This window comes from Vipera ursinii, assembly GCF_947247035.1.
Source record: "Vipera ursinii genome assembly, chromosome: 1".
Classification (NCBI taxonomy): domain Eukaryota; kingdom Metazoa; phylum Chordata; class Lepidosauria; order Squamata; family Viperidae; genus Vipera; species Vipera ursinii.
In genome coordinates this window covers 103,131,979-103,336,604 of record NC_139512.1, presented here as the reverse complement: position 1 = coordinate 103,336,604, position 204,626 = coordinate 103,131,979, and the positions used below count along the sequence as shown (strand labels likewise).

Sequence of the window (204,626 nt, the reverse complement as noted above, 5' to 3'; positions counted from 1 at the left end):
CTGCGTTGAGGGATATGTACTGCCAAAGAGCAAAATGCACTTCCTTTCATAGAGGAATTTGTAAAGTAGGAAGTAGTGCAACTTAAAGGTAAAGTTTGCCCCGCACATGCGTGCTAGTCATTTCCGACTCTAGGGGCCAGTGCTCATCTCCGTTTCAAAGCCGAAGAGCCAGCGCTTGTCTGAAGACGTCTCCGTGGTCATGTGGCCGGCATGACTAGATGCCAAAGGCGCACGGAATGCTGTTACCTTCCCACCATAGTGGTCCCTATTTTTCTACTTGCATTTTTATGTGCTTTTGAACTGCTAGGTGGGCAGAAGCTGGGACGAGTAACAGGCGCTCACTCTGCTACGCGGCACTCGGGATTCGACCTGCCAAACTGCCGACCTTCTGATCGACAAGCTCAGCATCCTAACCCACTGAGCCACCGCGTCCCTTCTCTAGTGCAACTTAGAGGAGTGTTAAAAGTACAATACACTTGCACTAAACCTTCCTAAACTCACTGGGACTTAGATCTGAGGGGAAAAAATATGCTTAGAATTGCCCTTTATTCATTATGTTTGTTTATCTTTAATGTACTGAGTGAATCTCCAGCAATCTGGTCTTGTTGGAAAGGACAAATTCAAAGCCAGTTGTGCAAGAGAAAAGGCCTTTTGTCCCTTTTCTCACCTGATTACCTCTTCAGTTACTCATGCGCCTCTCCTGTAAGCTGAAAAAGTTGAGCACTGTACTCTGGGTACAAAGTGAGGGATCGAAATAACCCCGAAAGCCTGCTCCCTTTTGGCAGAATATATTTATGGATGAAAAAACAGTTGGAATAAAGTTTTCCATAGGCAGCTTGGCCGTTTATAAACAACAATATGTTTTAAACCACAAAACACTATAGTAATAAGATGAAGGATGCCACAAAGTGGCTTCTTTTGAAAGTGAAATAAAGCTTACGCAACACAAATAACCTTGAGAGGGTTAGGAAGATTGTACAGATATCTGATTATCTTCCTTCTTTATTATAGCTGGCAGGTGATTAATCTTATCTTCCACTGAACAGAAGATTAATTGGGGCAAGGGGAGGAGCAGGGAAAGACAGCGCATTTAGTGCCAAACTACATCTCCACTTTAGCCTTGTCAGAACCTCAAGTTAATTGTATCAAGGGAGAAGCTTCACCAGCTTCAATGTAGCTTTAGAGAGAAAGTCCCAAAGAGCCTTATTTATAATTGGAATTAATGGATTAGGACAGTGGTGGGATTCAAATATGCGAACAACCAGTTCTCTGTGTGTATGCCACTTCTGGAAGTCCATTCTGGACCTGGCAACAAAACATTAGCTACCAGTTCTGCCAAACTGGTGTGAACTGGCTGAATCCCACCACTGGATTAGGATAACCTATCAAAGCAAGAACATTGGATGTTAACATCAGAGTTTCATCTGTCGGAACCATGACATAATCAGAGTCCAGCCTCAAAATACATTGCACGCGGGCTGGCCAAACGTGATCACCTTTAGTCTTTAATCCTGGGCTCACTTACCTTGAAGTAATTTAACTAGATTCAGAATCAACTGGATTGTTATAATCCAGTATTTACAGTAAGTTCTTAAATTCATAACAAAGAGAATAAAAATGAAGTTACTAAAGCTTGATAAACAGTATAAAGGCAAAACAGATCATTATTAGCTCAGTTGGCAACATAATAAAAATATTTATTGCAGAACAATTACTCAAAATAAATGCAGTTATGAAAGATAAACATATATGAAATGGTTAAATGAAATACAGAGCCCAAATTCCTGGGAGCTAAATGGTCTGTGGCAGTTCATGCCACATAAACAGACAAGGAATTTAATGCTTATTTTTGTTTCTTAAAGTTTCTTGCAAGGTTCCACAGTACCACTCACTGTTTTAAAACCCAGTTTTCTAAAGCAATCTCTGGTCTTAGCCCAATGACAGTTATAGTTATCATCAACTCTGAATTCCTAATGAGACAAAAGAAGAATTGTGTGGAATATTTGACTGGAGAGTGTTATCTGACGGAAATTGAATTTAAATGAAATGAAATGTATTCTTTCTTCAACTATCCATGAATGTGATACACCCAGAATGCTAAATGAGACTTTTAAGTTAGGAAAAGTTATGTCCTTTGGAAAAAGCTACAAAACCTAAAAAACATAAGAGTTCTCTTGTTCCTGTATGCCAGCACACACTTCATTGATTGCAACAATGTCTAATTCATTGCTTTTATAAGCTGCTTCAATACTCTGCAGTCTGACACTGTAACTGATTAGAGGGATGTTACAGAGAGCATTTCTGGGCCAGGCTATCTGCTGTGCTAAATGTGTTGTTTACACTTGCAACTCTATAAATGAATGTATGAAAGGGATTACTTGGAAGAGGTCCCATCTGTCTAAGGACCAGAGCAAAACAGGAGTTATTGAAGTTCTGAAGCATAGCTACACAAATCTTTATTTATCCTAACCTGCTGTTCAGCACTGATGTGACATCGAAGGCACTGCCAACATGTAGCTCTACTCTGTGATTGATATGATATGAAAAATGAGAAATGATATGAAAAATGGAAATTGGAATGAGGACTTGGTTGCTGTACAATGTTCCTAAACCATATACATTTTTAAGAAGTTTCAGAGAAGTTTCAGAAGAAATCATGATTTCAGTGGGTTAGAACACATGCTTTTTACACTGGAGGTCTCAGAGTCATTCTCTGTTGCTGAATGGATCAAAGATTATATTATATGGGAAACTGCTATCTGAGACTGACTAGCAATACTGGGCTAAATGGACCAAGGCAGTTTCCTAAATCCTAATTGCAGTTTATTTTCCAACGTACTAAAAAATTGCTATTGGGTTACTGATACCAAGTGCAGAAGTCTTTGAATGTACAAATGGCTAAAGTGCTCTGTTGTATAAATGAGCTTTGCTAATAAACTCTAGGCTACCAAGGTCTTTCTGTGGATCAGCAATAATATTCCTTCTGCAGCTAAATCATGACATTTCGGATAAGGAGGTAAGAAAGGAGGCTTTTTACATGAGAGTATCAAGGATAATGTGATTAAAAACAAAGCTACTAATGTTCCTCAGGAAGGTGTTAGTTGTGGGTTCTGACCAAATCCTCTGTTTCCCAACTGGCACATGTGTAAAAGAAATGGCTTTATAAAAATGCAGGGAATGAAATAAATTTACATAGAGAATAGAAATGACTAGCCGAGTGACAGTTCTATTTGGGGAGATCAATGAGGTAGAGAAGTACATCACCTAAGAGACACTAAATAGTGTGTCCTTCCTTTCTTTTCTGATAGATAGTAAGATGATAATTTCCCACTAGGGTTGGTTGTTTTTTTTTTGGTGAATTTCATATTTTTTTGTCCTGCTTTCTATTGATTGTTGCTTCTAGATGCCTCCAGGAAAGATGGGCAGTACATAAATTTAATAAACAAATGGTGTCATCAGATTTTATTTTAAATTATCTTTGCTTTAATCAGGTATAATTTGAATGAATATTGTTACGGTTTTAAATATATACGTTCTAACAAAACCTTGCATTACCTCTCACCACTCTCAAAACTCAATTTCAAAAGCAATGTTCAGTGTTCATGGGATGGTCTCTACTAGTTGACAGCCAGATTGTGTTTCAAGATACCTTAAGTCAGGGGTGTCAAACTCGCAACATCATGTGACGTGTCGCGATGTATTGCGACTTTTTTTCCATTGCCGGCAATGGGGTGGGTGTGATTTTGGCATGATGCATCTGGCCCATGGGCTGGCATTTCGACACCTCTGCCTTAAGGATTCCATTTGATAGCTTTTAAATAAATCTCCCTGAACTCAATGGGATGCTTTTTAATCAAATGTGGGTGGATTGTGCTAAAGAATGTTTCTGTGCTAGAAAACAGGCAACAAGCTCCCTATTCTGGCTGAAGATATATATCATATGTGCTAATGGCTTTTTTTTGCCCAAACAATATTAGATTAATTACACAAACTGTAACAAAGCTTGTTTTATCTTCAGATAGCAACAATGTGTGAACTAGCTATTGCAATTTGTAAGCCATGGTTTATGGTTTAATATTATGTGTGAATCAGACCTCTTTGTCTTGCTAAACACACAATAGTGAAACCAAACTATGGCTTAGCAATGTGTGAATCTCAATCAAAAGTACCATTTAAGAAATACCTTAGGTCCCAATTTTTAGTAACACATGATTTATTCATAAATCAATCTATGAATTAAGTATGCCAGATAGCTTTAATTTAAGAGTTATGAAAGATGGAGCTGGCAAGGCAAAAAAACAAGGATTGTTTTGTAGAGATAGGTTATAGAAGGAGGTGTTAAAACTAGTTTGTAAACACACCTTGGCGCATCAATAGTGCAGTGTAACAAGCAGACAGCAAGCAGAAGGAGCAGGAGAACAAAACTCTGGATCTGAACCCTGGGACATACCAGAACTAGATTCCAGACCCTCTAGAATAGGGTGTCAAACTTGCAATGGGGTGGACGTGGTTTCACCATAACGCTTCCAGCCCATGGGCCAGCAGTTTGACATCCCTGCTCTAGAAGCTGATTTGCATTGACATGAGAATTGCTTGGCATCTGAAATAAAGTTACTTATATATGTATCCTTTGTCCTTCAATCATGTGTTAAGCCTTATGAGTGTGGGTCTGTATTACTGGAGAGAGATTTACTGCCATGCCTGGGGTGCACTCCCTAAAAGACACTTTCTGGGTTTTTCTTTAAACACTTTTGCTTATTATGAAGACATGTTTTAAAACAACGATCATAATACCTGTTTCATATAATATGTGCCAAGCTAGTTCAATCTGAAGGGTTGGCATGTTCTGGATTCCTTCAGTCAAGCAATGTCATCTACCGGGAACCTAGAAGCACACCTTTTCATAGCAGCACTTATCCTCTGGGGTGAGGTTCCTGTCCCTGATGACCCCCACATGAACGGTGTTTCAAAGGTCTTGAAGACCTGGCTTTTTACATGAGGGGAGTGAAACCTGGCATGGATTTTTTTCCTTACTGTTTGTTTGTCATCTTTGCCACCTGTTCTTCCATTTCTTTTATTGCATTTCCCCTTGTTTTTAATGTTTTTACTTGTGAACTGCCCAAGAGTCATCTTGAATCAAATGCTATATAAATCTTAACAGCAATGTATACACCTTACGTGTTCATGGTTCTGTGCAATGTACATTTTTAGCATTATACTAAAGGCCTGAAATTCTCTTCCCTTAAGAATCTTCTCCCATGCATGGCTAATATTTATTAGTGATCCAACATGCTTACATGGACTACCTTTTAGCTGTATTAACTTGATTCAAGGAAGAAGAAGACATATCTGAACTCATTTTCTTTACCAGTCTTTCTCAACCTAGTACCACTGAGGTGTCTTGGATTTCAATTCTAAGATATTATGGCCTCTGGCTGGGGAATATGGGAAATGAAATCTTAAACATCTGGGAAACAACAGGCTGCAGAAGTCTACTGTGAGTGGCAGAAAATTCTTTGTAGCAGGATATGCCCTTAGGATTACAGTTGTTTGCTGTAATAGGTAACTAGTTTGCTCTTCATTTTCATATCAGTGAGCAAACATTGTATCTGATTGAGCCTTATTTTCTCACTGTTGACATGACTGTATTTAAAGGAAAGGGAAGCAAAATTAATATTTAAAGAAAAAGGAAGCAAATTACACAAAGGCAGAATAGAGCTGGGATCCAGAGTAATGACTTTTATACACACAAAACATTTACTGATAGAATAAATTACTTTCCACAGATTCATTACCTTATATTATTAGCACTGTGATCTCATAATACATAAATTGAAATTTACTCAGAACACTGATTAGGTTGATAGCAATCAGTGACGACTGAAAACCAATTTCAGAACCCAGAAAAAAGAACAGCTCCTTGTAACACTAACGAGTTGGTGTCTTTCTTTCTGTTTGCCCAGGAATCGCTGTGATGCATTAATCTACTACAGATACCTCTGATTCTCTCTTTTCATCCCCCCCCTTGTTTCTAATCTGAAAAGCTTTTAGATTATTAAAATGTATGATCTGAAAGTTGCATGTCTTCTTACAGATTTTCAAATTACCTGATGAACATGATTACGACATGTTCATCAAAACCTGTTCCTAGGCCAGGCTTGTAGATGATCTATTTACTAGTTGCATGTAGTCCTTGACTTATAACTACAATTTTGGACTGGAATCTTGGCCATTGAGCAAAGTGGTCATTAAGCGAGATGCCCACATGACTGCTCTGTTCTACTATCACAATCCTGGCACTTCCAGTTGTGGTTGCTAAATGATCCCTCAGGCCATAAAGCAGATGGAGAGGTAGAGCTGTCTGCCAGGTTTGTCTCCCCTCCATGTGTGGAAACAACTGCTCCAGCAGGCTGCGGAAATGGAGCTGTGATCTTTGGGACTTTAACTTTGTTTCTCCTCCTTGCTGCTTGTTAGGCAGCTCTTTCAGCCATTCCCCAGAGAAGACAGGGTGTCCTTTTGGCAGGCAGAGACACTGACTTTCTGGGGAAGCCAGCAGAGAATATTGCAAATAGCAATCATATGGTAGTTGGAAATCAGTCATAAGTGTGAACAGCTTGCCAAGCACCCAGATTGCGATCTAATGACTGTGGGCTGCAGGGAAAGACAGATATTTTACAATGGCTGAAGTGCTTTATGGGCTGTAAAGCACCCTTTCCAAGGCTGTTGTAACTTGGAATGGTCATTAAATGACCAATCGTAAGTTGAGGACTACCTGCAATAACAAAATAGCTCAGGTTGTCCTGAGAAAGGGGTTTCTATCCATGCAAACCACTCAAATGTTAACGTGATGCTTTATTCTAGACCACATATGCTGATTTCATTTCTCCCAGAAGTGATTATTCAATGAAGTGCTTGGCTTGATATATGCAAGCAATAGTTTTGTTATGCTGTTCCAAGTCAATATTGGCCTTGGGCAGAACCTATACGGACAGAAATGGCCGAGGCTCCAATTTTTGGATGTATTCTGAGTTGGGCAAGACAATGCCAATGGAATGCCCCCTTATTTGCCTTATTCCTATCTACTGAATTTCTCTATGTATTTGATTCTAATCAAAGCGCCTAAACAAAAACGAAAATGACACACTAACTGCTGGTTTGAAAAGCTTGATGGAAAGCTCAAATAATCTGACAGTGGCATGAAAAAGGATGAGAAACGGTGCCCAAAATTTCTGGGAAAATATAGGAAGTCCTCGACTTATGACCACAACTTGAGCACGAAATTGCTAAGCATGGCAGTTGTTAAGTGAATTGTGCCCTGTTGTACGACCTTTCTTGCCACAAATGTTCAGTGAATCACTGCCGTTGTTCAGTTAGTTATATGGTTGTTAAATGAAAATGGCTTCCCCACTGACTTTGCTTGTCAGAAGGTCGCACTGCAACCATCATAAATATGAACCAGTTGCCAAGCCTCTGAATTTTGATCATGTGACCATGAGGATGCTGCAACGGTCATAAGTGTGAAAAATGGTCAAAAGTCACTCTTTTTGGTGCCGTTGTAAGTTCAGTCACTAGATAAATGGCTGTAAGTCGAGGACTATCTCTTCTGTATGCATCCCCTGAAGGAGTAAAGCAGGGGTCTTCAAACCTGGACCTTTTATGACTTGTGCACTTTGACTCCCAGAATTCCTCAGCCAGTGCCTGGCTGAGGAATTCTGGGAGTCGAGGTCCACAAGTCATAAAAGGGCCAAGTCTGAAGAGCCCTGGAGTAAAGCTTTCAATGGGTAACCAAGGATGCCTGGATTCCAAACAGGAAGAACACAATTTCATGTTAGGCACATTGCAGCTCTAACTTGGGAGGGGGACACTTGGCAGGTAATTTCTGGCTCTAGTTTCTCCTTTCAATATCTTAAAATAACAATTGGTAATAATGGCGGGAAATTGATTTTCATGCTATCTTGCTATCTTGCTTTCTAAAGGAAAGGAGAACTGCAGAAGAGAAATAATAATAATAATAATAATAATAATAATAATAATAATAATAATAATAATAATAATAATAATAATAATAATTATTATTATTATTATTATTATTATTATTATTATTATTATTATTATTATTATTATTTTATTTATATACCGCCCTTCTCCCGAAGGACTCAGGGCGGTGAGATGGAGAAAAAACTTAAAACTGCTGATTCGGGTTTTTGTTTTCTTCCTGACCCATTTCTCCTTTGAAGAGTCCCTGATTTGTTCACATGACAATGCTGAGGTAAGCAGGGGACATATTTATGCTTTCCTGAGAGGAATTGGGGACACTATGAAACAGGGCTTTGACGCTGAGTGAACATGGGGGCACAGAGATGTAATAGAAGCTCTTCTCTGCAGCTTCTAATTCTGCTTTGTCACTTGAGGAGGTGAAATGGTGAGATGACTGAAAATATGATGGTGACCCAACCAAATCACCAGGAGTCAATGTGCTGAAATCAGTGATATATACATTTCAGAAAGCGGGCAGGCAGGCAGTCTGGCTGGTTGGCTGGCTTATGATTAAACAAGAACAACAATGTGCAAGTGTATTGATCCTACAACAAAAAATGATATGTGATCTTCCTTCCTTCCTTCCTTCCTTCCTTCCTTCCTTCCTTCCTTCCTTCCTTCCTTCCTTCCTTCCTTCCTTTCCTTCTTTCCTTCTTTCTTCCATTTGTAGAGAAAAAAGTGTGGAGAAGAGAATACAAAGGGATTTCATAAATTTCTCAATTTCTTCATGGCCAGGGAACAATGCACACGCATTCCATAATCTACTTCAGGTGATCTCAGTGCACGCAGGCACTTCCGCATCTCTGCATCCTGTCTGTCAAGGAGCTCAGATGCGGCTCAAGGATCAACTGAGTTCCATTTCAGTGAGTGCATTTTCTAATGCAAGATGTGGAGAACGTCCTGTTCTCCAAGCAGCTGAACTGAAATAATATTTTTGGCTTTCAGGTTTTGACTCATTTGTATGATCACCTTTGCATTATAACAGTTCAGGCGATGGAACCGAGGGAAAGAAGATGGAATCGATTATAATTACTATGGGATGGAGACATAAGAAAAGTTTCTTTGTCGTGTCTGGTGTTCAGTGGGTTGTTTAGAGAAGTCATCATTTTTCAGTTACTTGGCTGAGTGGTTCCATAGATTTAAACCCAAATCCATTAAAATATGCTCCTGTGAATAATAGCAAATGCTATTTACTAATTTTTCTGCAATGTTTTATTAGTTGTTAGATTTATAGTCTGCCTTTCTTCCAGGTACTCAGGGTAGTATACTGAGCTCTCTGTCTTCCAATATCTATGTTCACCGCACAACTGCATGGAGTAGATAGCTATGGCATAAAGTAGATGCACTAAAAACCAGTTTGGTGTAGTGAGTAAGGCATCAGATGTAGGGATTAAGGCAGCATCCCACCTAGAAACAGGGAGATCAGGAGTTCTAGTCCCACCTTAGGCACAAAGCCAGCTGGACCACCTGGGGCCAGTCACTATCTCAGCCCTCTGGAGGAGGCAAGACCAGATCAGTTCTGAAAAACTTTGCCAAGAAAACTGCAGGGACCAATGCAAGCAGTCTCTGAGAACCGGACACAATTGAACTGATTTTTCTTTTTTTAAAAAGATCCCACTAAATCATCCTTTAAACCTCCATGAGGGAAATGAATGTGAAACTGAATCCCTCTCTTAATCCAAGAGCCACTGCATCCCACTGACTCTCAGTTGTGTCTTAAGGGGGGCAAAAGAAGCCTAATGGAATGGGATTGGCTCAGCCAGTAGATGGCAAGAAAGCAATGCTTCCCCCCCCCCCACTGCATTACTGTCTCTTTGTGCATTTATTTATTTGGTAAATTTATACCCAACATTTCATTTGGGAGCGCAAGATGGCATACAAAATCTTCCTTTCCCCCATTTTCCATCTAACAACAGCCTTATGGGGTAGATTGAGTTGACAGAGAGGAACCACTGAGAATTTTTGTGCTGACTATAGTCTGGAACGTGGGCCTCCTTGCTTCTACCTAGTCCAACATTTAACCCCCATACCAAGCTTGTTCATAATTCATGACAGAACAAGTGTGTGTGTGTGTTTCCCCCTGGTCAAGGCAGCGTTCCCCTGCAGACCAATCTTCAGAATTGCTCCTGCAAGTAAGAAGTCACACCAAGGGAATGTCTGCCCGACACCTACTTGCTCAGCGTTTGAGCCCCAGTAAGGCAGAAAGGAACCAAGATGGCAACTCAAGAAGTTCAGAAAGTTGCGGAAGGGAGTTCATCCCACGGTCTTGGATAGGAACGAGAGAGATGGAGGGCAACCACCGCGGCCTTGGTCCTGGGGCAGGCAGGCCTCCGGGCGGACATCTTCGGGCAAGGTAAGGTGTTAAGCGCCAGGACGGCAGCTCTTCTCTTGCGAATGCCTCCTTTCCATTCACGCGAAGATGGAGGGGGGGGGGCGTCGCTCTCGCCTCGCCCCCGCCCTGCGCCGGTTCGCTTGGCCAGAGCTTGGCGCCTTGCCCCGGGGCCCCCTCCGCCTTTCCCCTGCCCATAAATAGCCCAGCAGCAGCAGCGAGCGAAGCAGCAGAAGCGGCCAGCGGTTCCTCTTGCCGTCCAGTGAGGCTTGCTCTCCTTCGCCATGTACTCCAACAGAATCGAGCTGCCCCGGAGAGGTCACTCCTCCGACTCCGTGAGCTCCAGCCTGGATGAGAATCAGCTCAGCAATCTTTTATCTCCCCCGGTTCTGAATGGGGTAGGTCCTTCTTCTCCATTTGGAAAGAGGCTTTCCACTTCGTTTCCTTCTTTCTGGGTCTTTGGTCTTCTTCTTGGACTTCCTTGGCGTACTTGTCTTACTTTTTTTTTTAAAAAAAAATAATCCATTTATATCCCGCCCTTCTCCGAAGACTCAGGGCGGCTTACAAGCTTAGCAGTAGCCTTCATTCTATGTATATGCCTGCTTATTAGGGCTTTCACACACACCCCAAGCGGCATTATTACAAAGTCAGCTTATTGCCCCCAACAATCTGGGTCCTCATTTTACCTACCTCGGAAGGATGGAAGGCTGAGTCAACCTTGAGCCTGGTGGGATGCGAACCTGCACTAATTGCAGGCAGCTGGTGTTACTTAAGGAGGCATCAGCCCACTGCTCCACCAAGGCTCTACTTGGTTCTGTTTCTCTGTCTTCTTCCCCCCTTCTCCAAATAAGGGGTGGCTAGAACAAAAAAACAAAACAAAACAAAAAAAAAACAAAACGCCGAACCTTAGAGGTGCTTTGGAATGCCACAATTTAAAGAATTCCATACTCCCCCCTTCCTTTGTAAGGGAACATTTCCTATTTCCCACTGTTCCCCTGAATGTTTTGCACACCTGATGATGCTGTTGCCTGCTGCATTTTCTGCGTCTGTGCTTCAGATGAGAAGTGCATTTGGATTAGGTGAGCTTTTTTTGGGGGGGGGGGGGAAGGGGGCTTAAGTTCTGTGTCTGTCTATATTTATTATGGAAGAACAGGGTGCCTCCGCACCAGAGTGGGTTCTTTGCAAAAAATCCTGCTGAAGTTGATTGTCTGCTCTAACCAAAGAGATTTGTGGGGAGAAGAGGAAGAGGAGAGAGCCTCCCTTGTGAATTGGCAGCTCTTATGATGTTTTTTTTTAAAAATGTGGTGAGGATTGTTCAAAGTTACTCAGATAAAGATCTGACATGGGTACGGAATCTGCTCTTTCTGCTTTATAGCTTTGCTGTTCAAAAAATGCACAATGCAATTAAACGTGAATGAAATAACTGGAGCATTGGCAGGCTTTTATTTAATCAAGGTTGTCTCCAATTGCTTTGTTTCCTAGATTGGCTCTTTTAGCCCGCCTTGGGAAAAGTTGCGTGTGCTTTTTTTGGTCTTGCATCCTTCAGTGGGAGAGAAACGGTGAGACAGACCCAGTTCTGTCAATTCTGCATGAATTCTAGATACCAGAATAAGTTGAGATTTCCTACCCAAATGCCCTTTGGGATGGGATCGATTGACCATAAACTATAGGAACAAGTACATTGGATACTGCCAACAGGCTATTTAACCAGTGCTTTTTTTGTTTGAAGTGGCCACCCAGAAGCCAACAGCCAAACAGAAAAGTAGGCTTATGCACTTAGTGTTCTTTGCTCTATGTTGCGGTAGCCATTCTATGCATTAAGATCAAAAAGTGCATTTGTGTTTGTTCTCTTGTATCATTTGTTTATAGCAGTCCAGGACGCGGTGGCTCAGTGGGTTAGGACGCTGACCTTGTTGATCAGAAGATCGGCAGTTTGGCGGGTCGAATCCCGAGTGCCGCGTAGCAGAGTGAGCGCCTGTTACTCGTCCCAGCTTCTGCCAACCTAGCAGTTCGAAAGCACGTAAAAATGCCAGTAGAAAAATAGGGACCACTACGGTGGGAAGGTAACAGCGTTCCGTGCGCCTTTGGCGTCTAGTCATGCCGGCCACATGACCACGGAGATGTCCTCGGACAAGCGCTGGCTCTTTGGCTTTGAAACAGAGATGAGCACCGGCCCCTAGAGTCGGAAACGACTAGCACGCATGTGCGGGGGAACCTTTACCTTTTACCTAAATCAGAAAAGGTTCTTTGCATAGTGATTCATGAACATGCTCATGTTGTAGTAGACTGTTTAAAAAAAGACTGCTGAGTGTAGTCTTTAATTTAGATTTCATATATTCCTTGGCTACATATTTGGTACCTTTCTCTTTTTCTGGCAGTACACATTTCTGCTACTCTTCTTCATATTTTATTGATCCTAAATGCTAAATAGCGTACACTATTTAACTAACCCAAGACCTTCTAAATTGGTTCACCTACCTCTTTTCTGTCTGTCAAATATGAGCATCAATGTATATTAACTGTCAACTAGTGGTAATAAGGTCCAGCTTGGAAAATGAAGGCTGCATTTTTGGTAGTCAAGATTTCGATTCCTAGAGCATTCTACAATGGTGCCTTTTTCTACAATGGTATATGTATCAAGGTTCGCTACTACAGCATTTTCCTGGTGAGCTAACTTCAGCCCATGGAACTTCAATTCCTGATTTATCATAGGTCTTATGTTTTTCTACTTTTGTGATTTAAAGATGTACACTCTAAAAAAAACCCCACAGAATTTTTTTTAGCTACAATTAAAACTTATTCTAAGCATCCTTTGAAACTCACACATAGAACATATAATGCCAGTATTGATCTTAATTAAAGTAAAAAGTAAATGGAATAACGCGTGGCTGGCTGGGGAATTCTGGAAGCTGAAGTCCATCCATTGTAAAGTTGTAAATGTTAAGAAACACTGCTCTATGGCCTGGATTTCTAAGTAACAAAGTTGAAGAATTACACTGGTAGAGCTTTGAGAGATTATAGTTTTCTCACAATAAGTGTATATGGCTGGTAATACTTGATAGGCACCTCTATTTGAAAAATGCCGTGAATTCAGTGAGAAACTGAAAAGCTCAGCATAACACAGAGATTTATATAAATGAATGGCTAGCCACATAATATATTTTTTTCCCAATGGTGTAGAAAAATTAAAAAATTTAGTCAGTCAGTAAAAAATTTGTCAGTTTTCCATGCCTAAAAATTCAGCACCTAAAATCTAGTTACTACGTTTTCCTTCCCCTCCCCCAATTTCTCTTTCTGTTGAGATGAATTATTTAGGTGATAAGTTTGAGAGAATGCACTCTCTTATGGGGGCTTTGTGGTTGACAAGTGAGATAACAATTCTTCAAATAGATTCATATATTGCATTCGTTATCTTTTTTTTCTGCACTCATGATCAAGTAACAAAATGCTTCTAGCAACTTTGGAACTGTACCTTTCCTTGGGATTATGAAAGAATTAGGAAACAGATGATATGACAGAGGCCTGGATGAAGAAAGCAAGGAAAGGAGGGACACAGATAGAAGTGCCTTAGTGCTAAAGGGCCGATGACAGAGAATAAAGAGAGTGAAGATACCATACGGCAGACATGTCAAACACAAGGCCCGGGGGCCAGATCCGGCCCGCAAAGTGGTTTCATGTGGCCCGCGAAGCCATCCTGGAAACAGTGAGGGAACAGCCCCCACTGCCTTGGCCCTGGCCCAGAGACCCTCCTTCTGCCAGAGACCCTCAGATCTGTCCCACTCCTGCCCAGGCCCCCATAGGCACCCTTGATGAGAACGATGTAGAGCTGGCCACGCCCACCCAGTAGGCCATATGCACTCTAGCCACGCCCACCCAGTAGGCCACACCCACCCTGGCCATACCCACCCGGCCCCCTGAGGGCAACTGCAATGCTGATGCGGCCCTCAGTGAAATTGAGTTTGACACCCCTGCCATACGGGAAGCTTTGACTTGTGCATAAGGAAATCTCTTCTGGGCTTCCCCCTGGCCTTGAATGTGTCACTCAGCCTCCTCAGCTCTTGTGCTATTCAAATGAACCTCACATAACTTGGATCTTCCCTCAGGTGTCATGGTTATTGGTCATAGTCAGGGCTTTTTTTCTCATAGAACGCTCAGAACGGAGTTCCAGCACCTTTTTTGGATGGAACCTTGTAGGATAGGCAAGGTGGGTTGTATGACATGTGTGAGTTCCGGCACCTTTTTCTTTTACAAAAAAAGCACTGGTCATAGTGACTGAAAAATAATGGGATTTCTACTGGAGGCACGACTCTCAAGTTGGTTGAACTATGAGAAAGAATTCCAACTCTTTCTTTTTAGCAAATATGTTGCTGGGAATTGATGGTGATGATGTTTGAAGATTTTCTTGTGAGAACCTAATCCGCTTTCTTTGGTACTAGATTTTATAAGCTGTATTGCATTAAACTGGTTGCTTTTACAGAACAGCAATTAAAAGAGTTGTGTATAAAATAGGTGAATAGAAAATCAATACTGATATTGGAGGCAAAATGTTAAAGAGCTTAATTTGCAAAGTCAAAGGTTTTGTTGATTTTTAAAGTGGCTTAGATTGCTAGGGTGTTTTTTTTCTGCTTCCTGCTTCCATATATAGTATTTAGAAGAGTGTAAGGCAGAAAAACCTTAAAAACATGGCATTCATGAAGTAAAAAAAGTTATAAATCAGGATACATAACAAAACAACCAAAATCATCCCTAATAGTCTCAGCAATCAGAAAATGAAATAAATTCTTTGAAGGTATAGTTTGAAGTCATTTTGATAAACAAAGTCTTAATAGCTAATGAGAGTACAGGAGATTCCCTGGAGAAATTTCTTTTTCTTAGGAATGGTCTACACTTTCTTCAGGCATTTTATTTCAAGCTGTAGAGGTTTCTTTAACAAACATTGTAGAGAATTATCATTATTCAAGTTATTGTGTGGTTTAGGGTATTTTGGCAACAGATTGTGCATTTTTACTGATTTGGAATTAAAAGTTATATATGGACAGCTGGTTTTAAACAAACAGAAATATTTGGCTTGAATTAGGGAAAAGATTAGACAACTGTTACCATTATCTTATCCTATAAGTTAATAATATTTACATTTAGCTTTCCATCACAATTGCCTTGTAATTTTTTTCTTTTTGTTTTTTAGAAAAGCGATCTAAATATGTGTAAAATAATTCAAATAATTGAATTAGAGTGAGAAGGAACACCTCTACCAAAGGGACCTTTCACTGCACCAGGAAGCAAAACTAAACTCAAAGAAAGATTAAAAGATTTACGCTGATGGAGTGGACTTTTTCATCTATTTATTTTATTGATCAAATTTCTACACTGCCCATCACACTTGTGTACTTCTGGGTGGTGTCTCTCTTCTCACAACTACAGCCTTTAATAGTTGCTGGAGGCTTCAATGGGTCTTGTTTGCTGGGTTATCTTTCAAAATTATTGACGTAAAAAGTAAAATTTCTTTAAGTGAGCTAGGTTCCTGGTGTCCACATAGACACATCTATGGAATTTCCTCAGCAACCCTATGAAAGTGGTTTGCTGTTGCCATCTTCTCTGATTTATTCTTTTAACTTCCCAGTTTAGCCTATAGCTTTAGATTTCCTGGGGGGGGGTCTCCCCTCCAAATGAATTAACCAGATCCAATCCAGCTTAGATTTTCTGAGATCAGCTAAAGTCACCTTAGGAAGTTTTAATCCTGCAGAACCATATGTGAATTTATGCTTACTGAAATCTAGATTAAGTGCATCTAACTGTGTTATGTTTTGCATTTCAATTTTTTAAAAATTCCAAAAACATAATTATGTATATAATTGGTTTTAAATATTAAACAAAGAGTGCAAAACTTTTAAAATTGTTTAAAAGTTTTAAAATTGTACCATATGCAGCTATGATGTTCCTTGAAGCAAGTATGAAATGCACCTGTGCATCTCTTATTGCTTTGGTGTATATGTGGGATTAGTTCAAAATATTGTCAGTTCAAAAGCAGTGACAAAGCCATGATCATAACTGTTCTTAATTGAACGAGGCATGCTCCAAGGAAATTCAGAGAGACAATTTATAAATTGTGAGGCTCTTTGAGATCTGTCTAAACCAAAAGTAATTCTTTTCTGAGAAAAATTCTCAGCCCTAAACCTTAGCAAGGTTTATTGAAAAAAAAGAAACATGGCTACAAGAATTATGGCCATTGGACTACTTTCCATCTTTAAAAAAATTGACAGATATCATTGGATTCAACCAATGGGAAATACTTTTCCTTGAAATAATAGAGCATTGTCCAAATTTGATGTCATTCTAAGTAATAAAAAAATAGACCTGACTTACTTAACACTGATGGCTACAAAATTTTATTTTAGATCTTCAAACCAAACTATATTACAAATGAAGACAATAAAGAGAACGAGGCCAATTCATCTGAACAGAGTAGAGCTGCTATTATTTTCTCCTTAAAGAATGAAGTTGGAGGACTTGTCAAAGCTCTAAAACTCTTTCAGGTAAGCTGTTTCTCTTTTCTACAGTTGAATGAATAAATATATTGTGTGGGTATTTCCAGTAGATCGGAACAACCTTGAGAATGCCATAATGCACTCTCCATTTTGCTTTGTTCCTTAAATATTCCAGCTGGTTTAGTACCATTCCATACCGTGGAAAGCCTGCCTAATGATGAATGAGATACCAGAGTCTTATCTAAAGCACTAGTCCACAAGAATTTCTTAAAAATTTGAACAATGGAGAGCAGAATAAAAACTGTGTTTATTTCAATCTTATTGGAAAAATGGTACAGCAGAACAACTCTACCAAAAGATTCCATAGTCTCTTTATGTAATGTTTCACACCACCAGCTGATCACACAAAACATTCTGAAATCCTCTGATGTAGAACACACAAAAAGATATTATACGAGGAATCCAAACCTGACTCAAGGATGGAAAACAGGGAATTAACTTTTACGGGAATGATCCTACGGTGGGGTTTTTTTTGGTCACAGTTCAGTTTCCTGCATTTGCTACTATAATTTTCAATGGGAGCAGAATCTGCCAGTGTAAAATGGAAAACTGATCCACTGTAAACATGGATGTCCATAGACTTATGTTATTGTTAAAATAATGAACGCAGCATAGTGCCATAAAGTGATGTCATTAAATAGGTACACAGAGGCACAACTTGTATCAGGATAGTGCGATACTTCTTTCTTTGGACAGACTGGTTTGACACCCCCGCCCCCAATCTCATCACTGCCTGTGGCTATAAAACTAAAATTTTGTATTTTGTACAAATCAGTTGTAAAACTATTTTCTTTTAGGTGAGTTACTACCTCTTTCACTATTTCACTTTTACATGGAATAGACTGGATGTTTATTCTTCTAATTAAAAATAAATCACAGCTCCTTCTTGCGTAGTCCAAACATAAAGCAATGACTTTTTAAAGATATTTAATTAGTAAATTCAAACAGATTGAATCTAGCTTGGATCACAGCTTTTCCAAAAAATTAGAAGTGGTATTTCTCTTTCTGGGTTTGATTGTGCTGAAGAGGAGGAGAAAGGAGATAGATAGGGTGCAAGGATTCATTTGTTATGACTTAGTCATTTAGTGGGAATTATTTTTTTTAAAACAATAACATATGAAGTATGAAGAATAGAAGGCTGAAGATGAGTATATTTAATATAAATAGTATTTACTATAAATTGAAATATATTATGAATTAATTCAAATAATAAATCTGTTGGTGTAAAGTCTGACCAAATGAATGTTAAAGAAAGACTGTATACCGTAGATGCTATTCATGATCCAACTACAATGGTCTTATTGTTCAGGAAAAACATGTGAATTTGGTGCACATTGAATCTCGAAAATCCAGAAGGCGAAATTCAGAATTTGAGATCTTTATTGACTGTGATAGCAACAGGGAACAGCTAGATGAAGTCTTCCATCTCCTGAAATCCCATGTGAATTTTGTGACGGTGAACCCAATCAACAACCTACAGGAAGATGGTAAGGAGGAGGAAAAGAAGAAAGTGATTTATTAAAATTGCACATGTACTATGAAGACGTCATGCTATTCCATGGCTTACTGAATGAAATTTAAAAATGCAGTTGATTTTGTGTCTCTGTTTTAAGCTTTCACTGATAAATAATAAATAAATCCAATAAAAGTAAGCTTTTCTGCAAGGTGAACTCATTATTCAGAGTTCTGCCTTCTGGGACAATGAAGAACAATTCTTGACTAGCAATTTACATATAATTTCTGGCCTCCATTTCATTTCAAAAAAATTTCAAGAGCATTTTAATATTGGTGTCTTTTTGCATATGCCCATGTTTAACTTTGGTGAGAACTGCAGTTTTGATGCTAATTCAATGCAAGCATCTCCCTTTATTTTAATATAGCTATCCTGTTTCATTGTAAGTACCACAGCAGGAAGCGCTTAGTGCTGTGCATATATATGATAAGAAGTAGTTGTCTTCACTTTTCCCATTTACTTCTTAACAGCTAGGTTTCACTTTGAACTGTCATGAGGCTACTTTCCTTTTCCCAACCACCCTAATTTTTATTAATAACTGTGTACTTTCTCCATTCCCTAGACATGGAAAATATACCCTGGTTCCCTAAGAAGATCTCAGATTTGGATAAATGTGCAAACCGTGTTCTGATGTATGGATCAGATCTCGATGCGGACCATCCAGTGAGTAACGGCCTTTGCCTATGTGTATTTTGGTTCTTTTCTGAAGAAAAGGTGCTTGAATCATTGGAAATCTAACTCCCAAGTTTGAATGATTTTCCCCCCCTGATTTCCATTCCATTTTCGAATTTTGTTTTACATATTAAACATGCTAAAATATGTAGAATTTAGATAAAGCTGGGAACTCTGAAGCTGTGTGAGCTTCAGGGAAAATGGGGTGGGGTGGGGTGGGGTGAGAAAAGTCATACATTTTTATCTTTTTGATGCCATGCAAAAGGTTTTGTGTACTTCCGTTTTCTCAAATGTGTGCTTGCAAGTTCTAAAATATGCTTGCTTGGTGATGGTTGAAATGCCTCAAAAGAAGAAGAAAGATGTTGAATTGAGAGATAAATGCCAGAAATTTGTACCACTCATGGCTGAGGTTGGTGGCTCTGGTGGAGTTTGTGGCATGGTCCACATTATTGGCCCAGTTGTTTTCTCTTGGCAATTACTATTTATTTATTTCAAGTGATGTGTGTGCAGTATGTTGGGATATGAGATCTATATAATATTGTATTGGACAGCTTGTCCTGCTATTAATTGCAGGAATGTATGTAAATCAGTCTTCCCCACTCTGGTGCTCTCTAGATTTACAGGACTACAACTCCCATCATATCCAGGCAGCGTGATGAAAGGCTGAGTAGATATGGGTGTGTGTGGAATTGTAGTGTCGTATATCTAGAAGGTACCAGATTGAAGACTGAGGTAAATGAGTATATAAAAAAGAGAGAGATAATAGATTTCTGGTTGGCTTATATTTACCTCATAAAATGTTCCCAAATGTTCTTTCTCTGGCTCCTGTCCAGCTGATTAATAGAACAAAGCCATTTTAATCTTAATAATGAGGATATTATTATTTGCTTTTGCACTAGGGTTTCAAAGACAATGTTTATCGCAAGAGACGGAAGTATTTTGCTGATTTGGCTATGAATTACAAACAGTATGTATCAGTGTGTACTAAATGCTATTGCTTCTACTGCTATTAAAACAACTGACAGACAAAAAGCACCGAAGACATTTAGAAATATGTACTGAAAGGACATTCCACAAAACAGAAAGTATAGTCAGCTTTCCTTGATGCTCCAAAATCCACACTAGATTTGAACAAAGTAAAATTAAGGGGTCCTCTAAAGTTAATTAGTTGGGCTTCTAGATCTCACCAAAGTGATTTTATTTTCTTGGGGAAAATAAAAGTTAAACTTGAAAAAGGGGTGGAAATTGATAAAAGTTCACATGGGGAAAAATGTAATTGTTTGTTTATAATATTGTGTTACAAATCACAACCCAAGGAAAAACTTTACAAAAACACGCTAGTAAAAATATCTAAAATCAAATTGTGTATTTAAAACTCTTCTCAGCGTTCACTGAATCTTTTAAGGCTTCTGGATAAGTCTTGATGCATTTTCTGGATTTGCTAATTGATAAAGCAGGATTGCATTCTATGAGATTGAAGAAGGTGCTACAGAGCACATGGGAACATTTATATCAGCTTTTTAAGGACACATTTGGCTGAAAGCAACCGGAACAAGGTGCTTGTACAATCTCTGGTCCCCCTTTCCTCTTTGAATGTAACTCAATGTCCAGCTGCAGTAATATATACCAGATCTGTAAAAGCTCAGCTTCCATTTTCCAATTGGCTCAAACTAATTTGCAACCAATGGCCAGTTTGCAGAATAATAGAAAAGATGCCATTATGCAAAATACCCACTGTTTTTCATATTCAACAAATGTTAATGAACTGTACATTATTCTTTAAAATTCTTTCTGTAGTGGTGACCCAATTCCCAAAGTCAAATTCACAGAGGAGGAAATCAAGACTTGGGGTACTGTATTTCGGGAACTCAATAAACTGTATCCAACCCACGCGTGCAGAGACTATCTGAAAAATCTGCCTTTGCTTTCAAAGTACTGTGGGTATCGAGAAGACAACATACCACAGTTAGAAGATGTGTCCCTTTTTCTTAAAGGTAAGGGTCAGATGCCTGTTCAGTGTTGAGCTCTTGCTGAAGCAGAGGTTCAGTTACAGAAAGGGTGCAGTAAGCTCTTTCTCCACTAAAGACCACATTTATTTGGAAAGTAATCTGTTGGTCTGTTTTGGAACAGTTCTTCATGCTATGTCTAGATTACAGTAGGTTTCTGTTTGATGGCTTGCGTTTACCTTGACTGAAGAGGCAATGAGGCTCTTTGGTGAGGTAAAGAGGTTGAGGTAAAGTTGAAGCCTGTTACCCTGATAAGGTGCTTCATATCTCTTAGGAGCCTCCTTCAGTGCCTGTAAAAAAACCCAACCCAACCCAAGCAAAACCAGGAAATGCTAGATAGGTGGTGTTTTGAAGAGCACAGGAGTGGGAGAATCACCCACTGCTTTGGAAACTGAATCAAAGGGATGTTTCTCTTGAGCTAAGCACCTTTGCAATCCTGCATACAGTAATGGCGTTAAAAGTCCTGCAGAGGGTACTACTATTACTACTACTACTAAAGTTGGAAGGGACCTTGGAGGTCATCTAGTCCAACCCCCTGTTCTGGCAGGAAACTCTATACCATTTCAGACAAATGGCTGTCCAGTCTCTTCTTAAAACTTCCATTCTTGGAGCATTCACAGCTTCTGGAGGCAGGTTGTTCCATGTGCCATGTGCATTGGGTAAGATGAATGCTGAAAAGCATCTGGAGTTCATTAACCAAAAGGCAACGATTAGGACAGTAATTGCTATGCAATCTCACTCCAGTATCCAGTGTCAACTTGTCTGTCAAGTTGCTTTTAAGAGTAAATTGTTAATAGTCTAAATATATTAAGGCTGTCCTGTCTTATTATGAACCTGTCTGTTGATAAATAACTGCAGCAGAAGTCCATTTGAGCATTCTATCCCGTAGACCAGGGGTCCTCAACCTTGGGAACTTTAAGACTTGTGGACTTCAACAAGTCTTTGCTGGCTGAGGAATTCTGGGAGTTGAAGTCCACAAGTCTTAAAATTCCCAAGGTTAAGGACCCGTGCCATAGAGAGCACTATTTGATGTGTACAGTGTTATGTGTACAGGCTATTTTCTGTATCAGTTCTAACCTGGGAAATCCACTTTCTGCTGCAGTATATTGTGTGATTGACCCCTTCTGTTTTGGAAAGGGTGTTTTTACCTTTTTATCAAAATATGAGGTTTTGGATATTTATTTATAGTAACATTTCTGTATAGCCTAATGTCAAAATAACTCAAGGTGGCATATCCATGCTTTGATGTTTTATCATATTATTAACAGTGCTAATGTTCTGGGCACACCTCAACTTCTCCAGCTTCTTGCTGAGACATACATTCCTATAATCCCAACTGGGCCCGTTTACTAAATCTGTTACAGATGACTGCTATCACCAATTCCCCCCTGTTGTGATATTTTGATGCCAAGTTCATTTTCAAGATTGTATTGAGAAAAATATAAAAGCCACTTATGAACTATTCCTTGGTTTTGCAGAGCGCACTGGATTTACCATCCGCCCTGTTGCCGGATACCTGTCACCCAGGGATTTCTTGGCAGGCTTAGCGTTCAGAGTATTTCACTGCACTCAGTATGTTCGGCACAGTTCAGATCCTCTTTATACACCAGAACCGTAAGTGGGGATTGTAATACACTGATTTTGATTATATGTCAGCCCTTAATGGTAGACCAGGTCAGCAAATAGGCACTGCAAAAAATACTACCATCTTGAAAGTCTGACAGAATTTCTCTCCCCTCCCCCAAGTAATACCAAAGAGAGTCAAGGTGGTGCAATCTTGAGTTTCTTTCCCACGCTAAAAAAGATTATTGTGGATTAATCTCTTTACTAACCTCTTTATTAACCTCTCTACATTATAACAAGCTTCTTCAGATCTATTCAGTTTGGAACCTGAGTGTCACAGATTATTATTTTTTTAATATTATTATATTGCAAATTGTACTAGATTATGTCAAGCTGAGTCATCTGCTGCTGGGACAGATTTCTTCCTTTAGAATGGACTTGGGAGAGGGAAGACAGCAAAATTGAAAGTTAATTTTTTGGACAAACTATTATTATGCTGAATAGAATAGAATAGAATAGAATAGAATAGAATAGAATAGAATAGAATAGAATAGAATAGAATAGGAGCTAGAAGGGACTCTGGGGGTCTTCTAGTCCAGCCCCCTGCTCAAGCAGGAGAACTTATACCATTTCAGACAAGTGACTGTCTCTAGCCTCTTTTTAAAATTCTCCAGTGATGGAGTGCCCATGATTTCCAAGGGCAAGCTGCTCCACTAGTTAATTGTCCTCACTGTTAGGAAGTTTCTCCTTAATTCCAGGTTGCTTCTCTCTTTGGTCAGTTTCCAAACGTTGTTTCTTGTCCTGCCGTCTGGTGCTTTGGAGAATAATTTGACCCCCTCTTCTTTGTGGCATCCCCTCAAATATTGGAATACTGCTATCATGTTGCCCCTGTTTTTCCTTTTCTTTAGACTAGCCAAACCTATGTGTTGCAGCCCTTCTTCATATGTTTCTTTGATCATTTCAGTTGCTCTTCTCTGAACTTTTTCCAAAGTCCCAACATCTTTTTTGTAGTATGGTGACCAAAATTGGTTGCAGTATTGCAGGTGTAGTCTTACTAGGGTTTTATAAAGTGGTAATAATACTTTGCGTGATTTTGATCCTATGCCTCTGTTTATACAACCCAGGATTGTATTAGCTTTTTTTGGCTGCTGCTGCACACTGCTGGCTCATAGTGGAGTGATTGTCCACTAGGAGTCCAAGGTCCCTCTAACAATTACTGTTTTTGAGCCAGCTATGTTAATGTGAGATGGCTTACACCCAGCAATTGCAAAATATTGCAATTGCAAGTTGTAGTATCACCTTGTTTTCTCTGTTTTTCAGGGATACTTGTCATGAACTTTTGGGCCACGTCCCTCTTCTGGCTGAGCCCAGTTTTGCTCAGTTCTCACAGGAAATTGGACTGGTATCACTTGGAGCCTCAGATGAAGCTGTTCAAAAGCTGGCCACTGTAAGTAGAGAATCCTGCCCAGTGCAATGTGTTCTAGTTGTATGGCAGGGTTTCTATCCATGTATCCCTCTTAGCTATCTCAGACGTTTTAAAAGGGGTATCCTTTTAGCAGAACAAAGTTGGAATATGGCCAATCCTGGTTATCTGGCTACAGTTGGTCATTTGCCTCCAGCTCACTGGGGTGTTTATTCCAGGATCATGGCAGATTGGCTTATGTAAACAGCCTGAGTGTGAATGAGTCAAATTAATCTTCTAAAAGTACCACTGATTTCAGCAGGCTTTTCTGGACTGCAAGCTTTAGCTCAGGAGTAACTGTGATGGGGTGGAGAGGAGAAAAAAGGCTAAGATGGCAGACAATCCTGTGATTGAAGCCCTGACCCATTGTATATATGCACTGAAGCGGTGATACTCCACCATCTTGGCCTTTTGCCCCCAATCCCCTATGCCTGGATACCATTGCTTGTTTTCTGTAAAGAGACCGAAAATGAAGCTGGATTAGGAAATCCTTTTCTGGATTTCATTCCCTTTCTCCTCTTTGGCCACAAGAACGTCCTGATGTTCTGCCTTGGTCCCTAATTGTTGGATTCCCCTGTTTCTTTATAGAATGAATGAATGAATGAAGAAAGGAAGGAAGGAAGAAGGGAAGGAAGGAAGGAAAGAGAGAGAGAGAGAAAGGAAGAGAAAGAAAGAAAAAGAAAGAAAGAAAGAAGAAAGAAAGACTGCAGTTTTGTATGTTCCTATCTCTTGGGCTATAGGGCAGGGGTAGGCAACCTTGGCTCTTTTATGACTCATGGACTTCAACTCCCAGAATTCCATTCCATAGACTCTCAGGAATTCTGGGAGTTGAAGTCCATGAGTCATAAAAGAGCCGAGGTTGCCTACCCCTGCTATAGGGAAAAAGTGGCAAAACCTTTCTACCTCTTTGTTTCAAAGGAAGGTCTACATTTTCATGGATTCATCAGTAAATTTGAGGTTGAGGGGAAACCTAGCTTTTCAGCGCTCCACTGTGAATGTAAGGGGGAAAAACACTGTGGAAGGGAGAGTGACAAGTGATCATTAAACAGAGGAGAGGTGGCATTCCTATTACCACGAACAATAGGCTATTTGACTGGAGGTGTTTGCCTGTAATAAAGTGAAGTTCAGCAGGCAACTTGAACAAAATCACTTCAAGTGGCACAAGTCAATGCACAATACTTTTGTTACATAACAGAAAAAGATGGGAGGTGCCTTCCCAGTGCAGGTGGAGCACAATATAATGCATTCCTGCCATTGAGCAATGATCAGTTTACTGTATTGGTACTGGAGTTAGCGGTTCTTGTGGATTAAGCCACCCAGTGGCTTAAAGGACTAATACCTTAATAAACTGCCCAAATATTTTTCTTTGCATGAAAACCACAAAATGGCTCCTTCCAAAGAGGGAGATTTGTTCATTCTACAGCACTTTAATAATATCAAATTTTGTTTTCCATCTTACAAAAAGAAAAAAATATATCAAATTTGCAGTTCAGCTATTTTTGTTTCTGACCATTTCCTTTAAATTTGCCACAACAGAAGATTGCTGGAATCTGTGTCGTGAGCTAGAGAATATAAATAAATCTGCCTTTTAAATTAACTATTTAATTTAAATAGTACTGAAATGATACTCTGGCGTTCCTTCAGGAGCTCAACACAGCATACATAAAGGTCTTTCATACCATTCCACTCCCCCAAATGAAACTGTGAAATAAATGGAGCTGTAAGCAAGTGACTGATACCAAGTCATTTGGTAACTTTGAGTGGCAGAGGATAATCCTGAACCTGGGTCATCTTCAACCTCATTCAACATATTACCATAGTACCATATCTTTAATAAGAGTACATGAACTGGGAAACACGGGAGCAGTATTTGCCTTGTGGGATGATAGAAATTCCACTATTTTTTTCCTCCAAACTGGATACTGCATTTTCAAAAAGGTTGATGGCAATGTAGAAACTTTATACACTTTAGAAAAAAAAATGTTGAGTTGCTTTCCTTTTGTGTGTGGCTAAGGAAGATAAGCCATCTGCCATAGGAAAAATTATGAAGGGATCTTCTATTTTTCATTCATGGAAGGGAACCTAACCCTACAGTGGTACACTGCTACTATTTCTCAGAGTGGTTCTCACATTTTTGTAACTCTTGAGATCATCTAACCATCTTAGCCATGTTGACTGAAGTATTATTGTCACTGAAGGCTGAGGCCACAGCACATTCTAGGCTACTCTGTCCACCCCAATTTCCCATCGTCCTGTGCGCTCCCACAGGGAGGGTCTCCTCAGGGTACCGCCGGTCAAGGATTGCCGACGGGCGATCCACAGGGGGAGGGCGTTCTCTGTGGGTGTGCCTGCCCTATGGAATCAACTGCCAATGGAACTCCGGACTGCCCCCGACCTTCGTTCATTTCGCCGGGACCTAAAAACTGGCTCTTTGAGCTATCTGGTCTGGACTGAGGGGTTTAATGTTTTTAAATTGTGATTTAGTTTTTGCGGCTAGACTTAATTTAATTTAATTTTAATTTTATATTGGATTGTTTTTAAATTTTGCCTTGTAAACCGCCCTGAGTCCTTTGGGAATAGGGCGGTATATAAACCGAATAAATAAATAAATAAATAAATAAATAAATAAATAAATAAATAAATAAATAAAATGTTCTTGACTAGAATTCAGCTTAGTTACCGGTAGTGATGTAAATCCAGACAATTTGGGTTTACTGCTGTTCAGTTAGCCATGAGATGGTGTGTTGCATGGATACAGCTGATATATCTGGAAACATTGGAGAAATGGCTTTTACTTTCCACCAAGACATATGAACACTCAGTGTTTATGCTTTATTCACTGCGTGCATCTCTGTTAGAGAGCTGCTACTTCTTCTCATTTAGCTTTCTTCCTTCTCAGTGCTACTTTTTCACAGTGGAGTTTGGCTTATGCAAACAAGAAGGGCAACTGAGAGTCTATGGAGCTGGCTTGCTCTCTTCTATTAGTGAATTGAAGGTAAGCCCCCAAATCACCTTCAAAATACTGCCGGTAATTTAGTGTAAAAACTGTACACTCAAGTGGAACTTTTATTTATTTCATTTGGCTTCATTGGTTCTTCTGCTTTAGACTTTCACTTGAATGGCTGTTAATGCCCCAAACAGCTTCAAGGAAATCTGTCATTGGTTATCTTCTCAGTGCGGGATATGATATGGTGTTTGATTATGTGCTATCAAGTTACTGTCAACTCTTTGTGACCACAACTCTCATGAAATAGAGCCAAGGATCATGCTGGAGATGACCAGGCTGAGCCTGAGGGAGGAGGTCAAGCGTGTCATCAGTTTGGGGTCCCTTCGTGCCCAAAACAGCTCTAAGTCCAGCCCTCCTTGAATTCCATTGATTCTTATCTACCACCAGTTTGCCTTGATCATTAGTAGTTCTGATTCTTGTAATGAGCTAGCATGGAATAAGTTGTAGTCATCTGAACAGACCTTGGGGTCCTGATTTCTTGCACCTGACAGATCACTGAATACAACATTCATGGGTTTCAATATTATATGTACTAGCATGATATTTTATTTACCCCATAAAATATTGTTTATTTAAAGCAAGTTTGGCAAAAGGAAGCTTGGGTTAACAAGAATCTAATGTATCCAGCAATGTCATTCAGCCAGTCCAGAAATATACAACCTAAAGTCCCTGACCAACACAAAGCCCTCAAAAGATTTCAGTGTGGCCCACAAAAATTCCCAAAATGTGCTACCAAAGAATCATCTTGAATGTGACAGATAAGGAGGAATTATGACTATCAGTAGAATTAACTCTACTTAATTGTAATTACATATAACTGAAGTGAATTTTAGTTTTGATCTTAGTACCACTTACTAGTTGGGTGACTCAGAGGTCAAGGGTGACTCTTAGTTTGAAGGTTGTGCACTTTGTAGAGCAAGACAGATTCTTAAGGATTACAGTAAGTAAATAAAATAAGAACAAACAAAAATCATTAAAAGTTAGGGTCCAAGTACAATGTCATGTTATAATTTTAGGTTACTAGCTATCTCAATAGATTCTTCAGTACTGATGTCTCTAAAATATGCACATTTCTATCTTTTCTATTTTGGTATTTCTGATAACCAGCATGCGCTCTCTGGAAATGCCAAAGTCAAGCCTTTTGAACCTAGTGCCACCTGCAAGCAAGAATGCATGATTACTACCTTCCAGGAAGTTTACTTTATTTCTGAAAGCTTTGAAGATGCAAAAGAAAAGATGAGGTAATTTACTGTTTGCCACTGGGAAACTGAAAGGTGGCAGAGTGAAAGGCGAATATATTCTTAGTCCCACTCCCTGACCTTGGGGAAAAAAATAACACCTTATCCCAGGGGTGTCAAACTCAATTTGATTGAGGGCTGTATCAGCATTGCGGTTGCCCTCAGGGGGCCGGGTGGGTATGGCCAGGGTGGGCATGGCCTACTAGGTGGGCGTGGCTAGAGTGTGTATGGCCTACTGGGTGGGCGTGTGCAGCTCTACATCGCTCGCATCAAGGGTGCCTATGGGGGCCTGGGCAGGAGTGGGACAGATCTGGGGGTCTCTGGCAGAAGGAGGGTCTCTGGGCCAGGGCCAAGGCAGTGGGGGCTGTTCCCTCACTGTTTCCAGGATGGCTTCGCGGGCCACATGAAACCACTTCATGGGCCGGATCCGGCCCCCGGGCCTTGTGTTTGACATGTCTGCCTTATCCCATTCAGGTTGGTGTTAGGTCACCAAAAGGCCTGATGCTCAAATGCTACTTGTAATACAATGCAGTGCTGCCTTGAGGTTTGCCTTTTCTGTTATATTTCGTATTATCAAGGACAAACACAGCCACACTGAAAAAAATGTCAAATATTTTAGATACTGTTATTTTCCTTTTTTCCAGCAAGTTGGTCATAGACAAGGGAAATTTGCAGTTTTTCTGTGGTTTATGGAATAAACTATGATAGCTGGCTTCACCAAAAGGGAAAACTACAAGTCAAGCAAGCAAACAAAATTACGACTTATTTTGCTGTGTGATCTCAGCTTCTGCATCCATTTAACTTTCTCATTCATATCGTTTTTCCAGGATATTTAATTTGGGGGCGTCTCTGTGCTTGGAGTATCTTTCTTTTTTAATTATTTCTCTGGGTTTATATTTTTCCAAGTTAGGACAAATTTATGGACTATTTCTCTCCTTTCTCGTCTCTTTCCTGGGACATTATTTCTGCACAGGTCACAATAGAGTAGGAAAATGTTGACTAAAACTCCCATAACTCCTTGCCACTGGATCTATTAGTTGGGGTTGAAAACATTTAGAGGCCATTAGTTTGTTTATTTCTGGTCCACCCTATGACAACTGCCATGCTTTTTACTCTTTGATGGCAATCATTCAATAGATTAGAAACAGTGGTAGGACAATTATGAAGCTATTTAAATGTTTAAACTGAAAGTGCCACTATGTAGACAATTAATTCTCCTTTCCCCCCCCATCTGAACAGAGAGTTTGCAAAGACAATCAAACGCCCATTTGGAGTGAATTACAATCCATATACCCAAAGCGTTCAGATCCTGAAAGATCCACGAAGTATTGCACATGTGGTGAATGAGCTACGGCATGAACTGGACATTGTCAGTGAGGCCCTCAGCAAGATGGACAAGTAACTGAGAATCTAACCTGTCGAATAACCTTTCTGCATTCAGTAGCTGTGGATTCCACACATACACATTCTAGCAAGATAATCCTGCTTTTGTGCTTCGTGCAGAATGCTTCTTTCCAAAATGATCAATGAAAGGAAAATGTTTTTGTTTAAATATAGTTTCTTGGAAGATTCATATCAATGTTTACATACCACTCTTCCCTCCTCTTTTCAGGTCCTTTCTCAATAATTTGAAAAGAAAGTAGAATAATTTTATCTAGAAAAATTTATAGACTATATTATGAAATGCTACATTTAAAAGCTAGTGGTCCATATAGCCCACTATTCTGTGCAACCAAGGATGGCTAGTATTAGCTGCTATGGAAGGAGCAATAAAACCTTAAAACTATCTCAAGAAGCCTGTGTTCTGATTTATCTCCCAACATGTTTTTTTTGTTGCAAAAACCACAGCTATAACCATGTACATACATACTAGTAAGAATCAGTTGAATACAATGGTATTATTGTATTCAATAATGTAATATTTCTTATTTCTGAGTATAAATAAGTTCATTTGTTTCTGAGTAAGGACAGCATGTTCCATTTTGTCTATTACATTTCTATGTGAATAATATCAAACAGAATACAGCGTTTATAATTTGGGAAGTTGTGACTGAATTTGAACATCATGCTAAGCCATAGTTTACTTAAACATCCACAATTGGCTGAATTTATATATCATGCTCTCCCATCAGCAGGTACCTAGGTGCAAAATGGGTACCTAAGAATCTATTTTGTATGCCAGGATCTTGGTCTTACCTTTTTATTTTATGATTGCATAAGCCATTATGTCAGCTATGTTGTGATTGGACAGACCCTGCTTCCTGATTGCCCTCAATATGCTTCCTCTACTGCCCACAAGTCAAAATGTTGGAATTACTGCATGGCTTACAAACCACACATTAACTTGGTTCACACAGTACCTGAAACAAAAACCAAAGGAATCGTACAATGATTTAGTTAAAACTGTAAAATCAGTAGGGATATGTGTTGACGTATCCCATTATATCTTTATTTGGTTATCAAATTTAGTTGCAGATATAAAAGGATGAAGATAGAAAGCTGATATTACCTGTGTATACACTCTGATACCATTTGGTTATCCTAGTATTACACACTAGACCAAACAGCCTAGTTGTTCAGTGCAAGTTGCAATTTTTAATCAGACCATTTTGTCTTGAGGAGAATTTTAGTAAGTTTATTGTAATTATATTCCAGTTTCATAAACCTTGTATCCCACCTTTTATTATTTTTTATAAATAACTCAAGGCAATAAGCATATTCAACATACATTCCTCCTCCTATTTTCCCCATTACAACCCTGTGAGGTGGATTGGGTTAAGAGAAAGTGACTGGCCCAAACTCTCCAATACTAATTCAGAAGACATGACTAATTCTGATCAACAGAAAGCCTGTGCATACAATATGGCACCTTTTTTTTGACATAGTTTTGAGAGTACATATCGTATTGGGTCATGGAAATAATTCACACACTTGTTGGCTGCTACAAGATTTTGCAGTGTTAAGTATATATTGCTGTGAGTGAACCTTTAGGAGCATTTAGAATAGAGGTCTTCAAACTTGGCCCTTTTATGACTTGTGGACTTCAACTCCCAGAATTCCTCAGCCAGCATGCCTGGCACGCTGGGTGAGGAATTCTGGGAGCTGAAGTCCACAAGTCATAAAAGGGCCAAGTTTGAAGATCCCTGATTTGGAACCATCATAGTATAAGTGGCTAAGGTCCTAGAAAAGAAATGGGCAGGCCCAAGTTTTAGTACTTTTTTAGATATGTAAACGTTTGTTAACCTTGGGCCAGCCAGTCTATATTTTCCTTAATCAACATCAGGTTCTGTGACAGCCCATTTGCCAAACAAAGCAATAGGGCCTTGTGAAATACTATTTGTAAAATGCACTTATGATGACAGCCAGAATTTTTTTTTTGCTTTTTTTCAACAAATGTTACCAAACTCTAAAACTCAGTATTTCACTTCATCAGCTTAGTTATTTATATCAAAATTCATGAAAGTGTATGCCTTTTAATAAAAATTGTTAGTCAGAAAAGATTCTGCAGACATTTTCTGATTTTCTATTACCATAACAGACTAACATACAGGTGAAACTCGAAAAATTAGAATATTGTGCAAAAGTTCATTTATTTCAGTAATGCAACTTAAAAGGGGAAACTAATATATGAGATAGACTCATTACATGCAAAGCAAAATAATTCAAGCTATGATTTGTCATAATTGTGATGATTATGGCTTACAGCTCATGAAAACCCCAAATCCACAATCTCAGAAAATTAGAATATTGTGAAAAGGTGCAATATTCTAGGCTCAGAGTGTCCCACTCTAATCAGCTAATTAAGCCATAACACCTGCAAAGGCTTCCAGAGCCTTTAAATGGTCTCTCAGTCTGGTTCAGTAGGAATCACAATCATGGGGAAGACTGCTGACCTGACAGTTGTGCAGAAAACCATCATTGACACCCTCCATAAGGAGGGAAAGCCTTAAAAGGTAATTGCAAAAGAAGTTGGATGTTCCCAAAGTGCTGTATCAAAGCACATTAATAAAAAGTTATGTGGAAGGGAAAAGTGTGGAAGAAAAAGGTGCACAAGCAGCAGGGATGACCGCAGCCTGGAGAGGATTGTCAGGAAAAGGCCATTAAAAAGTGTTGGGGACTTTCACAAGGAGTGGACTGAGGCTGGAGTCAGTTCATCAAGAGCCACCACACACAGATGGATCCTGGACATGGGCTTCAAATGTCGTATTCCTCTTGTCAAGCCGCTCCTGAACAACGTCAGAAGCGTCTTACCTGGACTAAAGAAAAACAGATCTGGTTTGTTGCTCAGTGGTCCAAAGTCCTCTTTTCTGATGAGAGCAACTTTTGCATCTCATTTGGAAACCAAGGACCCAGAGTCTGGAGGAAGAATGGAGAGGCACACACTGCAAGATGCTTGAAGTCCAGTGTGAAGTTTCCACAGTCTGTGTTGATTTGGGGAGCCATGTCATCTGCTGGTGTTGGTCCACTGTGCTTCATTAAGTCCAGGGTCAACACAGCTGTCTACCAGGAGATTTTGGAGCACTTCATGCTTCCTTCCGCAGACGAGCTTTATGGGGATGCTGACTTCATTTTCCAGCAGGACTTGGCACCTGCCCACACTGCCAAAAGCACCAAAACCTGGTTCAATGACCGTGGGATTACTGTGCTTGATTGGCCAGCAAACTCGCCTGACCTGAACCCCATAGAGAATCTATGGGGCATTGCCAAGAGAAAGATGAGAGACATGAGACCAAACAATGCAGAAGAGCTGAAGGCCGCTATTGAAGCATCCTGGTCTTCCATAACACCTCAGCAGTGCCACAGGCTGATAGCTTCCATGCCACGCCGCATTGAGGCAGTAATTACTGCAAAAGGGGCCCAAACCAAGTACTGAGTACATATGCATGCTTATACTTTTCAGAGGTCCAATATTGTTCTATGTACACTCCGTGTTTTATTGATTGCATGTAATATTCTAATTTTCTGAGATTGTGGATTTGGGGTTTTCATGAGCTGTACGCCATAATCATCACAATTATGACAAATCACTGCTTGAACTATCTTGCTTTGCATGTAATGAGTCTATCTCATATATTAGTTTCCCCCTTTAAGTTGCATTACTGAAATAAATGAACTTTTGCACGATATTCTAATTTTTCGAGTTTCACCTGTAGCTCTCTGCACTATCATATTTCATGAATTGTAGCTTCTGAAATGATTGAGCACACAATGTCAGTGACGGACCTTCAGGAAAATTGAAAAATGTTTTATTGTCAGAAAGTTGGATTTCAGAAGTGAGACTTTTTTTTAGCTAGCCTTGCTCATCATGAATATGTCAGGCAACAGATTTATCATGGATGCCATAAAGTTGAACTACTGATGGATGTTGAATCAAGTGGAAGTTAGGACAAGTGAAAATTATGTCAACACGTGTATTTGTTTTAGTTTCTTTCCTCTTTATAGCGCAGAGGCAAATCAAGACCATGTTGCTACAACAGCCTTGCAGCGAGATGGGTGGCACACCAATATTAAAAAATAAGTAAAAATAAATAACTATTATAGTATTTGGTCATTCCCTCTGACCAAAGCAGACTAGACTTATTTAGAACTATATTGACTTGTGATATCTTCAACCAAACCAGAGATTCCCAATACTGTAACAAATAAGCCAAATAAATATACCTTTTCTACGATGATGACTTGCATGCTGCAATTGTAAAGCCATCTGTAATTCAAATGCGTCAGGTCACTTTTATTCAGAGTTGCTTTAAGAGCACCAGTGGGCACATTAGAAAATAGATAAGTCCTTGGTTAATTACTGCCCCATTTAGCAACTGTTCAAACTTATGACAGCTTTAGGACTGGTCCTTGATTTTATCACAGTGCTACTGTATTTTCCGGCGTATAAGACTGGGCGTATAAGACGACCCCCTACATTTCCTGTTAAATTATAGGGTTTGGGCTATACTCGCCGTACAAGACTACCCCTCTTCCAACGCACACCAAATAAAAATTAAAAAACATCAATTTGATTTTAATATGGTAATTTTAATTCAAATGCTTATGACATGCAGGTGCTTAGTAGGAAAAGTGTCACTTATAAACATAAGGCTGTTTGTCATCAAACATGTAAACATAAAACAGTGCAAGTGGATTAAACTATAATAATAATAATAATAATAATAATAATAATAATAATAATAATAATAATAATAATTAGTAGTTGGAGGGGACCTTGGAGGTCATCTAGTCCAACCCCCTAAGGCAGGAAACCCTATACCATTTCAGAAAAATGGCTGTCCAGTCTCTTCTTAAAAACTTCCAGTGTTGGAGCATTCACCACTTCTGGAGGCAGGTTGTTCCACTGGTTAATTGTTCTAACTGTCAGGAAGTTTCTCCTTAGTTCTAGGTTGCTTCTCTCCTTGACTAGTTTCCATCCATTGCTTCTTGCCCTGCTTTCAGGTGCTTTGGAGAATAGCTTGGCTCCCTCTGCTTTGTGGCAGCCCCTGAGATATTGGATCACTGCTATCATGTCACCCCTCACCCTTCTCTTCGTTAAACTACACATACCCAATTCCAGCAACCGTTCCCTATTTTCCTAATTCACTTTTTCACTTTTCCTAATTCACTCTAAAGCTTTCCCTGCGCAGAGCCTTAAGTAACACCAGCTGCCTGCAATTAGTGCAGGTTCGCATCCCACCAGGCTCAAGGTTGACTCAGCTTTCCATCCTTCCAAGGTAGGTAAAATGAGGACCCAGATTGTTGGGGGCAATAAGCTGACTTTGTAATAATGCTGCTTGGGGTGTGTGTGAAAGCCCTAATAAGCAGGCATATACACAGAATGAAGGCTATTGCTAAGCACATTGATTTGTGCTTTAAATTGTAAGCCACCCTGAGTCTTTGGAGAAGGGCAGGATATAAATGGGATTTTAAAAAAAAAGACCAAATGGGAGATCCGCTCCAGGTTTTCCAGCCCGCCCGCCCAGTTCCTGAGTCAAATGTGTCCTTAGAGCTAAGCCATTGCTCTGGCTGCTGCCTTCCCCACCTGCCTTTCAAGTTGGGATATACTACAGCTGCTCTTCAACTTTAGAAGGAAAGACGCCCAGACCCCAGCCTGTAAAAAATCACAGACTGCAGCTTCTTCTCCAATTGGTCCCGCTTTCCCTGCACAGACTAAATGGGAGATCCGCTCCAGGTTTTCCAGCCAGCCCTGTCCCTAAATTTTCAGCACCGGGCGTATAAGACAACCCCTGACTTTTGAGAAGATTTTCATGGGTTAAAAAGTAGTCTTATACGCCGGAAAATACGGTATTTGCAAGCTTCATAGCTGGCTTCTGATAAGCAAAATCAAGGGAAGAAGCCAGCAGTAAGTCATGGTTGTATGATGGTCTGAACTTAACCACTGAAGAGTAACTGAGATCAAACGTGCAGTAGTTATATTACCTTTGACTTACTTTTTTTTATTTTAATCCCATTTATATCCCGCCCTTCTCCGAAGACTCAGGGCGGCTTACAATCTAAGAAGCACAAATCAATTTGCTTAGCAATAGCCTTCATTCTATGTATATGCCTGCTTATTAGGGCTTTTGCCCCCCCCCCAGCGGCATTTTTACAAAGTCAGCTTATTGCCCCCAACAATCTGGCTCCTCATTTTACCTACCTCGGAAGGATGGAAGGCTGAGTCAACCTTGAGCCTGGTGGGACTCGAACCTGCACTAATTGCAGGCAGCTGGTGTTACTTAAGGAGGCATTAGCCCACTGCTCCACCAAGGCTCTTGGTAATGACCATATTGTTTGTTATTTAATGAAGATGAATTGTTGTTTAATGAAGCTGTTTCACCAATTGTGGTCATTAAGTGAGGCCAACCAGTATATTCCAGTGTGAAGATTTTTTCATACCTACATCATTTCATTTATGTGTAATATGGGAAACGACACCAAATCCCAGGGCTGGGAAGCAAAAAAGCTACAGTAAACTACTTCCATACTGTTGCCAAGAGACATGAATGTGTCCACTAGGAATCATGCGGGTGGTATAGTGTAGTGGTTAGAATGCAGTACTGCAGGCTACCTCACTGCTCACTCCGGGAGTTCGATCCTGAGCGGCTCAAGGTTGACTTCCATCCTTCCGAGGTCAGTAAAATGAGAACCCAGATTGTTGGGAGCAATATGCTGACTCTGTAAACTGCTTAGAGAGGGCTGTAAAGCACAGTGAAGCGGTATATAAGAATCAGAATAACAGAGTTGGAAGGGACCTTGTAGGTCATCCAGTCCAACATCCCACCCCCAAAGCAAGGAGACCTACACCATTTCTGACAGATGGCAGTCCAGTCTCTTCTTGAAAGCTTCCAGCGATGAAACTTGCATAACATCTGAAGGCAAACTGTTCCATTAGTTGATTGTTCTGTCAGAAAATTTCTCCTTATTTCTAGGTTAATCTCTCAATCAGTTTCCATCTGTTATTCCTTGTCTGGCCTTCAGGTGCTTTGGAAAATAGGTTGACCCTCCTCTCTGTGACAGCCCCTCATATATTGGAACACTGCTATCATGTCTCCCCTGGTCCTTCCCTTCACTAGACTAGCCATGACAGTTCTGTAGCCGTTCCTTCATGTTTTAGCCTCCAGTCCCTTAATAAATAAAAAAATAAATAAATCTTTATTGTCAAAGTACAACATGTGTACATTGAGATTAGCTGAGCCTCCCCCCCTGCTCTCTCCCCCTAACACACAGTGACAACAAACCCTCCATCCTACCACACCATGTGAACCAACTACACCACACACTGGCCTCCCAAGTCAATTCTGCATAAGTTCACAGAGATTATATCCCATTTAAAAGCCTAACAGCCCACGGATAAAAGCTATTTTTCAGCCTGTTGGTACGGCTGGCTATATTCCTATATCTCCTACCGGATGGTAGGAGAGTAAAGAGATACCGTCCAGGGTGTGAGTCATCCCTGAGAATCTTCCTCGCTCTTCCAAGGCAACGAGCCCTGGCGATGTCATCCAGTGGTGTCAGGGGACAGCCCACAATGTCTTGTGCTGTGCTCACTACCCTCTGTAATACTTTCCTATCCGCGGCTGTCAGACCAGCATACCAAACCACAATACCATACGAGAGGACGCTCTCTATAGTAGACCGGCAAAAGAGGGTCATTAGCCGTTGTTCTACCCTGTTCTTCCGCAAGACCCTAAGAAAGTGAAGCCTCTGTTGGGCCTTTCTAGCCACCTGGGTTGTGTTAACTTTCCAGGTCAGATCTTCACAGAGGTAGACTCCCAGAAATTTAAAGGAGGAAACTCTCTCCACGCAGTCCTCCCCGATGTAAAGCGGGGCAGGTTCCTCTCTTTTTTCTCCGGAAGTCTAACACCATCTCTTTCGTCTCACCGATGTTTAGGTGCAAGTTGTTGTTACTACACCATATGGACAGTTTTTGCACCTCCGCCCTATATGCTGTCTCATCCCCACCTGTAACAAGACCCACCACAGTTGTATCTTCTACACAAGCTCCAAGCCACAGCTGCAAAAGCCGAATGGGAAACGAACACTGCATTGGCCGTAGTCCTCTCGCTCTACCTGCCCGGCTGGCTAGTAGGTCGACAAACCTCCAGCCTCCGGTTTGGAATATATCGTAAAACTGCTCGCTCGCAAGCAATCGCAGCGAGAAAGCCGGGAAAGGCGGACCTTATAGGCCTCCGCCAGCGCTTCCGCAAACGGGTTCCGCCTTCTTCGGCGACTACTATGGCCGTCGCCCGCCAGGACGCCGCACGAGCGCTGCTCGCTTGGGTAGGTTCCCCGTTAGCGGTGCTAAGAGGGCGGAAGGAAGTGGCCTTCCTTACGAAGGCCCGGGGAGGAAGAAAAAAAGGCCTATCGTGGGTCAGGCTACGGCCGAGGAGGAAAGGGGCGGACTTCCGTCTTTGCAAGTGGAAATTTTCCCGCGTTTTGCAGAGCGTTGTTGTGTTTTGTAAATCAAGCGTTTGCATTTGTCGTCACGCAGCAAGACGGCGGTGGGGATTAGTATTTTTACACACACACACACACACACACACCCGCCCCCAATCCCCTTTCACCCAACAGTGAAACTAGCAGGCTCTTTTTTTAAAAATGGTATCTGCGGAAGAATTAGCTGTCGATTAGCTCCGGCTGGGTTGAAACTAGACGGGAGACGCGTGCGGCTGTTAATAATTTACCCGACAGGCAAGCAAGCAAGCAAGCAAAGAAGCGCCTTTTGTCACACGTAATGCCTTTACGGCTCCAGACACCCATCAATCATATCGCAATCCGAATTAACGAGCCCTTTAACGTCTCCGCTATCGGGCGCTTTCGATAAGGCGCTGAGCTCCGTTCACAACGCGTTCGGCAGCGCTGCTCGGAAGATTGAATTGTTCGTATAGGTCAGGGGTAGGCAACCTCGGCTCTTTTATGACTCCTGGACTTCAACTCCCAGAATTCCTCAGTCAGCTATGCTGACTGAGGAATTCTGGGAGTTGAAGTCCAGGAGTCATAAAAGAGCCGAGGTTGCCTACCCCTGGTATAGGTGCAATGGCAGCGGTTTAAGAGCGTCGCCGAAGAGTTATCTTACCTTCAAATTCTTTCAAGACTTCGTTACACTTAAAAGGGAAGTTAAAAGTCTCTTTTAAGGCTTTCCCCTCATTTGGGGAGCAAGTCTGGATATTCCAGTCTTGCCGTCAGTGGAGCTTTGGCATTTGCTGCTCCCTGCTGGCCAGTGGTTCTTACTTGGATTAGCCGGTGAGTCGTGGCTGCTTTGTGAGGAGCGTACAGAAAACGGCATTCAATCTCAGTGGCCCCTGTAAATTAATGAGCACCCAGTAGGATAAAAACCTGTAAGTCAAGAGCCACAATTAAACTTGATAAACTCAATTCTGGATCAGTGCTGTCTTATTAGTTTCATGCTGGAACTCCTCTGTTGGAATTTGCTGCATCCAAGATTAGCCACCTAATTAATAGCTGAATATTCTAGCAGTGTAAAAATACAGGTAGTCTTCAACTTACAACAGTTCACTTAGTGACCGTTCAAAGTTATAAAAGCACTGAAAAAAGTGACTTTTGACTGTTTTTCACACTTAATGACCATTGCAGTATGATCATGTGATCAAAATTCAGACAGTTGGCAACTGACTCATATTTATAGCAGTTGCAGTGTCCCTGGGTCATGTGATCACAATTTGTGACCTTCTGACAAGCAAAGTCAATGGGGCAGCTAGATTCACTTAACAACTATGTTACTAACTTAACAACTGCAGTGATTCACTTAACTATGGCAAGAAAGGTTGTATAATGGGGCACACTCAGTTAACAAATTCCTCACTTAACAACAGAAATTTTGGGTTCAACCATGGTCGCAAGTCGAAGACTACCTGTATTGAATCGGAATCAACTGGAAGGGACCTTGGAGGTCTTCTAGTCCAACCCCCTGCTCAAGCAGGAGACCCTATACCAGGGGTAGGCAACCTTGGCTCTTTTATGACTCGTGGACTTCAACTCCCAGAATTCCTGAGCTAGCATGGCTCAGCTTGGAAACCTCTCCTTTTCCCTCAGCATAGCTTGGCTTAGGAATTCTGGGAGTTGAAATCCACGAGTCATAAAGGAGCCAAAGTTGCCTACCCCTGCCCTATACCATTTCAGACAGGTGGCTGTCCAATCTCTTCTTAAAAGCCTCCAGTGATGAAACATCCACAACTTCCGAAGGCAAGCTGTTCCATTGGTTAATTGTCCAGTATTAACTGTTAGGAAGTTTCTTCTTAATTCCAGGTCGCTTCTCTCCTTGATTAGTTTTCATCCATTGTTTCTTGTCTTGCCTTCAGGTGCTTTGGAAAGAAAAGTTGATCCCTCTTCTTTATGGCAGCTCTCAAATACTGGAATACTGCTGTTGGGAAAATTGTGTCCATATATTCTTTTGAGCAATGACAGTCTTGTTCCTTCTATGATGCATGAATAAAGGCATTTCTGGATGATAGCTTATATTACGGTTTGGGACTAGGATATTATGTACACCTGTGGGAGCTTTCCAGCTTCACCTAAAGAGGCATAATTTTCATGTACCATAGGAATGTGATTTCTCAGCCCACAGAGCTTGTTCTTTGGAAAAGCAACCCCCCTGTTCCCCTCCCCACCACAACATTAGGCTGACTGCCAGTCTGTCAATTGTTTGGACCAACCAGGTTGTTTCAACTGGTTTCATAACGACCTTGTTTCACAGTAAATGAGAGGAGGTAGTTTAGTGTTGTACCTACCTTTGTGGAGGATGTGGGTTCTCCATCAACTCGAGATACTTGAGAAGAGTTTGCACAGCCCTCTATTTGATTGGTTTCCCTGAACATTGCAGGGGCCTAGATGTAGATAATCCTTGTATTGGCTTCCAACATTATGGCTCCATGTTATAACTTAGTTGTTCAAAAAGACAAATAAAATGCTTCCAGCTGTGGTATGTGTTTTTATCTATAACTGGAGAGGGATTTGTAAGTTGCTCAAAATCTTTGTGGATTGGAGTGGCAGGTAAGCGTAAATAAATAAACTAATAACATGGGAAGAGGAGCGTGTGAAAATCTTTGATACTATGATTGATATTATAAGATGGAGTTCCTGAGGAGATATTTATGATATATAAAATATTATTATAGGATTTTTTTAATTTAAAATTGCTCTGAAAGTAGAAAAGTACTAATATGAAAGAATTATAATGTAAATGATGCAATTAACAAATATTGGAAAGGAGAAAGATAAAAAGCAATATTACTTTTCTTAAATTTACATTATTATAATAACCAACTTGGAGAAGGGCATATTTCAGCTCTTAATATCTCCAGGTATGGCTGACAGGTATGTAATTGGGTGCTATCTAACAAAATGAAATTCAGTGGTGAAAAAAGTAAGATTCTACATTTAGGCAAGAAAAACCAAATGCACGGGTACAGTATAGGATGGTTCCTTGCTCAACAGTAATAACTGTGAGAGGGATCTTGGAGTCCTAGTGGACAATCACTTAAATATGAGCCAGCAGTGTGCTGCAGCTGCCAAAAAAGCCAACAGAGTGCTAGGCTGCATTAACAGAGGGATAGAATCAAGATCATGTGAAGTATTAATACCACTTTACAATGCCTTGGTAAGGCCACACTTGGAATACTGAATCCAGTTTTGGTCACCACGATGTAAAAAAGATGTTGAGACTCTAGAAAGGGTACAGAGAAGAGCAACAAAGATGATCGGGACTGGAGGCTAAAACATATAAGGAATGGTTGCTGGAATTGGATATGTCTACTCTAGTTTAATGAAGAGAAAGACAAGGGGGTGACATGATAGCAGTGTTCCAATTTCTCAGGGGCTGCCACGAAGAAGAGGGAATCAAGCTATTCTCCAAGGCACCTGAAGTCAGGACAGGAAGCAATGGATGGAAACTAACCAAAGAGAGAAGCAACCTAGAACTAAGGAGAAACTCCTGACAGTTAGAACAATTAATCAGTGGAACAACCTGCCTCCAGAAGCTGTGAATGCTCCAACACTGGCAGTTTTAAAGAAGAGACTGGACAGCCATTTGTCTGAAATGGTATAGGGTTTCCTACCTTAGCAGGGGGTTGGAGTAGATGACATCCAAGGTCCCTTCCAATTATTATTATTATTATTATTATTATTATTATTAAACTTTTATTCATTAAACATGAAACTTAGTCAACTGAACACTCAAATTGACTGGCACTAATGGTTGACATGGGTTGCTGCCAGCATCCTAGGTATCAACCAGGTATCTACTTAAAATGTAAGATGTTCCGAGTAGCGCAGTTTTTTGTAGCTTTGCTGGAGTTATTACAGGAAGCTGCAATTATTATTATTATTATTATTATTATTATTATTATTATTATTATTATTGTTGTTGTTGTTGTTGTTGTTGTTATTATATTTCAGACTTCTTCTATAAGAGTCCTGATAAACATATAGTTAGCGTTTTCTGAATTCCCTTGGTGCCATCTGCTGTTTTGTAATCTAAGTATAATGGTCCTCTCTGCTGCCAGGCATTGTTGATAAAATTGGACTCAGTGTAAGCTTTGCTAATTTCTAGTACATATGCTTTAAAAGATTATCTTTTCAATAATAAACTAGTAAATGTAAAACTTCAATAAAGAGTTGTGTGTGTGACGGGTAGAATGTTGTGTTCAATATCTGTAGGCTTTCGTTTGAACTCTCAACTGGCAAAGATGATCTCTGAATGACCATGAATTGACAGATTGTCCAGAAAGAGCTATTTCAAACACCAACATTAAGTAATTCCTAAAAATATCATAACTATAGTTCAATGTATGATGTATTTATAAGATACAAATAGATAGTATCTTGGGTATCTCTGAATTAATCAAAGTTTAAATAAATAAATCTATTTCCTCCCCTCCCTTACTTTTTTTCAGGGAGCAAACAGTTATGGACAACTTGGCCTTGGTCATAAAAATGATCTGCTGCTGCCGAAGGCTGTGAAGTCATTTATCTTTAATCAGAATTGTATCAAAAGCATTACTGGTGGTGGAGGTCATTCTGCTATTCTTACCGGTAAAAATCCAAGCATAATATTTCCTTGTGTACTGTGAAGTTTAGCTCTGGGCAGATTGTAGATCCTTCCTTCATGATCAGTCAGAACCCCTAGCTACAATTCTGTTTTTGTATGATGTTTATGGATCTAAGATTTTCCCCATATATACATAATATAACAAACTGAAATATACATGCTGTTGTATGGAGAAAAGGAAGTTAAAGCTATGATGCTGCTCCATATTACTATCTTCAGCATTTTTTATCAAGCCCTTCAAAGAAAATCAAACTCAGGAAACAAGAACCACTTGGGTTGGAAAGATCTTTATTTCAAATAGTAATGTTGCCAAATCTTGAAAGTTTGTCAAAACAATTCTCCAGTTAAACTTATACCTAGCATAATTAAGATGGACTCCAATGGAGTCTGTAACCTTCTGAAACAGCCCTTCATCCTCCATGTTCATAGGGTAGCTCTCCCCTATGTCTCTATTGGTAATTGGGGTTTATTGAAGGCTTGAGTGATATCTAAACATGAAGCCGATCTCCATAGAATTAGATCTTAAATACTTTCGATAAGTTTTTGAACTGAGGAAAAATACAGCTTAGGGAATTTAGAAGAAAAGCATGCATCAGGAATTAGATTGGGGTAGATATTATTGTTTCAGTGTTGTTAAATGGGATGTTTTATGCCAATGTTAGATGGGGCTGAAGAATATTTTAAAAATGACCCAACAACATACAATTACTTAAGAAATGATGATATGACGAATCCATTTAGTAAGTACCTTAATGCTCCTACAATTTTTCTATAAGAATTGATATAACAATCTAAAGAAGATGGTAACCTCAGAAAACTATGATGAAGAATGTGTATATTTAATGTTACATGTATTAACAGCAGCGAGAATTACATTTGCACAGCATTGAAAAAATGAAGAAATACCAGCCGAAGAAGAGATAATTAAGAAAATTTTGGACTGTGTGGAAATGGACAGGCTTACATTGAAAATGAAAGGGAAAGAAGATACAAAATACTTTCAAACATGGGATGTATTTTATCAATAGCTAGAAAAAAGGATTAGAGAGTAGGAATTTAAGATGTATTATTACTAAGCACTAAAGATTTGTACTGTAATTATAAAAAATTAATAAAATATTAAAAAAAAAAATCTAAAGAAGATGGTGATGCATATGACCACTGATTCAGTGATTTAAATCATAAACTATTCCAGTGAGTTCAGTAATAAACACATTTGGGTCAAATCTGTACAGAAGTTAATTGAAGGTTAGTTGCATAGGTATCTGTTTGAAGCCGGAATGATGTAAAATGGTGTTTTGTTCCTCATGACACCATTTCCATCATAATGAATTGGATGTCACATGTCCTACCATTTGCCATTTTTCTGCAAAACCCATAATCAGATGTGTTCGTTTAATCACTTATGGTTTATCTGTATAGGTGCGACAAGACCTATGAAGGTCACATGCATTTTCACCACAGAGCCTGCATGCTTTAATCTGCATGATAAACCATCCAAGTTGGGAATTCAGACAGCTATCTTAGGACTCAAGTAGATTTTGTGTTTATATATTTGTATATATGTATACATACTCTTGAGTAGTTTCTGGTTAGGTATTCTGATTGAGACTGGGAATCCAACAATACCTGAAAGCCACAAATGCAATATTTTGTTACAGGGGAAAACAGCACTGAGAATTGTTACTATGTAAGTAGTTCCTAAATAACAATTGCTGGTATAATATGGTCAAATCTATTGAGTTATATGGTCCCATTGCTATAAATAAGTCTGATGCTATTTGTTTATTTCACAGACACTGGAGAGATCTTTTTCTGTGGCCAGAATAAAGATGGACAGTTGGGACTTGGTCATACTGAGGATGTGACACATTTTACCTTATGTTCTTCTCTTTGCGGCTGTGCTATCATGCAAGTTGCCTGTGGCTGGGATTTTACAATTTTACTTGCTGGTAAATCTCTCGTAATTTATTGGACTTGTATGCCACCCTACTCTCAATGATTCTGGGTGGCTCACAACAATCAAACAAAGAATTTCAATAAAATGGTTAAATATAAACTATAAAGTTGGTAAGCATGATGAAGTGATGGGTCTCACTGTCCCTTGGCAAAGGCTTGGATGAATATTAAAGCAAATCATTGCGTATAGTGACAGCCTTGGATCCTATGTGTGCCTCCAAGAGGTTCCAAGATCTTCAGAATTGTGTATTGTGTATCCAAATTTAAAAATTACCTATTATTGAATGTTTGGAAATGAGACCATTTTCAACTGAGTTAAGCACAATAATTAAGAAAACGAGTTATGTAGAAAGACTTTTGTACTCACTGTGTGGCCAGGCTTATAAAGCTGCACAACTTAACAATAAAGTTCTAAAATAAAGCTAAATTAGTATTAAAAGCTCCATTTGGTTACTGTCAATGAGCCATAGATGTAATTAATATTTATTGAATTATATTGGCTTTTTAAAATAACAAGGATTAGGTTAGACAAAATATGGTGAGTTGTTCTTAGAACAGTTACGGACAAAGTTAAAGAACAGTTCTGTCTTTACCATCATTCATTCATTCATTCATTCATTCATTCATTCATTCATTCATTCATTCATTCACTTGCCAATGACTGGGTGATTTACCGAAGTTAAAACGTATTAAACTACCTTTTCCTTATAAACATAAATCTCTGAATCTACTTAGCAGCTAGGAGGCTTCCTTTCAGTTCTAGTTTTCAGCTGTTTTGCTGGCTCTGTTTTTTATATGGTTCCTTTAACTCCAGTTTTGATTTCACTCTTGTTCATTCTTTTGTCTCCTGCAATTTATTCCCTTTAATGTTCTAAAGTTCTTACAGTGCATTTAAATCACGCTAGAAATAAGTAATGAATATACAGGTAGCCCTTGCTTAACAACTTGTTTTACAACCATTTGAAGTTACGATGGCCATGGAATGGGTGTTTTACAAGCACCTCCAGATGTTATAAATTTTTATTTTTATTTATTTTTATTCCATTTATATCCCGCCCTTCTCCGAAGACTCAGGGCGGCTTTACAAACTTAGCAGTAGCCTTCATTCTATGTATATGCCTGCTTATTAGGGCTTTCGCCCCCCCCCCAAGCGGCATTATTACAAAGTCAGCTTATTACCCCCAACAATCTGGGTCCTTAGATTATGGTTAGGCCAACACCTGTGGTCCTATGACATATCAGCCTGGTCAGCTTTACAACCCGTTGCAGCCTTCCCTGGTCACGTGACTGTGATTCTGCCAGTTTCTGGCAAAAACACCACCACCAACACCCATTCAAATGAATGGCTTTGTTTGGTGACCACAGTATTTGCTTAATGACTGCTGTGTTCTCTTAATGATCATTGCAAAAAGGGCAGGAAATTTAACTCAGGTCTTGTGGGTGCCTCAACTTATTTCTGTAATAGTTTATGACCTAATTCCAAGCTCAATTATAGTTGTAAGTCAAGGACTACCGGTAAAGGTCATGAGGTTCAAGGAATGTCTATGATTACATGAATTGGAATCTATCATAGAGCTAGGCAAATAATAAGTATTGCATGGCATATTGCACTGAAAATTCACAATACTTTTGACTTGAGGTAGACAATGAAGGTGTTCAAAAGTGCTGCTCTGTCTTTCAGGAAGTGGCCAAGTATTCTCCTGTGGATCTAATTCCTTTGGACAATTGGGAACTCCTGATATTTCAGGCAGATGCACTATTCCTGCAGTGATTAAGGTAAGAGGTCTTTGGTGCTTTCCCACCAAAGCTTGTTAATCACCCCATCAGAGAGAAGAAAAAAAGCAGTTTTGTAAAAATGAGATCATTTGTTTTAGACGTTGCTGCAAATTTTTGCTGTAGGTTTTGAGGATACTGTATAATATCTTCATTCTCCCTGTTTGTAAAGGCCATTTGAAAAATCAAGTATTTAATTCAATAGAATTACTATTTTTTATGATATACATTTCCTTAAAAGTCTCTCCCAATCCTCTCACTTCTCTCATAGTCTTTACAGGATAAAGTAATAAATATTGCTGCTGGACTCAGGCATGCTGTTGCTGTGATTGGTGAGTTACACCTTTATGGTGAAATTAACAATAATAAAGATATAATACTGTGCCCGATCAGAAGAGTTTAATTTTGCAGATGAAATTGCTCTGTGAATTTGCTAGAAAAAACATGAAGTATTTAAGAAATAATTCATTGATTTAATATTCAATGACAGGCTAATATAAATCAGGTATTTTATGGAATATATTCTATGATGATTATTTAACCTTCATGGATCACTTAATCAAAGTGGTTTGGAAGACTTTTAAAAGGAATGTATAATTAGGATAATTTTGGTCTTTTACCTTCAGCCATTTGACTCATAAAAATTGCTTAATAATTTTCATTCAATAAAGCCCTGGGAATCAATATTACATTGTTTCTTCTGGCATTAATTGGGATGGTATGGAACTCATTCTAAAAATAGGTGCACAAAGTGCCTCTCACTGGTTGACGGTGTAGCATATTAGGGATCTTGAAAATATTACAGGTAGTCCCTGGGTTACAATCCTAACTGGGATCTGAATGTATGTTACTCAGTGAAGTAGTTATTGAGTGAAACATCACACACTTAGCAACAGTGGTTCAGGCAGTTCTGATTGTGGTTGTTAGGTGACCTGCCACCTTTCCCAGTGACTGTGCTTACGCGAAACCAGCAGAGAAAGTTTCAGTTCAGGTCCCCTGTTCCCGGACAGCTTCCACCCTGATCAAAGCCATTCACGTCTTGGTTCTTCCCAGCCCTGAGCCTTGATTTTTGACAGGCAAGGGATGCTTTCAAGGGATCACCGAGCCAGAAGAGGCTAACTTGATTTTATTGGTTTGAATGAATTGTATCTGCTTCAGCATCCCCACTGCCTATTTCCCACAACTCATCTGACCATGGTGGCACAGTGGTTAGAATGCAGTACTGCAGGCTAATTCTGCTGACTGCCAGCTGCCAGCAGTTCGTGAGTTCTGTTCTCACTGGCTCAAGGTTGACTCAGTTTTCCATCTTCCGTGATTGGTAAAATGAGGATCCAGATTGTTGGGGGAAATATTCTGACTGTGTAAAATGCTTAGAGAGGGCTGTAAAGCACTGTGAAGCGGTATATAAGTCTAAGTGCTATTGCTATTTGTCGTTTTGACTACCCTGTATAGCATGGCTGAGAGGAAGACATTGCTTTATTCTGCTGTTGCTTTTCCTCTGCCACCGTGACCCTCACTGGACTTTCCTCTCTGTTTCCTCCTCCGTACCATTATTGTCTTCTTTTTCCTCCTTGGCACTGTCTTACCTCCCCTGCACTGGGCTTGCTGACACTGGCAAGCTCCAAGGCCTATGGTGTCTTTGCTGGGATCAGAGATGGCAGCGAGGGGTGGAGCAGTGGCAAGGGGGAGGGGAAGGCCCACCACTGTCGTGGGGCCTGAGGCTGACTGATGTTGATGAGCCCAGCACAGAGGAGGCGAGGTGATGCTGAAGAAAAGGAGGAATAGAATAGAATAGTGCTGGAAGGGACCTTGGAGGTCTTCTAGTCTTCTAGTTCTTCAAGGAAGAATTGAGGAGGACAAGGAAGAAGGTCCACTGGGGACGGTGGTGGCATTAGGAAGGTGGTGGTGGAATATAGCAGTGCTGAACAAATGATCGTAACCCAGGGGCTGCGTGTACCACTAAATTATGTTTTACATTTTATGTGCTAAATGTGAACTGTTAAGCTGCTATCAGTAAGACACACTGATGTATTTCATCAAGCTGTTATCAGGGGAACAGTTTTTAATCTTGACAATTTATTTTCCTTTTGTGTGAGCAGAAAATGGTTCTGTATTTCAATGGGGAATTGGTATGGCATCTCAAGCAAAGCGAATGTGCCAAGAAAAAAATACTCCTTCTTTCTTGAGGGCAAAGGAACCTTGCAAAGTACCAGGTTTGTTTGTTTTTTTAAAGCTATATATGATATTGATGTATGTTTGGGGCTTTTGTGCACATATACCGCCCAGAGTCATTTTGCAGAGTGAGATGGGCAGGATATAAATTTTTCAAAGCATATTAATATTTTCAAAGATAGTAATTGCCTTTTTAACAGTTGCATCGTGATAGTGGCTCACATTTAACTTATAGCTGACAAAGATACCTAGCATTCATTTTTCTCTATTAAGGAGAACAACACTTTAGACAGGGATTCATATTTTGTCTCATATTGTGTTCTACACGATCTAAGGCTTTGTTTTTCCCACAGGAAACCCGGGAATCTAGGCATTATGGTTCAAAGGAAGACATTCTCAAACCTCATTATTGCTATTCATTTTATTTTCAGTGGTTTTCATAATAGCAACATTTCTTTAGTTCAAACTCCTGTAGCAACTCAGGCTATCTAAGCCAAGTCGTGGTTCTTGAAAATTAATTTCATTTGCAAATGTATATGCTTGCATTTTTAAAGAATATTCAGCCATTTTTAAAGAATATTCCGTTCAAGTAGTGACCATTGATCTATTAAAATTTATTTGCAGTGTAGTAACCCAACATGAAGGGACGCGGTGGCTCAGTGGGTTAGGACGCTGAGCATGTCGATCAGAAGGTCGGCAGTTTGGCGGGTCGAATCCCGAGTGCCGTGTAACAGAGTGAGCGCCTGTTATTCATCCTAGCTTCTGCCAACCTAGCAGTTCGAAAGCACGTAAAAATGCAAGTAGAAAAATAGGGACCACTACGGTGGGAAGGTAACAGCGTTCCGTGCGCCTTTGGCGTCTAGTCATGCCGGCCACATGACCACGGAGACGTCCTCGGGCAAGCGCTGGCTCTTCGGCTTTGAAACGGAGATGAGCACCGGCCCCTAGAGTCGGAAACGAGTAGCACGCATGTGCGGGGGAACCTTTACCTTTACCTTTAACCCAACATGACCTGTACAGCAATGATTTCTATATATCTCACACATTTTACTTTTTAGCTTTAGTTTTGTTTGTGACGTTCTGCAACACAGAAAACCTCTGTGAAAGAAATTCTCTCTTTTACTCATGACATAAATGGATTACTCTCCTAGGTTTCGAAAATGTCAAAGTGAGGAGTGTAGCTTCTGGCTCACATCATGTTGTGTCACTCACAGGTATGTTTCCTTTGGCTTGGCTTAACCATTCAAAGCATTCTTTTTCTGATATTAGTTCACATTTCCTTAGGAGTGTCTGAGTGTATGATTTATGTGTTTCAGTCTTCAAAGCACCTATTTCCTTCTCCCATTTTGAAACACTCGCTCAAATGTCCTTCATATGGTTTATGTGACTTTGACTTGTGGATTTTTGTCTGTAATTTTGTTAGCTGTTTTCATGTTTCATCCTAATAAGCAGAACTGAACCACTTAGGTAAGCTTGGAAGAAAATCCAAGAACTGCGAATAAGTGAAATGTATTGGGAAAAAAGTCAGGAAATTAAAGCCAAAAGAATTTTGGCAACTGCTAGCCCTGCTGAGAATAGCCAGTTTGTTGTGGTGGTTAAAAGCACTATGTTGGAAACTGGGAGACCTTAAGTTTCTAGTTCTGCTTAGTGATGAAACCAGCTGAGTGATTTTGCCACAGTCGCTTTCTCGCAGACTTGGGAAGAAGGCTGTGGCAAAGTACTTTTTAAAAAACCCTTGCCAAGATTCGGTCAATAAAGACAAAGTGTAAACCTTGTATTTAATTTTCCCCCCACTATATCTAATAGGTCGTCTCAGCTCCATCTTTTGAGTGGCCTACTTTGTTTTTGTCTGTCCTTTGTTAAGATTTGTTAAGATAAAGGGTTTTTTCCCCCTGATAATACAAAAACTTTTAGTATGTTTTTTTTCCTTATGAAGAGCTGACAAAGGAATATTTATTATGCTTGCATTGTGTGTGCGTGTTGTGCATTGATGTTGTCAAGGTTATGTGTTTGTATGTCCTGGATGCACTTGTTTGCATGGGGATGATTTGGTTTATATATTACAAATTTTGGAGAAATTTAATTTGCAACTTTGTCAACTATGGCTAATTGCATGCAATGCGATTTATGCATCGTTTCTTGTGCTTTGGCATTTCTGAATTGTAGCTTCTTTTTAAAGTTAAGATATTTACTACAGTATTTCTGCATAGAGCAATGACATTTAATCGCTATATCTGTGTCCTTAAGAAATAATACAGAAAATGTCTTCCTTGCTATTTTATTCTTTCTCTCTTTTTAAGATGATGGAGATTTATATGTTTGGGGAAACAATAAGCACAAGCAACTATTAAGCAAAGACTCTATTGTTTTGGAACCTCAGAAGATTGAAGCTTACTATTTTGAGGGTGAAAAAATTAGAAGAATTTGGAGTGGTTGGACACACTTGGTGGTGCAATCAGGTATAATCTAAAAAGCGGTATCTAAAATATAACAACATCTATTTAATTGAAAAAAATATTTGTATGGATCTTAAAAGGGATTTTAGACTAAGATGTGTGGAAGACATGGCAAAATACTGTGTCAGACAAATGTTTGATTTTATTGTACTGATTGGTCTTCATGCTAAGCTGTAAATTAGTCTTTTGTGTTTTCTTTCTCCTCTTTCTTTCTCTGAGGTATTATAATATTATTCATCTTTGCAAAGATAATTGTCTAAATACTGTATATAAAATATGTTCCCTACAACATATTTTAATTAATTAAATATATTTAACTAATTAAAATATATTCTCAGTCCTACTGTTAGAAGTTTGTAACTCAGAATGCAACAGATACCAATATCTGTTTTAGAAGGATTTTCCCCCCCAATATCATATCTTAGACTACAATTTCAGACAATGGTTTGATAGAATAGCCATGTATATACTACTAACACTCTTCTGTCTGTCTGTAACCCTAACATTTAATTAATCCAAATGGTGCATTATAAGAATTATGAAGATTTTATACTATAATAGTAGGTCTAGAATTCTGTTCCTAATATGCCATCAATATTGGACAGAAATGCTATTCATTATAGCTTTCCACAGTAGCTGTTTAGTTTCTGGCTTAGATACAATATATTGTTTCTCTTTAAATAAGATACTATGGCTCCATTTCTTCATTAGTGAGATCATGAGTTCTGTAATGGAAATAATAGTTTGATTGCATTGGGGCTTCAGTTTTGCCAGACAAAGGTGAAATTGGCAAATGTTTTGTCAGATTGTCCCATCTGCAAACATCATCTACCCCATAAGTCAGGCCTCAGGTTACTGGATTTTTTTCTTTCTTGCTTGCATGCCTTGTTGCTTCTAAGGATTTGGGAGTGAAAGCAATAGTGTGTAAATCCATTCTTGCAGTTTTATTAAATGGAATTGCAGAATGTAAATCCAAAACTGAAAGTCACTCTTTTTATAATTGATATTTTTGTGAGAATGGGTCTAGATTCTATAATGTTGCAGATGTAAATTAGGTTATGTAAGAATCTCATTGAGATGGTTTGACTAAAGGAAGTTCTAAATATAGTAAAAATGTGTTGAAAAAGAAAAGAGATAACAAAGTCTTAAGCCTTTAAAAGTTGAGTCATCCTGGGTTCAGAATAACTGCCGTCCTCCTTATGCTGGTAGCCAATAACAAAGGGAGCCTTAATTAAGGGAGTTTATTTATCTCCGTGTTGTTCTGAATAAATCCACAGATCTGTTTGTTATGCATTTTTAAAATGGGAAAATAATTCTCAGTACATTAAAGATTTACACATCCTTTCTTGTGAAAATGGATGAAAGGAAATGGGAAAAATGCTTACACCGTCATTTTCCCCTCCCTGTCCAATTGCAGTTATACCAAAGACCTAGAGAAAAGATATACCATAAAATTATAAGCTGAGCTGGCTAGCTCCAGATAAGTTCTGTGGCAAAAAGGAAAAATGTTGTCCCACCCAGGAGGCTTTTGTTGTGGATGGGGGTCTTGCACTAAAAGCTTCTGATAAACAGTTCTGTTCATGTGTAGTATTATAAAGGCACACTGCAATGTCTTAGAGAAGTACTAAATAGTATTTATTTTGCTTGATGAATGTATCCTAGAAGACATTTGTTGTTCTTGAGCAGTTTGGTTCTGTTTGAGCTGCTAGGTGAAATATGAAGAATCAGTGATCCAAGGTCTGTGGAAAGAAATGATAGATAAGTTAGTGCTGGCAAAATAACATGTGAAATCTTGGAAGACCTCATCATTTATTTAATATCTTCTCTCCCATAACAGGCAATAGGATGTCAGAAAATACCAGGAAGATGATTAATGAGCAAAATGATAACTGGAGGGATGTGAGAGTTTTGAAAGGGTCAATCTTACACTTAGTGCTCTTTGGTTTTTTTAGTTGAAAAACCTTTAAAAGCAGTGTTGTCTTATGGTTAAAGTTTCAAATTAGGGAGACTCGGAGTCAAATTCTATCTAATCTAGAATTTTTATAAGGCCTAAAATATAGATAAGCTCTGGTGTGATAAAAAAGTAATAAATATTTTCAAGTACGTTTAAATAACTAGTCCATACATGAGATTGAAACCTATCAATTTACTGGGATCCTATTACTCAATGCATCTTTGCCTTATTTATTTATTTGCTTGCTTGCTTACAGTATAGGATTTATATTGCTGTGTTTTTCATGCAACAACTTCAGTAGTTTACAACAAACCACAAAACATAGTTAAAAAGAAAGGTACCCTTTCCCTCCAGGTACCAAACCAAGTAACCTTATACTCAATCCCCATCCTAGTCTAATGCTTGATAAAAGAGCCAGATCTTCATAGCCTTTTGGAAGGTTAAAAAGAATAGAGAGCCACCTGCTGCCGGCGTCGACTCCCCTCCGCCCCGTGCGTTCCCACAGAGAGGGCCTCCTCTCAGAGAATGTCGGCTGGTGGCCCCCAGGGGGAGGGCCTTCTCTGTGGGCGCTCCGGCTTTGTGGAATCAGCTGCCGGTTGAGCTCCGGATGGCACCGGATCTCCGCTCCTTCCGGCGCGGGTTAAAGACCCATTTATTTGTACAAGCTGGTCTGGCCTGATGGGGAATTACTTAGGGTTTTAATATTTATATATATATTTTTTCATTGTTTTTATTGTGGGCAATAATTTAATTTAATTTAATTTAATTTAATTTAATTTAATTTAATTTAATTTAATTAATTCCTTTTTAACTTTTTAACTTTTGTACTTTTGTAGTTTTAAGATATGCCCTGTTCACCGCCCTGAGTCCTTCGGGAGAAGGGCGGTATAAAAATTTAATTAAATAAATAAATAAATAAATAAATAAATAAATGGGAGGCTGTTTCAAAGAGCCGGGGCCTGAGGAGGCATGGCTTTGTGGTTCCATCAGGTGGCAGTATTTAAGGAAGGGGATTTCGTGCATACCCATCCTATCTAAAATAGTAGGATAAATAAATACCTTCAGGCAAAGGTAGTTCTGCACGTAACCTGACCCTGGAATTTCTTGCTGTGATAGAAGATGACGCTGGGGTTAAGCATCCTTCACTTGCTCGCTGTGGTTTGTGCAATCCATTGTATAGGATGTTGTGAAAGGATCAAAGGATCTGCTGGCTGGCCTTCTGATTCTCAGCCACTCGCCCTGTGTGAACATCAAGTGAAAGCTGTACTGAAGGCTGTGAATCCCAGCAAAACTGCAGGCCCAGATGGGGTGCTGGGGATAGTGGTTAAGAACTGTGCCAACCAATTAGCAGGGATCCTGACGTCTCCTTGCAAACGGCCTGTGTGCCATCATGCTTGAAAGCAGCTACCATTGTCCCAGTCCCAAAGAAAACAGCAGTTGAGTGCCTGAATGACTACAGACCTGTTGTATTAATGTCTGCAGTGATGAAATGCTTCGAAAGACTGGTTCTCCAACATCTTAGGACATGCCTCCCACCGGACTTTGACAAACATCAATTTGCCTACAGGGGGAACAGGTCGATAGACGATGCCATAGTTACTGCTCTACACTCTGTAGCAAGCCATCTAGAGAAACCTGGAAGCTATGTCAGGATGGTTTTCATTGATTACAGCTTGGCTTTGAACACCATTTTGCTGAGCATTCTTATTGAAAAGCTGACTGACTTGAATTTTCCCCCTCCATCTGCGATTGGATTAAAGACTTTCTTAGGGACTGGCTACAAACAGTGAGGGTTGGATCTGTTTTATCCACCCACCTGAAGCTTTGCACCGGCTTGCCACAGGGCTGCATGCTTAGCCCCTACCTGCACTCATTGTACACATACGATTGTGTATCGTCCGACCCATCTACTATGATAATTAAGTTCGCAGATGATACCACCGTACTGGGTCTTATTACAGGTGGAAATGAAACAGCATACAATATGGAGGTACAAAAACTATCCATATGGTGTTCAGAGAACAACTTGAACCTGAACATTGGCAAGACAAAAGAAATGGTGCTAGACTTCCGGAGGAAAAGAGAGGAACCTGCCCCACTTTACATTGGGTGGGGGCAGGGGGCTATGTGGAGAGAGTTTCCTCCTTAAATTCCTGGGAGTCTACCTCTGTGAAGATCTTACCTGGAAGGTTAATACAACCCAGGTGGCCAGAAAGGCCCAACAGAGACTCCACTTCCTCAGGGTCTTGCGGAAGAACAGGGTAGAACAACAGCTAATGACCTTCTTTTACCGGTCTACTATAGAGAGCAACCTCTCGCACTGTATTGTAGTTTGGTATGCTGGCCTGACAGCCATACATAGGAAAGTATTACAGAGGGTGGTGAGCACAGCACAAAACATTGTGGACTGTCCCCTGACACCACTGGATGACATCGCCAGGGCTCGCTGCCTTGGAAGAGTGAGAAAAATTCTCAGGGATGACTCACACCCTGGACAGTATCTCTTTACTCTCCTACCATCGGGTAGAAGATACAGGAGTATAGCCAGCTGTACCAACAGGCTGAAGAACAGCTTTTATCCATAGGCTGTCAGGCTCTTGAATGGGAAATAATTGTATAATTTTATGTATGATTGACTTGTGAGTCCGGTGTGTTGTGCAGTTAGCTCACATGGTGTAACAAGATGGTGGGTTTGTTGTCACTGTGAGTTGTGGTAGTGGGGGCACGAAAGGAGGCTCAGCCAATCTCAATGTATACATGGTTATACTTTGACAATAAAGGTTCATTCATTCATTCAAATCAAAGGTTTGCAGTGTGGGATATGGGGACAATGTGTAAGAGAATGGGATGTAGAGTTAAATGTGTTATCAGCTTAGATTCCTTATGTTGCCACAAACAGTCCATGTCCAGCCCCGCTTTAATTCTGTTCTCCCTTATCTAACACCATTATAGTACTGACTGTTAGTTGACTAAATTCTTGGGTATAGGCTTGAATAAATATTCTGTGCTGCAACTTATAGACCCAATCCTTGGTGCAAGACACGATGGTATTCATTCCTTGGTACTTCCAAATTCTTTGCCTTGTTTATTTTTTTATGTTTTTGAGTCACTCAGTTATTAAAAAAAAAAGAAAAGTAGTATGCCACAAAGCAATACATCAGCCTGAGGCATTATCTCTATTCCCAAAAATGCCTCTGAGGCCCATTTCTCATATGGACCAGAAACATTTTTAGAAAATAACTGGAAAAAGAGAGGAGAGAAAGATTGATTTACAAACCCATGTGGACTTGAATATTTAGGTTTGCTGATGGTTTACATGCTGTTATAGCATGTAGTGCCTTATGATAGAAATGCTGTCTTATTTAGGAAGTTTATTATATTTTGAGTAACAATTCAAGTAAACTGTTATTAGGGCTATTCTGTGACTTTAGTCTGAATCTCAGAAGTGCTGCAAACATCTTAGGCCACATAAAATAGAGGGTATGGGGCTGTCAAGGCTTTCCTGAGTTCCTTTCAAATGCATTCATTAAACATGTTCAAACTCTCTATGTACCGACTTTCTAGCTGTAATTGCTAACAGCATATAACTTGTAATTCAGGTCAGTTTTGTGGAATAGCTTGTAACTAATTTATTCTTTTGGTAAGACCTTTAGAAAGAGCATGGTATTTCTATTTTAAATGTAGGCCACAAAAGGTGTAAGTGTAAATAGTTCCTTTTTTACAGCTCTTGCCAAATACATGTGAATGTGCATTTTAGGTCAGTGGCAGAAAGAAGGTGAGACTTCCCACAGTAGTTTAATATTTTAAAAAACCTTTCCTTCCTTCCTTCCTTCCTTCCTTCCTTCCTTCCTTCCTTCCTTCCTTCCTTCTGATTTGCATGTGACTCTGGGCAGCATACACAATTAACAACATTTGATTCTTAAAACCAATTAAAGCAGTTTTGTACAATAAAGAAAAGACAAGAGAAAGTGCAAATTATTTTATGATCTAATTATTCCACAGTTCAGCGATTGTCTCTTTCTGTGCTACTACTGTTCCTGCTAAAATAATAATGTCGTTATCCAAAAATGTAACTGCTACTAAATTCCCCAAATACTTAATTGAATGCTTCACTTAACTGGCAAACTCTTACAGTGAGCAAAACTTGATTCTTTTTTTTTTCTTCCTGGTGTCTGTTGTTCTCCCTCTGGATATATGTGGAGGGTAGATAGATCTCACACTGTGTTGTCCTCCTTGCATAGTGATCCTATGGTGTCTTTCATCATGAATGATTCTGGGACATGTGTCCCTTCAGCCACTTGTAATAGTGTAATACGATCTTTCATTCCTAGCCATTATCTTTTTTTTCCTTAAGTCTTCCTTTCTAGATTCTTAAGTCATTTCAGCCCTTCTTCTCCCGCAACTGTCTATGAAGCCCTTTATCTGTTCTTTTTTCAGATTCAAGTTATCAACCACAATGACAGTTTGTATGACTGAGCAGTAACCCAACAGGATGGCAGTCAATATTTACCTTCTCCATTCTGTCAGAGATCTTTGGATTTAAACTGCCATCTGTCTCCATACAACATGGCTAATAAAAGGCAGCTGTAATGGTTGGAATCCAAAAGAGAGTTTCAGGTTGTCCAAATTAATCTAAGAGAATAATACTTAATTAGTATTGCATAGTAAAAGGACTCAATAATTAAATAATTTAGTATTATATATTACTTAGAATAATACTAAACATAGAATAATAATAAAAGTATCATCTTTGTATAATATTTTCTCAAATATTGAACCAGCACAGATAGTGAAGACTTAACCCCTAGTGGCATGTGTATAGAATTTAGTATGTCTCACTCTACTACAAAGTACATATAATGAGTGACTGAGCACAGGCAGTAATTACAGTTAGATGTTCGTATGTATGTGCTTTATAACAATAAATATGTTGTCCAAAGAATTACTTAGTGTATTGAATTTTTCTGTTTATGAACATTGCTGCTTTCTCAAATAGCTTTGTCAAATGTTAAGCTGAATAAATTAATCTTAATTGTTTTTGATACCTTCAAGGTAAAATTTGCGAATTACATCACAAATGTTATGTTTTATGTCATCATATAAATCTTAAAGTATTCAGGGATGATAAGCTGAAGTTGTAGTGGTGGGAAAACTTATCAGACACTGAAAACATAGAGGCAAAAGGGTACCTGGTCTAATTTAGACTTTTCATGCAGTGAGTAATAAGATAAAGTGTACTGATTAGGTGATACAGAAAATCAGCTAAGGCCAAAGTTGAAGTTGAAGTCCAACAACCTCTGAAAGAATATCAGCTCTTTTCCCATGTTCAGGTATAAGAACGTTCTCTGATATTTTTGGATCTTGAATATGCAGTGAAATATGAATTGAAAAATAATTGTGTAAAAATTTTGAATTAGGATAGTATTCTGGTTGCGTTAGAGTTTAGTTAAATTTGGAACAAAGATTCTGATATTTAATAGTGATAGCTATCCTCTTGCAGGCACCATTAATACCTACTTTTAAATATTTCTACATGTCCATGGAATCTCCAGAAATTGCTATCCCTTTTACTCTGAGTTGTAGCAGGAACTTTATATAAAAGTTGAAATATATGAGAGGGTAAATCAAATCTGTAAGTGATTAAAAAGAGCCTTGATTGTGCAGCAACCTCCTGTGAATACATGCAGAATCCAGCTTCAAGCAATGCCAGTTAAGATGGGAGGTTTGGGGATTGAAAGGACACAGCCAACTTGCATAATTCTCTTCTTCTTGAAGAAATCACCTGTTCAGAATGAAAGCTTGAAACAGGATCTAATATATTCAGTATGCAATTAAATTGGCAGAATCCCCGATGTTGTGGATAAGATGTATAGACTCTTTTAGATAATATGGAGGCAGAATTTGTGGCTGCAGCTAGTCACAATCCTCTTCTTAGCTATATGCATATTAAAAAAGGAGTATTCCCTTGAGATGCTTAATTATAAAAGGGACCAAAGCCCATGAGATAAAATAAACTATTCAATTCCTAATGTGAAATGTAATAAAAGAATGATAATGGTACACTGTGAAACAAGATGAAGTAGCAATGGAGGTAGAAATAAAAACAATTGTAATATGCAAGTGCAAGTTATTAATCAGTGTAAATTAAGAATGGGTACTTGCATTTTAAACATAAGAGGGATTTTCGTTTATTGCTAAGGGAGCAGCTGCCTTGCTCATGGAATGGATTAATGCCAATATAAGCTAAATAATAATAGCAAGGAACAATCATGTGTAACTAAGAAACCGTTCACAATATAAAATAAGAATACAGGTAGAACCAACTTGCTTTGTAAATAGAACAACTTGCTTTCTTCATATAAAATCTCAATAGTCATTTTTTTGCCAGTGGTAGATCAAAGAATGTAAAATTAGCTTAGTAATGGAAACAAAGCTGGGGTATCCAAGAGGTGATTTCACTAGTTCATATATCTTTAGTCAGATGTAAAGCATGTCTCAGGTCTTGTTCTTTTTAAGCTCTATTAAACTGGAAATCAAGATTTGACTTGTATTTGGAGAGCTGCAATTAATTTTGTTATGGAATTGTGTCAGATATGTTTATAATAAAATCACTAAAATTAGATTGCAGTCAGCATTTAGTTATTACTATTACAAGTTTCAAGGGAAAAGTTGTATCATGAATTTTAAATAGGACAAAGCTATGGCTAATGTGTCCGATTTGTGACTTCCAGGTAGAATTGGAAAAATGTTAATTGAGTATTTCATCCATATGTAGGAAGATTTCTTGACTCATTTCCTCTCACAGGAGATTAGGAGAAAACTGGTGAGAAGTAGGTTAAAATAGTCACAGACCTGAGATCTGCTCCTGATGATTCTGGAGGGCTGAAATGACAGATAGATTGTCAAGAGGTCAAAAAAACTGGGAAGCAAGTCTCTATATTAGTGTCATGAATTTTGGGTAGTAGCTTTGGGTATGGACATCTTTTCATCTTAAAAGTGATATGTACATGTTACTTGAACATACACATGTTTTTATATTTCAGTTTAGGGTTGATTACTAAACTTGCTAAACTTGTTGGATTAAATTCTAATAAGCTAAGTTCACACTTTGTACTAAGGCAGAAATGTTCCGGTAGGAGGGTACTCCCTCCCTCCCTCCCTCCCTCCCTCCCTCCCTCCCTCCCTCTTTCTCTCTCTCTCTCATTTTTGCCTAGAAGAAATGTAGAATATCAATATAACAAACAAAAGAAATCATGCTCAACAAATCACCATGGGTGAATTCATGGAAACTCTACTAAGCCAAAACCATGCAATCCCATTAATGTTTAGTGCAGGGGTCAGCAACCTGAAACAGTGAAAGAGCCACTTGGAACCGGTTCCCGGTACATGTACATGTGGGCATGCGCAGAACAGGGTTTGACTGAAGAGTGGAGCAAGGCGAGATATGCACCTACCCTGCATATTTGAATTGATTGGTTGAACTTTTTTAGTCCCACTTTTTTTTTTGGACTGCACATGGCAGAGGACTGGGAGCCGCAGGAGACGGCTGAAAGAGCCGCATGCGGCTCCAGAGCCGCGGGTTGCAGACCTGTGATTTAGTGCTATTTATGAATCCATTGTGTGCAAAATATATAAACTGAAGAGAAAGAAATATTTAATGAAAAGGAAAACTTAATGTGACACATTCCAATCTTGTCCAGCTTAATAATTTTTATTATCGTTTTATCTAATTGCCAATTCAAGAACTAACACTGCAATTATGTCACTGATATCTAGAGACAGAGAAAGTCTTCACCTGGGGTAGAGGAGATTATGGTCAACTTGGAAGAAGTGAGATGCCATGCGAAAGACAGAGCCAGGACAGAAAGAGGTCAACAGAGCATCATTTGAAAGAGTCGTTTTATGCTCCTGCTGCGGTGCCCAAACTCTCTGGTGCATCTGAGGTAAGGAAAAACTATGCATGTTGTCAGCTTAGACCTTCTTTTCTTAATCTGAATGGTGCCTCTGGCACAAGGGATGCTGTACTGTCTCAATCCATTGAATCAATATTGCATGCATTTACTTATTATATCTAATAGTCTGCCAGTTATTTAATTTGTGAAAACCGAAAGGCAATCCAAATGTGGTTCTTTATACTACTCTTTCTAATAAATAGTTTAATTGCAGCTTTCCTTATACTTGCTTCCTTGCAACACAAAAGTCTCTACTACACACTTTTGTAGATAATTCTTTGTAGAATAAAAATAAGTTATTTTGCACAAAATATTTGAATTGTGAAAGGCTGGCTTTAATAATCTCCATTCATTATTACCATGCTGGATTTCATACTAAAGTTAATTGTAGAAGTACTCTCTCTGAAAAACAGCCAGAGAACGGAAAGCCTCTTTTCCAATTAACAGAAATACAAATGTTCAGCAAAACATTTGCATGTGTTTGTGTTCTGAAAAGTGCTGAATATTGTTTGAAGTCACTTGTTTGTTATTTTAGTACATTGATGACAACTATTCAGATAGTCCTTGAGTTAAGGACCATTTGAAGTTACGACTCCAAAAGGGTACCTCTGACTCAATTTCAGAATTAAGTCTCTGTCGTGCCCTTGTTTGTTCATCCTTATGATTGACTGCAGTCTCAGCATATTAGATAAGCATTAGTTTAGAAGACAACTGAATTTAACATGGACTTGATCAGAGTCAGTTTAACTGGTGGCAGGTGTGTGCTGACGACTATTTACCATCAGTTTGAATGTGATTCTGTTAATTCTGAACACCGTCACATCCCTACATAAAAGGGGGTATGAACACTTATGCAGCCACATCATTCTAGATTTTAATTGTTGTTTTTCCCTTATAAAAGATGTTTTTCAATTTAATTGTACAGTTTATATGTTATATTAAAGATGGGAAACATTCTGAAGTGATTTATCTCAGTCTGATTTTTTTTTACATCTCAAAAAAACTAGTATTTTAACAAGTGTGTGCAGACTTTCTACATCCGTTATGGACTTATGAAGTTCTTGTTTTCACTATCAATGAAGAGAGAAACCTGAATTCCTTCTTAACAGACTCTTCATCACAACATAGCTTTAAAAATCCTTTCTGTTTGCTGAGAGCACAAACATGAAAAGGCACGTGAAACAGATTTATGAAAGTGGCTTTAACTCATACAGACATAGCAGATCCTGTACTTTTCCACTGACATTTTTTTTGACAAGTCAGAACTGTGAATGTGCTACAGTGAACTGCACTGCAGGCTGCAGCCCCCGATTGGCATGCTAGAATCATCTTTAGCATACTGCTAAGTAGAGATTGGTAAGGAAACTGGGTCAAAACATGCTTACTGTACCTGCAAGAGACTGCGGAGTGTAACAGCATGGAAACAGGACCGTCCACAGCATGGCACTGTCTTACTAAGTATAATGGGCAAAACTGCTAAGACTTTGCCATAATGTGTTTTTTGGTGATTGCCAAGTGAATGTAGCAATGACAGTTTTGAATATATTTAGCTCAATGCCCTATAAAACACTAATCTATCATGCTTTGAAGAATAGTCTCCCATTATTCTGTATGTAGCCAATAATACTTCCTATATAAACATGTAGGCAGGAAGTATGTTTGTATCGAGCATCACTGTATATGTAGCACAAAGATGAACTGGGTTAAGTCTCGAATTGTTGCAATAATGTATGAGGTGGATTTTAATCTAGACCAGACAACCCGTGACCCATTGTGCCATCGTTTCAGAGATTTTTTCCATATGCGACGGAGAGACAGATTACAGGGAAGCAAAAATATCAGTGGAAGCAGGAGGAATGTCTGACTGCCTTTTTTGCTTTCCCATTGAGTTTCCTTACTCACTGCAGGCAGTGAGCATGGAAAATCTTCCTCCCTTTAAGTGTGTGATAAGCATTTTTTTTGTTCAACCGTACCATATGGCTTCTAAGCAATATGGCTAGTCCTCATTTAGCAACTGCTTTGTTAAGTGACTGTTTATTTTTTAACAATAATTTTAATAAGATTTACAAATACATAGATAAAGCACTAATACAAACTAAGGAGAATAAAAAAGGAAAGGAAAAAAAGGAAAGTATGACGTAAAAGAGGACTCTCCCTGACAAGTATAAACATTTTCAATAACTTAACACCTTATGTAGTAGTATTTCAATACAAAATCTCTTCTTCCCATATCTCATCCTTTATTGACAATCAAATGATAAAAACTCAATCAGTCCTAATCAGTAAAAGTCTATTAAGAGCTAGCCAAAATGTTAACAAATACTTTTTAACTTTAATAAAAAATATCCATTTTGTAATCTAAACTTATCACTTTCTCAAAGAAAGCAAGCAAAAGAAATCTCTTCCCATTTATAAACAGATTTTTAAAGCTTGTCATTCACCTGGCCAAAAAGAAATCCCATTAATAGCTACCAGGAACCACAACATATATATTTTAACCCTGATCAAATAGATTCACTTTGCAGTCCTTTTGTTTACTTTTAAAAAGCTCAATTTTTAAGCCTGTCCAGCGATATCTCACAAGCTGATTTCTTATCATTTTCTGTCTATCTCCTGTTAGGAACAATTTGAGTAATTTCTTTTTATCTCCTCTCAGAAACAGTTTCCTTTATTTCACACGTTACTTTTGTAAATCTAAGATTTCCAAGTCACTCTTCTAATTTATTATTTCTATGTCTCCTTTAATTATAAAGACACCAGTTGATTCCATTTGTAAATCTGTCCTGGCATCTTTTTCCATGTCATTTTTGTAATCCAGCATATTTTAAAAACTCTAAATCCACATTCAAGTTAGTCTCAGTTTTAATCCAATAAAATCAATTTGTTCTGTTATCTCCTGCTACATACATCTTCAGAATTCTGAGGAGCTAAAACGGCAAAAAGCAGAGCCATGTTCAGTCTGCCATTGTTGTCCCTGGAAGTCTTGCAACCATTCAAAATTATGACCGTGATGAAAAAAGTATTTTTATGAACAATCCTTGCATTCACAACCTTCGCACGTTTGCAAAGTGAAGGAAAGCTGATGTAAGATCATAAACATAGTTGTGATTTCACTTAAAAGCCGCTTCACTTAACGACCAGGCTACTGGTCCCAGTTGTGGTTGCTAAACAGTTGGATTGAGATGTCGGCTACAGAAATTAAATAAATACAAAAATGAAATAATAAATAAGATAATCAAGGACTACCTGTATTGTCTTGTAGCCTTTCTGTATGAGGCTGCTAACATCACAAGTTCCTGCTCTGAATTCACTCATGGTATGAGGAGGGGTTGAGATACATTGAATGGATAGGGAAGGAAGATGGAAAGAAAGCTGGAACTCTTAGGAGAAGAAATTGTTCCTGGGGAAACTAAAATGGAAATCCAGGCTTCCTCTCCTCCGAATTAAGACAGGATAGTTTTCGTTTGTGAGGACATCTAAATGACAGGGAAGATACTGTAGAATGTTTTATTGCTTCTTTACAAGCCTCCAGGAAGCTAAAACGTTTTGTTGGCTACTAACCTTTATTGATTTATTTTTTAAAGCTGTTAAGAATACAAACCGTGCCATAGGCCATTGCAGTGGTTAATCTGTTTGAAACAAAGCTTTAAAGCTTTAAGCTTTTTGCTTTGGGTTTAGCTTAGTGAGGTTTGATAATTGTCTTGGTCTATCAAAACATAGGCCATTCATAGGCTGTGAATGCAGTTTCATTTTTTTCCTTTGATCTTTCAAATAATTCTTTTTGAAAAGATATGCATCCGTGCTTAGTTAACATTAAGTATGGTATTACATTATTTATTAACTGAATAAACCAAGACAATATTGACAAATACAAATGTTGTTCTGTAGGTATCATATAATGACCCACAAACATATAATTTATTTATGCTATTTAGCAACAGAATTTTTAGCCCATATGGACAGATTCCAGTTGATGTACAAAAACAACTTACACATGAAATATAACCAATTATAGTTGTGAGTCTTTCATATAGATAGTAGTAGTATTGAAGCATACTTTCATTAATTTATTTGTACAACGGAGAGTAGAACTGCCTGATTTAGTATGGTCACTGACATGGGCATTAAGGCATTATTTTTTAAAGAGTATTTCCAATGAAATTTAGATGTTATTATCCTAGCTCAGTGGTTCTTAAACTGTTTGATCCAATTATCCTTTTCCTGAACACAAATAATGCCATTACCCCCACAAAAAACAAAACAAAAAACCCAACAAACCAGACTTTGTTGCGTCACCCAAATATCTTGATGGCAGCAGTCACAAACTGGGTCCTTTATTCAGAAATAAGCAATTACAAATTCCTCCATTATTCCTTGGACGTGCCCAAACTACTGGATTCTGAATTAAACAGATGGGTTGCTTGAGGAAGAAAATCTTTGCATCTGTATGTATGTATGCGGCAGATAGTGCTACACAATCCTTATCTAGCCATTCCTCATAGGCTAGTAACTAACAATTTAATATAATCGTTTGCTTATGTGCCGTCAAGTAGTTTTTGCCTCCTAGCAACCACATACCTGGATTTTCTCCATGATGATGTCTATGCAGATTCTTAGTCGTCCACGTCAAGGTCATCCCAAAGGTGCTTTTTCAAGAGGCAATTTTGTTTTTCCCTGAAGATGTTTCACTTCTCATCCAAGAAGCTTCTTCAGTTCTGACTGAATGGTGGAGAATAGGAATATAAATCCTTCGTTCAGTCAGAACTGAAGAAGCTTCTTGGATGAGAAGTGGAACATCTTCAAGGAAAAATAAAGAAAGTCTGGTTTCCTTTTGAATATCTAATTTATCCCTAGGGATGCGGTGGCTCAGTGGGTTAGGACGCTGGCTTGTCGATCAGATGGTCGGCAGTTTGGCGGGTCGAATCCCAGGTGCCATGTAACAGAGTGAGCGCCTGTTATTCGTCCCAGCTTCTGCCAACCTAGCAGTTCAAAAGCACGTAAAAATGCAAGTAGAAAAACAGGGACCACTACGGTGGGAAGGTAACAGCGTTCCGTGCGCCTTTGGCGTCTAGTCATGCCGGCCACATGACCACGGAGTCGTCCTCGGACAAGCGCTGGCTCTTTGGCTTTGAAACGGAGATGAGCACCGGCCCCTAGAGTCGGAAACGACTAGCACGCATGTGCGGGGGAACCTTTACCTTTACCTAATTTATCCCTAATCTGTTTTTTCAAGTCTCCTCCAATTCCTTGCTACCGTAATTGAGTCCATCAACTTTGCTGCTTTTCTTTTCTTTCCTTCTACCTTTCCCAGGATCAGAACCTTTCCCAGAGAGCTGGGTTTTTGCATAATGTCTACAAAGCAGGATAATTTGAGCCTGGTTATTGCTTTACTCTTAGAATGTTATTTTTCCTGGTGTTTACTGAGAAGTAATCCCATGCTTGGGCTCTCTGCAATTTTTAAAGCTCATGATCAGATTATCTGGATGCAGTTCATCTTACCAACTTTTGCACAATTTTATACCAGTTACCTTCCAGGTAGAAGCTGGCTGTGACTTTGCATATCTTTGGAATAAACTATATAATTTTTGGCACTCTTACAATTTTGAAAGAATGAAGCTGCTGGTGAAAGGCCTATATGCATAAATGATTATCAGCTTTTTTGATCTCCTAGTTGCTTCATCTTTTGGGGGAAGGAGGCCTGAAAAACGAAGTGTTCCCTTGTCTTTTTGCAGGAGAAGATTTTAACAGCCTATAGGAAAGTGCTTGGAAGGAGTTCCGTGCGGGAGTGTTTCAAACAGACACTAGGTGTCAGCTGATTCATACAATGCTAGACAATAATGGGTAAGAGGGTGAAGAGCTGTCCTGATGCATTTTGCTGTGACTCGGTTGCTATGGAAACTGCTGCTTTTGTACGTGTATTGTGTGTGCAACCCCTCCACCATATGGGTTCTGCTTCACAGACACTGCAGATTATGGAAACATGTTGCCACAATATAGCTCTTAATGGTGTTGCTTGGATCATGAAGAAACTATTCTTTTGGGTAGTTAAAAACGAAACCAAACAACCCTTCTCCATTCCTGTTCTCCCTCCAATTTTCTGTAGGCTCAGGGCGTCTGTTGGCAAGCCGGGTCTTATAGGCACCAGAAGGCAGACCCCTGAAGTTGCACAGAAAAGAATGAATATTGCCAATTTTTTTTGTGGAGGGGGGGAAGATAAAAGTTGGTAACAGTGTTTCTGCTGTGAAAACAGTTAAAAGGATTTGAAGAAGCTTTGTGATGTCAGCCTGTCCTAGCCCAGAGCCCATTAAACCTCTTGGACTACACACCAAATCATCCTCAGTCCCAGGGATGATGGGATTGTTATGAAACAGATTTGGAAAGCAAATCACTAGACAGGCTGCTCAAAAATATAAATCTGCAGTGGGCTTTGAAGTATGACAAGTCTGCTAATATCTCACCACAACACATATTTATCTTTAAGCCTTATGTTAGCAATTACCGGTAATCAGACTGGCATGTATTCATGAGAGGAAAGATATTATTTGACTTGTTGTTGTTTTTTAAAAAAAGCCTGCTCATCTTTTAACCTTTTGCAATCAGGGGAATATCTCAGTAGAATTCACTTATGTGCTTGAATATGCTATAACTCAGTAATCCTATTTTATCTGAAAGTAGCTATGATTTCTTCTAAGGTTTTTAGCTAGGAAGACATTATTTTTTTTTGTCTAAATACTGCAAAACTCTTGGCTGTTGCCCAGCTTTGTGCCAGTCTGGCTATCCAACATCCATACTTCCTATTTTTTTTTTAATTGAAAAGTTTTATCATACATTTTATCTTTAACAAACCCCCCTACCCCTCCCCTATCCCTCCCTCCTTACCCCTCCCCCCTCTCCCCCCCCCGACTTCCCAGAGCTAAGTACAAGGTATAAAAAACAAAAAAAATAATCATAAACAACCATATGCTAACAACCGTAAACTCTAAAATCTATCACTCTCTAGCTCATATAGGATAACTACAAGCACTATTAATATAGAATATATAAATATATATATATAAAAAAAGGAAAAAAGAAAGGAAGACTTACATCCATACTTCCTATTGAATAGGCTTGGTTTGAACAGCTGTTTTAAGGCATGCAGCTTTCTACACATAATCTTTTTTGTAATTCTAGTAAATCAAGTCATGGCCAGAATAATTATACCCATCAGACAATCTTGCTTGTCCTAAAGAGAGAGAGAGGAAAATGTAAGAAAGAAGTCAATAGGATGCTGTCAAAAGCAAAACCAAAACTTTTAAAGGTGTCATTGTATATACTATATTTAAAATAAGATTCGAAGCCAATATAATTGCTGTAATAATTTAACAGTTGCTTTAATATAAACTGTCTTTTGTGAACATACTGTATGCAGACTTTCCATAGGCTGACCAAAACGTATAAGTTACGGGTCTCAAAAAATTGAATGACATGTAATAATATTTTAATTGTTTTATTCTATTCAAACAAGCTAACAATAACTAAGTCGCTTGGATAGTGAAATGGGTGACATATAAATTTAATAATAAAAATAAATAAACTATGACGTTTTAATAATATGAGCTAACGTTACTATGATGTAACGTTAAATTGAAAAATGAAAAGAAAATGAAACATGATGTTATAAGCCAGACACTTTAAAAAATTGACCTAATTATTCATTGCGTCCTTCCATGCTTTTTTATATGGACTGGGCTGGGGAATCCAGTGCTGTCAAAGACGTGTAGATTTATCTTTCTATTATTACAAGAACTAAGACCAGAGGTTTAGTCTTCTTTGCTTTCAGATACCTTGGACAGTTCTTTTAGAAGAATTGAAGAGACACACTGTTGTAGAAAAGTAGATTATTTTACTCATAGAAAAAACATTAGAGTTTCACAATCTTGCAGCTGTAGGGCAGCTCACATCTAAATGTGTTATCTCCATCAGAATGGTTCTTGGCAGCTGAAAAAATATTAATGCTTCACATTGTTTCTTTCTGTGATGAAAATAAAATTTACTCCAGTTCTTGAATTGGTCATCTCTCTCTTGAATCCCTCTAAAATGCCTATCCCTGTGCAAGGTGAAAAAAGAAATGAAAATATTTTGGTGGTTATCCATAGACAGAGTAATAGAAAATTAGATAGCAAAGGTGGATTGAGAAAAAAAATGACAGCAAGGAAATGGAAAAAATAAACTACAGTGTCAAAGAAGGCTAAAGTTTATAATCTTTTACTTGTAGCTCTTAAGGAAAAAAGTATGTAGAACAAGCAAATGTCTTACTGTGCTAGACATAAAGAGCTCAGCAGGCTCAGATGGAATAAGCATTGCAATAAAACTAAAAACAGGTTTTATCCCCTCAAGATGTTTTAAGTTTTTTTCCCCTTTGTTTATGGAGATTTTATCCAGGTCATAGTTCTCTCAAAGATACTTTTTCAAAAAGCAACTGGATTTTCTTTGTTTTTGTTTGAAAATGTTTCGCTTCTCATCCAAGAAGCTTTTTCAGTTCTGATTGAATGGCGGAGGATAGAAGAATTTATATTTCTTGCAGTCATCTGATCATTAACACTTTTTCTGAGAGTTGTTGAGGTCAGGTGTGTGCCCTCAGGATCACCAGAATAGTGAATATTTTTCCTTCTGTCGGACAGTGAAAATTCCTCTGGATGCCATCAGGTGCTTTAATAAGAAAAATTGCAGGAAATCTAATAAAATCTTGATTATTCTCACAGCTCATCCTTCTCAATGTGGATAACATTCTATGTTCTTTCACTTTCTTAATGTCTGAAATGGATAGAATATGGGGCATTTTCTTTTCATTCCTATCCATCAAGTATTTTAGTGGTTTACATCCTTTTTGCAATGGATCATTTTTCAGCGCAAATCTGAAGAACTTTGTAAGTGACTGAGATTTATTAACTCCTTTACAAGGAAAGCGCACAAAATATTATTTATTTATCTATTTATTTACTGACTTAGTTACTTACTTACTCACTCATAGGTAGTCCTTGACTTAGGACCAAAGTTGAGCCCAAAATTTGTGCTGCTAAGCAAGACAGCTGTTAAGTGAGTTTTGCCAAATTTTACAAGCTGTCTTGCCACAGTTGTTAGGTGAATCACTGCACTTTTTAAGTTAGTAACACTAAATCAGTAACACCAACTTAGCAGCAGTTGTTAAGTTGTTAATCTGGTTTTCCCATTGACTTTGCTTGTCAGAAGGTTGCAAAAGGTGATCATATGATCCCAGGACACATGCCAGCTGCCAAACGTCCAAATTTTGAACATGTGACCATGGGGATGCTGCAACAGTTGTAAGTGTGAAAAATGGTCATAAGTCACATTTTTCAGTGCTGCTGTAACTTCAAAGGGTCATTAAATGAATGGTTGTAAGTCAAGGACTACCTGCACTTACTGTGTAAGATTTGTGTAAAATTTTTAAAAAAACCATTCTGGATGGTTCACAACAAGAATAAAAACTGAACTATAAAAACCCTAAACATATGTTTGAATATGTTGCAGAACTAATGGTATCTCCACAACATTCAAAGTACTGTTTTTTAGGCCCCAAATGGCTTCACTCGCAGATACCATTAGGATCAACTCATGAGAGGGTCAACATCATGAAAGAAGTTAGTGGGAGCCCCTCATTGTCAAAGATGAGGGAAGTAGATGAAGTTGGTAAAGGCAGAATTGTTTTAGACAAGTTTATGGAAATGGCAGAGTAGATGCCTTAATGTGGTTGGTTAGTCAGTTTTTACAATTTATCCATTTTATCATATTTAAAATAGTTTTGTATTGCGGTTAGTTAATGTTAATTATCAAGAATCTAATATATAATTATTGTGGTATACAAAATTGATAAACAAGTTTAAGAAATGTATATATAAAGGCATATATTTAAAATATATGAAGATATATCTGTCTAAGAGGGACGCGGTGGCTCAGTGGGTTAGGACGCTGAGCTTGTCGATCAGAAGGTCGGCAGTTTGGCGGGTTGAATCCCGAGTGCCGCGTAACAGAGTGAGCGCCTGTTACTCGTCCCAGCTTCTGCCAACCTAGCAGTTCGAAAGCACGTAAAAATGCAAGTAGAAAAATAGGGACCACTACAGTGGGAAGGTAGCAGCGTTCCGTGTGCCTTTGGCGTCTAAGTCATGCCGGCCACGTGACCACGGAGACGTCCTCGGACAAGCGCTGGCTCTTCGGCTTGAAACAGAGATAAGCACCGGCCCCTAGAGTTGGAAACGACTAGCACTCATGTGCGGGGGAACCTTTACCTTTATATCTGTCTATTTATTTGTCTCATTATGAAGCAAACTTCCTTGGTGGCAACTTTATAGAGAGATAAAAGAAAATATTCCTTTATACATTGTGTGGTATTGCCTCTGAGATTGGACTTCTTTGCAAAAAGGATTAGATTATCTGTGCTATAATTGCTATATATCATTACCAAGATGAGAGGCTATATGACTTTCAATTCCAAGTTTATTTTTTATCATCAGTGTATAATATAAAATGTATAATATTCTAAAATTGTGCATTCGGGATGCATTTTCTTGTTTAGTTTTAGTTTACTATTCTATTATCATTTGTTTTGCAGATTGCATGTGGTTCAGAGCACAATCTAGCAATAGTTGGTAAGTAGTATGATTTTTTTGTTAAATGTTCTGAAGTCTTTCTCTTTTAGCTGTATGCCAATTGTAGGCCAAAGTATTTAGAAAGTATTTTTTATTCTGGAACTAATGCAAACTAAAAAAGTATAAAAGAATCAAAAAGGGATAGAAAGTGCAGAAAAGAAAACATAAAGAGAAATAGAAAAGAAGAAAAAATAATGTAGTAAATAATATATACATTGTTGTATTCTCAGAGAAGGTGATAAGTTATTGAAATTGTTTCAGTAACTTGTCACCTTCTCTGAGAATACAACAATCATTTCTTTGTGCATCTCATCTCTTTTCTATAAACAAATTCTTAAAACTTGACATTCCTAGTCAGCAACAGTTAATTAAGGGTTGCAAAAAAGCAAGATATATATTTTAATCTTAAATAAAATATATATTCTCCCCTTTATATATATTCCTCCCCTTTACTTTAACATAGTAATTTATCGCTTATTCTAAAAATACAAAAAAAATATGTTTTCCAGATCTTTAGAACTTTGTCATTCAGTCCTAGTCAGCAGAAAGCCATTAAAGGTTGGGCTACCAGAAATATTTTAACCTGGATCAAATAAACCAATTTTGTATTTTTTCATTTGGTATTAACAGTCTTGATCTTTAAAGACTTTAAAGAATGTCTCAGAGCGTGATTTCTTTTCATTTTGTCTCTTCTCTGAAAATCCTTTGAAACTTTAAAAAATCTGTTTTGTAAATCCAAAATAAGAACATTTCCCCAGCGATTCTTCTAGTTTGTTATTTGTATATCCCTTTTAATTATTAAGACATCAGCCTTTTCATTTGTATATCCACTGTAACATCTTTTTCCATATCATTCTTATAACTCATCATTATTAAATTTGAAGGAGATGGGTGATTAAGAAATATGAAATAGGATGAATAGAATAGAATAGAATACTGTAGAATAGAATAGAATACTGTAAAATAAAACAGAATAGAATAGAATACTGCAGAATAGAATAGAACAGAACAGAACAGAACAGAACAGAACAGAATAGATCCACATTAGTCTCAGTCTTGGTGTTATCCAGTAAAATTTGTTCCTCTTTTATAACTTCATTTAAATCCAGTTTTACCATAAAAAACAATTTTAAGATTAATTTCTGAATCCATTGTTTCCAAATATCCTTGAATCCATCCAGAGTTAAAATAGTTTGCTCCATTCTGCATTAGTGAGTTGAATTTAAGTGTTCTTCTTTATTTATAATCTATAGTTCCTCCTAGTTCCTTCTAGTGTCAAACTTTCAAAATCTGATCTTATTTTCCCATGGAAAATTTTCTTATAATTAATTTTAAAATCATTTCAAATCTCTCTGGACCTTTAATCTGTTAATTAAATTAAATCTTTCTGAAATCAAGATTTTAATCATCCTTTTATTGTTTATCCCCTCCTTCTTTTAAAGCCCTTAATCTTGTCCTTACTGCTTCTTTATCCAAGGATTGAAGGAAACTCAATGTTATAAAGGTTCTTAATAGTCCCATCAATGAACAGCAGTGCTGATTTAATCAGATTTTTGGGTGCCATGGGCTTGGCAGAACAAGGAAACAACAGCCAATTTACCAGCCATTAACACACCAATCAACCACTAGGAAGGCACCACATAAATACGACTCACAGACTAGCCCAGGGGTAGGCAACCTTGGATCTTTTATGACCCATAGACCCCTGGACTAGCCCAAAGCACATATCCCAGTAGAGAGAAGTTCCTGAAGATGGGCTCCAGCACAAGTCTGAAGGCTCGGAAGAGTAAACTTCTGGTTCGGTGACTGACATAGATTCGATGTTGCAACATTATTGTGGGGCATGTATATTTGCCTTTGTTCTTGAGGTTCTTAATAGTTGAAAAGCAATTAAAATATAATTCTAAAAGTGATTTAAAATATTTATTTATTTATTTAATTAGTTTTCTATACTGCCCTATTCCCGAAGGACTCAGGGCGGTTTACAGGGCAATATTTAAAAGACAATATAAAATTAAGATAAAAAATAGAATTAAAAAGAATTAAATTAATTAATAGCCCAACAATAAAACAGTGTTAAAAACATGAAACTAAAAAACCCCTCAGTCCAGGCTAGATAGATCGAAAAGCCAGGTTTTCAGGTCCCGGCGAAACGAGTGCAGGTCAGGGGCAGTCCGGAGTTCCACAGGTAAATCATTCCACAGGGCAGGCGCACCCACAGAGAATGCCCTCCCTCTGGGGATCACCCGCCGGCATTCCCTGACCGGCCCGCCGGCATTCCCTGACCGGCCCGCCGGCATTCCCTGACCGGCGGCACCCTAAGGAGGCCCTCCCTATGGGAGCGCACAGGACGATGGGAAGTTGATGCTGGCAGCAGGTGCTCCCTAAGATAATCCGGGCCCATGCCATATGAGGCTTGACTGAGCTTTTTGTCCATATGCACTCTGCTAGTGGCTATGAGCTTGATGGAACTTCCTCGACTTTCAGCAGCTTCAATCATAAGTTTACCACAAAAACGTTGGTTCCTGCAATCCGTTCACAAGGACAGCTATCCTGAGTGCATCTGTGCAATCTCACGATCTCTCCTTTTTCTGGAGAGATTGAAAGTGGCCCGAATTTTCTTTCTGGTTGTTGATTTCTCCAGCAACAATACCTCTGCTCCTTCAAGGATGTTCAGCTCATCATGTCCCCACTAGAAGCAATTGGAATTGCTGGTGAAATTCTATCTCTAACAAAGCTTGGGCTACAAATCTCAAATAATACAATTAATAATTTCTCACATACAAAAACCTGTTGTTTCCAGTGCCTGCAATTGCAGTGATTTCCCACTTAATGCTCTAATAGTGGTGAGATCTTTTCGCCCAGCACAGAGCATTTGTGTACAGCAAGGAAGCACAGCGTGTCCTTGTATTACTTTTATCAATTATACATGATAAATTCTGCCTTGACTAAGACTACTTTGTATGAGCTTCCTGAAAGATCAGCATGGTAGCATGTTAACAACTCCTTCTTTCTCCTAGCTGTCCTAATATCCATAGTTTGCTTAAAGGGTACTTAGCAGGAATTCTTCCTAACAACCAAATATTGTTCATTATGTCTAGCATTTATATCGCTGTGCCATCAGGTTGTATATGTCTGAGTAAGAGATAGACATAACCATTTGATTTGTTTCTTGTCAAAGTCCTTGTTCAGTTGTATTGTAATAATACACTCTAATCTAGGCAGCAGCCAAACTTATTCTACAAGTGAACACTGAGCAAAACACAGGAATAATAAAATAAGTGAGAAATATCAGTACAAAATAACATAGCTAGCAGGGAATTATGTCAGGAAGGATTGATATAGATACAGGGGATCTTAGCTGATAAGCAGATTTACACAAATATAAATATGCGTCATTAATATTTACGTTTGCTAACTACGATGATTAAAAGAAAAGAAATTCTCTAGAGAAAAAAAATGTACATTTGCATATTGTCATTGCTTTGTGGTAAATATATAATCAACAAAATCTTTGGAATTTTTGCCAAGCACAGTTTACAATGAAAAAGCACATTTTAAAATTAATGTATTTTATGTAGATCTTACAATAAACTATTTTTAAACTTATTCTGTTCTATTCTTTCATACTCTCACAGAGGGAGGCTTTACTAGTCACAATATAATTTTGCTTTTCAGAATGTAAGAATTTATGGCTGATTAGGGTATCATGAAAAAAGAGGTTGAGAGATTTTGAAATATAAATTAAACAGATGGAAAAAAAATAGTTTATCTAGGCACTGATAAGCATAGTATTCTATATTAATGAAATGCAGTTTTACTTGGAGCAGCTTACATCTTGCAACGATAACCTCACAAAGCCTTGTAATTTAGATATCAACCAAGTCGTTTAACATGCTGGCCTCCCATAAACAGGGTAGAAGGCATTAACGGGTTTCTTGTTTTGGAAGATCCTAACTATCAGAACTTGCATATGTACACAGTATAGCCGTTTCTGAAAGTAAAAATTAAAATAAACCAAATGCATATGCAGACATTGATCAGATATTTCAAAATGCCCAGCAAGCTCTGACTTTTAATCAACTTCCTTCCGTCCAGTGCGCTCCCACAGAGAGGGCCTCCTCAGGGTGCCTCCGATCCAGGAATGTCGATTGGTGGCCCCCAGGGGGTGGGCGTTCTCTGTGGGCGCGCCAGACCTTTGGAACTGCTTGCCGGTTGAGCTCCGAACGGCCCCCGACCTTCGCTCCTTTCGGCGCGATCTCAAAACTTTTCTTTTTGAACAAGCTGGCCTGGTCTGATGGGTTGGGGCTGGGTTTTATAATCGGTTTTAACTTTTAATATGTATTAATTTATTACGGGCATTGTAGTTTAATTACTTTTTAATTTTTGTATCCTGGTTTTTATTATGTATTGCCCTGTTCACCGCCCTGAGTCCTTCAGGAGAAGGGCGGTATACAAATTAAATTATTAAATTAAATTAAATTAAGTTATCTCCAATATGTCAGTGGCTGAACGACAGTGTATCACTGTCAGGTAGTTATAAGAAATAGCCAATTAAAGCTATTCCCTCCATAGCAAACATTTTGTACTGTCCTTAATTTATGAATGGGGTGATTTTACTGTCCGGAATGGTATAGGGCAGGGGTCTTCAAACTTGGCTGAGGAATTCTGGGAGTTGAAGTCCACAAGTCGTAAAAGGGCCAAGTTTGAAGACCCCTAGTATAGGGTCTCTTGCTTGAGCAAGGAGTTGGATTAGAAGGCCTCCAGGGTCCCTTCCAACTATGTTATTCTTTTACCTGACTCCACATTTTCTGATGTTGATGGAAATTGCGGAGAAGGTTAATCATGATAGATTAAATTGTGTGCTATGCCCTGCTATATACAGTGCTTCACTACGTTTACCTATCCTGAAATTCTGAGATCCTTATAAATAAGCGTATTTAAATATATATATAACATAAAAATTGGAATGGAGAAAAGCTGGTCTGTGTTCTAATAACACTGCTTCTCAGGGCATCTGAGAAAGCTGATTTGCTAGAAGAGTTGAGGTCACAAAGCTGTCATCAGATGAATTTTAGATTTGTCTGAACCCAGTGGATAAATTCAGATGACTTTACTTACATTTATTTGATGGTGCCTTCGCACCTTGCATGAATCTAGCTATTCTAGGCAATGTAGGTGAGAAAACAGTCGCTTGGCATGGTGAAAATAGAGATCAGTGGTTAAGTGCGTGATCACATGTAGTCATACAATCAATAAGAAAACAACACGAGTCCAAATTGTAGGCTGCTGCCCTAAACTAACTATAGTTTATTCATGAAGTCATTTGCAAATCACACTAAGCAAAAGATAAGCAAACTACATTATGACTTAATGTGAGATGAAAAGTGTAGGACATAGTTACTCTTCTGATTATTTTTTGTGTTAATATAAACAGATGGTAGCCACCACGAACAGATAGAAGGGTGCTTCTCTTCCCATTTGGTTTACCAAATTTTCCACACAGGATTTTGAAAGACAGCTGACTCTCTATGGTCTCCAGTTGTGGTCTATCTTTTTCAGCCTTTGGGGAGAGATTTTGCAGAAAGTGGCTGGAAGGAAAGTTTAAGCTGCTTACATATTTCATAGTATAAAGCAGAACTGGGCACTACCTGGTCTTTTAATTGTATAGCAAACACCATGTTGTTCAGCCCTCTTAGTGACCAGTAGAATACCAGTGGCATTTTTTTCTGAGACAGAAGCATAAACAAATTTTGTCACAAATCCTGCTTTGTGGGTGTTTTGCTTCTGACAGATCCCTGGTGGGACAGTTGCTACTAGGCATAAAGAACAGCTAGTGTTTATCATAATTCTGATTTACTTTTCAAAATGAATGATGGAGTTATAGCAGTTCAAGCTCTTCCTCTATAAAAATGCCATGCAAGCTGCGACAAGCACTGGCTCTTCTCCAGAGGCTTTCTGTCCTATAAATAATCATATCAGAAAGCTTTTCAGGAAAAGCAGCTCCCGGGTTAAGAATTGCAGTGTGTGTGTAGATGAAATAGGTGTATGGTAAGCATGATCCCTAACCACTCTAGTCCAATTAGTCTCATCCTGGTCTACACATAAGACTTTTAGCCATTCTTTTTCTGGATGGTCCTTTCAGAACAGAGCAGAATAGAACAGAAAGGGACCTTAGAGGTCTTCTAGTCCAGCCTCCCGCTCAAGCAGGGGAACCTATACCATTTCAGACAAGTGACTCTCTAGTCTTTTCTTAAAAACCTCCAGTGATGGAGCGCCCATGATTTCTAAAGGCAAGCTGTTCCACTGGTTAATTGTCATCACTGTTATGAAGTCTGTTAGATCGTGGGCTCTGGACCGCATGGCCAAGATGGACGATGCAGGACAACAGGGTTCAGCATAACAACTCTTTATCGATGTAGCACAGACTTTGCAAACAAAGGGGCAACTGCCCTTCTTATATACCTAGCCAGGTATACTTGGAACCAATCCCATTGTCCGGATTTCCTGCCAAAGACTGCCCTGACAATCCTGACAGGGCACCCTGCCACCTGGTGGTGTCAGTGGCTGTCTCTGTGAACAACTCCTATATACATATATACATAACAAAGTCTGTCCTTAATTCCAGGTTGCTTCTCCTCTTTGATCAGTTTCCAACCATTGTTTCTTGTCCTGGTCCTGGTGCGTTGGAGAATAATTTGATCCCCTCTTCTTTGTGGCAACCCCTCAAATACTGAAACACTGCTATCATGTCACCCCTGTTCCTTCTTTTCTTTAGATTAGCCAAACCCATGTCCTGCAGTCGTTCTTCATATATTTTAGTCTGCGGGCCTGTGATCATTTTAGTTGCTCTTCTCTGAACTTTTTCCAAAGTCTCAACATCTTTTTTGTAGTATGATGACCAAAATTGGTTGCAGTATTCCAGGTGTGGTCTTATTAGGGTTTTATACTTTAATACTTTGCATGATATTGATTCTATGCCTCTGTTTATGCAGCCCAGGATTGTATTAGTTTTTTGGCTGCTGCTGCTGCCCGCTGCTAGCTCATATTCAAGTGATCATCTACTAGGATACCAAGGTCCCTCTCACAGTTACTGTTTTAGAACCAGGTCTCTCCTAATCTGTACTTATACCTTTGATTTTGTTTCCTGCCTAAATGTAAAACTTTGCTTTTCTCACCATTAAAATTCATTTAGTTGGATAGGACCCATTGTTCAAGTTTGTCAAGATTTTTTTGGATCCTGAGCTTGTTTTTTGGGGGTTTGGCTATTCCTGCCAGTTTGGTGTCATCTGCAAATTTGATGAGTTCCCCTTCTATTCCTTCATCTAAGTTATTAATAAAGATATTGAAGCACACTGGGTCTAAGATGGAGCCTTGTGGTACCCCACTGCTTACTTCTCTCCGTGTGGATGTAGTACCATTGAGGACTAATCATTGAGTGCTGTTTGTCAGCCAGCTACAAATCCATCTGGTGGTGATGTTGTCTATTCCACATTTTTCTAGCTTACCAAGAAGTAGGTTGTGGTCTACTTTGTCAAATGCCTTACTGAAAAGTAAATATACTAAGTCCACAGCATTTTGCTGGTCTACTAATTTAGTCATTTTATCAAAGAATGAAATAAGATTGGTTTGGCATGATTGGTCCTGTTTTGGTTTTTTTTACTTCTCTACTAATCATGTGGGATAGAAAAGTTCAAATAGATATAATCTGTTTCTGTACTGTACCAGGTTTCTTTTAGAAATTAATTCTTTGAAAATGGAAATAAATGGATTTTTGTAAAGTTCAAATATAGTTGGGATACTGTAGGGCTGACAACATTAAAAAGAACTAGTGGCCTGTAGACAAAGGAAACATTTGAACTTACAGCATGCTCCAATTCACCGTAACAAATGCTGAATTGATCTTGAACAAAAATAAGTTAAAATCAAAAGGAATGAATGAGAAAATGGTTGTAAGCCTGGATAAGTTTCCTTAAATCTGGCGGCACGGCAGTAGCTCGCAGCGGCCACTGCAGATCCAAAGTGATGCTCTCTTTTTTATGTGGTAGCTGTCTTACACAACATATGGATGTCGGAGCAACTGGTGTTTACATGTACCATCGACAGACATTATGGAAACTCAGAAACAACTCCAACAACTTCAATAACATTATTACCGAAGATTTGCAGAGAAAGCTGCGTAACCTCGGCTTGCTCCAAAGCCCAGGCCTTCAGACCCCGGCGTCACCAGAAGCCGATGGATGGAGGAGGGGGCATCGGAAGTGGTGTGAGAGGAAGCGGAAGCGCGGAAAACAAGCAGGGGTAAATGCTAGGTTAAAGGCTAACTTTAGTCGGCCTGCTTTACCATCTATCTTGCTAGCAAATGTCTGTTCCCTGGACAATAAATTAGATTATATCAGACTCCAGCAAGCTACACGGCGTGAGTACAGACATTGCTGTGTCTTTGTTTTTATGGAGACATGGCTGAGTGATAGAGTTCCAGATGCTACTATTCAGTTGGATGGGTTAGCCGCGTTTTTTGCCGATAGGAACAAAGCTCTGTGTGGGAAGACCCATGGCGGTGGACTGTGTGTTTACATCAACGCAGAATGGTGTATAAACTCTGTCCTCGTTTCCACCTACTGCTTACCGCTTGTGGAGTTTATGGTTGTGAGATGTAGACCTTTTTATTTACCCAGGGAATTTACCACTGCTTTTATACTCGGAGTGTATATTCTACCTAGCGCTAATGCTAAGGAAGCGCTCTGTGTACTTTACCGGACTATCAACGAACTGCAGAACACACACCCTGATGGATTATTTATTGTTACCGGAGATTTCAATCATGCAAATCTCAGAACTGTGCTCCCTAAATTTCATCAAAATGTGGACTTTGCAACCAGAGGGGAAAACATGCTGGATGTTGTTTATACAAACATCCCGGGTGCATATTGGGCGGAGCCCCGCTCTCACCTCGGTTATTCAGACCACATTTCTGTTATGCTAATTCCAACATACAGCCCACTCATCAGGCATTCAAGGCTAATACGGAAGCAGGTGAGGACCTGGCCAGCGAGAGCCATCTCTGCTCTTCAGGACTGCTTTGAATGCACTGATTGGGATGTGTTTAGGGAGGCTGCAGCGAACGGCGACTCCATTGACTTGGAGGAGTATACATCATCAGTGATCAGCTATATCAGCAAGTGCATTGATGATGTTACAGTCTCCAGGAAAATTATTTTACACCCCAATCAGAAGCCGTGGATAACTGGAGAGGTGCGTGCTCTATTGAAAACTCAAGACTCTGCATTCAGGGCAGGCAATAAAGCAGCCCTAAGAATAGCGAGAGCCAAATTGTCCCGGGCCATCAGAGGAGCAAAGCGTGCACATGCTCAGAGCATCCACCAATACTTCATGAACAGTGGCGACACACGGCATATGTGGCAGGGCATCCAAGCCATCACTAATTACAGAATATTACCATCTGCCTGTGAGAACGATGGCTCACTTCCAGATGCGTTGAACAGTTTCTACGCCCATTTTGAAGCACAGAACAATGTGACAGCAAGGAAGACCACACCTCCTTCCAACGACCAGATAGTTTGCCTCTCCACTGCTGACGTGAGGAAAGCCCTAAGTAGAGTCGACCCACGGAAAGCTGCGGGACCAGATAATATTTCTGCCAGAGTGCTCAGAGGATGTGCAGACCAACTGGCAGATGTTTTCACCAACATCTTTAACATTTCTCTGAGCACCACTGTTGTCCCAAAGTGCTTCAAGACAATGATCATCGTTCCCGTGCTGAAGAAACCATCTGTGTCTACCATCCCATTGCACTTACTCCCATCATCATGAAGTGCTTCGAGAGGCTCGTCATGAGGCACATAAAGACCCTGCTGCCCGTAACATTGGATCCATTACAGTTTGCATACCGCTCAAATCGTTCCACCGATGACACCATCTCTACTACACTCCATCTAGCTCTCACTCATCTAGAAAACAAGGACTCATACGTACGTATGTTGTTCATAGACTTTAGTTCAGCATTCAACACTATTATTCCCCAACTCCTGATAGGGAAGCTGGCCCTGTTGGGCCTGAACACCTCCCTCTGTAACTGGATCCTGGACTTTTTGACTGGAAGACCTCAGTCAGTCTGGATCGCGAATAACATTTCTAGCACCATCATACTGAACACTGGGGCCCCTCAGGGCTGTGTGCTTAGTCCCCTGTTGTTCACCTTGCTGACACACAACTATGTAGCAATGCACAGTTCAAACCACATCATTAAGTTCGCTGATGACACGATCGTGGTGGGTCTCATCAGCAAGAACGATGAGTCAGCATATAGAGAGGAGGTGGAGAAGCCAACAACCTGTCCCTGAATGTAGACAAAACAAAAGAGATGGTTGTTTGATTTCAGGAGGACAAAATATGGCCGCTCTCCGCTGAACATCGATGGCTCCTTCATAGAGATCATAAGGAGCACCAAATTTCTTGGTGTTCACTTGGCGGAGAATCTCACTTGGTCCCTCAACACCTGTTCCATAACAAGGAAGGCCCACCAGCGTCTTTACTTTTTGAGGAAACTGAGGAAGTCACAGCTTCCACCACACATCCTCACAATCTTCTACAGAGGAACTATTGAGAGCACCCTGAGCAGTTGCATTACTGCCTGGTTTGGAAACTGCATCGTTTCAGATCGCAAAACCCTACAGCGAATAGTCAGGATGGCAGAGAAGATCATCGGGGTTGCTCTTCCCTCTGTCATGGATATTTACATCACACGTTGCATCCGTAAAGCCAGAAACATTGTGGCTGATTGCACACACCCCACACACTTTTTACTCTTGCCATCTGGAAAGAGGTACAGGAGCATTCGGGCTCAGACATCCAGATTGTGTAACAGTTTCTTCCTACAAGCCATTAGAATTCTCAATACGAAGAAACTGGAACTATAAATACTTGTATTTGTAGTTTTTTAAAAAGTTTTTAGTTTAGAGTATGAGTCCTTTTTATGTGTAGTTGTGTTCTGTTCTTTTTTGATTCGTGTCGTCTGATGTAGCACCTTGGTCCTGGGGAAACATTGTTTCGTTTCACTGTGTACTGTACTGTATATTGTTGAAATGACAATAAAGTCTACTACTACTACTACTACTACTACTACTACTACTATAATGACATAGGCAGCTAGAACAAGCGTTCTTCCAGACTATGTTCAGCCATCTTGTTGGTAGATCCAAGTCTCTCTTGGTTGGTCAAGACTGTGTGGGAGGTAACCATGCAGTGATACTTTTTTGAGGGTGGTGGTTGTCCCTTCAGCTTTGGAGGTTGCTGTACTGTGCTCCCTCATCAAGAGACCATTGTTGGACACATTGAATCTAGGTAATTTCCATTCACTTCCTACCTTCCCTTTTGAGAGACGTTTGTTGAGAAGATGGTTGGCTTCCGCTCCAGAGGATCGTGAAGGACACAGATTATCTGGACCCATTTCAGTCAGATTTCAAGCTGGGTCATTATAGGGAGATATCATTAGCCACACTTGTGAATGAACTGAGGTGGAAATGCACTGGGGATTGTGCATTCATCCTTATGTTCCTTGATCTCTCAGTGGCTTTCAGTACTGTCAATCACAGTACCCTTCTGGACTAGCTGTAAGGATAGGGAGTGGGAGGAACCGTTTTATGGTGATTCCCCTTTCCTGGTTTCAGTTGATTTTGAGATACAATTCAAGGTGCTGGTTACCATCTGTAAAGCTCTTCATGACATAGGCCCTGCTTGTTTGAAGAACTACCAGTCTTCTGTTGTTTTTGCCTGTATGGTAAAATTGGGCAGAGTCCCATCAATCAAGTAGTATTACCTTAGGGCAGGGGTAGGCAACCTCGGTTCTTTTATGACTCATGGACTTCAACTCCCAGAATTCCTGAGTCAGCTATGCTGACTCAAGAATTCTGGGAGTTGAAGTCCATGAGTCATAAAAGAGCCGAGGTTGCCTACTCCTGCCTTAGGGGATCTGGAAAACATTCCTTCTCTGTGGCAGCACCTGCCCTTTGGCATATCTACACCTCTCCTTGAGTATTTTGATAACATTCAGGAAGCTATTAAAGCTTGGGTGAACTCCTAGGCTTTGTGGCTGAGTGAAGGGAGCCTGTATTATAAGATATATCTGATTATATCTTATTTTTGAGGTTGCTTGTAATTTATTTTTTGCTTTTGCAGTTTTTTTTATTTTTAAGCTTCTCAGAGTCATTGGGAGTTTAGTGGCCAGTAAACTGTAGTAAAAATGAGGACAGTAAGAACAGCAATAATAAATTATTCAATGTATTTGTACTATTTGAATTATTGTTGAATTAAATTATTCAAACAAATGCAGTCAAGGGCAGATCTGAAAAATAATCATCAAATGATTCAAAGTGCAGATTGTGCAAAGAAAATCGCACAACCTGACAGTGACCCAAAAGATTTCAACAGTCTATCTGTAGGAATTATCATGTGCCAGTAATGAAAAATTGGTGGGAACATAGAGTTGAAAAGGTAGTCAAAAATGAGTAGGTTACAATATTTTGGATTTCTGAATACAATCTGATAAAATCTTGGCTCATAGCATGCCAGATTTAAATGTGGTTGAAAAGAAGAAAGTTTGGATAATTGATAATACCAGGGAATAGTAGAATAGAAAACAAAGAATTGGAAAAAACAAAGACTCAAGATTTGAAAATCAAAAATGAAAGGCTATGGCATAAACCAGCCAGGGTGGTCTTGGTAGTTATTGGCATACTGGGTGCTATACCAAAAAAATCTTGGACTGCACTTAGAAAATTGGCACATTCAGAAAATTAAGGGACTGGAGGCTAAAACGTAAAAGGAATGGTTGCTGGAATTGGGTATGTGTAGTTTAAAGAAGAGAAGGGTGAGGGGTGACATGATAGCAGTGTTCCAGTATCTCAGGGGTTGCCACAAAGAAGAGGGGGTCCAGCTATTCTCCAAAGCGCCTGAAGGCAGGACAAGAAGCAATGGATGGAAACTAATCAAAGAGAGAAGCAACCTAGAACAGGGCTTTTCAGCCTTTTCACCCATTGTACCACTTTTAGGATATGGCAACATCCGAGTACCACCAGTCGCCTAGCAAGGTGTCAAAAACTTGATGACCAAAAAAAAAAAAAGGGGAAAAGTGATGAAGTACGGGTAGTCCTCGACTTACAACAGTTCACTTAGGCTTGTTTTCTGGACTAGGGCAGTTTTCAGTAATGTTGTAAATGCATTACACAGTGGAATTATCACTGGCATCCAGGGAAATGTAAATATCATGTTGCTGATCTATAGATCAGCAGTAGAGCTCTATGTAAATTCCTGTGGCATCCATTTTGTTATGAAATCACAACCCAGGCTAGGCTTAGAACTGCAACGTATCTGAGAAGCCACACCCAAGAGTTGAGTGTTTCTCAAATTGGTACATTTCAAATATGTTTGGACTGTAAATATTTATTTGAATCCCACGTTTATTATTTCTACAAATAACTCACGTCATCAAAACATACCTTCCTCATCCTATTTTCCCCACAACAACAACCCTATGATACCCCTAATTTCCAGCCAAGGTGGACCAGAAGGAGAGCCAGTACCAAGGCAGTGGTAAGAGGAGCTTGAGCCTGGCCAAAAAAATAACTAGAGAATACAACTCAGACAAGTTCACATGAAGACAAAGTGAAGGATGGGGAAGCGCATTCAGATTTGCAGGATTCTGTTACTACAGCTGTCATCATAAAAATGTTTATGACCTATATTTCTTAGCCTAGCCTACTTTGTTGGGCTGGCAATTTGAGAGATGCCATGTGGGGAAGGTTGTGTTAGAATGTATATTTGTATAAATATTGTTAGGCTGCCTCAGAGCCACATTGTTGTGTTAGATAATTTCATTTAAGCAGTGGAGCTTCCCTGGTTTCTGGATCGTAGGTCTTTGTGAATTACTCAAAATTGCCAAGAAGGGGTTCCTGACATTCCTAAATATATTGGAAGGAAGGGAGGATTCAATCCTCTGGTGGAAGCTATCCTTAAAGTGTACTTGTTTGTAATTATTTCCTGATTGAGCTTCCTCACAGTTAAAGTTCTGTCTTCATAAACTAAAAAATAAAATAAAAAATCTTCAGGTATAAATTATGAAAAGCACAGCTGGCACATGGGAACCTCAGCTGCGTTCAGCATGACGTGTCCTGAATTTTACTGGCCCCAAACTCAAGAAGAGCAGATTGTTTGTTTTTCCTTAGGGCAACCACGATTTGGGCACAATAAACAAAATTGTTGAAATCTACATGACCTAATTTAGAGTAAGCAGTATTTCATAACTTACCCCTTAATGTATCACCCATAATTTGTCATGCAACCTATAAAATACATGGCACAATCAAAATATTAATCATTAGCCAAATTAGACATCATCATAAACTGAAATATCCGTATCTATTTTATTAGGCAGTATAAAACTGCTGGTTCTTATATGTGAAAACATATCTATTCTCCAGATAAACTGGCAAAATCATATTATCTCTACCTAGTATGATAATTGGGGTTATAACCTAATATGTTTGCAGGATGCTAAGTTGGGAATGCTAAATTATCGAATTTCTGAGTTTGCAGAAAAGTAGATATTTCCGAAGTCCCTTGCAACACTTACATTCTATGATTCTGTGCAAGATTTGGTTACGAATCTGTGAATCTAAATTTAGATTCCAAATAAATGTGTGAGTGAAATATTCTAGCAGGGTTTTGTTGAAACTATGCTTCCTTTGAATGCCTGCTTTTTGCCAAAGAACAGTCACATCTGTTTAGCAGAGAATGAGTTAAGCTCTATGTGTAGGCAGCTCACTAAGATGGGCAATGAAGCAGCAGAATTCAATTTGCAGTAGTGATCTAAGAAGGGCTATATTTAGTAAAAAAAAAATAGGTCAGAGGATATACAGTCTTACAACCCCCGAAATAAAAAGCCTCCCCCTGCTGTCCCCCCCTCCAGGTTTGTTTATTTGTGTAACAAGACAGCTCCAAGGTGGAAAAACCAGATTAAGTGTTATTCTATGATCAGTCCTTGAATCTTCCATTGTGAAATCATTGTTTTAAAAATCAGCAGGATATTCTTGTTCTCAAATGTAGAGCGAAACTTGGGAAGTGGTTGTTTTGGAACTAAATTCCAAATAACCAGGCTGCAATTAAATTGTTGAAAAATACCAGTTTACATGTACTGAATTGTATGTACTAAGTTGGCAGAGCTCAGTTTTCATTGCTGAGATTTTTTCTTCTTGTTATTGTAGTTCCTTTTATTTTTCTGGATCATGAAGGCCAGTTTTCCATTTATAGTATGTGAAAAATAAAATAAAATACAATCAAATAAAATAAAGGTTTGTTTCTCATGTGACGTCAGATTTTAATTTCATTTATACTTAAGCATATTCTTTTTAAAAAAATAATAAACTCACCCAACGTAAAATTCACACAAGCTCAAAATTTAAGAGAGAACTTTTATAAAATGTTTTACAGATGGCATTTAGATCCTAAAAAGCTTGCAAGTATGTATCCGAACTATCAGCCTAAATGCTGGAGGTGTGGTGAAGAAGATGCAACATATTTTCATGTATGGTGGACTTGTAAAAAGGTTAAGGCTTTTTGGATAAAAATTTGGTGGAATATGCAGAAGATTTTTAAGCAAAGGATAAAGTTTTGTCCGCAACTTTTTTTGTTGGGAATAATTACAGATGCTACGGTTGTGGACACTAAGCTGATGTTGAATTTAATTACGGCAGCAAGACTCTTAGTAGGTCAATATTGGAAGAAGGAGGAACTGCCGACTATAGAAGAATGGACTTTAAAGGTTTCTGACCTGGCAGAGATGGCAAAGATCTCGGCTTTTTTGAAAGATCACTCGCAAGAACGTTATGTTATGGAGTGGAGAAAATGGATTGAGTATATCCAGAACAAATATGGGACTAAGAAGTTTCATTAGCATTTAGCCTTTCTTTTCTCCTTTTTCCCCCCTCTTTTTAAATATATTTTATATTAATAGTGTTTGTAGTTATCCTATATGAGCTAGAGAGAGATAGATTTTAGAGTTTATGGTTGTTAGCATATGGATGTTTATGATTGTTTTTTTTGTTTTTTATACCTTGTACTTAGTTCTGGGAAGTCGGGGGGGGAGGGGAGGGGGGGAGGGGTAGGGAGGGAGGGATAGGGAGGGAGGGATAGGGGGGATTGTTAAAGATAAAATGTATGATAAAACTTTTCAATTTAAAAAAATAAATAAACTGCATTCACTTATCCTACATATTTTGGCCAATATTATACCTTTTGGTATAAAAAGCATATAAAGATAGATCAGCATTATGAAATATATAGGACTTGTTAGATTCTCTAAATTTTCACATTTTTATTGAAAACCAGTATATTGTCATCAACCAGCCTCTCCCATATTTATTTATTTATTTAAAAAACAAAGTACAAATACTGCCTACAATATTTTAGGAATATAATGCTACAACGTACAAGGTAATGCTGCTTCGAAGAATAAAGTAAGAAAAGAAAAGAAGATGGAAAATTATTCCTGGAAAATATGTAATTGAAAAGAAAACGTATCAAACTAATTCATATAACATTCCTGAGCTTTTATTCAAGGTGAAAAAGAAGCCAGTACTATTTTAGAGAAACTATAGCTAGCAATATTTTCAGTAAACTGCTTCTTGTAGGACAGACATGTCAAATACAAGGCCTGGGGGCCAGATCCAGCCCGCAAAGTGGTTTCATGCGGCCCGCGATGCCATCCTGGAAACAGTGAGGGAACAGCCCCCACTGCCTTGGCACTTGCCCCGGTCCCATCTCCTTCTGCCAGAGACCCTCAGATCTGTCCCACTCCTGCCCAGGCCCCCATAGGCACCCTTGATGCCAAGGATGTAGAGCTGGCCACGCCCACCCAATAGGCCATACACACTCTAGCCACGCCCACCCAGTAGGCCACACCTACCCAGGCCATACCCACCCGGCCCCCTGAGGGCAACTGCAATGCTGATGTGGCCCTCAATGAAATTGAGTTTGACACCCCTGTTGTAGGACATCTGTGAAATATCACAGCAGTAACACAGTTAGTGTAAAAATTCTGTTACCCATGCTTGCTCTCAACTTCAGGAAACTGGATGCTTCATTACTCCAGTGATAGTTAAAAATTAGATTACCTTCACTTAACCATCACTAAAATAACTATTTGTGAGGGGTTGAGGGAAGAATGAGGAAGAATACAGAGAGGGTGTAGGCATGAACATCAGTGATGGTAGATAAATCACTTGACAGCTAATTCCTTAAATGGTTCACATACAAAGAAACCCAGGAGAGAAGGTTTTTCAGATAATTCAGAGAGACTCCACCTTAATTAATTTGCTGTAAATAAGGGTGGGAAAATGATTCCTAAGTTTCCAGGGTTCTGTATTTACCTCCAAATAGGAAGAATGTTACCTTACTGATGTCTTTGCAGTTCTTGTTTCCTTGCTCTTATCCAGCCAGCATGGGGTTTGATGCTATTACAGGTGGACCATTTGTTTAAAGTTTGTTTAAAGATGGTTCAAAGTTATGATAACCTGAGAAAAAGTGCTTTATGACTTGTATTTGCATTTATGTACCGTTCCCCCTCCCCCCAGTCATGTGACTGCAACTGAGGCACTCGGCAACTGGCTTGTATTTATGACTGGTTGCAATGTCTTGCAGTCACCTGATCGTCATTTGCAATCTTCCCAGCTGATTACTGACAACAAAAATGACAAAAAATTCAATTGAGGAAACTGGATTTGGTTAACAACCAAATGCTCTGCTTTACAATTGTGATAAAAATGCAGGATCCAATCTGGGTTGGTCACCGGGACCAGCGGTTTAATCTTCCGAGCTTTCGGAACCCATCCTCAGGGCACTAATCTCCAGCAGAGTGTGTGACAGGTAGACCTTTTGTTTAAAGTTCCCTGAGGATGGGCTTCTAACCCTAACCCTGCAGGATTATCCCGTGTGGTAAAAATAATTGTAAAATTGGATCCATCATGTGATGGCTTGACTCGTGATTACAATGATTTATGATGGAAATTCCAGTGTTGATTGTGGTCATAAGTCGAGGACTTTCTGTACCATTTGGAAATCTATTTTAGGCACTAGAACTCACACTCTCCTAGTTTTCAGCCTGGTGTCTTAACCCTACACCAGGCATGTCAAACTGCCGGCCCACCCCATTGCCGGCAATGGGGAAAAAGTTGAGATATGTCACATGATGTCACGTGACGTCGCAAGTTTGACATGCCTGCCCTACACAAACTGGCTGTTTTGGCAACAGTTACCAGTATGAAAACAACTATCTATAGAAAACAATCACTTCCTATAGAGGTGGCAAGTTTTGACAGAGGGCTAAACCCATGCAGTGCAAAAAAAAAGATTTGGAACACTTCCTGCCTCTCTATTGCATTAGTATTATGGTGTCAATAGAACAGTTATAGCTAGCATATTTAGTGGTTAAGGGTAATGGGACTTGTAATACAACAACATATGAAGGGCTATAGGTTTTTTACACTTTCAGTATTGGTCCTTAAGGCAATATTCGATTGTCCTTCCAAAGTTAGCAGTGATTTCTGAATATTCTTAGGACTTGCACTATTTTCTAAAAAAGCATTATTAATATGGTGCTGAGGTGTTGGGCTCTGTGATACCAGTGGTTTTGTAAGTTTGGTATGTGTAAGCTTGGTGGTGTCTTGCCTAGAGCAGCCTAATTCCAATCTGGGGTGAAGTAGGGATTGATGGGAAGGTAGGCAGCCTGGAGATGGAAGCTTCATATGTGTTCAGCTGTGTTCATAGATGGTTGTCAGCAACAATCAGCAACATAATGTAGTTGCAGCTGAATCGGACAATTCTGATGATGAGGAGGAGGAGGAGAAGGAGGAGGGGTTTGGAGAGCCTTTGGTTGCAGATGCATCGCAGAGCTCTCAGCCAGGCCCCTCCCGTCTTGTTCCTCCTCAGACCCAGCTGTGTGAGCCTGAAAGATTAGACCAAGACGATCCACAGCTGGCTTTGTTCAAGGACGCTTGAAGCAGGAGGCAGACAAGCAGAAGTGAACAAAGAAAAGCAATGAGGCACCTTGGGAGGAAGCAAAGAGAAGCCATGCCCTGAGACTGTTGTTTAAAAGGAGAATGTGTGGGAGGTGCTCGTTGCTGAAGGCAACCGTTTGCAGAGCTTTTGATATAGTCTCGGGCCGGTTGTAGGCTGGAACAGAACAGCTTGCTTGCTTACTTACTTACTGAAATTTAGGTAACTGCCCATCTCACCAGAAGTGACTCTAGGCAGCACACAGCAATTAATAAAGGCAGTTTTGGCCTTACAGTATTCATTTCTTGGTTGGTTTATATAGTGCAGCTTGACATCACCACTTAGGTGAGAGATGGGAGAGGAGGAGGATCCTAGCCTGGCATGTTGAATGTGAGATGCTTTTCCCCCCAGAGGACCTGGGTGAGAGTAGGTTAGCTAGAGTCCACCTACTTGAAAAGCGAAGGTTTCCTGAGATGGTTGCAAATGTGAGGATTGGTGGCAAAGTTACTTTTTCATTACAGTCATAACTGAACAATCATTGTCTGAGGCAGTTGCTAAATGAGCCTTAAAAAAAATTATAATTGTCAAATCACAGTTACTGGGTATTACTGCTGTCTCATCAATATATGTGAAGAAGTAAGCCATAATTGGAGCCCTCCATTCCATATTTGTCCTAATTAACTTTTGAGCTGTATGATTACTTTCTAGGTACCACCTCTGTCATTAGCTGCTCTATCACCTTTTTCATCTTAGAAAATAAGATTGGAAAATATTGGGCAACTAATTAGCATCCAGCTACTAGTTGCTTGAGTATAGCTTCTTTTGGACTGTACCCCATGGTGCCAACTTAACTGCTATATTTCTCTGTCTTTTTATTATAACACTAATTTATTTTATCTTTTTAAGTTTAAAACTTATTGATTATTGAACAATAAAGATCTCGGAGGTCCCTTCCAACTCTATTATTCTATGTTCTATGTTTTCTTTCTGGACATTCTTGGTCAGAGGCTGATAAAAAAACACTGCTTACAATAGATAAGGTTAATCAACTGTAGTTTGTGAATAAGGGAATTGTATCCCTCTCCTCCAATGACTGATCATCTGAAGCCGACAGTGTCAGGTTAGCACCTAATGGTCTGAATTTCTGTAGGTTTTAACAGGTCTGTGAAAGGTTTATGACACCATGCATTCCATCTAATGTGTTTATGCCTCTGCTCCCCATTTGCAGTGGGCAGACTTATTTTTTGATTGTTTTGTGATGTTCTCAGTGCTGTATTTGTTTGGCTACAGGATGAACTGGCCTTTTCTATCAAGAAAAACCTTGATGATCAGGGTGAAACTGTATTCAGGGAAGGGATGAGAGCATTCCTGTCACAAACAATAACTTTATAATATTCACTGGCTTGGGTGACAGAGCATGTAAAATTCACGTTGCCTTTGGTTCATCCTGTAGGTTGTGATGCATCTTTGAATAGATCTATACCAACAAATTAGTGTCTGTCTTGTTCACTGTCACTGCTAGTTCATTGCCTTGAGGTGTTTCTCTGAATTGAAAGATGCTTCCCAAGTGCCCCACATGATCTGGGGATATAAGTAGTCAAAACCAACATAGGCAGAGATTCTTAATTTCCCTATTGCTTATTTTCTATATTATCTCCTACGTGGAATATAAGAGTCAGCTTTATTTGGCCGTAGTGCTTAGCAAATCCTTTTGATTTAATTTCTCCTTTGTTTGCTTTAGTATTTTATGTGTTGGCTTCATGGTGCCCCCTGAGAAATTTGATAAGCAGCTCAGTGGGAGAGCCCTTTTATGGCATGGAAAAGGTCCCAGAATCTATATTCTAATATCTGATTAAGCTGGAAATATCCCTGCATGAAACTCTGAAGAATTACTGCTACTCAGGGTCATAATACTGGGCTTTGCAGAGCATTAGACCCATTCGGTGTAAGGCAGCATTCTGGATTTCTCTGTTTCTTTCCTTCTCTGTTTACAAAAGGAGGAGTGTAGAGGGAAGAAACATCACCAAATATTATAATGTAATACTAGGTTTACTGAAGGGAGGAAGGCAAAGGATCCAGCCTAGCAATTAACTCTACTTCCTGTAAATGCTGTTGGTGAAGGGATGCTGCAGGTCACTTTGCCTTCACTAAAGTGCTGTGACCGAATCTAGCATTTAAAATGAAAGGAGAGCAGTGGTGCCTTTGATGGAGCTAAAAAAAAAGTTACTGCCCCTGTTTCAGAAAAAAAAATTCTTCAAAACTTTCGTATTTTCTTGTGCTTTCATAATTTTGCTTAGGCCTTATGGAAACAGTCTCTGGCATGATTTTGAATGTTCATGTACTGGTAGTCCTTGTTTAGCAATTGCCTTGTTTAGTGACCATTTGCAGTTATGTCAGATATGAAAATGAAACTTTGTTCACCAGTCCTCACATCAACAACTTTCGTAGGTCTGTAAAGGAAAAGAAAGCAGAAGGAGGATCATAAGCACAGTTGTGGTTTCACTTAGTGACTGCTTTGCTTAACACCAGAGTTGCCAGTCCCAGGTGTGGTTGCTACATGACAGTTACCTGCAGTGCTTTTTTTGTAAAAGAAAAAGGTGCCGGAACTCACACATGTCATACAACCCACCTTGCCTATTTTATTTATTTATTTTATTTTATTAATGGGACTGATATCCCGCCCTATCTCCCGAAGGACTCAGGGCGGCTAACAACAACAAAAATTTAAAGGTCTCTGTACAGTAAATTAAAATTAAAAATTGAAATAAATTAAAGATTAGAGTTAAAATTGTAAACGTAATTAAAATCCCTGTCAGTCCAGGTCAGCCAGGTGGAAAAGGAGTGTTTTGAGGCCGCGGCGAAAGGACTGGAGATCTTGGGCCATCCGAAGCTCAGGGGGGAGCTGGTTCCACAGGGCTGGCGCTCCCACAGAGAAGGCCCTCCCCCTGGGAGTCGCCTATCCTACAAGGTTCCATCCAGAAAAGGTGCCAGAACTCCGTTCTGAGCATTCTATGAGAAAAAAAGCCCTGGTTACCTGTGCATCTCCTGTTGATGTTGCCTTTCTTGCTTTTCTTTTTTCTTTGTTTGGTTCCCCACTCTCACTGTTTGGAACATAAGCAATCTAGTACACAGGTATGCTTTATATATATATAATTATATATATAATTATATAATTATATAATTATATATATAATTATATATATAATTATATATATAACTATATTATATATATAATTATATATATAATTCCATGAAGCATTATGAAATACCAATGCCATCATATAAACTAATATTTATTTATTTATTTATTTATTTTCTACTAAGGTTTTTAGATAGCCTGAAAGGACATTGTCCTTCCAAGATGCCTTACAAAAGAGAATATAGTAAAATTGCAATTCCAGAATATAACACAAATTTAAAATGCAAAGCGTAGACATCAAACATTCCAAAAGCAATTGAACAATAACTACAGTTTACAAACATTTAGCACTGTTCAGTCTAGCAAATGCGAACAGTGCACAGTAATGCAAAACTAAGAATAGAAATCATTAATGTTGCATCTGATAGCAGTAGTAGCAGCCATAATAGAATCATCTCAGTTAAGTCACTTGAAACAAAATTTCTTCCCTTGAAAGAACTTGTACACTTTAGGGGCTATGACTGAAAATATATTGTCTGTGATGCCCACAGTTTTGTTATCTCAGTCCATTTTTTCTCAGCAGTTGACTAGCCAGCAAGGCCCCTCACGCTAATTCTAAGAGTAGTGCAGGTTCATATGGCTGTAGTAACTTTAAAGAGTTTAGGATTTTAGTTTATCAACACTTTGAACTGGATCAGAATCTGATGCAAATAGTATAGTATAGTATTGATACTATACGCTCCAAGTATTTAGTTCCAAAAATAACTGAACAGCTTGTGAACTGTCTTCCAGTGCAGTCCTGTAGAGTGAAAAGTGCAGAAGCCTAATCTAGATATAATTGATGCATGCACGATTTAAGTCAAGATCCACATTTTCTGATCTGTGGTACAAAACTGTTCATATGTGCATCCATCTGCTGTAATCACTTATGCTTCCCCAGACTTAAGCCCTGCAACCTGGCATATTGCTCACTTGGTCCTTCAAGAGGAGGCATGCCCTCCATCCAGAATCTGTATGTTTCTGTCCAGGTGATCCTATTCACAGCATTTCTGCCTTGTCTTCATTAGGCTTCAGCTGATTCACCTTCATCAAGCTCAAAACCTCCTCCAGCCACTGGTTTGAGGTGGTAGAATTGGAGTCCTTTTAGACTGATCAGCGGGATAGTCGATGCTTTAAATTAAAAACAAAAAATAGTACTTTACCAAAACATGCATAAGTTTTAGGATGTTTCCCCCCCCTCTCCCATGTAAGCTCTTAGTTAAGGTAGAAATGTTCAGGTTATCTCCAGCACAATTCTCGATGGCTGATAGGAATGTGGAATCCCATTCATTTTTATCCACCATATACTAGGATAGGGGAAGAGGGTCACTACCTTAGACATGTGCTATGTGCCAAGTCCCAGCCACTCAACTTTGCCCAAGATTGCATCTCTTAATTAAAGCATGGGGAAAGGGTTGGGATTCTAGCAAGCTCTGTGCTTACTTAAAAGTTTACTCTGTGACGTCAGAATGAAGCACTGAGGTGTAAGTTGGCCCCTTGGCATTGACTTTGGATGGGCACCTGGGCTTCTTCCCTGTCTGCCCCGTGACGTCATGGCATTTCCTGATTATAGTTCTTACTCTTCTAAAAGTCTACTGCGGAGGTCAGTAAGGACTGTATTATTTATGACATGAAATGTAAAAACGTTTGAATTTTACATAGAAATATTGCTGGTGGAAGGGAGGGGGAATGGCATGCTTCATTTAATATGTGGTACTTCTTTTATGTTGATATTGATTTATATATGTCTGATTTCCAGTTTCAGACAATCTATGTATCTCTGGGATACAGTAAGCCTAAGTATTCAACAGTAGTGCTATATAGTGTTTTGGATTTGATCCCAAAAAAGGTGCTTCTAAATATAAGAATACAAATGTAGCATCTAGTTTATCTATAACTCATTAAACCAGACATGATTTTTTTCCTGGTATTGCATAGATCAATGATGGTGAACCTTTTAGACACCGAGTGCCCCCTCTCCTCTGGGGAGGCTGCTGGTGAGGACGGGGCCACGGGGGGAGGCGGGACTTGGGTGACGGCACATGTGCCCACAGAGAGGGCTCTAAATGCTGCCTCTGGCATGCATGCCATAGGTTTGCCACCACTGGCATAGATGTTTTTCACAGTTGTCACATATCAGGACATGATGTTGAGATTTTAAAGAGCTGTAGACTGCCTTGGTGCCTCCCTAGGTACCTAAGCATCTCATTGGCATTGAGTCCACATCATTTAACAGTCCTATTAAACTGTAGGATGAAGACATGCCAGATTGATTTTGTGTAAATGAGATTTTTTTTTTAAAAAAATTCAGTAATCTTAACAAATACATAATAATCATTTTGCTTCAGTGACTTATTAATGTGAAGACCAAGCATGGGATCACCAACTCTCTATACAGAGTTATTCTATGTCAGAATGACATTATGGGTCTACTAAAATGTGGAGAACAAAATCTGAGTTTTGGAAAAAGCTTGTGCTGGTAATGTTCATACTGCTAATGGGCCTTTTTGAATATGTAAAAATGTCTGGCTCACTGAAAATCTTACACTGATTTTGTCTAAGGAAAAGTAGGACTGTATTTGAAAATTGATGACATTGTCCAGGTAAAAGCTTTAGAACCTACTGTGTGGCAGAACAGTGTTTTGATTAATGGATGAATTTGGGAATCATGGTTGTTCATAACTGTGCACAAGTGTATAGATCTCTGCAGGAACTCTCATCTCTAGCTGTCTTTGAAGTGAAAATCTGGAGCGGGAGTTTTAATGTAACCTTTTGTTATTAATTTGCACTGGAGGTTGCCAGTTTTTTGATCTGAGAAATGGTGGGCTGCCTAGACAAGACCACATGATACTCTTGGCTTACATGCTGGAGTTGTCAGTATGTTTCTAGACATGATTCAAGATGCTGGCTCCCATTTATAAAGCTCTCTGTGGCATGGAAATTAGTTATCTGAAAGGCTACCTATCTTCCATGGTATCTATGCAGCAGGTAAGAGCCAACAATTGGCATGCTCTGGATGCCGCAGACTAAACAGTGTAATATTTTGGGACCCAGAAAATGAGCCTTCTCTATCATACCTGACCTCTGGAATGAGATACCTCCTGAGATCCAGCTGATTTCCATCCCGATGATCTTTTGGAAGGCCTTTAAAGACCTGGCTGTTCTTCCAGGTCTTGGAACAGGGTGGATGGAAGCCTTGTTAGATATTATCATATCTTCATATGTTTTGATATTAATGATCTAGATTTGCCACCTTGCTTATTTCCTTTGTATTTTTATTTATCTTATTGTATTTGTTTTTATATTGTGTGCTGCCCAAAGTGAGTCTGAAGTTGGGCAGAAAGTAAAATAAAAGTAAAAGTAAAAATAATCCAGCTAGGTGGCAGCATCTAATCACCCTTATTTAGCTTATATTGAAAAGCTAATCAGTATTGGACATACTTATATATGAATAAGTGATTCCAGGAAATCCCTAGACTAGGAATTTTTATTTTAGAATCAGTTTAATCACAAAATTATTTGCTATTATCGTCAAATAAACCTTACTGATGTGTCCATAATGCCACCAAGACTTAATATTGATTCATACGTAGAGAGAAAATTGCCAGGAAAATGGGCTAAATGGAAAGGAGATGTACTAATGCGCCCTCTGATGTGAATAGTCCCTTTGGAAATTCAGATGGCAGGATTGGAATTATGGTGCTCCTGCAACATTTGCAGCCATTAATGTTCTGATTGGTCTGTGATTGTGGATGTGCACAATATATTGTACTTCTGAATAGAAACCAGTAGACTTTATTCTCAAGAAGAATACACCTCATCTGCATTCTGCAGGGAGCCAGCTTGGAATAGTAATTAAGCCATCAGGATAGAAACCAGGAGAGTGTGAGTTCCAGTTCCACTTTAGGCATGAAGCCAACTAGGTGACCTTGGGCCAGTCCCTCTCTCTCAGCTCTGAGATGGAGGCAATGGCAAGCGACTTCTGAAATCTTTCGAAGAAAACAAGAAGAACTAATCTAGACAGTTGCCAGCAGTCAAAACTGACTTAAACGGTATCTGTTTGTCTACAAAAGAACTAATTAATTTGCTTGCAACAAGCCAACAATTCTTTGACCGTTGGGAGCGATCTTTTCCAAAGCATGCATCTGTTCTGGAGCATGTTACTACAAGATTATGAGGTGTCAAAGCATCTCGTTTTAGGCTCAGAGATACATTTTCTTGTGACCGATCATTGCATAGCTTAAATACAGGGTGGCTGTTGGCACCCAAAACTGCTCTTTCCTTGTTACAAAGCTGCAGCTGGGAGAACTTCAGTTAGTTACTTGATCCCAGGTTTCAGTTGCCTATATTTTAAATAATTTCCATTCTTTTGATTTATAATCATAGAAATGTGGTTTTCCTAGTGCGTGGAGGTGATTTCTTTTACTGTCTTTTATTAAGAGAAAAATAAATATATATTATCAGATCAGCTTTCTTGAATTATGTAACATGTAGAAAAGCGTTTGTTTGCTAGTTGTCAGGGTACAGTATGGGTTTTGTTGTAGTCTTTTTCTGAAATGGATTACACTGGGTTGCCCTCCAGAAATAATGCTGATAAATAAATAAATATTCTGTTTCCCAAGCAAGCAAATATGATTAATCCCTACACTCAAGACACTGACATTTTATTTTCTCTGTGTTCTAACGTTCTCTCTCAAGCCTTGTAAGTTTTAAATTGCCTATCCTTGACCATACTTCATTTCTTTCCCAACATTTCTTCAAATAATTTCGTGCTTTCCACATTTGATAAGGCAATTCTTTGAACTTCCTAGATTTTTATTGATACGATGTTGTGATGTGGACTACATTTCTTTTTTGGCTAGGGCTGTATCACTGGGCTTCTTCTCTGTATCCTGCAAATGCTATTATTTGTATAGGTACAGAGGGAAGGAGGGAGGGAGGGAGGCAGAAAAAGCCCCCTTTATATACAAATGGCACAACACAAGAACAGTTTTGCTTCATACTGTAAATTTTTTAAAAAGGGCACTTAGTAAAGGAGATCCATATCATGTAAGAAATCCGTATTCCAGACAGACAAACTTACCTCTGAGCTGTGATTTCACTGGCTAAATTAAAAGGCTGTTACACAAATTTTGTCTCGTAGATGGTGATCTCATTTGGGAGCCTTTTTAAAAAAAATAATTTGATGTTCAGGGCTAGTTAGTGAACCCTCCAAAATAAGGGCCTGGTAGAGCTGGTGGTTTTAGATGCTTTTGGCAAACACAGTCCTGGTTTCCCTTAACCCAGATTAGTGTATGCATTTACAAGGTAAGACTTCAGGGATTTCTGCTAGCGTCTTACTTGACAGATTCTTTTTGTCATTTTTATTTCTTGTGTTCCATTTAATTCTATCGCAGGCAGTATTTCCCTTTGGGAATGAGTCTGACTCATCTTGGCAAGTCTAAATATAGAATAGTCGGAGTTGCAGGGCCATCATAGCATACATTTGTGTAATATAGTTTTGTTTGCTAGGTATTTCTTATAGGATCTCTTCTAAAAAGAAGAATTTCTTCTTCCCCACTGTCATGAAGGGAAAACAAAAATGGGAGTGTGAAATAAAATATCTTTGGGATGCACCTCAGGCTGTACATCTAGACTCCATTCTTGCACTAGGAATAATAGTAATACTATTACTATTACTAGCAACAGATGGGTATTATCAGATCCATCTTTTACCTCTCCTAGTCTTTGAAGCAGACTGCTTTGGAAATCAGGAACTCTTTACTAGAGACAGGCCTTAATGGAGACATGTGAGGAGGGGAGTCTGGCAGCATCCAAAGTCCTCCCCATCTTCCCCTGCAAGCTGTGCCCGGTTAAATATTTGATATTCTACATGCCTAGAGTCAATTTATTTCTTTCCACACAGTGGGAATAAATAGAAACAGCAACAGGAGAGAGGCAATTGGTGTTCTTTCCTATATTTTACTCAGACTGCCTGTGTCTAAGCAGGCCACACAAAATTTCAAAATGCTCCAAGGTAAAAGCACACTGTTGTTGGTTTGGGAGAGAGGTAGTTAGAATTGCTTTTTTAAGGACTGTTTAATGAGAAAAGCGTTCTCCAGAAAAGTGAAGCTCTGTCAGTGAAGTTATTGTTTGTTCTTCCTTTGATCCTCAATCCTGAAAAAGGTAATCTGCAAAAATAAGCTCTTGGCTTGCCATCCAGACAACCTGTAATGTTCCTTGTAATATTCTTTCATTCTTGATTTTTTTCTAACTAATACTGAAAAATCAAATCTTATTTTCCTGCTCTCTGTAACCAAAGGCCACCCCGATGCTTCTTTTATGATGTCACGCTCTTGTTATGTATTGTTGCTTTTGGTTGATCACATTGGCTCATGGCTGTGAAAGCTGAAGTCTATATAAGTGGAAAACATCCAGATGAAAAAGGAGGCTATGACTGAGAGGCTATGTGATGTAGTGGTTAAGGAATTGAAGTAGGAATGAGGAGACCCATGTTCTACTCCACCCTAAATATGGAAGCATGCTGGTCATTTTTTCTAAGCCCACAGGTCTGTGGTGAGGAAGGAGGAAGAAAGCACTTTGTCTCAAGCTCCTGAACAGAAGGCATCTATAAATACAATTCTTACGATACCAGATACTGTGATTCTCTACTGCCTGCTATGACCTAGTGTCATGCTATTATTACATATCTATCTGTCTGTCTGTCTGCCTGCCTGCCTGCCTGCCTACCTACCTACCTACCTACCTACCTACCTACCTACCGTGTTTCCCCCAAAATAAGACCTATCCCAAATATAAGTCCTAGTTTGATTTTTACACATGCACCTAATATAAGCCCTACCCCCAAATAAGCCCTAGTTTGGCAGGGGTGGGGGTGGAGCTGCCGCACGCATCTCATACCCACTTACCTTTGGACTGCTGCAGCCAGGCATCCCACACCCTGACATCTGTCATGCCACTGCTCAACTTCTTCTGCAACTGCTTGTGGCAGGAAGCTGTGCATGCCGGTGCCACCACTCATGGCAGGAGGCAGCATGGCATGTTGTGCTGTGGCTCATGTGAGTGGTGACACTGGTGCAATGCACCACGTGGCCTCCTGCCACAAATGGCACCAGCCCAATGCGATGCATGGCCTCCTGCCACAAGCGATGGCACTGGCATGACGGTGTGATGCGATTCATGGCCTGCTGGGTGGTAGCACGACATGATGTGCGGCCTCTTGCTGCAAGCGGTGGCACCAGCACAATGCGCCAGGTGGTGTCTGGCCACGAGCAACCACGAGTAGCCGCAGAAGTCAGGCAACGGCGTAACAGGTGTCAGGGCATGGGAAGCCTGGCTACTAAGCGCATAAGACATCCCCCCCAAATAAGACCCCTCTCTCTCTTCTCTCTCTCTCCTCTCTCTCTCTCTTCCCAGGAAAAGGTACTTAAAAGATGTCACCTGCGTTAGTTGGCTGCTTATAGACTTTCTCAAAGAACCTGAGGGTTCTGGTATTAGTGTAGGAAAGAGCTGTGTGACAGTGGCTTTCTAAAGTACTGTAGTGATGATAACAAGGACTGCCCTGGTCTTGCTTCCTTACGCATCCACAAAATCATTCTGAAGTGTAAATGATTTTGGGGCAGAGGGGAATGAATTGGGGCAACGTGGTTGAGAGATCTGTAAACAGCTACATTCTATACAATGGAGTCCAATAAACTACTCTGCAGTGAGGTCTTCTGAGATCTGTATGGCTCCTAACCTGATGACGTTCCCAAAACCCTTAAAAATCTGGCTATTTGCACAGGCCTTGCCGTCGGGTGGATGGGACTATCATGTTTGTGAGGTTTTATGCTTCTTTTGTTGTTGGATTGCCATCTTGTGATTATTTTGTAACCTGTTCTTTTTTTGTGGTTTTTAATATTATTTTATAGTTGGGAGCTACTCAGAGTTGGTTGGAGTCAGATGGCATCCAAATAAACAAACAAACAAACAACTGATATTCCTTGTTTTTTTGCTGAAGTCTGCTTCCGCTGCTAAAAGATGTATTTGCTGATAACAGTTGCATTTTTTCATCTTGGATAAGAATAAAAAATATACATCTTTTAAAAAGAAAAATGTTTAACTTCTCTTGGGCCACTATTTTCTATTTTAAAATGTTGTTATTAATATAATAACACAAGAGCTGAAGTTTATTTAACTTTTTTTTAGAAATGATTTCTTATTCTTGAAACAATTATGTTGCCATGGAGAAGATATACCTTTAAATTTATCCTGTAAATATGTAAGGGAATGTCTCTTAATTCATTTGCCACTCTCACTTGTAGCTATGTCAGCCCTGTTTTCTGTTATTTTTGTTTTTACATATTTACTTTTATTTATAGGCAAGTTCTTTCTGTGATTGTATGTTGTATATTATATTTTGCTTTCTCTGGTGACACCTATTTTTTATGGTAGGCTGGAATGTTCTTATCTGTTGCAAACTGTCTTTTAATCTCTGTAGCCTGCATGGAATAGCAGACTGCAAAGATGTATTAATGCATTAAACTGCTACTTTATTTCTTTTTTAGAAAATGAAGATTTAACCTAATAATACATATCATTAATGATTTTTTTTTAAAAAGGGCGATAATATGAAGCAATTAAGCTGCTGCTCTCCAGAGAGTTCTTGTTACAATTGCAGAAAGTTTTAACCATTGGCACTTTTCAATTGCAGAAAATGTTGAACATTCACATGGGTAGAATGGAAGACCTTAACAGGATCTTTGTATTCCTCCTCTCCTGGGAACAGTTTGCTTTTTCTGTGGAAAAAGATATGTAACAGTGTTATGACTTAGCTATCCTGTTACAAAGATCTCCACTGTACAGCTGTTCCCTTTCATTCTCGCTCAGTGGGGGCCTGTAACCATTAAAATGAATTATCGAAATTTGAGATGAAGTCCCCTATTTGTTAGCTGCCCCCTTCATATATCATGTTCCTATACTTTCAGGGATTAGATGCAGGCAAACTAAATTAAACAGATTTCAAAAGTGAGGGTGTTTAAAAAAGGGGGTGGACAATCCAGAGTCCTTAAAGGTTCTGCCTTGGTTGAGAGCTTAATGGCTTCTCTCATCTTCTTGTGAGTTCAGACTTGTGAGTTGTCCGCTCTCCCGTGGTCTCTTCATAAGGAGCAGACAGGCTCTTGTCCTCTCTTTGTCCGGAGGGGTTCGGTTGGACCAAGCTCATTGCCAACCCATTGGCCATCCTCTGGAGATGTCTTAGCTCACCACTGCCTCACCTAAAATTTCGGGCAATGTAGGACATGTTGATGTATTTGGGGAAGCAGCCTAAAATGCTATGTGTTTATATTAGTTCACCAATTTCCTATGGAACCAACCCTTTTACTTTGGTCTCTGACCTTTTTGCCCTGCAAGTGGTTCTTTTTGGCTACAAAGAAGACTGGAACTCCAGTTTCCAGAGCCACATTTTGTTAAAGAGCTGGTCATCTTTTCTGTCAAGGTGGCAGATATACCTAATATTCCCACCTCCTACTTTCTCCTCAGTAGCCATCCCATGAGGTGAGTTGGGCTGAGAGAGAGTGGCTGGCTGAAAGTCAACCAACTGGCTTTCATGATTAATTATATAACAATGCATGTGTGAGAATAAAAGGAATACTTTTTAAATGGTTCAGTATTGAGTAGTAAAGATGTGTGATGCCACTTTGGTTGCTTAATGAATTTTTGAACAAATATACGTGGAATTCTGAGAGTAACATTAGGGATGTCTTAGTTGATTATACAAATGTGCATGCACTTGTGCATGCAGATGTTGGCTGAAAATCCAAACGATCTTTAGTAAATATGGATCAGAGAATTAATGTTTTGGGAACCAAGATAGTTGTGCTTGACAAGATTGCAAGTTCTAAATAAAAAAATAGAGGAAATGGGTAGAATGTGGTAAAATGTGAATTAGATATGGGAAGATGAATGGGAAAAAATGAGATGCAGAAGGTACTACTCTTTGAGCCGGCCCATGCGGCTCCCAGGCCTCCTCCCTCTTGAAAAAAAAAATGGTACTAAAAAAACTTAATCAATTTAAACTTCTCACAAAAAAACTTGAAAAGTTTAAATTGATTGGTTGGTTTGTGGGACCGCCCACAAACCGTTTGTGGGCTACCCACAAACCTTTGTTTTTTTACTGGCAGAGTGGAGGAAGAGAGGAAGAAGTAAAACGTAAGTAGATCTGCTTCTTCCCTCCCCCCCGTTCCCTCTCGTCGCCGGGGCTGAGAGCCCCGCCGAGCGAAAGCCGCGCTTCGCCCGCCCGCCCCCGTTGCCTCCTCGTCGCCGGGGCTGAGAGCCCCGCCGAGCGAAAGCCGCGCTTTGCCCGCCCGCCCCCCGTTGCCTCCTCGTCGCCGGGGCTGAGAGCCCCGGCAAGCGAAAGCCGCGCTTCGCCCGCCCGCCCCCCGTTGCCTCCTCGTCGCCGGGGCTGAGAGCCCCGGCAAGCAAAAGCCGCGCTTCGCCCGCCCCCCCATTGGCTCCTCGTCGGCGGTGCTGAGAGCCCCGCTGAGCGAAAGCCGCGATTCGCCCGCCCGCCCCCCATTGGCTCCTCGTCGCCGGGGCTGAGAGCCCCGGCAAGCGAAAGGCGCCCGCCAGCCCCGCTGAGCGAAAGGCGCCCGCCCGCCCCCCGTTGCCTCCTCGTCGCCGGGGCTGAGAGCCCCGGCAAGCGAAAGCCGCGCTTCGCCCGCCCCCCGTTGCCTCCTCGTCGGCGGTGCTGAGAGCCCCACCGAGCGAAAGCCGCGCTTCGCCCGCCCGCCCCCCCGTTGGCTCCTCGTCGGCGGTGCTGGGAGCCCCGCCGAGCGAAAGCCGCGCTTCGCCCGCCCGCCCCCCGTTGGCTCCTCGTCGCCGGGGCTAAGAGCCCCGGCAAGCGAAAGGCGCCCGCCAGCCCCGCCGAGCGAAAGGCGCCCGCCCGCCCCCCGTTGCCTCCTCGTCGCTGGGGCTGAGAGCCCCGGCAAGCGAAAGCCGCGCTTCGCCCGCCCCCCCGTTGGCTCCTCGTCGGCGGTGCTGAGAGCCCCGCCGAGCGAAAGCCGCGCTTCGCCCGCCCGCCCCCTCCCCATTGGCTCCTCGTCGCCGGGGCTGTGCGCACTTCCCCCACTTCCCTCTCGTCGCCGGGGCTTGCAAAACGGCAGATCCAGCCTCTGCCGGCGGCTTGCAAAACGGCGGATCCAGCCTCTGCCGGCGGCTTGCAAAACGGCGGATCCAGCCTCTGCCGGCAGACACGCTTGCAGAACGGCGGATCGAGCCTCTGCCGCCAGCAGAGGCTTGATCCGCCATTCTCCAAGCGTGTCTGCTGGCAGAGGCTCGATCCGCCGTTTTGCAAGCCGCCGGCAGAGGCTGGATCCGCCGTTTTGCAAGCCCCGGCGACGAGAGGGAAGGGGGGGAAGCGCGCACAACCCCGGCGACGAGAGGGAAGGGGGGGAAGCGCACACAGCCCCGGCGACGAGAGGGAAGGGGGGGAGCGCGCACAGCCCCGGCGACAAGAGGGAAGGGGGGGAAGCGCGCACAGCCCTGCCCCCATCCACCTCCAGTATGGAGGGCTCTGCCAAAAGAAAAGCAGCCGAAGCAAGCCTCCCATTGAGAGAATGGGGCGGCGGAGGCTTGCAAAACGGCGGATCCAGCCTCTGCAGGCAGCGGAGGCTTGCAGAACGGCGGATCGAGCCTCTGCCGGCGGCGGAGGCTTGCAGAATGGCGGATCGAGCCTCTGCCGGCGGCGGAGGCTTGCAGAACGGCGGATCGAGCCTCTGCCAGCGGCAGAGGCTGGATCCGCGCTCTGCAAGCCTCCGCCGCCGGCAGAGGCTCGATCCGCCATTCTGCAAGCGTGTCTGCCGGCAGAGGCTCGATCCGCTGTTTTGCAAGCCGCCGGCAGAGGCTGGATCCGCCGTTTTGCAAGCCTCCGCCACCCCATTCTCTCAATGGGAGGCTTGCTTCGGCTGCTTTTCTTTTGGCAGAGCCATCCATACTGGAGGTGGATGGGGGCAGGGCTGGTGCACGTTTTGCCTTGTTTTGCGCATGCGCGTGCGTGCATGCACGCGCGCGCACATTTTGCGGCTCCCACTTTTTTGTGTTTGTGACGGAACCGGTTCTGAGTGGCTCTTTGCCTTTTTCCGGTTGCCGACCCCTGGTCTAGTGCAAGGACTGACTGTTTTGTCCAAAGAAGCAAAAATGTAAGAGCATGTGTCTGCCTGCTTTGTTGTATGGAAATGACAGTCAGGTATATAAAGATGAACTTAATAAATTGAATACAGTGGGAAGCGGTACTTTAAAAAGTGTGAAAAACCAAAATGAGACAGGGCCAAGAATGAATAGATGCTGAATACATGTGAACTGAATACAAAAGTGGACAACTAGTATGGAAAAGTATTTGAGGTTGTTCGATTATCTAAAGATAATAGATGAGGAACAAACTGAAAAACAAATATATGGAAAAGAATAAATGGATCAAAAGGAAGACCACTACAGTTGTGGTTGAATTAAGTTGATTATATTATGAAAAAGAAAAGAAGTGTAAGAACTTTAAAGACACAAAAGGTAGTGTGCAAAGTGTTTTATGAATGTGGGAGAAGGATGGTTTGCAAGGATAGTAAAGTATACAGAAGCATAGCAAATGATATAAATTAGTTTTGCCTGTGTTCCTTTCATTTATTTAACTTTTTGGCTAATTGTTTCTTACTCCCTCTTTGCACCAAGCACAACACTGATTACGATGAAAAGGAAGAGCTTGTAGGTATGTTTGCATGTAAGAACTGATATCTTACGTTGTGCGCCGGCGTCTCTTTAAGTAGCTAAACTGGATATTACTGCAGCTTGATGATTTTCATTCATACTTTAGATTATTGAAAGACATTGTTTTGGGTGGCCCATAAAAAAAGAGCATGACAGTGTCTAAACTGAAGGGCTAGTATTAAACAATTGTGCAAAATTTCTTTTACTTTCTGTTGCTGCTTACATTTTTATTTGCAGTCTTTAAATATATTGACAGGGTTGCTCTTCAGGGATGAGCAATCTAAAGACTTGCCGCCTTGTTTCTATAGCAACCCCGCATCTCTGTCCTTTCAAAATAGCAAGTATGCTGCAGGGGTATTGGATTGAGCAGAATTATGTTAACAATTGAGCATCTTTCCATTTCTAAGTCTTTGCACAAGAAAATGGGCTGTACTGGCACTTAAGAAAGAAAAGGGGAGAAATGTCTTTTCTCCTGGAAAACTAATTTTTTTTTTTAGACAAAGAGGCTGTTTATTTTTTAGGCTTAGGTTTCTTGGTAGAAGGAAGTAATTGGCTATTTCAGATATGATGTGCTCTTAAAAAGCACGAGAATAGCTGTGGGTTTCCAACAAGCTGACAGAATCAGTGCCTGCTGTCCCGTGTTATCTTCAGTGAATTGTTCTGTATTAAAAAAAACTATCATTAGCATTATATTCAGAACCTCAGCTAAAGATATACGGGCAGAGCAGATTTCTTGCACCTTGCATGCACTTACATTCACAACCACAATTATTTCAAGAGACAAAAAAACCTTCTGTAATTTTAGCCCTTTGATCTTCTGCTGTATTCAAAATTATTCTCATCTTTGGGTTAGCCAGAGTGCAGCACTGCAAGTAGTGCTGATCTTTCAGCTCATTTCTGCTTCTCCTTTTTCAATCTTGGTTATTGTTTCATTATCATATTATAGGACAGGGAACTCTGAATTGTGTGGATTAATCATTTTCCTTGATTTTTAGCTTGAAAAGTATTTTTTACAATTCTTAAATCAGGGCGCTGATGGTAATGTAAAACTGGTAGATATTTATGCTGTACTTAAATACGTTTTTTAAACCCTGGGAAAAATATAAACCAATTTAGGCAAGCAAGAAGAGGATGCAGCTATAACTAGTTGCATTAAAATTGAGAAACTTTTATGAACTCAATCTGTCTAACGGTAGAGTTATGAAATGAAATGAAAATAATCCTGAATAAAATTTGGATATTTGAGCTGGAGGTTGACAATTATGGTCCCAGTTTACAACTAGGGAGACCTTTGTCTGGTTGGTTTAATAATTATTTAAGCAGCCAAATTCTGAGTTCCTAATGCAGGCGTGGACCATAAACCACATGCAGCCCTGGAGAGCTTGTAATACAGCCTCACGGTATTTATATAAAAAATAAAAGTTTTGTTATTTATATACGTTAACTATACTTTATATGCAGCCCAGAATAATTTGTCTTCACTCATTGCAGCCCAGGCAAGCCGAAAGATTGGACATCCATGTCCTAATACATATATGTCATCCAAGATTGGACATCCATGTCCTAATACAAGGAGCCTTGGTGGAGCAGTGGGCTGATGCCTCCTTAAGTAACACCAGCTGCCTGCAATTAGTGCAGGTTCGCATCCCACCAGGCTCAAGGTTGACTCAGCCTTCCATCCTTCCGAGGTAGGTAAAATGAGGACCCAGATTGTTGGGGGCAATAAGCTGACTTTGTAATAATGCCACTTGGTTGGGGGGCGAAAGCCCTAATAAGCAGGCATATACGTAGAATGAAGGCTATTGCTAAGCTCATTGGTTTGTGCTTAAATTGTAAGCCGCCCGGAGAAGGGCGGGATATAAATGGGATTAAAATAAATAAAAAAAATAAAAATATCTTCTGCGTGAATAAACTTAGGAAAAGAGAACATGTTTTCTCACTGAATTTCTGACATGCAAAAGTATCCCTGATAGAACATAAGAATAGCTTTTATTGTTCTATGTCGATATTCTCACTTCTGGTTTCAGATATACAGCCAAAAGAAAATAAACTGCTGAATCACCTGATATGAGAAGGAGAGACACACACGAACATGAAAAAGAGAAAGTGTCTCATACCAAGTACAGAGCACACTAAGTTACATCACAAGTGGTCCCTTTTGCATCTGAAGGCAGTGTTCATGTGGTTATTCCTATTTGCCAAATAGCAGCTGAATAAGAAATGAGCTAAAAAAAAAGGGACGCGGTGGCTCAGTGGGTTAGGACGCTGAGCTTGTCGATCAGAAGGTCGGCAGTTTGGTGGGTCGAATCCCGAGTGCCGCGTAACAGAGTGAGCGCCTGTTACTCGTCCCAGCTTCTGCCAACCTAGCAGTTGGAAAGCACGTAAAAAATGCAAGTAGAAAAATAGGGACCACTACGGTGGGAAGGTAACAGCGTTCCGTGCGCCTTTGGCGTCTAGTCATGCCGGCCACATGACCACGTAGACTTCCTCGGACAAACGCTGGCTCTTCGGCTTTGAAACGGAGATAAGCACCGGCCCCTAGAGCCGGAAACGACTAGCACGCATGTGCGGGGGAACCTTTACCTTTACCTTTGCCTAACAAATGAGCTCAGGAAGACCCTTTGAAACTTAGCATCCCACAAAACATTAACATCTTAGTCTCTTCTAACATTTCATCATTTGTGATATTAAACAACACCATAGTTAGAAGAAATTTCTCCAATATTCATTTTCATGCATGGGTAATAGATTGTTTTTTGCTTCAAAGAATATCCATCAGTAACTTGATGGATGATATTTTTGTTTGTGATTCACAATATTTTTCCCCAAACCTTTTCATCTTGTTGCAGAGGCTGGGGAGCATATTTGGTACTTTGGGTGTGTTTTGCGAGCACTTTCACAAAATGGTTACAGGAGCTTCCAGATCAATCACAAAATGACCGTAATGTGGGACTAGCTCACTTCAAAGGGTTGCTCTGCCAGACAAGATACCTGCTGTCTTTGAAGAATGTTCTATTGTGGATTCTTGCGTATCTTTATCCTTCTGGATATTAGTCATTAATTTCTCGTATGAAAACTTATAAAAGAGTCATTGAATACGAGATAGGTGGCAAATAAATTTTATAAACAAATTATAAATAAGTAATAGAATCCCATTCTAACTTTCCTTCGGCTTAACTTTAAAAACTACAAATAGAGAAGGATTGTTTACCCATTTTAAATGCCCAGGCAAAGAAAAAAGATTTAGACTCCACACTAAAAATATTGGGAAATAATTGCAAACATAGAGTCTGCTAGAAGAGGAAAGCAGGGACACCACAAACTAAAGATCTATAAATGTTTCATTCTGGTTTTATAGCCAGTCCTTGACTTACAACTGGTGCTTTTTTTGTCATAGAACGCACCGGAACGGAATTCCGGCACCTTTTTTTGATGGATTTTTCTAAGTTTTAAAAGCAGCTTTTGAAAATTTGATGTTTGGTCCTCGTGGACTTTTAGCTGCCTAAGAACTAGTCAGGCAAACCAGGTTTACCAGACCATATTGGCTTTTACTAAAACCAGCAACTCAGCCATTTCAGCCATTTGAGCCACCAACCATTATCTCCATTTCCAACTTTCTTCTCTTTCCTAATTGGGTTTCATTCCACTTCTAATGTGAGCATGGCATCTTTTACTGGTATAGCCAACCATCTACGAGAGCTTTTCCATGAGAGACAAAACTAACTCTTACTGTAATCTCTGTATCAGAAAAGTGAAAACAAACTCTTTTGTTTGGGTAAGAATAGGTCAGGGGTCGGCAACCTTAAACACTCAAAGAGCCACTTGGACCCATTTCCCAGAGAAAAAAGAAACACTGGGAGCCGCAAAACCCGCACGTACACGTGCATGCACATGAGGAGGAAAGCTTGATTGAAGAGTTTAATTAAAAAGAAATAGAGGCTACTGTGCATGAGTTCTCTCTCTCTCTCTCTCTCTCTCTCTCTCTCTCTCTCTCTCTCTCTCTCTCTCTCCCTCCCTCCCTCCCTCCCTCCCTCCCTCCCTCTCCCTCTCTCTCCCCCCTTCTCTCTCCCTCTCTCCGATCTTCTGCTCACCTGGCAAACTGGCTTCACACTGTTCTCTGATAAGCTGACACACATTCTTATTGGGCTGGCTCTCCTGCCCTTGAGAGCTGCTGCTTTCTGCTGCTTCCAGCTTCCTGTGGAGATGCAGCAAAGGCAGGAGCCCCACCCAATAAGCTTGTCAGCTTGTCGGAGAACACACACACACACACACACACACACACACGCACGCACGCACACACAGAGAGAGAGAGAGAGAGAGAGAGAGAGAGAGAGAGAGAGAGAGAGAGAGAGAGAGAGAGAGCACCTCTCTCTGTCTCTCTGCAAATGGCGGAGGACGACTGGGAGCCACAGGGGAAGGCTGAAAAAGCCGCATGCGGCTCCAGAGCCACTGGTTGTCAACCCGTGGAATAGGTGAAGGGTCAATAAGATGCCATGGTGGAACATAGGACCCTCCTCTTTTATGAAAAGGACTGGGACTTTCACAGGTGCCAGTGATACACAGTGTACAGATAGCTGTCTCTGGATCAGTTTCATATGAAGATAGAAAGGGAGTATAGCTCGGTGCTGGTTTTCTGCCTATTGCTGCATGGCACATTTAACGTGCAAGTCTTTTATTAGGAAGTTTCATTTTTTTCCTAATCAAACTATTAGTTGGTTGTCTGTCATTGTAGGTTTCTGTGTAATTTGAGAAAATGCCTCAGACAGGACCCTCCTGAATTCACATGAAGATAAAGTGAGGAGGTGTCTTCTGTCGAGATTGTTTTTTCAAATAAAACTGTCTTTAGACCTAATGGGATTGGTTTGTTAGTCTGACCTACCTTATAAGGCTGACAATAGCCTTTCGCTTAGTAAGTACTTTCTTGAAAGATATAAGATTGGATGCCTATCATCATTAATCTTTTGCCTTAACATAACTCCTCTGATCATATCAGAGGTATCAGCATGCAAAATAAATGGAAGGTTAAAATCTGACCTCTTAAGAGAGGATATAAAGCAGTTTCTAACTGTTGGGGGGGGGGAATTGCCACACGCAGATGTCTATGAGGCTTTTGTGTTGGTGGAAAAATGAGGTGTTCCATAATATTCCAAATATCCTAGGAATGTTCATGGAAGATGCATCTGTTGAATAGCTTGCATTTTCTTTTCTTGTAGCTTAATATTTTGCTGCTCAACTATGTAACTTAAGTAATGTTAGAAAACCCCAGGTGATATTTGGCTGAATTGATAGTTATGCCTCCTGCATTGAAACTGGATATAACATCTTTTAACTGTTGCACATGTTCTTCCCAGATAGAGCTTTAAATAAATATCATCCAGGTGAGCTTCCCAGTATTTCCCCTGGTCTGGAAGTATGTTGTCCATGAATCTCTGGAAGTTTGGAGGAGCTCCATTTACAGCTGAAAGGCATTTTTACAAACTGTTATAGTCCTTCAAGTGCAGAAAGGCACGGTGGCCCAGCAGCTTAATGATGCTGGATTTGTTGGCTAGAGAAGGCCAATTCCCTGCACTTCAGTAGTTTGAGCCTAACACTGCATGACAGAGTGAACTTCCCTTATTTGCCTCAGCTTCTGCCAATCTACCAGTCTGAAAGCATGCAAATGCAAGTGGATAAATAGGTACCACTCCAATGGGACTAACAGTGAAGGAAAGAAACCAACCCATGCCAGATCTGCCCAACTTGAGGCAAAAACCGGCAGAGAAAAAAGCCCCCGATGATACTGACTGTTCTGTAGAACACCATTAGCTGCTTTGTGTGTGGAACTAGTTCACCCCCGTGTTGCACCCTAGATATCATGCAAGCATGAACTGAATGAACTAGCAATCTTAGGCAACCAATCTACTACTCTGCAGTAACATTGTAGACTCCTGGCTTAATGTACCATCGCCATATGCTCAATAAATAAAAAAAGCTGCAGCAAAATATATATTTCCTTTGGAGACTTCCTTGAAGGGGGCTCACAACTATCCCTTACATAAATTTATAGCAAATAAGTATTTTGCCCCATTGTAACTGATTATGAGATAATCTACTTTTGGCATAGGGTAACTGTCAAACTTGATTGAGCTCAATTGGCAGAAAATCTAGCTTCACCATTTGCTTGGGACTTAGTAATACATGTGACATGCACACGATCAATGGCATCTAACTGCACTTCGTTTTGTATGTTCTGTACTTTGTTCTGCAATGTGTTTCTGACTCTTTGTGGAATGCTTTAAGGTTTTGCTTTATTGGTTTTGTGCCTATCATATCAAGCATACACTCTACTAATTCTGTAGTGGCTGATTTAGTAGTAAATTCTTTGAATTCTTCTGCTATTTCTGCTTTTTCTATGAAAATAAAATCATTTCTATACGACTGACAAGGAGCTATACAATTGCTTTGCTACCTTTTTTGAATTGCGAGCTACTTATGAAACAATTAAAAGGGACACGGTGGCTCAGTGCGTTAGGATGCTGAGCTTGTCGATCAGAAGGTCAGCAGTTTGGTGGGTTGAATCCTGAGTGCCGCGTAACAGAGTGAGCGCCTGTTACTCATCCCAGCTTCTGCCAACCTAGCAGTTCGAAAGCACGTAAAAATGCAAGTAGAAAAATAGGGACCACTGTGGTGGGAAGGTAACAGCATTCTGTGCGCCTTTGGCATCTAGTCATGCCGGCCACATGACCACGGAGACATCCTTGGACAAGCGCTGGCTCTTCGGCTTTGAAACGGAGATGAGCACCGGCCCCTAGAGTCGGAAACAACTAGCACGCATGTGCGGGGGAACCTTTACCTTTACCTTTATGAAACAATTAACTCTCTTCTCTCAACCCATTTTCTCCAGTAGTTTGTAAGATAGACTTAGTTCTTTCATCCCTAAGTCTGTTTTGTAGTTAAAAAAGATCCCATTCTCTGGATCAGAGTAAATGGCCCTTACAACTTAGTTTGCAATTTACATTCCTGAATATCAACAAAAGCAATACCTCTAGAAATTTCATTGCAGCTTTAATATAATGACATTCCTTGGTGTCTTGCACAAGTTTAAAATTCTCCTATGGTATGTCATAGGAGTTTATGCCATTTCCTCCTTTGTGTGACAAAGGTCTTTGGATCTGGAATTTCACTGGTCAATCCATGACAAGAATGCTATTGGTTTTGTCCTATACAACATACATTCAACTTTAAAGACCTGAATCCAAGTGGATGTACAAATGCTTTAACAAACTGGATGGATTGGGGTTTGATCCATGAGAATTTCATCAGGGACTTCCTCACTATTGTATACTTGAGTAATTCATTAGAAATATCTTTTTGCTGTGACTGTGTAGAAGGAGTTTGTCTCTGGGCATTTAGTACCACAGTCTGAAATCACAAGTATATACTGATTTCTTCTTGCTGACTTTGGAAAAAACCAACTATAGCCATAACAGTTCTAGAAAATAAAGTAGAATCAAGGGGATTGTTTCCACAAGTGTCTTATATTATTTTTTCCCTTAGGTTTTTTATACTGACATTTTTGGCAAGACTGACAATGAATTTTCTTGGTCAAAAGTATATATCCCTAAGCCTCATTAGAGATTTTTTTCTTTTCACATGTGACTTGAGATTTTCACTGTCAAAATTCAAGAAACCTTTTATAAAATACTGCAGTCTGCTCTGCATTGTTTTCAGAATGGAGCTCCTCCTAACCTCTGTGAAACAAAGTTTTTCCACTACATCAACTTTAAGATGTGTGGACTTTAACTCCCAGAATTCCTTAGCCTACATGTTGCCTGGGGAATTCTGGGAGGTGAAGTCCACACATCTTAAAGTTGATGAGGTTGAGAAATACTACTATAAAGATCTCCTTTTTCACAAAGACAGCTGATGTAAACAAAACTGCTTCTTGCAATGATAAAAGATATTGCCTCCCTGGTGGTTGAAGTACTCCCCAAGATGCTGTTAGAAATTTGGTTTTTATTGTTCAGCTGAATTTTCTTCCCTGGAGAAATCTATTCAATACTAAATGTCATGTAGATACTTTAATGAATTTTTTTAAAAGAATCATTTCATTTGTATTTTTCTTCGATGGTAAGTGCCAAAAAGAGCATTAGAATAGCTGAAATAATTCTCCCACAAGCAAATTGCTTCTGTTCAGACAAAGAGTTCCCTTTGGCATCAGATTATTTTAAGTGTTTGAGAATTTCATATGGAATTTCTATCTCTAAATATCACTAACAACCAATCTTGGTTCTTGATCTGACAAAGGATAGAGAAGATATCATGGAAAATAGTGAAATGTTATGTTAGCAAAATTGGATTGGAATTATAATTAGTCACACCACACATTATTCTCTTTTTAACTGAACTATTACGAATGATCCACAATGTAATAATCAATTCAATTGCAGTCCCTACATCGTAATTTTTAATCCCTGTGAAGGCCTATAAATTGGTATAGGTAGTCTCCAACGTATGACCACAACTGGGCCCAAAGTTTCTGCTGCTAAGTGAGACAGTTGTTAAGTGAGTTTTGCCCTATTTTATGACCTTTCTTTGCCACAGTTGTTGAGTGAATCACAACAGTTGATGGTAACACGGTTAAGTGAATCTGGTTTCCCCATTATCTTTGCTTGTCAGGAGGGCACAAAAAGGGATCACATGACCCCGAGACACTGCAACCGTCATATATATGAACCAGTTGCCAAGCATTTGAATTTTGATCATGTGACCGTGGGGGATGCTGCAATGGTTGTAAGTGTGAAAAACAGTCATAAGTTACTTTTCCAATGTTGACGTAACTTTAAATGGTCACTAAATGAATAGTTGTAAGTCGAGGACTACCTGTATACCTTCTTTTTCTTCATTTTTTTTTTAGGACGGCACTCAGCAAAGTTAGTAAGCTTTGCTAAATACGATTCATTAGGATTTTGGATGTTACGATTTTTCACTGCTTTAATATGCTGATTTTTTTCTTTTTTCTTCTTGCTTAGGTAATCAGTGTCTTTCCTGGGGATGGAACGAGCACGGCATGTGTGGCAATGAAACAGAAGAAAATGTTTGTCTTCCTCAGCCTGTGGGAGCTCTTAGTTCTGCAAAGCTGCTTTCAATTGGATGTGGAGCTGGACACTCCTTAGCATTTTGTGATTTACCAAGCTTAGATGTAACACTGTAGAACCCTCTGCACAATTTTAATTTCATTTTAAGGCAGGGGGCTCCAACGTTGGCAACTTTAAGACTTGTGGAGTTCAACTCCCAGAATTCCTTTGCTGGCTGAGGAATTCTGGGAGTTGAAGTCCACAAGTCTTAAAGTTGCCAAGGTTGAGGACACCTGTTCTAAGGTTTATGCTTAGTTGATAAATGCAGTTAATGTCAAAGCAATTCAGTCATACTGTATGTAGTGATGGCAAGATTATCCATATTATATACTGACATAGTCATTTTGCCGGGTTCATATTTAAAAGGAGGGAGATTTTTTTTTGGGGGGTGCTTTTATTTGAGGGGGCAAAATATGAAAACATTTAGGTGTGATGAAATGAAATAGGATGTGCTTTATTTATTGTCAAGCATGAAAAAAACAGATCCACATGTAAAGGTTCTAATTAAGTGATTTATTACTACAGCCTATACATAGGAATATCTTCATATTAAGAGTTAGCACCTGGACAGAACTAGATAAGTGGTCATGGCATTCAAGGGGGGAGGGTTGGACTTAGTTCGCTTGTGGCTACAAAATGATTCTAAACTGAGGCCTAGTTTAACTCTTTCCCCTGGCTCTGCCAGTCTCTTCCCTACATTTATTGATATCAAGCAAATGATTACCTCAGGTAGTCCTTGCTGAATGACTGCCCTATTTAATGACTCTTCAAAATTACGATGGTGCTGAAAAAGTAACTTTATGACCAGTCCCTGCCCTTGCAACTGCAGTTATGGGAACTGCATCCTGCAGTTATGGGATCCCCAATTGTACACTTCATAGCCAGCTTCCAACAAACACAATGAAGAAGCCAACAATAAAATTACAACTCACAATCCTGATGTCTTTCTTAAAGACTATGTTGCTTAGCAACAGAGTTGTTCCTAATTATGATAATTAAGTGAGGACTACCTGTCCAGTTTTTATCCAAGAAAATATAGTAGAGCATTATTCTCAATATTGAGGATTTATAATTGGACTATACTGTTCCATCAATACAAATGCCATCAGATATGGAGACTTTATCACCTGGGGACTTCCAGGTGAGAAAAATGCTGGATAGATGCATCTCTGAAAGCGTAAGGATGCTAAGGATGGAATTCTGCCTGCCGGCGTGGTTGTTCTTACAAAATTTCTTCAGACAAAGAAAAGCTAAAAAAATTGCCCGTGTGTGCTCTGGATGGCAGTTCCTTATGAGGAAGCCTATAGCAGCCAAAGGATTCTGCAGGCACCTCATGAGTAAAAAATACATGGAGCCAAGGAAGATGTGATTTGCAGACTCAATAGAGCTGCAGGGGTGTCAAATTTGTGACATCACGTGACATGTCGCAATGTATTGCGACTTTTTCCATTGCCAGCAGTAGGGGTGGGTGAGGTTTCGTCATGACGCATCCGGCCTGTGGGCCGGCAGTTTGACAACCCTGCTTTAATAGATACCAAATCCCACTTTCTTAGGCACTTTGGATGGTAACTATTTAATAACTAAAGAATTCTTGGGAGTAGTAGTTTAACTGGAACTTCTGTGTTTAACAGAAAAAGAACAGAAAAAATCTTCAGGAATTAACTAACTTGCAGCAAAAAGCACATTAAAATCTTGGACTATAAAAGTTTTAAACAAATATAGGAACCAGTGGTATTTTTTTTAATTTTATTTTTACTAGGTTCCTATATAAATAGAGGAGGGGAATGTGAGGAGAGTAGAAGTGGCTGAAATGGCTAAATTGACTTGTCTAATTAAAGAAGGAACAACAATTATTTTTTATGAAAGAGTGGAAACCCTTTATGGACTTTTTGCTGCAAATGGACAAAAATGGTGATTTGGGGATTTATTGATTAAAAAAGGTTGTTTACAGGAAGACGGGATCCAAAATATATAATTTCAGAGGCTGGAAATGGTGAATAATCATGCTAGTAATGGTTTGCCTTCAGAAGTTGTGGGTGCTCAATTACTGGAGGTTTTTAAGAAGAGATTGGACAACCATTGGTATAGGGTCTCCTGCTTGATCAGGGGGTTGGACTAGAAGACCTCCAAGGTCCCTTCCAGCTCTGTTATTCTGCTTTATATATTCTGTTTTTTTTTCTGCAAAGAAGATTGGGAGTTGTTTCTTTAGATATCTTTCTTCTTCTTTGTCTCACTTTTTCATTTTTTTTATATCTCTTACATAGAAGCATACATACACATACATAAGCAATCAAGTACTTTATGTACTAGAGACTACGTTACCACTACTCATAGTTCCTTGTTGACATTACCTCTCTACGTTTTATTGCCTATTGACTGAATGTTTTGCTGGGTCACAAATTCAGATGGTATTTTGAAAGGCCTTTGTGAATTAGTTCAATATCTAAGCTACAGCACTAGATACAAAAATACTTTCCCTGAGTCTTCCTCCTTCATTCTTTATTTTAATCCTGGGTTGAATGCTCATCTCCTGGGGTGTATTTTATAAGTCAGACTCCTAAATATATTTATTAGAATTATGCAGCCCTTTTGATTTAGTTTCAGCAAATTTTTTGACACACCGATTTCTGTGAGCATAGCACCTGCCTACAGCTCTTTGAAACCTTCATGTCTTTTCTCAGGATTCGATGGATACCCTGTGAGAGATAAGGGAAAATATGGCTGCTTTAAAGAGTTGCAAGCAGGTGCCACATTTGTTCTTGTAGTATCTCGAGCGGGTTCCCGATCAATAAGGACAGCAGACTTGGTAGATTTCAGCTGGTTTATTTCGTCTCCTCAGGAACGCTGACAGTGTGTTTAAAACCCTCCTTTTATACTATAGCTGGCAAGTCTTCGCCCAATCCCCAGCCAAGGATTTTCCCGCCGCTTGTGTTTTTAACCAATAAGCAGTGACCGCGTGTGGAGCTGTCAACTTGCAGCTGTCAACGGTAACCGCATGTGGAGCTGTCAGCTGTCAGAGGGAGCTGTCAAACCTGCGCTGTCAAACCACAACTGTTAAATGCACTTTTTAACTATCATACATTACACCCCTTCCCCCCGCAATTAAACAATAACTATTTACAGAATTCTTGTTGTACAGTGTTCATTTCAGCCAGACTCTTGACCCCCAGACCATACATAGTCTTTTAAGTATGCTGGTGGCCTTCTTGTCCTGACGGGGCATCTCAGGGAATCGTCTGCTGTACCTTTCCTGGCTGATGGTGTTGTAGGATGTAAGGGATTCATAGCCACGGAGTTTTTGCTGCCCTGGTGACTTAGGGCAACATTGGGGGTTACCCCTATCTGGGGGTTTTCCCCAGAGTCTGGAAGGTTTTCTAGTCCATCTTGCTGGGGCATTTCCTGGGTGTTGGGGGCAAGGGTGACTGGTTCCTCTGCAGATGGTTGTCCACCAGGGGCTTGAGGCTGGTTACTTAACCCCCTTTTCCTTAATTGATCTATGTGCCATCTAAACTGACAGCCCCCTTCCCCCTCAACAAGATAAGAAATAGGCCCAGTGTGCATAATAACCACCCCCGGTAACCATTTGTTCCCCAGTCCAAAGTTCCTGGCCCACACATAATCCCCAACATTGAATTGTCTTGGAGGAACTGGTAGTTCTGGTTCAGCTGCCACCCTGTCAGGGTGCAATCTGTCAGGTTTTGTGACCAGTCGGCGGCCCCAACGTAACTCTGCAGGACTCTTGCCGGTGGCTGTGCAGGGAGTAGAGTGCTGGGCTAAAAGAAACTGTGCCAAACGTTGGTGCCAATTGCCAGTGATGATGCGGCGTAAAGCATCTTTAGTTGTTCGGACCATGACTTCAGCCAGGCCGTTAGTGGACGGCCGAAAGGGAGCAGAGGTGATGTGTTTAATCAAGTTGGCCTTGGTGAAAATCTGGAAATTGGTAGAAGTAAATTGTGGCCCATTATTTGAGACTATCACATCAGGGAGACCATGTGTAGTGAAGAGCCCCCTAAGCATTGTACAGTCCTGGCTGTGGTTATATTTTTAACTGGGATCACCTCTAGCCACCTTGAATAACTATCAACTACAATGAGAAATAGCTGCCCCTGGAAGGGTCCTGCAAAGTCAATGTGGATCCTAGACCAGGGGTTGTGAGCTGATTCCCATCTGTGTAGAGGTGCGTGAGGGGGCCTTGGCCTGGACTGCTGACAACGGTGACATCCAGCTACGTGTTCTTCAATATTTTTGTCTAAGCCCAGCCACCACAAGTAGCTTCGTGCTAAAGCCTTCATTTTTACTACTCCAGGATGACCTTCGTGTAGTGCTAGGAGGGATCTATCTCTATGTTTGCCTGGAATGACAACTCTGCTTCCCCATAAGATACACCCTTGGTGTGTGGACAATTCATTTCTCCTTACAAAATATGCTTGGAACTCAGCCCCTGGGCTATGGCCTTGCCACCCTGAGGTTACCCAAGCTAACAACCTACTCAGGATTTTATCTGTGGTTGTTGCTGAGGCAATGTCCTTTACCTGCAGGGGGCAATCAGGTAGTTCTTCAATGGCTAAGATTTGCCCCCCAGGTGCTGGGTCAGGGTCATTATCAGCTAAGGGTAGTCTACTTAACCTGTCAGCATGACACATTTCCTTACCCGTTCTGTAGATCAATTTGAATGAATATGCAGATAAGAACGTTGACCAACGCAGAATCCTTGGGGATAGAATTTGAGGGGTCTGTTTATCAACGGTGAATAATCTCAATAAGGGTTTGTGATCTGTAAAGATCGTGATTTCCCTTCCATATAAATAATCATGAAATTTTTTTACCCCTGCAACGATGGCTAGTGCCTCTTTGTCAATTTGGGCATAATTTCTTTCAGCCCTGGATAAGGTCCTGGAGTAGTAAGCAATTTGTTTCTGAACTCCACTTTCAACTAAATGGCTTAGCACGGTGCCGACCCCATAAGGAGAGGCGTCACACGCTACACAAATTGGTTTGTGTTCATTGTAATGGGTGATGGTTGAGTTGCTGGACAGTAAATTTTTTAGGTCCCTGAAACAGGTTTCATGGAGAGATGACCACTTCCAAGGAGTTTTTTTATCCAGCAGCCTGTGTAAGGGTTCTGCAATAGCTGCTTTCTGGGGAAGAAAGATGTGGTAAAAATTTAAGAGCCCCAAGAAAGCTTGTAATTCTGCTTTATTCCTGGGTGTTGGGGCCATTTTAATGGCCCGCACTTTAGATTCTGTGGGATGGATTCCCTGTGCATCTATCCTATAACCCAGGAATTCCATGGATGTCACCCCTATTGAGCATTTTTCTTTTTTAAGTTTTAACCCTGAGGCGCGAAATCTACTTAGCACCTTCTGCAACCTTTCTGCCAGCATCTCTTCGCATTCTCCGGTGATTAGAATGTCATCGAAGTATGGACACACCCCCGGGATGCCTTTCAAAGTTCGTTCCATAATTTCCTGGAAGATTCCAGGGGCAACAGAAATGCCAAACTGCAGACTGTTAACTTTGAAAGCCCCGCGGTGTGTCACGATCGTTTGCGCATCTGCCATCTCCCTGGTAAAAGGGAGCTGCAAATAGGCATGCGCGAGATCGAGCTTAGCAAAGATGGTGCCAGACAGAATCACAGAGAGGACGTGCTTCACCGATGGGACAGGGTAAGCATGCAGGTTCAATGCGCAGTTGAGGGTGGCCTTATAGTCAGCGCAGATCTGAACCTCGCCATTAGGTTTAACGGGGGCGACTATAGGGGTTTCCCAGCTTCCCCCGTCCACGGGTTCCAGTACTCCCAAATTTACAAGGCATTCCAGTTCGTTCTCAATTTTTTGTTTGAGGGTGAACAGAACCCTTCTAGCCTTAATTCTGACTGGGAGGATGTCAGGTTTTAATTTCAGGGAAATAGGAGCCCCTGTGTATTTTCCTAAAGAGCCATCGAATACGTCTGCAAATTGTTTGCAGACAGCTTCGAGGCTTTTGGCCTGGGTAAGATGGACTCCTCCTAGCCAAATACCCAAGGCCTCAAACCAATTAAGTCCCACTAAACTAGCCCCCTTCCCCTGGGTGACTAGTACTTCTAGTGGTCCTAGAAATCCCCTGAAATGAACAGTTAGCATTGCTATCCCTTTTAGTTTTATTGGGGCTTGTTGAAAATCAGCCAATGTCATTTGGGTGGTTTTCAGGGGAATCTTCCGTTTGCTGAGGCTGCAGTTTGAGTTGTAGGTCTCCACTGAAATTATGGAGACTGAGGACCCGGAGTCCACCTCCATTTTGCAAGGAATTCCTTGCAGATGGACTGTAATTTTTATCTTTGGCCTCAGCAACTGGTGGACATTTAGACGGCGATCCGGCTCCCCATGCCAATTAGTGGTTTGTACCAAGGGCCAGGGGGGCTCAGTGCGTGGAGAGTAGGGGGTTGTCGTACCTGGCAAAGATGATTCGAGGTCGTTGACGTTTCCCCAATTTCGGCTACGGCATACAGACCGGATATGCCCTGTCTTGCCACACTCGTGGCATTTGGCATTCCGGAACTTACACGATGCCTGTGGGTGAGCTGCTCCAGAGCTGGCACATCTAGGTCCGAGGTCCGTTGTGCAGGGGCTTTGGTAGTTGTTTGTAGTCTAAAGTCTGTTTGGCCCCTTTCCAGCACCACGCTGTGCCTGGGGTTTTTAAAATGTTTGCTGAATTACATCTATCTCGTTGTCGGCTTCCATGACCTCTTCATCGCTATCAGTAAAACTGCTTTGGTGGATTGACCCGTTTGGCCCATTGGTGGGCCGAGCTTGGGTCTCCTCGTGAGTAGCGTTGTGTGCTCGGATCTCACTGATGACCTCAGTGAGGCTCATTGTCGGTTTTGCGACAATTTTCCGTTGGAGCCGCTCGTTTAGGAGTCCAAGGACGATTTGGTCCCGGATCCTGTCTTCAAGGTCCGGGAAATGGCACCAGTGAGCGGCGTGTCATACTGCTGCGACGAAGTCTGTTGCGGCTTCTCCTGGACGTTGCGTCCGATGGGCGAACCGAAGCCGCCAGTATATTTCTGAATGTACTGGTGTGAAATGTTTGTTTAGTTTGTCTATGAGCTCTGAGTAGGAGACGGTGTTGACTGGGTCAGGATTGCAGAGTCCGCTGGCAACGTCATAGACTGCTGGCCCACTGAGGCAAAGTAAAGCCGCGGCCTTTAGGTGGTCCTCCATTATTCTGTTGAAGAGGAGGTAGCCCTCTACCTGTCCCAAGTGCGACTCCCATCACTCAGGAAATCGAATATCAAATTCTCTGATCTGTCCCAGTGTAGTCATGCTGTCCCGGTAAATGCTGCTTCGCGGATTTCTTTGGGGACGAATTTCCCCAAGTGACTTCAGCTTAGTGACAGTCAGCTCGTGATTTCGCTCAGTTATAACTCCGTGAAGCAGTACCACCTTCGTTGTCAGATGTAGTGTCTCAAGTGGGTTCCCGATCAATAAGGACAGCAGACTTGGTAGATTTCAGCTGGTTTATTTCATCTCCTCAGGAACGCTGACAGTGCATTTAAAACCCTCCTTTTATACTATAGCCGGCGAGTCTTCGCCCAATCCCCGGCCGAGGATTCTCCCGCCGCTTGTGTTTTTAACCAATAAGCGGTAACCGCATGTGGAGCTGTCAGCTGTCAGAGGGAGCTGTCAAACCTGTGCTGTCAAACCGCAACTGTTAAATGCACGTTTTAACTATCATACATTACAGTTCTACTGTGCTTTCTAAAGCCCCTTTTGGAATTGAAGCAAAGGCATTGTATAGCCCTTGTGTGTGTGTGTGTATAATATATATATATTAGGTGGTAGAAGGGGCATAAATATAACAGTAGCCTTCACAAATAAGCTAGTTAATTATAAAAAGAATTTTATTTTCTTGGACTGGAGTTTGTCAAGTGTATAAAATGCAGAAACGTTCAGGATACAACTGAAAAAAGCAAACCATATATACAGTATATATGGAGATCTGTGTCACATCAGTTGAATCAGTGATAACAGTATTGTACCAATCTAAGACTTTGTGTTAATAGTCTGATACTCTGTAAGCATAATCTGTCCATCTGTCTACAAGCAGTTTATCCGGAAAGCCAATTAAAATGGATTAACAAAATCCGTTAGCCATTTGTGATCTCTGTTACTTTACCAGAAATTATTGCAGTAACTACTCCCTTTATATGCACTTTAGTTTACATAAATCATAATGTATGTACACAAGTATGTTTGGGTAGGTTAGAAATAAAAGGAAAGTCAAAGAGATAGGTCTATTGTGAGGAAGCAAGTATAGAGCAATAGTAGGTGAAGATGAGAAGGCAGGATTTTTAATTTTGCACCCGTCTTCTCCCAGAAGAGAAATTGAGCTTTAGTTGACCACAGTTATGCTATTGGGGGGAGGAGAAGGCAGACGATAGGCTAGAGTAAGGCAGCAGTTAGTTAATTTAAATGAATTAAAGTCTACAGGACCAGGTGAATTACATTTGACAGTGCTGAAGTAGCCTTTATCAGTGATCTTTGAAAAATTTTGGAGAACTGCTAAGGTTTCAAAAGGCGAGCAAATAGCATTCCCATCTTCAGAGAGTGGAAGGAGGAGGACCCAAGAAATTACAGACCTATCAGCTTGAAGTCTCTATTGGGTTAAGTCTTTGAAAAGATGATAAAGCAGCATCTTTGTAGAATGGCCTTATTTCCTAAGTGAGGGGTCTCCAAACTTGGCCACTTTAAGACTTGTGGAGTTCAACTCCCAGAATTCCACAACCAGCTGCGTTCTCCATCACTGAAAACGTTCCAACAGGCTAGATGGTCATTTATCAGAAATGATCGAGTGCAACCTGCGCTGAGTAGAAGATTGGATTGGATAACTTGTGTAGTCACTTCAGTTCTATGCTTCTAAGAACAATGAATAATGTTTGCAACAATATTGTATTTTTTGCTTTGCGTTCATAGTTGGTGAAACCAACACTGGTTGCTAGCCCTTCTTAAAGGTCTCTTCCCCTTCCTCAATTACTCAGGACATTATAGAACTTTGAGACAGAATGGTCTTCTACACATATTCTGTACCATCCAACAACATTAAGATAGGTATACAATAGGAGATTCCTGAGCAAGTCAAGATACTGAGAGCATGGTGGCAGAATGGTTAGAATGGTTAGAATGTACTGCAGGTTAACTCACTGCTCACTGCCAGCAGTTTAATCTTGATGGGCCCAAGGTTGACTTAGCCTTCTATCCTTCTGAGGTTGTTCAAATGAGGACCCAGATTGTTGGGGGCAATAAACTGACTCTATAAACCTTTTAGAGAAGGTATAAACTACTATGAAGTCTAAATGATATTGCTATTGCTATTGGCCTGGTTAACACAGAGGCTACATGGTTATTCTATGTCAGAGTTACTCTAGTAGAACCTGCACTAAGCAAGGGAATGAACTAATTAGCTCCTTCTAACTCAATGAAATTAAATGGGGTGACAAACAGTCTTATACTGTGTTTTCCCTCAGATTACACCATAAAAATTCAGTAACGCAGAAAGATGTTCAATGTGAAGAGGAAGATTGCTTGAAATAAACAAAAAATACAGTATTCATGAGGTGTCCTTCCAGCTGTCTTTGTTTTGTTTGTAATCATCAGCACACAGAAATCATTTCATAATGTTGAAAATGCTATAAATTATTTTACCTCTTCAGGTTCTTGCTGACATCCTTTTGTAGAAGGTTTTTTTCAATTTAAAAACATGTTCTGCTATTAGGCTTACTTGTATTCAGGCTATTAAACTTTTTATCTCTAGCTCTTGATTAGGCATTTGCTTGTTTTAACAGTATTTCCTTGGCTAAAGGGAAAGATTATGAATTGAATTTTCATTCACAGCTGCATTTTGTATTCCTTGTTCTCCTCTTCCTTTGTTCTTCCTTTTTATTTTTCCTCCTAAGCTTGAGTTCATTTAAGGTGTACACCTTTAGTGATTTACATTATATTGTTAATTCTGTACTATATATCTATTGTTTTGTATTTGTTAATATATCATTGCATACTAAAATAAATAGATTTTTTTCCTTTATCCTCCTCTTTGATTTGCACAATATTAACAATAAAATTATCTGATTAGTTGTTTAATCTGTGTATGGGACATCAAGATGCATTGCCGAATATTTTGATCATGTGGTATATTATTTTTATCAAGTAATTTTTTTAAACTTTCATTTGTTTGGGAGGGGGTGTTGCCTTTTGATAGGATAGATGGATAGAACAATTTTTTCTCCATTGTTTTTGATGTTAATTATATTCTGAGCCTGTTGGGTCAAAGCAAAGGCCTATCAGGTATCCAAGGACAGAATTAAAAACCCCACATCCTTATGTGCCCTCCTGAATCTATGTATGCAACCCAAATAGCCCTCTGAAAGCTGCTGGTGAATTATTATTTTGTGTGACAAAAATGGAACATTATTAAATGCAGCTGAATGAGGATTGTTCATGTAAAGCAGTGGTGGGGAACTATGGTCCCTTTATGATTTTTGGACTTTGACTCCCAGAATTTCTGAGCCATGCTGGCTCAGGAATTCTGGGAGTTGAAGTTCATAGTTCATCAAAGGGCCATAGTTCCCCACCCCTGATGTAAAGGGTTGTGTTCCTAGAATGCATGTTTGCTAGACAAGTTTCTTTTGGATCGAACACGCTTATAATAATAAAAAATGGGGGTGATCCAAAGCTATCATTTACAGTAAGTTCCATTACTAAAAGGAAAATTAGAACATACTAAGATATGAATTCTCAGTCCTTCAGATAAACAAGGATATACTGGTAAGTTCTCTTATATTCATGACTGTAATAGTGCCTGCCCATTACAGTTGTAAGTTGTGACAATCTTAAAGTGAGTTGCCCATGTGACTGACCAGATTTTACAACCTTTTTTGAGGCAGTGGTTATTAAGTGATACTGCAGTTGTTAAGAAAACCAATTGTTTGCTAGGAGCTGCTTTGCCAAAACTGAAAGTAAATGCCAGTTTTTGGCAAAAACTTCATGAAACGAGGTCCTGTACAGCTTAAAATGAGGTGCTGTGAAGATGGACCAGTTACTAATATGCAGTAATGTGATTCTGGTGTGTGTGTGTGTGTGTGTGTATGGCAGATGTTGTGACTTTGGAAGCAGATCATAAGTACACCAGGAGAGGTCTATCATTACTTTGAACCGTCACTAAGCAACGGAACATAAGTTGAGGACTACCGGTAATGCAGCACAACCAATATTCAGCAAGCATCAATGCAGTTGTTTCTAATAAATAGTAAAGGGAAACCTGATGATTTGTCCAGTGCTGATACTAAGAATAAGAGCTACAAAGTCTTAGTTTCTCATTCATGGTGTCTATATACATAAGGGAAATTGCATTTGCATGCTATGAAATGTGTGCAGATGACTTGGAAAATGGGGGGAAGAGATGCTGCCTACGAAACAATCACACATGAGAGGCAGGAACTCCCCGTGGCTTAACGGTCAGATAAAGAAACTTGCTCTAAAAGATCAAGCAGGTAAAGGTGGCAGAAAGTTTATACCTTTGAACCTTAAGATTTGCAATATTCTGTTAATGTAGCCTTACAATAATCCAGTGGTGGGATTCAGCCGGTCTGCACCAGTTTGGCAGAACTAGTAGCTAATTTTTTGTTGCCCAGACCCAGAACAGACTTACCCGAAGCGGCATCCACACAGAGAACCGGTTCACATATTTGAATCCCATCACGGCTTTTATGTAACTTTCAGAAAATATTTTGTAGCCTCAGTTAAAATAGGCATGCACCCTAATGATAGACTCTGGCAGATATTTTGGCAAAACTTTCTTGGAGGACATGACATTATGTCATTTCACCCATTTATTTTATGGGGTGTCTAGATTGGGATAACTTTTGCTTTGGTTTCCCTTGTTTTTTAGCTGCTGCTTCCATCACAAATAAAATATTTTTACCAAAACAAGACAATAGCCAAATATTGTCTGTGGCCTGCTAAAGGTAGAATGAATCTACCTGCCTGTGGCCGACTGCAAAATCAGAAACAAAAATAACCATGTTAATCTTTAAAATGCCACAACAGGTTTTTTAAGTTTTATTTGTAACTTTATAGCAATGCTACCAAATTCCACAGAATTGGAGATATTTTTGCCTTGTGGCATTAAGGTGAAATTAAATCACAGTAGGTTTTACTCTGCTTGGATACACCTTTTTCTTTTAAAGAGAGAAGAGTTGTTAGGAGCCCTTTTCCAAAAAGTCGTAGAAGGTTGCTGTGACATTCCAGCATACCAAGATGTTGCTGTTGATCAGCAGAAAATTGGTAGCTTGGATTTTACTCCACCTAGGAGTTCCTTTCCTGCTGCAACCTATCATGATCGTGAATCCTGAAAGATCCCTCCTGATTGATCTCCATGTGTCCTCCAAAGCCCCTCAGTACAGAATCCTTCTATAGTTGATTTTGGAGCCTGTCTTGAAATTTATCAAAGAAGGACAAGCTGGAAGTCAAGCCCTTTGCCCCTTCTGCTGTAATATTGGAAATTATGGATCCTACCAAAACTAAATTATTGGGTTTGTGTTTGTTAGATCTCATGTGAGAAATTCAGCAGAAATTGGGGAAGGGGGTTGACTGGCACACACACACACCCACACACACCCCCCCCCACACACACCCATATATACATATACATATACATACACATACACAGACACAGACACAGACACACAAACACACACACATATATATATACATATATATATACATACTGTACACACACACACACACACACACACACACACACACACTGTATTATATCTCAGGTCTAGAATTTGTTTAGCCAGCAGAACTGAGATTTGATAAAAATGTTAAAGTGATACAATGGCAATGTTAGTTTAGATGCACTTTAGTATGGATTTCATCTGTATTTTTATTGGTAACCTCCGTAACATTTGTACTGTATGCATGACATTAATTTCCATCCAAATCCAGTGATTACACTGAAGCATTCTCATGTCTGACTTTTAGCACTAAAATCATTTTAGCCTATTTTTATTTATTCCAGGCAAACACTAAAAAGAACAGAAAGCAATAAATAAATAAATAAATAAATAAATAAATAAATAAATCACAACACATTGCCAAGTTTTAGATTACACCCAATTTAAATATTACACATTTCCTGGGTAACAGCTGACTAGAGAAACTTTACCAATATGGCATCTAAACAGTTTAACTGTATGGCTGACTACAAAAATACAGTTTATTGCTCTTCCCACCCTACTTTCTGACTTAAGTAAAAAAAAAGAATTAATAGATTTCAGCCCTAAGATACAATAAATAAAATCACTCCATCTATATTGCCAGACATGGAGGTCCACAACTGGGAGTTTCCCAGCTGGAAAGCCTGACTGCTATTTAAGGCCATCAGATTTGGTCTGCAGGGGGAAAAAAGTCACTAGATGGCAGTAAAGAAATGCAGAAAAGTCCATTCTTTTCAGGCAGATAAAGTACTTTGCCAGATGTTACATCCTGCCAGTGGGGCCAGAAAAAAGAATACTGTAAGTTAGGGGCAGCTATAGAATTTCAAATAAAATTTTGAGATCCAGTCAATCCTGGAATTAGCACTAATTAGCACTAGTTCAAATATATCTCTAGGAAGTGACATTTTCAGTCCCATCTATAAGCCTGGAAAAAACAGGCTGCTTTAATGAGTAACAGGGAAGCCCTACCCTCCTGCAAGGTTCAAAGGTTCTTGTTTTCAAAGGGTGCACAGCTTAGTTGCCATACTGGTTAGTCCTGTGGAGAGAAAGTCTGCCCCCCCTGCTTTATTGAAAACTGCAGACTGTGAAAAATCTTCTGGACTGGGTTGAATGACTAGAGATACAATTTTATGAAAAAGAGCCAAATAAAAGAAAGATTTTTCTCAGAACTGGTAAAAACGGATGGGGGAAGTAGGGTAGAACCGCCCTCTTTTCAGCAGTTTGGGAGGTACAAGCTGTCAATTAACAGAAACGTTCAGAAGAGAGATTGGACGTGTGGGTTTCAACTCAAAAAGAGTGACTTGGACAACCTCCTTACGTTAGATTTACAAAAGAGATGTGGTTATACTCGTGAGAAAAGGTAGAGGATGAAAAGAAATCACTACTTAAAAGGAATAAACATGAAGACTTTTTCTAAAAAATAAAAAAAGATTTATAGAGTTGGTTTATTTGATCAAGGTTAATATAACATTGTTAATTAAACCCTTCTAGCAGTTTTTTACTGTGTTTTTCTTGACCAGATGTGATGGCTTCCCCAGTTGCTTCTCCAGACGCTAGTTTGGATGAGGAAGAGACGGGTTCAGGGACATCAGGAGGAGATATGGAGGAACATCTGGAAGTTTCCGGAGGCTGCCAGGAATTGCGAGGCCAAGCACAACAGAGCAGTCGCAGAAGGAGCAAATGGCCAGTTGAGCTTTGGGCTGGAGAGGCACATCTACAGTTGGGAAGCCCAGAGGCTTTGGGAGAAGAGGGCACGCAGCTGCAGCTGGTCAGCAGAGATGAGGAAGATTAAATCCCCACCTCCACCCATTCTGAGAGTGCATAGGGTTGAGAGGAGACAGGCACAATGAAGGTCAGCGAGGCTATTTGTGAGTCGGCATCCTTGCCCCTCTTGATGGACTGCACTGGGGAGAGGCTATTTAGCTCAGCGCTTGGGATGAAACGACGCTGGAAGCAACATGTCCGTTTCCTTGCTGTGTGTTCTTCAGCTGCAGTGATTCTTGCCTTGACTACCAGACTTGGATTCTGTACTTCGAACTTTGGATCATGCCTCTTGAAATCTGGACTTGCCTTTGCCCTGTGGACTGGCATGAGGTTTTCCTTGAATGCCCTATTGAATCCTTGGGGATGGCGCTGATATGCGTGTGAGGAATTTCTGGGCAAGACTATTCTGGGCTTGGAAGCCTCAATAAAGACTTCTAACACCCGTGGCCTGTATGTATGTGAGCAGGATAGGACACCAGGACTGAATTTTATTTTTATTTACAGGTAGTGCTTCACTTACAACAATTCATCTAGTGACTGTTCAAAGTTACAACAGCGCTGAAAAAAGTGCCTTATGACTGTTTTTCACACTCATGACTGTTGCAGTATCCCCCTGATCATAAGATCAAAATTCAGACACTTGGCAACTGACTCATATTTATGATGGTTGGAGTGTTCTGGGGTCACATACTCACCTTTTCTGATCTTCTGACAAGCAAAAACAATGGGGAAGCCAATTCACCTAACTAAATTAGTTACTAACTTAACAACTGCAGTGATTCACTTAATAAACATGTCAAGAAAGGTTGTAAAATGAGGCAAAACTCAGTTAAGTCTTAGCAATAGAAATTTTGGGCTGAATTCTGACTGTAAGTTGAGGACTACATCTATCTATCTATCTATCTATCTATCTATCTATCTATCTATCATCATCATCATCATCATTGAATGAGCCTTGGTGGAGCAGTGGGCTAATGCCTCCTTAAGTAACACCAGCTGCCTGCAATTAGTGCAGGTTCGCATCCCACCAGGCTCAAGGTTGACTCAGCCTTCCATCCTTCCGAGGTAGGTAAAATGAGGACCCAGATTGTTGGGGGCAATTAAGCTGACTTTGTAATAATGCCGCTTGGGGTGTGTGTGAAAGCCCTAATAAGCAAGTATATACATAGAATGAAGGCTACTGCTAAGCTTGTAAGCCGCCCTGAGTCTTCGGAGAAGGGCGGGATATAAATGGAATTAAAATAAAATAAATAAAAAATCATCTATCCATCCATCCATCCATCCATCCATCCATCCATCCATCCATCCATCCTTCCATCCATCCATCCAGCTATCTAGCTATCTAGCTAGCTTTATATCACATTTAGAAACCACCCATCTCTACAGTATGTGAAAAGCTCTAGGCAGTATACAAATAAAATGTTAAAAACATAAAAAGTTAATATAAAATTTAAAAAGAGACCAAGGATAGTTAAAATTTTACATTAAAAGTTTTCTTCAGGGCACCAGCCAACCCCACTACTACATGTTTTCTCTGAGTCCCAAGCAAGATGGCAGAGCCAGATCTTTAGATATTTTTGAAAGTGCAGGAAACAGGGCCAGCCTTGTCTGTAGGGGGAGAATAATCTGAAGGGCAGGGGCAAGGGCTGAGAAGGCTGTCTTCCTGGAATTGCTTCCTGAATTCTTCAACTGTTAGGGTCTTCTTGAGAGGGTAGGAGGGGTTGATGTGATGGGGCAAATACGGTTCCACAGGTAATTTAGCTCCATGCAATGTTGGGTTTTAAAAGGAATAACCAACACTTTGAACTGGACCTGGAAGCAAATTGGCACCTAATGGTGAAGCTTTAAAGATTTATTTATGGATAAGACATGGAGAGAATGGATTATTTTTTGTTGTATTTTTAGAGAAAGTGATAAGCTATGGTATTAAAATGGAAGAAATTTGTTAAACTTGTGAAGGAGTTTCTGAAAGGAGATGAATAGATGCTAAGAAATTTGTAGGACATTATTTGATGGGATTAAATTTCAATATGTTGTTTTGGGTAGCTTTTAAAGAATTTTTAAAGTGAATTTCGAATGATGAAGCTTTAAAGATTTATTTAGAATTATAAGATATAGAAAGAAATGGTTTCTTATATTATTACAGAAAATGCTAAGTTACTGGCTAAAGTAAATGAAAGAAATATGAAATTGATTTACTTGTTTAAGTTTAAATATGTACTTATATTTATTTCTGGTAGCTGTTAATGGACTTTTGTTGATTAAGATTGAATTGTGAGGTTTTATAATTTGCTAATAGATAAAAGATGAGATTAAATTTCAGTAACACCACCTTTTCTAACATTTCAGCCTAAAATCTCTTCATGAAGAAAATGAAGAGATTTTACTGGTCTTAAAGAAGGGAGAAGTCATATATAAATATATGACTTCTTCCTTCATCAAGACCAGTAAAATGTAGGCTGAAATACAAAAATCCACTTCTTTCCATATCTTCTCTCACTCTCTGGTGAAAAAAAAGCAATCTGACTAATGCTGAATAAGAGTAGATCCCTTTAAATGGATATAAAATTATAGTTTGGCACATATGTCAAAACTAAAGATATGAGACAAAACATCTCGGTATCACCAAATCTGATGAAAAAGAACTAAGTTTGGAATTAATCTGGAAATTATTTTCCAATGAAAGTTTCAGCAAAATTCCCATTGGTGTAGTATAGTTTTCTAGTACATACTCAGTTGCCAGGTAGCCAAGGGGCCTATGAAAGGTGCTATCTTTCCATGTACAATCATGTATTCAGCAGTTTTCCACCTCCCACTTTCATTGAATCCCAAGGGAATACAGCAGTGTGTGTGTGTTTGTGTTGGGGAGGGGAGGGGAGGAATCTTCCTATGAGTCTTTTTCCAGTCCGAGCTTCAGAGAGATTGAAAAACATACAACCCTATAAATCAACACCAGCTCTAGAACCTTTTGCCACTTCCAACAACAAAGGGGTTTTAAAAAGATACCAAGGAAAATGGAAAAGGCATTCACAAGCCCTCTATGCTCTCTCAGGGCTGATTCTGGAGTTGAAGTTCACACAAAAGAGCCAAGGTTGCCTACCCCTGTCCTAGGTAGTACAAGATTGCTTCCTTTAAAGTTTAGCTTTCAAATAGAACTTTATTAGACAACCAGCCTGCTTTAATGGCAAATTTTAGTGGACTGTGTTGAATTCTTTGCCATGAAAGTCATGTTATTGGAAAAATAATAAGGCTATAATAACTAGTTGTAGATGGTTTTTAAAAAGGCAGATATTCAAGAGATTTCCAGTATGTGGAAAAAACAACAACAAGAGACATCCAAGTTGGCATTTATGTCACATTTTAAAACTGATGTCATATTATGATTATTTCCATAAGATTTTATGTTTATTTGACATCTTTGTGTCCATTTAGTGAAAAAATTAATTGGTTCAGTTACTTGCTGGACATATGCTCAGAGTACCACATTGGTTCATGGGATACTATATTCAAGTAATTCCCTTTTAGACTTACATTACAGAATAATTATTGTTCTGGAAACTGAAGATTTATACGGATTCTCATCTGCTCTGATATCATACTATATACCAATGTTTGGGAAACTAACACAAAAACAAAGGCACATATGAGTTTTTATGACAGCAATGTAAATTAATAGATTAAATCCTGATACTGCAGTATCCATGCCTTATCAGTTTATACAATATTCTGAAGAACATACATATACATTCCTATATATGAATAAATGTTTTATTGATAAATGCCTTCTTAAAAAAAACTATTTAGAAATGTGGATTACATATACTAATTATTACATTAGATGCCTCACTTTTTAAATTAAATATACTGACCTAAACATTCAAGGATAAGAAACTTATGTTCTTTTGGATTCCCCCCCCCCCGTTTTTTTTTGTTTTAAGAAATGGAAAGAATTTTTGAAGTGGGATAAGGAAAAGTAAACCATCTTGTCTATTCATGTAAGTTTTATTGCTACTGTCTTGTGTTTTTCTTATGTTTATCCTATGAAATACTTCATTCCTAAACTTTCTCATCACCATTGTCGTCGTCATCATCATCATCATCATCATCATCATCATCATCATCATCAATAGCCTTAGCTTCTTCCTAGGAAGTAGTTAAGTCTTATGATGTGATGAAACTGTAATGTTTTGCTTCAGTGCTTTAGCTACAAGCAAATTTATGATGAAAATTCTAAATGTTTTCTTTCAATCTGAAGTAAAATGATATGATTCAAAACTCTATGACTACCTTTAATGTTAGGTAATTTAAGATATTATTTAGTATGATTAAAAGGTATCTAATTCTACATCTTTCTAATTACTATCAGCTGTTAAGAGAACCACAGTAGTAAGAAAAACTGAATTCACATGTTCAACTAAATAAGCCAAACTTTTATTATTAATCGAGAAAGGAGAAATAGAGTAAAATCTACCAAACTCTCTAGGCTTTATCTATTCAGTTATGGAAATATTTATTAGTGTTGTGAAGACTGAAGACATCAGTTGTATCAAGGATTCGAGAGGTGACTTCCTCAGGCTCTCACCAGTTCACCAACTTATAAGCAAAGCATAACCAAAGCTTTTTTTCTCTCTCATAGTTCCATTGGGAATCTTTCTATGGCATTTATTTACAATTTCAAAAGCATTTCTTTGGGAAGTTGTGGACATTTCAGAAAGGAATTCTGATTTACACTATACAGCAGGCATCGAAACCATCATACAAAATTTATTTCATGCTAGAATTATTTTGCATAACCTTGTGCATGCATTTTATTCGGAACTCTAAATTGCAGTGCCATTTTGTTGTTTCTTGAAACTCCGAAATAAGTTTATATTGAAGTAGTTTCCTGATTTGTATATTGTAAATCCCCAGGTGTTGTTGTTGCTTTTAAAAAAAACAATGTTGGTTTCTTTTTGGTTGAATTCTTTACTGATCACTTAATATAAACAATTTGTCATAAAGGGTCTTCACACTGGATCTATACACCAATAAAGTACAGAGCTGGAAAATTAGTTTAGACCAGCTGTTTCCATCAGGTTCAAAAACTGGTCCCAGATTTCACAAGCATGCCAACAAAAACAGACAAGAAAAGAAGATTGTTCGTACATTTTACACAAGTCTAGTTGGATGAAAAGTTCTTGATTTTCATGTTCTGCGTGATGAATTTATGAAGGCATGGTCAATGTGACTGCCAATTGCACTTTTTAAACCATCCACTCTTGTGATCATGTATACAAATAAACAATCCATTGCAAAGGAATGTACGGCTTTAGAATATCTTTACAGTTTGCTACCACAACATATGTAAAAGTAAAGAGCTTTGAAGGAAAATATATTAGTTTATCTCCCCACCCTCCCCCAAAACACCCCTTTAATAGTAAAGTAAGTTAACTTGTACAATCTCAGGGGTTTTCTTTTTTTCCATGCAATTCATGCTATGAAACAACAACAATGAAAAAAATCTGCCATTTGTTACATTCTGGCCATAGAGAAATCCTGCATATCTCCCTCTTTGAAACCACATATATCATCCTGCAAACTTGCATGGAGGGAGATTACATTTGTCCAAAGAAGAGGTCTTCTATGCCTGCATAGTTCCACCCAGACGTTTATAAGCCATCAATGTCCATCTCGTTTTCTCCATGTCAAGTCACTTTGACTGCCTCTGTTGGCATATATTTAGCAATGACAGGACTTTCTTTGCAAAGATCTGCATGTAAAGAATATAATCAATACTTGAGCTTCTCTCCTGTGCTTTTCAAACCAAGCTGGGTGTTTTATAGCAAGGAGGAGAAAGGAGAAAGAGCTACATGCAGAGGCAGCCAATTTTCTTTTCCACCAATACTTTTTTCCCATGCAGTCAGCCAGCCAGCTAGAGACCTCTCTACAGTGTATCTTATTGCTTTCAACATAGAAGAGACACCATGCAAAGTTTTGTCCTACTCCTTGTATTTTGCTCACACTCTTGTAAGGTTCCTATGGCTCAACAATATCCTGAGAAAAGCAAAAATCTTTAGTCATTGGCAAGTTTCAGCATTGGACTATATGACAATCTAACCCACTTCAAAAAGCCAGTGGATCTACCATTAGCTGAGAAAAGCACATACCAGGATGGGGTGCACCACCACAAGAAACTATGCGGTGCCTCCAGTTTAGCATCTTATGTACCAATAACATGCAGTGTTATGGCCTGCCAAAGCAACTAATAGTGTCAATTTAGCTCTACATGGTGAAGGATCTGGTCAAGATAAGTGTTACTAACACCAGTAGTAACACCAACCCCATGAGATGCTATCAAAAGCCATGATACTTTCAAACATCAGGATCTGGTTACAAGTGATACCACATAAGCTAATGAGAAATCATTGCTTTGCTTTCCCCTCTTTTTATTAGCTTTATTATGATTGGAATACTAGAATCTATAAGACTATTCTTTGTGACTGATCCATGCTATGGAATGGGAGACCAAGAATGTCTCATGAAGTTCGAAGAATTCCAGGCTTGAAGGATCTTTCTACCATTTTCCCATGTCTGCAAACTAAGCTGTTAAGGCTTATAACATTTCAAAACCTTGTTTCAAAAGAAAAAAAAGGCAAAAACATAGCGTATTGGATCAACATCAGAATGGGCAAACCCAATAACGTACAGCCTGATCGCAGCAGCATCCTTCATGCTTTGACATGCCAAGAGTAGTATCCCTTGCAACTTGGCCTTGGCTGGAAATGGTGGAGGAAAAAGATTCCTATGTTTCAATGGTCCCACTGCTATGATACAGAGAGAGCTATAGAGGAGCTAGAAAAAAATAAGTGCAAACCCTCAATCTGTCATAGAGAAACTGCAATACTAGCAAGTCACTGTGTTGTATGTGATTGTACTGAACCTTTGTCATATCATACTGTATTATCTGATACTAAAAATGTCTCTATCTTTCTACCCCCTCCATCAAAAGCATTTATAGTTCTGTTGCTATAGAGATACTACTCAATTTGTTTACCAGCATTTTTGCATGCATTTGGTTTACTCTTCCTTCTGCCAGTTTTTTAGTCATGCATCAAACAGCTCAGCAAATCAGAGGCATTGTTATGCAATCTATGGAATGAAACTCTGTAGAAATACTAAAGGTGTCCTTGATATATTCCCCCACCCCTCAACACAGGCTAACAATATGTTGACATTTATCATTCCTTTGGCCAGCTGGCTCCATCCTTTCAATCAACTGGGTGGAGTCTCATTCTTTCAGTGGCTTTGGGAGAATTGTTCATTGGTCATCCTAAAAGAGGAAGGGTTTAGAAGCCAGGTCCCAAAGCACTAAACCAAAAACCAGGGCTCAAGCTGAATGAAAATGACCAACGTGTATCCAGTATAGAATCAGGTATAAAACACTTTGCTACCAAGGTAAACTTAACCAAAAACTTTCATATAAAAGTACAATGATCCTGCTATATCTTATCATTACTAAACTTTGAAATTATAATCATGTATACTCTATAGTTGTCCCTTTTTTCCCCTGCCAACATGCAATGCATCCTACAGGTTTAATAAAGTACTAATTTGTGCCACACTCTGTAGTTTTTGCAGTGTCTGTAGAAATATTATTATACTCTGCGGCTACAATCCACAAGGTTTTTGTCATAATCACCCAAAATACAAGTCGAAGTTCTGCATTTACTTAACTGAATATACCATTCAGTATTCTGTTCAATATGAAGGAGCTGCTCATTTGAAGCACCATGGCCACAATGGAGCCTTTGTTTATGCTTACTTAAATGAAAAAAAAATACAGTTTTTCTAAATATGCATTTATTAATGTTATCATAGGTGGAACCTTAACAAATTTGAGATTTTAATTCTCATGGATTTAGATTAAGTATGCCACCATTTGCTTATTTTCCTTTCACATGTGCAGACAATATTGTAAGAAATATTCAGGAAGCTCAGCAATAAACTTCAGTAAAAAACAAAAATTCAGCATCAGTTAATACAACTGAACACGGGAGCATAAAATGGTGGTAGAACTTTGATGGTAGTACGAGAAAAGTGGCTATTGTTCTGAACTATAAAGCATTTATGCCTTTTAAATTAAACTAGGAATTTTCACCAGAGGTGGACAAATAATAGAATTTGCCTGCATTGTCCAATTAGCTACTAATTACTAACTTCAACAATATAATATTTCCAAGTTGACTAGCCTGTTTAATGATGGAGCTTTTCTTAATTTGGTGGTTTACAAACTAGGATCCTGAAACCCATTAGGGACATGAGCTTCTGCCAGGAGAAATGGTAAAGAGATATTTTAATGACCACTTTCCCTCTGCGAAGAACTGCTTTTGCCACAGAGAAGCTTCCTTCTTGCCTCTGCAAACCTTCTGGGAAAGAAAAGTTAAAGAAGGAACTAACAGCAAAACTGTAGGGTTGAAAATATGTGTAGTGTTGAAAGAAAGGGCACCAGGTTGGCCCAGGACTGCCATAACAACAGTATGGGAAAAAAAATCTAAAGTGGAGTCATATGACCACTAAGGTTATAATTCACAATAAAAGAACACGTTGGACATCCTTATCAGGTAGAATTATCTTCAAATAATAGCAAACGGCAAGTGCAAATTTCAGCCATCTCCATTTCTTGTCTGATGGATGGATTAAGATGTTTGGCTGTTACTTTTAGTGTAAGAAACCAATATTCTCATACAAACTTAAAACACTGTTAAATAAATCATATCTTAAACTATCTTACTATCTATGTGATTGGCGGACCTTATCTACATACCCTTTCTTATTCCTCCATCAGGCGGGCAGGGATATTCCCCGGTTGATAAGAGGAAGCAAGGTCCATCTCTCTCCCGAGTGCCAGAACGGGTAAATGGCAGACTTTCCTCAGGTGACATAGCCTGGTCTATGTGGGGACAGTCTTCATTTGCCAGCGCTGCCTTGGCCACCTCCCCATTCAGTTTCGAATCTTCAAACATATAAGCAGAAGGCTATTGAAACACTAAGCATGCTTTCGTTGACATGAAATCTCTCGGTAGGGTTCCAAAACTAGGTGGTAACGGTATGGGGTGGGGGAAAGGAGCACATTTATCCTGGGTAGCTTGGTGAAGTGCAGGGCACTCTTGTTTAAAGAAAAAAAAATGTTAATGGGGGGAAAACAGAAAAAAGAGAATGTTAGCTTGCTAGAAACATGGCTCCTAACTTTGTAAGCAGAAGTCTGTAATTAAAAACATGATTATATCTAGTAGGATGGAAGCTGGCACCCAAGTGGTCTGTTTCTCATCTAGCTGCCTAGAACTCACAACATTTTCTGAGGCTGGCACTCATGATGATTCAGATTGTGTTATTGGAGTAACTTCTAGCTTTGTTGTCTTACTTTTTTTTTCCCCCAGTATGAATTTTGAACAAACTTATCCTTAAGTTTCCATTTCCGTATATACAAAACAGTGGCACTCATTTTATGCAGACACACATAGCATGCAATGAAAATGTGATAGCAGAACATAGATTTTTTTTTCCACTTTAAAAATCCATGTGCCAAGAAGTTGACTGATGGTTCTTCTCCCTCCCCCGCCCTGCCCCACCCTGCATATTTCTATGGCAGCAGAGGATGCTGGATATCTCTGAATAATCAAATGAGATTGGAAAAACAAACATACATGGCACATGATTAAAAATGGCTTGTAAACATGTTTCCATCTGCATGTTTTTAAAGAGAGCTGACTGTGTTTCCTCTGTGTGACTTGCTTCATAATCTCAAAGCAATTTAAAGTGCTCTTTTAAAATTGTTATTAAAGTGCGAATTAGCATATTAGGAATATAGGTGAAATATGGCATAATTCACTGTGGTCAAGAAGGAATCACTTATGTAAAAGTAAACTTTTCAGAGGAACTGACACACTATAATTGCATCATTCAAACTCTCAGTTGCACAATGCTTACTACATAAAGATAGCTGGCTAGACATAGAGGTGTCTCAACACATTTTAAACTAAAGGGGACATTGATGGAGCCTAATATATTCTGTTCTTATGCTAGAATTTAATGCTCAGACTTGTCCAACGCGGTCTGTAGTTTCATTGATTCATAATGGGTAATTAGTAAAAATCAATCTCATTTAAAAGAGATCATGTAACAATCAAATGTATTCATCAGTAAATAATTTGAAAACTTTCTGAGACTTAAAAATTTTTTAAGAGCATAACATATACAAATAACATTAGGATGCCTCGAATTGCGAGATGAGTGGCAAGTAAATTTGATAAAAATAGTAATAATAATGTTTCTTCCTAAGTTGATCAGCTTTCTTATTCCTGTTATATAATTTTAGGGAAGGGTGATCTGATCCTACTTACTACTTTGTGCAGTAAGTAAAATTGGTGGACAAACCACTTTTGATTTTTACAATCCTGTAGTTTATACCTGCTATATTGACTCTATAGCTTATTTAGGAACTAACTACTGTATTTTACATTTATCTTTACAATTACCTGGAATACAATGACCATACAGAAATAGCCTGGCATGGCATTATATTGTACCTTACCAAATTAGCAAACTGAGTTTTAACAGTATCTATTTCTATCTGGCTTTTTTTTTAAAAAAATTGAAGTCTGTTGGATCAAGCAGTTATAAATGGATAGTGCCAAGTACCTGATGCTCATTAACTTTACTATAACTGTATTCAAAATCTAATGACAACTGGCAACAGCACTAAGTTTGGAACATCTCCAGGGAATATCCAAGCAACCACACTTTTAATGCAAAACTAAAATGTAATGTAAAAATTTAAATTTCAGTGAGATTGCTAATTGACTAGAGAGTATAATGGTCTTCAAAATCTTGCAAGATTTGTAAGGTGAGAATATTGAAATATCATGAGATCTTAGATGCAAATGACAAAATCTCCGCAGATTTCATAGTGAGATTGCCAAAACGTCACGAGATTTGAGGAATTTGTGAAAATTTGATGATTTTAATTCTATTTTTCCTGTGATTTGTGTCATTATATAAAATTGCTTGATGGCCCCTGCCACCTGAAAAATTTGCCAATCTCAGACCTATGTTTTCTGTGTTGACCTGCTTGCAAATATTGATTGCTTCATTTTTTACTCTATCATTTACATTTTTGTTAATATTTCCCTCCAACCAAAAAGTAATACTTGGATTTTGAGAAAGTTTGTGCATGTATTGCCATTCTTTAGAAGGAAATGACATTTTGTAAATTATCATGGAGAATTTTAATTTTTCACAAAAAAAATTAAAAAGCTGCTTAATCTGGACTTCCATCACAGAAGAGAGCAATTAAATCACAACATATAAAAGGGGCCAAGACAAGGAAGCTTCTGGGCATTTAGTAGGATATAAATAATTTACATTTAATAAATAATACATGGTTTTTAATAAAATTGATTCATGTAATCCTCCAGAAGAAGAGGAAAGATGGCACTTTTACAAGCTGGGTATTATGTGCTTATTTCTTAAGACAGCATACGAACTATGCCAAGACAATTGAACTCTCAAGCCATGTTTGACCCTGGAAATTTCAGTCTCTTTAAAATGATTTTTAAAAAGATATCTGGACATCTTGTAAAATGACTTCATGATGCCCAAAATATATCCTCCACCCCCTTGATTCTCACTTGAATTCCCAATTCAAGGAAGGAATCTAGATATTACAGTACATCAGAACCAATAAGCAATGGCCTGTGCCAGTGGTGGGATTCAAATATATGAACAACTGGTTCTCTGTGTGGATGCCGCTTCCGGAAGTCCATTCTGGGCCTGGGCAACAAAAAATTAGCTACTGTTTCTGCTGAAGTGGTGTGAACTGACTGAATCCCACCACTGGCCTGTGCCCATTTTTCTTAACTCACAATTCTCAATTTTCTGATTTAGCAACAATGGCTGCCCAACTCAGGAAGTAAGTAAGAAATGATCCTGAAGGAGCCAGAAAAGTTCAAATATCAAATCTGTTATATCCAGATGATTTCGGTGAGTGAGGCCTGAGCTTCAAAACTTGTCATAATATTAGTGAATCTGAGTTATATCAGTAGAGGAAAAATACAAAGGACAATTATTATCTTTTTAATAAGGGGTATTATTTTTCTCTTTATATAACATTTGACTCCTGTAATTCTTCAAAATATAATAGAGGTCACATTCAGGTTTATTGCTTTCTATTATATTTTGTTTGTTTGTGTTTGCAAAGAGAAAATGAAAAAAAAATCAAAAGCATGGAATTATGTACATTTTCCCATGCCTCTGCTTCTAATCTCTTGCAAATTCTGTAAATACAAAATATAAGATATTTTTTTAAAAATGGAACCAAACCGAGCACTATATGCTCAATTGCAAAAGGTTTAATATACTAGGTCTGCGCCATGCTTTGAATTAGATTCCCCAAAACCTATGGGAGCGAGAATGCACCATCTCTTTGCATGCTTTACAGCAGCTGGATGTTTTCTTAAGTTAGCATGGCAGTGAAACACAAAGCATTGCACAGCTGTGTTAGGAAGCATAATGCTTCAAAACAGCACAATATCAAAAAAAAAATTCTCTGCTCTAAGAATGAGAAAATGCTTGGGGATAGAACAATGTGACACTTCGAAAAAATAAACAGGTGGGCACCTACTTTTAAGATCAGGACCACTCTTCAAAATATAAATATTGTTTGGTTTCTGAATATCAACAGATGTGAGCATCATGATGTCACCAGATGGAGAGGGGCCAAAGTCCATGACCCTTTTGATTTGGGAGAAGAGTTTTTATGAAGTGAAATGGATATCAAAAACTAATTTTGAAGGAATGGAACATTTTAAGGGATAATCACTAGAATAGCTAAAAATTGGACGAGAGTTGTCCCATCAGTTGAATCATTTCATTTGTGCATTTTCATTCGTGAGCAAGAGATTATTTGCACCGTTACTGTGGATGCATGTTTTAAGAATACTGACTGTTCTTTTTAAAGACTCCTAAAATCTTCATCTATGATTTGGGATTCAGTAAAGCAGATGATACAGTCTAAAATATAAGTTGTATTTTAGGAGACATGCTAAGAAACCTTACAATATCACACTTAGTATTACGGAGCAATAAGCTAAGTTATGTCTATTGTGAATTAGAAACTTGACATGGTGGGATGGCTTGGTAACTTTCATGTTATCTGAAAGTAATGCTGGTGGATTTGGAACTCTTGGTAGGGTGATCTTGTCTGAAAAAGGAGGTTAAGATAATGCATGACAGGCATGAGGGAAGATGGGGCCCTCCAGATGAGATGACAGCCAATCCACTCGGAAGAATGAATTCCAAAATCAAACTTGATAGAAGGCAATGGCAAATCACTTATGTACTATTGTGAAGAAAATTATGGTGTCATGGTTCCGACCGACAGTCAGAGATGAATAGAGCAGAACTCTGAGGCTTGGAAATTCCTCAAAGAACATGTTTATTAGTTACAAAGTATCAGCATGTTAAAAGTGAAACCAAGTCTGGAGTTTCAGTGTAAATAAGGATGTCATCAAGCATGGCTGAAAATTGAAACAAATTTATGCCAGATGATGAAAATCTCATGTTGAAAGGGAGTCTCTATAATTACTGGAAAGGAGCCTGCGGGGATGATATTATGTAGTCCAAAGCTAGGCTGCTGATAATGCCAATACTAAAAGAGAAGCTCCTTGTCTTTCAAGGACATATACATAATGTGAGAAGCAAGGGAAAATTGAAATGGTCAAAGCAGTACGAAGCCTACTAAATGAAGCCTACTAGGCATAAAAAAAGGTAAAGGTTCCCCCGCACATGTGTGCTAGTCGTTTCCAACTCTAGGGGCTGGTGCTCATCTCTGTTTCAAAGCTGAAGAGCCAGCGCTTGTCCGAGGACGTCTCCATGGTCATGTGGCCGGCATGACTAGACGCCAAAGGCACATGGAATGCTGTTACCTTCCCACCATAGTGGTCCCTATTTTTCTACTTGCATTTTTACGTGCTTTCGAACTGCTAGGTTGGCAGAAGCTGGGACAAGTAACAGGCACTCACGCTGCTACGCGGCACTCGGGATTCAACCCGCCAAACTGCTGATCTTCTGATCGACAAGCTCAGCGTCATAACCCACTGAGCCACTGCGTCCCTTCTACTAGGCATATGTAGGTTTAAATGGGCCAGATTAATTACTATAAATCAGATGACCATATGATAAATATTTTCAGACTATGTAAAGAAATCAAGAGTTAATGTCTGTCAACCATGACTTCCCTACGGATGGACTTGGTTATAAATGTTAAGATATTATCTGCTAGAATTAATGTCTGGTAGGAATCTCAGTGTTATATAAATGTATGTCACCACTACAAATGCAGTGGTGGAAAACACTGACAACTTCTACTGCAACTTGCATTTAGTAGTAAACATAACATTAGAAAAGACGTGGGCACTTCAAATGGTTAATTGGAATGTAAAAGTTAGGAAAATGAATAAGCTTGGAATTACATGAAGATTTGTACTGGGGAAAAATAATAATACAGAAGAAAAGTTAACAGATTATTGAAGAAAATATTGCGTTGGTTGCTGATGTCTGCTCTGTCTAACAAAACCACAGATTCTACTCTTGGGCAACATCAAAATCAAGTAAACCAATGAGAGGAAACCAAATATGGAAATGGAGAAGTGCAACCCTAGATGCTGGAGGACTAGCATCTAGGGTTGCACTAGGACTACCTGTCGATAAAAAAAGATAACTCAGTCCAGAAAGTTAGCAGATAGATGTTATGTTATTTGATTGATTAGCAATCTTTTAAAGAAGAGCAAGCATAGAAAATTTACTACTGATGTAGGACTAGAATAATCATGGAAGAGGTCCAGGATATGCAAATGAAGTTAGTGAATCCCAAAGGTGCTTTTTCAAAGGCAACTGGATTTTTGTTGTTTTTCCTTGAAGACATTTTGCTTCTCATCCAAGAAGCTTCTTCAGTTCTGACTGAATGGTGGGGAATGGAAGGATTTATATTCCTTGCAGTCATCTGGCCGCTAGCACTCTCTCTGAGAGTTGTTGAGGCCACTTGGAGGTTCATTTGTGCCTTCAGGGTCATCTGAATAGTGCAAATGGATGTGGGACCTTCTTGGAACTGATGAAACACATGTTTGCACTATTCAGATGACCCTGAAGTCACAGATGAGAAGCAAAATGTCTTCAAAGAAAAACAATGAAAGTCCAGTTGCCTTTTGAAAAGCACCCTTGGAACAACCATGATTTGGATGACATGAAGTTAGTGAGGAAATGTATCTACGGGTAGATATATAGATTATTTATTTATTTATTTTATTTATTTAATTTAATTTGTATACCGCCCTTCTCCCGAAGGACTCAGGGCGGTGAACAGGGCAATAAATACCAACAATACAAAATACAAAAATTAAAAACAGATTAAACCATAGTGCCCAAATTACCAATTATCTATTGATAATCCTTTACCAATTGAATTATAAATACCAGAAACATTTTCAGAGACAACATATTCAGGAATTGACTCCCTTACAAAGTAAAGAGTCAGTAAAACAGCAACCATACACAAAAACACCCCGCGCGGAAAAAAAGCATAGGGAGAGATATAATGGTTCAGAATAGAGAAGGAAGTAAAACAAACATGCATTTTGTCCCTATAATCATTGAACTTGTTCAGCAAATCTACTGTAAACCATGACAAGACTGGAATAGATGTCAGCTAGAACACAATTCAAGCTAGAAACACTAAAGTCTGAGATGCCTAGACAAGCCTACTTTCTTAGCCGAAGCAAAAAGACCGAAATGAGCTCATTAAATAAGCAGACCCGGAGAGTGAAAAATATGGATTAAAGTTAAAGTTTAAAGTTACAAAGATAATGTCAACCGACATGCTAATGAACTCAGAGCTGATGTGAGAGAATGAATGTAGATGACAGTTTTGATTTTCTGGGACTCAGAATTCAAATTGGACAGCCGAGCAGTTTGATTCATGGGAAGAAGGCAAGGTTAAATAAGATCAAGGGTATTTCTGTGACAACAAAAATCAGTATAATTAAAGTAATGACTTTTCTAGGACTATTATGCAACTCTGAAAGCTGGAGATTGAGAGAGATCAAAAGATAGAACATAAATGGCTTTAAATAATTGATTTAGGAACAATTATTAAGTACCATGGACTTCAAGAAAATCCAGTTTGTCCTGGATGAAATAGTCCTGATTAGTCACTTGAAGTGATGACCAAAAAGCAGAGAGTCACATACATTGGGCTTCAGATGTGAGCAGGCAATGGAGTAGAAAAAATAACAGAGCTTGGCAAAATTGAGGGAAGTGGAAAAAGAGAATAGAACAAGTGGCTCAATGGGGTTTAGAAGCTTGTAAGCCGCCCTGAGTCTTCGGAGAAGGGCGGGATATAAATGGAATTTTAAAAAAAAAGATACCTGGACTGTCCTTGGAAGAAATAGGAATTATTGGTTGGAACAGGTTGAGATAGTGGGTATTTATCTGTATAACTGCCAAAGACCAGGCCTGACTCAATGGAACCAAACTTAAAACATATTTTTTAAAATATGCCCTGTAAACCGCCCTGAGTCCTTCGGGAATAGGGCGGTATAGAAAACTAAATAAATAAATAAATAAATAAATAAATAAAAATAAATGTTTAAATTAACTTTTGAAATAGGATTTTCTTTCTTTGTAAAAATCCATTTTTGTTTATGCATCAACTGAGAGCTAGTTATTTAGCTATTAGTTTAGTTCCAAGTGAAAATATTTGTTTGATTATATACACGGTTTCATTAGATTTGGTAAAATTCCAATACAATTACATTTAGCTCACTTCTGAGAAATTGCACTTTATAATATAAAGTTGAGAGTTTGGGGGTTCTTGAAATGAATCATTATTATCCTTTTTGTTTGCTCTTCTTCCCACCCCACTCCTTATAATTTATGCATATTTCTAATGGTTTTTGTTACTCATGCTTTAATCACCATGGTTTATATTATGCTCAACTAATATATGACAAATTAGGATCCAGCCTTCTTCATTCAGAATAATACATTATTATAGATTACAGCCATATATTTATTTCTCTTTTGTTGAGAAATAAACACAAAAGCACCTATCTAGATTTGCTTCATTGAAAATAAAAGGGACATTTTCAGTCAGGCTCTAGATTAGCAAAATATTTGTCTATCTTGTGCAGCAGACTCTGCTCAGAAAGAAATGTTATGCTCAAGTGGAATTCCAAAGGGACTCCAATTCTGCTCCATTGTTTGCTGTGAAAGGAGATGACCTTTCATCTAAGTACTCTCTCAGGAGTAGTTCCACTGAAAACCAGTTGACTCATTTTGATTGTTAAGGGTAGGGTAGCACATTTGCCATTAATTATAACAGAGAAGAATTACAGAAGAGACAAGAAAACTCAGACAAGTAATGATGACATGAGAAAATGACAGCTCAGAAAGATGATGGATACAAGTACAGCTTCGAGCTATGACAGAAGTGATTTTGAAAACAGTGGTGGAATCCTCTTACAGCGGATACATTTTGGAATTATTCTGCTGGAGAGCTATGCATCTTAACTTGTTTTCCATGCAGATAGTACTAAAGAGAGCAACATAGCCAATTAGTGCCATGTTGCGTCAAGTACTTACTTTTTCTTTTGTTATTTATACCTTTTTCATCAGGATTTGTGTGTGTGTCACAACCTCAGTGGAGTTTACCTACAGCCTGTGATATCCCTTGTTGTTTTGGATTTAAAGAACTGTACTCTAATGTCCTTCTGTTGCTCAGTATGGAACTCAGGTTGATGACAATTGAAGAAAAACTTCAGAATATAAAATGTGACAGTCTGTAACATACATAAGTTGGAAGCAACATATAGGAGTAAATAAATAAACAAACAAATAAATAAACCAAATAGTGAGAAAGAGAGAAAAAGAGAAACATGAAGAACATGTAAAGACTTCAGTTGTTTCTATACAGAAGCTGATTTTAACTATCTCAAAGCTTTATAGTTTTAGCTTTTTGAACCAGTAATATTGCTTTTCATAAAACTTAGAATTATCTTATGCACATATCTAAGTGTGTGATTCAATGCCATCTTTGTAGCAACAAAGCTTACCTTGATAAAATTTAGCTTAGCATACTAAATCTAGAGACCCTTAAACCCAACCTACCTGTGAGTAGTTACTCACCAGTGTGTTGAATTGGATCCCTCCAGGAAACGTGGGTCCCAGTAAAGATCTTTCAGCCAATAATCTCTCTCAAACCTTACTGGCCAACACTGTGATCTCTCTTCTAGACAATACCCCCATTTTTAGAGACACAATATCTCATACCTCTACTAATGAGTGAGGTAGCACAATGGTTTACTGACCGCTGAAGCAAGGGGTTAAAAATAAGCATGAGAAGTTCAGGCAGTCTTTCCTTTACAGGTCACTCTGGAAAGTTACAGTTGGGTAATCCTGAAAAAACAGTTTGTTCCCAGCAGCACTTCCAAAAATGTACCTCGGAACTTGAAGTGGTCTTGCAGTACTTACGGCCTATCATAGATAGTAGCCCTATCTATGAAATCATACTAAAACCATAGCAATGTTCTGTTACGATGCGCTATGCACAAGTCAGGCATTGAGGGATATTATATTACATTCAATGTACAGCTGGGAGAGGGAGATTTAATGTGGGTACTACCTCTCCCCGTTACCCTTTAAGACCCCTGAGTTTAGATTCATTCTTAGATAATAAACACTTCAACATGGTGATCATGGAATCTATGCCATTCATGGAGTGGGAATGAATGTGAAGGACCATGAGAGCAAGAATGGTTGGTTAATGAAAATAGCAGATGCAGAAGAACCTCAGCAGAAGTTTACATCATGTATAAGAGAGTAAGAAAAAGTACGCTGAAAAGATTCTTATGAAATGATTGTTTCCTCCCTTTTCTAGTTGTGCAAGCTAATCATCATTTGCTTTCTGTTAGTGGCCTAGTATAAACTTTATCACCAGCTCTAGGATTCAAATCACCTATGCTTTAGGCTTCCCATCTTACTACAAATTCTGATTTTAAGACATAATTCCAAATTCTGATCAGATTATTATCTTGGATTTTTTTTTAGTACAGCTGCATTGATGTTGATCAGCATTGGTGCAGAAAGTGACCACTGAAGGTCAGATGGCTGTCAACGTGACCTGTGATTGCATCATTTTCAGCGAAGCAAATAGATTTGGATAATGCCACAAGGTAGAGAGATGCTCATTTTGTTCCTACCCAGTTTCAGTTGGGTGACTGACATTCACATTCACAAATTTCCAAAGTCAGACACATAACATTGCTGCTAGGCTTTCATTGCGTGCAGAGTGAATGATTGTCCAATCTTGGTATTTAAGGAACTGTAACACAGTTGCCTCTATTTATTAATCACACATGACTGAATCCAGGATTTAGGCATTCCTAGACAGAGATTATATTGTATTGCTGAAGCTAGAACTTCCAGTTGGGTTAACCATAAACAGCATCATCACTGAGTTATTTATTTTAAGTACAAAGACATGGAATATGCTGAAAAGACAGCCAGGGTAGTATTGCAGTGAATGTGAAAGCCTAGAACCAAGGAACCTCAGTATCTAGTCTACCTCAGCCATTGAGGGGGTTACTTTGAGTCAGTCCCTATCTTTTAACCTAATCCCTTAGTATAGGTAATTTTGGAGGAGAAAACACAATGCATACTATTTGACCTCATATATTTTAATAAAGAAATGTAGAATTTTAGACCATGATGGTTGATTCTAGGGAGACAAATTAAGTCAAGGGTGGATGAAATGTTCCAGTAATAGCTCAAATTCAGTCCAAGTTTGGGGAGTAAGAAAACAAGTCTTCAAATTCTGTTCAGTTTCTACTTGTATTCTCTTGCATATAAAAGCAGAGAGCCAAAGTGAAATTGACTTTCAATATAAATCTGGAAAAATCTCACTTTTGTGTCTCAAAAGAATAAAAAATATCAACATGTCATTATTTACACTTTGCTGTTTCAGTTCAGAATGGATCCATCCCAAATGATCCTTTATGTGAATAAGCATTATAAACTCTGTATAATAAAACTGCATCTATCAGCCATCTTCTCTTCCTCAACCTCATCATGCTTTAGACTTCAGACTTCCTATTGTATGCTATCATGCAATCACACAGTGAGTTTCTCCAGCCTCATCAGTCTCAGCAGAGAAATGTTTAATGCAGTGTTAGCGAGACCTCTAAAATATTTCTCAATCTAACAGGCTCAAGGGAGAAAGCTTGCTACGTATGTAAACTCCGTTTTCATGGGTTTCTCATGGAAATGTAATGTGTTTATATCCTTTCTCTGGTCTACAAGTAGCTGAATCACACTTATGCCTTGATCATTGCAGCAAAGGGTGTTAAATTAAGTGATTGAAACAAATAGTATTGTGCTTTTTTTGGTCTTTGTTCCTTTTTGTAAACAAAGGGCCTGTTAACATGAAATCTCTGGTGATTTTTTTCACTCCCTCTTGGTCCTGATAAAGTTATCAAGAAGGGCAAGGGCTCCAGTCCAAAGAACATGAAAATAACTAGCCCCAAATTGAAATGAACAAGTATTTATGTATCGGTTATTTAACCCTGTTGTAAATCTGAAGACTGGAATATCTTCATTTTTGTCTTACGTCGGTACCTCAGTGGGCGTGGAATGGGTTGAATTACCATTTAATGAAGGATAAAGTTTAGGATTGTTCTCAGTGGAGTAGTCGGCTTCTACTGAGCATAACCACTGGTCCTGCTTGGTGCCTATTGTTTTTATTAAATGGGAACGATTCCATTTCCAAGTTCCCCCTGAATATATTGGAGATGGACTCTGAGGCCTTCTGCATGTGAAGGAAAAACTTGACTTCTCAGTGATGACATGTCATTGTATAGTTCCATTTGGGTTGGGTAAAGGGAGCATTGCTATACCTGTGGACATTGCAAGCACACGCTATGCTCCACCAGTTCCCCCCCTTTAATTAAAACAGTGGGAAGCTGTTTTCCTGCAAAGCAGTCAGCTGTTTATACATATAGTAGTCAGCAAAGCAGTCAGCTGTTTATACATATAGATTTGCTACACTGTCTATGGCAGGGGTGTCAAACTCAATTTCATTGAGGGCCGCATCAGCATTGTGGTTGCCCTCAGGGGGCCGGGTGGGTATGGCCTGGGTGGGCGTGGCCTACTGGGTGGGCGTGACTAGAGTGCGTATGGCCTACTGGGTGGGCGTGGCCAGCTCTACACCGTTCGCATCAAGGCTGCCTATGGGGGCCTGGGCAGGAGTGGGACAGATCTGAGGGTCTCTGGCAGAAGGAGGGTCTCTGGGCCAGGGCCAAGGCAGTGGGGGCCGTTCCCTCACTGTTTCCAGGATGGCTTCGCGGGCCACATGAAACCACTTCGCGGGCCGGATTTGGCCCCCGGGCCTTGTGTTTGACATGTCTGGTCTATGGACTCATACAGGCCCTCAGGCATTCTTAGAAAATAATAATTGTGGCTGACTGCAGAGGTTCCAGGAAAAAGGTAAAACTAACATGAGATTACAGACTGCATTTTGAAGATAGGGGGAGGAGAAATTATTAGAGGGAATGGCAGGAAGCACCATCATTAACCTGCCATTGGATATATGGGTATTTTGTGATGGAACAAATCTAGGTGCATGAGGAGGTTAAGTGCTTTTTTGGCAACCATTTTGTGAAAGTGCTCACATGAAGCGCTGAAAACTGCAAATATGCTCACCAAACACAACATCTTGTCTGACTTTTACTGCATTCAAATATACCTCGTTGGCTTAGTAATTTTGCTGCTGTGCAACTAAGATCAGGAATCACTTTTTCCTTCAATAAGGCAAAACAGTTCTATTAAAGTAAACTATCCATTATGAGGTAGGTAGTGCAATCCTGTAGTGAAGCTGGTTATGTGGGTTCTAATGAATTCTCCAAACAGAGACAACTAGACCATCCTAAATGAAATGGTGTGGTACTTGGCATCATTTCACCTTAGTCAACAAACCAACATATTATCCTTTATCGTACCTTTACTACATTGGTTGGACTTGGCCTGAGATCATTTGTTTCAGCTCATCTGGTAGCCTAGAACATGTTCCTTACTTCTAAACACTGGAAAGTTGCACCAAACACAGGAAGAACATCAAATATTTACCTTTGACTGTTGACAGATTGATATCTGATGCACAAATGCACCCATTTCACTCTTTTCATTAGCCTTTTAATCACTCCAAAACTCTTTAGAAGAAAATAATAATAATAATAAGCTCTCTTCTTTAATGTGGACTGTAAAAGCTGGAGAAAACAGATACTTGTGCAAACATGAAGGAATAGTTTTCCACTGGAAGTGTTACTAATGCTACTACTAGCAGAAGTCATTAGAGGGAGATTTAAATAAAATTTTGGGATATTTTAGTACATTACAAGTAGAATAATCTAATCTTAAAATTTCTTACTGCACCAGAAACTGACAATCGCTGATCAATATCTTATTGCAAGGCGCATAGAACATTCATTAAATCTGCCTCTGAAGCAGCTATTTCCTTGTATTCTATACAACAAAGTAGCTGATCACTACATGGGAGAAATTATAACAAAATTGTAAAGAAAGCATGTTTCTTCAGATATGAAAATGAGAGTAATTAAAGAAACCTAGGATAAAGTGGGCATCTACAGTCCTTCTCAGATGCTATCTATTTTATAGGTCAACATCCACCGATAATTGAGTGTTGGTTATGATTCTCTTTGGTTTATATTCACATCCAGGGTTGGGATACTAAGTCCTGTGATTGATACTTAGAAGTTTAACTTATGATGGCATTCGTATACAGGAAATAGGATTTACTTGGAATCTCCAGATCTCTTGATTCTGGATATGACAGAATCCTCCTCAACTCCTTAATGCCTTCCCTGCCAATTAAGCATTAAACATTTGCTTCTATTGTATTGAATAAACAACCAGGTACTGTAATCCAACTCTATTAAACAAATTACAAATGGGCTCTTGGAGTTGATGAAAAGCACAAACAAACTGTTGACTTTAAGGCTCATGCATGCAAGCTGGCCAATTGTTTTCTGCACATAACCCTTTTCATGTATAGAACCATTTGTGGATGTCCTAACATGAACTGGGCTGCATAGAAGTGCTAGCCCAGTCATAACCAGTACAAAAGAGCTGTTTGGCTTATATACAGTACAGTTCACTTCATACTGCACATAATTCCAAATGTGAGAAGAAATAGACCAATGATAACAGGTGGCCACAAACTCTTTTTACACACATGGGTCACATATGATTTCAGAGCCTTCATGAAAACCAATTGGTTCTCTGAACTAAAGGCACCCAATAAGCAGGGCCATTGTTCAGCAATTGGAAGTATGTAGCATACTGCTTTGTAAGCATTGTTTTATCATCCCTGTGTTACAGAATCATACATGTACTTCTTTACTCATGAAGAAGTTGCATTATTCTTGGTGACGACTTTGTGATAAGCATTTGCAACCTGAGAAGAATGCGTAGGTATGTGCAAAGGGTAAAATAGTAAAGAGGCAGTCATTGCATGGATTGTGGCCAGCCTGGAGCAATGGAAGTCTTCAAATTAAATTAAAGGATTAAAAAAAATCCACAGGAAAAACAGAGGCAAAATGAAAACTTTACCCATCTGGATGGATTTTCAAGTTCCACAACGAAATAACTGAAAAGTTGTACTATCTCTTTGTCATCTCTTAGAAATTAGCATTTGGCACTGGTGAAGCCACACACACAAAGGAAAGTTATACTTCTTTTGTGTTCTTTCAATAGCATCCACATGCATGGCTATGAGATGGAAAGAGAAGAGTCCTCACCACATGGAGCAATAAATTAGATTTTCCACAAAAGTAAACAAATAAATGGTACTGCAAGACCATCATAAGCTCATCCTTTAAACAGATTCTTACCCCTAAAGAGTAGCATTAACTGCTGTATAAACAAGTATTTTTCTCAATATATACCAATCAGAAATGTCCCACCCCCCCAACACTTAGGCTGAATATTGCACACGGCTTGCAACTTACATTGATTTCACCAGCCTGTGTCTGTTTTTCTTAAAATTACATTTCCCCCCCCACAGAATAGGTCAATGATATTCCATGGATAGAGGTAGATTATGGGGTTGAACTAATCAGATCAAAGCCCTGTACATTTGTGTGCTCTTTTGAGGAGTCTCATAAAACTGAGACAGTCCCAGAACTGACCACTAGCCATGGGATATTATAACATATTCCATGATGACTAGTATTTTTATTCCCCAACCTCTCTGTTGAACCAATGTGAAAAATAGTTTTGTCCGAATGGAATTATTTTCTTATTGCTTTCATTTATCTCTATTTTTTTTAAAAAAAGATACCCTGTGAAATTATCGCTCAAGCCTCTTCAGAAGAAATCTGGCCCAATGGCCACCAAGCTCCCCTTTTTCCATCAGCCTTTTAATAGTAGATGGTTGAAGAAGCTGTTGATTGTAGACTGTTTTCAGGAGAAAGCATTGATGAGCCTCGTGTTTTGAATGCTAAGTGCTATGCTTCTGCATGATTCTACTGGGTTGGAATTGCCTGCCACAGAATAAAATCCTTAGCTGTGTGTCTTTCTGAACCTCATCACATGTCTTTAAGAAATCTAAGCTGCCATTCTAATAAGTAAATAACCACTTGGAATAACCACTTGGGGGCGAATGTTTTTCTTATGGATCTGCATGTAGATGTAAGTTGCTGTATGCTTTGTTCTTCTAATCCCCCAAACCCATTGGTTTTCTGCAACTTTAGAAGTAGCGGTAGCTAAGTATAAAAGGAAAGTAGCAAGCTAGGGGGAAATGTACTGTAGGTTTGTGTTTTCTTTTGGGGGGGCAAAAACTGTGCCCTTGACTGCTAATATGCTAAGCAGCAGGCAAACTTTGTGAACCAGCCTGAAATAAAAAATGTAGTCTGTCAGTAAAAATTGTAGAACTGAAAATATTCCTCTGCTCAATCTAGTTATTCCTTCAGAGCCTTTAAGTATCCTGTTAAACAGGACTGATCTGAGGGCTCCTTACAAACCTGTGCACTGCTAAATTTTGTTTATCAGCTTCTCCTGTTTGCCATTTGTCCCTGCAACCTGTATGTCCCACACATGATTCCATTTGTGGCAGTGGGACAGCAATGGGATAACGTGCTATCCATTGGGCTAAGAATGCAGTCTGACTGAATCTTTCAAGCTCTAGAAAGGATGGAGATTAAAAGTCAGATGGACATTCCTCTAAGAGGTTTCCTACCTGCTCTGTTAATTTCTAACATTTCTTCTTGGGCGAGTGGGCATGTGTCGCTCTGAGTACTGTGGTGTGGAGAGTTTATGACAGATTTACAATAATTGGGGGATCCCAGCTGGGGCGGCCGCGGGATATGCTTCTTTTTTTTCTTTGGTAGCTTCTGCTTAGCCATAGCTAAGGAGTAATACATTCCAAAATTGTTCACAATGACGGGTACAGGCATGGCAATGGTCAGCACGCCTGCAAGAGCACAGAGGGCCCCCACCAGCATGCCTGACCAAGTCTGAGGATACATGTCTCCGTAGCCCAGGGTAGTCATGGTGACAACAGCCCACCAGAAGCCAATGGGAATATTTTTAAAATGTGTGTGTTCACTGGCACTAGGGTCATTGGGTTTAGCACCTATTCTCTCAGCGTAGTAGATCATCGTGGCAAAGATTAAGACGCCCAGTGCCAAGAAGATGATGAGCAGCAAGAATTCATTTGTGCTGGCACGGAGAGTATGACCCAAAACCCGCAGTCCTACGAAATGGCGGGTCAGCTTGAAAATTCGCAGAATTCGCACAAACCGGACCACCCGCAAGAAGCCCAAGACGTCCTTAGCAGCTTTGGAAGACAGGCCACTGAGTCCAACCTCCAAGTAAAAAGGGAGAATGGCCACAAAGTCAATGATATTCAAGGTATTTTTGATAAATTCCAACTTGTTGGGGCAGAAAATGACCCTCATCAGAAACTCAAAAGTAAACCAAACCACGCAGACCCCTTCAATGTAGGTCAGGAAAGCCTCCGTCTCAGTCTCCTGATAGACCCGCACCTGGGTGTCATTGCCAACAATTTCCTTCTCTGTCTTGTTAACGATAGGATTAAATCTCTCATGGGTCTCGAGGCAAAAGGTGGTGATGGAAACCAGAATGAAGAAGAGGGAGGCAAATGCGATGTACTGTAGAAAGAAAGAAAAAATAGAAGAAAACAGTTAGAGAATTAAGTTTCTTTGGGAAGGATAGAAAGATCACCAAGCATACAGAGATCCATTTGTGACTCATTAAAGGAAATAGGGTTGGCACAAATACCTAAATGCAGATTCTTGGCACTCTTTCAGTAAAGTAACCAGGTCCTGGCCTAGTTAATTTATGAGCAAAGAGAAGGCTCACATACAATTCAGGAACCATCTTGGAAATCTTGTCATTCTCTTGTGTGGAATTTGTTTTGCAATTTCTCTCTTAAAAAAATAAAATAAAAAAACAACATGTTTACAACATCCAGGAAAGTGGATGTTGTTTGGGCCATTCAATATTCTGGAGTCATAAAAAAGAGGCGTTACATTAAATGGAGGAAAGGGTTTTGCCAAAATATATGGTATAGCATGATTCCTTTAGAAAAGAGCCAGGCCAATTGTTCATTTGGTATAGTGGAAAATTCCCAGTGTTTATCATTGTATCCCATGACAGCTGATGCTACTAAGGTTAGGAAGTTTTAGCAATGACGGGAAATTTTTTTTAAAAGTTGTATTATTTTAAGTCATAGCCTTGTTTTAGTTTGGTGATCACAGCATTTTATTTGTTGCAAGCCTCCTTGAATATCTGCATTAAAAGCAAAACAGGTCATAAATTCAAATAAAAGAAATGCAGCAATGAATAAGAAGGTAGGGAAGATTTTTTTTTAAAAAGGGGAGGTGATAATCATAGGTATAACAAGAAGAAAAGTCAGATAATTAAATATGTCACCAGATCTTTTATTAATCTGATGCTCTTCAGATTGTATATGTATTCAGATATATTTGAATTTCAGCTCCCAGAATTCCATTCCAGCACAATCATGCTATAGTTCATATGTATGTATGGTAGGCATGATGTTGGTAATATAGGTATGCAAAACAAGTGAAGAATGATATCAGATATCATGATCAAAGTTTTCAGGTTAGAGGGAGGATCTGTACACTAGCAAGACTTGTTTACAACCGGGTGCTGAATGCTTTATGAAAATTTTGTATATGTGTTTGTGTGTGTGTGTGTGTGTGTGTGTATGTATCTATATTACTATATCTCTCTGCCTCTGTCTCTGTCTCTCTTTTTTTGAACAGAGCTGCTAGTATACTTTAGATTAAATATTGTATTGCTTACTGTTGTAAGTAACATCAGGAAAGTAGTACTTCACATGCTTAAAATCCCAGTTATTCAGTCCATTTTCTCCCCCACTTACGCTGTTTCATACACATGACCTAGTGCTGACATGAAGCCCTGACACAGTAAAGCCCTTGTTCCAGGAAACAACTAAAACCTCCAACCTCATAAGCACAAAATCAGGAATGCATAATTTATTACTGTACACAACATTTGAAATTTACTAATGTCAGGTGGATGTTTAAATAGCTATTTAAAGTTCAATAATAGATATTTATTAAGAATCTCTCCAATTACATGCTCATTGCTTTCATTGTTCCTATTTTTCTGATCTCAGAAGCTGGAAAAAACTTAAATGCTTTGGGATCAGAGCACCATGCTTTTAGGTAGTTCCTCACCCAATTACCATAGTCCTATCATGACTGTATTCAGAAATCACTTGATGATCTATTCAGGTTATTACACAGTTAATCCTGAAGGTGATAATGTTCTGTCAAGGATACCCAAATTTCAAAGAAATTTTGATTGTTTTACGTCTGTCGGTTTCAATGTAACCATTAGTTACAAGGAGAGTATTGCTTCTGTTTCACTCCAGTGCTGCTACCATTTGTGTGAGAATTCCATATTAATGTAAAAATGGGAATGTAGGTTTATTCGTATGCATTACAAGAATGCCTTAGGCATGCCTACCAAGTTGTAGTCTCTGAAATGAGAATTAATGATCCAGAGATAGATACCTTAAAATGTGAAAGACAAATATTCCAAGTTAAATATTAATTGTCAGCGCAACAAAATATCAATCCAAAAACGAGAAACAAAAAGTCAGAGATTGTACTAAAACATCATGGGCTTATGATGAATGAAACTACCGTATGCTTAAACTCGACTCAGGGTGTTTCTATCTATGATTTGTTTAGTGTGTGAACCAGTAACTTTGGATTGCTTGTTATCTAACATAGCAGGACCACAAACCAGGAAATAAGATACGGCTTATGACTTAATGAGCCATTCTAGTTCCCATTTAATATGAAATGAGCCAGAGGACCCAAGTGGGAGCAATCAAGCAGTTGGCACTGGGCACTTTTATTGTGACATCCAAGATTTTGAGAAGCAGTCCTTGTCCCTATCCTCACTTGCTAGACTGTAGTGCTGCACAGTGCTTCAGATATGAAAGTAAGAAGATGCTTCAGAGCATACAGGAGTGCACCCAAAACATCTGTCTGTAACTACTTAAAAAGCAGCTTATCCTAGAGGTGGGCAGTTACCTCCATGCACTCCAAAGCACCTTTTTCCCCTCTGAGTTCAGCAGCACTATCAGATACCATTGGAATACATCACAATTCCACCTTATATAGGATAGAGTTGCTTTTTTTACATGAAAATGGGATAAACCGAGTGCCTTAGAAATGCGCATCAACTAAAACTTGTAAAAATTAATTGGAAAGCTAGTCAGGAAGCAATGCAATAAAACAGAAGAAGGCCACTATGGCATTTGTGGAAAGATTAAAAAGCATCGCTGTGTGATAGGTTTAACTCCTATAGCAATGACACTTCTGAGGAATAGAACTAAGCTAAAGGGATATGAGAGAACTATGTAATTTTTTTTCCAGGAAAGACATATGCTAATTTTATACTTGTGAATCTGAACATCATTTCAAAATTCACATAGTTGAACAATATCATCATCATCGTCATCATCATCATCTTCATTCTTCTGCTTCAGAAAGACCATGTTTATATCATAGTTAAAAACCCAACACAGAATCAAAGCTTTCCATATAGGATAAATAATAATTCAGGCTCAACTAATCATGCAAATTTCATATCTTCAAAGCTTCCAGATAATGCATAGATAATAACAAGAGAAAAGCTATCATGGCTAGATATTCTGTTGTTACAAAGTATATTATTTGTCAGGTATGCTGGTCATAAGATGCTGTGGCTGAGAAATGCTTCTGTTCCCTCCTCCCCCCACAAAAAGTTGACCCATTGCGAAAGCTAGTTGGCATGCAGTTGCTATGGTCACCAAGGCAAGTTCACTGAATGTCACCAATGATTAAATATCAGTATTGGACACCACTATATTCAAAAGTTTGTACATTTTTTTCTAGCTATCAGCTGTGGAGAACTGTTCAGTCATGGTTAATTAAGTGTGGAGGAAAAGGCCTTCATTCTCTTCATTTTAGAGTCTTGTAGCAAACCATTTTCTGCCATCAACGTGTTATCTGGCAGTACTTCAGTATAATACTGAGAGGTACTCAAGATTTACACAAATGTGAAAATACGTTTGCGAATGCTAGCAGATAATCTCTTTGCCATGTGTTTCTTTCAGGTTCTCTTCCCATCTGTTGAACAAGAATTTGCTTCAGAAATTTATTTCAAAGGAAGAGACAATTGCTGAGAAATACTCCTGGGTGGAGCATGTTGTTCCTATACTTAGCAGCAAAATGACTAATTGGTCTATGGTATCACGAAGCGTTGGACGTGACTTAGAGACTGAACAATAACAACAACAAGAAGATGACTAAAGTGTCCGTGTGAATTTCCTGTCTTTGTAAATAAACTCTCAAGTGCATATCTTTTGCGGGAAGCCTTTCATTGGGCCCTTTTAAATTGGGGAGCTTAGAGAGCCGGGGAGCCTTTTTAGCAATGTTAATATATGCGGCACAAAAGAGTAATGCTGGGAGTTACATCCTCAACCACCTTCAATGATAACATTACAGAATGTGGCCTTCAAAGTTACTACTACCTGTGCTATTTCATTTCAAATGCATTGTCCCAAGTTGCTTTTTCAAGAGGCAACTGGACTTTCTTGTTTTTCTTTGAAGACGTTTTGCTTCTCATCCAAGAAGCTTCAGCTTCTTCAAGAAAGCCCAGTTGCCTCTTGAAAAAGCACCTTTGGGACAACCATGACCTGGATGACTGAGAATCTCCACAGACATTCAAATGCATTTCCTTAACCTCTTCCTCCTTTCTATTCAGCTGCTCTCATCAGAGTTAAAGCCTAGCATTAATATAAGCAAAAACAAGCAGTTTTTGATCAAGCTTTTGGTCCACCTTCACCAACCACCACCACAAATAGAAGTCTTGTATGTGGTGGTAAGCCAGAGGAACCTAAGGAACCTTTCTGCTGACTTCTGTCTAGCATCTAATTTATAGACTGCATTGGTTATCTCTGAAATCAGTTGATGCTTGAATATGCTAGAGTCAATATTTTGTGCGGAGACATCTGTTGAAAAAGGAAGAGGTCCTTGGTGGAGCAGTGGGCTAATGCCTCCTTAAGTAACACCAGCTGCCTGCAATTAGTGCAGGTTCGCATCCCACCAGGCTCAAGGTTGGCTCAGCCTTCCATCCTTCCGAGGTAGGTAAAATGAGGACCCAGATTGTTGGGGGCAATTAAGCTGACTTTGTAATAATGCCGCTTGGGGTGTGTTTGAAAGCCCTAATAAGCAGGCATATACATAGAATGAAGGCTACTGCTAAGCTTGTAAGCCGCCCTGAGTCTTCGGAGAAGGGCGGGATATAAATGGAATTAAAATAAATAAATAAAATAAATAATGTGATAGTGTGTTGTTGGAAATACAAGTGAATAAATGTGAATACATGTGCTACATGTTTAAAACCAATCTTTAGTCAAAACCTGTTGTGCTCACCTATGTCCTTGGATTTGAAATAGATTTTTCAAGATGATCTAAACCCTGAATTTCTCAACCTCAGTTGGTTTTCTCCACAACTTCTCATTCAGGATCACCTTCTTTGATCTTTGTAGCCAAATAGGTTTATATAACAGATATGACTCTGTCTGCAGTTAAACTATCCTTTTCATTGAAATATCCCAAAGCAATGAATGTCCTTTTCTACTAAGAAAAGTTGCTAGGCACATTTGCCAAAAGGCTCTGATACCAATAAGGCCACTTTGCTGTCCCTCCTCTTTTAAAAATCAAGCTATAACACGGATTTTAGTATCAGACTTTCAAAACCAGCTATAGGCAAGCAGGGAGAAGCAGGGAAGATTTTGCTTCCCCGGATAAATAATGCAAAATGTAATGTTTTGAAAGGAGAGTTGATATGCATGCATAATCTCCAATTACAGCTGGCAGCAAATTGTAATGCAGATAGTTCAAATGGGCTATTTTAAGAGAAGTGGAAGGCGAGGCTCTCACTTCCCTTGTCAGGGAAGCATCTTGCTGTCTCTCTCTCCTATCCCCTTCTGATTGAAAGAGCAAGTAATGACAGTGCCTCGTCTTCTGCTGGCCTTTCTTTGGGATTCTCAGAATGGTCCTCATTAGGGAAGATTTGGTAACTCACTAGCTCTAGCATCCTGCTTCATGTTTTTAAAAGATGCATCCCAAAGAGCCAGAAATGGGATGTCTGCCGAGCAGCTGGTGACCTCTGAGGGAACCAAACACATTCCCATTCTCTGAAGATTTTCCCAATCAGGAGCTGAGGGCAAAACATGCAGAAAGGAAAGGTGGCCGATGCTGTCCCTTCTTTTTGCCTTGTTTATTTGGATCAGCAGGAGTGTTCTGAGATAGGCATAGATATATTGGGTGTAATGTTCTTAAAGAGGGTTTTTTGGGGGTAGGGGGGGTTAGCGTTATTGGATAAAGAGGTTGGGACTCTGTCTACCTACCAAGAGCAGATAAACTTCCCAAAAGCAACAGAACAGGACCAAATTTGGGACTGAAAAAAAGTCAGCAAAAGAAAAAAAAATGATTTCAAACTGTAGATAGAGTGGGGGGAAAACCCCCACTGTATCTTTGTTATGTATTAGGGTTAAAGAAACACTTGTATAACAGTCACCACTAGGAGGCGCTGAACTGTAACCGTTCTGGCGGGAAATGCTTTGGTGGGAAGTAGAGGTTCAATCTGATTGGCTGACTGCATACCTGGCAAGGTATATAAAAGGTACAGGTAACCCTAGCCAGTAGTACAGTTATGGTCACCAAATAAAGAGCTGTTTGACTGTACTCATCTGCCTGGCATCGTTCCTACTCTTCAGAACCCACTACACAACAGTGGCGACGAAGGTGGGATCCTGCTTCGCCTCAAAGAGCTGAATTCACGAGGGGCCGGCTTCATGTGCTGGAGGAAAGAGGCATCTTTCTCCCCCCTCTACGGCCGGCTAGTCACCACGCTAGCGGCCACAAACTCAGAATCACACGTCTGAGTCTGCGGAGCAGGATTTAATTATACAAGGAAGAAGATGCCTAAGGTTGGCCAGCCCAGAGAATTCGACATCCACCACCTCGAACAGTGGCCATCTCATCTCGGGTAAGTCAAAAACTACCTCTGGGTGAACCAGATTGCTGAGGAAAGCCTAAAAGCAGTGACCTTGCTTTGCATAAGCGGACCAGCAACATTCAATCTGGGGGAAAGCCTATTTGCCCCTATGCCAATCGAAACCGTCTCATTCACCGACCTCAAGCAGAAGCTGAATGGGCACTTCAAGCCCAGAATGTTCGAGATGGTCTGGCGGTTCTGTTTTGACCAGACGGTGCAACGGCTGGGTGAAACCGCATCAGAATTTATTGCGGCCTTGCAACAGGCCACCCATCTCTTCAGGTTTACCAACCTAGACGAGTGACTACGAGACAGGCTGGTGTGTGGCCTAAGAGACAAGACGCTTCAACAGAAACTTTTTGCCATGCCCAACCTAACACTACAAGACGCACAGGATGAAATCATGGCCGACGAGGCGGCCGGAGGCATGGTGCAGGTGGTACAGACGCCAATAGCCAGAAAATCAGAAGAATCAATTCACTATGAAGGCGCTACTTACAGCGACACCGCAGAAGAAGAGGAAACAGAAGTAGACCAGATTCGGAAAAAAACAGAGCAACAAGAGAGAGGATGCGAGAACAGGGAGAACCAGCAAAAGCCAGCGCCGTTTCCAAAATGCAGAGGGTGCGGCAGCAACCACGTATGGGTGAACTGCAAATTCCGGTCAGCCACGTGTCGGGCCTGCAGAAAATTGGGCCACATTGTGGTGGTCTGAAGTAGTCAGTTCTGAGAGGGCCTACACAAGCAACAGCCGGAGAATCCGTCGATGAGAGGTACTGGGGCCCAGAGCCTGATCAGTGTGGGGTTTTTCGAAAGCTGGAGGGCCATTTGCCAAACCGGGGCCCGCCGCCCGCTTAAACCTAAATTAAAACTGGAAGTCCATTTATAAGGCATTCCTTGTAAAATGGAGCTAGACTCCGGCTCTGCAGTCTCGATTATATCATATGAGACTTTTAAACATGTTTGCGGCTGAAGTAAGCAGTGGGTCAAATTGGGGCCCTCCAGTATTATTTTAACCGATTTCCAAAATGCCCAGGTAAAAATCAAGGGGGAGGCTACCCTTTCCGTACGATTTAAAAAGTTTCAGGGGTGCTTGGACATCATTGTAGTTGAAGATCGTAGGACCAGCTTAGTCGGATTGGATTGGTTTGAGGCATTGGGCATTGTAATTTCAGGCATCCATAGAACACAGGGAAACAACATCGAATCTGTCTGCAAAGAGTTTGCAGATGTTTTCGACAATAAGCTGGGAAGATATACAGGGCCCCCCCATTTCATTTAAATTAAATCCCAGTGTCTTACCCATTAGAATTAAACCCAGGAGAGTTCCCTTTGCACTCAAACATAAAATCGACACAAAATTAGACAAATTAGTTGAACAGGGGGTCATGCAGCTGGTAGAAGGGGGGGAGTGGGAGACCCCAATTGTCACTCCCCTCAAAGCTAACAGGGAAGTCCATATCTGTGCTGATTATAAGTGCACCCTAAATAAGGCCCTCAACCAGCACGCTTACCCCATCCCCATGGTCAGCCACGTTCTCACTTCCCTCCAAGGCGGCGCCATCTTTGCTAAACTAGACCTTGCACAGGCATATCAGCAGCTGCCAGTTACTATGGATACAACAGCAGCTCAAACAATTGTAACTCATAGGGGAGTCTTCAGAGTCAACCGCCTGCAATTTGGCATAAACATGGCACCTGGGATTTTTCAGGAGGTAATGGAGCGAACACTTAAAGGCATCCAAGGGGTTTGCCCTTATTTTGATGATGTCCTAATTGCAGTGGAAACAGAGGAAGTACTAGCAGACAGACTTAGGGCAGTTTTAAATAGGCTTTGTGCTGCAGGTCTCAAGCTGAAAAGGGACAAATGCAGTATAGGGGTTGCATCTACAGAATTTTTGGGGTTCAGAATCGATGCCACTGGGATTCACCCCACAGAATCAAAAGTAAAGGCAATTAAGATGGCCCCCCACTCCCAAGAACAAAGCTGAACTGCAAGCTTTTCTGGGATTATTAAATTTCTACCATTCATTCCTACCTCACAAAGCTGCCATAGCTGAACCCTTGCATAGGCTTCTTGATAAAAAAAGCCGTTTGGAAGTGGACCAATGTCCATGAAAAAAGCTTCCAGGACCTTACGGCCCTATTATCTAACAAATCCACAGTTACCCATAAAATGAAGCCCATCTGCATTGCTTGCGATGCTTCACCCTATGGAGTGGGAGCAGTGTTAAGCCATCTGGAGGAAAATGGTGAACAGGTTCCCATCACCTATTACTCCAGAACTTTATCGGGGCAGAGGGGAACTATGCACAGATAGACAAGGAAGCCCTGGCAATAGTGGCTGGGGTCAAGAAATTCCACGACTATGTTTACGGACCATAAGCCTCTATTAGGCTTATTCACCACCGACAAGCAAACCCCCCACATACTCTCCCCAAGGATGCTCAGGTGGTCCATATTCTTATTGGCTTACAGTTTTAAAATGATTCACAAGCCAGGGAAAGAAATGGGCCATGCTGATGGCCTCAGTAGGCTACCCCTAGCAAACATTAAGCCAGATCCGCCCCCTGCTGAACAGATACTGTCAATCCAAGAGCTACCTGAATTCCCTCTCCATGCAGGGGACATAGCCACTGAGACAACCTCAGATAAAATCCTAAGCAGAGTTCTGTCTTGGGTTTTCACAGGGTGGCAGGATAGAAGTCCAGGCCCTGAATTCCAAGCTTATTAGGAGACACGAATTATCCACACATAAAGGATGCCTATTGTGGGGTAGTAGGGTCATTATACCCTCAACATTGAGCGATAGAGTTCTGCAGTCACTACATGAGGGGCACCCTGGCATAGTTCGCATGTAGATGCTAGCAAGGAGCTACCTATGTTGGCCAGGGTTAGATAAGGCAGTGGAACAGCAGGTACATGGATGCTACACTTGTCAAAGGTCCAGACCTGAGATGCCCCAAGCGCCTGTACACAAATGGGAGGCAACACACACACACCCTGGTCCAGGGTCCACATCAACTACGCTGGTCCATTCCAAGGACACTTTTTCTTAATAGTGGTGGATAGCCACTCAAAGTGGCTAGAGGTAGTGCCAGTCCCAAACATGACCACTGCCAGAACAATCCAAGAGTTAAGGAAACCTTTTGCCACTCATGGGCTCCCTGATGTTTTGGTATCAGATAATGGGACTCAATTTACCGCTGCTGACTTTCAGGCCTTCTTGAGAACAAACATGATTAGACATGCCACATCCATGCCCTTCCACCAGTTGTCTAACGGTCAAGAAGAAAGGATGGTGAGAACAACCAAGGACGCACTCAGGCGCATCATCGTTGGTAACTGGCATCACAGGTTAGCAGACTTCTTATTGTGTCAACCCTCCACACCATGTACAGCCACTGGAAAGAGTCCTGTGGAGCTCCGTTGGGGCAGACGCCTTATCACCAAACTGGACAGACTCCACCCCGACAGAGTGGCTTCTGAGGCTGCTCAACCCAAACCCCCAAGGGGACTACAACCGGGTGACTTGGTTTGGGCCAGGAATTACGGTCTGGGACATTTATGGATTCCGGGGGTGGTGGTTGACAAAACCGGGGCCCTATCTTACTTAGTAGGGGTGGAGGGGGGGTCGACAGTTTAGATGGCATATAGACCAGTTACGAAAAAGAGTTCCAGAACGGTCACCAAGCAACCTCGGGGTAAATGACCCCTCACTGAATGCTCAAGCTGGCACACAAGCTAGCTCACATCCTCCCTACCAGAGCCACCAACAAACAACTGAGTTCACATCTGAGGAGGACCACAATGACACAGAACTGCAGCAGGAGACTCCTGATCATTCGGATCAACAACCCTTCAATGACCGCTGTGCTAACTCTGCCACAGGATCTGACTCTGGGGTGGGCCTACCAGAAACGGTCAGCCAGAGCTTCCCTACTGACTCTCCAGTTCAGGAGAACTTGGACTTCCAGGGCACACCTAGCAAATTGTTAGACCAACAGGGGAGAGAACCCATAAGGCGTTTATCTCGGCCTCATAGGCCACCCGCTTACCTCACTGACTATGTGGTCAACTAAGAGGAAACAGTTGTTATGGTCTTCATTGGGCATGCCTTTTGTTATTGTAATTTCTGTAAAATTGGGTCCGCCTAATATATATCTGGGGGTCAGTGTGTACCATTAATGGTACATTGCAACTGACATTGACATTGGGTTGCAAGGATCAGTATGAGCAACTCTCACCTTGTTTAGAAGTTACTACCTGGAGTGGGGTCAATCACTCATGCTACCTTGAGTGGGGTCAATCACTCATAAACAAATAGTGGAGGTTGGAGTGAGAAAATCCTTACATAAGGGTTTGCTGTATATAACCTTGGGGGGGGGGTGTCAATCCTTCACATTTAGTCCGGAATGTGGAAGTGGGAATGTAAATATGTTGCATAAGCCATATTGTTTAATCCTTAAAAGGGGAAGGGGTGTTATGTATTAGGATTAAAGAAACACTTGTATAACAGTCACCACTAGGAGGCGCTGAACTGTAACCGTTCTGGTGGGAAATGGTTTGGTGGGAAGTAGAGGTTCAATCTGATTGGCTGACTGCATACCTGGCAAGGTATATAAAGGGTACAGGTAACCCTAGCCAGTAGTACAGTTATGGTCACCAAATAAAGAGCTGTTTGACTGTACTCATCTGCCTGGCATCGTTCCTACTCTTCAGAACCCACTACACAACAATCTTTATGGAGGAGGCAATAGGGCAGTGGCTCAGAATTCCACTGACTTCTTCATTCTGTAGAGAACCAGTTTGATTAAGGCATCAATCAAAGACCATCAGCTCCAGTTCCACCTTAAGCATGCAACCAGGTGGGTGATCGTAGCCGGTCACTCTATCTTAGCTGTAGGAAGGAGGCAATGACAAACCATTTCAGAGAAATTTTGCCAACAAAACTGCAGGAACCTGTTCAGCAGTCTCTGAGATTTAGATACAATTGAATGGAAGAAAAAAATATTTTCCAAACCTGCTGAGAAACCGTGTGACCGTTTAAGATTTTGGAGATTTGCTCATATTTCATTAACTCCTACAATTTCGTTTAGCAATATTGTCTAGAGTTCCTTTCACTTCGCTTTTCAGAATGGCTGCTCCATTATCAAGTCTTCAAATGTATCATTGATTTAGGGAAGTTGTTTTGTATAATTTGTCTGTATATTCATATTATCTTTTCTCTATATCTTCTTTCTCCAGTGGATCTTTGATCGCAGCCCTCTTTGAATGAACACTTTCCTTGGTTTCTGCAATTCACTTAAGTAAAACGTTTGTCCCTTCCATTCAATTGCCATCCTCAGGTTCTTTAAATATAACTCCTTGCCCCTTCTTGCTCTTTTCTGGGACTGGACCTTTAGTTGGACACATTTTCTTTTTTTTTTTTATATTACTGTTGGTACTTTTTTTTTTTGCCAGAGAAGTTTTATTTTTATTTGCAGGTCTTTGTATTAATGATGTCAGAAATTTTAGAGTTTTTGAGGCACTCTCTTTATCAGATTGAATTCTGTAAATTATTCTTTGTCTTCCTCATGTTACTGAAGTGTTACTGATTATTTTATCTGTTTTCTTTTTAAGTTGTAATTTTCCAAGATACAGTTCATGACCTCCACATCGGTCAAGAGAAGCTCTGTTTTTGGTGACCAAATAGAACTTCTCCAACTATGATTTTGATTTTGACCTTGTTTATTCAGTGATGTCCATATATAGAATCATTGTTTAGAAGGTTGTAAGAAGACATGTGTTACAGCATCAAATTTCTTTGCAGAATATCATTAATCTATCTCCTGCTTTCTTTTATACCTTCAGCCCATTTTTTCATAATTCATTATAAAATTTTACTTCTGAAAGAGTTTTTTTTTGGTATTGTGCAAATTATCTATTATGATTCTGTAGCTGAAACATATTCTTGGATCCCCATAAATATTCATTTGCCTTTTCTTAATAAATATGGTTTTTCTATTTCTTCTTTCAATTTTTTTTTGTCCACAGAAGAAGATCTGATGCTCCTATGATATGAAGTGACTCATTCCAATCCATTTCAGTTTGCTCATATCCAGAATATTAATGTTCAAATTTGACATAGCCTTGATTCATGGTCCCAATATTAAGAATATCTTTGCAACACTGAAGTTTTTTTTTTCTCTAGCCACATTAGCAGATGGACTTCATTTCAGCTTTAATTCAGCCACATCATAAGCACCAGTGCTTATTGATATTTGTCCTCTATTATTTTCTCTCAGTAGCTCATGTTATACCTTTCAACCTGGCTGACTTATTTTCCAGTATCATGTCCGCATTGTCCTGGTTGTGAATGTCTATTTGCTTTTCTTTGGCAGAATACTGAAATGGGTTGACATTTTCTTCTCCAGTGGACTGTATTTAGTTTAATCCCTCATCTCTAATTTGCCCATCACGGGTGACTCTTCTGGGAATATATATTCCCAACAGTATAGCTCTTCCTGTCATTGGGATGATCCTCAACCACTACTGGGAAAAATCCATTATGGCTACTTCTGTTAAAGGAAGTGGAAATAATTCTAGAAATAACACTCTAGAATTGTTTAAATTCAGTCAGGTTTTGTTCAGATTGTCAAAGAAAGATCCTCCGAGATTACCCCTTTCCTATTTTCATTATTTATATTATTTTCTTCCTCCCTCCCTTTTTTTGTTACTCATGCTGCCATATTCATTTAGACATCCTTCAAAACTACTCTAGAAGCTGGACTCCTTATTTCTAATTAGTGCGATCACAGAGTTGCTTGAACAGAATTGCTTTCTATTCTTTAGCATGTTTCTCCAAATTCATGTCTTCTAGTTGCAAAATGCATACTTTCTCACTGAAGCTGAGTTAGGGGAAAAAATTGCAGGAATTAGGAAAGCTGAAGGTGGAAAGGATTTCACGACACATGGAAGACTTCAGTGAAAGCTGGGATTAATTCCAATCTCATTTCAGTATCAGTTACTAATCAATGTTAGAAGGTTATTATCTCTGAAACAGTGTAAATGATTTTTACAAGTAACAGTTGTTATTGTTGTTGAGATCCCCCTATCTAGTGGCTGTGAAATGTGAGGTTTGAGTGTCATTCCCAAATTAAATTAAGTTACTTATCAATGGATAAGCATTTTTCTATTTCTAGGGTTTTTTTGGAAATAAATCATATCCAGAGCACGACACAGCTCTACTAAATTAAAACATTTGAGTACATTCAAACACTTTATTATGCCTTAGCAATATTAGGCATAAAAACTTCACTGCATTAAATTAGACTACAGATGAATCTTATCTATACCAAGGGGCATCTGGTCTCCAGAGTCTTCTAAAACGGACTATGAGTCAAAGGCATGAAAGGCAGCTCAACCACTTCCATATGACTTGACTTTGCAGGAAATTAGGCATCAGATGACAAGACAAAGGGTCAGACATTGAAATTTTATCTAGAACATGTCTATCCTCAGTCCATACACTGCTGATGAGAGCACAGACCCAATAGGCAGATCATGTCACTTGTTTGCAGGATGAGCACATATCCGAGCAGCTCCTTTTTAGTGAACACTCGACTGGAAGATGCTTGCACAGAGGGCAGAAAACACATTTCAAAGACACACTAAAGGTCTCCCTGAGGTCACTTAATATAGACACAAGCACCTGGGAAATTCTGGCACAAAGCTGCCCTACATGGAATGGCCTCATTCACAAGGTTATGGATGAAGCTTATGAAGCAAGGTGCATTGCTAAAGCACAATGTAAGCACAAATTACGTAAGACCAGAGCTTAGTGCAACAACATATCTGTCCAATATGTGTGAGAACATACTGTGCCCAAATTGGTCTGTTCAGTCATCTTTGCACACATACCACAACTAGTCTCAACGTAATTAAAAATGGTACTGAGGTCTTCAGTGACGGTGATGGACAAACAACAATAAAATGACCTTGAGAAACCAGGACCTAAACTTGGAACTTTATGCATGCCAAGCATGAATTTTCCATTGAATTACTCATGGCTTGCTTTATTCTGTCCCTAAATATCTTCTTGATTTTAATCAAGATGCTGTTTGGGTAATTATTTTTCCAGATGGTTCTTGTTTATTCAGTCTCTACAGCTAAGTGACCTTTATTAAGAAATAGCATGATGAGTGTTATCATCATTCAGGATTTCATTGGAGGCTTTTATAATACAGAACATAATTGTATGGCAATACTTGCTTACAATGTGCAGCTGCTTTCTTTGTACAAGAACTGGCATCTATTTGCCATAAATAGCAAATGATTGGCACTCGTTTTTATGCCATATTGGTATTGGTGTCATGCATAACAGAAAGTGCTCATGTCTTGTCTCTTTAATGCATTTCTTCGACTCGAGTGATTTCCAACATTAAGCACATATGATAGTAATGGCAGGCAATGGGACATTCATAGACCAGTGCTGGCGTATTAATATTCTTCGGTTTTACCGTGATAGAAAACAATCTGATAGAATTTATTTATTTTATTTTATTTTAATTCCATTTATATCCCGCCCTTCTCCGAAGACTCAGGGCGGCTTACAAGCTTAGCAGTAGCCTTCATTCTATGTATATGCCTGCTAATTAGGGCTTTCATACACCCCCCCCAGTGGCATTATTACAAAGTCAGCTTAATTGCCCCCAACAATCTGGGTCCTCATTTTACCTACCTTGGAAGGATGGAAGGCTGAGTCAACCTTGAGCCTGGTGGGATGTGAACCTGCACTAATTGCAGGCAGCTGGTGTTACTTAAGGAGGCATTAGCCCACTGCTCCACCAAGGCTATATATATGTACTGTATATGTATATGTATATGTATATTTTATATATATAAAATATATATATATATATATATATATATATATATATATATATATATATATATATATATATATATATATATATATAATATTATATTATATATAATATAATATTATTAAATTATATTATATTATTATAATATTATTATATTATATTATATTATATATATATATATATATATATATATATATATATATATATATATATATATATATATATATATATATATTATATATGTTATATATAAAATATAACAATATACAATATAATTGCAATACTGTTGCCCTCATCAGATGCTGACAGCAGTGGTGGACAAGAAATTGATGGACTCAGTTACAGTGATGATGAGTGCATCATTGGGAGTCTTGAAAGAACAGGTGAGAGATAGATTGTCATGGAGAAAATCCATCTATGCAGTCTCTAGGAGTTGAAAATGACTTGATGGCACACAATCAATTTAATCAATCAATCAATCAATCAATCAATCAGTCCATCAATCAATACTTCTGACTGATCTGCAGAAGATTGGGGCACCTGTTCTTCTTCCCCATTTCATGTACAAACTCCAGATATACTTTCATTAACATTTAGATTAGGAGAGTATTTAATAATAGCAAAAACAAAATGCAACTAAAAGAAATTGCTGAAATTAAAGCCGTTGCTGGTAGCCATAAATGCATTACTGTATAGGTTCACCTTAAATGCAGGTAAATAACTAGAAACTATATATAATTAGTAGCCAACCCTAACCCTACCTAGAGTCTCAGCAGGTGAATATAACTGGCTGGCCTTGTTTGGACTTCATGGCTAAGCAGGGTTACATCTTGGTAGTTCTTGGATGGAAGACATCCAGGAAATGCCTAGGTTGCAGACTAGATTGGGAAGCAAAAAAAAAACTATTCTAAAAGAAAATAGCATGAAATCAGTTGCATTGTGTTGCCAAGAAAAATATGTGGATTTATGTATGAAGTCATCAGAACTTAAGCTTTGACTGAAAGGAGATGTTATTTTATTAGAAGGACATTTGGAAGTTCTGCAGTGAAATTTAACAAAAATTTAACAGAAATGTTCTTCTGTTAAAACAAACAAACAAACAAACAAACTAAAATTCAAGGAGATCTGAGAAGCTTGAGATCTGCCAATAAAGAGAAGAACAAAGTAACAAATGAAGTACTATATGCACTTTCTGATTTGTAGAATGCATAATGCATAATATATCATGCTGGCTATAATTTTGTTTGCAATAGTTAAATTCTAAGCATGTTACAGTAATCTAAACAAGAAATTATTAAGGCATGGTTGACTGAGGTCAAATCCACTTATAACAGAAGGAAACACGACTGATGTAGTATCCAAGAATCTGGAAAGAGATTCCTTTCCATTGTAGCCAAGTCGGCTGGACTTATAAAAGTGTACCAGATTGAGAGCTTTTAGAATCTCAGGAGTTGAACATGCCTCAATTCCTGAAGATTTTTTCCAGTCTTAGGATAAATAATGTATGTTGTATGTCTAGTTTAATGAAGAGTATGTCTAGTTTAATGAAGAGAAGGATGAGGGGGGACATGATAGCAGTGTTCCAATATCTCAGGGGCTGCCACAAAGAGGAGGGACTCAAGCTATTCTCCAAAGTGCCCAAAGGCAGGACAAGAAGCAATGGATGGAAACTAACCAAAGAGAGAAGCAACCTAGAACCAAGGAGAAACTTCCTGACAGTTAGAACAATTAACCAGTGGAACAACCTGCCTCCAGAAGTGGTGAATGCTCCAACACTGGAAGTTTTTAAGAAGAGACTGGACAACCATTTGTCTGAAATGGTATAGGCTTTCCTGCCTGAGCAGGGGGTTGGACTAGATGACCTCCAAGGTCCCTTCCAACTTAATGATGATGATGATGATGATGTCTTTAAAGTTCAGTGCTTTGGATTGTCCAGAAAGAGGGGAAAATGGTAACTACTCTTCCATTTCTCTATTTCTGATTCAAAATTAAACAAAAAGAATATAAATGTTTTTAACTATCTAATAAGCAAGAGGGATTCCTTTTTTCCTTTTTCCCCCTAAATGTGAATTTAATGGAGGCTGATGCTTGGCTTGGTTGAGTCATTTCTTCTACAGAATAATAATTTCATTTCTTCTATGCAAATAATAATCTGCCTTCTAGTTCTGTCTCCTTGCAATTAGTACAGTGAAACAATATTAAGGTAATCAACATAACAGTTCACTTCAATAAACACCATTCACTCAGCCACAGAACCTTTTGCATTTATGTTATCCAGCTGTGAGATATAATGAAGCCGCAAGCTTGCAGACAGACTAAGCTTGCTCTGAAGGATAAAGATTGTCCATTTGCTTTCAGACGAGCTAAAAGACACAATTATGCAATCCTGAAAAACAGAACGCATTGTGCTCTATAAGGTGTGTAGCTCTGTCTTGGGGAAGAACACTCAGATGAGAAAACTGTGAAAGAGTCAATGTGCTGCCATCTGGAGAGTAAAAAAAATATTCTCTCCCTGAGTTCTTTGTGTATAAAAGAGAACACAGCATTTCATAGGTAAACTTTGAGATGCACTCAATGGAAGTTAGGGTATCTTCAGAGCTGGGGTTAAAAAGAAAATCAGGAATGGTGACTATGGTCATAGGATAGAAGCCCTATGAAGTACTGAAAGACACCCCCTTAATTTAAGCATCTATTCTAAAATCAAGTTGAGGAGTTAAAATGAAAAGGCATTCAGGAATGACATAAATGGATTTAGACTCCAAACACTGCCAGTATTTCAAATAAACCCAATGACTATGCAGTCCTACAGATTTTTATTTTAAAGTAAGTTCCATCAAATTCAGTTGGGTTTGTTCCCAGAGAAGTTAGCACAGAATCACTATCTGATCCTTCTACTAAGGAAATCTGTGAAGCAGGATTACAACTTCATTAAAGGTAAAGGTAAAAGTTCCCCTGCATATGCGTGCTAGTCGTTTCCAACTCTAGGGGCCGGTGCTCATCTCCAGTGCTCATCTCCGTTTCAAAGCCAAAGAGCCAGTGCTTGTCCGAGGACGTCTCCGTGGTCATGTGGCCGGCATGGCTAGATGCCAAAGGCGCACGGAACGCTGTTACCTTCCCACCGTAGTGGTCCCTATTTTTCTACTTGCATTTTTACGTGCTTTCGAACTGCTAGGTTGGCAGAAGCACAACTTCATTAACAACATCTTAATTAGAGATCGACTAATATTTTAGTAATTGTAAATTTGACTGTAAGTTTAGAATAAGTTATCCTTCACCAAGTTAGCAAACTGTGACTTGAATCTGGACATATTTGTCTGCAATGTATCTATTGTAGAAATTCAATGGACCTCAGTGCTGTCAAGAGAGGAATGTTAACTGTCCTTTCTGATATCTATGGTACAGATACACCCTAGGGAAGCCCCATGAAAACAATATTTCTCTACCCACTAAATCCTGATGATCATTTCAGGTTACAGGTACCCCTGTGGCCACGTGGGGGAAAAAAGAGGTAGAATTGGATGTAGATTACCCAGCTCCATGAAAGCTTCCACTGTGATGCCAACTGCAATCACAACACAGTGGATTTTGATTTTTCCTCCAAAGGATGGAAAAAAATGCCAGGGAAAGAGGTATTAATCCTTTTCATGGTGGATGAAAGGATCAAAAATGTTCCTGACCAAGTCATGTGTGCTGCTTGTCCCCAAAAGCAAGTAAACCAAATGGCAGAAGGGATGACTTAATCATTGGTGTTGTGGGAACAGAAACATTATATTTATATTCCTTGCATGCAACCATAGTTACTATATGAAGTTTGTGTCCATTGCTTTACAAATATCATAAGCTGCTTCTACCTTCAGTATTTTTGAGTATTCTAAATGCCAAACTAAGGATCACTATACAGTATTTAGACAGCAAAAAAAAAAAAGATATTGGGGGAAAGCCTCCTGTAGTAATAGCAATGAAAGAAACTATATGGGTGGAAGTTTGGATAACTAAACCCTGGAAATTCCCAAGGTACCGTGTTTCCCTGAAAATAAGACCTTTTTTCCCCCCACCAGGTCTTATTTTTGTGGTGTGTGTGTGTCTTTTCCACTCACCTCCGGCACCAACAGTCCCGCCCAAAGGAGCAGCTTCATTCTGAAGCTGAGAATGGAGCTCAGTCTGCATTTCGCAGTCAGAGGCCTTTCCGGAAGGCCTTTGCAGCCAAGAACCAAGCTATGGATTCAATCCATAGCTCAATTCTTGGCTGCAGAGGCCTTGTAGAACTGAGCTATGGATTGAATCTATAGTTCAGTTGTCGGCTGCAGTGGCCTTCTAGAAAGGCCTCTGACTGCGAAATGCAGGCCTGGAATGCCGCAGAAGAAGTGGGTCAGCAAGGAGAGGTCTGGTTGCAAGGTAAGTGGGTGCAGGTTGCGTGGGGCAGCTCCACTTCCCCCGTCCACACCCTAGCTTGATTTTTAGGTGTGTGCCTCACCCCCAAACTAGGGCTTATTTTGGGGGTAGGGCTTACTTTCAGGAAAACATGGTAGGTAAATCCAGTTAGGGCCAGAATAGAAGTCTGAACAAAGAAGACAGGTAAGCAATTATATTGGAGAAATGAGGAATTGGGAGACAAGGCAGTGTGATAAACACAGACAAGCTCTAGAGCACGGGTGTCAAACTGCCGGCCCATGGGCCAGATGCGTCATGCTAAAACCACGCCCATCCCATTGCCGGCAATGGGAAAAAAAGTTGCAAGTTTGACACCCCTGCTCTAGAGTCAAGGAAAGAAAGCTTGATGTATCTATTTGCTTCTGCTTAGCCTTTCAAAAGATGTTTGAGGCCAAAACCAGACAGGTCATAATCAAAGCTGCAAAACAATCTTCCTTTCTTACAAGTGCAAGCAGGTGAGACATTTGCAGATAACCCTGAATTGAAGGATACTTCAGATAGGATGTGTTTGCTCCTAAAATTAGAAACATCTAAAAAGATAATAAGCAGGACTGACATTTTTGATTTAGTGTGTGAGTCATGTTTAGTTTGCTCACTGAGTCCTTGGTGCTATTCAGGTGAGACTCTGCAATAAATTAAAAGGTACAGCTTGTCACATCCACAACTGTAGATAGTGATATAAATATATAAATAGGGGAGATTTGCCAGGGCTCACGAAGTGTGAGAAATTATTTTAATGTTTTTATGTGTCAGCTGTTCCTAAATATATATGGTGTAGTCTTGCTGGCTGTATGCATAAATTTCTTATTGCAAAGAACCATGTAAATGACAGGCTAGTGAAGACATAATGTTGAGCTGCCTGCAGGCAGCAATGCCAAAAGTCTTTATTCAGGCCAAACATCTTGCACCTGCTTATGCAATCCAAACATTGTATTTACCTATCAGATATCACTAATCCTGTGGATGAGGCTATAATCCTGAATATCTACCTACCTACCTACCTACCTACCTACCTACCTACCTACTTAAAGAGTTTCAAGTCAACAATAAACATTAATATTGTCTTTTCTCTAATCCAACAAATCGGTTTGGCTGCTTCAGCAAGTTCAGGCATCTTCACCCACTTTTTGGCAAATCTTTCCATTTACATCATACAATAATCCTTACCTATAAAGCCCTACATGGCTTAGGACCGGGATATTTGCAGGACTGTCAGCTGCCAGGAACGATTTCCCATCGCCCTGTGCGCTCGCACAGAGAGGGCCTCCTCAGGGTGCTGTCGGCCAGACAATGTCGGCTGGCGTCCCCCAGGGGGAGGGCCTTCTCTGTTGGGGCACCTAGTTTGTGGAATCAGCTCCTCCGGGAGCTCCAGATGGCCCCAGACCTTTGGTCCTTTCGTCGTGACCTTAAGACATATCTTTTCCAACAGGCCGACCTGGACTGATGATAATGGGGTTTTAATTATGATTTTAAATGTTTTTATTGGTTTTAGTGGGACTTCAACATAATTTAATTCTTTTTTAATATTTGTATTTATTATATTTTATTGTTGTTAGCTGCCCTGAGTCCTTCGGGAGATAGGGCGGCATACAAGTCTCATTATAAATAAATAAATAAAATCTCACAAGGCTATAATCCTGATCTGATGCTATAGCAGAGGAAGAAGCTTTTGAATGCACATCTTTTAAATGCTGGTCACAAGGAGCACTTACAGTCTATCTAGACTTCTTTCTACTGAGAACCAGTTTAGTATAGTGGTTAAGGTACCTGGCTAGGAACCCAGAGACTGTGAATTCTAGTCCCACCTAATCCAAGGTCATCCAGCACAAAGTCAGCTGGATAACCTTGGACCAGTCATTCTCTTTCTCAGCCCTAGAAAGCAGGAAACGGCAAACCACTTCCAAAATCTTGTCGAGAAAACTGCAGGGACTTGTCCAGGCAGTCCCCCAAAGTAAAAAAACTGACATGAAGCACCAAAACAAAACACAACTTCTTCAGGATTACTCAAGGCTCCTAATATATTTGTAGCTATCACTGTCAGATTTACTTAAACAACTCCCACCTTCATTAAGTAGGGTTCCTACTAAAATAACAATTTCTTTTCAGCTTCTTGGACTGCTTTACAGTTGTTAGCTTATCTAACAAATCTTATTTTTAAAAGCGAGTTTACGTTTTTTATAGTATCAAATTGTAAACCAAGTAAATTAAATAAAATACTTGTGTAAGTGGAAATACTGTTTACTGTACCTTCCTCTGAATTCTTGTTTAAGATTCAGATACTACTATGACACCCTTCTGTTCCCTATCTGCCACTAATATTATGGTAAGAAATTTGCTGCAACACTACTACTAACAGGATCTGTTTTTTTTAATATAAAACACCTCTGAAAAGATTGGCTTCTCTGAGAAGCTTATAAACAGTTGCATTTAAAAGAAGAATAAAAACATGATTCAGGTCACTCAGTGATTAAGCATGTTAGATTTGTATGTCTCTGTCTGTCTGTCTGTCTGTCTGTCTGTCTGTCTCTCTGTCTGTCTGTCTGTCTCTCTCTCTCTCTCTCTCCATCCATCCATCCATCTATCTATCTATCTGTCTATCTATCTTAAATGCTTGCTCCAGAAATATGTTTGGTGAAGTCAGCAAAATGATAGATGATTTTGGTTTCATAGATTTATAATGATAAGAATTAAAGTAAATGTCCTTTGAGTATTTATTGAATAATTAATCCCATTCCTGAATTTGAGTAGATCACAGTCCTGAATGAACCATGCCATCCTTAGGAAGAAAGGTGTCAGAACAAAAGGAAAAACCGACTTCTAATAACTGAAAATTATTTAAATTTTGTTTTCCATTTCTCTCTCTCTCTTTTTCTCTCTCCCCCTCCATCCCTCCCTCTCCATGAAATTATGTCAAAGATCATGGAGGTACTGAATTAACTCTAATGTCCAAATCAGATCTCTGGTTTTCTGTGTCAGCAAAAACCTGAAAAAATGAACAGAAATGAATAAATATTCCAGTTTGTACAGTCAAAGAAATTTCTTTTGTCTTGTTTCTGACTCTCCTTCAGGAAATTCTCTTTTTTCCTTTAATTCTGCTCTATTCACTTTAAGCATCTATTCTTCTTTGCTTTCAAGAGGGTGTTTGTTCTCATTCTGTTGTCATGGGGATGCATGTCTGCTTTGCTTGCAATTTTAATTTCTTGACTGGATTTCTGCTGCAGTTTCAGAGCTTTTCTTAATGGACACATTGCCATTCCAGGGAATTCTTTTAAAGGCATCCTTTCCCTTCCTTCAATATTGGCCAATCCCATTTTAACACTTAAGACTGTTCTGTTCCAGCCTACGACCGGCCCTGTTTGAATTTCAGGGACAAACCTTTTTTATAGTCAACAGGCTGGAAAAACCCAACCAAATTTATTTATAAAGAAATCAAAAGTTCAAACAAGAGTTAAACAGGAATAACAGACCAGGACTCTAGCAGAAGATCTTCAAATGGTTGCCTTCAGAAACCAGCACCTCCCACACCTTCCCCTTTTATCAGCAGTCCCAAGGCGTGGCTTCTCATTGCCTTCTCCTGCTCTCACCGAGTTGCCTCATGGCCCTTCTCTGTTCTACTCTGCTGGAATGCCTGCTGCTCCTAGCATCCCTGAATAGATCCAGCTGTGAATCATCTACGTCCAATACCTTGTGCTCACACGGCTGAGTCTGATGAGGAACATGATGGGAGGGGCCAGGCTGAGAGTCCTGCAGTGCATCAGAGCCTCCCTCTGACACCAAAGGCTCTCCAACCCCCTCCTCTTCCTCCTCTTCAGAATCATCAGACTCAACTGCCGGTATCACAGGCTGATGCTGAATCACAACAAAGACATAATATGTTTTCCCCCCCATGGAACAGGTTATATTACTTAGGTATTAAAGAGGCTGCTGCAAACAACTATATCATGTCCAAGGAATATATACTGACACAAACATTGACATTGTTTTTAGACTCATAGCCAAAGTTAAGAAATTAAGACCACAAGAAGCCTATTGTCCCCCAAATGCATTTGATTTTTCAATAGTACTATGAAGAGTATTGCACATATAGAAAAACAATTCTACCACAATCCAGCTATCTTATACATTCCTAGTAAGGGGAATATTTAAGTGGGATAACTCACTTAACAATGACCTCTCCTCCAATAAACAAACAAAATCACCAATGGGCAATTCTTGCCTGATACTGTCTCTTCAAAGAACATTGTGGTGGTATGTTGTGTGGCTAGAGGTGGCTTTTTCCTGGCAGGTTGCGCAGCTTTCAGAATAGTTTGCCCAACTTAGTGCAATTTAAGTTGAAGGCTTTATAGGGCAGACAGTTGCATTTGTATGTGCACTGACTTCATTTGATGATTTAACGGAGGGGGCTTTTCTGGTTTTAATAACATAGGTGGAGAATTGTGGGGGGGAGAGAGAGGGAGAGGGAGAGAGAGAGAGAGAGAGAGAGAGAGAGAGAGAGAGAGAGAGAGAGAGAGAGAGAGAGAAAGAGAGAAAGAGAGACAGCGCACAACACAATACAACCAGAAGCTAGATGTTTCTAGCCTTTGCATCTTAAGCTCATATTTGCACGGATGAACACTGTGGAATGATATGTAGCCATCACTGCTTCTTCTTTGCAGTTTTCCTACTGCCAAAGCAAAGGATTTCATTGAAGTCCATGTACTACAGCACAGTCATTAGACCATTTTCCCTAGGATATTCATCAACCATATTTAGTTGTAGAAAACATTAATTCATTTGTCTAAAAACCTTTCAATTATGTGCATTGTATAATTCAACAAATCTCATCTTTCTTTCATAAATGTTGGCATCTGGCAGGAAAAGAGGGAACATTTTAGAAAGGAAAGCAAATGCTTTATTTTGTCAAAGACATCACACTATTGCTAAAATTATGATGCAGTAGTAGCCAGCCACTTGAGAATTCCCTGTCTTGCTCCCCCACCAGCTTTTTTTTTAAAAAAACTTTTTGGCTAGGTAAATACTTTTTTTACTTTTAGTTTTCTATAGACCAGATTTACAGGTATTCATATATTGTTGGGACTTGATGCATTTAAGCTATTTCAGGCCTTTTCTCTGTGTTAACTTTTGCTATTACATTCCCATGTTCTAGACTTACATAAAATGCCTGATGTTGTTTCCTATTCTATGCAGTGATCTTACAGGACTTATTTATTCTTTGAATATTTTTCTGGGATTAGACCATTGATATCTAAGAAGCTTTAGCTGCTAGAAAAGAAATAAAAGAAATATACAACATTTCAGAATTGAGAACTATGACAGAATCTGTCCTGGTGGATCATCCAATCTCCGAAGGATTTCTTTTATATCTCTATCAGAAGATAGCCATAAAGTCAACAATTTCCTTGAAAACGTTCTGCAAAAATGTTCTAGCCCTGTGTTCAGAGACGGCAGTTTGCACTGATTTGATTATAATCCCTCAAATACAATTCTAGAAAGCCTTTGATGAATAGAATGCAATTTTAACTTGGTGTAGTTCCATCTATGAATTACTATTAGTCCCTGGCATCTTAACCTTCAATTGCATTCCAAGGAAAGAGACGTCTTAAGGGAACTTCTCCAATTGGCAGTCAGGATGGCTTCAGTGATAAAGCTGTATACAGAAAGCCACACCAACAGTTCTAAACTCTGCCATCACTCCAATCAAATCAACTCCAAAGGACCACTCAGAGAAATGTGAAATAAATTCTAAGGCGTTCCACAAAAAAGATGGGAAACAGAAGACTCTTTTGCATTGGAATTAACAATAGTAAAATATTGCAAGGCATTTATTTTCAAAGATTCTCTTCGATCTGCTGATACTGCCTAGCCTCGGTAACAAATTGGAAACAAAATTCAAATCATTGAAAGGTGCTCATCCAGAGGGTCTCATAGCAAACTATGTTGAGAAAAGGCTTCCAAAAATAGGCACAGACTCAAGAAAATCCTGACTATTGCTTAGGAAAGAAATTGTCAAAAGCTGCTTGTGTTGTCTAGCAAAAAATAAATAATAAAAAAATTCATGGAGTCCTAGACAATGCCTTTTAGCAGGGATGAAAAATGAGAATGGTTGACTGAGATATGAAAGCACATCAAAGCAAAGAAAGTGGGAATTGAAACTTAAAAGTAGTTTTGAAGTATCCAACTCAATCAGAAATCTGCTTTTCCAGTTCTTTAACTTCTGGGGAAAATTCTCATGAGTTGTAATAGTACAGTGACTGTAAAGTCGCGTGCTTCACATAGAGACGGACACAGAGCTGGGGTGAAGATGAGTTTATTCTGAACAGAACGAACTGGGGAAACAGGGGAGCCTGGCGTCTATTTGTACCTGCCTAGGTGGATGGCATCCAATCAGTTCAAACCTGGGCTTCCTGCCAGTGCAGGTGACAATGGGTGTAGATCCTGGCTTCCCACCAGGCTGACCTTGCCTGGGGCTGTCAACAGCTTAACTCATTAGGCTTATCCTGAGTGAGCAGTTAACGCCCGGAGCTGTCCAACCCCTCTGCTGATCTGCACCATCAGCCTCCTGCTGTGCTGTCCTTTGTGTATGCTGGGAGGCATACACTGCAGTGACAAAACTAAATTCCTGTCAAAGTGATCCTACTTTGTCCTTCAAGTCTGCATTTTGCATTATCCATTAGGTAGCACTGTATACACTGTATAGGACTTATTTGTTAAAAGAAGGATGTGGTTATTTATTTATTTATTTATTTATTTATTTATTTATTTATTTATTTATTTATTTATTTATTTGTACGAGGATCCATACGCTTGCTCCTGGGGAGGAAAGCCATGGCAAATCTAGACAGCACACTAAAAAGCAGAGACATCACCCTGTCAACAAAAGTGCGTATAGTCAAGGCTATGGTCTTCCCAGTTGCAATGTATGGCAGTGAAAGCTGGACCATAAGAAAGGCTGAGCGCCAAACAATTGAAGCCTTTGAACTATGGTGCTGGAGAAGACTCCTGCGAGTCCCTTGGACTGCAAGGCGATCAAACCGGTCAGTCCTAGAGGAGATCAACCCTGACTGCTCTTTAGAAGGCCAGATCCTGAAGCTAAAACTCAAATACTTTGGCCATCTAATGAGAAGGAAGGACTCACTGGAGAACAGCCTAATGCTGGGAAAGATTGAGGGCAATAGAAGAAGGGGACGACAGAGAATGAGGTGGCTGGATGGAGTCACTGAAGCAGTAGGCGTGAGCTTAAATGGACTCCAGAAGATGGTAGAGGACAGGAAGGCCTGGAGGAACATTGTCCATAGGGTCGCGATGGGTCGGACACAACTTCGCAACTAACAACAACAACACGAGGATCCATATAGAGCAAGAGATTTATTGTGGCATAAGCATTTTGAGACTAGAAGCTGATTTTTATCAAATGAATCACTTGTTATGGGCTTAAATCTACCAAAGCCTATAGCATAATAAGCCTTTTGTTAGGCCTCAAGGTATCACAAAGTAAACCTTTTGTTTTTTTTTTACTGTACCAGACCATCACAGCTACTCTTTTAGCTCAGATTCGATTTTGAAAGCTGCAACCAAGGTAATTGAGTTTCATTTGGTTACCAAGGCAACTGGAGGAGTAATACTATTTATTGTAAAATCAGACAAACCTACTCATGTTCTCTGTTAGTTTGAGAAGAAATTGTTTGACCATTTTGAGCCACTAAGTCCGTATGATGTAAGAATAATGTATGGCCGTTAACTGCATGTTAATATGCAGTATAATTCTGGCAGAAAAATCCTTTGTGTCATTTTTTTAATGAAAATGCTGTGACTGTAAGATTTCTTTTTGATAACAGCATCTTCAAAGCAAAAATAAATTTTTTGAGCTTTTAGTTAATAAGCAAAAAAAATAATTGTACTGATTTGGACCCCAAGTGATATGCCTGAATGCTTTCTCAAAGATCTGCATTTTTGTTCTGTTATGGCAAGAAAGGATTTATTAAATATGTGCATATGAATTGAACTCATGCAGTTCCATCCTGAAAATCAGATTATTCTGAATGATACATCATGGGAAGGGGGATAAGTTGGTCGAAACAGAATTATAATTGATTCTGTGTTTTACAAATTAGAACAATGCATTGATAGTCAGACTGAATACAATGGGCAGCAACATTCAAAGAATCATGTTGTTTTTGTCCTTCTCAACCTTTGTCTGCTCTCAATAACTCCAAATCAGAGAAGTGTGATGTTGCAATCTATTTGCTCATGCTTTATACTTCGTCTCATAGCACGATGGGCTTCAGGAAACAGAAACTTTGCACTACCTCTGTTGATTCTCAGGAGATATGAAAATGGATGAGACCATTTCCCCTTTCCTTCTTTTCTCAAATCCCTGCTTGACTCACTGTATGACTTTTTGATGTTGCACAAGCCCAAACAGTGTCTTCTGGATGCATGGGAATTGGAGTTTCCTGAATTCCCAGTCAGGGAAGTTAAACTGCATAGAAGTTGGTACCAACTCAATTTAAGGAATTTGGGATTCCTCTAAATGAGGCTTTCTTCAAAATACAGCACTGAACTATTCCGTGATTGGAAAGGACATTCATATCACTGAAAGTGAGCTGGGCAATTTTGCAGGGTATCAATGTGGTATACGCTGCTCACCTCCCCCACCCCCAAATTGGCTTTTCTCTTTTCAGTATCTCTGACCCATGTTTGGAGATCCATTGCTCAGGCTTTCTGTTAATGGAGGAAAGTGGACAATCCTTGTGGTGCAGCTTCATGTGGCAAGCTTCCACAGGTTGGTAGGAAGGTCTGTGTGGGTGTATGCAAGAGTCCTGTCAAACACAGACATGCATGGGGGTGTCAAATGCAGCTCTCCGATTGAAAAGAGGGTGGAATGAAACCAATTATCTTTTTTGAGAAAGCCTGTCAAGGGAGGGGGGCTTTACTTCTTTAGAATAAAGGGAAACAGATGATCATTTCCATGGCAACACCTGTCTGGGTTTAGCCCTGAAATGTCATCAAGAGGTTTTGATGATGAATCTGAGGATGTTTTCAGATGTCAATTAACAATAGGAAAAAACTTTGGTGCAATATTAAGGTTCATAAATATACTGTTGCCTAATTATTACATATTCTACTTCTACAAACATGTTCTGAAGTCATCCCCCTACAAACATTCCTGTTGGCTTTTCTTTCTTTTCTTTTTAAAGATATGATTTGGGTATTGCTCGCATGCAAATCTATTGTTGATCGGCTATTATAAAGATTGCAGCTTATTTTAATTTAGTTTTTTTAAAAATCTAATTAGTCTAACGGCTTGTCTGCCTTGCAACCTCTTTGATGAGCAGCCTAAGTACAAGATGTTCTTCTTGGCATTTTACATATTCTCGGCATTCCTTTGTTATTTCTCTCCAGATATACAGCTAAGTGGTACTGGGCTGAACGTAAAGCATTACTTTCCCACCTTATAGAATGAATTGCAAGCAATTGTGATAAATCAGTGCTGTGAGTGACCCTAATTCAAGAAGACAACTTTCTGAGTCTTCCAGACGTGACTCATATACAAAGAAAAAAGCTGGATTCAGCTTTAAATCTCTGAGAGTCCAAATGATATCCTTAAATTATGCCAGACACACATTTGAAACCGGATAATAGTCTATATGTTAAATGGAAGTCAAATTGGCAAACCTCACCCTCTTTGTCCTTTCAGTAAAATATCCATAGACTGACTTTTGGACTGATTCCATACAGCTCTGAGTGCTAAGAATCAAAAGAGATGGCATAGCAACTCTACCTCTTCTTCCTCGATGGATTTTCTTGGGAAAGAAAAAAATATAGAAAAAGTCTTGGGAAACATTGAGTTGGTTACAGACAACATGACCAACTGGAACCTTTGTAAAAAAAAACCCTGTGATTTAAGCAACATAATTGTGCAGTAACAGTTTCATCTGAAAGCACCCTTGGTTATTACACTGCCCTCAGAAAAAAATGAATGAAATATGTACAGTCTCTTGAAATATAATGAAGACTTCAAAGATACCTTATTCCCCCCACCTCATTCTTTTTTTCCATTGGATAAAAAAATTCTGTAAATAGCAATAAATAACCTCAGATATGACTGGACAACAAATATTTTGCTTCCTGAACACTTCTAGATGTATCTTATGGATTTTAACCTGTAATCTAACTTGTCACATACATTTTATAGAAATCTTCTGTTTTTACACAATGGCAACGTATACTCTTTAGTACCTGTTGGCTATGCTATGCACATGAAAGAAACATACAAAAACATGGAACTGTTGTTGAAGCACATCCTGTACACCAAGTACAGCTGGAATATCTGTGGAACTCTAAAAGTAAGGGGTCTGCTGCTTGGAATGCAGCTCGGATATACCAAGTGCTGTTGTTACATATGCAAATGGGCAGCCGTGCAATAGAGTTGCATTGCATTAAAATCAAATGACCATGAATTTGGTTTTGGGACAGAAAAACATGGCATACAAACCATATGTTGACCCGAGAAAGATATTTTTCGCCTCTGCTTCACATAAAACAGACTGATGAAAATTTTTATGTATTTACCTAAATTTCCTACTTGTCCCTCTGCAGAACTTTATAAGGAATTTTAGAATGGCAGAAAGTGAAGAGGAACTAAAGAGCCTCTTGTTGCGAGTGAAGAAGGAGAGTGCAAAACTTGGGTTGAAACTAAACATTAAGAAAACCAAGATCATGGCATCCGGCCCTCTCAATTCCTGGCAAATAGATGGGGAAGAAATGGAGGTAGTGACAGATTTTATTTTCCTGGGCTCCAAGATCACTGCAGATGGGGACTGTAGCCAAGAAATTAAAAGACGCTTGCTCCTGGGGAGGAAAGCCATGTCAAATCTAGACAGCACACTAAAAAGCAGAGACATCACCCTGTCAACAAATGTGCATATAGTCAAGGCGATGGTCTTCCCAGTTGCAAGGTATGGCAGTGAAAGCTGGACCATAAGAAAGGCTGAGTGCCAAAGAATTGAAGCCTTTGAACTATGGTGCTGGAGAAGACTGCAAGGCGATCAAACCGGTCAGTCCTAGAGGAGATCAACCCTGACTGCTCTTTAGAAGGCCAGATCCTGAAGCTAAAACTCAAATACTTTGGCCACCTAATGAGAAGGAAGGATTCACTGGAGAAGCGCCTAATGCTGGGAAAGATTGAGGGCAATAGAAGAAGGGGACGACAGAGAATGAGGTGGCTGGATGGAGTCACTGGAGCAGTAGGTGTGAGCTTAAATGGACTCCAGAAGATGGTAGAGGATAGGAAGGCCTGGAGGAACATTGTCCATAGGGTCGCGATGGGTCGGACACGACTTTGCATCTAACAACAACAACAGAGTGACAAGTATAAACTGAATATTTGATTAAGGCAGACTTGGTGATAACATGTTTACCAAACAAGTCTGAGAATTCTGAAGGTAATTAAGTTTTGTAAATATCGTTTAAATCAGCAACAAGTTCAAAGTTTGACCCAGTGATTCAGAATCACAATAATATGTGTGTCATGCATTTAAGAATTTACTCAGAATGTACAAACAGCATATAGATTTGATGGAAAAAGAAATAGTTCTTTTTCACAGTTGAATATTACATACTCCATAGTCAACAAAATAAGTTACATTCTGGTCACCCTATCCAGAAGAAATTAAACTTATTATCAATAGCTCATATAGCTCTAAAGTTATTACTGTCAACAGTCAAGGGGTAAAATAGCACACAGTACATTTAATAAAAGGTATGCCCACAACTAATAATATAGTGCATAAATGTAACCCAACAGAGCCTTAAAGTAATTCTGATCTCTAAAACAGATCTTTTCCCCCCAACAATAGCTATTAATGGAAACTTATTCATTAAAGGAATTATTCTTGAAATTTTACCTTCCAGTAAATATTTAACATAAAACCTAGTGGCTCTTCCTGGCAATGGAGTTACAATAGATGCAATCAAGTTGCTGAACCCCAATACAAAAATTGCCAAACAGTAGACTGTGGCACACAATAATCTTCACTTCATAGAAAAGCCTCAGTAAGAGATATTTGAATATTTCTTCTCTGCATTACTAGTGTGGGGGAACATGTTCAGTTTTGCCCAAATAAAGTCAGTTGGGGGACCTTCGGCCAGTCACACTCTCTCAGCCCAACTCATCTCACAGGGTTGTTGTAGAGAAAATAAGAGGAAGGCATATTCTATGCTCCACTTTGAATTGTACAAAATAAAGGGTGGAAATAAATAGGCAGTTTTAGAGGTAATTACATGACAGCTGTTAAACTAGGCACTGAATGAAAAACTTTTTCAAATAAAATCCCCAAATGGCTTGGGGAATAGAATGAATGAGCATAAACAGGAAAGTCCTGAAGGGAACTATCAAAAAGTGTATCACTTTATTTGTGTGACTACAGAACTATACCCCATCTTAGCTGGTGATAGCAATAACAATAGCATTTAGGCTTATGTACTGCCCCATAGTGCTGTATAACACTGTCTGGATAGTTTACAGTGTAAACATTATTTGCATATTGCCCCCAACAATCTGGGCCCTCATTTTATCAGCCTTGGAAGGATGGAAAGCTGAGTCAACCTTGAGCCCCATCAGGATTGAACTTCAGGCTGTGGGCAGAGTTTACCTGCAATGCTTCACTTTAACCACTGCCCCACCAGAGATCTTTACCTGATATAGTGAGTGCTTTATGTTACTTGAGTTGCTCAGGAGCAAGGTCTGAGAGTGCTTCCGTAGCTATCCTAAAGATGCATATTCTCACTCAGACCTTTCAGGTAAGCAATGATGTTATGATCTCTGAAGGGACCTACTGTATCCTATGTACAGTAGATCAGCAATCCCTGGAACACATTGGGGTGATGATGAATGTAAACAGCATGCAAGAAATTGCAAGTGATTTAGATCTGAAGAAATTCCAAAGGACAGCTTAGTGAAGAGCAGAAAAGTAACTTTAGCCCTGAAAATGTTAATATCAGCACATCCTTTAATTTTTTTTAAAAAAATGAGGAAAAGCAGATTGATTAACTGAAGCTTTATGGAATGCATAATTTATAAGGTTACAACTTATATGCATGGACCATGTAAACAAAACACTGAAGCATATAGCACCTTTCCATCTCTTTTGTGATTTGGTCATCTCCTCTCTTTTAGGTTAACACCCCAGGTAAAGTAAGCATCTTGTCAAAGACTTGTCAAATTTTTGATTTAGTGCAAATCATCTCTAAGGAATTGCTCTTGCAGTAAGGGGAGCATTAGCACTTCCTGGGTTATGGCCATGAATTTATGAGCCTGGATCTCTCCCAAGTGGCAATTTCCTAATTTTCTGACAGCTTTACTGCTTAATTGATAAACAGAAAACTCCTCTTGTTTTTCTCCTACTAAATGAGTGTCTTGTGGGTTTTTGTATTATGATGTTAAAACTAGAAAACAGAAAGAGCAAGGATGTCCACTTCTTCCTCTGAGGGAGAACTGCTTGCTGATTTGGCAGATTAGCTGATAGCTAGAATGATCACAGAACCAAAATAAAAGGGAAAGACAATCTGGTTTGGTTGCTTATCTCTAAAAAAGCTTGTTGCTACACATCTTCAATGAAAGCAAGCACAAATCTTCAACAGGAACGTGTGACAAAACAGAAGATACTTTATTCAGCTCCAATGCACATAAAGTGAAAAAAAAAGTCACCTCCCCCCCACTGAGTGTCGGGCCCACGGGGCTCGACAAAGCTATTTTCTGTAACATACAAACTAAACTTTCAGAATATCTGAAATTGTGCAGAATTTCTTGCACCACCTGATCAGGTTTTAGGATTTTAAAAAATAAGTTATAATTTGGTGAGTGATTCACATGAAACAAGAGTGGCTCAACTAGAACATTTTCATAAAGAATGGGCTGCAAATGTGGAAGGAATGTGAAAGATACCAGTAGAGAAGCAAATCAAGAGTTATTAATATGACCAAAGATCAGCAAATAGGAGAAGAATAAAGTAATAAAATCAGTTTTTGGTGGAAAATGTACCACTTTTGAAGTAATTGTTTCCACATTTTCACTGCAGCCATATAAAATTTGGGTATTATGTTGATGGCATATGAGAGAAGCAACCGATTCCTCAGTGAATTGCTCTGAAAGCAATTTAAATTGGTGGGCGTCATAAATTCTGATGGCAGCTGATAATATAAGCAGGCTTGGTGAAATATCAAAGACTATGGGGGTAGGGAGGAAAAACAAACTATCTAATCAAAAACAGAATCCCAGCGGAAAGCTTACCGGGAAGAATGATGGGGATGGAAGGAGAAGAATGGAAAGCAAGGAAGAAGAAAGAGGCAATAGCAGGGGATTTTTATTTTATTTTTTACAAAAAACAGATGGAATTGACTGGCCCAGCCTGGATCTCTGAAGACAAATAGCTCCCACCATAACTTATATATGTAAGGCATCTGAGGAGCCCTGTTGGCTTAGGGATAGTGAGGACCTATGATGAGAGGAGTAAATTTCTACCTTTGAGTGATCTCTTTCTTTGGAACTGAAAGGCATTCTCTGTTGTGAGTTCATCAGAGTGTCCCCCATCCAACCTTCGGGTTTTTAAAACAACGAATGACAGTAAATCTTGCATTTTTGTAGCCACCTTTGCACTTTCCAGATCCCTGGGGAAAATGTCTATAACAACTAAGCCCCCAAATATCAATTCTAGTTTTCTTCCATGATCGGTTTGGCATTAGTTTAATCATTAATGTTTATTTTTCTCGAGAAAGTTCAGCTTTGGAGGAAGATTCACTGATTTTAAAATTGTGGTTCTGGGCACATCCCTGTTCTGTACCAGCCTGCTACCGGCCCTGCAGAAAAGGCAGGGACAACCCCTTTACAAACGGCAAGAGGCTGGAATTAAGCCTGCCAAATTTATTAACATAAAACAGCAAAACAAGACACCAACCATGAAACAGGAGCTATGAAACAGGAACTAATCAAGCGGTTGCCTTCAGCAAACCAGCCCTCCCACACATTCCCCTTTTATACAGTTCAGGGTGTGGCTTCTCTCTGCCTCCTTCCGAGGTGCCCCATTGCCTTCCTCTGTTTACTCCTGATTGACTGCCTCCTGCGTCGGGTGTCCTTGAACAGGGCCAGCTGTGGGTCATCTTCATCCACGCTGTCAGGCTCACAAAGCTGGGTCTCCGTCGTGACCAGGTGGGAGGGGCCTGGCTGAGGGCTCTCATCAGCAAGATCTTCAACCCCCTCAGCAAGCTCTTCAACACCCCCCTCCTCCTCTGAGTCGTCTGACCCAACTGCCGAACCCACAGGCTGACCCTGAATCACAACACATCCCCATAGTAGCCTTCAGCTCTCGTCCTCTAATGTCTATGCTGACATTAGCTGGAAATGAAACTGCTGTCATATTTCATGTTTTGGCAACAATGTTGGCTAGGTTTTTTTTTTGTCCAGATGGTGATTGCCTTGATTGGTGGATTCCCCTGCTTCTTTAACCCTTCAACCTGTTCCAAGAAAGCAAGCACCAATCATTTAGGTACATGGGGAGGGGGTGCGGGTGGCGGCAGTTCTTTCAGGACACATTTCCATCTGTGTGAACAATCAACATTCAGTCATCATAGAATCATAGATTTAGAAAAGATTTTTGATGTAACTTAAAATGTTTGCTCATGATGAGAACTCAGTGAACTGCTGAGTGGGAGAACACTCTCCATTTCACCGTTCTAACAAGGACTTGTGAAAATAGTGTAATAAAAAAAAATTAGGATTTGCTACTCTGAGGCCTGGTGGCAGCCACCAATTTGGCTGCCTTCAAAAAGAGGTTGGTTCAATTCATGGAAGTGACAAATGGCTCCTTGGTGCTCTTGGAGCTTGATTGTTTTCTTGCAGACATTTTATCATTCAGTTCTGATGGTATTACCTCGTTTGGGTAATGAAACGTCTGCAAGCAAGCAAGCAAGCAAGCTCAGAGAGCATCAAGGGCCCCTCATTTCAACCCTGAGCTAAAAATATTCTCCTTTATTGCCTCAGTGACTGTTTGCCTTGATGCCTTTGAAGGCCAGCTGCCAGGAGATTAGCGAGTTTCCTTATGCAGTTGGTTGGCCACTGTGAAAACAGACTGCTAGATTAGATGGGCCAGAGTTCTGATCCAATACATTACTGCTTATGATCCCCCTGTGTATCATAACCCACCCATTGGTGGGTTAAGAAAAACACCATCATTTCACATCTTTCTGTCATTCTAGGTAGAAAACAACCTGACAGGGCTGTTGTCCGTTTGTTATGATTTCATCTGATCCCAGTTTGGAGTAGGACTAGGAGTTGGAACTGGGACTATCTGACAGGGATAGCACATCTCTCCTGGAATGTTTGGAGAGGCTAGGGGCTGAGGGTGATGCTGTCCCAGGCCCCACAGGCATTGGGAGAGGTGGTCAACTGGATGGGGAGCTGCCTGTCTTCACAGACATGGGGGAGGATCGGCTGCAGACAGGGAGTGGTGTTGAGTGGCAGCAGATCCCCTCTGATGAGGAACTGCTGCCTCCTGCACTCGATCCAAGGGCACAGAGAGTAGAGCAGAGTCAAGCTCAAAGGAGGTCTGTGAGGCTGCTTGGGAGAAGGTTGCCCCACCCCTCCTCACAAGGAACACCTGGCTTGGCTTGACTTAAGCAGAGGCTGGGGTAGATTGTCTTTGTCAGAACAATTGTTTTGCTTTGGCATGGACTTCCCTGGCCTTGGAACAACTCTGACTTGTATCGTGTTTCTGCCTATGGAATTCGACCCTTGCTTGTGGACTATGACCTTGCTCTGTGGACTTGGAATCTCATGTACAACTTACAGACCTTGCTGCGTGGACTTGCACCTTGTTTCTGCACTTCCTCTCTGCCTTTGCAATTTGGCTCTGGTGATCATTGGCTTTATTTGTGGAACTGGAGGTGGCTGCCTTCAGGGAAGTTTCAGATGGAGCTCTACCGGCCCTTGCAGGGCCATTTGTTGTGGAATAATAAGGGACTCTGTCAAGGCCTGCCTCTGTCACAACACATTTCGTCCCCTGCTCCCAAATATGCCAAAGTCAATGTGATGCCAGGGGCATGTTGGTAACAAGCATCCACAATACCCAGAGACATATCATAAAGTACACAAAATGGTATCAGAATAGTGAAAATAACAGTGCCAGACTGTATTTACATCAGGCTATTTTGTTTTGCTTTTTAACATTTTTTTAGGAGAGGCTGTGGTGGCTCAGTGGTTAGAATCCAGTATTGCAGACTAACTCTGCTCACAACCAGGAGTTTGATCCTGATCAGCTCGAGGCTGACTCTGCCTTCCATCCTTCTGAGGTCAGTAAAATGAGGATCCAGACTATTGGGGGCAATGCAGGTGGTCCTCAACTTACAACAGTTCATCTAGTGACCATTGAGTTACAAACAGCACTGAAAAAAGTGGCTTATGACTGTTTTTCACACTTATGACCGTTGCAGCATCCCCATGACCAAAATTCAGATGCTTGGCAACTAATTCATACTTATGAGGGCTGCAGTGGCCTGGGGTCATGTGATCAGCTTCTGCGATCTTCTGGCAAGCAAATCCAATGGGGGAAACCGGATTCACTTAACAGCCGGGTTACTAACTTAACAACTGCAGAGGTTCACTTAACAACCACGGCAAGAAAGGTCATAAAATGGGGCAAATTCCACTTAACAAATATTTCACTTAGCAACCTAGAATTCTGGCTCAATTGTAGTCGTGACTCGAGGACTACCCATATGCTGACGTTGTAAACCATTCCGGGAGTGCTGCAAAGCACTATGGAGTGGTATACAAGTGCTATTGCTTTTTTTTCATCCTCCAAAGTTGAAATGGCTGAGGAAATGGCAAATAACAGGGAGTGGAGGAAAGGAAGCATTCCTACTAAAGTACATATTAATCAGTTGGAGGGAGGCCTTGAGCACACCAAAATAAATTATAGCAGAAGGACCATTTGGCATGACTTGTACTAAGAGAACTGGGAAAGCACTCCTCTTGATGGACAGTAAGAAGAAACAGAGCTTGCCTTTGTCCAGGCTGGAGATGGATTGAGGACAACAACATCGTGCATTTATTTCCTTAGGGTTTTAGGTCATAAATAGGCTGCATGTCTTGGAAATAAAGTAGTAAGGAGGCTATAAGCATCTTGCATAAAGTTCAGTATTATGTATAGATCTGAATCAGAACCAGCAAGAAACAGCCAGTCAGAAATAAGCTTTGAAACACTGTTTCATGTGTCTCCACCTCTCCTAAACGCGGAATTCAGTTTGCATTAGAAGAGTTCAGTGGGACTTGGGACAAAGTTTTGGTTCCCAGAGATATTTTGCCTGGATACTATTCAGCATGAGGTTCATAGCTTATCACCTGGAGAAATTCTGGCATCGTACTTGAAATCCATGCAAACTTTCAGACAAACCAATGAGATACAGTCTATATTTGCATCTGGAAAGAACCTGGACCATAAAGATAACTTGAGAACTATTTATATACTCTACCCCCACAGCTGCAAGACTTTCTCAGTTTGAGCTTATCACATTTCTCCATCTGTGAGCGTTTTTGGACCAATAGGCTTCAGGCCTGCCTTGTGACTGTGAAGAACTTATTAGGGCCTATTCCATGCCACCAGGTGTCTCAATCTTCAAGTTGGATAGCCATAAACATTTTTAAAACAAACAAAAAGCTAGCACTGATGATGTTACCTAGTTTGGGTAATGAAACATCTGCAAGAAAACAAGCAAGCTCAGAGAGCACCAAGGACCCCTCAAAAAAGCAACAAATAATTATATTAGTCTGACTAACACCCACACCAACACTGCAGTGCACCACTTATCATTCACTATCAGCGCTGAATATCAGATAAGAATAATTTGATCCTCCCTGGAGCTTTGTCTTCTGTATATGCCAGTGGTATCTGTTTTGAGCAGTTCACTGAAAAGTGGGGAATCTCTGCCAAAACTCATCAGCCTAATTAGGGATTTGAGGGGTTAATTTCCACTTTCTTTGCATCTGAGCTTACTCTAGATTAATTTATACACCATCCCAAGTTTGTGAGGAGTTTGGAGCCTTTTATCCTTATAGGGACAATCTCTCATCTGGTTCTTCATAGAGAGCCATATAGCAAAGTGATGATTATATATATATATTTTAAAAAATTATACCCTCCCAATATCCTAGATTAGAACCCACTCTTTTGGAACATGTCGGGAGCTCAAGAAATCCCAAAACGGTTTTGGGATTGAAATGATATGTTAAATGTGAATTAAACAGGGTTTAAATTCTAGACGGATGAGCTTAAACTGAATAGAGGGGAGAATAAAATATTGCAGAAATGAGAAATATTTTTAAAAACATATCTGCAGTATTGAGTAGGGGAAAGAATGCCATTTATAGTAGGAGATTCTACCTTGTACTTTTCATGGTTATGTCTAGTTGTTTCAAATTTATACATATGCAAAAGCATTCATAGTTGTTGGTACCATTCTGTTAGATACTGGGTTCGTTGCTTGATTGACGAGACAAGGTGAGTGAGTTCAGCAAGATCATTGTTTATTTGGTTGCAGGTACTGAACTGAGAAACAGGGCTGCGAATGCAGCAATTTATACCCTGGCCTCTAGGCGGCAGCCAATAGGTTTAAAGCAACCTATTGCTGCCCTAGAGGCAGCCAATGGTGGCCCTGGAGACGGGTTGTCTGAAGAGATGGGCGCCGTTAGCCAGCTTCCCTGCTTGAGCAACCTTCCAGCAGTTAACCCCATGTGATATTTCTTTAGCAAGACAAGCCCAATACATTACAATTCTATACACCAGTCTGTTCAGGTCACACTTCAATCACTCTGCGCTGGATCATCCTCTGTAATTCTTCTTCAATTTTCAGAAGCAAAGGAGCTCATAAATTTCTGGTGATATGGACAGCACAGGGAATGGGTCCCTGCTTTATCCTTATCATTACTGGAGGAAACAAAGCTTCTTATTTACATGTGAGACTCTGGGATAGTTCTTCCATCCACTATCAATGCAGTATCTTCCAGACAGATGATTTATCTGATTATGGAGAATGTAAAGTTTAAATTAATTTCTTTGCCTCTGTTCTGAGTAGTAACTCTAACATATCCTGGGCAATGTAAATTTTTGCTGCTACCTGCAAGCTGTGGGACTTGACGCAAGATCTGGAAAGAACTTTAGAAATCATAGACATATCAACTCTTATCCTCTTTTAAAGCACACCACCCAGGTTTATAAGTTTATATAAATATAATTATGAAAGCTGATAAGTATCCTATAGATTATACAAGGAATTACCTGGTATCTTTATTAAATGTTGATGTTGAGTTTTTGACAGTTACCTTGCCAAAATGAAAATGGAACATATTACCCATAATAATTATTTCAGGACAAACTGGCTTTATGAAAGGGCACGATACTTCAATAGTTGGTTGATGGTTGATATAATAGATGTTTATGTCAATATGTACAAATCTTTGAACATAGAAGAGGTTATGGTGCAAATTAATATTTTTTAATTGATGAAGTTTAGATTTAATACAGTATTTATTTTTCAGATTACAATGAATTATTCTAATCCTCCTGCTTGGGTCATCTCTAATGGGATTGTTTTATTGGTAATTGAAATCCAACAAGGAATCCATCAAGGATGTCTTTGATCACTTATGTTTCAATTTTATTTGCACCTTAGTAGGAAGCAAATTAGAAACTGAAGCCTTGGTTAATGCCTTTTTAAAAATGGCAGCTAATTCATTTGTTGGAAAATGTGGTCCAAAAGTATAGTTATTGTTTTTAATAAGTAAAAGTACTTTCGCTTACTTAAAAATAGCAATAACCAATACAGGCAGTCCTTGCTTAATAATGGTAATTGGGATCGGCAACTCCATTGCTAAATGATGAGTTAATAATATTCTATGTCATGTAAAGGCACCAATTTATGACAGCAGTTCTGGCAGTTGCAGTTGCTGTGTTTAGGTGAATCCCGCATGGTCACTGTCTCCTCCAGTTACATAATCACCATTTGCAACCTCCTACTATTTTCCCCACTGATTTTGCTAGTCAGAAACCAGCAGTGACAGTTACAAATAGCAATTATATGACTGTGGAACGCTGCGACCAAAATTGCAAGGCAGTTGCCAAGTGCTCAAATCACCATCAGAATGCTGCGATAGCCACAGCTATGAGGGCCCCGTTATAAGTCACCCTTTGTTCAGTGTTGTCTTAGCTTTGAATAGTCACTGGACAAATGGTCGTTCGGCGAGGACTACCTGCACTTCATATTTTCATTGTTTGGGATCACTTACCAGATAATCCTATGCTTAACAAAATACGCTAATGAAATATATCAAGAATTTGTTATCAATACCTGAATAAAAGCAAACGAACAGAGAAACAGAAATGTATCATTTTTAACTTTCAGGTAAAGTACATTTGCACTTTGTCATAGGTTTCACAAATCTTTCCTTGGCTTATCTACTCAGAAATAAATCTTGCTGAGGTTAATTGATGCAGAATTAGAAAGCATCTATTTACGCAAAGAAATCTCTTTTTTTGATTTTACATTAACTTAATAATCAGAATTAACTGGAAAGATTACTAGGTTATTTAAAATATTCAGCAGGAAAACGAGAAATTGTTATACTACAAAGAAGAATAGAACAATCAAAATATATAAAAGCCACTCTGTTAGCACCCAGTGAATAGTCTAATAGTCTAATATCCTAGTATCATATGGATATTATAATCTAATTATAAAAATCAAGAATAAGCTCTCATAAAGAAATGCAGATTCGCTCATCTTTTCAGAATGGGAAAACTCACTGCAGGCAAATTGCTTCAGCCATCTCAACATACCCATCTCACCATTTTTGTCAATGGAAATAATGTCAAACAAACAGTGGCAGAAAACATTTATCTTGTTGAGTTATTCCACATGGAATAGTCCTACAGCGAGTTGTCCCATGAGAAGATGGCCTTACTGGGTTGGCTGCAGTGAGATGGCTGTGCTGGATTGGGTGCAGTGAGCTAGCCCTGACAAGTTGTCCTAGACTAGGGATAGGCAACCTTGGCTCTTTTATGACTCGTGGACTTCAACTCTAAAAGAGCCAAGGTTGCCTACCCCTGTCCTAGACCCCCATTTTTAACTTGGGCTAATTTACTAAAAAGGTAAAGGTTCCCCCGCACATGCGTGCTAGTCGTTTCCAACTCTAGGGGCCAGTGCTCATCTCCGTTTCAAAGCCAAAGAGCCAGCGCTTGTCCGAGGATGTCTCCATGGTCATGTGGCTGGCATGACTAGATGCCAAAGGCGCATGGAACGCTGTTACCTTCCCACCGTAGTGGTCCCTATTTTTCTACTTGCATTTTTACGTGCTTTCGAACTTCTAGGTTGGCAGAAGCTGGGACGAGTAACAGGCGCTCACTCTAGCTTGCTATTATTTACAAGAATAATATTTCTCTCTCTGGTAGTGGACTTATAGAAGAGGAAAGATTCATTTATTTAGTTAAATATTGATTTTCACCATTCAGCCTCAAAAAGCTAACTGACAGCAACAATTTAAAGCAATCAGAAAGGACAACTGAAATCAAAGGCAAATAGATTGGATCTCAAGAATTCAGACAGAGTGATCCATTGAACAAATGCATTCAGCTGGGGCAAAGAATAGAAATTCAGCTTTCAGAATAGCCTCCCCATCTCTAAAAGGAGCAGAAGTGATCAGAGTAGCCGTGGAAGACATCTGGATGGATGGCTATAGCTTGGGCAATTCTGGGAAGGAAGGAAGGAAGGAAGGAAGGAAGGAAGGAAGGAAGGAAGGAAGGAAGGAAGGAAGGAAGGAAGGAAGGAATTAAGTTAAAGAATATATTGAAAGCAAATAAAAGTCATGCTAAGAAACAGATGGAAACTTAATTATGTTTAAAGATGAATAGGAAAATATGGGTCAAATCAATTAAGAAAATTAAAAAGGTGTTGTAGATGAAATTATTGGGTGAAAAATAAAATAAAAGCAATGGGGTTGTTTGCACTTATTTGTGGCAGACCAATGGAAGGTCAAATTCGTTCCTTGGTTTCTCCACATCTGAAAGGGAAAAAACAATACTAGATGCAAAAAACAAAAACAAATCTCTGTGCAAGCCGCTGATGTCGGGTAGAGGTAAGTTACTCTTTTATTGATTTTAATTGGGAGGAAGCAGGGATGGACAAAGAGAATTGCAAGCTCTCTTGGCAGTGTACTTTTAGCCTGTGGCGTAATTGCAGACCCTTTCTTTCACGGGGAGGCTGCACCTGAGAGCACAGTCTTTACTGAACCGAGGCAAGGCATTTCAGCTTCCAATCTTGGCCTCTGTTTGGAATAACAGAAGATATCCTGGCCTTCTGCTTCCTCATTCCCCCTGCCCACTTTTGAAAACCCCAGTCCCTTGACTGCCTTGCCCTATGTTTAGGGACAATCAGGCAGCCCTCAGTCTTTTTGAAAGGTCTGGCTCTCTCTTGTCAACAAGAGGCTGGGACAAGGACAAGAAGAAGAGCAAAGGTTGCAATCTGAAGAACAGGTTTATTTAATAGGTTAATAAGTTTGTGTAAATAATAATAATAATAATAATAATAATAATAATAATAATAATAATAATAATAATAATAATAATAATTTGGAAGGGACCTTGGAGGTCATCTAGTCCAACCCCCTGCTCAGGCAGGAAACCGTATACCATTTCAGGCAAATGGCTGTCCAGTCTCTTCTTAAAAACCTCCAGTGTTGGAGCATTCACCACCTCTGGAGGCAGGTTGTTCCACTGGTTAATTGTTCTAACTGTCAGGAAGTTTCTCCTTAAGTTCTAGGTTGCTTCTCTCCTTGATTAGTTTCCATCCGTTGCTTCTTGTCCTGCCTTCAGATGCTTTGGAGAATAGCTTGGCTCCCTCTTCTCAGTGGCAGCCCCTGAGATATTGGAACACTGCTATCATGTCACCCCTCGCCCCATCTCTTCGTTAAATTAGACATACCCAATTCCAGCAACCGTTCCTTATATGTTTTAGCCTCAAGTCCCCAAATCATCTTTGTTGCTCTTCTTCTCTGTACTCTTTCTAGAGTCTCAACATCTTTTTTACATCGTGGTGACCAAACTGGATGCAGTATTCCAAGTGTGGTCTTACCAAGGCATTGTAAAGTGATATTAATACTTCATGTGATCTTGATTCTATCCCTCTGTTAATGCAGCCTAGCACTTTCTTGGCTTTTTTGGCAGCTGCAGCACACTGCATTTACTTATTTGTTTACTTATTTCCATATTGACTTCCAGATTGTATTCACCTAGCATGCAGTCTTTATTGGATGATTAATGATTTCCCAGCTCAGTTGCCACACAAAATTCAATGCCTTCCCCTTTTGAATCAAATGTGGAAAATCTGTTTATATACCAGTGGGTGTTTGGGGTACCAGATAACAAGTACCTCTCAGACATCATTAAAGATAACCATACTTTGCATATTTAAATAACATTTCATTTGTTAGTCCTTTTAAGGGCATTCAACTATTGTCTACGTTACTGTAAAACTGAACCAGCCCCTAGCGCAATTCAAATTATTACTTGATTACAATAATGTTGGACTAGGAACAGAGAAATCCATGTTGTAGTCCACTATTAGCCACAGAAGTTCACTAGGTGACTTTTGGTCAGTCACTCTATCTCAACTTAATCTACCTCAGTGAGTTATTGTTGTAGAGGAGAAATATGTCTTATAGTGCACTTAGATACTGTATAAGCTCACATCAAATTTAAAAATTGCTCTATCATGGTTTGTTCTCCACCATAGTGGAGAAAAGTAGCACACAGTGCTAAGCCACAAATGATCCTGGTCTGGTTCACATAATATGCTAAGCTAAATCCAAATAAACCAGCCTCTGTGTCACAGTCATAGACATGTCTCTGTGCAAAATAGTTCTCACCTACCAGAATAGTAGAAGGCTTTCTGTTCACTGTGCTTGACTCCTTCCTTGAAGGTGATTCAAGCAGATATGCAGGGGTTTCATTTTCAGATTTCAAAAAGCTATCAAATTGATATCAGTGTTCCAATATCTAAGAGGTTGAAACAAAGGGGGTGGGTGGGTGTCAACTTATTTTCCAAAGCACCTGAAAGCAGGACAAGAAGCCATGGATGGAAACTAATGAAGGAGAGAACCAACCTCGAACTAAGGAGAAATTTCCTGACAGTTAGAACAATCAATCAGTGGGATGACTTCCCTTCAGAAGTTGTGGGTGCTCCAACATTGGAGGTTTTTAAATAAAGATTGGACAACCATTTGTCTGAAATGGTATAGAGTTTCCTGCTTGAGCAGGGGGTTGGGCTAGAAGACCTCCAAGGTCCCTTCCAACTCTGTTATTCTGTTAAGCCTTGACACTTGGTGACCTTACTTTCCCACACATTTTTCTTAACATTGATCTGAAAAAAGAGCTTGGAGTCCTCAAGAATCTGCCGATTGTTTTATTACATTTAAAAGTATTCTGTTATTGTAGCATTTGGATGGGCTGTTGCTGCTGAGTGTCAATGACTTGAATGTAAGTCTCTCCTCCCTTGGCTGTTCAACATTTTCAGTCCTACAGAAGTTAGGAGGAGGACATTTCAACTGTGGAGCTTGGGCCTGGACTTGTGCCCAATGGATATGCCATTGTAAAATATGGAAATCAGACTTCATTAAGCTCTAAACAGAGCAACAGCACGGTCCATTTTTTTTTACTGATACAAAGAATGCAGCTATTTTCATCCAAAGTTTTGTTCCTGCTCATCAGAAGTAAAATAATGAAGCACACAAGCTGTGTTCTATTTAGAGGCATGATGGTAATTGTCCATATATTTGTGGCCACCCACATTAATGGTTTGATGGCATGCCTGGGAAATCTACTTGCTAATGCCAAGCCATAATGTCTACAAAAGAATTATCTGCAGGTGATAAAGCCGGGAAGGTGGGGGTAGGTGAACTCTGCACAGTTATAGATAGCTATAGCTACTAGAGTTTCAGGGACCAAGATTTTAATGATAATTTACTTAAATTAAATGACAATAAAGTGATAGTGAACATTCTAATTGTTTTGATGTCTGTGTTTGCAGCCCAGCTGTAGTAGACATACAGCTATTTAAAAATGGCCATAAGTATATGATAAGCATATTAAAGAATATTGATTATCAGGTTAAGGCAACTTAACCTGGACTAGATGACCTCCAAGGTCCCTTCCATCTTCTTCTTCTTCTTCTTCTTCTTCTTCTTCTTCTTCTTCTTCTTCTTCTTCTTCTTCTTCTTCTTCTTCTTCTTCTTCTTCTTATTATTATTATTATTATTATTATTATTATTATTATTATTATTATTATTATTATTATTATTATTATTATCCTATCAGTAAATATCTAGAAATCCAAATATGAAAACAGGAAAATACAAGAGTTACAAAGTACAGTATAGAAGGTATTTCTTGTTTTAGGAACAGTAGGCCAGAGTTACTTATTGGGATCCTTTTGTTGGAAGGACCATATTAAGGGGCATACAGGGCACATGATGGGAATTCAATGGTAAGGTCAGAACATTGAATTTAGAAGAGCTTTGGTGCTTCTGATTAAAAGAATAAGGTCATGGGTGAGGAGAAAGATTTCCTCTGAGAAGCAGAAGGGGTAGGCAATACAGATGGAAAAGCTACTTGACTTGATATAAAGGGAGCGTCCTTGGTTTCCTCTTAAAGAATCAAGCAGAATGAGCTATCAGCTTTCTAATTATTCCTCTGTTTTTGAATTACTCATTTTTAATGGGTCATTTTTCCTATACTTTACACAGTCAATTTCAGTCCTTAAAGTTGTTTGAAACTGTAGCCAAATATAATGGTATGTGTGTCTGTGAATGAAATGAAGAACCCGAAGAAGACTGTGGCATATGGTTTTAGGGACCCTGTTATGGCTGCTCTTGTGCCGGCATGGGTCAGCAAATAGAAAGAGAAAAAGAGAAGAAACTTGATTCTAGCTTTGAAGTACAGTTGAGTTGTCACAAGAGCTGGTGAGCTAAATTGGCTGCAAGCTGGAACTGTTGTGGGGCAGAGGTAGGCAGACAAAGTCTCAGAGACACAACATCTTTGCTCAAGAAGGTAGGCGGGAGATAACTGACTTTGGCAAAGCTAAAGGCTCTGGGGAAAGGCGGAGCAGAGGATTCCTGAGAGAGTTCTTCCCCCAACCGAGCAGCCACAGATGGTGGTGAGTGGCTGAGCAGATCCAGGAAAAGGTAGTGAGCAGTGCTGAACACCTTCATAAATCCAGCATATTCCTTCCCTCTAACTCTCTCTTGTTAATCAGAGAAATCAGAGAGGGAGAGGGAGAAAAGGGGAGGAAATATTCAGAAGGGAATAGTTTTGGAGAGCGAAACGTCAAGGAAACTCAACACTGGGTAGAAGCTGGAATCCTGTTGTAAATAATGTTGCTGTATGTAGTAAAGAAGAAGCCTAAAAGCCTACATTGCCTCGGTTTCTTTGTGTCAACTGCCATTCTTGTAAGCCTAAGTATATTTCCAGTCCTAAAGAGAAACCCAGTCCCACTGTGACATACTGTATAACCTGTTTGTGAATTTCCTTGGCTTTTATGCCAGCCTTCTTCGAGTGAATTCAGTAGCACCAGTCCAGAGATATGCAGTTATCGGCCTCTTTATGAATAAGAGAGAGCACAGAAAAATCAGAACTGAGTCAGCATATAGTGAACGAGCCTTGTAATCTCACAATGGAACACAGATCTAGATTCCATGACAGGAATCTAAAAGGCAACACCCTTTGGCTTGTGAGTGTGTCCCAATCCATTAGGAGGTGCCAGCTGAATGCATGCATTGCAATGCATCACTTTTAACTGGAATGACTGGAATGACCTTGACCTTGAGCCATTTCATGGGGGTTCATTTGCGTATCAGATCCTTTACTGAGCAATCCACTTGCCTCTGTGTGATCTTAAGGCCTAAACTGATAGAGCTGCCCCACTGATATATATTTTGTACTGTGCTGTGCTATGGCTAATGTCTGCAACATGATTAAGTATTTACAACTGTAATCTTTTGCAGGGCATCTAAAAGATAAGATCCAAAAATATGACTGTAAAACTGGCTC

At 39.7% G+C, this 204,626-nt stretch overlaps 3 protein-coding genes across 3 annotated transcripts in view; 2 read left to right on the top strand and 1 right to left on the bottom strand.

Moving 5' to 3' along the window:
* Positions 1-10,650: 10,650 nt before the first annotated feature.
* On the top strand, positions 10,651-30,167 carry TPH1 (tryptophan hydroxylase 1; the record flags this gene model as incomplete). The annotated part of the gene is made up of 11 exons (XM_083350285.1): positions 10,651-10,764; positions 16,762-16,899; positions 18,221-18,398; positions 18,987-19,087; positions 19,996-20,063; positions 20,894-21,090; positions 22,581-22,716; positions 23,986-24,112; positions 27,027-27,122; positions 28,242-28,375; positions 29,612-30,167. The coding sequence occupies 11 exons, from the start codon at positions 10,651-10,653 to the stop codon at positions 29,772-29,774; spliced, it is 1,452 nt and encodes a 483-aa protein (XP_083206411.1). The 3' UTR covers positions 29,775-30,167.
* Positions 30,168-38,089: 7,922 nt separating this feature from the next.
* SERGEF (secretion regulating guanine nucleotide exchange factor) lies at positions 38,090-118,973 on the top strand (the record flags this gene model as incomplete). The annotated part of the gene is made up of 11 exons (XM_083376859.1): positions 38,090-38,134; positions 42,766-42,904; positions 44,717-44,872; positions 46,561-46,655; positions 46,924-46,984; positions 48,752-48,865; positions 49,976-50,038; positions 51,125-51,283; positions 61,011-61,177; positions 71,796-71,832; positions 115,825-118,973. The coding sequence occupies 11 exons, from the start codon at positions 38,090-38,092 to the stop codon at positions 116,004-116,006; spliced, it is 1,218 nt and encodes a 405-aa protein (XP_083232985.1). The 3' UTR covers positions 116,007-118,973.
* Positions 118,974-136,131: 17,158 nt separating this feature from the next.
* Positions 136,132-204,626, bottom strand: part of KCNC1 (potassium voltage-gated channel subfamily C member 1) — a gene marked incomplete at both ends in the record, with an annotated part of 173,330 nt that continues 104,835 nt past the window's right edge. The window contains 3 exons of the mRNA XM_083376847.1: positions 136,132-136,196; positions 139,251-139,439; positions 155,787-156,720. Of these exons, the coding sequence (XP_083232973.1) occupies positions 136,132-136,196; positions 139,251-139,439; positions 155,787-156,720 (1,188 nt within the window). The remainder of the gene's footprint in view (positions 136,197-139,250; positions 139,440-155,786; positions 156,721-204,626) is intronic.